The sequence below is a fragment of the Hylobates moloch genome, unplaced genomic scaffold (genome assembly GCF_009828535.3).
Source record: "Hylobates moloch isolate HMO894 unplaced genomic scaffold, HMol_V3 SCAFFOLD_18, whole genome shotgun sequence".
NCBI lineage: Eukaryota > Metazoa > Chordata > Mammalia > Primates > Hylobatidae > Hylobates > Hylobates moloch.
In genome coordinates this window covers 8,760,031-9,019,087 of record NW_026652293.1, presented here as the reverse complement: position 1 = coordinate 9,019,087, position 259,057 = coordinate 8,760,031, and the positions used below count along the sequence as shown (strand labels likewise).

The window sequence follows — 259,057 nt, the reverse complement described above, 5'->3', positions numbered from 1 at the left end:
TCTGTCACCCAGGCTGGAGTGCAATGGCATGACCTCGGCTCACTGCAACCTCTGCCTCCCGGGTTCAAGTGATTCTCCTGCCTCAGCCTCCTGAGTAGCTGGGGTTACAGGTGTGCACCACCACGCCTGGCTAGTTTTTTGCATTTTTAGCAGAGACAGGGTTTCACCATGTTGGCCAGGCTCATCTCAAACTCCTGACCTCAGGTGATCCACCCACCTTGGCGTCCCAAAGTGCTGGGATTACAGGCATGAGCCACCGTGCTCGGCCTTAAACCTCAGTTTTCTAGTCTGTAAACCTCAATTTTCTAATCTGTACCTGCCTGGCTGGGTTATTGTGAAGATTAAATGAGAAAATGTGCATATGGCACTTAACAGAGGACCTCTGCCATTATAAGTGCTCAGTAAACATTACTTATTGTTTTTACCCGTAAATTAGGTATCATTGTCCTCAGTCCCAAAGTGAGACAAATGATATGCTAAAGAGATATGATAATACCTAGAAGGAAGGAGGAAAAAAAATCAAATACAGTATCCCATTCCACTGCTGGAAGCCACCAGGAAGACAGTACTATCTACACATCTCTCTGTCTCCTGAAAGAATTCTGGGCATAGACTGGGTGTTTCAGCCAGGCTCCTCCCAAGAAAAGTTCAAGGTTGAACCCAACCTCCTGGACCACAGGGAGTCTCCTAATCCTAGCCACACATTCCCCAGAGCAGGTGCCACAAGCCCAGAGACAAGTCACCATGGGAAGGTGGATGTCAGGGCAGCTGAGCCCTGAGGGTCTTGGTAATGAAAAGCTCCCCACCAACACTATCACTGGTCCTGCTTCCTTTTTTGAATTGGATGCTAAGGAGCCTAGAGCTAAATTTACAGCCCATCTTTAGCAAACACATAATACTTCACTTCATACATTTGGTGTGGAAACCTCCATCTATAATTCTTGCTGTTATTTTCTCTTTGTCTCATTTCCTCTCACTTGTTTTAATGTACTTTACGCTGCCTTAAATCCATTTTGGAACAAGGTAGGGAATAGATAAATACATCCTAACTGTATTTAAACAGCTTTCCATTGTATATGTATATATTCTTGTGTATCTCTTTTCTAAAAATTACTGCCTGCTGATGCCTGCAAATGGCTGTGTTTGCGTGTGCTAATTGTGTAACTGACTGGATTTAAAATTGAGAGCTTTGATGAGTACCCAGGAAGCAAGGAAACAGGGTGTTTTCATTTTCAGTATAAAAGGGAGGGTTGGGACCAGGTGTCTGCCTTAGAAATAGTCAGTTTAAGGCAATGGTTCTCAACTGGGGCCAGTTTTCCCTCCCGGGGGGGGGTGCTTTTGGCAATCTCTGGAGGCATTTTTGGTTATCACAACTTAGAAGGCAGGCATCCGTCATTGCTACTGGCATCTAGTAGGTAGAGGCCAGGGATGCTGCTAAACGTTCTACAATGCACAGGACAGGCCCCACAACCAAGAAGCACCCGGGCTAAAACATCAATAGTGATGAGGCTGAGAAGCCCTGACTTCAAGGTAGATGAGTTCTAGAAGGAAGAATGAGCGGAGGCTTGCAGCTACGAAGGCTGCTCTGGGAACCCTCAGGGCAGCCTTCCTGAACTGGGCCAGGAAGAGGAAACAGCTGAGAGGGCCCCAGCCCCTCAGTTACCAGGAGAACCCAGAATCTCTTACTGGGCCGTGGGAGAAACAAGAACAACTCATGAATGAAACAGATTCCTCAGGTGTCCAGGAGGAGTGAGACTTTTGTTGTCTGGGAAGGGGAAGCCTTTCATCTGACACCAGATAGCTTTTTTTTTTTTTTTTTTTTTTTTTTTTTTTTTAAGACAGGGTCTCACTTCATCATCCAGGCTGGAGTACAGTGGTGCAATGTAGGCTTACTGCAGCCTCGACCTCTGAGGACCATCTGCTGCATTCAGTCCACCAATTCAAATGCTAATCTCTCTGGGGCCCAAGGGATCCTCCTACCTCAGCCTCCCGAGTAGCTGAGAGCACAAGTGTGCAGCGCCATGCATGGCTAATTTATTTATTTATTTTTGTAGAGATTAGGGTTTTCCTATGTTGCCCAGGCTAGTCTTGAACTCCTGGGCTGAAGCAATTCTCCTGCCTTGGCTCCCCAAAGTGCTGGGATGAAGGTGTGAGCTGCTGCACTTGACCTCAGCAGCAGATGTCTTCTAGTTGCCCCTGCTCCTTCCTCCACTGGGATCTCTGCCTCAAGAAGCTTCCAGCTTTGTTCAGCCCCAGCAGGAGATGAGAAGGCAAAGAAAACTGAAGAAGGGGCATTGATTTCCTGGCCCCTCTGCATGGGGCTGCCTCAGGTCAGCTGAATTCCTCCACTGAAGTCACAGCTCCTCTCAAGGAGTCCCTCTCCATGATAATATTTCCTTACTGGCTCTGGTAATGACTTAATGTCATCTTCTTTCATCCTTCTAGGTTAGGGATGGTCACAGCCCCCCACTTGACTACTGCTGACATATTATGCCACGTCTCATGGTTTCCCCATACCCTGCTGTATTAGGGTTCTCCAGAGAAACAGAACCAACAGGAGACAGACAGACAGATAGATAGATAGATAGATAGATAGATAGATAGATAGATAGATAATAAATAATTAGATAGATATATGATACATTATTAGATAGATGATAGATATATAATTAGGTAGATAGATGATAGATACACAGATGGACAGATAGATTACACAGATATTAGATAGGTAGATAGATGATAGAAAGATAGATTACATAGATGATAAATAGAAGAGACAGATAGATAGACAGACAGACAGATAGACAGACAGACAGATAGATAAATAGTGATATAGTTTGGCTGTGTCCCCACCCAAATCTCATCTTGAATTGTAGCTCCCACAATCCTCACATGTCATGGGAGGGACCCAGTGGGAGGTAATTGAATCATGGGAGTGGGTTTTTCTCAAGCTGTTCTTGTTATAGTTAATCAGTCTCACAAGATCTGATGGTTTATAAAGGGCAGTTCCCTTGCACACTCTCTTTTGCCTGCCACCATGTAAGATGTGCCTTTGCTCCTCCTTTGCCTTCCACTATGATTTGAGGCCTCCCCAGCCACATGGAACCGTGAGTCCATTAAATCTCTTTTTCTTTATAAATTACCCAGTGTCAGGTATTTCTTCATAGCAGTATGAAAATGGACTAATCCAGATAGATAGATAGATAGATAGATAGATAGATAGATAGATAGATAGATAGATAATAGATGATAGATAATATATAGATAAATATTGGCTCACACAATTATGGGGGCTGAGAAGCTCCACTGTCTGCTGTGCACAAGCTGGAGACCCAGGAAAGCCTGATGTAGTTCGAAGGCCTGGGAAGTGGAGGGCCTGATGATGTAGATGCCAGTCCAAGTATGAAGACCTGAGAACCAGAAGTGCCAAGGGCAGTAGAAGACTCAATGTCCCAGCTCAAGCTGTAAGGCGAGAAATGATTTCAACGTTCCTCCATGTTAGTATTCCGTTCAGGCCCACCCACATGAGGGAGGACCATCTGCTACACTCAGTCCACCAATTCAAATGCTAATCTCTCCTGGAAACAACCTCATAGACACACCCAGAAATCATGCTTAACTAGATAGCTGGGCATCCCATGATCCAGTCAAATTGACACATAAAAGTAACCATCACACCTGCCTATACCTCGTAAATAGTCCCTTTATTAAACTTTCCTCAAATTCTCCTAATTTGAGTGTGCCATCTGTTTCCTTCAGGATCTTAGATGACATACATTCATTCATCCGTTTATCAAATGTTCATTGAACGCCTCCTGTGTGTTTAGACACTGTTTTGCTGCTTCGGCTACACAGATAAACAAAATAAACCTCCCTGCTCACTGTCCCCTCACCTTCTAGACAGCACAGAGTACCGCCTGAGTCTGCCTCGCTTCTGGTTGGAGAGTGTCACTGTGCCTGCCTCAGCTCCATGCCTGAAGAGTGTGCAGCCTGAGTGAGGGCTGCTCGTAGGCCAGCTGGGCAGCATTCAGAGGTGATGGGCCCAGTGCAGCAGGCAGCAGGCCACAGCCCCGACATTCATGGCTCTGCCACCAGCCAGCTCTGCACCCTTGAGCAAGCCACTTGGCCTCTTTGGTTTTCATTTTCCTTGTTTCCAAGGTGAGTGACTGCACTAGAAAACCAATTTGCAGATTTCCTGTATTTGGAATGAGAATTTCCTGGTCTGAGTTGTGCCCAAATCCTGGGTTGGGGGCAGCAGAAGCAAGCATTCTGTGCCAGCCGTATACATCCTAAACATTCCAGAAGGAGCCCTGGTGAGGGTGAGAGAAGGCTGAGATTTCCAGCTCCTGCCATTGGCTGTCGGAGCTAGGGGCCCTGCTTACCTTCTGGGGTACAGAGGTAGGGCAAGCTCCTCTGGGTCCTCTGAGTACCCCTGACTCCCTCACCCCTGCCATGCCAACCACTCCTTTCTCTCAGGGCTCTATCTGTTCTTCTAGGTCCAGGTACTGCAGGCCAGGAAGCTGCAGGGGTGCAGGGAAGGCAGTCCCTGGTCCCCTCAGCACACCCAGGGTGGCCTTGCTGGTGCCAGCTGGCAGGCCCAAGCAGCTTAGACAACCATATGCACAAAGCTTTCTGGATGCTACCAGCCAGCAGGGCCTGCCAGAGGCAAATGGTCTCTCCTGCATTGAGGCAGTGTTGCATCCAGCCATCTCAGACTTGCAGGCATCTCTTCTGCTCTGATAGATCTTCAGGGCCAGCAACCTCATTTTAGAAAGCCAGTAGAGATTGAAGAATGGGTAACTGGGCCACCAGCAGTGAGCACTGTTCCATGCTGGGAATGAGTAAGCAAACATTTGGTGAGTCCCCTGCCAACCACTCCTTTCATTGTGCCAGGCACCTTCATAGACAGCATCTCACTTAACCCCACAACTCCTTGGTGAGGTGGGTAATCATACAGCCCTTTATGGAGAAAGACACTGATCTTAGAGAGGAAAGTGACTTTCCCGGGGTCACATGGCCAGCAAATGGAAGAGCAAGGATTCGAACCCAGGACATTGGGCTCTAAACCCAGAGAGCTTCCCATTATTCCATATGCATCTCACTGTACAGAGACAACACTCTGCTGCCCAACCCCAGCCTCACCCTGCTGCAGGATCTAGTCCCTAACCTGACTCCTTGGTCCCATGGGAAATGGTAAAGTTAAAGTGGGAGCTGCTGCTTTTCAGCATCTAATCTATCAGGACTCTGTAGGCTGTCAAGCACCTTCAAGCCAGTCAGTTCAAGAGATGGGGGCCTCTTCGGGAGAGCAACACCCCTGAGGACCTGCCCTTTGGCACGTAGCCTTCTGGCTAGGGCCCACCCCATCTAATGCTGGGCAGATAGATGGTCAGGTCCTGTGGGCCTGACATCTTCTAGTGAAGTCTCCTGACATCTTCTAGTGAAGAGAGAGAAGGACAACAGGGGCACTGGCCCAGGGTCTAAGCAATCTCCTATCAGCCTTGCCTCAGCCTGGGCTGTGGCTGTAGCAGGTGAATTTTGCTAACCTATCAATCAGGGACAAGGCTACTTTCCCTTTTGAGTCTGCAGGAGCCCAAAGGTGAGAAAATGCTCTTTTCTTTCCCAGGCTAGGATGGAAGATTCCCTCCTTCTCTCCCCTCTCTCTCTCTTCCTTTCTTCATTTTTTCTCTTCCATTCATATCTTAACCCCCCTCCCCAATACAGACTTAGTTATCAACTTCCCCTTTGCTCCCAAGAACCCAGTGCATGCTTTATCATGGCCTTATCATCTGGTGCTATAATTGCAACTTATTGTCTGTCTCCTCCAGCCTCTGAGCTCATAGCTCTGCCCTGGCCCAATGCCGGCAGAGTAAGGGTCCCATACAAAGAACCCTTGGGAGACCCCAGTGCCTCTGTTTGCTTCTGTCCACTGGTGTTATGAACTGCCTGCTCTATACCTAGCTCTGGGCTTGGGACTAGAAGAGACTTCTTGGCACTAGAAGAGGGAGGAAACAGAAGACTGGTCTCTGCCTTTGAGGCTTATGGACTACACATCAAGAACCTCCTACTACCATCAGGAAGGGCTTGTACAGTAATCTAAAAAACATTATTTAGCCTTGCAGAAGGAAGAGATCAGTGAGGACAGAAGTTGTTAGAGAAGGCATTAAGGAAAAGGTAGAGTCCTGAAGAATGTGGGAAGTTGGATCAGTGAAGAGGTGGAAAGGAGAGGGCACAGTCAGGGCAGGGTAAATGGAAATGACTAGTCTGGCCAGGTCAGGCTCAGCTCTGGGGAGAGGATGTAAGGTAGGTTCCTGTTTAGTCCCTGCGTGTCAAGCACCTACTATGTGCTGCACACTAATTGAGGCACTTCACATACAGGCTCTCACCTGCTCCTGAGAGCAGACCTATGGGGGAAGGCAGAGCAGGTAGATAGCAGGAGATGTAGAATCTCTGAGCAGATCAGCAAACTATTCAAGGTCAAAAGACAAAGGCGCGAAGTCAAAATCTAAACCAAGCCCTTCTGGTTTTGTGGTACTGGGCTGCCTTATTCCATTCAGGCTACTATAACAAGCTACCATAGACCTGGTGGCTTCTCAACCACAGAAATGTATTTCTCACTCTTCTCAGGTTGGGAAGTCCAGGATGAAGGTGGTGTTGGATTTCATGTCTGGCAAGGCCTGCTTCCTGGTTCACAGATGGCCATCTTCCTACTGTAACCTCACTTGGTGGAAGGGGTGACGGAGCTTCCCAGGGTCTCTTTCATAAGGGCACTAATCCTATCCATGAGGACTCTGCCCTCAAGACCCAATCACCTGCCAAAGCCCCCACCTCCTAATACCCTTACATTGGGGGTTAGGATTTCTTCATTCGCTTTATGAGAGACATGAACATTCACTGTACAGCACGATGCTCAATGGATGATGGCAGTGGTAGAACAGGAGCTGGACTTCGTGCATTCATTCAACAAGTATTTCTTGAGCACCTAATAGCTCGATGCTGGGGCTATGCCAGTGAGCAAGACAGGCACGGTGCTGCCTGCATGGTACCTGCAGTCTAGCAAGGAGGCAGACTTCAGATTTCAAGAATTATAAAAATATTTGTATGGATGTAATTTAAATATGTATTTTTTGTAAACATAAACCTCGTTTTAAAAATAAGACATATATATATATATAAAATTTTGAACAAAAAGTGCAGGGTTGTATGACGGCAAGTAACATGTACCAGTGGGTTCAGAGTTCTCTATAGAAGGTACTTAAGGACGATCCTTGGAGGGGGCTAGGGATCTTTTCTTAAAGCTTTGTTGCATAGCAAGCACTTTGTTCTCATATACAGTGGTATGCTAGTAAATGTTGAGCAACCTGCTGGGTGATAGGGAGAATGATGTGTGGTGTGTGCCAATGTCCTTAGTGTGGAGGCTCCCTCCATGGCCAATTTCATGCTACCAATGTGAAATCTGAAAGCAGCATTGAGAACAGATGCACACAATCAGCTCTGGTACACCACTGAATTATGCTTATTGGGGTGGGGGGCTTTGAAGGAATTGATGGAGATTATGGGGCTCTAAAGCACCTCCAAGCTTCTCCTTAGTGCTGCCTCTGGGCTATCCTACTCTGGAGACACAGAGAGGATTCAGCCTGGCCTCCTCCCTGGGCCATGTTTGGGGACTGTGCTGTGGGTCACCTGCTGACCCCTGCAGATGAGCACGGGGTCCCAGCCTTGGTACTCTCTGGACCCCGTGCTCCCAATTAGGGTGTCAGATCTGGTGAGGTTCCTTCCAGGCCCCCGTACTGTCCACACATGGCACAGTGCCTCTCACGCATCTTCAAAACACTCTGCAGCAGGTGGCCAGGGTGAGTGAGATGTCGCTGCAGACAGCATTTGTGACATTGACAATGTTTGTCTTATGTGGGTTGATTGGACAGGCAGTTGCCTCATAAAGAAAAGAGAATTGGTCTTGGAGCCAAGAACTTGAATTTGAATCCCAGTTCTGCTGCTTATGGCTCTGGAACTACAGATAAGGCAGGTCACTATTCTAAGCCTCATTCTCCTCCTGTGGGAGTTAAGGAAACGGGTGGTATTAACCCCTGGACATTGTGGAGGGCAGAATGAGATGGCATCTATGAAAGCATCTGCTTGGTGCTGGGTACCTAGAGCTTGAGTCCTGGGCCTTCATATTTAGTTAACTATAATCCGTGGTGACATTTACATCCCACCGAGTCACAGAGTCACAGAATCTGAGCATTGGGGTGGGTTGAAGGGGTTGTAGATTTCTTCTTCCCACTCTATCAAGAACTCCTGTTACAGTATCCCTGAAGGTGGCCACCTTGTCTCTGCTTGACTAAGTCTAGAGGCTGAAGTTGGCTACATCTTGGAGACCCAGACAGCACTCAGGGTTAGAAAGTTCTTCCTTTCACTGACTTGAAAGCTTCCTCCTCTGTGTCCATCAGCAGGCCTTCCCCTGCATACTCACGTACACTCTGACACACGTCAGTAGGAGCATAAATATTTATGACATGTAGCTAATGCAGTCCGCTTATAGGATTCCCGGAGCTTCAGATGGGAGCTTTTTGCACGAGAAGCCCTTTATCTGGGGAGGGGTTCTGGATGGGGGAGCGGCAGGTGCAGGCTCAGAGATGCTCTTCTTGGCTTCTCTGAGTGTTCTGGAAGACTGCCCTTCACTGTGGCAGCCCGAGTGTCTGAATTTGCAAGGAAGGTTAGCTGGCAGCTGCCACCGTGGGCTCTGAGCACTGAGAATCAGCCAGCCTTCAGAAGCTTTCCCTCAAGAAGCCCCTCCTGGGCTCTGCAGGACCAGGCCGCAGGAGGATGGATCTGCGGTCAGAGGGTCTAAAGTGCTTCTCACCCTGGCCTCCTTGAGGCAGAGCCCTTTGAGAGGGTAGAGCAGAGGGCACTTACACTCACGCCCACTGGCTTCTAGATTTCCTCCAGAGCTGAGTGCTGGGAGGAAGTTTTAGATGACTGCCTCTAACCCTCAAAAGGGCCCCTGGTAAAGTCACCCCAGCACATAGCCGACACACCAGGAACTGCAAATATTACAAAGACTTCAAATAGTGTAGCTCAGGGCTCATCCACACATAGGGTCAGTTCCTCCCGTGGCTGGCTGGTCTGTGCCTCCCGTGTGGCTGTAGGCCAAGCATCCTAATAGATGGTCTATCATCCTCTAGACAAGGGGGTGGGGCTGGGGGTGAGAGAGCGGGACTCCCTGGAAAGCAGTCAGGCTTGGGCATGAGGGTGCACCTGCCCAGTGGGATCTTTTCTGGGGAGCATCGGCAGGGCAGAACTCAGGCTAGCCTGGCCATTGGAGCCTGTGCCCAGCCTGAACTGGAGAGGAGAGTGCTCCCTCAAAGGGAGGAGAATGACTTCCAGCTAGACTCTTGATGAGGCAGGATTTAATCACCCCAGAGCCCCACTTCCAATTCTCTCCAAACCTGCACGCTGAACTGCTACCTCTCCCTTCAGGGTCTTACGCTCTGCACATCTATTTTATCAGGATCTAAACTCATTCCTTTTGCACCTTTGATGAAACTGGTCTCCTTTCTCCCACCTTGGACAGCTCGGCTGAGAAAAGGGAGAGAGTAGAGTATCCAGGCTGAAAAAGACCAGCTGTGTGAGCTGGACTGGGATCCCCAGGCTCTCATTCACCATTAAACCTGAGCCAGAGAACCATTTCCTCCAGAAAGTCCCTCATCCCCCCACCCACAAAACCAGTGCAATTCCCCTACCCTCTGTTCTCCTAGCACCCTGGCCAGCTCCCAATCAATCACTGCTAACAACATTGCATTTATTTTGTTCATGTGACTGTTTTCTCCAAAAGACTGTAAGCTCCTTCTGCACACTGTTTGTCTATCTTTGAACTCAGAGTGCCACCAGGGTTCAACACATAACTGTTCATAAGTATATAGTGAAAGTTTCCCTGAACTTGCAAAGTTCACAAAGGAAAATTTAAGCCTCAGTATACACATATACTGTATATATATATGTTAAGGTAGGGGTGGGATTAAAGTGCAGTGAGAAAGAAGAGACCTGCCTACATTTTTACATTTTCCAGGAGGCTGGTAGGATGAAGCTGAGGAACTGGGGCTGCAATGATGGAAGAAGGTGTGGGGTTCTGAACTCCTGGGTACACGACCAGCTACAGGCCAGCCCCTCTGCCTGTGTGTTATTTCCACAGCGGGAGAGGACCATGGTCTTGCGGCATAGAAAGCAACTAGACCTCCAGATACCCAGGACCAAGTGCTAGTATCAGCTGGGTGACTAATAAAAGCAGCAGTGATATTTTTCTGTGTTGAGTGACCTTCCGTCCATCACCTGGGAACTCAAGATGTCTCTCTGGGGTTCCCACTCTGCTCTCGGCACTGAGCCGAGCGATGAGATGAGCGAAATCCAGGCCCCTACCTTCTAGGAGTTCCCGGTGTAGCTGGGGTGAGACTCCTAGTGCTCTGATGGGAAATTTGCCAGGGTATAATTACAGAATGCATTGTGTGGTGTGATCATGAGTGTTCTGGGAGGTCAGGGAAGACAGGAATGACTCTTTACCAAAGGCAGATGGCATTCTTGGTGATAGAAAGAAGTACAACACAATTCTCATGGTAGATGTAGAGAAGCAACCAAGGCACAGAGAAGCAAAAAAAGAAAAGAAGGAAGGAAGGAAGAAAAAGGAAAAAAGGCAGGAAGCAGGAAGAAAGAAAAGGAAAAAACAAAAGAAAGAAAAAGGGAAGGGAGGGAGGGAGGGAGGTAAGGAGGGAAGGAGGAAGGGAAGGAAAATTCCACAAGCTACGTGTTGACAGCAGGGAGAGGCCACCTCTATGGGCTTGAGAGAAGGAGTCAGAAGCTTGAATGAGCCTTGAAGAAAATAAAGTATTTAATTAGGGAGAGAAGAGCAGAAGCAGCAGGGCAGATCCAAAGATACGTGGGTCACTGAAGGAAGAGATGGGAATGTGGGTGCTTGGTCTGTGCCTGGAGACTTGCCTCCCTGTCAATGAATTTTTTTGAAGAGTTTGAAGTTAATGCATGCACACCATAAAGAATTAAAACAGTGTAAAAATAGTATTGATTGAAAATCTAAGCTCCCTCCCAGCCTGACTCTTGGCCCACAGTTCCCTTCTCATGTGAAACTGGTACCTGTCTCATGGGTTATCTTTCCAGATATTTCTAGGGATATAAAAGCTTATATTTTAACGCAAATAGCCACATACTACACATAGTGTTCTATATCTTGTTGGTTTTTTTAAAGAGATGGGGTCTTGCTATGTTGCTCAGACTGGAGTGCAGTGGCTATTCACGAGTGCAGTCATAGGACACTGTGGCCTGAAGCACTTGGCCTCAAGCAATCCTCCCATCTTGGCCTCCGCAGTAGCTTGGACTACAAGTATGTGCCACAACACCCAGCTTGTTGATCTTTTCCTTATTGACTGGTAGGAGCTTTTATTTATTAAAGAACCTTTTGTTTATGATGCTGCAAATATTTTCTCCCTCTGTCATTCACGCTTTTACTTTTTTATGGTGGTTTTTGCTACCATAGTAGAAATGTATGATCTGAGCTTATCAGTTTTTTCTTTTATGACTTCAGGGTTTGAACCATACTTAGATTGTGCACACTTCGAGATTATAAAAATATGCTCCCAGATTTTCTTTTGGTACTTGTATAGGTTCAATTTTATTTTAAAATATTTGATTAGTGGTCTAGTACTAGTTTTTCTTTTTGACTTTTGCTTTTTTAAATTTTTTATTTAATCCTAAATTTATTTTTAATCATTATGGATACATAATAGTTATACATATTTAGAAGTAGTTTCAATTTTAGGAATGACTCTGCTTTTTTAAGTTACAATGTATCTTGGATTTCATCCTTACCATTTTATGAAAATCATCTCATTCTTTTTCACTATGTTAATAGTTACTCTATCACATGGGCTTACTATAATTTATTAAGTGTGGTGACTCATGACTGTTATCTCAGCATTTAGGGAGGATCACTTGAGGCTAGGAGTTTGAGGTCAGCCTAGGCAACATTAAGACTCCCATCTCTAAAAAAAAAATAAAAAATAAATTAGCCAGGAGTGGTGGCACATGCCTGTAGTCCCAGCTACTCAGGAGATTGAGGCAGGAGGATCACCTGAGCCCAGGAATTTTTCAGTGACATGATCATGCCACTGTGCTCCAACCTGAGCAACAGAGTGAGACCCCACCTGTTTAAAAAAAAAGGGAATAAGGCTGGAAGCATCACACTATCTGACTATACTACAAATGTAGAATGCACTACAAAGCAACAGCAATCAAAACAGCATGGTACTTACTGGCAGAAACACACACACACAAAACAACAGAACAAAATAGAGAGACCAAGAATAAATCTATGCTCTTACAGCCAACTGACTTTCATCAAAGGCATCAAGAACACAGATAGGGCAAAGGCCAATCTCTCCAATAAAGGGTGCTGAGAAAACTGGATATTCATATGCAGAAAAATGAAACCAGACTCCCTATCTCTCACCATATCCAATAATCAAATAGAGATGGATTAAAAACCAACGTAAGGCCCGAAACTATGAAACTACTGGAAGAAAATAGGGGAACCCCTTCATGACATTGGTCTGGGCAAGGATTTTTTGAGTAAGACCAAAAAAGCACACGCAACAAAAGCAAAAACAGGCAAATAGGATTCCATTAAACTAACAAGCTCCCGCACAACAAAGGAAATGATCAGCAGAGTGAAGTGACGACCTACAGAATAGGAGAAAACATTCACACACTTCGCATCTGACAAGCGGTTAATATCCAGGACACACACGGAACTCGAAGAATTCTAAGTCTTAAACGATGGCTTTAAACAAAGGGCTTGCAAATTTTGTGAAAATTTAACCATCAGGTCTGGTATGAGCCAGCTCCAGGACACCACTGGGAGGGTCCCTGTTTTGGAAGTTGGACTCTGTCCTCCATTTGGAGCCCTCGGAGAGAGCAAGCGAGGCTGCTCTGTTCTGGAGGCTCCCTGCGCCTGAGGCCTTTGACTCCCTTTACCCGCGTTCCTCCCGGTGAAGCCTGGCCCGGCTCTCCCAACACCAGTGTTCTGCTGCCCCCTAATGGCAGCTTCTGCCGTCTGCGGCTGCCCGAGAGCTAGATCCACTGCAGAGCCCACCAGCTCCGCGCCAGGATCAGAGACCCCTGAGCAGGTGAAACAATCTTCACCTTCCACTCCAGGCTTTTGGAACCCAAGGAGGGCCGGGTCAGAGTACCCAGGACCTCAAGCCCCGCTGCCCCTTGTCCATCCCAGAATCGTGGTTTCCCACTGCCCTCTGCAGTGCCTGCGGCATAGTGATGAGCCCGGCACTGTAGCGCCACCTAGTGCCTCTGCCGGGTCAGTGGCACCTGCACCTGCACTGCCAGCCCTCTGCTGGGCACCCCCGAGAATTCCGACTTAAGAACTGTAGTTTGTTCTGTGTTGTTTTTGCTTTGGGGCTCAGTGGGAAACTCACCAGTCACCTGCATTAGAGCCTGGGGCTTCCTGTCACTTTAGAGCAGGTAAGAAGAGGAGGGAAAGAAAAGACCTCAGCAGCACAGCCCCAGACCTTCCTCCATTTGGTGGGGCCTTCTCACCACGAATAGTGAATAGTCCAACTAACAACTAAAAGCTCCAGCTAGGAGGACCCTGGAGCTCCCCTGAGCCTGTGGCCTTCAAACGGTACTGACCAAGCCTATCAGTAAGCAGTGCATTTTACAACGCAACAGCCCAGGACACCCCTGCGTTGAAAGGGCTCAGGAAACAATACTTACCCTTACTATGCATAGCGTATTTTGACACTTCCATTACTTTCGATTCTAAAAAAAAACTTGCCACAACTTAATAACTAGAATTCACAGTTCATTAATGGGTCACCATGAATTTTGTTTTGTATTGTTTACAAAACAATAATCTAGCCCTCAGTTCACTGAGAAGAAACAGAGGACAAAGAACAAATTTGCCCAATAGCAAATTAGGGGCAGATTCAGATCTAGGATCTAGAATCCAGGTCTCTGATGCCCAGTCTCATCACTTCAAGGCCTCCTCTGGGCTCTGTACCAAGTTCCTTTTGCACTGAAGCACACAGCTCTGTCTCTCTCTGTGGCCCAGATCTATATAGGGCAGACTGTCAGGATCTGACTGCAGGCCCCTCTGTGCCCTGGAAGTAAGGTGTTGTCAATTGCTGTTTCTCTTACAATGAACTTCTCCTGTTCTAGCACAAGGCGGCAGCAAAGAGAAGCAAACGGCCTTGATAATTGGGAGGAAAAAGGAGAAAGTAGACTCTGGGCAGTTCTGAAAACCTATTCAGTAAATGAGTAGCGTTAGCATTTTGCTTGAGATCAAAAGCCAAAGGGCAGTATTTTGTTAAAGACTTTTGGAACTTAATTTTAAAAGTTAAGGAGGGCCAGGCATGGTGGCTCACACCTGTAATCCCAGCACTTTGGGAGGCTGAGACAGGGAGATTCCTTGAGTCCAGGAGTTTGAGACCAGCCTGACAACGTAGTGAGATCGTGTCTCTACAAATAAAAAGCAAAGAATTAGCTGGGTGTGGTGGTGCACATCTGTGGCTCCAGCTACTTAAGAGGCTGAGGCACAAGGATCCCTTGAGCCCAGGAGGTCTAGGTTGCAGTGAGCTGTAATCATACCACTGCACTCCAGCCTGGGTGACAGAGCAAGACCCTGTCTCAAAATAAATAAAGGCTAAAGGGTGTTGGGGATACTCTAGTCTAAACAATACCTGATGCACTGTTTGTTGCATGAGTGTTGATAAAAATATAAATCCATAATCTTCCTAGAGAGTATATGAATTTTATTTTCAATTTTTTAAATGTTCAAACCCACTGATCCAGAAATTCCACTAAAAGGAATATATAAAGTGCTAGTTTTATACATACAAAGTTGGTCACCACAACATTTGATATTTTTTGACAGAAACAGCTGAATAATATCTACATGGAGTTAGTTTTAAATCTTGTGTACACCAAAACCAAAAATGTAATACTATGCAGCCAGTAGGTAGGATGATGTAGAATGTGAAAAGCAGTTTACAAAATACTATGTGTAGTATGCTCCAATCTGTGTAAAGTGCCCAGGGATTCTCTAGGTACTGGGGTGAAGGTGGGGTGCCTCTCGGAAGAATGGAGTCATCATTCAGAATCACCTGGGGAGATTTTATAAACCACAGTCTTCCCCAACCACTCACCCCAGGAAAGTGTGATATGCCCCTTTGGGAGAGATGGTTACATTTGAGAATCATTTCAGGAAGGGAAGAGGATAGAGAACTGCTGGAGGTGTACGCATAACCATTTGTGTGTATATGCATGTGAGATGGTAGTGGGATGCTTCCCAGAATGACAGCATCAGTCTTCTCTGAGTGGTGAGATTTTCAAGTGTTTTTCAATAATAATAATGATAATAATGATACTCAGAATAATCATGATAAAAATAGTTTGTTTAATCATCTACCTGTTGAAGGACATCTGGGCTATTTTGAATTTTCACCTATTACAAATAAAGCTGCCATGAACACTTGTGTACAGATTTTGGTGTGAACGTAAGTTTTTATTGCTCAGACATAAATGCCCAAGAGTGCAATTAAGGCTTGTTTTATGGCCTAGCATATGGCCTATCCCAGATGTTCCATGTGCACTTGAGAAGGATGTATATTCTGTTGTTGGATAGAGTGTTTCATAGATGGCTGTTAGGTTCAGTTGGTTTATAGCGTTGTTACAGTTTTCTATTTCCTTGTCGATCTTCTGTCCAGTGGTTCTGTCTATCTTTGAAAGTGGGATGTTGAAGTCTCCAACTATTACTGTTGAATTGTCTATTTAATTCCTGTCAGGTTTTGCTTCACGTATTTTGGTGCTCTGATGTTAGGTACATATATGTTTATACTTGTTACATCTTTCTGATAAATTGCATTTTTGTCATTATAAAATGCCCCTGTTTGTCTCTAGGAACGTTTTTTATTTTGAAGTGTGTTTTGTTTTATATCAATCAGTATAGCTGCCCCAGCTTTCTTTTGGTTGCTGTTTGCATAATATATATTTTTTCCACTTTTCTACTTTCTATTTGTGTATTTATATAAAAAGCATGTCAGATAATCTCTGTCTCTAGGAACAGGAAAAGATTTCATGATGAAGACGCCAAATGCAATTGCAACAAAAGCAAAAATTGACAAATGGGATCTAATTAAACTAAAGTACTTCAGCACAGCAAAAGAAACTACCAACAGATTAAACAGACAACCTACAGAATGGGAGAAAATTTTTGCAAACTATGCATCAAAGATCTAATAGCCAGCATCTATAAGGAACATAATTTTGACCTTTGTCTAATATCCAGCATCTATATATAAGTTCCTTATAGATGCTCTCATCGTGTAAAGGGATTCTCTAGGTCATGCACATAAGGCCCTGAACTTAAAACAAAAGTTTAAAAAAAAAAAAAAAGCAAGTCTACTGTAGACAGCATATAGAGTTAGATGATGTGTTTTTTTCCGTCAGATAATCTGTCTTTTGATTGAATTGTTTAATCTATTCATATATATTGATATGGTTGGATTTACATCTGCCATTTTACTTTTTGTTTTCTATGTCTCATGTCTTTTTTGTTGCCCCATTACAAAGTGGGCAAAACATGAACAGACACTTTTCAAAAGAAGACATACATGCAGCCAACAAGCATAAGAAAAAAAGCTCAACATCCTTGATAATTAGAGAAATCTAAGTCAAAGCCACAATGAGATACCATCTCACACCAGTAAGAATGGACACATTAAAAAGTTGCTGGCAAGGTTGCAGAGAAAAAGGAATGCTTATACCAAGTTTGTCCAACCTGCAACCCCCAGGCCACATACGGCCCAGGACGGTTTTGAATGTGGCCCTATGCAAATTCATAAACTTTCTTAAAACATTATGAGTTTTTTTTTGCAATTTTTTTTTTTAGCTCATCAGCTATTGTTAGTGTTAGTGTTCTTTTTTTTTTTTTTTTTTTTTGAGACGGAGTCTCGCTTCTGTCACCAGGCTGGAGTGCAGTGGCGCAATTTCGGCTCACTGCAACCTCTGCCTCCTGGGTTCAAGCGATTCTCCTGCCTCAGCCTCCCGAGTAGCTGAGACTACAGGCGCCCGCCACCACGCCCGGCTAATTTTTTGTAATTTTAGTAGAGACAAGGTTTCACCGAATTAGCCAGGATGGTCTCGATCTCCTGACCTCGTGATCTGCCCGCCTCAGCCTCCCAAAGTGCTGGGATTGCAGGCGTGAGCTACTACGCCTGGCTAGTGTTAGTGTTCTTTATGTGTGGGCCAAGATAATTCTTCTTCCAATGTGGTCCAGGGAAGCCAAAAGATTGGACACCCCTGGCTTATACACTGTTGGTAGGAGTGTAAATTAGTTCAGCCATTGTGGAAAACAGTGTGGCAATTCCTCAAAGACCTAAAAACAGAACTACCATTCGACCCAGCAATCCCATTCCTGGGTATTTACCCAAAGAAATATAAATCATTCTGCCGTAAAGACACATGCACGTGAATGTTCATTGCAGCACTGTTCACAATAGCAAAGACAAGGAAACAACATAAATGCCCATCAATGGTAGGCAGGATAAACAAAATGTGGCACATATACAGCATGGAATACCATGCAGCCATAAAAAGAATGAGATCATGTCCTTTGCAGGAAGATGGATGGAGCTGGAGGTCATTATCCTTGGCAAACTAAGGCAGAAACAGAAAACCAAACACCGTATGTTCTCACTTATAAGTGAGAGCTAAATGATGAGAACACATGGACACATAGAGGGGAATAACACACACTGGGGCCTATCTGAGGGTGGAGGGTGCAAGGAGGGAGTGGATCAAGAAAAATAACTAATGGGTACTAGGCTTAATACCTGATGAAATAATCTGCACAACAGACCCCCATGATACAAATTTACCTTTATAACAAACCTGCACATGTACCCTTGAACTTAAAATAAAAGTTAAAATAAGCATGTCTTCTGTAAACAGCACATATAGTTAGATCATGTTTCTTTTCCCAGTTGGATAACCTGTCTTTTGATTGAATTGTTTAATCTGTTCATATTTATCAATATGGTTGCATTTACATTTTACTTTTTGTTTTCTATGTCTTGTGTCTTTTTTGTTCCTCATTCACTGCTTTCTTTTGCACTAAGTGCATCTTTCTGATGTAGCATTTTAATTTCTTTTCTCTTTTTAGGAGCCACAGCCAAGGAAATATTTTAATTTATTAATAATTTTTTCACTATATTTTTAAGCTATTGTTTTAGTGATTACTCTAAGATTTGCCGTACACTTTTGTTTTTTGAGACGGAGTCTTGCTCTATTGCCCAGGCTGGAGTGCAGTGGCGTGATCTCGGCTCACTGCAAGCTCTGCCTCCTGGGTTCACGCCATTCTTCTTCCTCAGCCTCCTGAGTAGCTGGGATTACAGGCGCCTGCCACCACACCTGGCTAATTTTTTGTATTTTTAGTAGGAATGGGGTTTCACCGTGTTAGCCAGGATGGTCTCGATCTCCTGACCTCGTGATCTGCCCTCCTCAGCCTCCCAAAGTGCTGGGATTACAGGCGTGAGCCACCACGCCCAACCCATACACATCTTAAGTCATCAGAATTAGCTTTAGGTTTACACTAGCTGAATTCCAGTGATATATAGAAATGTTTCTCATCTATAGTTCTATTCCCTCTCCTCCCTCTTCTGTGGCATTATTATTAAATCAGGTGTCTTATTATTTTTTTTTTCAGAGACAGGGTCTCACTCTGTTGTCCAGGCTGGAGTGCAGCGGCATGATCATGGCTCACTGCAGCCTTGAACTCCTGGGCTCAAGTAATCACCCTGCCTCAGCCTCCCAAGTTGCTGGGACTACAGGTCCCAACTACTTGGCCACGACTTTTAGATAATTTTTAAATTTTTTGTAGAAGTAGGGGTCTTACTATGTTGCCCAGGCTGGTCTCAAACTCCTGGATTCAAGTGATCCACCTGCTTTGGCTTCCCAAAGTGCTGGGATTACAGGTGTGAGTCACAGCACCTGGCTGAGGAGCTTTTTAAACATACAGATTTCTGGACTCCACCCTAGACCTACAGAATCGGAATCTATATTTTTTTAAAGCTCCCGGGTGATTCCGATGATTGGCAAGTTTGGGGATCTCTTTTCTAGAAGGTGAGGAAACTGAGGCTGAGATGTAGCACCAGGCATACTCCCAGGGAATGACCAGCTTGTGCCCAGAGCCCAGGCCTTCTAGCTCCCAACCTGTACTCTTCCTCGCACGCCCTGCTGCTTCCCCATGTGACTGCCCTATGACCTCTCTGTCAGTTTCCTGCTTTTGGCTCCTGCCAGCTTCTCAGAGAGGTAAAATGGATTAGGAGGGGAATCAAATGCCTTGTAGATTATTATGCCTTCATGGATTTGAGGGGAAAGTTGGAGACTTTGTACAACCTTTTCCATGATGACCAACAAGGACCTGGATGAGTCATTCCAAGAAAGGCTTACTCCCCTTTGTTACCTATGAGGAGCTAATATCATAAACTAAAGAGTAATCCACCCACTCATTCATCATTTACTAAGTGTCTAGTATATGCCACAAGTTAGGGCAGGCATTATAAATAAAAAGATGAATGAGATGCAACTCCTGTTCTCAAGATGCTTATGAAGAACAACGAAGTAAGGTCTGTAATCCAGATTTGGAGGTGCGGGGTGGATCAGAGGTCAGAGTCGAGACCCGATGAAACCCGTCTCTATAAGAGGCAGGCATGGAAGGCAACAAACAAAGCCCCCCCGCCCCCCAGCCAGGAAGAAAAAAAAAAGATTTAAAAAAAAAAAAAAAAAAAAAAAAAAAAAAAAGAATACATGGGAAATATTTAACCTACTCAAAAAGTTTTGTAAACAGATTTTTTTATAATAACTTATGTGGTAGCAACATCTGATTAAACCTGAAAATATTTAGTGGGAAAACCTGAGCGGAACTGACATAAGTTAAGGAAATGAATTACGGCTTTATTCATCTCACTTAGTGTGAATATCCATACATTTTACAGCATACATATTAATGTGTTTGATTTACAAGGTTATGCCTCAGAACTCACTGGAGTTGTGACATAATGTATAGTATCTGAACCAAATAATCTTTCTAAAATTTGAAAAATTATGAATTCTAAAATACGTCTGGCTCAAGGATTTCAGATGTGTGTCTGTATTTTTTAAGTTCCCTTTGGTTCAGGAGGAATTCCAGAGCTTTGAAGTTCATGGCCATGGTATAAGGCAGAACTTCCAGAAGGAGCCTCTGAATGACCACTGAGATACACATGTAAGAGCTTCAGCATTTCTATGTGGGTCAGCCAGGCTACAGCCCTTTATATTTTATTGCTATAGAGCACTGGACTAAACTTGGCTGGTGAATCTTCTACAGCATCATGCCATAACCTTGGATATGGTCTCACCAACTTTGGCAAAGGGCCAAAGAAACAACTGGGACTGTACTGACCCCACAAAGCCAGGGCGGACCCCTCTGCAGGTGCTGGGCAGTGACTCTGAGCCTCTGTCCAGCAGTCAGTGCCCAAGTCATGTTGGGGTCTGACAGGAGGGAACAATTTCCCCAGCAGCTATGTGCAACTCAGCAATGGGAAATGCAGGCATGAAGACATGGAGAGTCCAGGGTGAGAGGTAGGCAGCAAGGTGCAACCCCAGACAGGGGGCTCAGGACAGGGCTTCGGTCCCAGAGAAGGGGACAGGCAAAGGCAAGCAAGGACTCAGTGTGAGAAGCTGTGAAGGCAAGAGCTCGGTCAGTGGGGACAGTACAGACGACCAGTTACCTGCCTGAGATTAAAGCAAGGGACTGGGCCTCAGGTACAAGGCTGGGCCTTCTCAGTATCAAGGCTGCCTGGATCTGAGTTGCACTCTAGAGAGCTAAGTCTTTCCCTACTAAGATCTAGTTCAACCCCTGAGACTGAACATGGACCAGATTCAAGGAAGGTTCTCTCTGCGGGCAGGGCCTAGCACCAGAGACCAAAGGTCCACAGAGAAGAAAGATTAGGAATCCCTCCAGTCCTAGGTACCATAGTGACTTGATTTGGTCTCTGTGCAGTAGAGAATGACCTTCCCCATAGAAAGGTTTGACCCTTGCCCAGATGCTGGGAGGTAACCCCTAAGCCCGTGGAATATCCTGCCTGATAAGGCTGTGTTTGTTTACCTGCAGGTCTATGGCCATGCTGGGTAGTTTGAATGCTAACAATGTAGTATATGGAATTGGGGGCAGGAAGAAGGTGTTAAACCACCCAGTATCATTTTGGTTTCTGGAGGGGCTGGAGACTAAGATGAGCCATGTGTGCGATCAGCCACACCTACATGATTGACTCCCAGTAAAAAGCCCTGGACCCCAAGGCTTGGGTGAGCTCCTCTAGCTGGCAGTACTCTCCGTGTGTTGCCCCATATCACTGCTGAGAGAAGTAGGCACTGTCCACATGTCTTTCCTGGGAAAGGACAACTGGATGCTCACACTTGTTCTGTCCTGGCCCGGCCTTATGTGTGTAATGGTTTTTCTGAGTTCTCCAGGTCCTTCTAGTAAATCACTGAAACTGCAGGCGGTCTTGGGGACCTCCCAAACTCCCAAATGGGGCAGTCCCATTTTCCTCCCTAAAACAGACCCAAGATGGACCCTGAATGCCAGGCCTTTTCATGTCATTCTTACTCCTCCAGGCGCTCCACCATCTCAAGTGCCTCAATGACCCGCTGAATCCCTCTGCAGATCAGTGCGCCATGGCAGCCAGTCTCTTCATCCCCATGGCTGGGGCCAGGGGGAGACAGTGCAGCTATGTGAGTGTTCCATCTGCACCTGGTCACAGAGTGTCATGTCTATTTCTGGCTTCCAGGCCACTTTCCAACAAGAAGTCCAATTATGGAACTGTGACTTGAACATTGTATATTAGCAATGATTTTATGAGTTCCTATATAAATAACTCACCCTTAACCCCTCTGCTCAGTGGAGGAGCTGCCTGATCACAGTGAGATCTCCAGCAAGTCCCTTCTCATCTCCAGGCTTCAGTTTCCTCCCTATAAACTAATACCTCCCTGCCGACTCTATAGCTCATGAAGACTAATTATAACCTAGTGTCTGTAAGTGCTTTGTGATATGCAAACTTCAGGAAAGGACATTTTCAGAGGGAGCACAGAGGGTTCTGCCCTGACTCGCTTTGGGTAAAAGCCAAAATTTTTGTCTATGTTTCCTATGTCTCCATGTTCCTTAGAAAAATATTTTATTACCAGCAAACTAAAATAACAGCCTTCAAGATAATTTAAAAAATAGAATGTAGAGCAGGAGAGTACATTCGCTTATGCTTTGTGAGTTACCCGCCCCTATTTCTTTATAAGCATACTTTTGATTGCCTGAAACATAGAAAAAGGCTCTCTTCCCTTCACATTTTCACCTACACCCCTTCTTTTCACCAAGGGAAGTCAACCTTAGTCGTGATTTCACTTTCACTGTGATCCTTGCCCCGATCCCCATAATTCTGGGGGCTTTCCTGCCCTCTGGACCCTTCCCTTGGTTGTCCCAGCTGATCCCTGCATGGCATAGACACAGCATTAACATTGGTGAAGTGTTTTTCCAGAGCAACCACAGCCCAGGTGGTGAGATAGGCGTTATTAGCCTGTGGGCTCCCTCAGGTGCCACAGCCTGATCCCTCTCAACTTCTCTAATGAGCTGGAAGACAGGAAAAATAACCTCATGAATATGTAGGTACCATTTCTTGAGACTGGGATCTGTCCTCATTTCTTCTTCCTAAGACATCCTTGCTCCCTCTTCCATTTTTTCCCCACGTTGCTCCCCACCCAGAAGAATCAATAGAGACCAGAAGGATGAAAAAGCCTTTTCACCACCAACCCCCAGGAGAAGAAGCAATTCACAAAAAGCTAAAAATCTAAAGTTTTAGCCCAAACAGTCATGCAAACTTTGCTTTCTACTTTAAAATGTATCCACATTTGCTTAAGACTTATGCAGTTGGTCCTTGAGCAATGCAGGGTTAGGGACCCCTTCACAGTCAAACATTTGTGTATCTTTTGACTCTCTAAAAACTCAATTGCTAATAGCCTATCATTGACTGAAAGCCTTACCAATAATGTAAGTAGGCAATTAACACACATTTTATATGTTAATGTATTATATGTACATTATACATATTGTATGTTATGTGTATTATGTACTGTATTCTTCCAATAAAGTAAGCTAGAGAAAAGGAAATGTTATTAAGAAAATCTGGCCGGGCGCGGTGGCTCATGCCAATAATCCCAGCACTTTGGGAAGCTGAGGAGGGCAGATCACCTGAGGTCAGGAGTTCAAGACCAGCCTGGCCAACATGGTGAAACCCCATCTCTACTAAAAATACAAAAATTAGCCAGGTGTGGTGGCAGGCACCTGCAATCCTAGCTACTCCAGAGGCTGAGGTGGGGGAATCGCTTGAACCCGGGAGGTGGAGGTTGCAGTGAGCCGAGATCACGCCACTGTCCTCCAGCCTGGGTGACAAGAGTGAGACTCCACCTCCCCCCCCCCAAAAATGAAAATCTTAAAGAAGAGAAAATATACTAATTTACTATTCATTAAGTGGAAGTGGATCATCGTAAAGGCCTTTATTCTCTTGTTTTCTTCATGTCGAGTAGGTTGAGGAGGAGGATAAGGAGGGGTTGGTCTTGCTGTCTCAGGGGTGGCAGAGGTGAGAGAAAATTCACATATAAGTGGACTCACACAGTTCAAACCCATGTTATTCAAGGGTCAGCTGAACAGCCACATCTCATTTTATTGTGCTTCATTTTATTTTACTTCCCAGATACCGGGAAGATGCCTTCTAGGACTTTCATAGCTACAGAGGAAAAGTCAATGCTTGGCTTCAAAGCTTCAAAGACTGACTCTCTTGTTGTGAGCTAAGGCAGCTGGTGACTTGAAGTTAAACCCAACACTCATTTACCATTTTGAAAATCCTAGGACCCTTAATAATGATGTGAAATCTACTTTGCCTGTGCTCTAACAATGGAACAGCAAAGCCTGGATGACAGCATATCTGTTTAAAGCATGGTTTACTGAATATATATGTGTGCCTGTGTGTGTGTGTGTGTGTGTGTCTGTGTGTGTGTGGAGAGAGAGAGGGAGAGAGAAAGAGAAAGGGTCTCACTCTGTTACCCAGGCTGGAGTGCAGTGGCACAATCTCAGCTCACTTCAGCCTTGACCTCCTGGGCTCAAGTGATCCTCCTACCTCATCCTCCTGAGTAGCTAGAACTAGACACACACCACAACACCTGGCAAATTTTGTTTGTTTGTTTGTTTGTAGAGACAAGGTCTTACTGTGTTGCCCAGGCTGGAGTTTACTGATTATTTTAAACCCATTGTTGAGAACAACAGCTGAGAAAAAAAATCCTTTGAAAATATTATTGTTTACTGACAATAAAACTGTTCACCCAAGAGCTCTGATGGAGATGTACAAGGAGATGAATGTTGTTTTCATGCCTGCTAGCTCAACATCCATTCAATAGTTCACAGAACAAGGAGTAGTTTTGACTTTTGAGTCTTACTATTTAAGAAATATGTCTTCTAAGGCTATAGCTGCCAGAGATAATGATTCTTCTAATGGATTTGGGTAAAGAAAATTGTCTGGAAAGGATTCACCATTCTAGATGCCATTAAGAACACTCATGATTCATGGGAAGAGGGAAGAAGTTGGTTCCAACCCTCACGGATGACTTTGAGGGGTTGAAGACTTCATCGGAGGAAGTAATTGCAGATGGGGTGTAAACAGTAAGAGAACCAGAGTTAGAAATAGAGCCTGAAGATGTGACTGCATTGCTGCAATCTCATGATCAAACTTAAACGAATGAGGAGTTGTTTCTTACGAATGAGCAAAGAAAATGTTTTGTTTTGTTTTGTGACAGAGTTTTAGCTCTGTCACCCAGGCTGGAGTGCTGTGGCACAATCTCAGCTCACTGCAACCTCCTGCCTCCCGGGTTCAAGCAATTCTCATGCCTCAGCCTCCCAAGTGGCAGGGACCACAGGCACCTGCCACCTTAGCTGGCTAATTTTTATATTTTTAGTAGAGACAGGGTTTCACCATGTTGGCCAGGCTGGTCTCAAACCCTTGACCTCAAGTGATCTGCCCACCTCGACCTCCCAAAGTGCTGGGATTCCAGGCGTGAGCCATGGAAGTCATCATTGGCCACTGCAACCATGGCGAAAAGTGGTTTCTTGAGATGAAATCCACTCCTGGTGAAGATGCTGTGAACATTGTTGAAATGACAATAAAGGATTTAGGATATTACATAAACTTAGTTGATAAAGCAGTGGCAGCTTTTGAGAGGACTGACTCCAATTTTGAAAGAAGATCTACTGTGGGTAAAATGCTATCAAACAGCATTGCACGCTGCTTTAGTAAAAGGAAGAGTCAACTGATAAAGCAAAATTCATTGTTATTTTAAGAAATTGCCACGGCCATCCCAACTTTCAGCGACCACCACTCTGATCAGTGAGCAGCCGTCAACATGAGGCAAGACCCTCCTCCACCAGCAAAAAGATTACGACTCGTTGAAGCCTCTGATGACTGCTAGCATTTTTTAGCAATAAAGTATTTTTAAATTAAGGTATGTGCATTGTTTTTAAAGATGTGCTATTGCACACTTGATAGACTACATTATAGTATAAAAGTGACTTTTATGGGCAGTGGGAAACAAACAAATTTGTGTGACTTGCTTTATTGAAATATTCCCTTTATTGTGGTGGTCTGGAGCCAAACCTGCAGTATCTCTCGGAGGTATGCATGGTAGTTTTTGGTTAAAAGCACAGACTCTGAGGCCGGGCACAGTGGCTCACACCTGGAATCCCAGCACTTTGGGAGACGGAGGCAGATGGATCGCTTGAGGTCAGGAGTTAGAGACAAGCCTGGCCAACATGGTGAAACCCTGTCTCTACTAAAAGTACAAAAATTAGCTGGGTGTGGTGGCACATGCATGTAATTCCAGCTACTGAGGAGACTGAAGCAGAAGAATTGGTTGAACCTGGGAGGCAGAGGTTGCAGCAAACCGAGATCACACCACTGCACTCCAGCCTGGGCAACAGAGCAAAACTCCATCTCAAAAAAAAAAAAAGTACAGACTTGGAACCATACCATATAGGTTCAAATCTAGCTCTTCAGTTTGCTAGCTAGGAGACCTTGGGTAACATATTTAACCTGTCTTTAGCCTAGGTTTTCTCATGACATTGTAGTAATGATTCAATGTGTTTTATCTGTTATCAAGTTCTTAGAGACACACATACGGTAATCACTACTTGCCTTAGCTATTATTATTTCAGTTTAAAAATACATAAAATTACCTACTAGCTAGATTACTAAACGTCCCCCATTCTACCCATGTTCTCATTAAATCTGAGCCAAAATGATGATCCATGAAGATATTTCATGTTCTAGAACCCTTGTTATAGCATTGATACTCCATGTTGAAATGCACGGAAGTAGAGAAAAGTTGGCCCCAGAGCAATCCCAGCCACAGTCCCTGTAGCAGGGTGTTTGATGCCAACTGGACCAATGCTAAAACCCTTTTGACTGGTGCCAAAGCCCAGCCCAACCTTGTGTGACCGCAGGTTTCCATCTCTTACTGCTCCTGAACGCAGTCCTGTTTGTCAGCCTTGGTACTGTCTTTGCTCATGTTGAGTTCAATTTGGTGCATATTTACTGAAGAAGGGAATGTGGAAAGCAGGATAAAGGAAGTTGCCAAGCCAGGATGTGTCCATGTAAAGGCACATCAGACCTTGGCCTGATTCACAGATACTCTGAGTGTAACTCCTCCAAAGAATAGTCCTCCTTGAGGCAAGAGGAAGGGCTTTGTGCCCCTTGTAAGTCATCATTGGCCACTGCAACCTCCACGCATCTCAGGGAGAGGCGGGTCCTGCCGTGGGATCAGGGCTTCAAGGAGGGACACAGGTGTGACCCCTTCCCCATTAGCTGCAGCACTCACAGCAGCTGGGGGATGGGAGCACCAGCTCTAAAGTGGATATGGCTGGGTCACTAGCAGTGTCTGTCTCGTTTCCACTTTTTAAGAACGCATCATGCATCATGAGGTTGCTGTGGGAGCTATGACACAGAAATTCTAAGCTGGAAGTGGCAATAACAACAGGGACACAGATATGTGATTGAGTGGCTCCAGGGCAATAATGTGCCGGAACCAGCTTATGCCAGCTCACAGGAGCCAATTGTTAAATTTTCAGGAACTTTGCAAGCCAGCTGTGAGAGACAGCCATCAGGAAACATTAAATTATATAAACTTACAATTAAATAATTACATTAAATGAAAAAGTAGAAATAACTGAAAACCCACCATTTTCAGATGATTTTACTATGTTTTACTATTATCCATGATCTTGAGGTTATTTACGTTCATAGTAGCTGTATGGTGGAAATGTGATATACTGGTCTCTCCTTCATCACATTGAGTGACATCGTGTTGTCATCTTGAAATTGACCATGGCAGGGGAATTTACACCACAGAAATCAGAAAATGCTACACCTCAGGGTTTTTTTCTTTCCACTGAACCAGTTGTTAAATATTTACCAGCACACCACTGATTCAGATGGACTCATTCTCCCCCTAATATGCACCAACACACACAATAGCCGAATGCTTATCCATGGAGAGGTTCTTCCTGGGCAAGGGTGGATGAGCAGCTTTTGTTTACTCTTGGAGTTTTTTAAAGCTGAGTCTGAATAAGAAAAGGGTTTTTTTTCTCTCCCTCCCACATCTTTGCAGGTAGGATGCACCTGGTCATAGCACTTGGTTCATATGAAGCAGAGGGAACTTATGGCCCATGAAAATGTTTCAGGTACTTTTAATATTTTCCTTAAATAATGACTGTTCATCAATTTGTTTAAAATGCTCTCTTATGTCTGAGAGGATGTGGCACCACTTATTTCAGTCCCAGCTTCAATGAGAGGGTGAATGATGAGGACTTATTACAAGTCAGAAAGTCCCTAAGGAAATATAAGGAAAATATCATTTACTCCAGCTCCTAACACCTAAGAACTGAAGGAGTGAGTCCACTTGGAGCCCTGAGAAGGAACAAAATTTAATTGTTAAGGCTATGTTATTTATAAAGCTTAATAGAGAAATTCTTTGTTGCTAATGAAGTCTTAGAGGACCCTTAAAAGGAAGCCTGCACAATTACACGTAAAACTGTGACAAATCTTGTATTTAGAAGCATACACCACCCCATCTGCCACTGTCAGATCCACTCTCCCAGGTCTACCCAGAGGAGGTGGGAGGCAGGAAGGCCACCCACCTCAGGCCTGGCCTCTCCCCATGAGCTCAGGTGTGCAGTTTGCAGACCTGAAATATAAAAGCTTATTTTAAACAGACAACTCCTCCTGCCCACTTCCCAGGGGTTCTGTGCTAATAAATTGGCATTAATAAAATTAACTAATTGGGGGTGTCCAGGCCCACGGGCTGGGTTCTCAGCTGCAACCTCCTGGCTCCATGCCCTACTCCTGCTGATCCTGCCAGCCAGTAGAAATTGTGTTGGGGTGGAGGCAGGGGCAGGACAGGATAGAAACAGAGGAGTCTGGGGTCTGGGGTCTAGGGTCTAGAGACTGGAACACAGTACCCCTGACTTGCTACAAAGTGAAGGCAAAGTCTCCCTTCCTTTTCCCCAGCTGGGTGGGTCTGGCCCAGTGCAGGAGACATCCTTAACCATTTGGACTTACAGTTTCTTTAGCAGAATAAAATAATGGCCTACAGGAAGTGAAAAAGACCCTCAAGGTACAGGGACCACATTTTCCTGTTAGAAAGCTGAGGTACTTCTGGTAGGTGATAGCTTAAAAAAAGAAAACTGAGACACTTGCTGTGACAAAGCATTTTCAGACATTTGCTATGTGCAAGAAGCAGTGTCAGAAAGACAATTTAGAGGCTGAAATGTTGCAATGGATAGGACATTTCCATGGTTTATTGAAAACAACAGAAAGACCATCATAAATCTTACCTTACCCAGAAAAATCAGTGGTTGCTGTGATGGAGACCTTCTGTGGTTGCTATGTGAAGACAAATATTTTCTTTGGCTGTATTTCAATAGCCAGCATGGTTATTTCTGTCTAATATGTTTATTTCTCCAGGAAATAATTATAGCCAAGTAATGTCCATTTCAAGAAGGGAAACAGACACTAGTTTTTAGGCTGTAAGAACGTCAAACCTCTTTGTATTTCTCTTCTTCATTCTGTTCATTCTCTATATATTTGATGATACCTACCCATAGTCTGTTTACTTCATTTGGCCTGTATTTACTCATCGAGAGGCCATTCTTCACAATGTGTTTTCAGATGTTCTCATGCCTGTCTTAGACTATAAATGTCTGTGTAATTCTTTGATCAGGAGCTAGCACAGCACTACACACAGGGAGGTACTTCATTCATACAGGCCCACTCTGAACAGTTGTGCAGGTCACGCACCGCATAACTTCAGCTGGGTCCATCATAATGTAGTCCAGTGCTGTTCAATAGAACTTTATGCAATGATAGCAATGTTCTTTAATCTGCGTCATTCAATACGGTGGCCGCTAGGCACATGCAGCTCTTGTACACTTATAATGTGGTTAGTGTGACTGAAGAGCTGAATTTTTAATTTTAGTTAATTTAAATTTAAATAGTCACATGTGGCTAGTGGCTACTGTCATTGGATAGCACTGTCTATATTCATAGCTGCTCTGCTTTTATTCATACTTTTATTCATACATTCACTCATCCATAGCTTCAGCTATGAGCAGTGTGTGGTGCTGGACCCTGTAGATACCCTGAGAGGAAGATGGTCCCTGTTCTAGGAAACTTCCAGTTGGAAACGCAGTGCAGTAAATGCTCTGAGGGAAGCCCTTACTGTGTACACTGCTGCACAGATGACAGGCTGAGTCTGGCAGAGTAAGAGTTTTTTGTTTTGTTTTGTTTTTTTGTTTTTCACACCAGAGAGGTCTAAGCTGAGTCTTCAGAAAGGAGTACATCACAAAGACAAAGTGAGTAAAGGCTTTCCGGAAAAGAGATTGTTTTAATATATTTTGTTTTGGGTTTTGTTTTGTTTTTTTTTTTAGGGACCAGAATGTCTCACTATGTTGCCCAGGCTGGAGTGCAGTAGCTATTCACAGAAATGATCATTGCACAATGAAGCCTCCAATACCTGGGGTCAAGAAATCCTCCCACCTCACTCTCTCAAGTAGCTGGGACTGTAGGCATGCGCCACTGCACCAGGCTTTTAATATGTTTTAACCATTTGATTAAGATGAAATGAATGCCTCTGTGGTTGGCCGGGCACAATCACTCTCAAGGCTATTAGCACAAATATGTTTGCAAGACAATTGCAAAAGGAAAAGCTCTTTTGATAAAGGTTTTCTAAATTCTAGGGTTCCCACCTGGGAAGGGACCATATTTCCCTGTCTAGGGACAGGATTATGAAGCAACCCACCTAGAAGATCAGTCCTCAAAGTCCTCCAGAAAACCAAGGTTTCATATGTTTAGAGAGAGAGTTTGCAGTTGGGCTTTTCTTGCTGGTTGGCTCACTGGAGGTAAGACAGACAGAAATAGCTTCTTTTACTACTATTATTAATAAACAAGTATAGGCCTGATATGGTTTGGATCTGCGTTCCCACCCAAATCTCAAGTCAAATTGTAATCCTCAATGTTTTAGGTGGGGCCTGGTGCGAGGGGATTAGATCACGAGAGTGGTTTCTCATGGTTTAACATCATCCTCCTTGGTGCTGTCATCGCGATAGTGAGATCTGGTTGTTTAAAAGTATGTGGCACCTCTCCTTCGCCTCTCTTCCTCCTGCTCCGGCCATGTGAAGATGCCTGCCCTTCTGCCATGAGTAAAAGCTCCCTGAGGCCTCCCCAGAGGCTGATGCTGCCATGCTTCCTGTACCACCTGAAGAACTGTGAGACAATTAAACCTCTTTTCTTTGTAAATTACCCAGTATCAGGTATTTCTTTATAGCAATGAGAGAACAGACTAATACAAGGCCTTTCATCGTGGTAGAGAAAGACTCCAAAAATCCTACTCTTTCTAATATATTTATGCAGGTGAAATTCAAATGTAGTATTTAAAGGCGGAAATATGCTCTGTATAAAAGCAGGCAGCGGGGCAATTTCACCCTTTGCCTCCCTCACTCTTGGAGCAGGGACAGGTCTGATACCCAGGCCTAGAGTCAAGGCTGGTTAATGGCTGTTCCAAAGCTTCTCTCTCCTTCTCTCTAACTTCCCCATTCACTGCCCCATCTCAACCAGGAATGGAATCTCACCTACGTACAGTGGAAGACTAATTCTGTGTACCTTGGGGAGGTCTCTGCATCTGGAAGGTAAAAGCTCTAACATATGCACATTTCCAAGTGACCTCATAAACTGAGCTCTATGGCTGGCCCTCAGCAGTGGTAGGCAAGAGGCAACTCCCAAGGAGATTTTTATTTTTTAATTTCAAAGCGGGAAGTAAGAGAGCAGATGGAAAGATGCTCTCCAGCTTGGAGCAGGGCTGAGTGCTTCCTTTCCTTTGGCTACTCCCCAGCATGGGGGGAAGAAAATTCTAGACACTTAAGAGTGTGACAGGCGTTAGGGGATGATAAGGACCTGCAAACAGCATGGGGTCTCCACATCTGCCACTGCTTTGGATGACCAGCATGTGTGCACTGGCCAAATGGGAGAAGGACCAGAGCCCTGCTCCTGGATCCCTCCCTCCTTCCTTTAATGCTGTGTGCAAATTGGGATGTAACCTTCCCTCTTGGCCTAGGGAGAGACTAGAAGATGCTGAGGGAGAGATGACAGAAGAGATCAAAGAGTCTAGTAGCTTCTTGGGGGACCTATGGGAAATTCCTAGTGGCTTTTCCCATTGGCTTTCACTGCACCTGCCTTCCTGCCCTGCTGCATTATAGGGGGGTCCTATATTCCTGGAACTTTCTAAAATTTGCCCCTCTACATTCCTTCTGAACATACTACTCTGCTTGCTTTTCTGCATCCTCATCCACCTGCTTTGCTAGAGCTCAGCATGACTATCACTCTGCTCTTGTTCTTCCTCATGATAGTGACACAGGATTCTTCCCTTGACCCCCTTTGTGGGCAGGAACTGGAGTGGCTCATTTCACTCAGCCTGCTGATGGCCACTCCTGGCAGAAGAGAGTGTGTGAGTGAGTGTGGGAACCAGAGTGAACGAATGCTAGAACTAGCCAGTCACTCCTCTCTGGTGGGAGCAAGCTCTGTGTGGGCCCTGCAGCAGCATCTAAGTGTGTTGCAATGAATGCTCTTTCAGCTCTGCTGTCCAGAGACGGCCAAGTGTCAATCAGCTCAGTGGAAGGTCAGGGTGGCAGCCCCTGCCCTCTCAGCACCCTGGTTCTTGTCCAGTGTCCAGAAAGAATCAGGTCACATGAACTGTTTGAAAGGTGATGAGTATGGAAGACTTTATTGAGTGGTGGCTGGCTCTCAGTGGAAAGGGAGGCTGGAAAGGGGGTGGGAAGGTAATCTTTCTCTGAAGCCTGGCCGTCTCCATCTGGGCTCCTCTCTGAAGCCGCACTGTCTGAAGTTAGCCATGTCTATCCATAGTCTCTGATGTTCAGTTGCTTCTCTGCTCACCGCTCAGCCACTTGTATCCTTGCCACTCAGCCACTTGTGTTTCTATGCCAGCTAAAGTCTTTTATGGGCATGGGATAGGGGCAGGGCAGGCCAAAAAGGCAACATTTGGGAGGAAAAGTGGGGTCAGCTATATCCACTTAGGGCCACAGTTCCAGGCTTAAGGGTGGGGTTTAGCCGGGAGCCCAGCCCTTTTGTATCAGTGGCAGAGTTTCTGTCCTTTGGCACTTGTTATACAATAGGTCGGCATAAGGGAGTGTTGTGCAGTGGGAGAGGGTACATCCTGGAGACTCTAAGATCTTTGTCCAACTCCCAATTCCACCACTTACCATCTACAGAGTTAGGAAGCAGTCCCCAAGACCATCCTTACTTCTGACCAATTGCAAGCTCAAGCATTCCCAAGACCCCTCTTAGGTCAGTAATTTACTAGAAGGACTCACAGAACTGAGAGCTCATAGGCTCATAATGGTGGTTTATTACAATAAAAGGATACAGATTAGAATTAGCCAAAAGAAGCGACAGGTCAAGCAGAGTCCAGGAGAGTTTCATGTGCAGAAATCGCAGTTGTTCTCTCTTGATGAAGCTGGGGACAGCACTAAAGTCTCCCAGGAACCATGTGTGACATTACATGCAAAATATTGCTAATCAGGGAAGTTCTTCCAATCCTTAGTGTCCAGGGATTTTATTGGGGCTCAGTCATATAGTCATGTTTGACCATCCAAGTGGTTGACCTTAGTTTCTAGCCCCTCTGGAGGTTGAGCTGATACATGCCCAAAGACCCCACCATCCATCATTGTTAGTATAGACCACCTGGTTTGGCCCAAGACCCCCAGGTAGATAAAGGCACTCTTACCAGGTGAGATAATCCAAGGAATCAGAGATGACCTCCCAGGAGCTAAAGACAAAAGTCAGATCTCTCTTGGGGCAACACTAACACTGTACCACCCCCATCTGTGTGATGCTGTACTCATTAACCTCACTGGGCATCTATTTCCTCATCAGTAAATTGGGGACAATGATCCCCACCTCACTGGGGTTTCTGAGGATTGAGTGACATGATATATGCAAAAGCCCGAGTATGTGAAAGGCTTCAACAAAAATTAGGTCCCTCCTAGTATGCTTAAGGGCCTTTGCGCTCATCTTCTAAACTAGCCCAGGGCATCATTCCCTCTCTCCTCTTCTTCCCACCCTGTCTCCCAATTTGCTTTCCCTTTTCCCCCAGAAAAGGATAATACCTTTCTTCCCTGTATATCATTATTAACTTGCTTTTTAAAAAACAAATGTGTGTATGTTATCATTGTTATCATTTTTAAAACCATGCTATTGCATGGATTATTATAATGGATGTAATCATTGTCCTCTTGATGAACTGCACTGAATATCCTTGTGCGTACACATCTTTGTGGATTGGGCCAGTGATTCTGCAGGCTGGATTCTTTGAGGTGGCATTGATGGGTCAAGGGTATAGTTAAAGTGTTGATGGTACTGCTGTATTGCTCTCCCAAAAAGGCTATACCAAGTTAAACCTCCACCAATAATGCACGAATCTGCCAGTTTCCCCACACTTCCTAGGGACCAGTGTGGAAGAGGATGGCTTCAAGTGTCTGAGACTCATACCTGGGGCTTTCTCTTGGTCTGAGCCCAGGATGAGGCAGGGCTTATGGAATTTCGCTGGAAGGGATAAAACACTAGGGAATGTGAAAATCCTGTGACTTGCCATTCACCATGACAGAGGACACAGTGAGTGAGGTTTCAGGTCTGGGTTGAAAGTCCGTGCCTGCTGAGGGTTCCAGCCAGAACTAGAGGTGCAAACCCAGAGAAGAAAAAGAAGCAGGAAGGCCAGATAAATGTCAGGAAAGAAAAAAAGCAACCACTTTCTGCCCTTGGTCCTGAGTGAGTCTGTTCCTGGCATAGCAGCAGAACAGCCTGCAAGGTGCGTAGGCTCCTCTTAGTCCCCGGAGTCCATCACCAGCAGGGGGTGCCTCTCCCTCCATCAGGACTTGCCTGCAGCTCTGGGACACCACCGAGGCCAAGGAAACACCTTCGCCCTCAGGGCCTCTGGGGGTCTCCATGCTCCCTTCAGGCCCAGACTTAATTTCTTTATACTAAGGCCATGAAACTTGAGTCCCAATTCAGTTTCAACCACCAAACCACTGTGTGGGGTCCATCTCTCTAGACCTTCGTGTATTTGCTATTTAAAAATAGTGAAGAAAGGGGAGGGAAGGCTGAACAATAATTAAGATTTGTAAAGAACATTTTGGTTCGGTACCTTATCTCATTGATGCTCATTCCATGCCCATTTTACAGATGGGAAAAAGAAGACTTAAAGAGGTTAAGTGAACTGCCCAAGTTCACCCTGCTGGTAAGCCAGGACTTTCTTGGCAAATCCTGTGATCCTTCAACTTGACCACATTAGAAGATTCTAGTATTGGTGAAATCTAAAACTTGTAGGGCCCATCTTAAAATAGCAAAGTAGTTTTAACTAGGCACTGTCAGATGCATCTGGGCTTTGAATTATTACTTGGGCAGGTTCCTTGAACTTTGGTGTTCTCATCCAGAATAAAAGACAGTGGTGCCAGGGTAGGAGCTATGAGCACAGATAAAGTAACCCTTGAATGGGGCCACAGAGGGGTGCTGCAGGGGACTGTAGTTTTGGATGAGGAGCTGAACTAGAAGCTTCCAAGTGCTCTTCCAAGACTAAGATTCTATGATTCCCTAACTGGGATCTTTCCACTGTTTCAGGTGATAATTCTGAGCTCAGGTCCTGTGCACAGGACCTAATGCAGTCTTCATGTCAGAGCTAGAAGAGGCCTTGGGGAACCACCCAATCAACTTTTCATGGTTCAGTTGTGGAAACTGAGGTCCACAGAGAAATGTCTTGCTATCATGTCAGATAGTTCTCCAGCCACGACTGAGGCCTGCGTCCCCCTAGGGCAGAGGAAATCTCCCATTTTTAAAAGAAAGCCCCGAACTGTTCATAGTAGTCACAATCTCTCTCACATCCCTGAATCAGGATCCAACGACTTGCCAATCAACAAATGTTAATGGAGAGTTTACCACAAACAAGTCTCTGTGCTAGGCCCTGAGAACACAAGCTGTCCGGCAACTTCCTGCTCCCTAAAGTCACAGTCTATGGTGGAGGGGCAGACACGCGATCCTGTTGGGGCTTCAGCGTACTTCCTCCTGTGTTCTTTGCACGTAGTAGGTGCTCAGCGAACGGAAACGGGAAGACTAGTTATCACTCTCAAGGCGAGCCCGCAAAGAGGCCTCAGGTGAAAAGAGAAAGGAGGATTTGTTTTTCCGGCCCTGGCTCTGCGCACCGCTCCCCAGCGCGCCAGGCGGGGATGCGTCCGGAGCATCCTTCCCTCCGCCTCTGTCCTGATCCCCGCTCCGCGGCCGCTCGGCGCGCGAAGGGAGGGGCGCGGGGGCGCGCACGCAGGGTGTCCGGGGCGCGCCGGCCGACCGGGGACGCGCACGGGCTGGTCTCTGCCCTAATGCGGCGGCTGGCGGCGAGAGGCGCAGCAGGGGAAGCGGGGGAAGTGGCGGCGCCGGCAGCGGACAGCTCGGACAGCGCCCAGGGCCGGAGCCCGAGCCCTTGGAGGTAGGCGAGCGCGAACACCGGAGAGATGGGGGTAGAGAGTCATGGAAACCCACCTAGCGACACCCCCTTGTTCCCGCCCTACTCTCTCTGTCTCCATCCCCTGACCTGTCCCCCTCCCCCTCCGTCCACATTCCCATCCTTTCCCCTCTCCACACTGTCACCTGCCCCGAATCCATCCGATTCTGTTCGTATGCCCACCCCATCCCCGTCCAGCTCCCAGCCCCCTGCCCACCCCAACACCCTATCTCGTTGGCCGCGTCCCCTCCCCCTTCCCGCATCCTCAACCCTTTCCCTTTCCTCTCTGTCCCCGCCTCATCCGTGAGCCCTGCCTGCCCTTGTACTTCTGTTTACCTCGACACCCCACTTTGGGTGACCCCATGCCTCCTATTTTTCCTACCGCACACATCAGCCCCTTCTTGCCTCCCCTATTCTCTTCCCCATCTCATGCCCCTACCAGTTGGTGTCTTGTCTCTCCATTTGCTCCCTCAGTTTCCGTCCTCCCCTGGTTCCCCCTTGCACGCCCTGCCCCAGCCCCTTCCCAGCTGCCTCTTGGTGTCCTCCTTCATCACAGTCCCTCTCAAGAACCCCGCCTTCTCCCCCCTTTGGCTGTTAGCTGGCCTGACACCCGTCACCTTCCCTCACTGCCCTTCCTGGTGCTGTGTGGAGCCATACAGCCTGTACTCAGCCCTCCCTCAGTGGCCCCTGGACCCTCCTTCCCTGCGTGGGGATCTTGGTTGTGGAATATAACCCCTTTCTGCATGTTTGATCCTATTTGTGGCTTGGGGAAGAAGAATGCTGGGGGGTTAGTAGGCCTCTCTCTTACGTTCCTCTCCAGCCATGCAGCCACTCCATTCCTCTAGCTGTTCAGGTTTGTTTCCTAGATGGATTGGGGGAGGGGGTGCTAGGCATTGGGAAACTAGGATGGGGAAGGGGCAGGGTCCAGGGGAATGACTGAGCAGACTCCTCCTGGGGCTTGGCCTGAGCCCTGATGTAAAGGCCTGGATGAGGAGCCCTGCTGGAGGGCTGGAGAATTTTGGATTTTAGAAAAGATTCTGCTTCAGCCTCCAAGTCAGCACTTTGGCATCTGGAGCTGTCATGAGTGTGTCCCATGGGCTGGGCCAAGAGTGGGCAGAGTGCTGAATCACCTAGAATCTGGTCCCCATGGCAGCCCCCATCCTGTCCTGAGCCAGGTTCTGCTCCTAACTCCTTCCTTGGCATTTTGGCATGGGGTGTGTGTGTGTGTGTGTGTTGAGCAGAGATGCCTCATCCCTCAGTGTGGGGGAGAGGACAACAATACCCCTTTTCTGCCTGCCTGTGTCCCTGGCATGAGGGCCTAGTGTGTCTCATCTACCCTTGGAAATGTGCTGGGCCCTGCTGGGCCTCAATCAAATCTCCAGCAAGGCAAGGGCAAGCCACAGGGCTTTGAGACCTGGTTGGACAGGAGTTTAATTGTTTATGTGGAGCCAAAGCCAGCCTCAGAGCCCAGAGAACTTAAAGCAATAGGAGAATAGCCCAGAGAAAATGTGTGTGACGAGTGGAAGCCTCTGGGGATAGGGGCCATACCAGCTGTGGGGTGGGGGCAGTGGAGGAAGGCAGGCAGAGATCTATCCTCCTTCTGGTTTGGGGATGATTGGATGTGGTGGAATTGCATTGCAGGAAGAACTGAAGGAGATGAGGGGCTGCTACGCAGCTAATACATTTCACCTTTTGTCTTGACTGAGCTGGCACTTCGGAGGGAGTAATTTCTCCCTGTCTTTGGATTCAACTGAAGGGGTGTGTGTGTGTGTGTGTGTGTGTTGTGATGTGTGTGTGTGTGTGTGTGTTGTGTGATGCATGTATAGAGAGAGAGAGAGAGAATTATGCCAATAAGGAAAGAGACTCACTCCCACTTAGCCCCAGAAATTGTGGTTGCCACTGTGGAACAGGGAATGGCAGCCCGATTCCTGTCTTGGGGCCTTAGACGAAACCCAGAGGCTTAAATTGGGGTGTTAAGAGCAAATTGCAGACAGACTCTGTCCCTTCTTTGCGAGGCTTTCTCACTTTAGGAATCCAGGTGGTTGGACTCCTTCAGCTCCTGTGCAGTAAACTCTGAATGGGCCTCAGGCAGTGCCCAGCAAGGGATGTGCTGCTGGGGGCACTGACTGCACCTTGCTTTGTCACCCTTCTCCGTCCCCTCTCCAGCGTGAGAGGGGGTGGGGCTGGAAGCTTTCCCTGGCGTCAGTGCCTAAGGGCTGCCAGCTTTTCCTGGTACAGGGAGAAAGCATTACCTGCAGCTGTTGTTGAGAGCTGATTGGATTAAGGTTCTGATGTTGAAATGCTTGATTGGAGCTCAGGTGAAGTGGGGGATTCTGATAACAAGGTACATATTTCCCAGTTTTGTGCAATGAATCTCACCCCTCACCCCCTTGTTTGGCATCAGAAAGACTATGGAGAAATAAATCAAGGCACATGGAGGGAGGAGCCAGCTCCCCAGAGAGCTGGAGCAAGACCTTCCAATTGTACCTAGCCAGCAACCTGTGGGCTGAACTGGCTGTGCTCATAAAGGCTGGTTCTTTAAGGCACACATTGAAGAGGTGGCTGAGAGCTGGGGGTGGGGTTCTGGCTTTGCATTTCTGGGGTGGGTGGGCCAGAGGAGGGTCTGATTTCTGTGGTGAGTGAGAGACAGGATGCCAAGGCTCTGATCTCCCTATTGCAACTTGTTTCCTACCTCTGGCTCCGCTCTTCTCCCTCAGGCTTTTTTGGAGGCCAGAGGCACCCTGAGATCTTCAAGATCATGCAGGAGCTGGGGTGTGAGAATCATCCCTTTGTCTTTAGAAAAAGAAATTCTTAGGAAATCAGAGAGGGGGAAGCAGAAAAATTCAGTTCTCAGTCTGTTTGGCTGGGGTGATGTTTGGGGTGGGGAGGGGAGAAGTGAGAGGAACGTAAGGCTGGTTTCATTCTTACTCATTTAACAAAGATCCATTAAGCCCTACGGTGTGCTGCTCTGCTAGGTGCTGAGACCATAGAGATGAAAAGTAAGGCAGGGTCCAATCTCTCCGAGCTCCTGGGCAATGGAAGAGGAAGACAGGTGATCAGACAAATAATATAGATGAGCTTGAGCAAGAGCATCCAGATAGGGATGTTACACAGCCGGATCTTTAATTCCGGTGGTATCAGCACCCTGCTCTCCACAGCTATGAAGAGGGCTTGGCTGATGCTATCCAGAATGGTAGCTCAGGGCTGATCCTGAAGTTGACTGTCAGGAAAAGGGTAGGGGACAAGATGAGGTTCAAGGTGTTGTCAGATCCCCAGCTTGAAGGGCTAGAGGGGGGATGTTCTGTGTGTAGGTGAACTCAGCTAGATGTGGCTACAACCTGATAGGGGAATACCCAAAGGGAGCTCTGCAATGAGGTCGAGGCTGCTTAACTCTCCCAATCCCTTCTTCTAAGCTCTTGTATTTTAGGGGTAAAGTGTGGCTGGATATGCTTAGAATGTCAGTGAGTCAGAGGAAAGAGGCTCTGGGAGCTACTCGCGTGTAGGGAAGATGCACAGGGATGTGCTCAGAAGCAAGGCGAGGAAAAATATTGTGAGCCCTGCAAGGTTCACACACCTGCAAGGTGTGTGAAAGGATTTGGCATTATGGGGAGGTCAGAGTCAGGTGGGAGTCATTGATGGGGAGGGGAAGTTGTTGGTAAGCAGGAGAGGTCCTTAGAAGCTATGCACTTGACCACAGATTCCCGCAAATATCCATAGCCAAAGTGGGAAAATAGCCTAAGGAGAGAGACTCTCAGTTTCATCTGTCTGAGTAGCCCCTCTTTTCCCCCACACACCCATTTTTGTTCATTTCATCAATGTGTCCTGAGCCTTTGAATCTGTCAGCAACTGTGCAAGCTATTGGGCATGTAAGTCAAATTGGAGACACAGAAATGAAACCAAATTAAAACTCAGCACAAGAACTGCTATAATTGAGATTAGATGATCCTGGTGTTGTAGGAGCATGGCTGAGGGGTCATAGTGAGCAGCAGGATCTGGAGTGATGGCACCAAACTGTCTGGACAGACCCCTGCCTTGGCTCGAGCAAGTTGATGACAAACCTTTGGGCACTTACAATGCCCAGCTAAGGCCCAGGCCTAGCTGCAGGGGCCCAGGCTAACTGTAAGGGCAGATGTTGGATGTATATGGCCTGGTCCCTGGACTGCAGAAGGGGGCCTGGGAGTTAATGGCTGTGCAGGGTGCTTGAGTAGGCACTTCCACAGCTTTACTGACCCAGGTCATTGGTTAGATTGTGCCAGCTTGACAACTCTCAGGCCACCCTTTTTTCATTAGGTCTTGAGGCAAGCCAGAAAAAATAAAAGTGGCATAATAACAATAGTCACCATTATCGAGTTCTTTCTATGTGCTAGGCACCCTACTCTGTGCTTTATATGCATCATTTCATTTCATCCTCAAAGGGTTAACCCTACAAATGAGATATTGTTAAGTTGCTGGTTTTACAGAAAATGACAGATTCAGAGAAGCTGTTACTTGTTGAAGATTACAGAACAGGTGAGTGGCAGAGCTAGAATCTAAACCTTTATTTGTTTGACTTCAAAGCCTGTGCTCCTCTCCCATATATTGTACTGAGCCCCACCTCCCACCCCCCTTCCCCCCGACCTCCAACCCTGGGTAGAAAAATAAAAAGCTAGGATGTTTTATCCACATGCACAAGGCTTTCTAGGAAAATCTATTAGAAGGATTCAGTTAGAAGGCATTTTTGAGTGCCTTACTTTCTTCTGAAAGGTAGAAATGTGGTTCCTGCTTTCAAATAGAAGAAATAAGACAGACAGGTAAAACACCTTGAGAACAAGACAATACAGGGTCTAATTAAATCTTCATTGGTGCCTCAGACCCTGGATGGTAAAATTTCAAAGAAAAGCATGATTTGGTTGCATTAGGTTGTTGGAGTCATGGAGGTGACATGGCATAGACACCATTCAGCCTTTGCGACCAGACGGATCTACGTTCAGACCCTGCTTCTTCCACTTGCTAAGTGAATAGCTGCAGCTCATCTGCAAAATGGGGAAATTAATATGAACCTTGCAGGGCTGTTACAGAGATTAAATGTGAGAGGATAGTGAAAGGCCCAATGTAATACCTAGCTGGTAGTAAATATTCATCAGATGCTAACTGCTGTACACAGAGGTGGTGGGAATGGAACTGAGCCTTGAGGAATTGGCAGAATTTGGATATGCAAGAGAAGCAGAGGGTATTCTAGATGAAGGAACCATCAGGTGTATAAGCAAAAACTTGGGTTCAGATTCTCTGGGAAAGAAGTGACCTGCCTCATCCGGCCTGTTCTCCCCTAGGCTCCCACCTTCTCCCTGGTCCATGCAGCAAAGTCTTGCAGGAAAAGGACATCATCCTAAAAGGCATGAGGGGCCTTCAAATTCTGGCCCCATTATTAACTTAAATTGATTTCTTTCTGTGTAAAATTACAAGATTGCTGCAAGTTCCAGTCCCGCAGCCCGTATTTCTGGGATTTATATCGTTGATTAATTTCTTGTCCTGGCTTTCCTCTCCCACATGCAGTGCCATGAAAAAGTTGGAGTGCCTGGGGCATGGCAGGGTCATCTCCTCACCCCCCTATCATCCCCTCCCGGCTCCTGCTGCTCTCTTCCTCCAGGAAGCAGCTGTCTTAGCATCTGCCTTCTCCTCCTTCACCTGCTCCTCCTCACTCCTCCCCTCCCGGGCTGGCCCAGCCCCTCCTGAAAGGCCTCCCTGGCAGCCCCTCTCCCCGTTATTGTGATGCTAATCATGTTGTTATTTTTTTTTTGAGATCCAGAAAGAAGGCCCCAATCTGTTCTAATGAATTTAATTAGAGAGGGGCTTGGAGAGCTTCAGAACCTCTTACCGGGATCACAATAAACAGAGTTAACGAGATAAACAGCCTGGGATCAGCCGCTCAGGGGTTGGAAAGAAGGATTTCCCGGTCAGTCCTAGAATAAAAAAGTCCTTGGCACCCAAAGTTGGAGGAAGGCTGCGTGAACAGTGGTCCTCCAAGTGGGTTCCCTTTTGGCCTGTTTCTGCCTGCCCCACCCAGCCCCACGTACTTAGCTTCATACCTAGTTCTGACTTTAGGTGGCAAATGAACCTCCTAAGAAGGTCTCATTATTCTCATCATCATCACCAAGCACCTGCTATTTGGGTCAGGGGTACCACATCATCTTCTGGAGCAATGTGGAGGCTTATGAGACCCTGTCTCCTGCCCTACAGGTGGTAAGAGATATGTGTTTAAATATAAGTAATACTTGCTAATTCCAGAAAGTAAGTTCTAGAAAGCTGACGGAAGATCACATTGAGCTTGGGTGATCTGGAAAAGCCTCTTGCAAGAGGAAGTACTTGAGGTGGGTCTATTTTTTTTTTTTTTTTTTTTTGAGATGGAGTCTTGCTCTGTCACCCAGGCTGGAGTGCAGTGCGCGATCTTGACTCACTGCAACCTTGCAACTTCCACCTCCCAGGTCAAGCAGTTCTCCTGCCTCAGCCTCCCAAGTAGCTGGGACTACAGGCATGCACCACCACACCCCACTAATTTTTGTATTTTTAGTAGAGATGGGGTTTCACCATGTTGGCCAGGCTGATCTCGAACTCCTGACCTCAAGTGATCCACCCACCTCAGCCTCCCAAAGTGCTGGGATTACAGGCGTGAGCCACTGCGCCCGGCCGGTGGGTCTTGAGATATCAAGACTTGAAGACTTTCTCCAAGACTACTGGAGAAAAAGCATGTGCAAAGGCAGGACTATGCAGAGGATCTTTGATTCATGAAGATAAATGGCATGGTTTGGGTGGTGGGTGCTTGTAATTCAGTAGTGAGGGATGTGTCTGGAGCAGTATATGGAGACAAAATCATAGAGAACCCTGAGTGCTAGTCTTTATTCTTCTAACCTGGTTGCACTGCCGTCTCCCTGCTTTGCTTATCTGAGCACATAGGATGCCCAGCTCTGGGAAAGGCCTCCTAGGATGGGAGAGTTCTGGCCTTCATGCTGAGCTAGCTTTCCTGGATCCAGTTTAGGCCAACTGGAGGTGGATTGACCAGATGCTAAGTTTTGTTCTCAGATCTTGTGATTTTCTGGGATGAGAGTGAATGGCTGGCAGAGTGATTCCAAGAACTTTTCCCAGTGATGAAAATTCCCTTTTTCTTTACTGATGCTGGCCAATTTGCTTTGGCAGTAGCATTTTAAACAACTATTTGGTGAAAGCTCCAATTTCAGGGTCAGAAAATTTCATCACTCTTTTCTTTATATTACTAAGAATTCTCTGAGTTGTGTATGTGGATATGTGTGTGCATGTGTGTCTGTGTGTGGGTGTGCATGTGTGGTGCCTATGTTAGTAGAATTATTCCAACTAGGTCTGGTTCTAGTTTTATCTTTATTTGCAGGATAGAAGTTATTAAATATTTCTAGGCCTTTTTTCTTGTTCAAAGGTGGAAGAATCTCCCCTATATCTTACTGTGTGTTGACCATAAGCCAAATTATTTGAGAATAACAGGATGTTAATTATGAGGCGGTATCATAGCTATCTATCATTTTGACAGGAGGTGTAATATTGAGGTAAAATTTTAAGTCTGTCTCCCTGCCACCTAATTCTTGGAACGTCTTGACTCGTGAGACCAGCCAGAGTTTTATTTGGGGGCACCACCAATGTTTATGCTTCTTATTACTTTTCCTAGTCTATCTGGGCTTATGTGTAATTAGTAAATGAAGTTAGTACATTGCTGTCAGGTGTTGGCTGACCTATATAAGATAAATTTATATGCAAGACATTGTTGTCACTGCCATTGTTATAATACCCATTGTGTGGTATTTTTCCACATGTTGGAGGTGAATGCCTTTATGGAGGAAAATGCCTCCAAGGCCATAGATGATATTTCTATGTTGACGTAGGTAAGGGCAGAAACTAGATATCTTTCCGATTATCATCACACACTGAGTGGAACTGAAGCCTTTGTCATCCACATTGGGAGCTAAACCAGGATTCTGTGGCTGGCCTCAGCCCTGGGATGTGCCCTGGTTTTGTTTTTGTCAGATATTCACTGCATCTGCAGTTATTATTTGAAGACCCTGCTATGTGCATTGCACTCTTCTAGGTGGAAACTTGTTCTGAGAGAAACCCCAACTCAAAAAATGTTAGAAATGTTTTAGTTCAAGATAGTTATTTTACTAATCAAGAAATGAAGACTCAGAAGTGTGGCATGACTGACTTGTGGCTGCATGGCTGGTTGCTGGCAAAAGCTAGTTCTGGCAAAACCCACATATGAACCTGGTAATGATACAAGATGATTGATAGGTAATTAAGTTTCTAAAGCATGATCTAAACTAGAAGTGCTTTGGGATGTCAGAGAACAGAGGAAATCAGTGTAGATTAAAGTCTTTGGGGAAAGTTCTGAAGAGAAGTGGGGGTTGGCTTGGGCCTCTAGAGATGGGTAGGACCTGAATAGGCAAAGATAAGAAAATGACATTTCTGGTGGGGAAAGGAGTGCCCACTCAAAGGGCTAGAAGAGGGAAACAGCTGTATGGTCAGGCATGGTGAATTGGCCAGGCTGAAGCAGTGGAAGGAGCAGTCTGCGGCCAGACTGTAGCGAACCTTGGCTTGCTAACTGAGGAGTGATTTTTTTGGAGTTGGTGAGGAGTATTTGAAGCTTCATAGCTGAACCCTGTCTTGCTCTGAAGACAACAAGATTGTGGTGTTAGAAGAAGTGGATGGGAAGTCCCTTCCCAGGTACCTGGTGGCTTCTGAGGGGATAGTTCCTTCTGAAGGGTGTTTGAGGCAGAGGGGAGTGCTGAAATACACTGGGAAGGAGTTTGTCGCTGTCCAGAGTGCTGACCTGACCTGAGAGATTTTTCTCTTCAGTGATGCTACGTTGGAAAGTAAAGCCGGGGAAGGCTTAGAACCAGCCAAGGAGATCTGGAGAATGATTCTGGCTAGGACTAGGCAGCATGTGGGCTTTTTGTCAGTAAACTAGTTATGGTATCTGACTTCATAGTCCTTGTGATGAAAGCAAAAGTATGGAGAGACTGTGTGTCCGTGTATACATGCTAAGATGACCCAGTTTGTAGCCTTGTAAGTTTTGCCTTAGAACTTTTGTGTTTACATGAGAATTCCAGCACATTGCTTCTTTCACTATGAAAATGCACACCCGCTATTCAACATTCCACAGAACACCTAAAGCCTCCCCAACAAACCAGGGGAGAGCAGCAGAACTTCCCAGAACACCCTACTCATTACTTCAAATGAAACATCTAAATGCTTTATATTAGTGCTGTCCAATAGAACTTTCTTTGATGATGGAAATATTCTGTATTTGCACAGTCTAACATAATTAAGCCACGAATTACATGAGCACTTGAAATGTGGCTAATATGACTGAAGAATTGAATTTTGAATTAAATCAAATATAAATTTAAATAGCTACACATGGCTAGTGCCTACTGTATTAGACTGCACAGCTCTATTGAGTCAGAATCTTTGACCTTTGCCACTTACCTCTCCTTATTGATCCTCATACCTAAGCATCTTTGACTTAGAGTAAAGTGAACTTTTGAGTGGGGATAAGTTTGACAAATTGTTGGAGAAAGCCCCATGCTGAAACCAAACTGAAGCCTGTGTCTGGCTGTGGGTTTTGCCCTGACTTTCTTCTTTTCATAATGAGAAAAACCATCCATGATGCCCTGCAAGTTTTCCATTCAAAAGCAGAGACACAAGGCTCCTTGGATTCTGTCTGGGGTCTCAGGGACCTGATCTAAGACTTTTTGGAGCCTGGAACGGGAAAGCTATGCGGTGTTTATGGCCCTGAAAAGCTGGCTGTCGGGTGAGGGGGGGTGGGGTACAAATAATGTGCTGTGGTGTCAGATGTTTGCAGGCATCTCAGCAGAGAAAGGTTCCCGGTCCTGATCCATCTCCCACTGCAACTCTATGTATCTTTACAGTCATCCCGTTTATCTGGTATAGTGGACATGGCCCAGGGTAGGGGTACAGGTGAGCCTTTTTATGTTTTGTTTTTGTTTCTCTGAGCCATTTTTGCCCCAAGGAAGAGTGAGTGTTAGAAGTATCAAAGGGTGATAAATGCTTACAAATGCCAAGCAAGAGGTAAGTAATAATAATCTGTCAAAAGACTGGAGCAGAAAATTTCCATGGTGTTGGCACATGCCAGCCTCCATAGGCCTGCCTAACCTTACCATAAACATGCTTGATTTCCTGTGTCTCTGGTCTTAGGCTTGCTATGTATAAGTCTGATTTCCTAAACCAGGATGCATGCTTTTTGAAGGTATTTCTTATTGTCTTCTTGTTTTCTCCAATAGAATCTCAGTGTGCTCATAGTAATCCCTAATAAAGGCCTGCTTGTGAGTCACTCTTTGTTAGCATGGAGCAGTGGGTTTGACCCCTAGAAAATGTATGCACATGAATACAAATAATATTTATTGAGCCCCTGCTGGGCATAAGTCTCTGTGCTCAGTACTGCAGGCATTGACAAAGGAGGAGCTGAAGATGGTTGCTCCCAGTCTAATGGGAGAGGAAAGGCAGGCACGTATGAAATACACACACACACACACACACACACACACACACACCTGATAGGGAAAAACAAAGACAAAGGTGGTAGCGGGGATCCAGAGCTGCGGGTGGGGTGCAGGGTGCTGGAGGGGCCAGATTACATGCATGTCCCTGTCTGGCCTCTCAGGGATTCCCTCCTTCATGAGGGAATGGCTTAGCTGGTACCAGCCACCTCCATGCCTGCAGTGACAGAGCTGCCTTTATGGTTGGTCAGGCAGCTTGCTCTCTCACTGGGCTGTACCGAGGTAGGGCTGTCCTGAGCTCGCCTCTCCTCTTCCATGGTGAAGAGCACTTAGAAGAGGGTAGGGACATTGGGGAAGAGGGCTGTGGAAAGGGAAGAAACTCGTTTTTCTTTTTGTCACTTAAATGGTGACAGAGCCTTGCTCTCAGACTCCTTTTAGTCACAGAAGAGATTTGTTGGGTCTCCATCAGCTCCGGCACATGGAGCCCCATGATGCAGGCCCAGGTGCAGCTCTGGAGGAGCAAGAGAAGCAGAGCTTGGTGATGTGGCTCCCCATGATCACCCAGGCCCCTGGCTCTACTGTCTTGGCGTGTGCCCTGCCTGGTGGGGAGTGGGTGGGCTGCATATTCCAGTTGGGGTTGGGGAAGGACTTTTCTGGCTGCCTCGCAGGGAGGAGTCTGCCCTTCACCATCGTCCACATAGTGCTCCTCAGTCCTCCACATGCACACAGATCACCTGGGATCTTGTTAAAATGCAGGTTCAGAATCAGCAGGTCTAGACTGGGTTTGAGATTCTGCTTTTCCAGCAAGGTCCCAGGTAATGCCAGTACTGCCCGTCTGCAAACTGTGCTTTGATGGACAAAGCCCTACACATGGGTTCTCAACCCTGCCAACATGGTAACATCACTTGGGGAGATCTTACAATATGCTGATACCTGAGACCCAACCTGTACCAAATAAATTGCAATCTCTGAGGGTTGGGTCTAGGTACTGGGATGTTGTAAAGGCCTTCCAGGTAATTCTACTGTATAGCCCAATCTGAGAACCACTGGACAGTTTTTCTCCTCCTTCGGCTGTGCTTTTCACATGGCTATATCTTCCTTACAACAAGAGACTGTAAGTGGCTTGAGGTCAGAGAATGTCTTACAGCATATTACTAACCCCTGCATCACAGTAGTAGTAGTTCTCTGATGTGTGGGTGGTTAGTTCGGTTGATTACAACATGATGCCAAGGGCTCTGTCACTTGGTGCCACAACTACCACTTGCACAACTACCACTGCCCTGGCCACCACTCCTGGAGATCCACCATCACCCCTGAGGGATCAAAGAATGCAGCTGGCTTAGAGCAGGCTAGCTCTACTCTTGGAATAGCGACTCTAAGTGGGTGTCTAATGCCTGAAACTAAGTCAACTTTCAGTAAATATATACCAAATGGATGATCATTCCGGTGGTGGGGAGGACAGAGACTGAATTAGGGATCAGAAGACTGGGGCTAAAGTAACTATCACAAACTGTTCAACCTTCCTTAGCTTTCATTTTCTCAGTTGTAAAATGAGGATACTAATGTCCACTTAAAAGGGCGATTTAAGTAATCGTAGAGAAGTGGTCCTGTAAATGCTAGTGTTGTACAGATAAATGGTTGTATAAGAATTCATTTCCAAAGTGGCAGGGCTAAGCTATAATGTTAACCCTCTGACTCGTGTCCTAACGACCCTCTGGGGTCTCACTATGTGTGCCTGCATCTACAGAATAACAAGAAGGCTATGGGACATGCAATTGACTGGACACCTACTCTGTATCAGCGACTGTCCTAGATGCTTGACTTTGTCATCTCATTGACTCATCACAACCCTGATTGGACGTTATTATTCCCATTACACTGAGAAAATGGAAGCTCAGAAGGGGAACCACCTTGCCCCACATAGCACATGGGTGTGTCTGAATCCAAAGTCTCCTAATCCCAGCTCATTACCCATTGGGAAACTCTGGGTTCCAGCACGGGTTGACGATCCCTTTGTTTGAGAAGCCTCCTTGTTTGGCTGTTGCTTGTATTAGTTAGTGAGATAAGAGTCTGAGTATCACAGAGACTCCAATCTTCTGTTAGGGAATGTTAGGATCTGACAGCATGGGAGCTTTGTGAGTCTTGGCCGACACCATACCGTAAAGCCACTGTTCAGTGCTCTTGAGGCCCTGAGGCTGAGGCTGTGACATCTTCCCCATAGAAGAATCACCACCTGCCACCACTGTCCCCTCTCTGCTTGACAGAGCCATTGAACCCAGCATTGGTCTGTTTCACTTACAGGTTTACTTTTGATTGTGGTATTAAAAGTAAATGGGAACATACAAGGGGGACAACCCCATGAGCCTTCCCTAACCGTCTTACTTCCAGGTGTGATGTCAACAGAATGTTTGTATCACCTGGTGCCAGTCCCCCCATCCTGACGGGTCGGTGACTCCTCTCCTCCAGTAGGTTTAGCACTGAGAGGAGGTCTGATGTCTGCTCTCCTCCTGTCCACCCCTTTGGCTTCTGCTGTGATGCTATTGCAAGGGCACTTCCTGGCAGAAGTCACCCTAGCTAAGCTCTTCAGTAAAAGGAAACAGGGAGGGTTGGTTTGCATGGTCTGACCAGTTAGCGGGTGGAGCCCCAGTCCAGGTGCTTATACATCTATACCTGGAGTAGATCTTTATCTCAAGACCTTATTAGTTATTTGCTGAGGCTAACTGAACCCACACTGAAAAGAGAACAATATATAGCTCACCAGACTGGAAACTCAAGCCTGACTACCTAGGAACCGCAGACATGCAATGGGCTTCCAATATACATTTCTAATGCTTCTCTCTGAGGTCTGACTAAGCATATCTGGTCCACATGTGTTCCCTTGATATCTTCTAATTTGGCTGATTCTTCTCTTATGTATTTCATGAAATTCTTCAGGGCCAGTTTTACACCACCCAGAACTTTCTTAAGCTTTGCTTATGAATTGTTCAAAGTTTACTTAAAGTACAGAGGGTTTAAGCACTGTATTGCTTCAATTTGTTCTCTGCTAAGTCCCTGCTTTTACATTGTAGCTTTCTCCTCCTTCTTTCTCTTTGAGTGTCCCTAGAGCTTTCTCTGTCTGAAAACTCTTTTTCCCATTTTTGAGTGTACATGGTCAGTATGTTGCTCCTCTGGTTGGAATAGAAACTTCCAGTTAGGCCTGGGCCAAAAACAAATCCCCTGTCACCCAGAAGCCTGGCCCGTTCTGTGAAACACCATTAAATCCTCCATCTGACCACAGAGGCCTGGGGTTTTAGTGCTTAACCTTTTTATTCCCACTGACCTGTGGTTATTCCAGCACAACCTGTCCTTTTATTTTAGGAGTCAGCATGAAGCCTAGTGGGCTCCTGGGACATGGATGGGCTTCATGAACTACTGGGGCTTGGATGGGTTTGGCTGGTGGGCCCCCAGGATCCTGCCTCCTTTCCTCCTCCATCTGGCTGCCCTCAGCAGTGGGGCCATCAGTGTGTTGCCTTGCTCAGACACCTGGGATGGGAGTTGTCTGCCATTGGTGTGGAGCGAAGCTGAGGCTTAAAGGAATGAATGCTGTATGCTGGGCCCTCCTGGAAGGCTGATGTGGGAGTGGGTCAGGGCTGAGTCAGGTGCTGGCTCCATTCTGAGTCAGACTAGGAAAATCCTCCCTGAGCACATCCCATGATTCCTCTGTGTTCCTGAAACCTTGACAAATAAAGAGAGAGCTTTTATATGGCACCATAAAAAGTTGCAGCTGGGGCTTCTGAGAGCAAGAATCCTTTGTTTCTCAGCAGGCTGGTGACATCATCCAGGGCCTCCCCAGATGCTGGTGTGTTGGGGACAGACCAATATAGGCCAAGGACTACTCAGCGGTGGCTAAAGATACTGTGCTTGCTTAGACTATTTCCTTTTTTAATTGAACATGTTATTGAGATGGTTAATCCACTTAAGAAATAATACAGAGAGATCCTATGTGCCTTTACGCAGTTTCTCCCAATGGTAACATCTTGCAAAATCATAGTACGCTCTCACAACCAGGATATTGATGTTGATACAATCCACCGATCTTATTTTGACTTTTCTAGTTTTACTTATACTAATTTCTTTGTGTGTCACTCAGACTGTTTTTGCTCCAAATCATTTGTCTGCCTTCTCCCCTTTCTTCCCTCTCCAGGTCTGTCTCTCTCTCTTCCTTCTTTCCTTCCTTCTTTCCTTCCTTCCTTCCTTCCTTCCTCCCTTCTTCCCTCTCTCCCTCTGTTCCTCCCTTCCCTTCTTCCTTTCTCTCTTTATCTCTCTTTCTCTTTCTTTCACAGAGTTTCACTCTTGTTGTCCAGGCTGAAATGCAATGGCATGATCTCGGCTCACCTCACTGCAAACCCTGCCTCCTGGGTTCAAGCAATTCTCCTGCCTCAGCCTCCCGAGTAGCTAGGATTTCAGGCATGCACCACTATGCTCTGCTAATTTTGTATTTTTACAAAATTAGTAGAGACGGAGGGTTTTAGTAGAGACAGGGTTTCTCCATGTTGGTCAGGCTGGTCTTGAACTCCTGATCTCAGGTGATCCACTCGCTTCGGCCTCCCAAAGGGCTGGGATTACAGGCGGGAGCCACCGTGCCTGGCCCCAGGTTTGTTTCTCTAGGGCTACATTGTGCAATGTCAGAGTGCGTGCATCTGGTCTTGGAAATAGAATATGGAGCAAGAGCCAGGGCCCAGAACCACACTGCCTGGGTTTCCATTTGGCTTTCTGTTCACCAGTTGTGTGATCTTTGGCAAATGACTTATATCTTCCCTAATTTTCACTTGTAAAGTGGAGAGTTAAGTAGGGCTTTCCCTTCATAGGTTGTTAGGATTAAAATAAGTAATGCACATGAACCCCTTTGCCTAGTGCTTGGCAAATTAGAAGTGCCCTGTGAAAGTTAGCTGTTGTATTCTTGTCCCACTTCCCTTCCTGAGGGTAGCTTCATGCTCTGCCTTATTCAAGTACACCTGATGGCTTTGATGAGCAACCATAAAATGTTTTTGAGCCTCAAATAAGTGCTCAATTGTATGCTAGATACTGTGGGTATTACAGTGGAGACAAAGAGGCAGTTTTTGCCTTAAAAAACCTTGTATTCCAGAAGAGAAAGTATGCCAGGCATCCATGCATGGTAAAGATAACTACACAGGTACTAAAGGACAACTGCAGGCCGGGCGCGGTGGCTCATGCCTGTAATCCCAGCACTTTGGGAGGCCAAGGCAGGCCGATCACTTGGGTACAGCGTAAGAGAATTAAAGAAAGAGGAGAGAAACATGAAGGGTGGCTTTTCAGTCAACAGGGACAGGTTTATTTTAAATAAACTTGAGAGGGGCAGCTGGCTGAGTTAAGTCAGAGGCACAGTCTCTTACAGACTAAGAGTTTTTAAGGATTCCGGGTGGGAGAGTTTATCAGAGGTTTGGACTGCTTCTGTGCCTCTTTGTTGTGCTTATTTGGGAGGGAGAGTTGTGTGTCTGTTCCCATATATCTTTCTGTAGCTGCAGGCATATCCTCCTGAGTCTGCTTTTTAGCTTCCCTATCTTAGTGCACCTGAAGAGAAAGGAATGTGTTTATTAAGGCCCACTGTTTTACTGGGGCCCATTGTATGAGGGTGAAGTTTGGTAGTTACCCAAGAGACTTTCCCCCTACTTCCCTCTGTGCCCGAGCTGTCTTATCTGTGTTTTACTGTCTGCTCTTTCTGGCTGCTTGTAGTTAGAAGAGAAATGTTTTCCTTGAAATGCATGAGGCTAGAAAGGGAGCTGGAACTTAAAGTGGTGGTGTATGTCCGACATGACGGTGCTCCTGCTCTGTCAGTCAGGAATTCAAAACCAGCCCGGCCAACATGGTGAAACCCCGTCTCTACTAAAATACAAAAAAAAAAAAAAAAAAAAAATAGCAGGACGTGATGGTGAGCACTTGTAATCCCAGCTACTTGGGAGGCTGAGGCAGGAGAATTGCTTGAACCTGGGAGGCGGAGGTTGCAGTGAGCTGAGATTGCGCCACTGCACTCCAGCCTAGGCGACACAGTGAGACTCCATCTCAAAAAATAATAATAATAATAAAATAAAGGACAACTGCAAATGGCTGGTTCAGACCACAGGAGCTCCTGGAGTTTAGGAAAGGGAGAGGACATTTTATTTTATTTTTATTTTTTTTATTTTTATTTTTTGTTTCTTTTCTTTCTTTCTTTCTTTCCTTTTTTTTTTTATTATACTTTAGGGTTTTAGGGTACATGTGCACAATGTGCAGGTTTGTTACATATGTATCCATGTGCCATGTTGATTTCCTGCACCCATTAACTCGTCATTTAGCATTAGGTGTATCTCCTAATGCTGTCCCTCCCCCCTCCCCCCACCCCACAACAGTCCCCGGAGTGTGATGTTCCCCTTCCTGTGTCCATGAGTTCTCATTGTTCAATTCCCACCTATGAGTGAGAACATGCGGTGTTTGGTTTTTTGTCCTTGCGATAGTTTACTGAGAATGATGTTTTCCAGTTTCATCCATGTCCCTACAAAGGACACGAACTCATCATTTTTTATGGCTGCATAGTATTCCATGGTGTATATGTGCCACATTTTCTTAATCCAGTCTATCGTTGTTGGACATTTGGGTTGGTTCCAACTCTTTGCTATTGTGAATAGTGCTGCAATAAACATACGTGTGCATGTGTCTTTATAGCAGCATGATTTATAGTCCTTTGGGTATATACCCAGTAATGGGATGGCTGGGTCAAATGGTATTTCTAGTTCGAGATCCCTGAGGAATCGCCACACTGACTTCCACAATGGTTGAACTAGTTTACAGTCCCACCAACAGTGTAAAAGTGTTCCTATTTCTCCACATCCTCTCCAGCACCTGTTGTTTCCTGATTTTTTAATGATGGCCATTCTAACTGGTGTGAGATGATATCTCACTGTGGTTTTGATTTGCATTTCTCTGATGGCCAGTGATGATGAGCATTTCTTCATGTGTTTTTTGGCTGCATAAATGTCTTCTTTTGAGAAGTGTCTGTTCATGTCCTCTGCCCACTTTTTGATGGGGTTGTTTGTTTTTTTCTTGTAAATTTGTTTGAGTTCATTGTAGATTCTGGATATTAGCCCTTTGTCAGATGAGTAGGTTGCAAATATTTTCTCCCATTCTGTAGGTTGCCTGTTCATTCTGATGATAGTTTCTTTTGCCGTGCAGAAGCTCTTTAGTTTAATGAGATCCCATTTGTTGATTTTGGCTTTTGTTGCCATTGCTTTTGGTATTTTAGACATGAAGTCCTTGCCCGTGCCTATGTCCTGAATGGTATTGCCTAGGTTTTCTTGTAGGATTTTAATGGTTTTAGGTCTAACATATAAGTCTTTAATCCATCTTGAATTAATTTTTGTATAAGGTGTAAGGAAGGGATCCAGTTGCAGCTTTCTGCATATGGCTAGCCAGTTTTCCCAGCACCATTTATTAAATAGGGAATCCTTTCCCCATTTCTTGTTTTTGTCAGGTTTGTCAAAGATCAGATAGTTGTAGCTATGCGGCATCATTTCTGAGGGCTCTGTTCTGTTCCATTGATCTATGTCTCTGTTGTGGTACCAGTACCATGCTGTTTTGGTTACTGTAGCCTTGTAGTATAGTTTAAAGTCAGGTAGCGTGATGCCTCCAGCTTTGTTCTTTTGGCTTAGGATTGACTTGGCAATGCGGGCTCTTTTTTGGTTCCATATGAACTTTAAAGTAGTTTTTTCCAATTCTGTGAAGAAAGTCATTGGTAGCTTGATGGGGATGGCATTGAATCTATAAATTACCTTGGGCAGTATGGCCATTTTCACGATATTGATTCTTCCAACCCATGAGCATGGAATGTTCTTCCATTTGTTTGTATCCTCTTTTATTTCATTGAGCAGTGGTTTGTAGTTCTCCTTGAAGAGGTCCTTCACATCCCTTGTAAGTTGGATTCCTAGGTATTTTATTCTCTTTGAAGCAATTGTGAATGGGAGTTCACTCATGATTTGGCTCTCTGTTTGTCTGTTATTGGTGTACAAGAATGCTTGTGATTTTTGTACATTAATTTTGTATCCTGAGACTTTGCTGAAGTTGCTAATCAGCTTAAGGAGATTTTGGGCTGAGACAATGGGGTTTTCTAGATATACAATCATGTCATCTGCAAACAGGGACAATTTGACTTCCTCTTTTCCTAATTGAATACCGTTTATTTCCTTCTCCTGCCTGATTGCTCTGGCCAGAACTTCCAGCACTATGTTGAATAGGAGTGGTGAGAGAGGGCATCCCTGTCTTGTGCCAGTTTTCAGAGGGAATGCTTCCAGTTTTTGCCCATTCAGTATGATATTGGCTGTGGGTTTGTCATAGATAGCTCTTATTATTTTGAGATACGTCCCATCAATACCTAATTTATTGAGAGTTTTTAGCATGAAGGGTTGTTGAATTTTGTCAAAGGCCTTTTCTGCATCTATTGAGATAATCATGTGGTTTTTGTCTTTGGTTCTGTTTATATGCTGGATTACATTTATTGATTTGCGTATGTTGAACCAGCCTTGCATCCCAGGGATGAAGCCCACTTGATCATGGTGGATAAGCTTTTTGATGTGCTGCTGGATTCGGTTTGCCAGTATTTTATTGAGGATTTTTGCATCAATGTTCATCAAGGATATTGGTCTGAAATTCTCTTTTTTGGTTATGTCTCTGCCAGGTTTTGGTATCAGGATGATGCTGGCTTCATAAAATGTGTTAGGGAGGATTCCCTCTTTTTCTATCGATTGGAATAGTTTCAGAAGGAATGGTACCAGTTCCTCCTTGTACCTCTGGTAGAATTCAGCTGTGAATCCATCAGGTCCTGGACTCTTTTTGGTTGGTAAGCTATTGATTATTGCTACAATTTCAGAACCTGTTATTGGTCTATTCAGAGATTCAACTTCTTCCTGGTTTTGTCTTGGGAGGGTGTATTTGTCGAGGAATTTATCCATTTCTTCTAGATTTTCTAGTTTATTTGCATAGAGGTGTTTGTAGTATTCTCTGATGGCAGATTGTATTTCTGTGGGATTGGTGGTGATATCCCCTTTTTCGTTTTTCATTGCATCTATTTGATTCTTCTCTCTTTTCTTCTTTATTAGTCTTGCTAGCGGTCCATCAATTTTGTTGATCTTTTCAAAAAACCAGCTCCTGGATTCATTAATTTTTTGAAGGGTTTTTTATGTCTCTATTTCCTTCAGTTCTGCTCTGATTTTAGTTATTTCTAGCCTTCTGCTAGCTTTTGAATGTGTTTGCTCTTGCTTTTCTAGTTCTTTTAATTGTGATGTTAGGGTGTCAATTTTGGATCTTTCCTGCTTTCTCTTGTGGGCATTTAGTGCTATAAATTTCCCTCTACACACTGCTTTGAATGTGTCCCAGAGATTCTGGTATGGTGTGTCTTTGTTCTCGTTGGTTTCAAAGAACATCTTTATTTCTGCCTTCATTTCATTATGTACCCAATAGTCATTCAGGAGCAGGTTGTTCAGTTTCCATGTAGTTGAGTGGTTTTGAGTGAGTTTCTTAATCCTGAGTTCTAGTTTGATTGCACTGTGGTCTGAGAGACAGTTTGTTATAATTTCTGTTCTTTTACATTTGCTGAGGAGAGCTTTACTTCCAACTATGTGGTCAATTTTGGAATAGGTGTGGTGTGGTGCTGAAAAAAATGTATATTCTGTTGACTTGGGGTGGAGAGTTCTGTAGATGTCTATTAGGTCCACTTTATGTAGAGCTGAGTTCAATTCCTGGATATCCTTGTTAACTTTCTGTCTTGTTGATCTGTCTAATGCTGACAGTGGGGTGTTAAAATCTCCCATTATTATTGTGTGGGAGTTTAAGTCCCTTTGTAGGTCACTGAGGACTTGCTTTATGAATCTGGGTGCTCCTGTGTTGGGTGCATATATATTTAGGATAGTTAGCTCTTCTGGTTGAATTGATCCCTTTACCATTATGTAATGGCCTTCTTTGTCTCTTTTGATCTTTGTTGGTTTAAAGTCTATTTTATCAGAGACTAGGATTGCAACCCCTGCCTTTTTTTGTTTTCCAGTTGCTTGATAGATCTTCCTCCATCCCTTTATTTTGAGTCTATGTGTGTCTCTGCACGTGAGATGGGTTTCCTGAATACAGCACACTGATGGGTCCTGACTCCTTATCCAGTTTGCCAGTCTGTGTCTTTTGACTGGAGCATTTAGCCCATTTACACTTAAAGTTAATATTGTTATGTGTGAATCTGATCCTGTCATTATGATGTTAGTTGGTTATTTTGCTCGTTAGTTGCTATAGTTTCTTCCTAGCCTCGATGGTCTTTACAATTTGGCATGTTTTTGCAGTGGCTGGTACTGGTTGTTCCTTTCCATGTTTAGTGCTTCCTTCAGGAGCTCTTTTAGGGCAGGCCTGGTGGTGACAAAATCACTCAGCGTTTGCTTGTCTGTAAAGTATTTTATTTCTCCTTCACTTATGAAGCTTAGTTTGGCGGGATAGGAAATTCTGGGTTGAAAATTCTTTTCTTTAAGAATGTTGAATATCAGCCCCCACTCTCTTCTGGCTTGTAGAGTTTCTGCTGAGAGATCAGCTGTTAGTCTGATGGGCTTCCCTTTGTGGGTAACCCGACCTTTCTCTCTGGCTGCCCTTAACATTTTTTCCTTCATTTCAACTTTGGTGAATCTGACAATTATGTGTCTTGGAGTTGCCCTTCTCGAGGAGTATCTTTGTGGCGTTCTCTGTATTTCCTGAATCTGAATGCTGGCCTGCCTTGCTAGATTGGGGAAGTTCTCCTGGATAATATCTTGCAGAGTGTTTTCCAACTTGGTTCCATTCTCCCCATCATTTTCAGGTACACCAATCAGACGTAGGTTTGGTCTTTTCACATAGTCCCAAATTTCTTGGAGGCTTTGTTCATTTCTTTTTATTCTTTTTTCTCTAAACTTCCCTTCTCTCTTCATTTCATTCATTTCATCTTCCATCAGCGATACCCTTTCTTCCAGTTGATCGCATCTGCTACTGAGGCTTCTGCAATCTTCGCGTAGTTCTCGAAACTTGGCTTTCAGCTCCATCAGCTCCTTTAAGCCCTTCTCTCCATTGGTTATTCTAGTTATCCATTCTTCTAATTTTTTTTCAAAGTTTTTAACTTCTTTGCTATTGTTTTGAATTTCCTCTCGTAGCTCAGAGTAGTTTGATCGTCTGAAGCCTTCTTCTCTCAACTCATCAAAGTCATCCTCCATCCAGCTTTGTTCCGTTGCTGGTGAGGAACTGCGTTCCTTTGGAGGAGGAGAGGTGCTCTGTTTTTTAGAGTTTCCATTTTTTTTGCTCTGTTTTTTCCCCATCTTTGTGGTTTTATCTACTTTTTGTCTTTGATGATGGTGATGTACAGATGGGTTTTTGGTGTGGATGTCCTTTCTGTTTGTTAGTTTTCCTTCTACCAGACAGGACCCTCAGCTGCAGGTCTGTTGGAGTTTACTAGAGGTGCACTCCAGACCCTGTTTGGCTGGGTGTCAGCAGCGGTGGCTGCAGAACAGCGGATTTTTGTGAGACCACAAATTCAGCTGTCTGATAGTTCCTCTGAAAGTTTTGTCTCAGAGGAGTACCCGGTTGAATGAGGTGTCAGTCTGTCCCTACTGGGGGGGTGCCTCCCAGTTAGGCTGCTCAGGGGTGAGGGACCCACTTTAGGAGGCAGTCTGTCCGTTCTCAGATCTCCAGCTGCATGCTGGGAGAACCACTACTCTCTTCAAAGCTGTCAGTCAGACAGGGACATTTAAGTCTGTGGAGGTTCTTGCTGAGTTTTTGTTTGTCTGTGCCCTGCCCCCAGAGGTGGAGCCTACAGAGGCAGGCAGGCAGGCCTCCTTGAGCTGTGGTGGGCTCCACCCAGTTCGAGCTTCCTGGCTGCTTTGTTTACCTAAGCAAGCCTGGGCAATGGCGGGTGCCCCTCCCCCAGCATCGCTGCCGCCTTGCAGTTTGATCTCAGACTGCTGTGCTAGCAATCAGCGAGACTCCGTGGGCATAGGACCCTCCGAGCCAGGTGCGGGACACAATCTCCTAGTATGCCGTTTTCCAGGCCCGTTGGAAAAGCGCAGTATTAGGATGGGACTGACCCGATATTCCAGGTGCCATCTGTTTCCCCTTTCTTTGACTAGGAAAGGGAACTCCCTGACCCCTTGTGCTTCCCGAGTGAGGCAATGCCTCGCCCTGCTTCAGCTCGCGCACAGTGCGCTTCACCAACTGTCCTGCACCCACTGTTAGGCACTCCCTAGTGAGATGAAACCGGTACCTCAAGCAGAAATGCAGAAATCACCAGTCTTCTGTGTTGCTGGGGCTGGGAGCTGGAGACCGGAGCTGTTCCTATTCGGCCATCTTGGCTCCACCCCGAGGACATTTTAATCTGTGGTACCTAGAAAGACTTAAAGGAGGAGCTTTGGAGTGGAACCCTGAAAGACGGCGCTCTGGCCAGGCATGGTGGTTCACACCTATAATCCCAGCACTTTGGGAGGCCCAGTCAGGAGGATCCCTTGAGGCCAGGAATTTGAGACCAACCTGGGCAGCGTAGCAAAACGCCATTTCTACAAAAATTTTTTAAAAATCAGCTAGGCATTGTGGCGCACCTATAGTCCTAGTTACTTGGGAGGCTGAAGCGGGAGGGTCACTTGAGCCCAGAAGTTTCAGGTCACAGTGAGCTACGATTGCACCACTGCACACCAGCATGTGTGATAGGCTGAGACCTCTGATTCTTGCTCCCAATAAGCTCATGAGGTTATGTCTCCACGGGGGAAGGGGCTGGAATTCAGAAGAAATGGACAGTCCAGTTATCCTCAAGCCCTCATTGCCTTCATGCTGGCCACACCTACAGGGACAAAGGATGGAAGGAGGAAGGGATAACTTCTGATTTAAAAAATGAGGCCATGGCTGGGTGCCGTGGCTCACATCTGTAATCCCAGCATTTTGGGAGGCTGAGGTGGGAGGATTGCTTGAGCCTAGGAGTTTGAGGCCAGCCTGAGCAAGACAGTGAGAAGTGAGACCCTGTCTATACAAAAAAAAGAGGGCCAGGGAGGGTAAGGAGACTGACACAAGAAGGTTAGTCAACAAAACAGGTAGAAGTGAGGTGTTAGGTTTCAGAGCAGGGAATTGGAATCCATTTCTCATAGTAAAGCCACTTTCCTGTGATCTAATTGTATCCTTATACCCTTGTTCCACCAGATTGATACACTAAGCCAATATATTATTTCCTCCATAGAGATGGGGAAACTAATGCACAGAGAGCTTGGTGGCCATTTGAGGGTGCGGCATGAATTAGTGTGGGGCCATGCCACGGTAGCCATCTCCTGACTTTGGCCTGTGGATTTCTAGCCTAGTTCTCTCCTGGACCTCTGTGACCCAGGTCTCAGCTGGTGTCTAGCCTGAGGTAAGCTCTGGATTCCTAGGTGGGGAATGGAGAGTAATCCACCCAATGTAAGACCTCTTCTAGATCAAGCAGCCCTGGCACAGGGAACCATGTGACCATCACTGCACCCTCCCGGCTGTGGCAGAGTTCCAAGCCCTGGCCTCAATAGCCACAAGACTTGGTGGCCAAACCTGGGAAGAGCCCATTGTCTTCTTGCATCACCACTGGCTGTGTGGCTGCTGGCTAGCTTGCTTGTTCATTATTTGTTTTGTGGAGGCTGCTCTGAGTCCTATATTTAGCCACAGCTGGGCAGCTGGCACTTGCTCAACTTTTGCCCCAGTCTATCCTAGAATCTCAGTGGTGCTAACGGAAGACTGCTGCCTGTGTGTGTGTGCGCATGTGTGTGTGTCCCTGTGTGTGTGCACGTGTGTGGTGTGTAGGAGAAGAGGGAGAAAAGAAGGTGTTAAGCTTCCTGAAAAGGTAGGAGATTTCTGTCTCCACTGGGGGCCTGGTTTTGGGTTGAGAGAACTCAGATGTGTATAAATTGACCGTGGTTATTTGCCTTAACCACCAGTGGGAGGACACATGGGTGGTCATGGGGTCTAAGAGTGAGTGGCCTGTGACTACCCCATCCTGGCTGTTGTTATAGCAGCAGCAACAGTAGTAATAATAATAGTTAAGTTAAAATAATGGCAGCTACCAGATATTCAAAGCTTACTATGTGCTAGACAATGTCCTAAGTGCTTTAAATATATACTATCTCACTCCACATTCTGCTTATGGCATTTTTTCAGCTGCCCTGTTTTCCAGGCAAGGAAGTGAAGCACAGGCTACCTTCCCATCTGGTAGCCCAGGGTTCTCTAGCTCCGATCTATTTGTAGGATACCTTTGCTTCCCCATGCCCCTCCACCTGCCTACCTAGGCTGCCTATGTGAGACAGACTGAGGAAGGAAGGCCAGGTCTACTTCTTTTCTTACCTTGGGGCTGCCGACTTGCTCTGGCTGCAGAGACTCCTCCTGTCTCTTTCCCAAGGTTACTAGCCTCTTTTCCTTTATGTCTGCTCACTCATTGGCTATGCATTTGGGAAGTCAGGGGGTTGCAGAGGACTTGATTCTCTCCTGCCACTCCCCCTCCTCTACCTTTTTTCCCCAGAAAATTCCGCAAACCCAGTGGGTTAAAAGTGGCTCCTCCTTGGCCCTGTGTTGGATCCACTGCCATCTCTGTTTGGAGGCAGGCCACTCTATATTTTACTTCTTTTCCCATGGGCATGGGTGGTGAGGGAAGTATTGTTCAGTTCCTCTGTTTGTCCCATTCTGAAGTGAAAGCTCACAGGATCCCTTCAGGTCAGAGGAGTTCAAGGACATTAGTCACAGTTAATGGTGTTGATAAGAAGATGAATACAAAGAGAGGGTGGAGGGCAGTATGGGGTGGCAGTAGGGGACTCACCTCTGGCTCTGCTTTTGTCTTCCCATTACCCCTTTGTACTGGAAACAGTGATAATTCCCCCATTGCCCAGCAGGAAACACTGAGACTTAGAAGGGCCCCAGGAGGGAAGCCTGAAGAACACATCCCTTCCCTCTCATCCATTCTCTGTCCAGGAGCTGACACTGCCTCTTAGCAGGTGCTCAGTTGGTCAGGCCCAGTGAGTTGGATGCAGTCCCCTTTGTCATCACTTTTGGCAATTTTGTATTTTTTGAAACAGGATCTTGCTCTGTCACCCAGGCTGGAGTGCGGTGGTGCGATTACAGCTCACTGAGACCTCAACCTCCCCGGTTAAGTAATCCTCTCACCTCAGCCTCCTGAGTAGCTAGGACCACAGGCATGTGCCACCATGTTTAGCTAATTATTTTTTTTAGAGACGGGATCTCCCTGTATTGCTCAGGCTGGTCTCAAACTCCTGGGTTCAAGCGAACATCCTGCCTTGGCTTTCCAACGTGTTGTGATTACAGGCATGAGCCACCATACCCAGTGCAAATTTTATTAAAGTGAGACATAAAGTACACAGATTTATACTTTTTACTTTTTAAATGTTATTTGTCTGATTATAAAGATAAAAATCATAAACTTTGAAAAATGACAATCAAAAAACCCCAGTTGCTTGGGAATAATAACCATTAATATTTTATGTGTACTTTTTCTGTTGGTCTTCTAATTCGAGAGTTGTTGCTAGAATCTGGCTGTTGGGAACAGAGCAAATAAGGACAGGGGTCATGGAGGGCTCGTTGCCCTCTTCTCAGGATGTTTCCCGGCTACAACCCAGCTTCTGATCTTCACCTGCAGCTTAGAAGCAAAGCGTTCATTATCACCCCTACCCCAGCTGTTAATAAGTTAAATAATCTGCGATAATACCACAGAGGCCATTATTTATTGAACAGCCTGCTTTGTTCAAAATACAAAAGTCAAGTTTGACATGTGGAATGAGTTTCCTAGGGCTTGGAGGCAGGCCTGTCCCTGGGGACGCCAGTTGGCCTAAGTGAATTCTGTGTGCTCACACACCTCTATTAATAGATTAGTGTCTACCTTCAGTCTGCTTCTTAGGCCTCCCTTTGGGGCTTGTGATCAAAGCCAGAGAGTGGGAGCCCTGAATGGGAAGATGTGGCCCCATTCGTGGACTTAGCAGCCTCAACCATGTGTGTCTGAGCCTCCCTACCAAAACTGGCTTCTGCTGGGGCCTTGAGTTATTTTTTGTGAAGTGCTCATAAGAGTGCTCGGCACATTTTGAGAACCTTGTGTTGGCGAATACCATCACCATCCAGGTCACCATCATCCCTTATCCAGGCTGGGATAGAAACTGTCAGAACTGCAAGAGACGTTAAAAACAGTCTTTTCTGTGGTTCTCATGCTTTAGCCTGCATCTGAGGCACTGGGCGGGGGCTTGTTAGAACATGGATTGCTGGGCCCTGCCCACACAGTTTCTGAGGCAATAGGTATGGGGTGGGGGCCAAGAATGTGCGTTTCTGACAGGTTCACAGGTGCTGCTGATGCTTCTGGTCCAGGGACTACACTTGGAGAGCCGTTAGTCCAATTCCCTCATTTTGCAAGTGGGGGCCTGAGGGAAAGAACTCAGTAGGGAGCTTAATACTATTTGGTTTCAGAGCTAGAACCAAACCCAGGTCTGCAGCCCAGTGCTCTAACCACATGATGTTCTGTTCATCCATCCCCCTGGAAGTGCCCGCAGTTGGGTGGTAAGTGACTGCCTTCCCAAGACTGAAATTGTTTCAACTCTGGAAAGCAGGCAAGAGCAGGCACAGCAGGCCTCTGAGGGCCAGGAGTCCCAATCCTAACCCTGCTGTGGTCTCTCTTTTATGATGTTTGGTCATTCATCCATGTATGTATCCAATAAGCGTTTACTGATTAATTACCTTCTGTGGGAAAAGAGCTGTGTCTGGCGCTGTGAGGGTACTTAGACAAACAGGACGTAGGAACATCTCTTCCTGTTCAATCCCTTGGCACTGCCGTTTCCTGCAGTGGGCTCTGGAACCTTCTCCCGAGGGGCACACAGTGAGAAGAGAGGAATTGGAGTAAGGAGACTGGATACTAATCCTTGCTCTGCTCTGACTTAATGGGTGACCCCAGGTGACCTCTCTAGGCCTCAGTTTCTTCATTAGAAAATTCAGTGAGGCAATGAGTGAAGTGATGGTGAACAGAACTCCTTTCCCAGCCTGAGATTTTACAACTCTGGGGGCTTTCAAATAGCTTGTAATGTCAGCTGTCTTGGTTTCAATTTTTAATCATTTATTTAGTACCTTGTCCCATGTTTTCCTCCTTAATATGGAACAGACTGGACTCTCCTGGTGTATAAGGTGTGAGGAGCTAGAGGAGACAAGATGCCTCTCATGCCTCCACCTCTCAGGTGTCTTGTTATCTGCTGAACACTGCCAACTGCAGTGATGGTTGATACAGCTCGGCTGTGTGTCTCCACCTAAATCTCATCTCAAATCGTGATCCCCACGTGTCAGAGGAGGGGCCTGGTGGGAGGTGATTGAATCATGGGCGCAGACTTCCCCCTTGCTATTCTTGTGATAGTGAGTTCTCACGAGATCTGATGGTTTAAAAGCGTATGGCACTTCCCCCTTTGCGCGCTCTGTCTCCTGCTCCGCCATGGTGAGATGTACTTGCTTCCTGTTCACCTTCCGCCATAACTGTAAGTTTCCTGAGGCCTCCCAGCCATGCTTCTGTACAGCCTGTGGAACTGTGAGTCAATTAAACCTCTTTCTTCATAAATCACCTAGTCTCAGATAGTTCTTTATAGCAGTGTGAGAATGGACTAATACAGTGGTTTTGCCCTCATAGTTTTAATTTGTTTTTCTTCTTAGTCTATTGTTTATTTTATCCATAATGAACCAGGAAACATATGAAACTTCATAGAGTTAATGAGGAGCACAATAATAATAATAATTCTACAAATTTGTCTGAAGATGATGGCTACCAGATTGTATTCATTTCACCAGAATTTTTACATGACACATCAAGATGTTTCAGTACTAAAAAAAAAGTGATAATTATATCTGAAGTGGATTTTCATTTACTGGGAATAAACGCTATCTACAACAAAGAAGTACATGTAAATCAGTCTGAAAGCTTCTCTTTTTTAGAAGCAAAATTTAAAACTGACAAAGCACCAAGTGTATGAATTTCCAACTTCAGCATGTGAGAGCAGCTTTTGACTATTTTTAAACCTTAACATTTGATGAAATTATTGTAATATAATTTGACCCCAAAGTCTGATATAATATGACATCTAAAAATGTGTTAACAAATCGTGCTTTTCTTTTTTTTTCTTTTTCTTTTTTTGAGACGGAGTCTCACTTTGTCACCCAGGCTGGAGTGCAGTGGCGTGATCCTGACTCACTGCAACCTCCACCGCCAAGGTTCAAGCGATTCTCATGCCTCAGCCTCCAGAGTAGCTGGGACTACAGGTGCGTGCCACCATGCCCAGCCAATTTTTGTGTTTTTAGTGGAGATGGGGGTTTCACCATGTTGGCCAGGCTGGTCTTGAACTCCTGACCTCAAGTGATCTGCCCGCCTTGACCTCCCAAAGCACTGGAATTACAGGCATGAGCCACTGCACCAGGTCAAATCATGCTTTTCTTATCTAGTTAATTTGAAATAAATTGAATAGTATGTGCCATTGCTAAATGGGGATAAAGTTGAAATTTGCCTTTATGCATATAATAATCAACATTAAATATTGTGTTAAAACTATATAAAAAATTTTCATAGTAAGCGGATCTAAAATTACATATTTTAAAACTTGGCCGGGCGTGGTGGCTCAAGCCTGTAATCCCAGCACTTTGGGAGGCTGAGGCGGGCGGATCACAAGGTCAGGAGATCGAGACCATCCTGGCTAACACGGTGAAACCCTGTCTCTACTGTTGGCGGACCTGTATCCAGTACCGGAGATGGAGGCTAGAGTGGGTGAACCAGGAGGCAGACTTGCAGTAAGCCGAGTGAAAAAAAAAAAAAAACTTAAAATAACCAACATTAACCAAATATTCTAAAATTCCCTTGGGGTGATCACAAGATAAAAAAGATGAAAGGATTAGAGAGAACAATCTCCAGGATTCTGGCTTTGATGTTCTGGAATTCTAAGATGGTACAGGGTCTGAAAATCATGAAGAACAGGTGAGTATAGTAGTTTGCTAGGAGCGAGGGATGTAACGTGCCACCCATGCCCTAGGATTGTTGTTGGGAACAGGATGAGACACAGTCTTTGAGAGTCTAGATAGCAGAACTAAAACCAGAGAGCAGCTTTCTGTCCAGTTTATCCAAGAACTTTCTAACCATGGGAATCATTGGATCTTAGAATTGGAAGGAGCATTAACGATCATCTGATCCCATTAGAGCTGCCCCCAAATAGAAAGTGGAGTAAGGCTGGGCGTGGTAGCTCATGCCTGTAATCCTAGCACTTTGGGAGGCTGAGATGGGTGGATCACCTGAGGTCAGGAGTTCAAGACCAGCCTGGCCAACATGGTGAAACCCAATCTCTACTAAAAATACAAAAAATTAGCCGGGCGTGGTGGCACATGCCTGTAGTCCCAGCTACTTGGGAAGCTGAGGCAGGAGAATCTCTGGAACCTGGGAGACAGAGGTGGCAGTGAGCCGAGATCGCACCACTGTGCTCCAACCTGGATGACAGCGTGAAACTCCGTCTGAAAAAAAAAAGAAAAAAGAAAGTGGAGTGAGAAGCCTTGTGAGAAGTAAGTGCTGCATCTTAGGATGTGTTTAAGCAGAGGCTGGTTGACCCATGCCTGGGACAATGGCCTCTGTTTGGGCCTTCATGGCTGGAGCCTGCCTGAGGCTCAGAAACGAGCATGGCCACATGGGCAGTATTCCCTTCCATCCTCTCCTACCAGCTAAGAGTTATCTTTGGCAAAGTTCAGTCCATAGATGGGTGAGCTCAGGGCCTGGTCCTGGGACTCCAGGGGTACTGCTGTGGCACCATGGAACTCTCACCAGCCTCCTGGGCTTGCCTCATCTGGGTGAGCTGGCTTGTGTGTCTTCAGTGACATCAGAATTTTAGGTACATGTTTTGGGGGCGGGGGCAGTGACCTTTGAAAGAGAGGCTGACGGTCTGGTCTGGAGGCAAGTCCCATGGACTTGAATTCAAGACACACCTGGGGCCTCGCCTAGCCCACAGCATCTATTGCCTTGTCAATAGACAGTGTTCCCACGCCACCTCCTCCCAGCCTGGCTTGATACTTTTATGACCCCACTAACAGATGGGAAGCAATGCTGTGGAAAGCCCAAACCCCAGATAATCTACAACCCACATTTGGTTTAGGAATGATCTACTGGATGTCATTTCTAAAACGTAGATTATCCTTCCTAATTTTTATTTAGTTGAGGCTGAAAAAAATGTTTTAATATACTTGGAGTCCATATTAGAAGTGGCTAGCCTAGAATGTGTTCAGGCTCAGAAATAAGCTGTCCCAGACCTGAACATTTGCTGCAGATAATTGAGGATTGCTTTTAGTTCCCTATAATCACATTAGCTCATATTTTTGTATGTTAATCCTCTTCAACTTTGGTTATTTCCTCTGTGTGTATGTGTGTCCCCCATGTCCCCCATTTAGACTTGAGTGGCTTCCCAGAGCCGCAGCCTAGAGCCTTCTTTCTGCATCTCTTTTTACCTAGGGCTTAGTCACTGGCTCCCGTAGTACTTTGAGGTATAGTTAAGCGGAAACCAACTGAAGCATAGGGTTTATAACCTGGAGCCAGTGCTTTGTGTTCTATTCCTATCTGGGGAGACCTTTGTTGGGTATATGTGCATGTGTCCTAAACACAGCTGTTCACACAGCTGCTATCTCTTGGTATTGTGCCAAACCCATGCCAGCCCCCTATATTGCACTGAACCGAGAGAAGACTCTGATGCTCTTGGCTTGTCCCACTTGGAGAGAGAGAAGGGAGTCCCCATGGTGAAGGTGTGAATGAGTTTCGCAGCTGGGTTTCTCAAAACACCCCCTTTCTGCCTGCTATTCCTACTCATCCGGGCCAGCTAGGCACACCCCTGGGTCTCTCCTGGCAAGGGGGAACCCATCTGTAGGGGAGAGAGGGGGAGGAAAGAGGCCACAAGAGAGCTGATTGTGGGGGCTTCTACTTGGCTTCTTTTCTGCTATTCCTTGGGAAGGGCTCCAAGAAAAACCTGTCTCACAAACCTAGATGTAGCCATTAGCATAATCTCATAGCTAGACTGTTCACTGACTGCCACTAGGCTGCCCATTCCCCACCCCCACCCACCAGCCTTTTTGCCTGGCCTATTCGTAGACTCTCAGCAAGAGCCAAAACTCTTGGCCAGTTATCAGTGTCTCTTGGTTGCTCTGTTCCTTGGGTAGTGGGCTCATCAAGGGGATGCACGAGTTGGGAGCTGCATGGGAGTAGCCTCACCTACTTCTATCTCTGTCACATCAGGCCCCTTCATTTTTGGTTGATGCCTAACGCAATAGGTGAATGCCTGTCTTGCCAGTAAGGGAGCTGGCACCTGGGAACTTGGCATGAGACAATAGACCCCGGTTGGGTTGCCTTCCCCCACCCTCCTGACCTGGGAAATCCTCTAAGCTGACCTAATTACCTGCAGTAGGGAAAGCATATGGATTCCCAGCAGATGCTGCAGTTTGAGGAGGGAGGGGACCCTGGGACAGGTGGGTGTGTGCATGACTCTGGGATTAACCCTTTGGCTGCTGTCTCCTTAGGACAGCATCTCCTTTCACTTTGCCATCCTTGTGGGAATGCACCACTCTGGAGTTCTTTCAAGCTAGTTAGCCCTCTCCAGGGCATTCATCTCTGGGACACAAAGCATCAACTTAGTGCCAACTTAGCACTGACTTGGGGGACTTTCTGCTCCTTTCACTTGGCACTGATCATCAGGAGATGGGTCTATTTAGCCAGAAGCCCTAATCTTTGCTTCTTCAGCGTTCCCTGTTCAGTCCCCTGGCAAGTCCTTGGTGAGAAGTAGTTTTCCTCTGAGCCCTCTCCTGGCCTCACTCTGGGCTAATAGCTGCTTCTCCAGACCCAGTACCATCAGAGAAGCTGAGTTACTTGGGAGTGGTATGCAAGGTACCTTCACCCAGCTCATCACGCAGTAATTGAGTATGTGCTTTGCTAATAGCGTCTTACATTGTCACAGTGCTCTTTTACTTGCATTGGAGCGCCTCCTTTGAGCTTCCTGACAGCACTGCAAGGTACCCTTGGGAGCCCTCACAAGGACTCCTGAGCCTCAGGCTCCATCAGTGAGTGAGGGATAGAGCCAGGATCTATCTGCTGTCAGTCCACCTGACTCCAGCAACAGTGCTCTTCGCACTATCAGAGCTGCTGTACTAGTGTAGATAGAGCATATGTATGATGAGACTTAGCCTTTTACCCCAAGGGCGTTATCTTAATTTGGAAGCAAGGTTTACCCATGTAGAAAAAGACTCAAGAATACTATTCCATGGTGAAACACAACTGACTGTATAACTGGGAACCAAGAGACAGCAATGGGATTGGGAAGGAGAAAGGCCACTGTTGACTGGAGTCATTGGGGAAGGCTTTGTGGAAAAAGCAGACTTTAAGCTAGACCTTAAAAGATCAATAATATTTTGATACATGGTGAAAAAATGAGAAAAGACTTTAGAAATTAGGACCTAGGAAAGACTGGGGTGGGGAATGGGGTGGGTGAGATATGGGGAGGAGGAATAGTAAACAGACTTCTGAGCACAGGGCAAGGTATATTATTGAGCAGGGGGGCACTGAGTGAGGGCTGAATTCCAAGGTCAAGTCAAAACCAGTTGGACCCAAGAGACTGGAGGAGAAGAGGCCAGGGCTGCCTCACACAAGGACCCTTAGAACAGGGACATAATTCTAAAGCATTGCCTTGGACCTCACCCTCCAACCCTTGCTGCTGTGGTCCCACCTGCCCTCCATGCTCCTAGAAGCAGGAGTTTTAGACCCAGAATCCCTGCTTGTTGACATAGCTAGAGATCCAGCAGATATTTTGAGACCCACTGAATGAGGTCTCTAAAGTGGAAACCATGTAACTGGGATTGGGCAGGAAAAGCTTTCAGGCAGGAGAAGCACAAGAAAAATATTTATGAAAGACCATCCTATTGGACCTTTTATATATGTTTCATTAACTCTTACAATGACCCTATGAAGCAACTATTATCATTATCCCCAGTTCACACAAGAGGAAGCTGAAGCTCAGAGAGATTAGAGTAACTTGCCCTTGGTGACACCGCCAGTCCATGGCTAGGGCCTTTTGACTCATAATTGCTGTTCCCTCCTACCTCCCTTCTTGTAAAAAGAATGGAAAGGTATGGTCTTTGCCCTCGAGAGCTTGCAGTCCAATTGGAAGAACAAGCTCAAAAGGCCAAGACAACCCCTAAGAGTACTGGGCAACAGGGTGGGGAAAGTGAATATACAGACAGATGGGAGACCCATTGTGAGCTGTTGCAGACAAAGCTTCCCAAATGAAGCTATACTTCAGGACATCAGTGAGGGTGGTGGACAGGGAGAAGGCCAGTTCTGATGGAGTTGGTCACAAAAGTGCCAAGGAGAGATGCAGAACAGGTGTGTGTGTGCATGTGTGTGTGTGTGTGTTTGTGTGAAGAAACGTCTGCCAAACATATGTTAAAAAGAAACTAGAATGATCCCCCATGTACCTAATGTCCAAATTTTTAATAATTTATTGAGGTAAAATTTGCATGACATAAAATTAATAATTTTCAAGTGAACGATTTAGTGACATTTAGCAGATTCACAATATTGTGCAACTATCTCCTCTCTCTCAGTTTCAAAACTTTTTCATCATCCCAGAAGATCACCCCATACCCATTGAAAAGTCATTCCCCATTCTCCCTCTGCCTATCCCCTGGCCGTCACTAATCTGCTTTCTGTGAGTATAAACTTGCCTCTTCTGGATATTTCATATTAAAGAAATCATACAATATGTAGCCTTTTATAGCTGGCTTCTTTCGCTTGGTTTTCACTAATGTTTTCAAGGTTCATCCACACTGCAGCATGCGTCAGTACTACATCCCTTTTTATGGCTGAATAATATTCCGTCATATGTATATACTAGAATTTGTTTCTCCATTCACCTGCAAATAGATTGTTGGACTGTTTCCACCTTTCTGCTATTATGCATAGTGCTGCTATGGACATGTAAGTACATGTGCTTGTGTGAGTACCTGCTTTCAATTCTTTGGGGCATATATATACCTAGGAATGGAATTGCAGGGTCATGTGGTAATTCTGTGTTTAGCTTGTGGAGGAAATGCCAAGCTGTTTTCCAGAGGCTGCACCATGTTATGTTCCCACCAGCAGCGCATGAGGGCTTCAGTTTCCCCTCCTCTTCCTTGCTAGTGCTTGTCTTTTGACTTGAAGATGACCCCTTACAATTTTACACACTGAACTCAGCACAGCCGATGCCACCTTTTCCTCAAAGTGGGCCCAAAATCCCACCCAGCTTGGGCCAGGAGCCTTGGCTCCTTCTCGATTCTGCTTCCCATACTCGCTCCTGCTTCCCATACTCACTCTGGCATCGCTAGCCCTGTCTTCTCTTAGGTTGAGAGACTGGACTTCTAGAAATTGGAATATCCTGCTGTGATGGTCATCGGAGCAGAGAAACCCAAAATATATGCAGTTTCCTGCACGGCGTGCCCCTGCCTGCCTAGCAGCAGGTCAGATGGCTGGTTTCTGGGCTGAGCTGTCCTGCCTGCCCCTCGAGTGCCTTCTGTCTCCCCTGTCGCAGCCCCCAGACGCCCATTGTGTGACCACGTGGGATCTCAAAGTCCGCTGACCCTGCTGCTGGGATGTTTTCAGTCCTGCTTGGGTGCCCCAAAATGTTAGCTGGCTTGAAGGGATGTACACTGCTACTAGGGTGGTGTTTTTGTTTGCTAGGGCTGACAAAACAAAGTACCACAACCCTGGTGGCTTCAACAACAGAAACTTATTTCCCCATAATTCTGGAAGCTGGAAGCCTGAGATCAAAGTGTCGACAGGGTTGGTTTCTTTTGCAGGGTTCTCTCCTTGGCTGCAGATGGCTACTTCTCCCTGCGTCTCCATGTGGTCCTCCCTCTGCAAGTGTCTGTGTCCTAATCTCCTGCCTTTTTTTTTTTTTTTGAGATGGAGTTTCACTCTTATCACCCAGGCTGGAGTGCAGTGGCACGATCTCAGCTCACTACGGCCTCCGCCTCCCTGGTTCAAGCAATTCTTCTGTCTCAGCCTCCCGAGTAGCTAGGATTACAGGCACCTGCCATAACCCCCAGCTAAATTTTGTATTTTTAGTAGAGGTGGGAGTTCACCATGCTGGCCAGGCTGGTTTTGAACTCCTGACCTTAGGTGATCCACCTGCCTCGGCCTCCCGAAGTGCTGGGATTATAGGTGTGAGCCACCGTGGCTGGCCTAATCTCCTCTTATAAGGATGCCAGTCATACTGGATTAGGGCCCACCCATGTGAGCTCCTTTTACCTTAATTACCTCTTTAAAGGTCCTGTCTCCAAATACTGCTCAGTCACATTCTGCACCCATACCGGGATAGAACACCAAATATGCATAATAATAAGGGAGGGGGAAGGGCATCTGGGAGAGGCCTTGTGGTTCCTCTGGGCTCCTGTTTTGGTCTGAGTGACTCATCCAAGCAAATACAGAACAGGTGGAGGGGAAGAGAGTCATGATGGCAATGAAGAGGGCGCTGGGGGCTTCGGGGAGGCAGGAGAAGCAGTGTCCATGATCAATAATTTATTCCTGGATACTAGGCAGGAGGGCGTTGTCATGGCAACAGGCAGCTCCAGCAGGGACTCCTCTGGAGTCCCCTCTCCTCACTCCCTCCGCTCTCCCTCCTGCCTTCCCTGCTTTCTCTTGCCACTTCCTTCCTCATTATTTTCCTTGACTGTCTCAGGAGCCTTTTTGCAGAGTGGAGACTGCCTGCACCTACTCCGTGTAGGAGCTCTGGGGCTCCCAACAGCCATAGCAGCTCCTTCCCCACCAGGGTTGTACTCTTGACTCTTCCTTCTGGAAAGACCCCAGTGAGGGGCCATCTCACTGATTCCCCACCGCCAGGCATCTTGCTTTAGTGGAAGCACACGGGGCACTCCTTTATCTCATAGCCGGTTTTACCACCCATCTCTTGCCCTCCGCTATTCAGTTGAATGCATTGACTTTGTTGTTGTTGTTGTTGGTTTTTGTTTTTGTTTTTTTTTTTGAGACAGTCTTGCTGTGTCGCCCAGGCTGGAGTGCAGTGGCGCAGTCTCGGCTCACTGCAGCCTCTGCCTCCCGGGTGCCAGTGATTCTCCTGCCTCAGCCTCTTGGGTAGCTGGGATTACAGGCGCCCGCCACCACGCCCAGCCAATTTTTGTATTTTTTAGTAGAGACAGGGTTTCGCCATGTTGGCCAAGCTGGTCTCGAACTCCTGACCTCAGGTGATCCACCCACCTCGGCAAATGCACTGACCTATAACCATGCTCTGCTTACTGTGCCAGATGCCTCTGTCCTCAGAGAGATTCCCCAAGCCGGCAGCCGGGCAGGGTCTTCCGCCGCCTTAGCCCCTAGATGGGACCATCCTTGGGACTGCTCATCATTGGCCACAGCAGTTGGTCCTTCATCTCTTCCTCCTGGCCTCAGTGGATGGGAAGATGCCAGGAGCATATGGCCAACCAGAGAGTCTGTGTACCTCACTATACTGTAAGCTCCATGGCAGGGATTCTGTCCTTAGTGCCACATAGTAGGTGCCCAGTGAATTATCTGTGCTATATTGTGGAAAACATGAGACAGGTCTGAAGGATATCTGAAACAACAACTGAATCTTGGGTCTCTAAACCAATATTTCCCAGAGGCTGGGTCTTGGGTTCCACAGCTGCACTGAAGGAACCCGTTGAATATTTAAAGTTGTTTTTTATGCACATTAAAATTCACTGCTCCCTTGATTTACTGGCTGTCACAACTAGTAAGGGATCTGGGCCTAAAATAACCGTTTAAGACTTAATGTTATTAGTCTTGTAATTGCTGCTAAGGGTCTTGTCTCTTCTCTGAGTTTGTAAATCCTCATGCACAAAGATTAGGAAAACATACCCCTAAGCTGGAGGCCGCCAAGGGGGCTGGTCAGTTGGAGACCAAACTCATCTGCCTTCCTGGTGTGTTGGTTTCCTAATAAAGCCTTGAGCTGGGGGTGCAGATATAGCTGTGGAGCATCTGTGAGCATCCTTGGGGATCAGGGAAGAAAGGGAGGGGTTACCCGGCAGACGAGTGTGGCGTGGGCTGCCCTCATGACAAGCAGCTGCTGGTGGAGAAAAGAGCCTTATCTCCAGGGAAGGGACAGCTCCTTCCCAGCCTACAGGCTCACACCCTGATGGCCCAGAAGAGATAGCAGTGATGTTGTAATCGGATGGCCATGATACTGCAGGCAGGGATTAGAGTCACCAAGAAAACTAGCTGTATTGGACATGTCTTCCTCTGGCTTATCTCAGGAACTGTTCCTGCTTCTCTCTGCAGGGGATCATTTTCCAACACGCCTCTCTAGTCCTCATCAAAAAGCATTTATGAAGGGCCTGGTAAGTTTTGGTGTGGTGAAAGGTCAGGGCACATGAGCTGACTGTCTCTGGAGTGTGGGCCAGTGTCCTCTGTGCCACCCTCACTTGTCTGCCACCTGTGAGGGTCTCAACACTGCTGCCTGTGAGAGCTGCCAACCAGAGCCAGCAGCTGCTGCTCTCCCATACCAGATCTCTCCTAGCAGAATTTAGCACAGAAATTCTGCCCACTTCTTTATTCTTTGGGGAAAAGAGTAAAATACACTTAACATAAAATTGGTTAAAATTTACCATTTTAACCATTTTAAAGTATGCAATTCAGTGGCATTTAGTACATTAACAATGCTGTACAACCACCACCACTACCTAATTCCTTAAGACTTTTATTACCCCAAAAGGAAACCCTCTACCAATGAAGTGGTCACTCCCCATTCTTCCTTCCCCTCAGCCCCTGGCAACCACTAATTGGTTTTTTCTCTATAGACTTGCCTATTCTGGACACTTCATATCAGTGGAATCATACAATATATGGCCTTTCGTGGACTTAGTATCATGTCTTCAAGGTTTATCCACATTGTAGCATGGATCAGTCCTTCATTCCTTTTGTGGCTGAATAATACTCAATTATCTGTATGTGGCACATTTTTGTTTCTCCATTCATCCATTGATGGACCATTTGGGTTTTTTTTTTTTTTCTGTCTTTGAGCTATTGTGAATAGTGTTGCTATGAACATTTTTGTGTACAAGTTTTAGTTTGAATACCTGCTTTCCTTTTTTTTTTTTTTTTTTTTTTTTTTTGGAGACAAGATCTCATTCTGTCATCCAGGCTGGAGTGCAGTGGTGCAATCATCTGTCACTGCAACTTTGATCTCCTGGGCACAAGCAATCCTCCCACCTCAACCTCCTGAGTAACTGGGACTACAGGCATGCACCACCACACCCAGCTAATTTTTGTATTTTTTGTAGAGACAAGGTTTCTCCATGTTGCCCAGATTGGCCTGCAACTCCTGAGCTCAATTGATCCACCCGCCTTGGCCTCCCAAAGTGCTGGGATTATAGGCATGAGCCACTCCACCTGACTTGAGCACTTGCTTTCAATTCTTTTGGGTATATACCTAGGAGTGGAATTGCTGGGTCATATGGTAATTCAACATTTAGCTTATTGAGGAACTGCCAGACTCATCTCACTTCTTTTTTTTTTTGAGACGGAGTCTTGCTCTCTCGCCCAAGCTGGAGTGCAGTGGCATGATCTCAGCTCACTGCAAGCTCTGCCTCCCGGGTTCATGCCGTTCTCCTGCATCAGCCTCCCAAGTAGCTGGGACTACAGGCTCCCGCCACCATGCCCAGCTAATTTTTTGTATTTTTAGTAGAGAGGGGGTTTCATCATGTTAGCCAGGATGGTCTCTATCTCCTGGCCTCGTGATCTGCCCACCTCGACCTCCCAAAGTGCTGGGATTACAGGCGTGAGCCACCGCACCCGGCCTCTTCTTACTTCTTGACACATGCCAGGTCTCTGTCTTCTTTTGAGCGAGTGGACAGCCTCCCTGTACCCACTCCAGACTCATGAACTTTGGCAGCCACTTTTGGTTGGTTTCTGGTTCCTAACCCCTGGTCAAGACACAGTGACATGGGTGGACACAACATGGGGATCTAGCATTAACAATGGGGTGATTTCTAGTTATTTTTAGTGGTGTTACCAGATCTTATTTACTCATATATGTGCTGTCCTCTGAAACTGTACCATGTTGGGGGCTGCATATTTGTTCCTATAATGAAGGCAGTGCTCAAAACCTTGTTTCATCCTGTGTAGGAATAGCCTTCAGAGTTCTTGCCTTGATAATCATTCTTTGCTTTTAACACTAAACAGTATTCCCAACTGCATCACCCACCGTCTTTCCCATTCTTGGCTCTATCTTTCAACTTAAGAAAAAAAATTACCATCTACCCTCATAGGATAAAGATTTGCCACCATGAGGTCCCATCAAAAGAATATACTGTAGGCTTGAAAGCAGTTCCAAAAGAAAAGCTTCTGAAATGTTCTAAGCACTGGTGGGTGCATTGTTGGAATATGTATATAGCTTCCCAGGGGGACTTCTTTGAAGGAGACAGCACTAATTTAAATGTATAAATTCTGGTGTGTTCACTTAAAAGATCAGCTGGAAGGCTTTACAGGCATATAATAAAAAGTCGATGTGAATGGTTATTGAATTATGTACACCTCCAGGAGATCAAAGAAAGAGTTTTACTTTAGGAGTTTTAGAGAGATCAAGTTTAAAATATAACCTGGGAGTTTGGTGGGATGGTTAACACAAAATAGTATTACCCAACTGCTAGAGAGAAGGGTCAGTGAGGAGACCAAAGGCTTAGAACAAGCATCTCATCTTCATAAGGGTTAGGAGGTCACTTGGGTAGTCTGGCTAGGAAGGGGACATTGCTATTTTTATTATTCTCTATCTTTGGAGGGCAATGTGAGGAGGGAGGCTGGTGAGAAGTACAGGTGAACTGGAACCTTGGTGAGTTAAGTTTTTAAATTTTTTGAATAGCACATCTCTTGCTATAGCCTAGACTACTCAAGGCTTCCCTGTAAACTTTAAATATTTTAGCCAGCTTTGGAAGCCTGGCAGAGAGCTTTGGTCCAAGCACTTAGGCCAATGTGCTGGGTATGTTTGACCTACTGGATGTGGTATTTTTCCTCCTTGTTCAAAAAACTAAAGTCAGCAGAGAATGGGGTAGAAGTAAAGTCATCTGGAGAGTAGACTGGAGGGAAGTGATGGGTCAGAGTTTAGTCTGGTTCTTTGGAGATTTCAGAGGTACACTGGAGACTGGTGACACTGTCCCCATTTGACAACCAGGCCTGGGAAGTGGATGACAAGGTCAGTGGAATTTCAGAGCCAAGAATAGATCCCTAGCTCCATGCCATCACCACAGTAACTCACTCCGGGGTTTGAAGAATATCGCCCTCTGGGGAAATAGCGCTTCTGAAAACTGTTTCATGTCTTTGTCTCATTTATCCCAGCAATTATTTATTTGGGGTCAGATATTGATGGATTTGACAGCAAAGTAGGGAAGGATGTTGCAGTGATTTTTTAAAACATTTTTATTGTGATAAAACACAGTTGTCTATATAATATAAAACTTGCTATTTCAACCATTTTGTAGACATACAACTCAGTTACATTTAGTATATTCACAATGTTGTGTAACCATTACTAGAACGTTTTCACCCCAGATAGAAACTCTGTAACCAGCCAGGTGCAGTGGCTCAGGTCTGTAATCCTAGCACTTTGGAAGGCTGAGGGGGGGGGGTGGATCAACTGAGGTCAGGAGTTCGAGACCAGTCTAGCCAACATGGCAAACCCTGTCTCTACTAAAAATACAAAAATCAGTCAGGTGTGGTGGCGGCGCCTGTAGTCCCACTACTCGGGAGCCTGAGCCAGGAGAATCGCTTGAACACAAGGGGCAAAGGTTGCAGTGAGCCAAGATCATGCCACTTCACTCCAGCCTAGGTGAAAAAGCAAGACTCCTTCTCAAAAAAAAAGAAAGGAAGGAAGGGAAAGGAAAGGAAAGGAGGAAGAAAGAAAGAGAAAGGAAAGAAAAGAAAGAAAGAAAGAAACTAAGAAACTCTGTAACCATTAAGCATTAACTTCCTATTATCTACTCCTCCCAGCCCTTGGTAATCTTGAATCTACTCTCTGTCTCTATGAATTTGTCCATTACATTACATATATTTCATATAAATGGAATCATACGGTATTTGTTCTTTTGTGTCTGGTTTATTTCACTTAGCATAATATTTTCAAGGTTGAAATATATCAGAACTTCATTCTTTTTTATTGCTGAATAATATTCCATGGTATGAATGCACACCGTTTTGTTTATCCACCATCTGCTGAGGACACTTGAATTGTCTCCATCTTTTGGCTATTGTGAACAATGCTGCAATGAATATTGTATATAAGTACCTGTTTGAATTCCTGTTTTCAATTCTTTTGGATATACACCTAGGAGTGAAATTGCAGGGTCGTATAGTAACTCTATGTTTAACTTTTTGAGAAACTACCAGGCTGTTTTCCAAAGTGGCTGCACTATTTTACATTCCCATCCAGCAGTGTACAAGTGTTCCAATTTCTCCACATCCTCACAAACACTTGTTATTTTTCATTTTATTGATTATAGCCATCCTCTACACATCCTATAGTAGGTGTGAAATGGTATCTCATTGTTTTGATTTGCATTTCCCTATAATGATTAGTGATATTGAACATCTTTTCATGTGCTTGGCCATTTATGTGTCTTCTTTGGAGAAATGTCTGTTCAAAGTTCCTTGCTGTTTTTAAATTGGCTTTTGGTCTTTTGTTGTGGTTATTGTTGTTGGGTTTTAGGAGTTCCTGATATAGCCTGGATATTAAACCCTTATTAAGTGGAATAAGCTGTATCTTCACAGCACAAACCCTCAGCCTACCCTAGAAAACCTTGGGATTTGCATCTGTTTTCTCCCGTTCTGTAGGTTGTCTTTTCACTTTATTGATAACGTCCTTCGATACATAAAAGATTCACATTTTGATGAAGCCCAGTTTATCTCATCCTTGTTGTTGCTGGTGCATTGGTGTTACATCTAAAAGTCCATTAACAAACCCAAGGTTATGAAGTTTTATTTCTAGTTTTCTTCTAAGAGTTTTATGGTTTTAGCACTCATAAATGGGTCATTGACCCATTTTGACTCAGTTTTTATATATAGTAATGCCCCTTTATCCACAAGGGATACATTTCAAGATCTCCACTGGATGCCTGAAACCATGGGTAGTCCTGAACCCCATATATACTATGTTTTTTCTTATGCATACATAGCTATGATAAAGTTTAATTTATAAATTAAGCACAGTAACAGATTGACAGCAATAACTAATAATAAAATAGAAAAGTTATACTGTAATAAAAGTCATGTGAATGTAGTCTCTCTCTCTCAAAATATCTTAATGTACTGTATTCACCTATTTTCAGACCACAGTTGACCTTGGGTAACTGAGACCTCAGAAATCAAAACTTTGAATAAGGCAGGGGGGACTACTGTAGTGTGAGGTTTGTAGTTTGGGGTATAACTTCATTCCTTTGATGTGGAAATCCAGTTGTCCCAGCACCATTTGTTGAAGAAACTGTTCTTTCCCCATTGAGCGGATTTTGTACTCTTGTCAAAAATCAGTTGACCGTAGAAATATGGGTTTATTTCTGGACTCTCAATTCTATTCCATTGGTATTAAAGTTTTTCCTTATCCTACTACCATACTGATTTGATTACCATAGCTTTGTAGTATGTTTTGAAATCAGGAAATGTCTCTGACTTTATTCTTCTTCAAGATTGTTTTGCCTAGTTGAGGCCTCTTGCAATTTCATATGAATTTAAGTATAATCATTCTTGAGCATGGTGCTGATTTCTGTTGGCTGAATACCCAGAGGTAGAACTGTGGGGCCACAGGATAGAAGTATGTTCAGCCTTAGTACACACTGGCAGTTTTACAAAGTGATTGTGCCAATTTACCATTCTGCCAGCAGTGTATGGGAGTTCCATTTGTACCACACCCTTATCAATATTTGATATGCCAATCCTTTTGTAAAATTTAACCTTTCTGGTAGACTGCCCTAAAATTATGAGTCAAACATTTCTATCTCTTTCAAGGGGCAGCCAAAGTGCAGTCATCCACAACTTTGCTCAAGTGGACTTTCTCCTAGCACTGGGTCCTGGAGAGTGCTTCTTGCTCCCTTCCCCATCAGCAGCAATCAGGGTCTAGCTCAGCTCCAGAGGCTGGAGCTCTGGCTGGTGGAAGAGGCAGAATAAGCTGTATCCTCACACTGCCAAACCTCAGCCCACCTGAGAGAACCTTGGGATTTGGAGTGTGTGTGTAGTGGGGCAGAGAGGATGATCAAGGGCTGCTAAAGGAAAAATGGTAACTGGATGCCGTCTTGGCTGCAGGAGTTGGATATGATTCCAGTGTGGATGGGGCTTTTGGAGCTATGCCGAGCCCTTGAGAGGTCAGTTCTTAGGTAACCATGCTTCCAAGAATTAAGAAGCTGGCAGACCTGTCTCATTTGACCTTGAAAAGGCTCTTTCAGCTACCGATCCTGAGTCCAGAAAGGGTAAAAGGCTTTTCCCAGCCCTACAGCACCCTGGGGCTGAAAACTCTCAGGCCTGTGCCTTGTACTTGCTCAGTTCTAAAGGCCCTGAGGCAGTGAGCGCTCTTTCCACTCACAGCGTTGCTGCATAGCTGAACTCAAGTTTAGTGAACATTCACTGCAAGCCTGTGTGTGCAATACATCAAACTAGGCACCTTGGAAGCTGCAAAGGACATAATATGAACTCCCTGACTATAGTTTTTCATCATCTGGTAGAGGGGGAAATATTTGAACATATCATTACAATGAATCTTTGCTTAGTAAGAGGGATACATAATGTCCTTTGGAAGCCAGGGCAGGAGAGTTCATGTCCCACCCTGAGAGATCTGGTGCACCATATCCATGGTTAGTGCGTGGACATGAAGGGTTGGATTGGCTTCCTGGAGAAGGTGGCATTGGTACTGGGCCTTAGAGGATGAATAGGATTTGTTAGGCAAATTTTACTCCAGAGATGAAGTAAAGAAATTCTAGGTAAAGAAACAAAAAAAGCAGCAGTGTAGATGTTACTATCCTGGACATTTGGAGAAAAACAGGTGCAATTGGATTACTGAATGCTGACAAGGGGGGACCCCTAGATGTCAGCCTGGAGGAGCTAGATTTTATTTTGCAGAAGCAGGGAGTCCCTGTAGGATTTGCACATGGAAGATTTATTTAGTGTTGCTCCTAATTGGAGAGCATTCTGGTAACAACAGGGAGACCATGGGACTGCTCCACCCACGCAGAAACAGAAATACAATACCCATATCCAGATAGGCATATGTGCCCACAAACACACATACAGGAACTAGGACAAACAAACACACTGAGACCTAGAGACCCACGTATAAAAACTCAGCCATACTATCAGAACTCACCACACACACACACACACACACACACACACACACACACTACACAATCTGTAAACCCAAGAAAACACACATTCAATACCACACACATGTCCTGAGATACCTATAGACACATGAAGGCTGACAGGTGCCCACATGTCCTGAGTCACACTAAAGCACACACATACAAGTCAGATAGATCCCCTGTGCCTGATATACACAAATGCCCACCAGGCCTGGCAGGTATACATGCACATTTAGACTTATACATACACCAAGACACTTATACACACACATGGCCAGAACATGCTCACACTCACTGAAGCCCCTCCCCAGAGACACACATGCCATCCATGCACTCACAGTTACACGCTCATGCATAGGCACAGCCACAGGCAGACCCATACGGCAGCCGCTCCAAGCAGAGACGAGACAGGCCCTGGCGGGTACCGACTTAGCCCACGGCTGCCCAGTGGCACCTCACACCCTCCTCCAAGGCTCCCTTCTAAATGACTTGCGTCTTGGCCACTGCTTCCAGCCCTGGGTCATCCTGGGGTCTCAGCCCTGGACAGGCCCTGGGGGCGGTCGTGTCCTACCTCCCACTCAGTGCTGAGATTTCTAAGCTCCTCTGACAGGATTACCCAGCTTCTGCTTAAATACTTCAGACAAAATACTTTGTGGTGGCAAGTTTCCCGTTGTAATAGCATTCACTTTCCACGTTGGGAAGTGGGGATTATGCACCCAGGGATGAAACTGGACCCTTCACTGCAGTAGTTAGAGTCAGTGAGCAAATCCAGCTGGAGGGCCTCTGGCCTGCTCAGTCCACCCTGTCCCCAAGTCCCTGTGGGCCGCACTTGGCCACAGGATCAACAGTTCCCCTAAGTCATTGTGTTGCTGATCTCTTCTGGTGTGGAAGAGCAGGTGGGCTGGATGTGGTGCACCAGACCTCTTTGGAGGGAGCTGTGGCTGGCAGGGGAGTGAGCCTTGGGGAATGAGGGGAGCACGACCCGGCTGCCCTGCCTAGGATGCCTAGGACGTGCTGGTGCTCTCCCCCAGGCAGGCCAGCTGTTACTAGAGCCACTCTGCATTGGCGCGGGCTGTCCTCTGTGAATGTGACCCACATTCAGGCCTGCCCAGCAGCTGTCTTCCCCCACCACATTCCTCTTTCTGGCTGCCAACCCCTCCTGGCTTCCTGTTCCCTATCGGCATTAGGCTCCCTGGGTTGAGAAAGGGGCTGCTGTCCACAGGTGGCTTTAGGAGATGGGCTGGGCTGGTGTGGCTGCCTCTATGAGGAGAAAAGCCACAGGAACTGCAAAGCGATGGCTTCCAACACTGAGCTGAGCTCAGAGCAGGCAGAGAACAGGAGGCAGGAGCGTGGGGGCAGCTACCCTCTGGGTCTGCCCACCCCTCCAACCCCCAGGCCACCCAGCAGGGGGTCATCTGGATGCTGCCTGATTTTCTCAGCATTTTATCCCCTTTTGTTCCTCTTCAATGTGGGATCAGTCTGATCTCTCCATTAACCCCTCTGTACCTTGCTGATATGGAAAAAGATTGCCTCTTCCTGGGCAGGATTTTGCCCCTGACCTCAGCTGCTCACTCTGTTCCGGCTGAGTCTTGGGGCCAATGCCTTCCATCCTGGTTGTGCCTTTCCCCTCTATCCTTCCCATTCCCTTACAAACTCCATTAGCCCTGTATTCATTGTAGGCAAGAGAAATGGCTCAACAGGAGCCCCTGTGAAAAGGCCAGCTGGGGGCTAGATGTGGGGCTGGAGGGAGCCAGGGTGGGAGTGTGGGTTGTTGACTTGAAGCTCAGTATGAGCCAGTAGTGGGATGTGGTGGTTGAAGAAGCATCACAATATGAGCCTGTCCCGAAGGGCTGCCCCGTGCACCCTGTGTGGGGAAATTATGCCCTGCCCTGGGCGCCATACCACAAGTACTTTATCTTGTTAACAAAAGTGATTTATGTTTACATTGCAGAACACTTAGAAAAGATAAATAAGCACAAAGGGGAAAAAAAGCAAATTATCCATAATTTCACTGCTCAAAGATAGTCATTCTTCTCCTATATTTGTAATCTGTTTTTTACTGAATCTTCCATTTGATTAAAATATTTTACTATATTATTTTATCATTTTGATAAAATATCTCACATTTCATTGCTTATGAGAGTATTAAGAGTACAGGCCAGTTTTTAGCATTTACCATACGTATTAGGTACTGTCATTTAGAGAATCTTTGTAACTCAAGTTGATACTGTGATCCCAGTTATAGAAATAAGGAAACTGAGGCACAGTTGCCCGAGGCTTGCCCACACTAAGTAACTTGCCCAAGGCAACAAAGACAGTAAATGGCAGAGCCAAATTTTGAACCCAGATCGCCTGCTCCAGAGCTCTTATAATCTCCACACTGTACTGCCTTTCAAACCATGGGCGTGCTGTAGTTTGTTTGTCATTTCCAGTAGTGATGATTGTTTAGGTTGTTTCTAACTTTTTCTTAACATGATAAACAATATTCTGCTGAATATATGTGTGACTTAAATATTCTAATTATCTTTGATTATTTAAGATCCATTCCCAGAAATGGAATTTATGCAATGAAGGGTATAAATATTTTTAAGATGTTTTCATGTTTTTCCAAACTCCCTTCTGGGAAGGCGGTCATTAGGGGATGCCTCCTCCAGTAGGGTAGGAGAGCTGAGCCTTGCAGTCTAGGAGAATCTCTGACCCAATGAAGTTTGTCCATCTCAGAGGAAGCAGGACAATGTGGTGAGTGGAAATAGTTCATGAAGGGAGGTTGAAGGGACTGGAGATATTTAGCCTGCAGAAGATAGGGACAAGGGCCACACGCATGGCTGTAATCAAATGTGTAATGGGCTGTCAAGTGAAAGAGAGAGGTTTGTCCCGAGGCTCTCAAGCAGAAGTGGACCAGGGCACCAAAGTTGCGGAGAGCCACTGTTCTGTGCGGGAGCCATTGTCCTGTGCGGGGCCAGCACACAGCCCTGGATGGAACAGGGTGGGTATTACATAAAGGTTACATGACCAGCTGCCACCCCTGGCTTGGGTTCATGGAGGACGTGTGCATGGGGGAGGGCCAGGACCACCCCTGCCACACTGTGCTCCCCTACAAAACATGACGTCTCTGAATCTTAACAGGGGGGTCTGCTCCCCACCCTACCCCCGCCTTGGGGAGCCTGGCCCGGCCTGGTACGTCTCTCTGTCTATCCCCTCAGGAGCACAGCCTGGCTTGTGTCATGGGCCACACAACTCCTCCATTATGCATGAGGGGGACCCAGCGGTGAGCGAGTGAGCAAGCCGGCCGAGGGAGGGGTGAGTGGTTATTAATAAACAAGTGTATTGTGTGGCGTTCCATTCACGGCACTCTCAGAGGACGTGGTGGGCTTGAGATAATAAAGCCCTGTTTATGCCATAGAGGGCTGGGGACGTGGCCAGTGGGGGGTGACAAGGAGCAGGGAAGCCAGGAATTATTTTGATTCCACCCAGGGCAGGGCTGCTGTGTTTTCTCTGAGGCCAACTTTCAGGGAAAAGAAGGATCTTGCTGGGATTTTGCTCAGGCCTAAGTCTGCCAGCTGGGATGGCCTGGGGCCTAAGAAATGCCTAGCTTCCCTCCCCACCTGTCCCCATGGAGGGAGACTGAGAAGACGCTGGATGAACCAGACTATGGCTCCTTCAGGAGAGAGGTAGGATGGCCAACTCTGCCCTCCCTCTTGGCCTCTCATCCTCACCCCACTCCTCCTGCTTTGGCCTTCAAAGACTCTGAAGCAGTGTGTGCTAGGATTGCGCATACTTTCCCAACAAAGCTAAGACTGTGGTTGTGCAGAAGGGCTGCAAGAATCTTCCTAGCCCAGGGAGTGGATTGGTTGGGGTTAAGATCTGAAATATGAAGTAGACAGGCTTGAAGGGGAAAGAGGTGGTGGTACTGGTCTCCTGTCCTAAATGAGCTGAAATTTTAGGAGGAAGAGAGGCCAAGGACAAGGCTCCAAAGCCCCTGTATGGGTGGGCAGGGGAGCTTTGATTTGAGGAATGAGGGTGTCTGGAAAAGTGAGATGCCGGAGAGCATTTTGGAGGAGGGGGAATCAATGTTGTGCATCTAATTGTGAAACCTGTGTTAACTCTGTGGTGTGTCTCTGTTCTATGTTAGTCTTCTCCTGTTCTCTCCTTTGGCCATTTGCTCTGGGCTCCACCATCTCAAACCAGCTGTCTCCCTCCTGCGTCTTGGCATCTCTGGATCTCAGGATCTCAGGCCAGGAATGCGGAAGCTGCTGGTTGGGAGGAAGTGAGAATAGTTCCTTTTGCTCTCAGCTGGCTTCTAGGGATGGAGAGCAGTTTCTGGGTCAGGGGAGACTTGGTTTCCTGTCACTTCATGCTAAACCAAAACAAGAATGAAGACAGAGCCCACACAGGCTTATGTCACCTGGCCTGGCTAATGATGTTCACTTTGACCTTTGGAAGTGGCTTTGGTCCAGAGCTACCCTGAATTAGGAAACTCTTTCATGTCAAGACAGCTCTGTCTACAGAGATGTGTACTGGTTTGTTGTTGGTTGGGAGGGAAAAAGGAGGGTGGCGGAAGGGACAGTCTGTCTTGTCCTTTTGGGTACAGGGCTCTCTGAAGCAGGGGTTTGGATCCAGTGACTTTAAAGTTTTGTTCGGGTTGAAGATTCAGTGACCGTACTTAACCCAGGAAGGTTCGAGGCTGCATTAGGGCCAGCACAAACTGATGATCCCAGGTTATTGGAGTATTGCCTCCCTGGCTCAGACCAATTCAACCTTCCCAGAGGCAGCCAGATCTCACCCCAGGACAGAGTGTCAGGAACATTGTGGAGTGCTGCCTCAACCCTATGCGCAAAGCAAACGGTACAGTTTTCCTGAGCATCACGCATCCCGGACCTGAGTGCCACAGGCTGATGAGGAGGCTCTACAGAGACCAATTGCAGCTCCTTCCTGGACTCTCCTTGGCTCCAACAGGCACTGTGGACACTTGCTTCCCATCTCCCTCCCACAGTCTGAAGGAGCAGTGACTATTTTTAGAAGCATCTGCATGCTCCTGGGAGCACTGTTTCTTTGGTTTATTGCTGGGCTGAATGCACAGGAGCTGGTGAGACAGCTGGGGCTGGGGAGTGCAGGCTTGTGTGTGGTCAACCCAACTGCAGTCAGCCGGCTGGGCACCTGGCTTGGAGGAATGACCCAGTGTCCTCCACCAAGCTTTTTGGGGGCTCCTACTGGCTCTGTTGTAACATTGTCATTTGCTGTGGGAGGCTTCCTGGAAGATGAGGGCCTTCATCATAGAGTTAGGCAGGCTGAGTCATCCTTGGACAACCCTCTCTCTGAGGCTGATGTGCTCAGGGTGCAATAGGAGGAATTGGTGAGATGGTCTCCCCCAGTGATGGCAACACCATCAACAACTGTAATCACAATGGCTCCTCTTCACTGAGTGCCTTCTCCATGGTAGGCAGTGCTCTGAGCATTGGATGTCTGTTCTCATATAAACCTTCCAACAACCTATGATATCTTCATTTTAAAATCAAGGATCTTGAAACCCAGAGAAGTTAAGCATGTTGCCCGGTGTCACACTGTCGGTGACTGAGCCAGGCCCAAGAACCTGCTCTCTTAGAGCCCCTATGCTTGGAGCCTCTTGGAGCTTGCTGCCATGTTGCCTCTCAGGAGAAGGCAATAAAGTGGGTTATTTTGGTGTCCATAAGAAGGACTGAGGTCAGATGCAAGGAAATACTTCCTGACAGTGAGGGGGGCTGTGTGAAATGTTCTTCCTTCCAGATCTTTGAGAGGCATCTTGCATTTCAGAAGGGAGCTGTCTTGCAGGCTGGACTCTGGATTAATGACCACTCAAGAGATTTTCTCTCTTGGGATTTTGGCAGCTCTGTTTTCTGGACCCTGGGCCAGCAGTGGTCTGCCATGAAAGATGCTGGACCATGTGTCAGTAGGAACAGGGAGCAACCAGCCAGCAGCTCTGGGTACACCAAGTACCTGGCTGGGATTTGGAGTCCTAGGAAAAGCCCAGGGAGGCCAGAGAATCCCCCAGGCTTAGAGAAGAAGCCCCAGAGAGAGAAACCACTCCCGTGGTTTAGTGGACATTTCATTTCTGCCTTTGAGTCAGATGTGCCTGTTCACCCAGAAAGAAGCCTTTGGCTTCTGCTGGGGTCTCTGTTCCTGGGCCTCCCACCACAGAGCACACAAGGAGCTGGACAGATTCCGGGGAATGCTTTGTTCTTTACCTAGGACATAAGCATCTGTGGGTCATGTGTGCTAGGGACAGCTGCTGGGGGCCCTCCAATCTGAGGCAATGAAGAAGCCAGAGAAAAGAGCCCCTCAGTGGGCTTGGTGAGCCATCTGGATGGGGATGGGGGACTCTTCTTTGCCAACCAGCTGGGCTGCTGTAGCTTTTACTTCCCCTCTGTCACCCTGATCTGTACCATGGCAGCAGTCTCAGGAGAATGTTCTGGGAGTGGGGTAGGGGCTGTGTCTTCTCCCTCCAGAAGCTGCAGTGGGGAGCAGGGCAGCTAACACCCTGCAAGTAGCATGGCGCAGTGGGCGGACAGGTGGGGGTGGAGCCAGACTGCTGGGGAACAGTCCCAGTTCAGCCCCTAGCTGGGTGACCTCTGGTTTCATCATCTGTCAAGTGTGATATTAATAGCACCTGCCTCTTGGATTTTGAGAAGATAAATGAACTAATCCATGAAATCATTAGCACAGGAGTAGGAAGGAGGAGGCTCTCTCTGTCCAGTCCTATGCAGCCTTCGTTCCCCTTCATTCCTACCCAGCCGAAATCTTCCTCCGCTGGGGGACAGGCCCATGTTGGAGGTGTCCTCACTGTGTCTCCTGCCACTCAGCTTGGCTCAGGTTAAATAACCCATGGTCTCCACGTTGCTTCCTGCTGCCACTCCCTTTTGTCGTAGGAGCCAGTGCAAGGCCACATGCTAAATTCCAGTTCTTCTGCCCCCCTGGGCTGCCTTTGGCCCCATTTTGGGTCTCTGGAGGTGAGCATTGTCTTCTGGTGTATGCCAGGCTTCTGACTTCCTGGATCTTCCTCACAGCTCAGTAGTATCTGGCTGCTTGGGGGCCTGGAGTGGAATCACGTGGCTTTATTCCACCCGATCTGCCCTGTGATAGGCTCTCCAGGGCCCTGCCCCTGGTTCCCATTCCTGCACTTCCAACCCACCATCCTGAATCTACTTCTCTCCACCCTTGGGCCCTAGGTCCTGATGGCATCTGCCCCGGATCCTTCCTGCCTCTGCTGGTGCCCTTCTCCCCTTCCCACCTAGGCCTGGGGCCTGGTCTGAATGTCATCTTGCTTTATACTTCTCAGGGATTCAAGCACACTTTGCATGCCTAAAGCAAACTTCTCTTGACATTTAAAGGAGGGCCCAGTGATAGAGTCAGCCCGACGTTTATCATCACTTTGGAAAAGGAGAGGTAACTTTCCACTTTGCTATAGACTGAATAAGGTCAAAATGAGAGGGGTGGGTGGTGGGGGCAGGTGGCATCATACTTTCTGGCTACCCTCAGTCCCTGCTCCGTCCCTTGATATGTCTTCATTTAGTCCCTCAGTAACCTAATGAGGCAAATACCACAATCCCCATTTTATAGATGGGGAAACAGGTTAAGTGACTTGCCTAAGGTTACACAGCAATTAGGTAGAAAAGTCAAGATTTGAGTGTGGGTCTGCTTTGTTGTTGTTTTGTTTTTGTTTTTGTTTTTGTTTTTTTAATCATTCAGCCTCTAGAAGAAAGTGGGTTGGATAAGGTGCTCATATTGATGTAGACACATCTGCGTTTTGATTACCCTTAAGCTGGATTTCAGACTGTGAACAAATCCAAATCTCCTGTTCACATTGCATCTTCCTCACTCCCCATCCCTTGGCTGTGAGCCCTTCACTCATAAAGAGGCCTGGGAGGCACTGAAGGGAAGAGGGGAGACCCCAGACTTCCACTGTTTTCTGTCAGCCTCCAGGTTAGACCGGGAGCCTGGCGACACTACTGAGGCTGTCTGCCTCCCAGAAGTCACATGTGCCTAAGAGGTGACTATATTTTGCCGGAGGAAGAGGAAAGAAGAACAGAGTAGGGAATCTGGAGGTGCCTGAGTCATACGGGATTAGAAAGTTAAGGTGCTTCTTTTCCCTAAAAACAGTCTAGGAGGGAACATTCTGCAAAATGATTGCAGATTGTCGGGAGGCCTCGAGGGCTGGAGAGGTGCAGTCCAATGAGATTGCTCGGATCTCCAGGCCCGGGTTCTCTTCTGAGCACTCCCCCGCCCTCTCCCCCTGCCACGCCCCTCAGGTCCCCTGCTGTGGGTTCTTTGTAGGAGAAGATGTAAGTGACATGGTAATGGCCCTAAGCACACACCAGAAGCCAACGGTAGATACCAGCCACCCTGTTCCTCCCCACTCCCACAAATCTCCAACCAAGACAGGATGTTATTAACTAGTTTTTGAGGGAACATTTGGAACTCTAACTTCTATCAGCCTAAGGAGATGTCTGATAGGGTCTTTGTTTGACTGACTCTGAAATTCCGGGGTTGGTGGGGAAAAGTGGAAGGAGGAGGGGTCTGCAACTCTCTTAGACTCAGCCTAGAATTGCCTGGTAATACACAGTCATTTGGGATGTATTGTCTTCCTTCCTGAGCCTTTAAGATAGGCCTCCTAAATTACTAGTGAGGCTTTATTTCTTAGAGATTTTTTGTTTGTTCATTTTTGTTTTTTTCTCAACTTTGAAAATCAACTGTATCAAGGTATAATTTACACTCAATAAAATGTACTCATTTTAGAGTACAGATGCGTTTTGACAAATGTATATGCCCCATGTAACCACCACTCCAATCAAGATGGAGTATATTTCTATTGCCCCCTAAAAATCTCCTTATCCAGTTTACAGTTCACCCCCACCCCACAGCCCCTGCATATTTTAAGGATACTTTCAGTTCTAGGGAAAGAAGGATATAAACTAAAGCCAAAATGTTGTCATTATGGTATATCTTTCTTTTCTTTCTTTTGTCATTATTTTCTTATTTCATCATGGTAAAATATGCACAACATACAATTTACTATTTTAACTATTTTTAAATGTACAGTTTGGTGGCATTAAGTATATTCACTTATTATATAACCACCATCACTACACCCATCTTCAAAACCCTTTCATCCTCCCCAACTAGAACTGACCATTAAACACTACCTCCTCATTCTCCCCTCCTTCCAGCCCCTGGCAACCACCATTCTACTTTCTCTGTCTTTGAACTTAACTACACTAGGAACCTCAATAAGTGGAATCATACAGTATTTGTGCTTTTGTGTCTGGCTTATTTCACTTAACATAATGTTGTCAAGGTTCATAATATTGCAACAAGTATCAGAATTTTATTCCTTTTCCAGGCTGAATAATATTCTATTGTATGTGTTGTCAACTGAAGAATCATGGGGCTCATAAATGTGGGGAGGAGAGCTTTATTTCTTGCAAAGAGTTGCAGCAGCTTGTAGGCTCGGAAGCATAGCCTGTGGTAGAAACCAAAAGCCAGCACTTTGATGGAGGGAAGGGTAGAACAGGAATTTATGCCAAATGAGTTGGCTAAATATATATATATAATATATTTATTTATATATTTATATATAAATAATATTAAATATTAAAATATTAAATAATATATAAATATATATTTAATAGATTATAGGAGGAGCTGTAAATATTCACAAAGCAGGGTATGCACACATGCACAGTAAGCAAGCATGCATGTTACAAACACCTCATGTCCACTTTAGAATGGAGACTTAACATTTAAATGCATTAAAATTAGGCTCTGTACACCCAATGGTGAAACGGAAGGCACAGAGGCATCCTATACACAGCGTCTGTGAAACGTCCAGAACCAGTGCATGGTCAGTGGTCTCCTATTGGGAGGCAGTGCTGGTCACTTGTATCAAAACTGCAAAATGGAACAGGCAGGTAGTTGGCTGAAATCGGGGTGGAGCAAGTCTTTGGAGAGGGCTAGTTTCTATTTAACCTTTAGGAAGGAAACTGTGATAGTGGTTATTGAGGTGGGAGGTATAATGAGGCATGTCTGACTTCCCGTCCCATTATGGCCTAGAACTCAATTTTTAAGGTTTCTATGGGGGCCAAGAGGGGTTCCATGCAGTCGATCGAGGGGCTTAGGCTTTTGTTTTTATTTATCAATATATACTACATTTTGTTTATCCATTTATCCATTGATGGACATTTGGGTTGTTTCCACCTTTTGGCTATTGTGAGTAATGCTGTCATAAACATTAGTGTACAAATATCTATTCGGGTCATTATAGTATTTGAGTGCTCAGCAGCTCCTCCTAGCAACTTCTCCTAGTTCAACCTGCCCTCGCACCAGGACCTGGAGTGGAATGCATTTCTGCTCCTCATCTGCTGCACTGTCTCCTCTGACTTAGTGCCTGTGGCAAATGATGTTTCAAATACTGCAGCCCTTGGTGGGTACTTCCGGACCCAGGCTTCCCAGGCAATAGTTTGGAGTTCCTTTCCCCAGAAGCTTTCTTTTCAGTGTGTCTAGGTTTCTCCTGGCCAGCAGCTGACTTCTGGAGTTTGATTCCATTAAGCTTCTTAATGCAAGAATACAACAGAACATCTTTGTTTCCTCAAGGAAAAAAGACTAAATTTTATCAAACATCTACTAGGTGCTGGTTCAAGGTGTCAGCACAGCACTAAAAACTTCATCTTCTTTTATACGGCAGCCCTGTGAGAGAGGGTCAAAATTTGTTTGAAGGGCAAAGAAACTGAGGAGAGTCTCAGAGAGGTTAAGTCACTTGTCCAAGATCACAAAAGCCAACACTCTTTCTCTACACCAACTAAATATTAGGAAATGCAGTTTTCGCCATTAAAAAAACATAATGGCAAAAACTGCAATTACTTTTGCACTAACTTAATAACTCCCTGGTCTTGTAAATGCAAATGTGCTAGAGAAATTTCCTGGATGTTTTCTTTTAAGATGGAAATCAGGCCTGGAGTTTCCCTGATAATTTGGAAAGAAAACCCCTTGGGCTTTTTTGCCCTAGTTCTGGTAAAATGTGGAATTATAATTAAAGTTTTGTTTTGTTTTTCAAAATATACAAAAGTAGAGAGTGTAGTATAATGAATCCCCACGTACCCATCACTTAGCTTCAGCCGTGATCAACACTTGGCCAGTCTTGTTTCATCCAGCGGATTCTTCTCTTTGATCTGCGGGATCCTCCCAATTCATGTGGTAGCAGTTGGTATGTTTTGGAAGAGGGTAGGAGAGTCGGCAGATCTGGGCACCATGGAGCTAAATCCTTCCCAGCTGGAAGATTGTTAATTGCCACCGGTTGGAATCCCCTCTGATGGTTCATTATTCATCTGGTTACTGAATACCATCCAGGAGGCAGGGGGTCAGATCTTTGGAGAGGCCTGACCAGAACTGGTGGGGTGGGATGCTCTTCCTTTTGAAGAGCAATTTCTTCCTACAGTTTGATTTTTATTGGAGATTCTTCTGAGTGGAAAAAAAAAGGTTATTTGAGGATAACCTCCCTCTTAGGGGAATAGCACTGAGCAAAGCTAATCTGAGGGCAGAAGTAGGGACCAACCAGTGCAAAACAAGTCTGTGGCCTCTTCAACTAGATTTAATGAACATTTTTATTTTGTAAATGAAATTTAAAATATCTGCAGCATGCCAGACACTAGGTGCTTTGAATGTAACTATGACAAGTTGGTTAATCTACTCCCAAAAACTTTGTGGGACAAAAAAAAATAGCGAATAACTAACATTTGTTATGTGCCAAAGTACTTTATGGAAATGTGTACATTGTCTCATATTACTACTCGTCTCCTCCGCAAAGCAGTCGTCTGTAGGATAGGGTACAGTGATCTCTGTTTTATAGACAAAGAAACCAGGGCTTGCGGGGGCTCACTGAACCCACACAGCTAGCAGGGGTGGAACCCATGGACTTTGCTGCTGCTGCCTGTGCAGGGTGAATGTAGGACAGGGAGGACCAAGGGATGGGAGAGAGGAGAGATGACAGGAACCGTCTCTTAGGCTGCAGAAATGTGGTTATGTAAAAATCTCACCAGATGTGCTTTCTCATAGGATCTGGGGGCAGCCAAATGGTACATTTTTCTCTTGACATTATAGAGGACTGTGGGATTTATTTTTATTTCGAAAACAGGGCAGTTCTTTTGCAAATGGGAAGGAGTGAAGGCTGGAACTTGAGAAAGTGTTCTATCCTGAGACTGCAGAAAGGGACAGAGAGAAAGGAATTGAGTTGGGTTTGTTTGTTCTGCTTTTATTTAAAAGAAGATTTAGCATCTTTCAAGGGAGAAGAGCTGTGGGAATAGAAGGGGTAGTGTGAGGTATAAAGGGCAATTTCTGATCTGGTTTGACCTTGCTCAGTGATCAGATGGTTTGGGGTTCTCGTGCTGTGGGCTCTCGGCTGTGGGCACAGCTGGTGGTGCTGGCCCTCTCATTCTGGGGTGAAGCGGCTTGGCAGCCTTATTTTCTGCATGGAGGCCTACCTTGTGAGTGTGAACACATTTTCTAGAGCCAGAACATTGACTCAGCTAGTTATCTCAGTTGCAGGGAGAGTGCACAATTTATTTTAAAAGAAAACCTGAGAACCTCTTTTCTTCTCATCCCAGGAAGCCCTTCATCCCTGTCCATGTTTAAGCCATCACCTACAGGGTTTAAGTTAGACTTAGACAGCTCTGCCTGCATGAGCTAACAGGGAGTTGAAACACTGAAGTGAGGCCCAGTATGGCTGAAATCTCTTAGGAATGAAGAAAAAAGAAGTGTAGTAATTGGCATTTTAATGTAATTTTTTTTCCCATTGTAATGTTTAATTTCTTTTTTTGTTGGTGGCGGGGGCAGAGTCTCGCTCTGTTGCTCAGACTGGAGTGCAGTGGCGCGATCTCGGCTCACTGCAAGCTCCGCCTCCCGGGTTCACGCCATTCTCCTGCCTCAGCCTCCCGAGTAGCTGGGACTACAGGCACCCACCACCATGCCCAGCTAATTTTTTGTATTTTTAGTAGAGACGGGGTTTCACCATGTTAACCAGGATGGTCTCGATCTCCTGACCTTGTGCTCCACCCGCCTCGGCCTCCCAGAGTGCTGGGATTACAGACGTGAGCCACCGCGCTTGGCCTTGAGTTTTTCACTGTGAGATGGGAAGAGGTTTCATCTGGTTCAGAGGTAGGGGAATGAAACCTCTCAAGTTCCTTCCAGCAGTGGGATTTGGGGTTATTTTTTCCTAGTTGACCCCACCCTGAGTTCCCAGGTATTTTAAAAGCAAAATTTTGTGCAGGATCAGCTTCAGAGAGAACCCAAAAGAAAGTCCTGTCTTTGAATGGATGTATCATGTCCATTTTCACCTTGCTGACTGAGACAGAAGACAGATGAAAGTGGATGAGGACATGTCTTTCAGGAGTTTCAGGCCTCCCAAGCTAACCAGAGAAATGCCTGTCTCTTTTCAGAATAAGCAAAGAGTGTAGCAGCCCTCCTGCCCTCCCTCCTGGGACTGCAACTCACAAATGTCAGTTGCTATGGATACAGGCAACTGAGGCTCCCCTGGGGCAGGGGCAGAGGTGGAGGCTGTTTGTGGCAGTGATGTGGGGTGGTGTCGCTGTGTTCCCCACAATGGTGCCTCAGCATGGCAGGCAGGGATCACCTTTGCTTGAGCCTCCACCTTGGCCCTAGGACAAGACCCCAGGTTGACCAGCAGGTGCATCTGTTGAGCCACCCCGGGGGATGTGTGCATCTGAAGTAGGTGACACCTGTGCAGAGCCGCTGGGCATTAAGTGGCAGGTAGGGCACAGCTCAGGTTGGGGAGGCCTGTCTATTGGTGACAGATGCATAGCTCCCTCCACTTTTTTCTGATTGTATTAAAAGTAATAGCAAAAATTGCAATTACATTTGCACCAACCAAATAGAGCCTGCCAGGCTAATGCTAGTAGTTCCTCTGCTCCCTGGAGCTCATTTCTGGGTTGGAGTCACTACCCAGTTGAGCTTTACTATGAATGGGGCCTTGTCCTGAAGGCAGAAGGCAGCAGCAGAAGGTAGGGAAGAGCTTCTAGTATGAGAGGGGAGACACAACCCCTGCCCTCAATGAGCTTCAGTCTGATGGGGGAACCACGGGTTCCTGAAGAACACAGGATAGTAGACAAAAGACAGAGAAAGAAAAACCCAACAGTCCCTTGTTTCTGACAAAGATTCTTTGCTTGACCAAACTTTAGCCAGGTTCCTGAAACTTCTGCTAGGCCTACCTCGGCACTTCCTTGTAAAATCCAGTTTCAGCAAGAACCCTGCTAAGTCAGTTTGACAAGAACCCCCCACCTTGGGTATCTGATCACCCTTGATATCTGACCAGGTTCCTCATCCTCCACCACTCCCCAGGTAATGTCTGATCACCCTGGCCTGTTTGCAGCAGGAATCCTGTTCGGTCTGTTTAGCCAGAATCCCCCTTACTCCTGATGTTTCCTCTTAGTAATTTTCCATCCACCGACCCCCACCCTGCTTCTTGGCTACAAATTCCCACTCACCCATGCTGTATTCAGAGTTGAGCCCAATCTCTCTCCCCGACTGCAAGACCTTATTGCAATGCTCCCTGCACCTATCTGGATGGTCCTGAATAAAGTCTGCCTTACCATGCTTTAACAAGTGGCATTGGATAATTTTTTTCTTTAACATTTCAACCCACCCCAACCCCTGGCCATGCCTCCCTTCATCTTTTCCATAAAGTCAGGCTCATCTCCATGGTATACAAGGCACTGCATGATCTGGCCCTCCCTACCCTGCCCCACAGTTCCCCCTGCTCTGCCAGGCTGTCTTTGGGCTTTTCCTCAATGTTCCAACCAGCTCTAGCCTTGGGGCCTTTCCTTTTTCTTCCCTCTGCCTTAAGCTGTTCCCCGCCTCACCTCCCAGTTCGCTTCTTTATTTTATTTAAGTCTCTCTTTGATATCACTTCCTGACCACCCTACGTAAAATCTGCCCTTCTTTCCTCCCCACACTCCTTTCTCCACTTTCCCCACTGTGTATTTCTTCACAGTACTTCCTCACTACCTGCACTTATGTCTCTGTTTATTGTTTCATGGCCCATCTCTCCCACTGGAAGGTAGGCTCTGTGAGTGCTGGGACAATGTCTTGTTTACCCCTGAATCCCATTGCCAAGAGCATTGCCTGGCACCTGTGAGGCCCTCAATAAATATTTGATGAATAAGTGAAAACTGTAGCTCAGTGTTTCTCACTGAATTCTGGGAGAATGTTTACCATGTGCTCTTCTATTATTTTACCAGTTAAAAGACAAAACTTCTCTTTTGCAATTCTAATTTGAAATTGAAAGATGTTTTTCATAAAGGTAGATTTTGGTTTCTTAGGATAGCGTCTCTCACACTGGGGTATGTAGACCCCTGGGGTTCTCGGGTATGCTCATGAGAGTCTGGGCGGTATTCTTTCCTTTGGAATATGCCTACATATGCGTCAAGTTTGGGGAAACCCGTGTATAGCTGCTGGAAGCCATGGATAAGGGCTGAAGGTCAAGCATAAGGGCTAGAGGTAGGGTGTGCTGGAGGTGTCTCCAGATGACTTTCTAGAAAGCCCATCTTAAACAGTAGTTACAAGGAAGGGGTGGGCCTCAACACAGGATAGAATGGCACTGGATGACTTGCACTGAGAGCCCAGCTTGTGTGAATCCAGAGAAGCCATATGTGGCAAGCACTATGGGCCAGAAGGGGCTTGGCTGAAACGCGGCAGCCTGGCTGAATAGGAGTTTCAACTTGGATAGAACAAGGTGCAGAGTTAAGTTGAGGGCACTTCATACCCCGAAAGTCGAAATTTGAGTGACAGCTGTGCAGGGCTGGGATGGCACTGGAGCAGTGACCCATAAACTCTGCTTTCTAGCCCCTTCCCCATCACTTACATCCCACTGAAGTCATGTCAGCATGAAGGCCCCTCCAGGGAGCATCGACCCCGCTCCGTGGCCTGTGCAGCTGGGGTGTGGAGTGTATGTGCGCAGGAGTCAGCTGGCAGGTGGAAGATGACCCAACCCTCCGGAGGATGGTCCCCAGCTCACCAGCTTGCAGTCCTTTGTTTAACTGGGAACCTAGCAGGCCAGAGGTCAGCATTTTTCTTGGAAGACTGTCAAAGCATGCCTGTAGCTGAAGAGGAGCAGGGTCAGATTCCCAGGGAGTGGGCCAGGATAACGTCCTATCACTGCTTAGCTCTGCACCGTCTGCAGTCTGGCTGGGGCCAGCAGCATGGGGTTGGCAGGGCAGCTTCCATAGTCTGGCCATAGAACCACAGGCGTGAGCCACTGGAAGGCCCTTTACAAGCCACACAGTGACCTCCATGCTGCAGGGATGAGTGGTCCCTGAGGCCCAGAGAGTTACTGGAAGATCTGGGACCTGAACCCGGATGTCCTGACACCTAGCGTGGTGCTCCCTCTGCCGTCTCCTGATCAGGACAGGGAACCCAGGTGGGTAACCCAGTGGGGAACCCAGCATAACAGTGCCTCGACACCTTGGTTTTTCCCTCCCCTGCGTCTCACACAGAAGTATTAAGGTGACATTGGGAGGTTGAAATAAATGCATCCCACTCTCTGCTGGAGTGACAGTGATTCTCCTTGGACATGTAGCTATAATGTGGCTCTCTCACCCTGTCAGAGCCTTGGGTGCTTTCAGGGGTGAGGGGTGTGTGTGGAAGGACTGTGATTCAGGGACTTTCAAGCCTCAGGGTAGCATCTGTATGTAGGGCAGCTTGTACAGAAAGGCTGCTGGGCCTGGGGAGAAGGAGGTCTATGCCACTCAAGGCACTACCTTTTCTCTGTCAGCTGCTTTTTCCACCTCCTCCTGGTTCTTCAACGGTCAGCAATCTCCTTGGTGGTCCCTGAAGTCACCCCCTGGGTATTGAGAGCCTCTTCTTCCCTGGCCCTGGAGTTTAGGAAGGCAGGCGAGGGAATGGAGCTGAGGTAGAGAGAACCACCTGCGGTAGAAGATAGGCTGAGGGTGGGTTCTAACTTCTTAACTTGGCAGGGAGTGATGTCTGGATGTTAAGACCTCTGCTTTTGGAGTCCAGGACACCTAAATTTGCACCTGAGCCCCTCCCTTGACCTTGAATAGGCTACTGTCTTAGCCTTTGTGAGCCTCAGCTTGAAAAAATGGAGTTAATAGCCCCTCGCACGTAGTACTGTTCTGAGGATTAGCTGAGGTCATGCATATCAGCAGAGTACTTGTTTGAGTGCCCAGCACACAGTAGGCATATGTGATCATGTGATAACATCACCAACACCATCACCACATGATGGCTGGGTACCTGCACTGCACCCACCAGCATGCTGGGTGCTATGGGAAATAAAGAGAATGCCACACTTCAGCTATAGAGCGCATAGTCTTACTAGAGAGAGAATCACACAGGAAAGAGAGGATGTGCCAAACTAAGATTGAGAGATTTAGATTATGGGATGTTGGGAGAGATCCATAAAGAAGTAGCCAGGCACAGTGGCTCACACCTATAATCCCAGCACTTTAAGAGGCTGAGACAGGAGAATCACTTGAGGCCAAGAGTTTGAGACAGGAGGATCACTTGAGGCCAAGAGTTTGGGCAACATAATGAGACCCCCATCTTTTTTTTAATACGTAAAATAAAATAAACTGAAAAAGATGATTTTAAAGAACTTTTGAGGAGCCAAGGGTAGGAACAACTTGATAAATATTCAAAATAATATTTCATTTTTAGTATCTCCTCCCATCCACCCCTCACCCCTAAAGTGAACATTTTAGAATAACACAGTGTGGAACAAGGAGGAAATTGTTCCAGCTGTGGGCCAGCAGAAGTCCTGAGTGGCCAGGAGCCTGGGGAACAGAACCCTTCGCCTTCACCCTCCCCTTTGCCCCGCGGGGTGGGGAAGCATGGTACACTGGGCACCTCCTTGCCAAAGACCAGCAAGTCTGTGTGGCTAAATGGAGAAAGAATTTTCCACCCTCTTTGTCCTCACTGGACTTTGTGGGATGCTAGAAATATTTTGCAACCCACCGTCAGAGAAAGAATTGACCAGGGCTGGTGCCAAAATATTCAGTACATTCAAAAGAGTCTTTTGTTTTATGAAGAAAGTGACTGGGCTGGGAGCTTCGTCTTCTGATGTGACATCACAGTCTGGTGGGTGGGGCCTTCTACTGATCCTGTCCCCACTCCCTGGTTCAAAGTTCCTTAGCCTAGTCAAGATTCTTTAAGAAAGCTAAGTTCTGGTTCCATTTGTGAGTTCCATAACCTTAGACACGTTCTTCACCCCCTATGGCCTTCACTGCTCATCTGTGAAATGGTGAGACTATTCCACTCCTGTTGAAGGGTGAGTTCTTGTTCCCCAAGAATGACCTCTTGTTCCATTTCCAGCTCTCAGGTCTGAGCTTGCATGAAGTGAGTGTTGCCCCTTTCCAGGCACTCTGTGATGTCAAACATGTAATTCTGTCATTATCCGAAACACGTCTGAGCTATGCTTTGGAAATCGCTTTCGAGGCTGCAGCACATTCTTTGAATATCCTCAGGGATGGGCAGTCTTCTTCCTTTCAGAGGGAATTTGATTTCTGCAAGCCGCCTAATCAGGACAATAAGTCTAGGCTCAAGCTAAATGAAGATACTTTTAGTTCCAAACAAATGAAGCTGATTTCGTTCAGCTTCTAAACTGACTCAGCAGTCGGTTCCAAATAAAGTTTCAAAAATGCTTTAAGCAAGAACTGCATCATTAAAACAGCAGGTGGTAGGCTATTATAACTTTTAAGGACAGCACTCATTTGGACTTTTAAGAATTATGATTTTAAAAAAAATTAATTTGCTACTTTATATTTACACTTCATTTTTGAAAAAAGTAATTATCCTCTTTATTCCTATTCATTTGCTAATGTGTTTTTATGTGTCTGGCTGTTTATGCTTTTTATTTCCATAAAAATGTGGCTTACTCAGATCACTATTAGCTATAAAAACATAAAATGTCCTAGCTCAGTGGTTCTCAAACCTATCTCAGCTTGTTCAAACCTAGATTGCTGGGCCCACACGCAGAGTTCCTGATTCGGGAAGTCTGGGAGGGGCCCAATAATTTGCATTTTTCATATGTTCCCAGATTCTGCCGCAGGACCACAAGTTGATAACCTCTGGTCCAGCTGAGGTGCTTTGGTCATCTAGTTCAACCCCCTTGTACAAATCAGTAAACTGAGGCCCGGGGATACGCAACTCCCTTGCCTAGTGTTATAGAACTAGTTAGTGACAAAGTTGGAACTGGAGCCCAGGGATTCCATATGACCATTCTAGTGCTCTAAAATGATCATTTCTTGGTTGAAGATTTTATAACATGACTGTAGGTTCTTACCATTTTGCAGGACCCTGTCGAATTCAAATATTCCAGCCTGTTGTCCTTTTTAGTACAACTGTGTCATGATTTTTATTTCGTCACAGGAAGAGCCTGTGTTTGATTTGCCTCATTAAAAAAATTGTGATAAAATATACATAATATAAAATGTACCATTTTAACCATTTTAATTGTACGGTTCTGTGATATTAAGTACATGTATGTTGCTGTGTGCATCTACATTGCCACCATCCATCTCCAGAACTTTCTCATCTTCCCAAAACTGAAACTCTACTCATTAAACAATAACTCCCTATTCCCTCCTCCCCCCAGCACCTGGGAACTGTCATTCTGCTTTCTGTCTCTATATATTTGACCTCTGTAAGTAGGTCATATGAGTAAAATCATACAGTATTTGTCCTTTTGTGAGTGGCTTATTTCACTTAGCATAATGTCTTCAAGGTTCATCCAGGTTGTAGCGTGAGTCAAAATTTCCTTCTTCTGAATACTGAATAATAGATGTTTATTTGCATGGATATACCACATTTTGTTTATCCATTGTCAATGGACATTTGGGTTGTTTCCACCTTTTAGCTTTTGCAAATCATGTTGCTATGAACATGGGTGTACAAACAGCTCTTCAAGTGCCTGCTTCCAATTCTTTGGCATATCTATACCTGGATATGATGTGGAATTGCTGGATTATATGGTAATTCCATGTTTAATTTTTTTGAGGAGCCTGATTGGCTTTTTTTTTTTTTTTTTTGAGACAGGGTCTCACTCTGTTGGTGTCACCCAGGCTGGGGTGAGATCATGGCTCACTGTAGCCTCGAACTCCTAGGCTCAAACAGTCCTCCCACCTCAGCCTCCCAAGTAACTGGGACCACAGGTGTATACCACAACACTCAGCTAATTTTTTTACATTTTTTGTAGAGACAGGGTTTTGCCATGCTGGCCAGGCTGGTCTCAAACTTCCGGGCCTAAGAAATCAGCCTGCCTTGGCCTCTGAAAGTGCTGGGATTACAGGCATGAGCCACTATACCTGGCCCCTGATTGGCTGTTAATTCTGGGAGTTTGAAGCTGGAAATACAGATCTGTTATTAACAAATTGGTGGGTAAACAGAGCCTGAACAGTCCCTGGCTTTTACCCATCTGGTGCTACTCTTGGTGCTCCCCTGAAGCCTTGTGATAAAAGAGACCCTGTTATTCACAGTTCATGGCCAGAGGCTGCAAATGGTCTCTAGGGTTTTCTCTCTTCTCCCCCTTTGCTCTCTTTGATTTCCGTGTCACCAGTTTCCATTCATATTTGTCTCCCTCTTTGCTTTTGGGCAGTTATCTGCTTGTATTTCTGTCTACCAAATCTAGCCAGCCCCAAAGCACTCCTACTGTAGTGCAGAATCAAGTCTGGAACCAATGGGTCAACCTCATTACACTTGCCAAAAGACAAAATTACAATAAATTTAGTTAAAGATCGAATTAGCTTTTATTTGTGATCCTAGAATTGGGCAATACCTCATTCTTTAAAATGGAATGAGTGTTCCCATGACCTGAGCAGAGGAGGTTGGCTTTATAAGCAGAAAAAAGCTGAAGAAAACAGTCACAAAGAACAAAAAGCAGATTGATCATTTCAAACTAACTGTCCTTCTAGGGTTAAAACAGAGGGGACTTCCTTATGCTGACTCAGGTTGGCTGGAATCTTCTGGATTTTTGAAAACTGGCCCATTTCAAAGTTCGGTTTGATTCCATGGCACTGACACAAGTGACCTCGCATAAACTTTGTTTAATACACAACATCTTAAATTCTCTAGATGAAATGGGATTGTAATCTAAGGAGGCAGTATGCCAGGTCATGGGGTGGGAAGGCCTCCCATATAGTAGAGATTTAAAAATGCTTACAGAATTAAATGAATGAGTTTGACAAGACAGCGAGAATGCTGTCAGGCAGAGCTCTAGGGCTCGCCATTTTGTAGGAAACAGCCAATTACATGGGTTGGTTTTCACCACAACCCAGCAGTCTGGGGATCCACCACCTCCAGGGAACCCTGTGCTGCCCTAGAGTTAGAGGAGGCAATGGGGAAGCCTCATGCTTTCTGCTTCTGAATGTTCCCAGCTTGAGAGTTGGAGCACAAGTCTTCCTTGGGATTCACCCTCGGGATGCGGGTCCCATGGGTTGTCAGGCAGTGACTCGAGGAGTCAGCCGTGTTTCAGGAGCTCAAGGGGAAGAAGGACCAGGCTTTGGTTCTGTTGGTTCGAGGTTCCTGCCTAAGTCTGCAAAACCTCGAATTTCTCTTACCTGATTCCAGGGAATATTGTGAAACTCTAAAACCAAAACTATTATTTTTTACATTTAAGGAAACTTAAAATGATACAATATTCTTTTCCTAGGTGATTTACAAAATCCTTCTGTCAATGAAGTTAAACTAATAGCAGCCAAGTATAGAGCCCCCATGAGGTTTGTTTCCACATCACCTTCCCAACTTTCCCAGGATCAGTTAACTGAGTGGATAGGTTACTTTAAAGAAAATGTTTTGAAGCAGCATGATGCCTACTATTGATGTCATCAGAAATTACCCTTTTGGTGCTAGTACAAGTGCTTCATTATGCAGGTTAACGGGAAAAGTGAAGCAGGTATGGTAGTTAATCCACAAAATCCATGTTGGCTCAGAATAGCGTCATGTCAGGTTATTTTGTGACAGCAGAAGCTACCACCTTTCTGAATAGTCTTACAGTGTTCACTTTTACCCACACATTGGTAAATATCTTCTCAGCCCTGGGGACTTTGTGTTTCCCTTCCTCCAGGCTATGTTCCCTGAAGGAGGTAGTCTAGATGTCCGCCCCCAGTGTGCAATATCCTTGTTTCCTTTCCTCAGTTAGAATGGAGGCTTCTTAGAGATCCCAGATCCCAGAAACAGTCCAGGAAGGCCAATGTACTGGGTGGTAATTGGTGAGATTTATCTGGCGGCTGGGAGCTGTCATCAGGTTTTCAGAGTACAAATTTGTATTAATAGAATCCATTAACATCAGTGCTTGCAGCAAATTGTAACCAGACTCCGCCTTATCGCAGCACCATGCTACTGCTTCAGAGGGTAATTCCCCTCTGGCAACCGACTTCTCTTTCCTGCTGTTCTGTGTGTAAAAATGAGAGGATGTTTATTTCCTCGGGGCTGTAACAAAGTCATCAAATGAGACCAAAAAGGTCTCTGTGGGCCTCCCCTATCTCTGAGAGCTGCCCTGGTGCCATCTGCTTAGGGTGAGGCTGAGCACACCGGCAAATTGATTGACTTGCCTGACAGAAGATGTAGGGAAAGAGTTGTTTCTTATTTAAAATCCCCTGAGGTGGAGGCTGTGTGATGACACCTGGGTAACACCCATCCCTTCCTGCATCCGTCCATTCACTCAGGTCGTGTTGGCTGCACATGTGCTCGTGCTGAAGCAGCCCAGAGTGCAGAGCTGTGAGACCCGGTGTGGGCCTGCCCAGAGCCCCCGTGTGATTGAGGGATCCAGACTGCACTATGTGAAAACCTAGGAAGCAATACAGGGCAGGCCTGGGGGCAACCAACCCGTCCTTTTATAGGTAAATAAAGTGGGCACGGGAAACTTAGCTTTTTCTCTTGAACTTGGTATGAAGAAAAATCAGAAGGGGAGAAGGGACACATTTTCAGTAGCTTAAGTAAAGGTCCTTGAGAAAAAGGATGCCTGGTGTCCTTGGAAAGCAGGGAGGCACTTTTTTTTTTTTTTTTTGAGATGGAGTCTCACTCTGTCGCCCAGGCTAAAGTGTAATAGCATGATCTCTGCTCACTGCAACCTCTGCCTCCCAGGTTCTAGCTATTCTCCTGCCTCAGCCTCCCGAGTGGCTGGGATTACAGGCGCCCACCACGACACCTGGCTAATTTTTGTATTTTTAGTAGAGATAGGATTTTGCCATGTTGGCCAGGCTGGTTTCTAACTTCTGACCTCAGGTGATCCACCCGCCTCAGCCTCCCGAAGTGTTGGGATTACAGGCGTGAGCCACCGCACCCGGCCAGGGAGGCACTTTTCTAAGAAGTGGGTGGTAGAGGGAGTGACAGTGGCATGCATCCCCTGATGCTCGCCCAATGGTCTCACCCTGATAGTGGACCAGGCCTTCTCCCAATGATAGTGGGATGAGCCAAGAAGGTATTACTTCAATTGAGGGCCAGAAATTTGGGTCTCCATTGAAGCAGCTAGATATAAGGTGCCTAAAGTCATACTTGAGGGTAGAATGTAAAGGTCTCTTCCCCGATTGGGTCCTAGGTCACTTGGCATCTTGGCGTGGAATCCCTAGAAAGCAGAACCTCGGGCAAGGCTTACGTGTTACAACTTTATTAGGGAGTGCAATCCCAGAGAACAGAAGTGAAGGAAAAGGCAAGAAGGGCAAGGAGAGGATGAGGCAATATGATGATGCCCCCACTTCCTGGTCTCAAACCCAACCAGTGGCTCAGGCTATCGGAAGTGTAGAGATGGACTGTTCCTAGGGACAGTGCATCAGGAGAAGGGCCACCCTTTCCTACTGGTCAAAGGTTCAAACCACGGGACATTAATTCCCCTGAATTTCGGGGTTGCACATGCCTGGGCTCTCTGAATAGATCCTGCTTTATCTCACCCCTCATTGTCAATAAGAGGCCCTAGGGCTAGAAGCAAGAGGTGCAGGAAGCTAGGCATATGTCTTGGCCCTGTGGAGTGGTGCCTGTATGAAGTGGGTAGCTCTTGCAGAGATGGTCCCCACAGTGGTGTTTGGAGCCCTGTAAACTGTGCCCAGGAGCATCTGAAATGGCACTGGACCACACACCTTCATTGCACTGTGGATGGGCATCAGGATAGATTTTCTTTCAGTACTGCCAGGAGTGTGGGGCACAGAGTGGGACTGGAGTAGGTTGGTCCAGGAAACATTATTGTTTTCCTATGGGGGACTCCTTGCAGGCTTGATGAAATGCCTGGCAAGTCCAGAGGAAGGACACGGAGATGAAGAGGCACGTTGCCCAGGCAGGCAACAAGCATGGCTGCCACTTACCTGCTGCAGCCAAAACTTATGGCCAAACTAACTCAGTCTACGAGGAAACCTAGTACCATAATCTTCTCCAGCCCTAGCCTCCGTGGAGCCCTGTACCTAACCTAGGGAAGAAGATACCATGGGCTCCTCTGTTATTACTGAGCATCAGGAATGTGCCTTGTATGCTGTAGGCATGCATTTTTTTAAGTAAATAAGTAAGCCCCATAGCAAGCAATTTTAATCACAGGAAGGTGGCTCAGAGTTGGTAAAAAGGAAATATGTTAAGGGAAAGTGAGTTCTCTGATGCTGACTACACATATGAGGACTGTTTTTGCTAGGTTAGCTTAACCCTTCTTTATCCACCTTGAATAGTTAACCCCTTCCTTTCCTGAACTCTTAACGACTTTCAGTTCCTTAGCAAATGTAGCAACACTGTCTGCTGTTGTATCCACTGTCTATTGTTGCATAACAAGCCACTCCAAAACTTCGTGGCTTAAAACAACCATTTGATGTATTCACAATTCTATGAGTCAACAAGTTAAGCTGGGCTCTGTTGGGAGATTCTTCTGATGGCCATGTCAGGTGTCACTCATGTAGCGACAGTCATCTGGTGGCCTCAGTACAGCTGGATGATCTCAGATGGCCTCACATGGCTGACATGCACTGCTGTCAGCTGGTTGGTCTAGGGCTGTGCTGTCCAAAACGGTAGCCACTAGCCCATGTGACTATTGAGCACTTGAAATGTGGCTGACCTGAATTGAGATGAGCTGTAAGTATAAACTCTCCATGTTTAATGTTAACTATCTCATTAATAGTTCTTATGTATTGATTAGAAGCTGATAATATTTTGAATCTTGGGTTAAATAAAATACATTATTAAAATTGAATTGATTTCACCTGTTTCTTTTTACTTCTTTAATATGACTATTACAGAATTTGGAAAAATCCCATTTGTGGCTTACACTATCATATCTCTATTGGACAGTTACTGGGTTGGGCTAAAGCATGCCCACCTGGCATTTGACCCAAATGTTCTAAGGTTCTAAGGAAGTCTGTATCATCCATAGTGACAGCAAAGCAAAACTGTACCATGTGTCTTGCAGAAACTCAAGATGAATATTGTTAGGAAGCAAAAAAACAATGACTATGTTTCATAGTAATCCCATGAGACTTGAACTAAAGAATCTGTAGGAAGCAAGAATGTAAGGGACAGACTAAATAGATACTTTGGAGCCAAAATATAGGAGTTGGGTGTGGGAGACTTGGAGAGGGGGAAGAAGCTGCTTTTCAAGTCTAGCTGGTGAACATGCTAGATGGTGTTATTCACTGATAATGTGACTGTAAGGAGGAAGAGAAGATTTGGTAGAGATGATCATGGGTCTGGTTTTAAATATGTTGTTTTTAAGGTCCCAGTGGAGATCCAAGTGGAGATAGTTACTGAACAGCTGAAAATATAGATTTAATGGTGGGAGAGATGCTTGGACATGAGAAATCAATATGGGAGTCATTATTGGGCAGGAGGTGATTGCAACCATTGGTGAAGATAAGATTCCCCAGGGAGACTGTAGAGACTGAGAGCATCTCTGAGAGTGGCACCTGGGAAATGCCCATGTTTGGAGTACAGAGAAAGGAAACAAACCTCTGCAGAAGACCAAGAAGTGATCTAGCAGCAGGGCCTAGTACCAGATCTAAAATTGCTAAAGAAAGAGAGGAAGCGAGATTCCATGGTGAGCCATGTGTTGTTCATCTTTTTATTCCCCAAAGGGCATTATACAAAGAAGACGCACAATTAATGTTTGTCGAATTAGATTAAGCTGCATCATATTGCGCTGCACTGTATTGCGCTAAGTCAAGCTCTGCTGCCTCCTGGGCTGCTCTGGCAGTTTTAGGCTTTCCCCCACTCTGTCAAGCTTCTCCCCCTTTCCCTCTCTTATTCACTAAGTTCATTATACATTAAAGCTTTGTTGCCCAACTAAACATTTTAGGAACTTAGTAAAAGCTGGTATGAATTATCTCACCAATTCCCATTTTCCTGCCTTTAGATGGCTAACAACGCCCAGATAGCAGAGGCTGAAGGAAAAGGACATTAATGACCTCTCATAACAAGCAGTCTGGATGTAGGTGCTTTCAGGTTTGGGGCAGGACTTAGGTTATAAAGGACCCAGGCTCTTTTTGCCTGGCCACTTTGGAATCTTCAGCTTATCAACTCTTTGTCCCTGGATGTATCACCTCATAGTTGTAAGGTGGCTGCCATATTCAAAGCATCATGTCCTAAAATATTCAACTTCTTGGTAGGAATAACATATCAGGCCTCTGCTGTATCTTTGGCAGAGATAAAAAAATATTTGTCAAAAGTTTCCCCAGCTGACTTCCTCATGCCTCATTGGCCAACTTGGCCATATGCCCATCCTTAAACCAACTACTGGCAAAGGGGAATGTTATTATCATGCTTGGCTTAGCCAAATCATGTCTTATCCCTTGGAGCTGGGGAAGAAGATGGGAATGGCTGTTGGATAGGAAATGAATTTTGTCTTCCATACTCATTTTTAGGGGGTGGGGTTCCTTGAAATTTAGTTTCAAAAACATTCAATTCAACATCTATTGAGTGCTTACTATGTATCAAGAACAGTTGTTTTACCATTGAGGCAAATATTGATTACAAAGAGCTTAGATATTAACATGCTGAGTAGATCCTTCTGCCTACCACCTCTTGTTGGCCCTCTGTTTTTCCTTGGAATTCTTTCTACTTGGGATGCTAAACCAATCCTCTGCACTCTTGGCCTCCCCTTCAGCTCCTCCCTTTAAAACATTTTACCACCTATTCCCTTTTTAATTTTTAATCAATCTCCCTCAGTCTCACCTTCCATCAGTCAACCTCAGCGTCACCTTCAAGCTTGTTTTCTTACTGTTTTTCTTCCTGCACCATCCACTGTCTTCTGAGTCATGCCTTTCATTATGCCATTCTCAGGAGTCATCTGCTCACCTCTGATGACTATTCCTGATTTGGACACCGTCCGTGGCTCCAAAAGTTCTAGTGATTCCCCATTGCCTGTTACATGAGGTCTTTAGCCTGGCAGAAGGTTATCTACCTAATTACTAACAGTGTTGCCTCTAAAAGAGACTTGGGTGAGAGAAGGGAGCATTGAGGGGTTTATTCACTTAATCTTTATTCTTTGAGCCTTTTTACTGCTGGAATGTCTTCTGTGTTGCTTGCATAGTTTAAAAAAACTGAAAACCTCTAGTCTAACATTCCAAATGTTCTGTGTTTTTTCCAGTTCCTGTCCTACTACTCTTTTACACAAACTTTCCTCTCCATCCAAACTGGTATCCTTCCTGCCCATAAGAATGGCCTTGAGTTATTATTGCTCACACCACAACCCAATATCACATGACCCCTGCCTGTCCCTCCTAACTTACCTAATTTCTGCCACTACTCAAGCTTTCAAGACCCAGACTGTCTACACTTTACCCAACAGCCCCATCCCATTTCCTGCCAGCCCCTTCCCACCACCACCAGCTTCTTTTAATTTCTTCCTTCTCTGAACTCCTGCTTCAGTTTTGCTGTAGTACATCAGGGACTGGCTCTGAACATGTCTGCCCCTTTGTGTCATTCAACCCTGCTTTTTTCCTACTGCCTAATAGAGGATGTGCATCCATTCTCACAGCTTTTACTCATTAACCCCCTGATTTTTGCTGATGACCATGAATGTGGCTGGATTGACCACAACAGTGGGCAGTCAGGATTTCAGCTTACAAAGATGGGCTTTAAGATGTGGTCTCCAGAAATGCATTGCCTATAAACTGGAACACCTGAACTATTCATTTCACCTTTAGATGTTTACTTCCTGGTAATATCACTGATATTGTAACCTTGAGGCATTATTTAAATACCACATTGTTACTTTTCAGTGCTGTATTTCCAAACCAACACTCACAAACATCCTTATTTTTTAAATGCTTAAGACCCTATATTTGAATTTGAGCATCTATGTTCCCAACCCCTTTTATGTAAGTGAGTCCTCTAACATCATAATCACCTTCTTGGAGGTGTAGGCTCTTCAGTCCTGGGTGCCTTCTTCAGGTTTCTACTTTTCCTCCCCAATCTGTAAGAGGTTGAGAATGAAGTGAATTGGTTCTGCAAAGGGGATCGGTGTCCAATTTATTGGATTCCTTGAGATTATTTTGTTTAGGAGCTTCTGAGCTGCGAACAGCTTTGCCCACTGTCTGGCCTGGAAGAGATGGCATGGAGAAGGCCAAAAGGAAAAATCTGGAGGAGAGGAAGTGGGGTGGGGTAATCAGAAAAGCTGAATGCAGAGAACTGAGGTGCATCGCCTGAAGCTGCCGCAAAATCAGTGGGAGGGGAACATTGCAGCCCCCGCCTGTGGCTGCTGCTTGTTGGGTTTAGTAATTGTTTTCTGAGTAGCATTTAGACTGGCATTTAGACGGGTCTAGAATGTGAATTCTTGCAGGGGAGGCAGCCAGCACAATCCTGCTTTGTTCCAGTTCTTTGAGGACTAAGGAAATAATTTTTAAAACAATAACCCTCCTTCCTGGGCTGTCACTTGTTTGTTTGCTCTGGGGACTGCCCAGTAACTCTTTGGTCTCTGTTATTTGTGTTTAAACTCTGTGTTTCTACCCACAAGTAGGAATTGGTAGAAGGAAGAAGGTTTGGGTTCATAGGAAAGGCTGGTGATGTATTAATTGTGCCATTCCATGTATGTTGTACACTCAGGTAGGGCCACAAGCAAGGGTCTCTCCTTCATTTGTTCATTTAGTCATCCATTCATCAAACACTTTCCAGGTCTTGGTTTTGTGTCTAGGCCATTGTAGGAACTATTTGTGGCAGCAAAGAAGTAAAATATATGGTTTTTGACCCAAGAAACTATAATCGGCATATAATAAAATTATTATTATTAATGGCAGCCAATGCCATTTATTGAATTCCTTTTACTCTGATCAGAAACCAAGCTAGAGACATTATAGATATTGGTCAGTTTAATCATCAGACATTTCTTGAATGCTTTTCATCTAGGCACTGTGCTAGGGGCTGGGATAGTGCAAGAAGCAGCTAGGGGCTTGATTCTGGCAGGAATTACAACAGTAATGGTAGGTATGCAAAGGGGCATTTCCATTCTCAAAAGTGCTCCTTCTAGCCGCATCAGATTACCTGGAGCTTGTTAGAAATACTGACTGTAGGGCCCGCCCGCCACCGCCCTCACCCAGACATGCTGTTTCAGAACCTGTGCATTTTAACAAGGTCACCTGGTGATTCATTCATGTGTACATTGAAGTTTGGGAAGCACTGGTGAGTAGCCTGGGATGTAGCTTGGTCTAGGCTAGGATATCAAGGAAGGCCTTTCTGAGGAAGTGACTTTTAAGCTGAGATGTGACAAATGAGTAGAGACTAGCTAGACAAGACAATGACAGATAGAGGGTGGGGTGAGTTCCAGGCAATAGAACTGCCTGTGGGCGGGCTGGGACCGTGAGGTCCTCTGTGATAGTGATAGCAGAGCAGAGGAGGAAACCCCGGAGCAAGGCTTTGTAAACCAGGCTAGAGTTTAAACCCAGTGATACGTAGAAAGGATTGGAGAGAAATCTTGTTCCCAATTTATAGACAAGGATGGGCTGAGAAATTTGCCCAAGGTCACACAGCTAGTACTCACTGGTAAACTAATAAGAGCTGGAATTTATATCCAGTGCTCTAATTCTAAAGCTTATTTTCTTTTTTTTCTTTTTTTTTTTAAGATAGGGTCTCACTCTGTCACCCAGGCTGGAGTGCAGTGGCACAATCATGGCTCACTGCAGCCTCAATCTCCTGGGTTCAAGTGATTCTTCCACCTCAGCTTCCCGAGTAGCTGGGACTACAGGTGTGTGCCACCATGCCCAATTGATTTTTTTTTTTTTTTTTTTTTGAGGCAGAGTCTTGCTCTGTCACCCAGGCTGGAGTGCAGTGATATGGTCTCACCTCACTGCAACCTCTGTCTCCCAGGTTCAAGTGATTCTCCTGCCTCAGCCTCCCAAGTAACTGGGATTATAGGTGCATGCCACCACACCCAGCTAATTTGTATATTTTTTTAGTACAGACAGGGTTTCACCATGTTGGCCAGGCTGGTCTCAAGCTCCTGATCTCAAGTGATCCACCCACCTCGGCCTCCCAAAGTGCTGGGATTACAAATGTAAGCCACCGCACCAAGCTGCCTGGCTAATTTTTAAAAATTGTTCGTAGAGATGGCGTCTCACCGTGTTGCCCAGACTGGTCTTGAACTCCTGGGTTCAAGCAATCTTCCCACCTGAGTCACCCAGAGTGCTGAGATTACAAGTGTTGAGCTACTGTGCCCGGCCTAAAGCCCATTTTCTGAACCACTGCATTAAGGTCATTAAGAAGACAAAATATACAGATGATAAAATTTTGAATGCAGTTTTGTATTATTTAGGATTTGAAGGACCTTATAATAATCTGACTTAAATTTAAAAGATGATCAAATTTAGTATAAAATAAAACCCATGAGAACCCAGGAGGAAATGAAAGTTCCATTTGAGCACACGTTTTTCCCTCGAGTTTCTTAGGAGATATGGTATAAAAGGAAACCCTCTATATAGATCGCTCTTTTTATCTGAAAGAATGAAGTAGACTTCTGTCTGAGGAAGAACTTTTTATTTTTCTTATCATTAAAGTGTAAGAGGAAGCATGAAGCGATGGATTGCGAGGGCAGAGCACCCTATGGCTGATCTGGAGTCACTTCTTTCTCTAGGGCTGCTGGGCTGAGTGAGCCCTGTATCCTTTCTTTCTGTCTATTCCCAGTGGGCCAAAAGGCAGGCAGGGAGATGGGGGAGCAGAGACCCAGTGCAGCCTTGTGTCCTCCACATCTCAGTCCAGACATGTAAGGGTTGAGCATTGGCACCAGCTCAGACACACAGATCTCCTTTCAGGAGACTCACAAGGTCCCGTGTGGTTCATTGATTTCTAAAAGGACTAATTGGCCGACTCAGCCATTTTGGAGGAGCAGTGAAAGCAGACCCCAGTCCTAGGTGTTGGAGGAGGTTAAATGAGGAGATAGGAGCCCTCAGGTTCTAAAGCTATTCTAAAGCTATTGGAGGATATGACCTTTAACCTTGGGGAGCTTCCAGTCTAATGGCAGAGACACAGCCCCTGCCTTCAGACAGCTCCAAGTGTGATGGGGGAGGCACAGCTCCTGGGAAGTCCAGACTAGAGGGGAGAAACAGACCTGCCCCAGGGACCTCCCAGGCTAATAGGAGGAAGAGAGCATAGATAGAGAGTAAATAAGCACATACGTATCAAAGGTACTGAAGCTATTAAAAAAAGTCACAGCACTGCTGGCTCCATGCAGCCATCAGAGGGCTTTGGAACATGACAATCTGCTTCTTCTTGCCTTTTCCTGAACCACTGCAAAAGCCATAGGTGCTCATTGCATCTGCAAAATTAGAAGCCAGTGGAGACAGCAATGTCCTCTTCATTAAGTTGGTTTTCTCTGCCCAGGGTTTATTTGAGGTTTCTGCTCATAGCCCTGGCAAGAGAGGAGAAGCTCCTGGGGCTGAGGCCGGCAGCTGGGCAACACTCAGGCATCTCTCTCCTTTCCCCCAGTCCAAGCGCCAACTCCACTGCGCAGCCAAGGCCGGTGGTACCAGTAGGCGAGACATTTGCCGGTTCCTGCCTCTAGAGAACAGCTGTGCTTTCCAGCAGACGTTCCAGAGCCCTGTCTAGCATACGGTATATTTGTCTGGCCTTGGCAGAAATGGAATCCTCCTGTCTCCCTGCCCTTACTTCTCAACAGCTCCCCTGGCAGCCGTGACTGCTGATGTTAGAGAAAGAAAGAAAGAAAGAGAACTTGAGGTCTACTGAAAGGGATGTTGGATTCATTAGGAGGCACTTGCTTTTGTCCCACAAATGACCTACACATCACCTTGAGCAAGTTCTCCATTTTCCCATCAGTATTAAACCAAGGAAGCATGGCAGAGAAGAAAGGTCACATGATCTGAAATCCTGAGACCCAGGTTCAACTCTTGGCTCTATTACTCCTAGCCACATGACCTTGAATAAGGGGATCCTATCTGTCCTCAGATATATGATTTTTAAAAATCATTTGAGCTTCAATTTTCTTGTCTGTAAAGTGGGAGTAATGATAATACGTACTGTACTAGGTGGTTAGGATGATCCATTACAGTGAATGTGTTGAAATGCTTGGAAAATCTTAAAGCATTTAATAACCAGTGTTATTGTTGAGGAGGAGACGGCTACCCTTCCCTTTCCTCCACTCATGGTGTGATGTTGATAATATTGAAAAAAGGATCAGACTTGAAAATGAAAAGTTTATTAAAATATAAGATTAAGACTAGCCAAAATAAATACTCTGAGAGCCTGAGCAGTAGCAACAGTTAATTCATGGTCAATACTGTGCTTGGACTGAGGGGGATAAAGGATAAATGCAAAACCAGATCTCAGGTTCAAAGAATTCACAGCCTACTAAGAGAAATAAGAACTAAGAATGGGAACAGTAATACATAATATTAACTGCTGCATTTCAAATTCCAAGTGCTGGGAGCGTCAGAGGTGTCAGGAAAGGCCAAATGAAGCAAACACTTTTTATTCTAGCTGCATATATAAATGTATTCATTTATTCAACAAATATTTTTGGACCACCTTCTATAGACTGAACACTATTCTAAATGCAGGGAATATAGCAGTAAACAGAACAGATAAAATCCCTGTCTCTCAAGGAACTTACTTTTACGGGAAAAGACAGATACCAGGGAAAATAAGTAAAATATGTAGTACATTAGGTGGTGCTAAGTGCTAGTGAGGTATAAATTAAGCAGGCAAGGGAGACAGGGAGTGCTGGGGGAGGTGGTTTGCAATTTCAGGTCAGGCAGCCAGGGAATTCCTCACTGAGAGGGGGACACTGGAATGAAGACCTGAGGGAGAAATATAGGCTAGCAGGCAAGAATGGTAGCTTAGACCAGGAGAGTAGCAGTAGAGGAAGTGTGAAGAAAACAGATTAGTTTTTTTTTTTTCAAAGTGGAAATGGGGTCTTGCTATGTTGTCCAGGCTGGTCTTGAACCTCTGGCCTCTAGCCGTCCTCTCCTCTCGGCCTCCCAAAGTGTTGGGATTACAGGTGTCAGTCACTGCATCTGGTCCAGATTCCTTTTAAAGATGAAGGCACTAGGATTTGCTGATGGCTCGGGTGTAAGGTGAGAGAGAAAGAGAGGAGGCAAAGAGCACTCTTGAGGTCTGTCATGAACTAAAATGTGAAAGGCTGTGTGTGGTGGGGCAGGGAAGTGCGGGGAGGAGCTGTGTTTTAGTTAGCAGCTCCGAGATGCCTGTTAGAAATACAACTGGACATGTCAAGTAGGCAGTTGGATATGTGAAGCTCAGGGGAGAGGTCTGGGCTGGAGATTTAAAACTGGGAGTTTCCAGTATAGAGATTGTATTTCATACTGTGAATCCAGATAAGATCACCAAAGCAGAAGAGAAGAGATCCTGGGAGAGCCTGGGGCACTCCAACCTTAGAAGCTGGGGAGAAGCAGAGGAACAGCAACGAGAAAGGAGGAAACCCGGGAGGTGTCAGTATTCCAGATGCTAAGTGAAGGATGTATTTCAAGGAGGATGGAGTGCTCGCTTGTGTTAAATAAGAATGATGAGAGCTTAGAGTTTATTTATTTACCACTGGACTCAGCACGTTGAGGTCCTGGATGACCTTGATAAAATTTGATTGAGTTGTGGTGGGGGAAATCTTGATTGGAATGGATTTAAAAGAGGTTTGGAGAAGAGCAATTATAAGCCATAAATGTGGGCAACTCTTCTGAGGCCTTTCCTTGTGAAGGAAAGAGAAATAAGGCAGTAGCCCGAGGGGAGAGTGGGGGCAAGGGAGGCTTGCCTTAGGAGGCAAACTAAGTATAGCCAGTATGGTTTTTATACCAATTTTTCTTTTGAGAATTATAGCAGTTTTCTGAGATAATCACAAGGGGGCAAGGGAGGCTTATCTCAGGTTGGGATAAATCACAGCATGTCTGTAAGCTTCTAGGAAAGAGCCAGTGAACAAGGAAAAGTTGAGGAGACAGGAGGTAGAGAAGGATTGCTGGAGCATTGCCCTGGAGCACTGTCCCTGGAGCAGACAGCTCACCCGCGGTAATGGAGAGAAGGTGGCATAGAGGGGCAAAGGCAGACAGACGGATGCGTGAGGGGGCGGCACCTGTGGAGGTTCTGTTTTGGTGGCTTCTGTTTTCTCAAGCAAAGAATAAACAAGGCACTTGCCCAAGAGTAAATGAATGGAGAACCCCAGTTTCTTTTAAAAAAAAAAGTGTGTAATCCAACAGTTTAGAAGGCCGAGGCGGGAGGATTGACTGAGCCCAGGAATTTGAGACCAGCCTGGGTAACATAATGAGACCCCGTCTCTACAACAAGTTTTAAAAATTAGTTGGGCATGGTGATGCACACCTGTAGTCACAGCTATTCAGGAGGCTGAGGTGGGAGGATTGCTTGAGCCAAGGAGGTCAAGACTGCAGTGAGCTGTGATTGCACCACTGTCAGAGTGAGACCATGTCTCAAAACAAAAAAGAGTGTAAAGAAAAAAAGAGAGAGGCAGAACTTATATAATAGAATAAAAGAGGCCTAATACATATATCAACTAATACGTTGGCCTTATTTGGATTCTGACTCAAACAAACAGTAAAAATAAAAAGACATTTATGAGACAATTGGAAATTTGCACTATCAGTGGATATTTGATCCTATTAAAATGATTAATATTGGAGGTGAAATAATGTTATCAAGGTTACATCTTGTAATAGTCATTGTCTTTTAGACATAGATGCTGAAGTATCAGTAGATGAAATTAGACAATGACATGGATTTACTTCAAAATAATCCAGTGGAGGGGTGGGGAGAAGGACAGGTGGGGTGTAGACGAAGTGTGATTGCCTTTGGGTCAATAATTGTTGAAGTTGGCCAATGTGCAAGAGTCGTTATGCTTTTTCTACTTCCATAATACAAATTAAAACAAAGGAAAAAAGAAAAGGGAAGGAGATGCTGGGTGTTTAAGAGGAAAAGGGAAAGTTGGAATTGCCATCTGGGACTGCCAGTGAGGGGGAGAGGCATGTGACTGTCAAATGCCATGAAGGGCACACTTGAGATTCAAGAGCATAAATTAAAAGTGAGGCCAGATGGCAGGGATGTATGTGTGAATGTATTTCCCCAGCCTTGTCCAGTGGCACATGCAGGCCCAGAGTAGGTGGAGGGTTAGATTTGACCAGAGTTCTGAGTTTAGCCAACAAAATATGAGCATTGAGAATACCATTCTCCCATCATATTGATGATGTCTCTGAGGACCAGAATTATGTCTTTGCCTCAGCGACTTCGGGCTAATTCGATTAGCTGATTCCCAAGTTCCCCCCCGACCCCCACAAGTTTTGACCAAATTTAATACTCTGTCCTCAGCACTTACAAATGATGTATTTGGGCCGGGCACGGTGGCTCACGCTTGTAATCCCAGCACTTTGGGAGGCCGAGGCGGGTGGATCATGAGGTCAGGAGATCGAGACCACGGTGAAACCCCGTCTCTACTAAAAATACAAAAAAATTAGCCGGGCGTGGTGGCGGGCGCCTGTAGTCCCAGCTGCTTGGAGAGGCTGAGGCAAGAGAATGGCGTGAACCCGGGAGGCGGAGCTTGCAGTGAGCCGAGATTGCGCCACTGCACTCCAGCCTGGGTGCCTGGGTGACAGAGCGAGACTCCGTCTCAAAAAAAAAAAAAACAACAAACAAATGATGTATTTGGTTGCATGAGCAAGACAAAAGGAGGGTGGTGGGTAGAAGTGACTCTAATTGCCTTGTCTCTCATTTTTCTACCCTTCTTTCCAAAGTGGAGGGTGGTCATCTTGGATTGAGTGATCCCTCCTAGTGTGTTTGTGGCTGGGCCAGGAGTGACAGTCATGCCTCTTTTGAATGATGACCTCCCTGCCTTGCATCCTCGTTTTCACTTGTTAGCTTGGTCTGTGGAGGAAATCATTGAGGTCCAGTAGGGAAACAAAGCACTGCCTACAGAGGCCAGGTGTCTCCCATATCCCTGATTATAGCTGGGCCTTTGTGGGGTGTCCGCCTCAGCCCCTCCTGTCCATCAGCTTGTGATCTTTCCCAAGACTATTCCATCTGAGGCAGGAGCTTGGCTCTCATTGGCTGTTTTCTTCCCAGGTCCTACTTGCAGGACTGGGGGTCCAGTTGCTGTGACTTACCTGCTCCAGCTTCCTTGAAGAGAGACGTTTCATAAATCAGAACATGTCTCTGGCCGGGTCATGTTGACCGGTACCAATTTGTCTCTGACTCATGGCGTATTTTAAAACAAAGACATATTGAACATGTAAACTAAATATAGCCAGTATGGTTTTTATACCAATTTTTCTTTTGAGAATTATAGCAGTTTTCTGAGATAATCACAAAGGGAACTTTTTAAAGAAATCCCTGTGTCGTTTGCTCATCTTTGTATCTTTCACAGGGTTGTTCACCAAGTATTTGTTGAAATTTTGCTATATTGCCGTGAACTAGGTTTCAGCGTGGCATAAAAGGAGTGTAGACTTGGGAACACCAAACTGGGTTTGATTTTGGCTTTGCCACTCACTAGCTAAGCAACCTTGGACAAGTTATTCAACATCGCTAGGCTTCAGATTTCTTCTTCTTCTAGTTTTTCATGTGTGTTTGTTTGTTTGTTTGTTTGTTTGTTTTGAGACAGGCTCTCCCTCTGTTTCCCAAGCTGGAGTACAGTGGTGCAATTTTGGCTCACTACAGCCTCCGCCTCCCAGCCTCAGGTGATCCTCCTGCCTCAGCCTCCTGGGTAGCTGAGATTACAGACACATGCGACCAAGCTTGTCTAATTTTTGTATTTTTAGTAGAAACGGGGTTTTGCCATGTTGCCCAGGCTGGTCTCAAACTCCCAGGCTCAAGTGATCCACCTGTCTCCGTCTCCTAAAGTGATGGGAATACAGGCATGAGCCACTACACCTGGCCTAGGCTTCAAATTTCTAATGTATAAAGACAGGATAATAGTGTTTCCCTTGTTGGAATGTTGGAAGGATTAAAAGGGATAGTTACTCTAGAAATGGATGTCTGTTCTTAACTTTCCCTCACTGTCGTGGCGTTTTTTGACAAGCATGGCTGTGAAGGGATTAGAATGTAGATATCTCTGTGACCTTAAAGAGATCATTCCTCTCTGAGCTTCGTTCACATTTCTTATCTATCTCTGCACCACTTTTCACATGACATTGAATGATGGAATCCAATTAGAGATTTCTGAGATCCCTTTTAGTTTAGATAATCTAGGTTTCCTTTGACTTACTGGAGCAGCTTTTCTTTTATTTTTAGAGCTCAGGTGCACAGCATTGGGTTAATCATAATTGTTGGTTCATGACTCACTCTCATCATTGGTCCATGCAGGTCCCGCTCTTTTTCTTTCCCTTTTATTTCTGCTCCTTCCTTCCGTTTCTTCCTATTCATCCACCCATCTGTTTGCTTATTTATTTATAATAATATAATAAGTATCTACAAACCTACCACCCCCAACAAAAGCTAGGACCTTGATAATTAGCAAATGTCTAATCTTATGATTCCCTCGCCACCACCAGTACCACCAATCTATCCTCATTGCCTCCTCCACTACCAGAAGGCAATTGTCATCTTTTGATTTTATTTTTAATTAATTATTACTTTTTTGAGATGAGGTCCTGCTATGTTGTCCAGGCTGGAGTGCAGTGGTGCAGTCATAGTGCATCATAGCCTGGAACTCCTGGGCTCGAGTCATCCTCCTGCCTCAGCCTCCTGAGTAGCAGGGACTGCAGGTATGCACTAGCACACCTAGCTTATTTTTAATTGTTTGAGAAACTGACCTGCTGTTTTCTTAGAAGCTGCACCATTTTACATTCCCACCAGCAGTGCACAAGGCTCCAACTTCATATCCTTTCCAGCTTTTGTTATTTTCAGTTTTTTTTAATAGTAGCCATTCTAATAGATATGAGAAGGTATCTCGTTGTGGTTTTGATTTGCATTTCCCTAAAGATTAGTGACTTTGAACATCTTTTTATATGTATGTTAGCCATTTGTGTATCTCCTTTGGAGAAGTATCCAAGTCCTTCGCTTATTTTTGTTGTTGAGTTGTAGTAATTATTATCTTGAATCCTGTTTTCTTTTTTCTCTTTGCTTACGTTATCTTATCGCATAGCATTCTAATTCACATTTTGACTTCTATGTAATATTTCATTGTTTGACTCTACCACAGTTTCATTATCCTTTTCTCTGTTGAACTTTTAGGTTTTTCCTAGGTTTCTGCTGTGGTGAATAGGACTGCGAGGAACGTTTTTGTACCTGTGCAAGAGTGTCTCATGGGTATATATCTAGGAGTAGACTTGCTGAATCAGTTTGTGAATGTTCAACATTAGAGGTGATACAAAACTTTTCCCAAAGTGGTTGCAATATGTAAGAAATATATAAGCAACAGATAAGAAATCCTTTGCCAACACTTGGTGTCATTAGACTTAGTGATGTTTTCCAATTGAACGAGTGTAAATTGGTTTCTAATAATGGTCTTCATTTGCATTTCCCAGACCACCAATGTGTTTATTAGCCATATGTATTCCTCTTTGGCTCCTGCCTAGATGTCTGTTGGATTGTTTATCCTCTTATTAATCTGTGAATGTTCTTTATAAAATATTTAAAAATATTTTTATAGTCACCCATCGTGAGGTGTGTGTATCTTCATTGTCTTCTAGGTTTTAACTTCTCATATATCTTAAGGCTTTTTTCTTCCAAATGAGGTTTACTGAGTTATAAGTTACACATAACAAAATTCACCCTTGCTAGGTGTATAGTCCTATGAATTTTGCCAAACACATAGAGTTATGTAACCACTACCATAAGCAAGATACAGAACATTTCCATCATCCCAGAAAGTTCTCTTGTACCCTTTTTTGGGTTAATTCTCTCCGCTTAATCCCAACTCTGGATAACCACTCATCTTTATTCTGTCCCTAGGGTTTGCATTTTCTAGAATGTCATATAATGAGATCCTACAGTATGTCACCTTTTGAGACTGGCTTCTTTTACTTCATGTATTTGAGATGCCTCTAACTGGCTGCATGTATCAGTAGAACATTGCTTTATATTGCTCTATAGTATTCCATTGTATTGCATACCATGGTTTATTTACTTATCTGTTGACAGATGTATGGCTTGTTTCCAGCTTTTGACAATTATAAATAAATTGCTATAAATATTCTTATGTAGGTTTTTGTGTGGACATATATGCTTTTTTTTTTTTTTTTTTTTTTTTTTTTTTTTGGCTGGAGTGCAGTGGCGCGATCTCGGCTCACTGCAAGCTCCACCTCCCGGGCTCATGCCATTCTCCCGCCTCAGCCTCCCCGAGTAGCTGGGACTACAGGCGCCCACCACTATGCCCGGCTAATTTTTTGTATTTTTAGTAGAGACAGGGTTTCACCGTGTTAGCCAGGATGGTCTTGATCTCCTGACCTTGTGATCCGCCCGCCTTGGCATCCCAAAGTGCTGGGATTGTCATTTCTCTGGAGTACATACCAGAAGTAGGAATCCCAGGTCATATGGCAACTGTATGTGTAACTTTTGAAGAAACTGCCAAACTGCTTTCCAAAGTGGAATGTACCATTTTTTATTCTCACCAGCAATGTATGTGAGTTCCAGTGGCTGTACATCCTCACTAGGACGTGGGATTATGAGAAGTTTGTTTGTTTGTTGTTTAGCCATTCTAACATGTGTATAATGGTATCTCAATGTAGTTTTAATTCGCATTTCTCTGTTGAGCATCATTTTGTGTTTGTTTGCCATACGTATATCATCTTCAATGAAGTGTCTGTTTAGCAAAATGATCTTTTGCTCATTTTTTATTAGGTTGTTTGTTTTCTTACTATTCCACTGAGAATTTTTAAATATATTATGGAAGCCCTTTATCAGATTATCAAATATTTTCTTTCAATCTGGGACTTGTGTTTTCATTCTCTTAGTAATGTCTCTCAAACAGCTGTCTTAGACTCCCCTAGTCTGGACTAGCCCTCCCTGCCCCATCGCTGTGAGGCAGGCATACATACCTTCAGATGCATGCTTGACCCTGTGTTTCCCAGTGTCACCAACAATCACTCTGGCACCTTGCGAAGATATTGGCTCTCTGCATTGCTTACTGTCCTGTTTGGACTGGTCTAATTGATGAGAGTGTTTACATCTGTTTTGAACTTTCCAGAGAGAATCGCTCAATTCCCATGCATTTCAAAAACCTTCTCCTCTTGCTAATGGCTTCAGAATGCAGGTCCAGTTATACTAAAATAAGTACCCTGTTTTAGCTGAATATGAGATTCACTTAGCAAAAGAAGTTATCAAGGAAGGTTAACACATCTCCTATCTTGGAAATGTCATTATTGGGCTCATGATGCCTTAGCATTTGGGCAATTTATTCTGAGGAGAAATAGCTTTTAAATATACCTGGGAAAGTGTTTTAGTTTTTAGAATCTATAATACATACTAACACATAATGAGAATAAATGTGTGTGTGTGTGTGTGTGTGTGTGTGTGTGTATGGGTTTTAGTTTTATTGTTTGTTTGTTTTTGAGACAGGGTCTTGCTCTGTCACTAGAGCCAGAATACAGTGGTACAACCATGGCTCACTGCAGCCTCGACTACCTGGGCTCAAGCAATTCTCATGCCTCAGCCTCCCAAGCAGCTGGGACTACAGGCACGCACCACTATGCCTGGCTAATTTTTGTATTTTTTGTAGAGACAGGGTTTCACCATGTTGTCCAGGCTAGTCTCAAGCTCCTAGGTTCAGGCAATCTGCCCACCTTGGCCTCCCAAAGTGCTGGAATTACAGGCATGAGCTACCATGCCTGGCCTGAGAATATATTTTTACAATATTTTCTTCCAGCTTTTATTACTTTATGTGGTAGTAGATTTTTTTTCCTAATTTGTTTTTGCTTTAACTAACATTAAATTGGTTCTGCCAAGAGAAAAGTATAATGTACAAAAATCGGAAAGGAAGATATATTATGAGTATTTATAGATTATATAATTATTTACATAGGATACAAAAAGAATCAACTGAAAAACTATTTTTAATCAAACTTTTTTTTTGAGAGTATTATAGATTCACATGCAGTTGTAGCAGATAACACTATACTTTGCCCAGGTTCCCCCAATAGTAACATTTTGCAAAACTATAGTACAATATCACAACCAGGATATTGACATTATACCATCAGGATCACCAGAAGGATCCCTCATGTTGCCCTTTTATGTGTGTGCCCATTTCCTACCACCACCTCCCCCTTCCTTAACCCCAGGCACCCATTAATCCCTTCTCCATAATGTTATAATTTCTCCTATATAAATATATCATTTACATCATATATATCATTTCCACTATAAAAAGTCACAAAGTATGTAACTTTTGGGGATTGGTTTTTTTCATTCAGCATAATTCTCTGGAGATTCATCTAAGTTACTGCATATATCAATAGTATCAATAGTCCATTCCTTCTTATTGCTGAGTAGTGTTCCATGGTGTGGATCTACCACAGTTTGTGTAACCATTCACTCATTGAAAGACACCTGGATTGTTTCTAGTTTTTGCCTATTATGAATAAAGCTGTTATAAACATTTATGTACAGGTTTTTGTGTGAACATAAGTCTTCATTTTTCTGGGATAAATGCCCAGAGGTATATTTGCTGGGTCATATGATAGTTACATGTTTAGTTATTTAAGAAACTGCCAAACCATATTCTAGATGCTGTACCATTTTACATTTCTACCAGCGACATATGAGTGATCTCATTTCTCCACATCTGCACCAGCCTTTGGTGTTGTCACAATTTTTTTTTTTTTTTTTTTTTTTGAGACAGAGTCTCGCTTTGTTGCCCAGGCTGGAGTGCAGTGGCGCAATCTCGGTTCACTGCAAGCTCCGCCTCCTGGGTTCACGCCATTCTCCTGCCTCAGCCTCCCGAGTTGCTGGGACTACAGGCGCCTGCCACCAGGCTGGCTAATTTTTTGTATTTTTAGTAGAGATGGGGTTTCACCGTGTTAGCCAGGATGGTCTCGATCTCCTGACTTCATGATCCGCCCGTCTTGGCCTCCCAAAGTGCTGGGATTACAGGCCTAAGCCATCGTGCCCGGCCCACAATTTTTTTTTTTTTTTAATTTAGTCGTTCCAATAGGTGTATAGTGATGTCTCACTATTTTTTTTCTTATTATGGTTTTAATTTGCATTCCCCGAGTGGCTGATGATGTTGAACGCCTTTTCATGTGCGTATTTGTTGTCTGTATTTCTACTTTGATGAAATGTCTTTTTATGTCTTGTGCCCATGTTCTAGTTGGATTATTTGTGCCTCTACTGCTGAATTTTGAAAGTTCTTCACATATTCTAGAACTAGTTCTTTGTCATATGTGTGGTTTCTCCCACTCGTCATCTTCTTTCACAGATAAAAGCTTAATTTTAGTGAAGTTCAGTTTATCCATAAATTTTTCCTTCTATGAATTATACTTTTGGTGTCAAATCTAAGAATTGTTTGCCTAGCTCCAGATTGCAACAATTTTCTCCTATTTTTATTGTACAAGTTTTATAGTTTGACATTTTATGTTTAAGTTGGCCATCCAATTTGAGTTTGTCTTTGCATAAGGACTTAGGTTAAGATTCCTTTATTCTTTCTTTCTTTTTGCCTAAGGATATCCAATTATTTCAGCATGATTTGTCAAAAAGACTATCTTTTCTCCATTGAATTGCTTTTGCATCTTTATCAAAAATCAGTTAAGTATATGTGTGGTTCTATTTTGGGTTTTTTTTTTAATTATGTTCCATTGATCTATGTGTCTCTTCCTTCACCAATACCATGTAGGTTTGGTTACTGTAGTTATATAATGAGTCTTTAAATTGGGTAGACAGATCCTGCTATGTTTTTCTTCTTTGTCAAATTTGTTTCAGCTATTCTTGTTCCTTTTTATTTCCATATAAATTTTAAAATAATTGGTCTAGCTGTTAAAAATTTTGTTGGATTTTAATAAGGATTGCATTAAACCAGTATATAAATTTGGAGATAATTTGCATCTTTACTGTGTGGAGTATTCCAGTTTATGAACAAAGTAGGCCTCTCCATTTATGTAGATATTTGATTTCTTTAATCAGTTTTGTGTAGTTTTAGCATACATGTCCTATGCATGTTTTGTTCATTCTATGCCTATTTTTATAGATTGTAATTTATTTAAAATTTCTGTTTCCATATGTTTATTATGTGCATATAGAGATAGTTGATTAATTTTCATGTTTGTCTTGTATCCTGCAACTTTGGTTTGTTCATTTATTAGGTTTAATTTTTTTTTAATTTGAGAAGCAAGAGCTTTTTCTGTTGTCCAGGCAGGAATGCAGTGGCACCTTCTTTGGCATCTTCTTAGCTCACTGCAGCCTTGAACTCCTGGGCTCAAGGGATCCTTCCACCCCAGACTCTTGAGTAGCTAGAACTTCAGGTGCAAGACACCACATCCAGGCTTGCATCTGGATGTGCTGAGTTGCACCTGCAGTTCTAGCTACCTTAAAATCTTTTTAAACTTTTTTGTAGAGAGAAGGTCTTGCTATGTTATCCAGGCTGGTCTTGAATACCTGACCTCAAGCTATCGTCCTACCTCCAGCCTCCCAAAGTGCTGGGACTACAGGTGTGAGCCACTTTGCCTGGCCTCATATATTAGTTCCAAGAGATTTTTTTTTTTAATCAGTTCTTGGGATTTTCTATGTAGACCATCATGGTATCTGAATATAGGGACAGTTTTATTTCTTCCTTTCTGGCCTATATGCAGTTTGTTTCCTTTTCTTGCCTTATTCTATTGGCTAGAACTTTCGGCACTGTGTTAAATAAGTGTGGTGAAAGCAGATATCCTTGCCTTGTTGTTAATCTTAGAAAGAAAGCATTTGGTCTTTCCCCATCAAGTATAATGTTATCTGTGTATTTTCTAAACGTTTTTTTAAAAATCACACTGAAGAAATTTCTCTCAATTCCTCTTTTTCTGGGTTTTAAAAAAATCATGAATGAGTGTCTAATTTTGTCAGATGCTTTCTCTGCATTGATTGACATGATTGTGTAATTTTTCTTAATTAGCCTGTTAGTATGGTAGATTATACTGATGGATTTTAAAATATAGAACCAGCCTTGCATCCTTGGAATGAACCCCATTTGGTCATGGTGTATAATTCTTTTTATTTATTGCTGAATTCTGTTTGCTTATATTTTGTTAAGGACTTTTTTTAAATGAATGTTAACATTTTAACTTTTTATTTAAGAAATGGAGGTCTCAAGATATTGCCCAGGCTGGTCTTGAACTCATGGCCTAAAGCAATCCTCGTGTCTCAGCCCCCTAAGTAGCTGTGACTACAGGCAGACACCACCTCACCTGGTCTGTTAAGGATTTTTGTGTCTATATCTGTGAGAGATTTATTGGTTTATAGTTTTTCTTTTGTTTCATCTTCTTTTTAAATTTTGCACTATGTCTGGTTTTGGTATAAGGGTAACACTAACTTCATAAAATTAATTAGAAAGTGTTTCTCCTCTTCGTGGTGACGGGCGCCTGTAGTCCCAGCTACTTGGGAGGCTGAGGCAGGAGAATGGCGTGAACCCGGGAGGCGGAGCTTGCAGTGAGCTGAGATCGTGCCACTGCACTCCAGCCTGGGCGACAGAGTGAGACTCTGTCTCAAAAAAAAAAAAAAAAAAAAAAAAAAAAGAAAGTGTTTCTCCTCTTCTATAAAAGAGATTTTATTGAATTGGTGTTAATTCTTCTTTAATAATTTGGTAGAATTCTCTAGAGAAACCATCTGGCCTGAAGGTTTCCTTTTTTGAACGTTTTTAAATTATTAATTTCATTTTCTTAATTATGAAGCAATTCAGATTATCTGTTACATATTGGGAAATGTGGTAGTTTGTGTTTTTTTGAGAACTTGTTTCATTTCACCTAAGCTTTAAAAGTTATGTGTGTAGAGTTTCATGGTAGTTTCTTATAGCCGTTTTGTTGTCTGCAGGGGCTACAGTGGCATCCTTCATTCATTCTTGATATTGATAATTGAGTCATTCCTATTTTTTTGTGTTTTTCATTTTTGCTAAAGGACTGTCAGTTGAATTGATTTTTTCAAAGAAGCAGCTTTTTGTTTCATTGCTTTTTCCCTATTGTGTTTGTTCTCTATTTTATTGATTTCTGCTCTTTATTATTTCCTTCCTTCTGCATGCTTTTAGGTTTTGGGGTAGGAGGCTGGCTCTTCTTTTACTAGTTTCTCGAGGTGGGACCTTAGATGACTTATTTGAGGTGTTTCCTGTTTTCTAATGTGTAGATTTATAAACTTCCCTCTGAGCAGTGCTTTAGCTGTGTCCCTCGGATTTTGATATGTTGTATTTTCATTTTTATTCAGTTCAATGTACTTTTTCATTTCAATTGAAACTTTCTCTTTGAATTATGAATTATTTAGAAATCACATTCAAGCCAGGCATTGTGGCTCATGCCTGTAATCCCAGCTACTCAGGGGGCTGAGGCAGGCGGATTACCTGAGGCCAAGAGTTCAAGACCAGCCTGGGCAACATAGCAAAAACCCATCTCTAAAACTATAAATAATAATAAATTAGTTGATGTGGTGGCATGCACCTGTGGTCCCAGATGCTCAGGAGGCTGAGGCAGGAGGATTTTTTGAGCCCTGGAATTCGATGCAGCAGTGAGCTATGTTCACACCACTGCACTCCAGCCTGAGTGACAGAGCAAGCCTCCATCTCTAAAAATTAAAATTAAAATTTAAAAAAAAATGTGGTCTAGGCACAAAGGCTCATGCCTGTAATCCCAACACTTTGAGAGGCTGAGGCAGGAGGATCACTTGAGCCCAGGAGTTTGAGACCAGCCTATGAAACATAGTCTAGAGATCCTGTCTCTAAAAAAAAATAATAATTTAAAAATTAGCTAAGCGTGGTGGCACGTGCCTGTAATCCCAGCTACTCAGGAGGCTGGGATGGAAGGGTCGCTTGAGCCCTGGAGATTGCGGCTGCAGTAAGTTGTGATCATGCTACTGCACTCCAGCCTGAATGACAGAGCAAGACCCCGTCTCAAAAATGTTTTTTTTAATTTAAAAATAGAAAAATAACTTTCAATGTGGTGGTATTCAAAATTAGTATGCAATAATTATTTAAAATAGCTTAACGAACAATCAAATGCATAGTAATAAACATAACAAAAATGTTCATAATTTGTACAACAAAATTTTAAAATGAAATTGAATTCCAAAGAAAATTTGACAAATTAAAATTCATATCACATTCTTAGAGTCAACATCATAAATGTCAATTCTAAGTTAATTTATAATTTTAATATGACTCCAATAAAAATATCATTTGATTTTCTTTAAGAAAGAAAAAGTCTGATTCTAGAGGAATCTGTGAAAAAATTGACAAGCAAGAGTAAACAGAAAAATTTTTTTAAAGACTATAAACTCGATTATAAAACTACAGTAATTAATATGGTATGATACCAGCACATGAAGGGATAAACAGATGAGTGGAAAATAAAGTCCAGAAATAGACCCAAACACATAGGAGAGTTTAGTACTGTGTATGATTGAAGATGACATTTCAAACCATAGAATAAAAGGTAAATTTTTAAATAAATGAGGTTAGGATCCTCACCATCTTATATACAGTTAGATCCCTTCTTCACATGATTTCAAAGCAAGTTCTAGATGGATTAAGATTGAAGCACGATTACCAGCCTGGGTAACATGGTGACACCCTGTCTCTACAAAAAATTTAAAAATTAGCCAGGTATGCACCTGTGGGCCCAGTGCTTGTGGTCCCAGCTACTTGGGAGGTTGAGGTGGAAGGTGGGAGGATCACTTGAGACTGAGAGGTCAAGGCTGCAGTGAGTCATGATCATGCCACTGCACTCCAGCCTGGGCAACACAGCAAGACCCTGTCTCCAAAAAAGAAAAGAAAAAAGAAATTAAACCATAGAAATGTTCATGAAAAACATGGAAACATAAAAATAGTCTTGAAAAAAGAAGGCCTAAATATGACACAAAACATAGTGAAATAGAAAAGATCAAATCAACTATGAAAAAAATTTCATACATAATAAAAACACTGCAAATAAAGTCAGGATAAAAATAATGATGTGGTCGATTTGCAGCCCCTCTTATGCAGAAGGAGTTTCCTAATAAAAGTTCCTTCAAACTGGTAAGAATCAACCAACTGTCCAGTAGAGAAATGGGCAACTAATAGGAATATTGAAATTGATATGGTTTGGCAGTGTCTCCACCCAAATCTCATCTTGAATTGTAGTTCCCATAATCCCCACATGTGGTGGGAGGGACCTGGTGGGAGGTAATTGAATCATGGGGGCAGTTTCCTCCATGCTATGCTCATAATGGTAAGTTCTCACAAGATCTGATAGTTTTATAAGGGGCTTCTCCCTTCACTCAGCTCTCATTCTTATCTCTTCTGCCGCCATGTGAAGAAGGACGTGTTTGCTTGCTTCCTTTCCACCATGACTGTAAGTTTTCAAGGCCTCCCCAGCCATGCTGAACTATGAGACAGCTAAACCTCTTTCCTTTAGAAATTACCCAGTCTTGGGCAGTTCTTTATGGCAGTGTGAGAATGGACTAATACAGTAAAATGAAAATACTCAATCTTACTTCTAGTAAGAGAACCACAAAGGAGATACTAATTTCTGTGTATCAGATTGTCAGAGATCAAAAAGATTAATAACACAACATATTGGAGAAGGAATGGGAAACAGGGACTCTCATACATTGCTAGTGGTAGTATAAATTGTCACTACATTCGTGGAGAGCAACTTGGCCGCATTATCTTTGGATAAATTATTATCCAATAATTTATTTGAAAAATAGTCTTGCAAATATAAGAATCACATTTACCCAAAGATAGGTATTGCAGCAATTTTCCGTATGAAATGATTACAAGCAACCTAAATGTCTATTGGTAGAGGATTAAGTAAATAAATTATGATATGTTTATACAGCGGAATACCACGAAGCTGTTAAAATAACAAGGCAGGCTGGGCGTGGTGGCTCCTTTGCCTGTAATCCCAGCACTTTGGGAGGTCGAGGCAGGTGGATCACGAGGTCAGGAGATCGAGACCATCCTGGCTAACATGGTGAAACCCCGTCTCTACTAAAAATACAAAAAAATTAGCCGGGCGTGTTGGTGGGTGCCTGTAGTCCCAGCTACTCGGGAGGCCGAGGCAGGAGAATGGGTGTGAACCTGGGAGGCAGAGCTTGCAGTGAGCCAAGATAGCACCACCGCACTCCAGCCTGGGCAACAGAGCGAGACTCTGTCTCAAAAAAATAAAAATAAAAATAATAATAACAAGGCAGTTTTATATGAGTGAATATAGAAAGATATCTAAGATATTTGTTAATGGCAAAAAGCAAGGTAGGGGAGAATATGTATAGTATGCTAGAATTTTTAAATATGTGTCTACATAGACTCTCTGGGAGGGTACACAAGAAACTAGTAACTGGTTGGCGAGGGACAGGGGATGAGTGGAGCTTGGGAAGCTGTGGGACAGGGTTGAGAGGATGGTGTTCTAGGCTCATCTCAAAAGTATACTGTATATACTTTTGTATCATTTGAGTTCCATATCATGTGAAGGGATTAACTATTCAAAAAGTAAGTAAAATAATTTTTTAAATGTTTAAGTAAGAATCCTGAGAGACAGAGATAGAATGATCTTTGTGCCCTGAGCACAGACTAAATATTCAAGGGGTAGAGACACATGAACCACGAGTCAGGAGAATTTTGATTGTGTGCTTCTTTAGAAATATGCCCTTATGGAATTAGGGAATTCCAAGATGAGAAAGTGTTAGAGATCCCGGGACCAGCTTATACTTTGTGGCAGAGGGAAGGACAGTCTGAGAATAAACGTTTGCTAAGGAATGATCTGTGAGGAATCCCCAGACAGGCATTAAGATACAAATGCTGAAAGAAAGAAGTGTTGGGCCGGGCGCGGTGGCTCACGCTTGTAATCCCAGCACTTTGGGAGGCCGAGGCGGGCGGATCACGAGGTCAGGAGATCGAGACCACGGTGAAACCCCGTCTTTACTAAGAATACAAAAAATTAGCCGGGTGTGGTGGCGGGCGCCTGTAGTCCCAGCTACTCGGGAGGCTGAGGCAGGAGAATGGCGTGAACCCGGGAGGCGGAGCTTGCAGCGAGCCGAGATTGCACCACTGCACTCCAGCCTGGGCCACAGAGCAAGACTCCGTCTCAAAAAAAAAAAAAAAAGAAAAAAAAAAGAAGTGTTGGAGCTAGTTAGACCCCAGACACTCCCTGTCATCAGTCTGATATGCTGCATCCTGCCTTTGTTGTTGGGGAGTGTCTTCCACACCTACTCTCCTCGCTTCCAGCCCAGACATCATTCAGAGGAACCCAGCAGGTGTCTGCAGCATGGCTGCTTCATCTGACCTTCTGGAATCTAGGTACAACACCCAAGTGCCTAGCAAACTGACCGTGGTCTCCGCCTTGCTGTGACCCAGAGCTGTCCTTCTTGCAGACTGCAGGATATCAGGTGCCTTCTTGGTCTCTAGTCCTCCCTGGAGTATCAGGTATCCTTCCTGGAACCTTCCTATGCCTGAGTCAGAGGGACAGTCTATTTCCTGGATTCTGAGTTTCACTTTTAACTAACCCTAAAGTCCTATGACTGATGATAAAAGCACTGGTGGTAATTGCGATTTCATTCATCTTTAAGGATTATCTGTCTGTCTGTCTATATATCTGTCCATCTATCCTCAAATCACAGCTCTCGTTTGATCTCCACAGCAATCCTATAGGTAGATCTGATCTCTAATTTTTAAGTGGCAGTAAAATATTTGTATGAAGATTTTGTTTTCCAAGTACTTTCCTCTGTGTTATCTCATTGCAGTCGCCTGACACTCTCATATAGGTAAGGAAGGATTTTTTACCCAGATATATCAATGAGCGTATTGGAGAGGCAACTGTGGAATAGTGGGCCTTTGAGATAAGAACATGTGGGTTTGACTCACATGGATTCTTTTTCGTTTTGTTTTGTTTTGTTTTGTTTTGTTTTGTTTTGTTTTGTAGAGACAAGGTTTTGCCATGTTGCCCAGGCTGGTCTCGAACCCCTGGGCTCAAGCCATCCACCTGTCTCAGCCTCCCAAGGTGCTGGGATTACAGTCTTGAGTCACTGTGTCCAGCATCACATGGATTCTTTACACCTATTTCCTCAGGTGTAAAATGGGAATAATAATATCTATATCAGGCTGGGCACGGTGGCACATGCCTATAATCCCAGTACTTTGGGAGCCAAGGTGGGAGAATTGCTTGAGTTCAGGAGTTCAAGTCCAACCTGGGCAACACAGTGAGACCTCATCTCTACAAAAAATAAACAAAATTAGCCAAGCGTGGTGATACATACCTATGGGCCTAGCTACTTGGGAGGCTGAAGTGGGAGGATCACTTAAGTCCCGGAGGTCAAGGCTGCAGTGAGCTGTGATTGTGCCACTCTACTCCAGCCTGAGTGTCAGAGCAAGGCCTCATCTCTAAAATAATAATAATATCTACATCATATCATACTGGATTACTGTTAGGATTAAATATCTATAACGTCTATCATTCAGAAGAGTTTCAAGAATTAATGTTCCAATGATTTCCTGTTTCTTGAACTGTTCTATCACTTAAAATATTTTTTTACTTTGAAAATGTTTTATGGAAGAGGAGAGAATAATATGATGAAACTTATGTATCCATCATCCTTGTCAATAATTATCAATATAAGGCCAATCTTGTTTCAGCTATGCCCCTACCCACTTCCCCCTTTCTTTTGTTAAACAGTTTTCAAAATACTGAGGCATTTCCCTGACGTCCTTCAGATGTGACTAATGGCTTATTTAGGATTATTTTAAAATATTATTAGGAATTCATAGATTTAAACACATTTGTTATGTTTCTCCCTGTTGCAGTTATTATCTTTATTGATGCTCAGCTTGACCAGGGAAACCTCATTCTTCTTGGTTTCTGAGTCCTTTTGACATGACTCTACTAGTCTTTGACACTCTGTTTGCTTTTTTGGTATGACAGCATGTTCTAGGCTTATCTTGTATGTTTGCTGCATCAAATTTGGAGTCAGTCATTTCTTCAAGGAGGCCCAATTCCTTCTCAGGGAATGGTATTTAGAATTCATAATCTGATTGCTAGAGGTGCTCATTCCTACTAAGATGGTCATTGTTTCTAGGCCTTACAGTGAACAGAGCTAGGAAATATGCATGCACACATGTATGTGTGATTAACCTAAAACATATGAAGGACATACTGATACTCACAGTTCACAGCCAAGACTACAGAATTTTTACCCAATCTCATCAATCTTACTTTTGTATCTCCTTTCAACCAGCAAATCTTGTTTCCAAGCAAGATCAACAGTATTACTCATTTGATTTATTCCCAACGAACATATAAAATCTCACAATAATAATATTATGGTACCATCAATAATATGATTATTGAAAACAGTTTAGGATTTCTTGTGGGGCATAGGGTAGTTCTTTTTATCTTTGTGGTACATCCATCTAAGGCAAGCTTGTCCAGCCCACAGGCCACATGCAGTCCAGGATGGCTTTAAATGCAGCTCAACACAAATTCATAAACTTTCTCAAAACATGGATTTTTTTTGCAATTTATTTTACCTCCTTTTAGTGTTAGTGTATTCTATGTGTGGCCCAAGACAATTCTTCTTCTTCCAGTGTGGCACAGAGAAGTCAAAAGATTGGACACCCCTGATAAGGATACACAGTCAAATTACTATTGTTTTAATCTATGTGTAGTATGCCAACCGACTGGACTCAAAGGTTCATTTGTTTCATTTTATCTTCATTTTTACATAATTCTTTGAAACTTTTTTTTTTTTTTTTGAGATAGGATCTTGCCCTGTCACCCAGGCTGGAGTGCAGTGGCACGATCTCAGCTCACTGTAACCCCTGCCTCCCAGGTTCAAGTGATTCTCGTGCCTCAGCCTCCTAAGCAGCTGGGATTACAGGTACCCACCATGACGCCTGGCTAATTTTTGTATTTTTAGTAGAGACAGGGTTTCACCATGCTGGTCAGGCTGATCTCGAACTCCTGACCTCAAGTGATCTGCCAACCTTGGCCTCCCAAAGTGCTGGGATTACAGGCATGAGCCACTGTGCCCACCCTTTTTGAAATTTTTTAATTATGTTGTGTAATTATGTCAAATATTTACATAGTCCAAAGCAAATCCATGTAACAAGGTCTGTTCCAAGTCCAGCTTCTGTCTGTCCCCTGCACTTCATGTCTCCCTCTCCTTGTAGGGTTTTTTGTTTGTTTGTTTGTTTTTTGAGACAGAGTCTTGCTCTGTCGCCCAGGCTGGAGTGCAATGGCATGATCTTGGCTCACTGCAACCTCTGCCTCCTGAATTCAAGGGATTTTCATGCCTCAGCCTCCCAAGTAGCTGGGATTACAGGTGTGAGCCACCACGCCTGGCTAATTTTTTGTATTTTAGTGGAGATGGGGTTTCACCATGTTGCTCAACTCTTCCATGTTGAGGGTTGTCTCAGACTCCTGAGCTCAGGCAATCCGCCTACCTCAGCCTCCAAAAGTGCTGGGATTACAGGCGTGAGCCACCGCGCCTGGCCCCTGTAGGTCTTTCAAGATGTATTTTATGCTTCATCATTTTATTGTCTTTTTTAAAAATATAAGCAAATGCATATATATTTTTGCGTTCCTCCTCTGTTTCTTAAATAAATGGTAGCATATTAAACATTATTTTCTATCGTGTTTTTCACTTAACAAGAACGGACATTGTAGGTATATAGGATATATTTTGAATAGATTCCTGGAATTTGGATTGTTGGGTCAAAGAGTAAATGCATACTTATTTAGATAGCTATTGCCACATTCCTCTCTACAAGGGTGGGTTATACAATTTCCTGCAGACACTTTTTTGGTGGGGGGCAGATGGAGTCTCGCTCTGTTGCCCAGGCTGGAGTGCAGTTGCACAATCTTGGCTCACTACAACCTCCGCCTCCCGGGTTCAAGCCATTCTCCTGCCTCAGGCTCCCGAGTAGCTAGGACTATAGGTGTGCCCAGCTAATTTTTGTATTTTTAGTAGACACAGGGTTTCACCATGTTGGCCATGGTGATCTTGAACTCCTGACCTTAAGTGATCTGCCCTCCTCGGCCTCCCAAAGTGCCGGGATTACAGGTGTGAGCCAACATGCCCAGCCTCCTGCAGACACATTTTAACGTTATAACAAATGACTAAATCGAATAAGTTATTGCTACCAGGAAAGGTTATATGATTGTTCAGAACTGGACTTGAACCCCACTAACTAATGATCTGATCCACTCTATCATGCCTTCTCCCCATGGTGCAGATTAAGAAATTGAGTCACACATAGAGAAGTGTCCTACTCTAAATGACGTAACAAGCTAGGATTTAAAATTTGCATCTCCTGACCCTAAAATTGGATCCCCTTTTAATGTGTTATGGATTTATTTATGGTGAACTTGGTTTGCTTATCTGTAGACAGAGAAGAAAAACATAGTTCTCCTAGGAAGCTAAAAAATTAATGAGATGATTATGGGTGAATTCTCCCCTGGTAGAGGAGAAATTCTTCAAGATACGGCTGAACTTCTTGTGGTGAATAGGGAATCAGCAATTAGACTGTGGTGTCAGGGCACTAAGAAATGATCTTACGGATGAGAGAGACAATCACCCTTGCAGGATCTATCCTTTTTTTTCTTTTCTTTTCCAGAGTGCTTTGAACTTCTTTGAACAAAGATGCTGTTATGCTGTGCAAAACTTTACAAATGGATATGGACAAAGATGTAATTTGCAGTGAATGAGCAAGCTGCAAACCACAAAGCCTTTTTTTTTTCTTCCTTTCTTAGAGTAACCCTGGGATTCTCCTTTGTGCTTGCTTGAGACAGGTTGATTGACTTATGTGCAATTTGGGACGCTGGAGTTTACCTTCCCTCCGCAGCCCGGAACGGAGCCTCCTCTGGTGTTGCAAGGAGGAGGCTGAATGAGGCAGAGAAGGTAAGTAGGACTTGGGCCCGGGGTATGTGTCATTGGAGGGGTGAGAGTGAGGGGACATTCTTGCCTCCTGCCCCTTCTCTTTGATAAGGGAAGCCTGTTTCCCTGGCCCCAGGAATCTTCTGAGAGGCATCTCCTTTCTTCTCCCCAGAGATAGAAGCCCTGAGTTGCCACAGAACTGCATGTCAAGGTTCTCCTTGCAAGGAGGCTGGTGAGGGTAGCGTTTAAGCCTTCCCTGGCAGGGACAGTCAGCCAACATTAGCGCTGGCATTGTCCCAATGTCCACCTAATTGAAAAATTGGGAAACAACTTTGTTTGTGACCCACACCCTACTTAGCCTGGGCCTCCACAACCTGGGAGCTCCTGAGTGACAGCCCTAGCATATGGGAGACAGTCCGAGAACCCCTGCCCTGGGCGGGGCATTGGGCCCTGGCAGATGGACAGTTATCCTGGCACAGTAAGCAGCCGAGGCCCACAGCACTAAGCCATGTCCTGTGCCCAGGGTCTGCCTTGTTTCATTCCAGGTTAGATTTTGCTGCCACTCCCAGCAACTCCTGTTTTACTTTCAGGCCCTGGTAGCCGGGGAGGACATGTGACAACTGAGGGCTGCAATTTTAACAGAACAGTAACGGGCAATAGTGACAGACTGGCCTCCTGGAGGCTGCTGGGCTGAGAGGGTATGGGCTGGAGGCCTGAGCAGGGCAAAATTTCCTTATTCTTTGAGTTTGGGCGTCTCTACCTCATCGAAGGTGTCTTTCTTACTCCACCTGCCTCTCTTGCTGTCTTTCGTCCTCCCAGAAAGAGTTGGGGCTGGGGGGAGGGGCGTGGAGAGGGTTGAAAAGTGGAAGCTGAGAGTGCTGATGACATGGACTTGGGATCCAGACACATCTGCTGGAATTCCAGATCCACTTGCTTTGTGACCTTGGGAATGCTGAACCCCTCTAGGCCTCAGTTTCCTACTTTATACAACAGGGATAATAACCAACATTTTGTGGTAAAGATTAAAGAGTAAATATATAAACAGATAAAGAGCCCTGCAGAGTGCCTGGCACATGGTGTTTAATCAATGAAGGTTATTATGATTCCTCATATCAATGGCAATTCAGATATACTTTTTTTTTTTATCAAGGTAGTTTCTTGTGTGGGCCCTTTTACGGCTACCACTTATCTCAGAACAGTGTCAGGTTTCAGAGACCACCTGGGAAATTCGTCTGACCTTAGGGCTTTTTCACCCTGTCATTGTTACTAAACACTGAACTTAAACATACTGACTGATAGCGTGTGTTTTGGCAGGCGTGGTGGGGGCAGGGGGGCATGCCATTCTTTTACTACATGTGGAGGAGTATGATTGCAAAAGCGGGGTACCCGTTTATTTAAATGGGTACGAAGTATATATGAAACTGGATGGGGATAGAATCGGGTAGTTAATGCAGCTCTGTGTCACCATGTCCCCGCTCTTGGCACTTTCCCATGCACCCTCCCCACTCCCTATCCCTGTCCCTCCACAGCTGTCTGCGAACATTCACTCTAGGTAGCCTGACCAGATCCCCACCTAAGGAACCCCAGGGGCTGGCTTCTCTGATGACAGCAGCCTCACTGTCCGACAGCAGATATGGCTGCCCTGGAGTCGTGCCCTGCCACCTCCTGCCTGACCAGAATAAATTTGTTCTGGCTCATACTTCTGGACACCGCCAGTCTAACCAGCAAAATCGAATATCAGTTCTGAGCTTAATCCTTTTAATAGTGTTTCCATTTACATTAATTGTATCATTTGACTGTCAACACAATTCAGTGATATGAGCAAGGCTGCTGTCATCATTCCCATTTGATTGATGAATAAACTAAGGCTCTCTGAGAAGTTATTTCCCCGAGGTTTCGCAAAACTGATTAGCAAAAGAGCCCCTACTAGGCTTGGATGCCCTGAATTGTAGACTGTTTTTCTCGCTGTGACATCACACTGCCTCCTGCAGTCCGAGGCACCCACAAATCATGAAGGGGGAGTACCTATCAAAGGACTTTCAGACACACAGAGGAACCTTAAAACTGCAGAGACTACTTGCCAGCAGGATGTATGGCTGTTGAGCGTACAGTAAGTTCTGAGAGAAGGAAAGCTGACCCAGGCTTCTTTAGATGATGATAATAGTCATCATTATAATAATCAGCATCTCAGCACTCCCCGTGCACCAGGCACTGTGCCCTGCACTCCATCCTCCCACAGCGGCCCCATGAGGTAGGGCCCATTATTACCCGTGTTTTACTGATGGCAGAATAAAAGTACACAGAGGTTAAGGAACTTGCTCAAAGCCCCCCATCTAAGAAAGGGCCTGGATTCAAATCCTGTGGTCCAACTCTGGCACCTGTGTGGCAACCATTTGGGTTTGGGGCTGGCCGTGTATTTAGGGTGGCTCATTCCAAGATTCACTGGAAACACTGCGTAGCTGTTTCTGAGCAAGTGTTCCCTGGGGCTCCAGGTGTGAGCTCTGAAACCACCTAAGGGGGAAGCCCTCCGTTTATCTGCATCTTCTCCCTTTGTTGGAAGCCACTGCCATATGGAGCTGCCCCAGGCGTCTGCTCCTGAGCCGCCCCTCCCCCCTCCTCCCACTCCAGCACGCAGCACCCTCCACGCGCTCAGGCTTCCTCTCTCCCCTTCCCTCCCGCCACCCCCAGTACATCCACTCCTTGTCAGCTCCCATCACAGGAAGCAGACACTGGCCCTCTGATGCAAGGCAGAGAAACCACTGAGCTTCCCCAGGCCTTCAATTTCCCAAAAGGATCTATTTGATTAATTGCACTTACACTCCTAAGTCCCTCTGCCTGTCAGAGAGAAGCCGGGCCTCCTCTCTCCAGAAACATTGACACAGGCCCCCTCGGACAGCATGGGCCCAGGACACACAGCTGTGGATCACTGAGGGTGGGGCCATGGAGCTTCATTAGGAACTGTCTTCCCCACCTGCTGCCCCCACACTGATTTCAGGCAGCTGAGGCAGCCCCCGTGCTTAGCCCCATTTTCCTGTGGGCACCGAGACCTGTAGGGTAAGTGTGGGGGACATGAGTGTCAACGGTGAAAGCTACTGCCCTAATAGCTTGTGCTGTTTACCTCCTTTCTGCTGCAGTGATGCAGTCATGTCTAGACCCCTCTCAGCCTTTCCTGCTGCCTCACCAAGCCCACCTTTCCACCAGAGGCTGGGCTGTGAGGTTTGAAACAGCATGTCACCTGTGAGTTTCTAATAAGAGGACCATATGCTCTAGCAAAGGGAGGCCTTTCCAGGGCATAAGACACCAAGGTTTCCTCCACACCACTGGAGCTAAGAGTCTTTGGTGCAAGCACTTGTAGCCGCCAGCGCTTTGCAACCAGACTTCTAGACAAATGGTGCATCTTATAACTCAGGAAAATCCTCATTCTGTCTGCTGCCTCCCCCTTTTTGCTCCCACCTCCCCTCCCCCATGCCTCCTGTATTTTCACATCTCCCCAGCCTGTAGAAGCCTGCCAGGATAGCAGTTGGATCCAGACTGATGTCTGTATGGGATGTAAATGCAGAAGGCTGCAGGGAGGGAGAGAAGGAACAGGTGCTGCTCCCTCCTGCTGTCTTAGTTCTTTCCTCCCTGTGCTCCCGCTTATCACATCAGACAGGAATTTTAAAAATGCAACTGGGGATGTGCTATCCTTGAAATATCAGCAGCTAAACCAATATTGGCAGCCGAACTGATGTCAATTCAGAAGACCCAGCTCCCTCTCTGTGGCTGACTCCAGCTGTTTGGTTGATGTCAGAGCTCGTGGGACATTGGTGGAAGAAGCTGGGATGGAGTGCTTTGCTTGTAGAAACCATGGCAAAGGCAGGAGAGAGGGGAGCCCAGAGGGGATTTGGCTGGCCTGGGATTTTATAGGAGCCTCCCTTTCTCTCTGGTCTAAAGTAGACTGCCTGTGCAGATAACCATCTCTTGGCTCTAAGAGTAAACAATTCCTTAGGTATAGAGCTAGGGTATGGTGTCTGCGCAGGCATCGTCTACACTGTAGATCTACAAAGTAGATGTGAAACCCTGTCTTGTCCAAAGCCTTGTCGCAAATCAGTATACCAGCTGTAACTTGGGGGAGAGGAGAAGGGACCAATCGTTTATTTTGTTTGCTTTGTTTTGAGATGGAGTTTCACTCTGTCACCTAGGCTGGAGTGCAGTGGTGCAATCTGGGCTCACTGCAGTCTTCGCCTCCCAGGTTCAAGGTTCAAGTGATTCTCCGGCCTCAGCCTCTCATGTAGCTGGGATTACAGGTGCCCGCCACCATGGCTGGCTAATTTTTGTATTTTTAGTAGAGACAGGGTTTCACTGTGTTGGCCAGGCTGGTCTTGAACTCCTGACCTCATGATCCACCTGCCTCAGCCTCCCAAAGTGCTGGGATGACAGGCGAAGAAAGGACCAATGGTTTCTGAATGCCAACTATGTGCCAGGCCTTGGATTAGATGCTATACATGTACATTAGCTCATTAATTCATTTAGGAATTGTCACAGCAACCTTGTAGTAAATAAGTGCATTTATCCCGCTTTTAAAGATAAGAAAACAGACTCAGAGAGAGGATAAACCGTGGAAGACCATGTAGCAGGTAAATGGCTAGGTGGGATGGAAACTCAGGTGTGTGTGGCTGCAAGTCACATGTGCCAGCTGGATTAAACACGCTTCCTTGTGAGACTAACTCTCTGCATCTTGTCTGGTATGTTTCCCCCGATCTGCATGGCTTCCTAGCTAGTTTGTCATTCACCAGCTTATTAAGCCCAGCACTGTTCTGCTTTGAGTTAATACTTGCTTCTGTGAAGGGCCAAAGAAAAAGTAAAAGGCTTTTCCTTCGCCCTCAAGAGGCTCATAATCTGGCTAAGGGACTGAAAGTCATCTCTCTTTTCCCCAACCCAAGTTTCTTCTGCTATAGTCTTGCCCCTCTTTTTTTTCCCTGCTTGAGCTCAGCCTATGGTTTTCAAATGGCTTTAGGACTGTGGTCTGTTGAAACTAGGCTTGCAATCCGCCTAGTAGAGGACAGAATAAGCAGCTTGATTTGAGTGATGTCATGAGCAGATGTGCCCAGATGGTGGGTCCTCAGATGGACAATGGTCTGGATTTCAAATGGACAGCCCACTCAGGGAGCCTGGCAGGGCCCAGGGTGAGGCAGCTGGGGTTGGAAATAAGGATGGCTGGTGGAGTCGCACAGATATCTCTTGGGAAAGCTGCTCAGGGAGGGAGAGGTTTCTGGCCATTCTAGAGCCACCTTCCTTTTGTACAGCATTTTATAATTTACTGTGGAGATAGAGACCAGACAGTTTGTGACTTGCTCAAGGTGACATACAAGATCTTAACCCTAGGTCTTTTTTTTTTAATTAATCAATCTTCAATGTATTAAAATTACAAATCCCCAAACCTAATTATTCCTTAAACTTTTTACTTCAATCAACAAATTTTATAATTTTCTTCATGAATCTTATAGATTTTAGCAGTCACTTGTTTGGTTTCATTAATAAACTTAGTTAATTTAATTCCTTTGAACATTTGAAACTGTATGTGTAAATTTATCCATTTTCCTTTTCAAAGTATCACAGTTTTTTTCCTAACAAAGCCTTCCAAGTCCTTATGTAATTCTTTTTTCATATCTATATATATATATATATTTTTTTTTTTTTTTTTTTTTGAGAGAGGGTCTAACTTTGTTGTTCAGGCTGGAGTGCAGTGGCACAATCTCAGCCCACTGCAGCCTCATCTTCCTGGGTTCAAGTGATCCTCTGCATCAGCCTCTTGAGTAGCTGGGACCACAGTTGCACGCCACCGTGCCCGGCTAATTGTTGTATTTTTTATAGAGTTGAAGTTTTGCCATGTTGCCCAGGCTGGTCTTGAACTCCTAGACTCGAACAATCCACCCAGCTCCACCTCCTAAAGTGCTGGGATTACAGGCGTGAGCCACAGTGCCTTGCCTTATTACTATTTTTAAATGACAGCTTTATTGAGATACAATTCATGTTATAATATTTACTGTATAAATTATACAATTCAGGCTGGGCACAGTGGCTCACACCTGTAATCCCAGCAGTTTGGGAGGCTGAGGCGGGTGGATCACTTGAGGTCAGGTGTTCGAGACCAGCCTGGTCAACATGGTGAAACCCCGTCTCTACAAAAAATACAAAAATTAGCTGGGCATGGCAGCGGGTGCCTGTATTCTCAGCTATTCGGGAGGCTGAGACAAGAGAATCACTTGAACCTGGGAGGCAGAGGTTGCAGTGAGCTGAGATGGCACCACTGCACTCTGGCCTGGACGACAGAGGGAGACTCCATGTCAAAAATAGATAGATAGATAGATAGATAGATAGATAGATAGATAGATAGATAGATAGATAGATAGATACAATTCAGTGATTTTTAGTGCCCATAGACTTGGGCAGCCATCATCACAATGGATTTTAGCACATTTTTATCACCACTCCCAGCCCCCGCAAGAATCTATGCCATTGTTAGTCACTCCTCTTCCCCACCTCCACCCCTAGCCCTGGGCAACCACTGATCTATTTTCTAGAGATTTGCCTATTCTGGACATTTCATATAAATGGAATCATACAATATGCGGTCTTTGTTGTCTGGCTTCTTTTCCTTAGCAAGATGTTTTGAGAGTTCCCCACATCAGTACTTCATTTCTTTTTATGGCTGAGTGATATTCCTCTGTGTAGATATACTGCATTTTGCTTATTCATCTGATGGAATTACTGGGTCATACGGTAGCTCTGTGTTTGACCTTTTGAAGATCCCTAGACCTTTTAATGCTAATTCCAAGGCCCCTTTCTGGACTTCTACCTTCAGCTCCTTACTCTCTCCCACCTGGGTCCCTCCTCCTTATCCTTCCCAAATCTTGGGTCCCCACCCTTAGGGACCTGTCACACAAGATTATCACTCCCCACCTCACCATCCCCCTCCCTCTGACCACTCCTCTTTAATGACAGAGCCCCTGGAGACAGCTGCTGCCTGACACCTTGATACCCCACGCCTTCTCCACCCACTTGGAGCGGGAGGGGGTTGGGGAACTTCACAAGCCTCTCCCTCCAGCTGTGAAGAAGGATGTGCGTCTAATTGCTGTGAAAACTTCCTCCCTGAGGGGAGCAGACAGGGAGCCAAGGCAAGGGAGAAGCTGGGTTCTTGAATTGTAGAGAGGTGGGGGCTCTTCTCTGTGGTGGTGGGGTCAGAATTCCTCCCCAGAGGAGGGAGTTCGCTTCTTGCTTTTCAGCAGGTGGAGGCAGGCAGTACACCCTAGTGGTAACACCTTAACTTTTGTTTTCTTTACATCCTGTTTTACCTGCTAATCTTTATATGGCAGGAGACTGGTCAGGCTGTCAGTGACTAGCAGGGCCAGGGAGTAGGGCCTGAATACATCCACTCGCAGATAATCCAAAATATTATTGAAGCCAGACCTTCACAGGGTGTTGGGTCAGCTAATCGGGAGGGTATACTGACTACATTTGAGCATCTTTTCCCTTTCATGCATGTTTCCTAGTCCTGCCCCTCAGAGCACGAATGAGTAAGCAGTAATGAGGAAAAACCCCACAGCCCCAAAGACCCGTAGAAAGCTGGCTAGATTGTAGCGTCGGCGATGTCCTCCCCAGCGTACCCAGTGACTGCCAGTCTGTGTGGTGTGGGTGTCAACGACAAAGCTGGGCTGTAGACCAGGGACACCTATGCACTTTGGGCTTCCTTGCTGTGCCAGGCTGCAATGTGCCAAGCTCCAGTTAGTTGGCCTTGGGTCAAAGAGACAGCATGAAGCAGCAACCACACTTTCTCCATATATAGGGATATAAATACAAGGATGTGAGTTGTAGCATGTTGTAATGGGGGGAAAATAAAGAAAAACAATTTAAAGGTCCATAACAAGTGGATGGTAAAAAGATTTGTGGCAGTCCCACACAATGGAGTTACAACAAAGAACACAGACGTCTCTGTGTCCAAGCTATATGGCTTGATAACCCAGCTAGTTGTGGTGTGGCAGTGAGATGCAGGCACCTCCCACCCTAGAAGCGGCTGCACTTTATTGGTGGGTTCAGGCTTCTTGTGGGGCTCTGGTCCTGCTGGTGGCTTGTGAATAACACGATACCTCATAAAGAGCTTTTGCCCTAGAGAGCCTGGTGTGAATACGAGGTATTCATTAGATCTTCATGGTGATCACCTGGAGGGAAAAGTCCCTTTCTTCTTTCCCAACCCTTCCCTCTTCCCCAGCTTAATAATAGCCAAGAGGTTTAGGTTTCAACCTATAGATTAGTTCCGAATGTTGAGCAGGAAACAGCTGTTTTTCAGCCAAGTCCCTAATCCTAAAACCAGGTGTCCGCCTCCTCCCCCTCCCCAGGAGGGAATCAGGACCACCTGATACCATTTCCCTCCCCCATCCCCCTGACCCATGTGAACTTAGCCAAGGCAGGGAGAGACAGGCTAGGCCTGCTGAGTGCTATCAATGGCTAAACACACAGCCCCTCATTCCTCCCAGATCTCTCCCCCTGACAATGAAGGGGAGCCAAGCGTGAAACACAGCCACCGAGCAGATGGAGACCACCCCCCTCCAACCCTGAGGAGGGAGGAGGGGGAAGCAGGGAGTCAAATCGCATTTACACGGTTTCCTGGGCTAAGTGAAAATTCTAGAAGATGATGACTGGTTGACCCCACACTGGCCAGGAAGCTGGGTTTCTCTCCCTGAGTGTGGGGGAGGCCAAGGTCCTGAAGCAGGCTGGTGAGTGCTTTCCTCTGCTGCCAAGTCCTGCCCTGGAGAGTTTGGTATAGTTACTGCCTCCTCCAAAAGGGGAGGTGGGAGGATTGTGTGGGCAGACTGACTTTCTTAGAAGGTGCTGAGACATGGGGTCATTTCATCCAGGGTAAAGAAGGAGATATGGTGAGATGTAATTTTGTGGCAGGTGCTCCCTGGGGAGTGGGAGCTGGGGAGTCCCTCCCTGCCTCTTCCCCTTCTAATCTTATTTTCTTCCAGAGATCCCTCTTTCTATGCTTGCTTGGTGTCCTGTCTCTTTGGGACGGGCTAGGCACCAATAGGGGGCAGTTTGAGTTTCCTAGGAGACTCATAGCTCTGGCCTTCAGATACCTGTGAGCTGGAAGGAATGGAGCACGGCTGGGTCACCATCTGTTGCATCGTTCCTTCCTTGGCATGGGAGAGATGGAAGGGAGGTGGCCATGGGGATCAGAGGGCAGGAGGGGAAGCGGGGGACGGCGGTCCTCAGTCATGCCCAGCCGATCCCTGGGCTGAAGGCAGATTTCAGAACCCAGTGCAGCCAAGCCAGAGCCTCAGGATGAAAGAGAAAGGAAGAGACTGAGAATGGAGGTGTTGGCAATTCTGAGGCTGCTGCCTGGGGTGTCTGAATCCCTCGATTCTGAGAGTCTGTAGAGCGGAGCAAATAGGGTGACATTGAGTGTGGCCCTAACAGGTCAGACAGAAAGCTCTGAGAGTCAGCAGGGGGAGAGTTGAGAAAGCAAGATGAGCATGTCTGCTGAGCCGGGGCAGGCTCTGCTACAGGGACAGAATGCTGGCTAGATGTTATTGTTAGGTTATTGCTGCTGCTGTTATTACTCAGGCTTATACTGTACAACAGATCTATCTCGTGTTATAGCAACCAAGGATTTATTATACTGATTCATTGATGAGCTATTAAAATATCTCCCAGTAATAGGAAGTATCTGATAGGATGGCTGTCCCCTCATCCCACGCGTATTTTTTGTACTGCCTCAGGAGAGACAAGACATGGACTCTGAGCTTAACGTCAGAGTCTGATGCAGGAGATGGATTTGGGAATAAACTCATCCCATGAGGCAGGAGGAAATGACCAGTGGAACAGAGCATGGGGCATGCCAGGAAGCACAAGAGAAACTGCCACCTACTTTCAGTGGGAAGGCAGCGACCCTGTTGTGGAGGGGTGGCCCACTTAGGGCCTTGGCAAAAAGGGAATTTGCACTGTGGAGAAGGAAGAGAATAGCATTTCTGGCGTCAGCAAAGTGGGAGCAGAGATGGCAGGAGGTGCACAAAGCACATGGCCTACACAGGCCTGGAGGCTGGTGTGGGCATATAGGAGGGCAGATGCTGGGAGAGAAGAAGCCACACAGGGGTCAGGAGCTGGGTCATACCAGGGCTTGAGGGCTGCTCTGAGAAGGCAGATTTTATCCCTCAGATTCCTGGATGACTTTTTCTGCCAAGACAAATGTAATAGAGGCTAGGCCCAGGCAGGACACACACTGGCTCTTTATTCTTTAAGAAGAAAAAAGAAAAAACAGAATATGAATGAGAATGTAGTTATTATAGTGTTAATAACCTGAGCTGCTCTGCAAACATTATTACTTTGTATTAGGAATAAATTTCTTGACAAATACATATGATCATCAGTTCCAACTAAAAAGAGCTGCTGCCTGTCCACATGGAACCCTCCATCCCAGTGAGGGATAAATCTGAGCTCGTTTCAGATCTCCTGTGTACACATGCATACTCCTTAATTTTGTATACTTCTGTTTCCTCCTATTTCAGCTCCTCTCTCTCAGTCCTGAACAAGTTGTTTCCAGGCAGCTGTAGTAATAAGCCCTGCTGCATTTTTCCATTCCAATGCAGAATGGCTGAGTTTTGCATTGGCTCTGTTGGGCTGTTATTATCTCTTTGTTCCCCAACAATTTCCTGTGGCAGTGATGTGTGAATGTATTTCTCAGTTGGTTCTTGTAGTACTATTCTAGTCATTTGATTAGTTTATTCTAAGAACTAATTGCTGGCATGCGGCCTTGGTAGCAGTAATCTGTTGGTGTATCCCTAGGCACTAATTCATGTGCACAACCCTGGAATACCTGACGAACTGTTTCATTCATGGCTCTTAGACATTTCAAACTGAATATATTCTGTTCCATGCTTGTGATCTCGCTGCATCCCGGTGACTACCAGACTTACTCTCCCTTCTGTATTCTTGGTGTCAGTTATTAGAGTCATCCTAGTCCAGTTTCCCAACCTAGAAACCTTGATGCCATCCTTCTTCTTGCATCTACTACCAGTCAGTTATCAGATCCTATTCTAACACAAAAACAGTCCTCAACAGGCTATGGAGAACATTAAACCATCCTTCTATCATGATCTCCCCTTTTCTCTCTCACTCTGACCAGGGCCACCTGTGGAATCTGGAAGAAGGCAAGTGAAGTGAAGCGGGAGAGGAGACCTGGGCTGAGCAACCTCACTCTGGGCTTCACTCCCAGAATAAGGGGATACTATAAGACAGAGTGTGGCCTGCGGCTAAGCCCCAGAGCAGCCCCTGACAGGCAGAATACAGGCCTCCCGTGGGTCAGGTTTACCCTATATTCAGAGAAAACATAAAAGTCTTGCTTTTAGTGATGTCACTTGAGTTTGTCAGGAAGGAATGCAATAAGAAAAAGTAAAAACAGCTTTATGTTCCTGTGCAGTATTTCATTTAGTTCTTATAACAACCATCTGAAAAAGTCAGTAATGCAGTAATATTTATTTCCATTTTTGAGATTTTTTAAAGGGCTTGGAAAACAAGTAATTTGTAAAAGAAAAGTGGCAGGATTAAAACCTTTACTTGGATCTTCCATTCCATAAATATTCCTTGCCAGGGACTACGCTGGCCACTGGGCACACAGGAGTGAACAGGGCACGGTGTCAGCCTCAAGAATTTCACAAAGATTGACGGCTTTTGCAAAAGGCATTAAAAAAAAAGAAGAAGAATTTCACAAAGTGGGGAGAAAGATTAAGTCAGAAGTTAGCAAACTACAGCCTCTGGGCCAAGTCCAGACCAATATCTGCCTGTTTTTGTCAATACAGTTTTATTGGAACTGAGACACGCCTGTTCACTCACTGTCTGTGGCTGCTTTCACACTGCGAAGGTAAAGTTCAGTAGTCGTGACAGAAACTGCGTGCCTCACAAAGCCTAAGATAGTCACTATCTGGACATTTACAGATGTTTCCCACCCTTAGTTTAAACATAGTTTTACCGCAGTGTGCCACGTGCCCCAGAGAGGCAGGTTTGTGGTCGAGTGGCACAGCAGGAGCACAGGATTCTTCACTCGGCAGATGTCTGAGCAGAGTCTTGAAGACTGAGTAGGAATTGATCACATGCAAGGAGGAAGGATCCTTCCAGGCACAGGGGATCACATGTGTAAGGTATGGAGGCACAGATGGTGTGCTATAGCGTGCAGTTAAAAAGCATTTGGGGTTGGTGGTGGGAGGGTGGGGGGGGGGGCAGTTGGAGAGACCTGCTGGAGCCTGATCTCCAAAAACCTTGAGTGCTGCACTCAGAAATATGGGTCTGATCTTATAGATTAATGAGATGATATGGAAGGGTTTTCAGAGGAGCACCGACATGATCAGATCAGGGGTTTAGAAAAGTCACTGTAATAGCAGCATGGAGAATGGGTTGGATGGAGGAGACCAACTAGGAGATTATTGCTATGGTATATGAGACATGTATGTGAAAGATGAGATGGGGAGAATGCAGGGGAGATGGAGAATAAGCAACACTGGGAAGTAGACAGTCTGAGGGCCTTGATGCCTGGGTGTGGGCTATGAAAAGGGGTGGGTTGTAAGGGCAATTCCCAGGTGTCTGGCTTGAATGACTTGGGTGGGTACCACCAACAAAGATGGGGACTGGAGATGGGGCACATGACCCCAATGGAGACACTGAATTTTAGGCAGAAGAAGAGAATCCAGCCACGTGATCAGTGTCGCCATGGAGGCTATAAATGCTAGACCCAAGACGGGGCCTCAAAGTGATGTCTCAGAGGCCAAGGAGGAAAGAATGTTAGGATAAATGGAGTGGTTAACAATTTTTAATACCTCCAGGAGGTTTGGCAAAATAAAGGCTGAGAACACTAGATTCAGCCAGTGGGAGGTCAGGAGAGGAGAGTTAGAGGAGCATGAGGAGTGAATGGGAAAGGAAGAAGCCAAAAAAAAGCTTTCAGAAGAGAAGAGATGGAGAAAAAAATTCAAGTATGCATATATAGGGAGGCTGTGGGATACAGAGAAGGATCTTTTTGTTATAAGATAAGAGAGGCTGGGCATGGTGACTGATGCCTGTAATCCCAGCACTTTGGGAGGCCGAGGTGGGTGGATCATCTATGGTCAGGAGTTCGAGGCCAGCCTGGCCAACATGGTGAAACCTTGTCTCTACTAAAAATACAAAAATTAGCTGGGCATGGTGGCAGTTGCCTGTAATCCCAGCTACTCGGGAGGCTAAGGCAGGAGAATCGCTTGAACCCAGGAGGCGGAGGTTGCAATGAGCTGAGATCACGCTATTGCACTCCACCCTGGGCAATAGAGTGAGACTCCATTTAAAAAAAAAAAAAGATGAGAGAAACTTGAAGACGTTTCTCTGCTGAGGCAGAGAGCCAGTTGAGAAGAGTTTAGAAGTTCTGGGGAAAGCGGCATTTCATGGTCAAGGGTGGACCCATGCAGAAGCTGGGGCTGGGTCCAGGTAGAGGTGGGCAGGAGGAAGGATACTTTTTTTATACAGAAAGTGGCAGCATAGGTAGGCATCAACCAGCATTCTAGGGGCATTTCTGATTCTGACAGCACTGCCAGTTGCAAGTGATAGAAAATTCAACTCTAATTGGCTTACAAATTAAAGAGAATTGTTAATGTAAGTGTATATGTAATTAAAAACCCACAGTAAGACTTGTTTCAGAAAATGCTCAATCAGTAACTCAAACAAGGACATGAAGGATTGAGTCTTCCTATGTCTTCTCTCTGCCTTCCAGGTTATCCTCAGATTTCACATGGAGACCCCCTTTCCCACCCCCAATAGCTTCAGCCTCTCCTCTTACTGAAGATGACCACAGGGTCTTTTTCAGAAGAGAAGGGAACCTCCTCTTTCCCAGAGGTCTCAGCAGCAGTCTTCATGAATCCCATTGCCGCCTGCTGGAATAGATGCCCATTCCTAAGCCAGTTGTGGTGGTGACAGGCTAGGGGATGGTAATTGGCTTAAACTAATCAGGGCCCAGCCCTGGAATTGGTGTAGGATTGCTCTGAGAAAGGGGTAGAGACGAATTCTCCAAAGAAAAATATGGGCACTGTGGATGGGAGGAGGATAGTATGGGTGCTGGCTATGCAGCCAGTAAATGTGCACTAGAGTTCTCTGTGTGCTGGACATTGTGCAGGTTGAACAAGACACTGTCTTAGCCTCAAGGAATTCATGGTGCAGTTGGGGAAACAGATAATTAATTGACACTGAAATCTAGCACTCATTATAGTGAATATATTCCAAAATGCTCTAAGAGTACTTAGGACAAGGACCTAATCCAGCCTTGGTGGGAAGGAATGGTGCCGGGAAAGCAAGGGAGACTTCCCAGAGGAGGTAGCACCTGACCTGAACCTGGAAGATGGCAAAGAATTAGGAGAAAGAAGGACAGCAGTAAAGGCAGACTAGGAAAGAAGAGTGATTGACGTAAAGACAGTGTGGAAGTAAACAAAGACCACCCACATGAGAACAAGTGGAAGCTATTTATTCAGCGCTTGCTACAGCAAGGGAAGTCAGCCACCATCACCTGCATTTGACAGACTCAGAGGCAGGCAGGGGAGTGGGAAAGCTTTGTCATGAGTGAAAGGAAGGCTCCAGATGTGTCTGGGAAACTGGAGATGGGCAAACTAGAAGTGGGCATCTTATGTGATTGGTTTGGGAACATATTCAGCTTTCCTGGTCAGTTCTGAGTTGAAAGTGGCAGCAAGAAATAGGGGAGCTGACAGCACCGAGCAAGCCTGACTGTCCTGGGCTGGGTGCTGCAGAGCTTGTGTGTCAGGACTGTACTGTCATCTAGGCTCTGGCCAGTGTCTGATCTATTCAGTCTGCATGGGGTATAAGTAGGAGTGATCTGAAATGGGATAGGGGAAGATGAGACTGGGCACCCCAGTCCTCAACACAAATGCAAAGGCTAGCGTGGGAAGGCTGGGGGATTTGCCAAGGCCAACACTGCAGCCTTAGCCTGGTGTGTTCCTCCTCACGTCCATGCCTTGCCATTGCCCCCGTGCATCACGGCCACTGGGCACAGGGTTTTTGAAAATGGAACATAAGGCTGCTGCACAGGGTTTCCAGTTCTTTCCTCCCACACTATCTTTATGTCAGTCACTCCCCTTTCCCAATTTGCCTTTACTGTGGTTCTTCCTTCACTCAACAGCCTTTTCTTCAAATGAAACCTTATATGAAACCCCAGTATGAAAACAGTGACTGTTGGCAGCTCTGGGGAGAGTGGGAGGGGGGTCCTGAGTCCCACCTGTTCTCCTCCTGCCCAATCCTCCTTGAAGAAGGCCCCTGAGTCACTTTCGGAAAACCCACCAGCTCCTCTGGACCCAATGTGAAAACCTAGCACTAACAGATTCTCTCTCTCTCTCTCTCTTTTTTATTTTTTTGAGATGGAGTCTCGCTCTGTAACCCAGGCTGGAGTGCAGTGGCACAATCTTGGCTCACTGCAACCTCCACCTCCCAGGTTCAAGTGATTCTCCTGTCTCAGCCTCCCAAGTAGCTGGGATTACAGGCATGCACCCCCACGCCTGGCTAATTTTTTATATTTTTGTAGAGATGGGATTTCACTATGTTAGCCAGGCTGGTCTCAAACTCCTGACCTCAAGTGATCTGTCCGCCTCGGCCTCCCAAAGTGCTGGGATTACAGGTGTCAGCCACCATATCCAGCACTAACAGATTCTTAAGAAATCTTTAGCTCTGTCCTCACCGCTCTGGGTATTTTATGTTTTACCCCAGAGGTGGCCATGAGGCCGGCTGCACAGGGTGGGGGTCTTGTTGAAAGAGTGTGGGGTGTCTGGTGTGCAGGCTGAGGGCTGACTTCACTCAGAGGCTGTGGAGCCTCCTACCTGGCCTCCCTGCTTCCACCCTGGCCCATCAACATTCCGCCCTCCATGTGGCAGCCAGAGTGGTCTTTACAAGCAAATCTCACTATGTCACTCTGGCTTCAAACCCTGCAGCCGCTTCCTATCATGCTTAGAATGTGCTTCAAGCTCCTTCCTTTGGCCTTCAGAGCTCTCCATGAGCATGCCCTGGACTCTCTCTCTGACTGTGACTTGTTCCATTCTTCTCCTTGTGCCCTCCAAGCTCCAGCCATGCTGGCTTCTCTCAGTTTCCTGCATGGGGCAATGTGATTCCTGCCACAGGGCCTTTGCACAAGCAGCTCTTCTTGCCTGGGATGCTTTTCTGACCTGTCTTTGCAAGGTTAGTGCCTTATTACCATTCAGGTCTTGGTCAGATGTCAACTTCTCACAGAGAGGCCTTCCTTGACCACTCACTTCACTTTATCACATCACATCAATCACTACTATGGTTTCTTTCTTTAAAAAAATACTTCTAGAGCAGTTTTAGGTTCAAGGTACAGAGAGTTCCCATGCACCCCATCTTCACATGTACACAGCCCCCTCCATTATCAACATTTCTCACCATACTAACATGTTCATTACAGTTGATGAACCTACATGGACGCATCATTATCACCCACAGCCCACAGTTTATGTTAGGGTTCACTCTTGGCGTTCTATGGGTTTGGACAAATGTATTATGTAATGACAAGTATCTACCATTAGGGCATCATACAGAGAAGTTTCACTGCCCTAAACACCCTCCTCTGTGCTCTGTCCGTTCATCCCCCAACCCGCACCCCCAGCAATCACAGATCTTTCTACTATCTCTATAGTTCTGCCTTTTCCAGGATGTCATGCAGTTGTAACCACACAGTGTTCAGCCTTTTCAGACTGGCTTCCTTTACTTAGTAGTGTGCCTTTCCTCCATGTCTTTCCATGGCTTGGTAGCTCACTTCTTTTGGGCACTGAGTAATATTCCATTGGATATACCTCCGTTTCTCCATCTGCTGATGGGAGAACATCCTGGTTGCTTCTGTCTGGGTTTTGGCAAAATTATCAACAAAGCTGCTAAACATCCATATGCAGGTCGGTTGTGTTTTCTCTGTTGCACTTATTGCTACTGGATTTTTTATTCAACATTTATTTACTGTCCTCCCCGCTGGGACAGAAGCTCCATGAGAGCAGAGGCGCTTTGTCTCTTGTCCACGCATGTGTTCTCTAGAGTAATGCCTGCCGTCCAGTCGGCTGTGTGAATGAATCCCTGCCGACTGCAGCCCAGAAGTCTGAGATGGCTTCCCCCCCAGGAGACGAAGAGCTGCCAGCTGAGCCATGTCTCGGCGCTGCCAGTCTTCTCTCCCTGTCACTTCAGATGTGTTGTGACCACCAGGACAGCCTGCCTAGAATGTGGCTGTGGGAATGTGAGGAGCTCCCGATGGCGACAGCTCATGGGAGCCACGGGATCTCATCCGTCTGCCAGGGACAGCTGTGGAATCAACACCAGGGGCCCCCAGTGTGGGGAAAGAAACCAGGGCCCAGAAGAAAAGGAAAAACAGAAAAGCGGGCTGTGACCATGGATGCGTCATTATTACAGCCACTTACTACTCATATTGGTGATGTCGTGGAGGTGGACAGAATGCTTCCCTCACCCCTTTGAGCTCAAACCCACTCAGGGGCAGCAGCTGACATTTTTTAAGCGTTTACTCTGTGCCCCATGCTTTACCAAGTGTTTTACATAGGAATTGTGTGATAAATCCTCACAGCAGCCCTCTAGGATCGGTGCTATTGTTATCCCCATTTTTCAGACGATAAATACAAAGCTTCCAAGCTTCAGTGCTTGCCCAAGCCCCCGCCGCCGGCTCCCATACTTTTAAGTGGGAAGTGGCCTCAAACCAGGCTGTCTAACCATGCAGCCAATGCTCTTGAACTAGACAAGACACCACCATGTCCAGAGGTTTTCTACCAGGCGGATCATTAGCAAACTCGTGTGACATCTTGGACATTTTGAATCTGAATCTCTCACAAGCCTTGCAAATTTAAAGGCCTTGTGTTCAGGCAGGTTTCCCACATGTGTGGACCATCCCTGTGTGAGATAACAGGTTCTAAGGGCATTAAAAAACAATCTACAACCTGATTTGGCCCCTGCCTAGAAGATTGAGGGCCCAGGAATCTGCATGTTTGAAGAGTGTCCAGGTGACTCTGAAAAGCATCCAGTCTTCCTCCTGTGTGGGAATGTTGTCAGTAACACGCCTGACCAATGCCATTTGGAGTTTTTATGAAACAGTACTTAACATGGCAGAACATTTCACCTTCAGGTAGTTCTATTATCTTGTCTTCCTGGATGGATGGATGGATGGATGTGTGTGTGTGTGTGTGTGTGTGTGTGTGTGTGTGTGTAGGGGGATTGGGAGACCTCAGATATACACGAGCTGAATTAATCATGTTCTCCAGTACTTAGTATACCATCCATCCACAAAGGATTTATTTCTTTGTTGTATTTATTTTTGTTTTTTTCTGCACTCTCCCCCTGCCGCCCGCATTGAGCCCTCCTCTCATGTATTTTATATCCTTACAACCTGCCTCTTATGTTATTATATATAAAAGGATCCTCCAAACATATCATATTTAGAGTATGTTTTTTCACTAATGGTATTGTGGCACGGCTGCATTTATCAGACAATTCTTCCTGTGACTCAAGGAAGCACCTGCCTCTCTGAAACATCCTCCTATTTGGTCCTAGCTTTGCCCCTGTGGAACTAAACGGAAAAATTCTACACTCTCTCCCAGCATGTGAATACAATCACTGTGGCCCCTCTTCTTCAGGCTCAACCTACCCCCTCTCCTCTACTTTCCCTCCTAGGATGTGGGAGTTTCCTGGTCCTCCCTGGGATGATCTCACTAGAACCAACCACCCCCACATCTGGATGTTGCACTTCTCTGGTGTGGTTGGAAGGGCTGGGAGAGGAACCCGAGAGGTGGCATCACTGGGCCATAGGGCAAGACTGTGCAATGACTAAGGTTGAATGGGAAATGTGGACTTGATTGCTGTAGGCTAGCAAGCCGTCCCTTTCACCTTTCTTCCTGGTCATCAGGACAGGGGAACTGTAAGCCTTGCTGATGTGGGGGTACCTTCAGGCAGGGCATCTCTGCCGTCACTCTGTGTTGGGTTCTTTGAGCTCAGTACTAGAACTCTCATACTCAGAAAGATGGTGGATTCACTCCTTCCTTTGACTTGGAAGGAAATTTCTTCAGAATGGATGGGAAGGGTTGCAAACCATGTGCCTGTCTTCCATGCTGAGTGAGCCCAGCCTGGGGAGATGAGGGCCCTTATATGCTCACGTTGAATAACCTGTCCTCTTCATCCTCTGTCCCATCTCTATGAGCACATAATGAAGGCCAGTATTATACTTTTTTGTTGAGGTGAAACATAACATAAACCATTTTAAAGTGTACAACTCAAAGCCGGGCGTGGTGGCTCACACCTATAATTCCAACGCTTTGGGTGGCCGAGCTGGGTGGATCACCTGAGGTCAGGAGTTCGAGACCAGCCTGGGCAACATGGTCAAACTCTGTCTCTACTAAAAATACAAAATTTAGCTGGGTGTGGTGGCACATGCCTGTAATCCCAGCTACTTGGAAGGCTAAGGCATGAGAATCACTTGAACCCGGGAGGTGGAGGCTGCAGTGAGCCGAGATCATGCCACTGCACTCCAGCCTGGGCAACAGAGTGAGACTCTGTCTCAAAAATAAATTAATTAAATTAAGTGCACAATTCAGTAGCATTTGGTCCATTCACAATGTGTGCAACCACAGCTCTATCTAGTTCCAAAACATTTGCATCTCAAAAGGAAACCTCATACCCATTAACCAGTTACCCTCCTTCTCCCTTCCCCTCTGCCTCTGGTCACCAAAGACAATCTGTGTTTTGTCTCTATGTATGTATCTATTCTATAGATAAGACCTAGACATGTCATATCTATGGGACCATTCCCTGTGACCTTTTGTGCATGGTTCTTTCACCGAGCGTGTTTTCAGAATTCATCCACGTTGGAGCATGTCAGTATTGAATTCCTTCCTATGGCTGAGTCATATTCCAGGGTATGTACATACTGGAATTTGTTTATCCATTCATTCCATAGAGGACATCAGGGCTGTGTCCACCCTTTGGCTGTTGTGCATGATGCTGCTGTGAACATGCGTATACATGTACTTGTTTGATGCCTGTTTTTAATCCTTTTGCACGTATACCTTAGAAGTAGAATTGCAGAGTCATATGGTAATTTTATGTCTAACTTTTTGAGGAACTGCCAAACTATACATTTCTTTTTTAAATAGCAACCTTACTCTGGTACTTTTCCTGTACATAAAAAGAGAAAAATGGGTGGAAAATCCCTGGACTAGGAGTCAAGAAACCTGGGTTATTTTTCCAGCTTTGCCACTAACCAGCTGGGTAAACTCAAACCAGTTACTTCCCTTCTCTGGGCTTTTGTTTCTTCATCTGAAAAGAAAGGGGATTGTATGAAACTAGTGTTCTTTAAATTCTTTTCCTCTTGTAAGATTTTGTTGGAAAAACTGGGTTCCAGAGAGGAAAGAGGGAGAGAATTGCTACACAGCTAAATGTGATTATGTTGAGATTCTTTTTCCACTCTGTTGTTAAATAGTGAATTAAAAATGTCCCATACAATTGGGCTTTTTTTTCTTGCCAATGTGTATCTGATTTAATGAATAGCTTCTGGCTTCCTAGTTCTATCAAGAGTCCCAAAATGAAATATCCGTCTCTTTCCCTTCACTTCCTACTGCTTGGCAGCTCCTAAACCAAACATAGTGGTCATGGAGCGCGGACGGGAGCCATCCCCACTGCCCCTGCTGTGCCTTCCCCTAGCGCAGGTTCCCTCAGCACTAAGGGTTCAGCTGCCTAATCTGAGTCTGGTCTTTGGAGATGTATAAGCCAAGGAGAGGCATTAATGGATTCTTTCTGCAACAGTGTAAGGACCATCTTAGAGAGTTGGGAAGGTGAACCAAAGACCTCTTGTGGCGCCTTCTAGCCAGAGGGTCCCTCCTTAGGAGATTTTCTACTCTCTTAGCCCTCTTTCAGCTTGTTGGTTTCCTCTCCAGAAAGCACCGTCTGTATAGGGACGGATTTTTTTCTTCCACTAATGAGTAGCCTTCACAGTATGCCACCCAGGTCCACAGCATGTGCTTCCTGCGCCGCCTGGTGGTTTTCTGGGGAAGCGTGAGGTTTTAAAAAAGCACATGATGGTCCAAATGGCTTCTTATTTCATCCATTTAATCATTCGTTCATTTTTTCATCCATCCATATATCGATCCCTCTCACAGCTTCGAGGATCTGCTATGTTTTAGGTACTATGATCGATTCGAAGAATAGAACAGTAAACAAGACAGGGTACCTTCCCTTATAAAAAAGCTTTCATTTTCATAGGGGAGATAGACAAGTGGCTTTTGGAATGAATACAAAGTGAAATGTGCCATAATGGGGGAAGTAAAGTGTGTGCAGGAGCACAGATGAAGGACACATATGTCATACCTGGCAAATACTAACGAGAGAGGGCAGACACAGAGTGTTCTAGACCAGAGCTTAATGGTGCAATAGTCAGTAAGCAAGACCAAGCATGATGTACCGAGGGAGCTGGTAGCAGAGCAGTCTTGGCTGGAACACAGGATGCAAGGGAGGGATGGGCAGTGAGCTAGCAGAGGGGATGCATTATGCAGGGCCTCTGAGCCATGTCAAGGACACTACCTTTAACTCCCAAGCAGCAGTGAGCTATTGAGAGTTACACTAGGGGAGTAGCACATTTCTGTTTGCCTTTACAAATAACAGCTTTGGTTATGAGTGGAGAGTAAATCAGAGGGGCATATCACACTGCATCCCATAAATGTGTACAATTATTATGTGTCAGTTAAAAATAATAAAGTAAAAAACAAACCACGGGGGGAAAAGTGGACGTGGAGAGACCACTTAGGAAGCTGTTGCGGTAACTCTGGCATGAAATGTTGGTGATCAAAACCAAGGTGGTGGCAGTGGGAAAGGAGGCAAGTGGATGGAGTCTAGAAATATACACAAAGTTGAGGGTTGGTGCTGGGCCCAGCTTCTAGGAAAGAAACTGCAAAAATGTGAATAAGAATCCTTTAGTTTGCCCCATATCCTGGCACAGGGGAAGTCCCTTGTCCTATTGTGATAATCAGTGACCTGCTTTTTGCTCCAGGTCTCCAGAAAGATGGCCTGGTCTCCCAGGATCTCTCGCCCTCTCAGAGAGCAAGCACTGGAGTCCTGTTCTAATCTTCTGCACCCTCAGTCAGGGTGGATGGGAGATGGTGCATGTGCACAATTGAGAGTGGACTTCAATTTGCTGCCAAATAAAATAGGAGCAGGAGAATGATGTGTCCATCTGATAGGTAGCTATGAATCTAGGAAAACTGGAGGAATTCTGGAGAAGCCACCTCCTGCCTTCCTCTTTGACTTGGCACCACAGTAGAATAGCAAACTGGACCAATTTTTTAAAGTGTATGTTTCAGAACCTCAGGCAATCTTAAAGCACTGTATTTGAGTCTCAGCTGTAGGCCATTCTTGCTCTTCTCTTTCTAGAGGAGGAGAAGAAAAGTTTGTCTCTAAGGATCCATTCTAGGTTCCTTGGACAACCATTTTTAACACCATCCCTGTAAGCCCTGGAATGATTTCTTGTGCTTGAGGATGAACACCAAACCATTATAAATGTTGTTTACCAACCACCTGAAGCCCACTTCTTCCTAGTCATCGTCTCACCACTGCCATTATCTATAAAAGGACAATATCAGGGACCACTGTACCTTAGCTGCACAAAATACTTGCAGAAATCATTCATTTTTCTGCAAAAATGACAAAAAGTCCTTTGTGTGCTAAGTCTTCACCTATCTAACCCATGATCCCCAGTCCTGCCAATGTCACCCTGCCCCCTTTGTCCTGGGATCAAAGGACATCAGTGCTATCTCATCTCTGTGCCTCTACCGCAAATATGCTCAACCCCAGGCACACTCAGCACATGTGGTTCAGAGAGGCTGTGAGATTGGTGCATTTCTTACCAGATCGGTGCATGGCATATTCTGGTTGCTGGGCCTGCAGGCCAATAGGCCAGTGTTTGTTTTCATAACTGTTCTTTGCAGAGTTGCCCTTCCTTCTCTAACAGTGGTTTTCAGCTGGGGGTTTTGCCCTTCAGGGAACAATTGCCAATGTCCGGAGACATTTCTGATTGGTAGTGGTGAAGGGGGGTGGGCTGTACTGTCTTCTAGTGGGTAGAGGTCAAAGATGCTGCTAAACATCTTACAATACCCAGGATAGTTCCCCACGCCAAGAATTGTTCAGTCCAACATGTCAATAGTGTTGAGGTTAAGAAACCCTGCTCTATCTAGAACATTACTCTGTGACCAAGGGGGCCCTTGGGTCCTCCAAAGCCCTGTAGGATTGCTAGAGCAAACCACAAGTTCATGAAAAACCCACTTGCTCTTATGTTTCTTTCCACAGCTGAGCTCTGTCCGGGAGGCCCAGTTAAAGCGGCTCGAGGTGACAAGACCCCGAGTGCTGGGGAGCAGGGAGCGGGGCCGGGTGCCGAGGATGGCCAGGCAGCCTCCGCCGCCCTGGGTCCATGCAGCCTTCCTCCTCTGCCTCCTCAGTCTTGGCGGAGCCATCGAAATTCCTATGGATCGTGAGTCCTGCCCCATCCTCTTCTCTTTTTCTCCTGATTTTGGGCAGAGGGGTGGGAGGGGAGGGAAGGTCAGAGGAAAGTTCAGATCATTCAAAGAAGTTTGAGGAGAGGGGAAGCAGTGGATTCTGAGATTCAGAGCTGGGTTTCTCTCCAAAGAATTGACACGGGCTCATGTTTGGAAGTTTGAGACTGTATGTTGCAGAGCCAATTTCTCAGGGCTGTGGCTGAGCTGATGCTTGGGGCGCCTGGAGCCAGTGGAGTGGGACCAGAGGTGGTGGAGTTTGGGATTCTGAGTGCCACTTGGGTTTTTCCCTCTGCTCACCTCTCCAGGTCCTCTGTGGTCTTGACTTGCCCATAAAAGCAGTTTCCAGGGTCAAGTGTGATGGGCCAGTTCTTACTTGCCTTTCTAATGTCTGATATATTCAAATCCACACCCTTCGGGCCCTCTTGGCTGGAGTAATCAGGAGGATACAGGCCTGGGAAGGGCTGGGAGCAGAATTATCTTTGCAAAAGACATGGCTAAATGAGACATTAAAATAGAGCCCCATTATCATGCCACATGGGAGAACCAGGCATGGATTCCTTCTCATTGTTTTCAACTTTCCCGCAGTAAAGATAAAAAGTAAAATCACTGTCATTCTGTTTCTCATGGAGGGGGCATTATTTGACCATCAGAATCATAAAGTAAGGGGCTTAAAATGCAAATCTAATGGCCATGTCTCCACCAACCGTATCTGTTGCTGCGTTCATCAATGGCCCATGTATTGGCAGCCAAGCTCCTCAGCCCTGCCATTAGGTGTGTGCCACCTTTACCACAACTCTGACACTTCTGGCAAAATGTCTTAGCATCGCTAAGATGTGAGCATGCCATCTCTGACCCCTGTTCCTTGTGTCAAGGAACAGAGGGGACCCACATGACACCAACATTGGCTTGGGCTCTCTCCAGTTAACAGATGTCTGGGGATGGGGGCAGGAGAGTAATACAAACTCTAAAAAGTCCTCCCTGAGCTCTCCAAAGCCAGACCCCTGGTCCTGGAGTTAGCATAGTTTGGAGAAGAGTTGGAGGTATCTCAGCCCTCCTGGCACCCTACTTCACCCATAATAGCTGCCCCAGAGGAGGGGACTCTTTGGATGATAGAACACCAGTAGTAACTGTAAGTCAGACCCAGAGGTAAGATGGGCAAAGCCCCTGCTGCCCTCCCAATACCCCCAGGCATGTGGACTTGAATGTATGTGTGCATATGTATGCATGCCCACACACGTGTGCACGTGCACAGGGAGGGAGGGAGGAGAGGAGAGTTGTGAAAGGACCTGTTCCCATGGTAACTGTCTGCGCTGCTGGCTCGAGGAGAGTTTCTCATTAACAGTCCCAGGCAGACAGTCTAATAAGGAGCCTGGTAAGGCCAAGTCCCTGGAGGGAGAGTGTGCAGAGGAAATTGGGTTATCAGGGAAGTGGTGAAGGCTCATTTCTCTTCTGCCACTTCTCCTCTCTCACTCACCTGCTGCTTTGATCCCTGGGGCCAGTGGGTGAGGGGTCCCACAAGGTGAGCCTATAAATAGATGGCTTTGGTGTCTATCTTAAGAATCTGGAATTCTAAAGCTCTACAGGAAACGGAGACACAGCAGACACCCCAAGCAGTCAGGCTCTCCAAAGCCCCACCTGTAGGGTAGAGCTGAGCGTGCCCTGATCTCCCCACCATCTCACCATTCCAGTGTCCCTGGGATGACCCCCACCCCACGTTGTGTTCACGGAAACTCAAGCCTTTGCTAGCTTAGAATCGCACAGCAAATGAGCAGTGGAATCAAAGAAGAACCCAAGTCTCTTTTTTTTTTTTTTTTTATTATACTTTAGGTTTTAGGGTACATGTGCACAATGTGCAGGTTTGTTACATATGTATCCATGTGCCACGTTGATTTCCTGCACCCATTAACTCGTCATTTAGCATTAGGTATATCTCCTAATGCTGTCCCTCCCCCCTCCCCCAACCCCACAACAGTCCCCGGAGTGTGATGTTCCCCTTCCTGTGTCCATGAGTTCTCATTGTTCAATTCCCACCTATGAGTGAGAACATGCGGTGTTTGGTTTTTTGTCCTTGCGATAGTTTACTGAGAATGATGTTTTCCAGTTTCATCCATGTCCCTACAAAGGATATGAACTCATCCTTTTTTATGGCTGCATAGTATTCCGTGGTGTATATGTGCCACATTTTCTTAATCCAGTCTATCGTTGTTGGACATTTGGGTTGGTTCCAACTCTTTGCTATTGTGAATAGTGCCGCAATAAACATACGTGTGCATGTGTCTTTATAGCAGCATGATTTATAGTCCTTTGGGTATATACCCAGTAATGGGATGGCTGGGTCAAATGGTATTTCTAGTTCGAGATCCCTGAGGAATCGCCACACTGACTTCCACAATGGTTGAACTAGTTTACAGTCCCACCAACAGTGTAAAAGTGTTCCTATTTCTCCACATCCTCTCTAGCACCTGTTGTTTCCTGATTTTTTAATGATGGCCATTCTAACTGGTGTGAGATGGTATCTCATTGTGGTTTTGATTTGCATTTCTCTGATGGCCAGTGATGATGAGCATTTCTTCATGTGTTTTTTGGCTGCATAAATGTCTTCTTTTGAGAAGTGTCTGTTCATGTCCTTTGCCCACTTTTTGATGGGGTTGTTTGTTTTTTTCTTGTAAATATGTTTGAGTTCATTGTAGATTCTGGATATTAGCCCTTTGTCAGATGAGTAGATTGCAAAAATTGTCTCCCATTCTGTAGGTTGCCTGTTTACTCTGATGGAAGTTTCTTTTGCTGTGCAGAAGCTCTTTAGTTTAATTAGATCCCATTTGTCAATTTTGGCTTTTGTTGCCATTGCTTTTGGTGTTTTAGACATGAAGTCCTTGCCCACGCCTATGTCCTGAATAGTATTGCCTAGGTTTTCTTGTAGGATTTTAATGGTTTTAGGTCTAACATTTAAGTCTTTAATCCATCTTGAATTAATTTTTGTATAAGGTGTAAGGAAGGGATCCAGTTTCAGCTTTCTACCTATGGCTAGCCAGTTTTCCCAGCACCATTTATTAAATAGGGAATCCTTTACCCATTTCTTGTTTTTGTCAGGTTTGTCAAAGATCAGATAGTTGTAGATATGCGGCATCGTTTCTGAGGGCTCTGTTCTGTTCCACTGATCTATGTCTCTGTTGTGGTACCAGTACCATGCTGTTTTGGTTACTGTAGCCTTGTAGTATAGTTTGAAGTCAGGTAGGGTGATGCCTCCAGCTTTGTTCTGTTGGCTTAGGATTGACTTGGCGATGCAGGCTCTTTTTTGGTTCCATATGAACTTTAAAGTAGTTTTTTCCAATTCTGTGAAGAAAGTCATTGGTAGCTTGATGGGGATGGCATTGAATCTATAAATTACCTTGAACCCAAGTCTCTTGACCCCCAAATTTGGGACCTGATATGTCCCACCCCTACCTGCCTCCTTTGAGTCCTCCTTGGAAACCGCTGGAATCACAGGTGTCATGCACCAGGGAGAGAGCTAAGTGCTGCCCGTGCCTCATCGCACATGGTTCTGGCAGCTAACCCTCAACATAGGTGTTATCCTTAGCCTGCGGGTTAGAGACAAGGAAGCGACAGAGCCGGGATAGGACCACAGCGCCTCTCTGATGGAGAGGGAAGTCCTTCTGCAACGCCATTCCAGACACCCTGGCTGTGTCGGGGTGGGAGACCCAGTCTGCCCGGAGCATGCCCCACACACATGGCACCTCCCCGGTTGCTGCAGGTCCAATGGCCCTGGCAACGTGTCCAAAAAGAGTCTGCAGAAACTGAACACACTTCCCCAGGTGGCCACCAAAGATAACAAGGGATGAGGGGGCAGGTCCTGGCACTCTATGGCTGAGGCCATCTCCTGGGCCTCCTGTACTGCTGGGCTGGAAGGTGGTGGTCATGCACTGCGAAATCGACATTTCTGGCAATTTCTATAGAAACAAGTTAAAGCATCTGGCCTTCCTCTGCAAGTGGATGAACACCAACCCTTCCCGAGGCCCCCACCATTCCCGGGCCTCCAGCCGCCTTTTTTGGCAGACCCTACGGGGCAGGCTACCCCACAAGACCCAGCGATGCCAGGCCTCCCTGGACTGCTTCATGGTGTTTGATGGGATCCCACCGCCCCGACATGAAAAGGTGGATGGTGATCCCTGCTGCCCTCAAGGCTGAGCATCTGAAGCCCACGAGAAAGTCTGCTTGCCTGGGGCACCTGTCTCATGAGGTTGGCTGGAAGTACCAGGCAGTGATAGCCACCCTGGAGGAAAAGAGGAGGGAAAAGGCCAAGATCCACTACCAAAAGAAACAGCAGCAGAAACAGGCCCAAAAGAATGGGGAGAAGAAAATCGCAAGTCCACAGAGGTCCTCAAGACCCATGGGCTTCTGGTCTGAGTCCATAAAGACTGTTTATTCCTCAAAAACAAACAAACAGAAAAAAGAAGCTGAATGCAAGACAGCAGGCCAGCCCTTCAGAGAGGCCCCGGCTGCCCTGGGAAGAGGCTGTCCTCGGCGGGTCTCTCCTTCTCGCTGGGCCCAGCACCACAGACCTCCCATGTGTGCTGAGCTGAGCCCACCCTCCATCCAGCCCTGGGATGAAGGAAGATCAGGCATTCTTAACGTTCTTGCCCCGCCAGGTGTCCCTTCTAGTTGTTTGCCCCTTCAGCGGACATCATCTGTGTCTCGAGGGCGGGGGCACTGCTTCTATTCTGGAGAGGCTGGGCGCCGCAGGCCTCCTGGAGCAGAGCCCCGGACTGCTGCACAATCCCTCATTGAAGACCCAGCCTCCAGCTCCCACTGCTGTGCCAGCAAAGTCACACGCACCCCTCCCACCCATCCCCTCCCTCCCTCCCTCCTTCCCTCCCTATCCAGCCCCAAGGAGAACAGTATGACCTTTGAAAAAAGCCAAGGGTCGCCTCATCAACTGGAGTGAGTTTGCCAAAAAGTGAGTCTGCTGGCCCTTCTGTCCCTGGCCCTGCATCAGGGGACAGCATTTTCCTCCCAGGAGTGGCAGAAACAATTCCTCCCCACCTTCATCACAAATAACGCTGCAGGATGGTCTCAACTCACACGCACACTCTCACACATACATGCACATTCACACATACACTCACGCTCATGCTCACACCTCACTCATGCACACTCACACCCACTCACACGCACACCCTCACATATCCTCACATGCTCACACTCATGCACACTCACACATGCCCCCACATACCCGTATGCGCTCACACTCATGCACACTCCCACTCACACACACCTCAATCACATGCACTCACATGCTCCATCTCCTGAGAGATGGGTGCCAGGGGTCGTAGGTATCAGAGCCAGGGAAAGAAAAGAGGCACACAAGTAAAGAAACCTTGCAGACCGAGCAGGCGTCTGTCTCACTCCCTGCAGAGCTGGGCTGGAAGAGCTGTGGAATTCACTTTCCACTGCTCCATAGAAGGCGAGTGGTGTGACACTGGGTGGGAGCTTGGTCACCCTCATCCCTAGATAAGCTGTCCCCACTGTCTTCTCCCTGTGGCAGCTTGTCTTCTGGGTTGGCTCTGTCCCTGTGAGAAATTCCTTAGTAGCACAGTGGTGGCTGCAGATGCCATCCCTTTAGTCAAGTGGATTTTCCAGAGGCCCCTGGCCTGATAGTATGGGGGCTGGGGACAGCATCCAACCAGCTCCTGCTGCCCTGAGAGTCTCCAGCACCCACAGTCTCCCCTCTCACTCACCTTTCTCCAGAATATCAAGGAGAACAGAGTCCTGAGCCCCCAGCTGGCTCACTCACCTCTCTGGCCAAGGATAGATTTGTTAAAAAAAAAACAACAAAAAAAACTCTGGACTGGGCACTGGGAGAGCTGGTTCTCCTTCTAGCTCTGCAGCAAACTTCCTGTATGGTCTTAGCCAAGACACTTCTTCCTTGGATCTGGAGATTCCCTGGGCAATGTCTAGGGCTCTTTCCATTGAGTCAGCCTTCAATTCTATAAAAGAGAGGCTTGAAGTCTTGAATAGGCAAAGGAGGTCCCTTGTCAGGCTTGCTAACCAGGGTGAGACCCCAAAAATGTCCTGAATGAAGAAGCTAAGGGCCTGGGCTAAGGGCCAAGGGGAGTGGGTCCCAGTGACAGCCCTGCCTCTCCTAAGAATGGCCCCTTCTCCCCGCCCAAGCCAACTGGCATTCATCTTTCTAGAGTTACCTTTTTTGGGGCCCTGGCAAGAATATCACATATGGGTGAAGATGCTGCAGAGACGAGCTCCGGGGAGCATGTGTTCAGAAGCCATAGATTTCTGCTTTCCCCCTGGAGTTTTCATTCCTTTGTCTTCTGCCCAGGCAGCCCTGGGCAAATAAAGCAAATGTCTCTTCAGTTCTCTAGGGGCCACACGAAATCATTATTTTGGATCTTTTCATGTCTTAGTCTCAAGACTTTCCTTCATGCATAGCATGTACAGCAGGGCCCTTGTCCTGCCACACTCTGCCCCTCCTCTCGGGTCTCTCTTCCCTCCCCTGCTGTGGCTCTTCCTGCACCCCTTGTTCTGAGCTTAACTCTGGCTTCTCCAGGCTGCCCTCTCTAAGACCCCAGAATCCTCGCCACGTCTCACTCAAGTCAAGTAGGAAGGCTTCAAGGTCACCATGGCTTTGCCCTGATGCTGGCAGCTCGCAACTCCCCACAAGGAGCCCTCACTCTGAAAAAGTCAGCCTGTAACAACAGTACAATAGTCTGCACCTGCATGAAATGAGAATGCCATGTTACTTTCTGATATATGCATCAGGAAAAGACATTTTAAAGTCACAGCAACACGTGTTCTCTTTTCTGCACATCTTAACCAAGACCTTGTCCCCACAAAAAGCACACCATCTAAAACCTTCCTATCCAGTGTGGTTCACACACCACCAGCCTGGCATTGCCCGAGCACTTGTCAGAAAGGCAGAGTCCCAGGCCCCACCCCAACCCAACTGAATCAGAACCTGCATTTTAACCAGCCGCCAGGTGATGCATGTTAAAATTTGAGAAGCCCAGACCTCAGATACATACACCCACCTGCACAGGAGCACACCTATACGAGCACATGCACACTTCAGGTAGGAGCTGGGGGAGATTTGTGCCACCTGCCTCCTTACCTTCTTTGTGAAAAGCACAGAAAGGAGCTGTAGCCTCTGCTTCATCCCTGGAGCCTCCCATTGAGAAGCATGATTTCTGCAGGGCAATGTACCATGAATAGAAGCAATGTACCACGGAAGGGGCATTTGCCTCTAGAGTCTTTCATAGGATGGGAAAGGAGGAGATGCCAAGGAGAGAAGGTGTTGTGGGAGAAGTGAGGCCTTGGAGCTTTGCCCTGCAGCAGTGGTTCCGATCCACTCCCTTCCTGGCACCTATCTTGCCCTCAGCCTCTCCTGTTCACTGTTGGCTGAGGAGCCCACTTCCCTCAGTGGCATCAGATAGAGGGAAATACCTTCAGGGCCTCTTTCAAGCAGCATTGTCACTTTGGGACATGTGGACTTCCTGGTGACATTGTCCTTTGATCAGAGCCAGTCTTTCTGCCCAACTCTGTGGTTTTGGTCACCCAGGGGAGGCGTCACCTTCTATATAAGGCACTCACTGGGTCCATTCCCCAACCCTGCTTGGTTCTTGCACTGAGCTCTGCAGCCAGGAGGAGAGAGCCCTGTGCTCAGCGCCCTCTCCAGGCACACCCCGCCCACTCCCTGTGTGCTGGGGCGTGAGGACTCCTGGGCGGTTGTGTGCATAACGATGTTCTTCTTTTCTCCCTCTCCAATGCTAACCCGTCGGAACTAACAGCAAGCATTCAGAATGAGCGTAAGTGCCCTGCGTGCCTCTCTGTGCCTGTGCCTGTACATGTGCCTCTGGGAGGTGGGAGGGAGGAATGAGGCATGAGGTGATACCTGGGAATTAGTGGCCTGCTGGGACTTCCGCTGGGGCCTCTCCACACCAGAGCCCTGTAGTGAGGTATCGTACTGAGGGGGAAGGAAGGAGGCTTGCCTGCAGCATTCTCTTGCTGGGAAAGACAGAAGGGCACGTGGTAAGAAGAGGGTCATTGGATCGAAGCTCATGTCCACCACAGCTGTTTCTCCATCCTCCAGTGGCTGGCACAGGACCCCAGGGTAGAACACTGGCACTTGGGATCTAGAAGGGGAGGATCTGGGAAGTTCTTGGGGACTGAAGGCCCTCTCTGCCCTAGTCTCACCATAGTTTGGCCATTTGTTGAGCCTCCAGTGCTCAGAACCACCATGACCACTAAGTTCTGAAAATCTAGCTGCTTTTTCTTCCTTTATTCATTCAACAGACATTTATCAAAAACTATTGTGCACTGTATGTTGTGCTAAGCATTGTAATGTAAGGATGAGTAAACTAAAAGTCTGGCCTTCAGTTTCTCCTCGGGATGCTATGGGTTTTTTTTTGTTTGTTTTTTTTTTTTGGAGTCTCGCTCTGTCGCGCAGGCTGGAGTACAGTGGCAAAGTCTGGGCTCACTGCAGCCTCAGCCTCCTGGATTCAAGTGATTCTCCTGCCTCAGCCTCCCGAGTAACTGGGGTTACAGGTACTCACCACCATGCCCGGCTAATTTTTTTTTTTTTTTTTTTACTTTTAGTAGAGATGGGGTTTTACCATGTTGGCCAGGCTGGTCTTGAACTCCTGACCTCAGAAAATCCACCCGCCTCAGCCTCCCAAAGTGCTGGGATTACAGGTGTGAGCCACTGTGCCTGGCCTATGGGATTTTTTTTTTTTTTTTTTTTGAGACAGAGTCCTGCTCTGTTGCCCAGGCTGGAGTGCAGTGGCGCGATCTCGGCTCACTGCAAGCTCCGCTTCCTGGGTTCATGTCATTCTCCTACATCAGCCTCCCAAGTAGCTGGGACTACAGGTGCCCTCCACCACGCCCAGCTAATTTTTTGTATTTTTTGGTAGAGACGGGGTTTCACCGTGTTAGCCAGGATGGTCTCGATCTCCTGACCTCATGATCCGCCCACTTCTGCCTCCTAAAGTGCTAGGATTACAGGCATGAGCCACCGCACCCGGCTGCCTATGGGATCTTTTTAAAGGGATTCTTCTTATGCTTAATCTTTGACACCCACCTTCTTTCCTACGGCACCATTTAAGGAGCTAGGTCTCTAGAATGAGGCCCTGTTCACCGCCCCCCACACCCCACCCACTTGCCTGCTTGCATGTGTGGCTCCTGAAGCTCTTCATCTCAGCTGTTCCCCAAGCTGGACCCCATGGAGGTCCCTGCAGCCCTGACCATGCTCCCTGTGCACTGTTGCAGTGACGCAGCCACCAACCATCACCAAGCAGTCAGTGAAGGATCACATCGTGGATCCCCGTGATAACATCCTGATTGAGTGTGAAGCGAAAGGGAACCCTGCCCCCAGGTGAGTGGAGGGGAAAAAATGCATTGAAACCACCCGCTTGCCTCTGGGCCTGATGATAACTAAGGCAAATGAGGCAGCTGGAAAATTAGACTCATCCATTCCAAAAAATTTCCATTAGGCACCTACTAGGTGGAAGGCATAATTGAGGTACTAGGAAATTTTGCCGATAAGGAAACTGGAGACCAGAAAACAAGTGGCTTAAGTTCACACCAAAAGCCAGGACTGGATGTTCAGTTTTCTGACTTTCCATATAATATTCTTTCCTCCACCCTGTGTTCCCATCATCTGCCCCACGTTTAGCTTATAGGAAGTTCCTCTTCCAAGCCAACTCAAGTCTTCCATTCTGAGCATGCCTCTACCTCTTTATGTGCTCATTAAGACCAAATAAGATGTCAACAGACATGAATTAAAAGCCTGTTGTGTGTGTCCGGGCTCTGTATTAGGTTCTGTTACTCACGTTGTCTTGTTCGAACACCTAGCAGTGCTCTGGGGAAGGACCAATGTCCTTATGAAGAGGAGGGAAAACAGAGGTACAGAGGTCCAAGGTTACCCAGCTGGAAAGGGGCAGAACCCAGATTTAAACTCATGCTTCTGACCCCCCAAAGCCAGATTCATTTCTACCAAATGATAAGCATCGGAGACATGGCAGACGTTATTATCCACCCCCATCCCCATCCTCAAAGTAGCATCCACAGACTGAGCCTTTCAGGAGCCTCATGCAAGATTCAGACTCAGATGTGACAGGACCCCATCTAGGGTGTGTCTGTCAGCAGGAGAAATGAGGCCAAGCAGAGGCAGCCAGTTATGCAGCAGCTTTATTCTGGGCCCCTCGGTTTGCATAAGACAGTCTCGAACCCAGAGCTCTGAGCCTGGGAACCAGCAGGAACTCCCTCGCTGGCCATGGGAGTCACCCTAAAGGGTTAGTCAAGGTAGTGGTAACCTCGCTTGCTTCTGTGGTTTGGTCTTTCCCCCATGGTTCCTTTGCAGGGACAATGATCCTGTGGCACTGAGCAGCCCCTGCTGTTCCAGCTGCTCCTGCTTTCCCTGCTTCTTTTACAAGTTAGATGGTGGGCATCTGAGGATGTGAGGCCCTGGCTGCAGCTCCCAGGAGGAGCAGAGGGGGCCATTCTAGTGCTCTTCACCAGTGGCTCAATTCTACTAGGCTGCCATTTCTTTAAAAGCTGCCACTCTTTTTTTTTGAAATGGAGTCTCACTCTGTCGCCCAGGCTGGAGTGCAGTGGCCCAATCTTGGCTCACTGCAAGCTCCGCCTCCTGGGTTCATGCCATTCTCCTGCCTCAGCCTCCCAAGTAGCTGGAACTACAGGTGCCCGCCACCACACCCGGCTAATTTTTTGTATTTTTAGTAGAGACAGGGTTTCACCGTGTTAGCCAGGATGGTCTCGATCTCCTGACCTCGTAATCTGCCTGCCTTGGCCTCCCAAAGTGCTGGGATTACAGGCATGAGCCACTGCACCCGGCCAAAAGCTGCCACTCTTGGGCTACAGGGCATGGTCACTGCTATATAATCTGTACTCACTGAGCAGGGCACAAATAACCTAAGCCATTTCACTTTGGCTTTAAAATGGATTGTAAAATTAAGGCGGTAGGAGGAGCAGAGCCAGCTCCCTGATGTGTTTAGGTTGGGTGGAGTATGAATTTAAGTTTGCATTCCTAGTAGGAGGTTGGAAATGTCCTGGGGTGAAAGAAGTGGCAGATTCTAGATTCTAGAAATGAAAATGTCTCCTCAATGATGTATTTAACATAACCCCCTAGTAGCTACTTGAGTACCTAACACTTAGAGCCACGAGTCCCAGTCTTAGGTGGATAGAAATACTAATGTCAGGCCCCTGCCCTGGACAGTCACCTGGGTGGGACCTGGGACTTTGCATTTTATTGAGCTCTCCAGATGGTTCTTCTGCTCAGCCAGGCTGAGACCTGTTGGTATAGGGGTGCCACGATGGGACTGAGAGAGGGAATTTTGGTACTGAGCCAGGAATTAGGGATCTGAAATCTGCCTGGAGCCCAGAGCCCACCCCATTTGTCTTGGTTGCCCCTGCTCCCCACTCTCCATAGCTTCCACTGGACACGAAATAGCAGATTCTTCAACATTGCCAAGGACCCCCGGGTGTCCATGAGGAGGAGGTCTGGAACCCTGGTGATTGACTTCCGCAGTGGCGGGCGGCCGGAGGAATATGAGGGGGAATATCAGTGCTTCGCCCGCAACAAATTTGGCACGGCCCTGTCCAATAGGATCCGCCTGCAGGTGTCTAGTGAGTAGCGTGGGGCAGGGCTGAAATGCCCTGCTCCAGGGTAAATGGAGAGTGGGGGGTGTGGAAGGCCATTCCAGAAGGGCTGCCCCTGCCCTTGGCCTGCAGATGCCTTGGTGTTCTCTATTGCATCTTCCCCAACTCAGAATGATTCCCTGGAAAGGAAGCTCCCAAAGCTTCCTTTTGAAGTTGTTGTCTGCAACAATCTCATTGGCCACTGTGGACACAGGAGAGGGGAAAGGAGGGGATCCTTTGAAGATGCCTCCCTTCTCCTGCTTCTCAAGGGCAGCCCCTCGAGTAGGCTCACGTGCCCTGTCCCTCTCTCTTGCTCCCTCCTTGTCCGGGTGCCCCTTCTGTTTCTCCTCCTTACATGCCTGCCTGTGACCCTGCTCCTTGCCCCGGGCCCAGCCATCACCCTCATTTTATCCTCTTTGTCCACTTCTCTCCAGAATCTCCTCTATGGCCCAAGGAAAACCTAGACCCTGTCGTGGTCCAAGAGGGCGCTCCTTTGACTCTCCAGTGCAACCCCCCACCTGGACTTCCATCCCCGGTCATCTTCTGGATGAGCAGCTGTGAGTCTTGAGAGCCTGGTGTTGTGTTTCTATCTTAACCTTAGGGAGTGGGGTGGATGTGTTAAATGGGGAGGGGCTTGCCCAAGCTAGAAGACCTTGATTTGTGAGAAGCAGATGCAATGTGGCAACCAGGCTGAGAACACAGGCTCTGCAGACAGAGGCTGCTTGGGCTTATTTTCTAGCCTGGCTGCTGTGTGATCTTGAGCAAATTGCTTACATCTCTGGGCCTCAGTTTCCTCTTCTGGAAAAAACAGAGCTAATCATAGTACTTATCTAATGGGATTATTATAAGAATAAATAGGTCAATACGTCCAAAGTGCTTAGAACAGGGCCAGACACACAGTAAGCACTTGGTAACATGATAATGAAAATGAAGAGCAAGACAGAGGGGATTAGAGGAGAAGAGAAGAAATGGTTTTTCCAATTGGCCAGTTGAAAGTGGTTGTTACCAAACCACCTCTTTCAATTATTGGCCGGTCTGGATTTACTCTGATTCGCTCTTCTGGTAGGAGGAAGGGTGAATGGGGAATTGCAACCTTTCATAACGGAGTGATGGGGAGATAGGGTATCTGGAGCAGGGACAGAGTGACATCATTCAGTGATTGTTCTGGCTCAATTTTGGACTGAGGCTCATTCATCCTCTCCCGACCTCAGTTTCTTCCCATATTTTTAATTTAAATTAAAGGAGAAGCATTAATAAAAGTAAATGGAAAACTGCTATCTCTCTGTGTGTCCTTCTGGCTTCCTGTCCTCCCTCCCTTCCCGCCTACCTGTCTGCCTCCTCTCCCCCTCCTTCCATCCCTCCTTCCCCATCTATCCAGCCATCCATCAACCTATATCTTCACCTACCTACCTGCCAGTCATCCATCCTTCTATCTATCCCTGAATTCTTAGCAGCCTACTTTGAAAAGAGGCTGTCCTGTTAATGAGGCAGCATTGTAAGTTATTTTGCAGGTTGAGGATTGTGCTCAATCACTGTCTCTCACTTCCCCCATCACAGTGCCCATTAGTGGGGAAGACTGCCTGGCCACAGTCTGCTGGCCTCATTTGTTAATTCACAGTTCAACCTCCCCTCTCTCATCTCTCCCACATCACATTCACCACCAAGTTGTGTTTACTCTGCCTCCCAAGTAGATCCTAGACCCTTCTCTTCTTTCCATCCTCACTGACATCCCCCCTGCCCCGGCCACCATCAGTTTTTCTGTAGGTTACAAGAATTATCCATAACAGCCCTCCCTGGTCTTTCTGAAAATGTGATAGTTAATTGATAGTTTCATTCATCTGCTTAAAGCCTTTCATTGGCTCCTCCATCACCTCAAAATAATGGTCCAGATCCCTTTCGCTGGCACCCAGTCCCCTTCCAGGTCTGGCCCTCTGCCTCTCCAGCCCTTGTCTCACCTCATCCCCTTACACCACTGAGTGGGCTATGTACTCTTAGCCTTTAGCACACATTCTTCCAGCTCCTTAGAAACCTCGGCTCTTCTGTCTTTTCTGCTGGTATAAGATATGCAGGCTTCAAGGCTCAGCTTAGGACCCCCTTGAATGCATTGGGTTCTTTTCTGCAGTTAATCCCCTTCTAACTGGTGTGTTCTGCTCACCACGCTGCATTGCAATTGTTTATTTATCTGCTGTCTCTTCTACTAAACTGGAAGTTATTTGAGGGCAGTAACAGTCTTGCCCATCTTTCACCAGCACCTAGCACAGTGCCTGGCACATAGTAGGCCTACAGTAAATCAGGAATGGTTTGAAGAGCTGACCAGCCCATTTTGGGGAAGTTGGCATCATTAACCTTGTGCTTTAAGAAATGGTGACTTAAAAAACAATTGTGGGGATAGGAAGGAGATAGCTGTGAGTAGTCAGCTTTAGGTATATTCTAACTAACCTAACAGCCTGGAAACCTGGTCTTTTGAATTTACATCAGATACAGCACTTGGAAAAAAAAAAAAGAAAAGAAAATACAGTCAACATTTTCAGCCACTCCAATGATATCATTGATCAGACATTTTCATATTTTCACATCTCTAAAATTGAAAGGCCTCTTAAATCTGATGATGTACGTCCAATGACGTACTTTGGCATATATCTTACAGTTATAATCAGTAGTGCTTTCTTCTTAGGAATAAAAAAGGTATACATTATAATTGATTACATTTTTATTAAATACAGCCAAGCCAAGTTCAATTTCATTTAATTCAGCAAACTGTTGAGTGCCTCCTATATGCCGAGTCCTAAGACAGGTGCTGGGGCATAAGATGAACAGATCGTGGTCCCTGGCCTCAGAGTGCTCTCACTGCTAGCTTGAGAATTTGAACCTTGGGGAGCACCTGAAGGCTTGTGTTCCTTCTGGTCCCATGGCCAGTGAGATCTTTTGTGGCATGAACAGGAAAGAGAAAAGTGTGGTCATAGAACATGGACATGGTAGGCAGGCAGGTCTGCACCTAAAATCCTGCTCTCCTCTCTGCCTTTGCAATACTGGACACATTACCTCCTCTGCTTTCTGATCTGTAAAATGGGAATAAGCCATACTTCAGAGTTGAGAGGATTAGACCAAGTAATGTCAAGCTCCTGGTCGCCACCTGACCCTCTGTAAAGTGTTCTATCGCCACGACTGCAGTGGTAATGATTATTGTTATTACTACTAACCTGCTGCTGTACCTCTGCTTTCTTATAGCCATGGAGCCCATCACCCAAGACAAACGTGTCTCTCAGGGCCATAACGGAGACCTATACTTCTCCAACGTGATGCTGCAGGACATGCAGACCGACTACAGTTGCAACGCCCGCTTCCACTTCACCCACACCATCCAGCAGAAGAACCCTTTCACCCTCAAGGTCCTCACCAGTAAGTGCAGACCCCTGTCCCGGGGCTGGGGGCCAAAGAAAGAAGCCCACTGACCCCACCCAGCCCTAGGTACCTGAGTCTAGGGGGAGACTTGTCCTTGAGGCTGACCTAGATACCCTTCCAGCTCATGGTGCCTGAGCCACTTCAGCTGCTCTTAAACGATCTCTCTCGATGGTGAAACCTTGAGTTAAACTTGGTCCTACTCTAAGTCAATCCTTCTCAAATTCTGGTGGGAATCAGAATCACCTTAGAACCTGGCAGCGTACCCAGAAACAGCCTATCGCACCTCAACAGCCCTGAGCCTCTTTGTTCTTTATGAGCCCTCCAGGTAATTCAAGTGCACCCCAGAGTTTGAGAACCACTGCTTCCAAAGGTCATCTAGAACCCCTCTCTGGACACAGCTTGATTATTTCTTTTATTTCTTCCCATTGTTTGGTTATCTTTATTTCTGTAAGAAACTCATAGCAGAAAATATGAAAATTAGTGCAGACACCAAAATAAATTTTATTTGATTCTGTAATATGTATATGCTGAACCATATGGAATCGCTATGTTTGTAAGTTGCAGGCTTATGTTTTAGTTTTATTTGTTTCCGTTTCTATTCCCTGATTCTGTTTGGCTGGTACAAAAGCAAATCAGCATTTCCCGACCCGTTATAGTGTTGGTGGCTCTCCTTTGAGGAGAGAGAGAAGCTTAGTCAGAAATGTTCTTCTTGGCAAGGACAAGGCAGCCTAGAGCTTTTGCTGCAAAGTCTCAGCCCACTCAGGACGTTGGAAGTTGTCTATGTTGTTGTACACCATGGATTTGTAACATGCCTTCCATAAAGGAGCCCCCCAAAAAACAGACCTTAGTCTGACTCATGCTGTGAGTGTTGTTTTCGATGCTCTGGACAGCAAAGATTGTCAGGGAGCCCAGTAGAGGGCACATGTGGGTGCTGGCAGTTTGCAAAGGTCAGAGAAAGTAGGCTGACCCTGGCTTCCTGGAGCCCCTGCAGAGGTGGTGGACAATGGCTCCCCAGGTGGGTGTGGGTCAGGAGAGGTTCTGGCGAGATCACTTCTCATTCAGGACAGGTAGGGGGTGTGACCATTAGCGTTCTCTTCCTTCCTCCTCATCCCTGCTGATGACGGAGGCAGGTGGTCCTGAGAGCCAACCACGGCACAGAGGTGGATCCAAAAGGAAGCAGCTTCCTTTTTTCTTCTCCTTCTCATGTTTTCTTTTTTTTTTCTTTCACCTTTTCATTTTCTTCCTTTTTCTTTTTCACTTGCTTATTTCTCCTCCCTCTTTCTTTTTCTTTCTTCTTTTCCCTCTCTCCGTTCTGTCTTGGAACTCCATTCTGCCCTCTTCTAATCACCGCCTCCTGCCTCTGCAGTGTCCCCAAGCACTGATCTGCGCTGGTGCTGGGCTGCAGAAGGTGGTAGCCGGCAGGTTGCCTGACACCTGCAGCAAGCCCCTCGCGTTCCTGGCAGGGTGACCTGGCTTCACTCTGCTTGCTCCCCCGTCCCTGACTTTCTCATTCCTGACCCAAGCCCAGGGAGAGCCCTTGGAGGAGAAAGTTGGTTGGTCTGCAGTGTCTCCTCGGTCCACATCAGGGTGACTGCCTGCCAACTGGCTGGGCTGGGGAGGACAGTGTAGTATGCCCAGGACCTCGGAGTGGTCTCAGCAGCCAGGACAGAACTAACAGCATTGGCAGGGGGAGGAGCAGGGATGTCAAGAACAAGATAAGATGCTCGCTGAGCTGAGCCTGGACAGCCGTCAGCATCACCACTGGGGCCCCTCTCTCCTTGCCCGGACGACGGTGGAAATCGGCCTGCTGCTTTTGGAACTGAGTCAGTTGACCTTCTGCCATCCTGGGCAGAGCCCATCACTGTCACACAGAGTAGAGCGGAGGCCAAGAGACTGAGGTGGTGAAGAGTCTTTCTCTGTAGAATTAACTAACTTCCTCTGCAGTTAGAGATTTAAACAACGTGTAGAAGTTGGACTTTCCAGAAACACTCTTTTCTCTACCAGAAGAAGTAAGAGATGTTTGTTAGTGCTTCATTTCTGGGTCCTCTATTCCACTGAAAACTCTTTCCTCCGAATGGCAGAGAAACCCCCTAGGTGATTGGAACAGAGCCCCATCAGCTTCCTGGAGTTCTCCCAGGGGCAGCTCTGGCTGGGAGCAAGTTCTGGGCATCTGAGCCAGCCCAGAATTGGACACAGTTGCTTAAAATAGCACAGTGGTGCTCTCTCTACTTTCCTGTCTGGAGAGGACACAGGCTTTCTCTTGTACCTTCAGAACCAGGTCTGGGGTGGGAGGCAAAGCAGGCAGGGGCAGCTTCAAAGGCCCTATTCTCACCAGGCACTCCTGTCACAGTTTGCCCATTTGGGAAGAAATAAATCTCATCATGTCCCATTTTTATTACCTGCATTGAAGGAAGTTGAGAATGGTATATAATGCAAAATACTGGGTAATCTGAAATCATTTTCAAAACCTGGAATGCAGTCAAAAATAAGCAGTGGAGTTGGGCTACAGAGCTGGGCCCATCCCACTTTGCCCATGCTGTAACAGGTGCTGGGTGCCTCCTGATGCAATAAGAGGCAACTGTGGTAAGCGAGGAGGGTCCTCCCTGAGGCAGACACCAGAGCACACCCCTTCTTCCCCCAATGTCTAAATGACATTCTTGGAGCAGTCAAAGAAGTTTCCCTGAATTTCTCACATGTGCTCCAGAATTCACAAACCATGAGGTCAGTTCTGGGTGTGGGTGACTTCTCTGGAGAGAGATAGGTTGCATTTCACCTGGTGACATGGGAGCATGAAGGAAGGGCCCTATCATCTGTATGTGCCACCATCCACCCCGAGGAGAGGAACAGAGTTGCCTCCCAAGCCTAGCTGCAGCCCCCACCTGCCCTTGGGCCACCCCATCTCTTCGTTACATTGTGGATTAGTTCCTGCCTTTAGCTCCAGATGGACCCAAGCAGACTTCCCAAACAGCCTGGGTCTTTACAACAAACCCCATCTTAAGAGACAGTTTTGAATAATGAAAATCTTCCTACCAGGTGGTAAGCAGATTTGGGAATGCGATGCAATGCCAGTCCCAGAAAAGGACTCTCATACCTCTTGCAACTAGTTGTAATAGGATTGGATCTGTCGTCAAATATGCAAATGTTTTGGCAGAGCCCCTGTCGTCCCTCAGGCAGTTGGACCGTGTTCTGGGCTCCTCGGGGCCATCTGCTTGGCTTCCAGTCAGCTGTACCCCACCCCCTTTTAGTACTGTCACAATTTGAACCCAGTTGCTGGAAGGGACCGGAGGTAGAGAGGGAAAAGCTCCTTCAGGACGCTGGCGTGATGATGTGTCCTCTTCTGAAATGTCTTTCTCATTAAGGAGTAAATGCCCACGAGTTTGAATTACCTAACATTGGAACTGAAGCCACTGATCTTGCTCCATAAGGAATGTCTTCAATCCTGCGTAGTCTAGAGAGCTTCGAACCTCCAGAACGTTCAGCAGGACTTTCCTAGTCTGAAGTGTAGAACTCACAGCTTGCACTTTCTCCTGTCCCAAGCTCCATTTCTAAATTCTAAAGCCTGAACCTCAGGGATGTTCTCCCCACCTCACTGAACCTCTCCCGGCATCCTCACAAGGAGAGCTTTCTGCCAACAGAGACATCTCCAAGATCATAGTGGTGCCCACCTGGTCAGACTCCAGTGACACATGTTGCTGGGTGCGGCTAGGGCCCCTCGGCCCCACTCTTTTGGTCAATGACCTCCTCCCATTTACCGCCAACCCCCTGCAGCTTAGCTTCTGCCCAGGCAGCACTTTGCTCTTCCCTGGAGCTCACTAACATTCCTTTCTCTTTAGCTGCTCCTAGAGCTGGCCTGACCCAGAGTCCTGGGAACTGAGGATTTTGATAAGAAGGAGTTGTTCAAAAGACGGCTACAGGACACCACTAATCTTTCTCTCATTTGTTTGAAAATATAGCAGGACCAAATAATTAAAGTTCAAATCTAATTTCTTTAATTTTAAAAAAACATTATTTTATTATTGCCTTCTTTTGCAGGATTTAACCTTTTTTTTCTCCTTTCGTGGGCTGTTTTATGTTGCTTGTTCTTCACTGAGCCTATTGCCTTTCCAAATATGCCGTGTCTTTCCTTTGCAAAAGACCACTGCTGCCCTCCTCGGTTGTTTTTGTGGCTTTGCATTTGTTTTTCTCTCCCCGTTTATGCCTCTGTGACTTCTCCGTAGCCTCCTGTTTGCTCACCCTCTTTTGTTTATTACAGACCACCCTTATAATGACTCGTCCTTAAGAAACCACCCTGACATGTACAGTGGTGAGTCGCAGCGGTAACCTTGGGAGTAACCTTGCCTGTGCTAACCCCAGTTTGCCTAACTTGACTGATACCACGTCATTAACTCCTGCTGGGTGGCAGCTGGCCCAGCCAGGGTGTCAAGGTGACACCTCCAGAAGGCTGCCTGCCAGGAGGCAGTGTGGGGGTTTGAGGTGGCTCACCTGGTCGTGTGGTCTCCTCTAATAGGCATGCCTCAAGTTACTGAATTCTCAACAAGTGGTTCAAACCAGGGTAGGACTTCAAAAGAACTTCTCGAAAAGCAGGAACTTTTACTGAAAAAGTAGAAGCTTAGGAATCAGGAATGGATGAAGGGAGACTATCTTAAAATAGGTGAGTTCCATAGTGAAGAGAAAACAGGAAGTCTGTTTCCTATTGGTAGTTGAAAGAACACAGAAAGCTTGTTAGTATGTTCAGTTAACTCTAGATAGGAATTGCCTGCTTTGTAATCTCACCTTAGTTACCGGGAGTACCATTTCACAGTGAGGTCCCATGTCTCTTTAAAATCCATCTGGGCAATAGGAGTAAGAGCCCAGCTCTGAGTTCTCTTTCAAGATGAGTATAAATGAGGTGAAACCATCCACTGTACCCTCTCACCTAGGCCTCTCTCCTCCTCTGGTAGTGTATGCAAATCAAATGCCCACCAGTCCACACTTGCGAGACATGGAGCAATTACAATGAGGCATGGTTTTAACTCATCACACAGCTGGTTGCTTAGTCTGATTAATAGGGTAATTGGCTATTTCCACACCTGAGTTACCCCTCACCGTGGCTCAAGAATGTCTTATTTTCCCTGAGCAGCCAGAGGCACCATCATTTGCTGGTTCTGGTGAGGCAGCTGGCCCATCATTAGTTATGCCTCAGAAGCTGAGGCTGCAGGTCCTCAAGGGACCTCACTGTGGGTTGAAACAGATAGGAAGTGTCTGCACTGTGATGTGCTAATATAAAGGATGATGAGTGACTGGACTAGGGGATGGGCTGAGGGAGTGCGAGCCAGGGAGAGAGGCAAAGGCTCTAACTTGGCACCAAGCAGCTAGAACCACACTGAGATCCTGCCAAAGAGATTTACTACCCAAGGAATCAGGGGACCTTTGTTGGATTCTAAGCATTGTTTTCAAGATAATAGGGCCAACCACTATTGTGTTAAGAGCCCCAGAGCCCTGGTATGGAATGGGCCTTGTTCTAAATTGGATTCCAGGTAATCTGTTATAGGAAGTATTCTGTAAGCCAGAGTGCATCAGAGCCAGAAGGTCCCTTAGAGACCATCTGATCTAAGTTCCTCACTTTATGTAAGATAAGCCATGCAGGGGAACATACACATAGAGTTGTTTTATCAATGGAATAAGTTTGAGTGATTCTGGTCACTTAAACCAGTTTGTGACCATTGATCAAACTATTATTGCAAGAGAATGGATAGGAGTTATGAGATCCATCCAGGACTATGAAACAAGCAAAGCTTACAAGAGTTTACCTGAAGATTGACCGCTTGTCCTCAATCCAGGGTAGGACGGAGCTGACCCAAGTATGAAGCTGCTGGAAAGGATATACAGTCAAAGGGAGACACATTTTGAACAAAAGACAACTAGGCTGATGCTTCTAGCAAGAAATCAAAGGGAAACGGAAGGAAGGAGGAAGACTTCTTTCTGGAGTGCAGGCATTTGGACAGACAGACTTGATGAAAAGTGCCCAGTGCTTCTCTCTGTTTGGCTTTGAAATATGGCATGTCTCTTTTGTAGCAGGAGGGCCACCCCATACTTCTATTTTGTCTTAGTGATTTCTAGAGTGGATTGGTATCCTCTGAACACTGCCAGGTGCCCCCTGACCTGCTGAGTGGCAGGAGAATCTGGTCTGAGATTGTAACTTGCCACTTAGGATTCACCCAGGTGAGGAGACCAAGTGGTTAAGAGTGTGTGCTCTGAGGTAGACTGCCTTTAATTAAATCCAGGGTCCAGGACATACCATTGAGTGATGCTGAGTAAGTCATTTAGTGTCTCAGAACTTTAATGTTCTCATCTGCCAAATGGATGTATTACCTGTCTCATAGGATTGTTGTGAAGATTAAACAGGAGAATGTGCTTATGGTTCCTAGTATGTGTTGGGCACATTCTCGATACTTAACAAATGTTACCCATTATTGGTTTTAAAGGGAATGGTTTAGTGTTGACTGTATCCTGGATAGTTCTTCTATGCTTCTGAAATTAAGAAGGACAGAGAGAACTTAAAGAGAAGCCAAGGGGCAGAAAGCAGGTGCAATTATAGGAAGAAAGTGCCATAGAGGGAGAAATTGTAGGGCAGACCAGAGAAACAAAAGCTGTTCAAATCCTCAGCTGTGCTGAGAACTGCATAAGAAGAAAAGCTCCAACTACTGCATATGAGATTTGGGTTAAACTTACAGGAGAAATTTCCTGGCACTGAAAGGTATCAAATATTACTAGACAAAGAGTTTTTCCTGTCTTCTGGGGTTGTTTGGTCAGCCATTCCTAGAGCAAGAGAGGTGAATGAGATGCCAAGAATCTGGCCCCATGAGTCTCTGGTTCTCAATTCTGAGAATCAAAAGCAGCAAAGTGGTCTGGATGTAGGATACAGATGCCCCTAAAAGCTGTTTTTGGCAGAGGTCCTCAGATACGTCTGATTCATTGAACTTTCTTGTCCTGCTAACACATAGCACTTGACAGAGGGGGGCAACTAAGGTTGTCAGAGATGATCAAGAGGCATTTGTCATTGGACCTTTAAGGCCAACATGGTTGAGGCATTGCCATCTCCTGTTGTCTGCTAGCTGACCATATTTCCCCAGAAACCCATGAGCCCACTCTGAGCCACAGCTTACGAGAGCAGGAGAGGACTGACTGTCCCTGGGCAAGAAGTCAGATGAGCCGGCGAGGGAAGCTGTTCCTGAATCCACACAGATATGAGCTTTAGCATATGGACTCTGAGTTTGATCAGGCATTAGGTCAGACCCCACTCTGAAGATCAGGGCGAATAACCAATGCTCTCCAGGGATCTCTGCCTCCATGATGAAAGAGGGTGTCTCATGATAAGATGAGACAGTCATCTGCCACCATTTAGAGTTTCATCTAGTAATCACTGTTGTCTTAGAGTCTTCCTGTCTCTACTTCTCCAGGGAAGGAAATTAGGCACCCTCTTTGAGAACAGTGGCTCTCAAAGCCACCAGCTCTATTATCCTTCCTAAATTTTCATATGAGTTCCTCCTGCTGCAATTGACTGCATTTCTTCATAACCTTTCCTTTAGGGCCAGCCATCTCATTCCTTAATGATCCTGTGTCCCCCCAAATCTTCTTCAAATTTTCCATGCCTTTAAGAATCCAACTGAGGTGCCTTTAGAGCTGCTGAATTCCCTCCTCAGCCTCTTTTTTTCCACCTTGGGCCTGAGTTTTTTTTTAATATCCACTGAGGAGAGATGGGATCTTAGCTGAGACAGTGAGAATAGTAAAACATAGTGGAAGAGTTTCACCAGAGCAGCTCACTAAGACAAAAATATCTTTCTCCTTTACCTCTTTTGCCCTTGCGTTTTCTTTGGTTTGAATAAGAAAGATATTCCTGAAGCTGACTGTCAGAAGTAGGAACAAGTGGGATGCCCATCTTTAGACAGAGAGGCAATGTAGAGTGGGTGGAAAGCACAAGTTTTTGGTGCTAAATAATACAGAATCCAAAACATAACTAGCTTGTAATCTTGGGCAAGTCTGTTGACTTCACTGAGCTTCAGTTGCCTCTGCTGAAAATGGGGATACAACCCTCCAGGTTCGCTGCGAGGATTAAGCATAAATGGTGGTGTGGATAGAGCTGTCAGCACAGTGCATGGTCCCTAGCAAGCTTTCACTGAATGGTGGCCCTGATTATGACCTCCGACTTTTAGGATGCTCTTCCCTTTTTTTGAACTTTGGCTTGTTTCCAGTAGCTTCTCCTTCTTTAAGATAATTCTATTGTTGCTAGCCCACATCCTACAAATGCAATATTGCTATAACCTTTTTATAGTCACAGCTACAACGTGTCAAGGCACCCACAGCAGGACTCTGTGCTAAATTTCCCTCCTTCCCATCATTATTGCTTTGCTGGGTCGTGTGTGCTCGTGGTGTCGCGTATTATGGTGTAAATTAAATGTCCATAGGGTCACAGATTGGTTTCTGCAGATTTCGTCCCAGTGTGGAAGGAGTATGACAACTTAGCTGGGACCTCTTCCACATAATCCCAGGGTTCCCAGCTCTGGACAGATTCACCAACCTGACAACAGAGCCTTCTGCCCTAGAATCTCCTTTCCTCATAGTGCCCCTGTGTCTTGGTTGTTTTGGTGATTCCGTGACGGTGGGTGGGAGGAAGCTGTTGGTATCAGCACTTCCTTGGTGCTGAGAATTGGATGCTACAAAAGTTATAGGTATAGATGATAACCAATTAACCACATAATGGATTAACCCCTTCAGTAGTCACTGTTGTAATGTGTGTGCTGGTGGGACAGATGAGGCATCTACAGAAAGAGAAATAATATGGGTTAAATTGCTGCCTTATTTTTTGTTCTCTTCTTCCCCTTCAATCCATTCACCTCATAAACCTTCACTGAACATTTGCCGTATGCCGTGTATTGTACCATCAGCCTCGTTACCCTCTGCATATGTTTCATCCTTTCTTCTTTTGACAAAAAGATAAAATAGAAGCAAACTCTATGAATTGCACTCCACCAGTGCTGAGGGAGAGAGTTGAGTGCCCCAGAACAGGAGCCCCACGGGTGCAGCCAGGCCCCAGCAAACCCAGCAAGCTCCTTTAGGAAGCACCAGTTACATCTGGATGAAGTCCCTCCGCACTCTCTCCTCACTCTACCAGCACCGATTAAACCCGGGATAAGTGTCTTCATCCTCACCCCAGGTGTCTCTGAGGCCTCCCAGCTCCTGGCAACTCTGCCTGCCCTCCACCTCTCCCTTGTCCAGCTGAGTCTAAGACCCCATTAAACCCATGGGTGGGCTCAGCTTCTATTTTTGTTTTGAGCCATTCTTGTGTACGATCATACACCTTGGCCGGGGGGTACTTCCTCCAGTTTCCCTTTTGCCTTGGGGTTTCTAGATGGAAAATTCTTTTTCTTTTCCCTTCCATCTTACCCATTCCCCTAGAGCTATATAAAGAGCTCTGGGGGAAGAGGTGAGGCTCGGGGAAGGTGGAATTCACTCTGTCATGTCCCTTCTACAGGGAAACAGCCATCCTGAAAATGCCAATCTCTGTGAGCCACCTGGCCTTCAAGACCTGCATGAATCTCATTGATTTCAGACCCATGACTGTTCTGGCCTAGTTGCATTATAGATCACCTCCTCCAACTTGGCGGCCACTTTTCTCCCACCCCCTCCCTGAGCAGCTCACATGTAATTACTACTCTCCTCCCCAGCTGTCTTCCCAAGTCATTAGTGAGGAGGCAGAATGGTCTTGGCCCCAGAGTGATTTCCTGTCATCTCTGCTCATTAACTCTCTCTCTGTGTTTGCTAAGCCATTAATAACTCTCCCTGCATTTCTGATTGTTTGTGCGGGCTTTGTGACTCCATCCCAGCACCTTGTTTTCAGGGTCCCAAAGAGCAGGTCCTGTGGACCCAGTACATGCCTTCTCTGCTTCCAGATCCCTGCCTGGGGAGAAGGACCGCTGCTGAGATGGCCTGCCCTGGGGGCCACACAGTGGCCTCTGGGATCCCAACACAAGCTGCTTGGGAGTAGATCTCGTACTGCTCAGACAGCCCTTCCCCATTCCAGGGAAGGGGAGATTCCCTGATCCCAAGGGAAGCTGGGCTCCTCCAGGCAGATCCCTTCAGAACCTAGAGCTTGTCTCTCTCATGCTGGTGGGGCTGAGGAGCCCCGAGCTTCCTAACACACCTCACTTAATGACGCCCAAGTCCTTGGGGTGGTTTCAGCTGGGAGGATCCGGCAGGGGCGGTGATGCCATTTCTCTCTAGCCTGACAGCGTTGGCCTAGTGGGGTCTGCCTTCTGGAAGGAGGCTCATGGGAGTTTGTTCTCTCCTGTTTCAGCCCGAGGAGTTGCAGAAAGAACACCAAGCTTCATGTATCCCCAGGGCACCGCGAGCAGCCAGATGGTGCTTCGTGGCATGGACCTCCTGCTGGAATGCATCGCCTCTGGGGTGTATGTGCAGTTTGCAGCCCCTCTTCTAGCCACCCTCAGGAGGATGGGGATGGGAGCTTGTTCATACTCTTGTTAATGCCACATTTAGTGCATACCAGTAGCACAGCAAAAAGAGAAGCTAACAGCCCCTAGTGAGCAGGGTGTTGCAAACCATAGTCATCTCCATCCTATTCTGGCCATCTCTGTCTTGGATAATGAAGAAAGAAGGTGATTAGGCATCCTGTATATGCGTTAGAATCTCGTGGGACCTTAGCCAAGCCTTCAGGCTCTCTGTGGCTGAGCATCCTCCTCTGTGCAGGAAAGATCACCTTTTAGAGGACATGCATCCTCCTGGGCCCAAGTATACTTTTAGGCCACCTGGGTGTCCCCAGCTGTATAGAAGAGGAGAAAGGCCACATTTAGTGATAACTTCTTTGTTTCCTGCTTGGCGCCTCTCCTAGCCCAACACCAGACATCGCATGGTACAAGAAAGGTGGGGACCTCCCATCTGATAAGGCCAAGTTTGAGAACTTTAATAAGGCCCTGCGTATCACCAATGTCTCTGAGGAAGACTCCGGGGAGTATTTCTGCCTGGCTTCCAACAAGATGGGCAGCATCCGGCACACGATCTCGGTGAGAGTAAAGGGTACGTTGTGTGTATTTCTCATTATGATTATGTTGCCAACCCTGAACACCATGCCCACTCTTCCCTCTGAGGGTGGTTGGGGGCAGAGTGAGTCGGGGAGACTTCCAGCCCACTGCTCAATGGCAATGGCGATCTGCCACGGATGGTGTCACTTGCTGGACGTGAGAGGGTGTGTGCATGCCCGTGCATGGGGCAGGGGGTGTTAAGGGAAGGAGATCCACCCTGACCATCACCCAACTCTCCTTGGTGCCAACGTTCCCTCAGCAGGTGAATTTCCTCCCACGGCCCATTTGGATCATTCCCAGAGCCTTTTTTTTTCCTTTTGTTTTGCATTCCCGTTCGTGATGTGTCGCGTGAGCCTGTGCTGTCTGTGTACCTATGCATGACGCTGTGCTGCTTTTTAAAACTGGGGAGTGGTCATGGCCAAAATTGCTTTTTTAAATCACTTCCTTCCCCCCAAAGCAAAGAGGGCCCACCTGAGTGATTGCAGGCACCAGAGCACACGTCATCATGGGTCCCAGCTGTGTGTGGCGGGCTGCACTGGTCACTGGCCTGGGGCTGTATGGATGGTTGAGATGATGATGTTCGAGATCAGAGTACAGAAACTTTCTTAGCATGCAGTCAGTTGATCTTATGACCTTAGCTTCAGCACCATACACAAACTAGGAAGTTCTTAGACTTTGAGGGGTAGGGGGTGAGTATCAAAATTGTTGATAATCTGATCTGAAAGGCTCACTTCTCAGAAAAATCCACATTTCCACATATTCACAAAATTGTCCAAACAACTGAACAAGGTGGCCAGCTGAGAACTGCTCTAGCTGGGCATGGTGGCTCATGCCTGTAATCCCAGCACTTTGGGAGGCCAAGGTGGGCGGATCATGAGGTCAGAAGATCGAGACCATCCTGGCCAAAATGATGAAACCCCATCTCTACTAAAAATACAAAAATTAGCTGGGCATGATGAGGCATGCCTGTAATCTCAGCTACTCAAGAGGCTGAGACAGGAGAATTGCTTGAACCTGGGAGGCAGAAGTTGCAGTGAGCCGAGATCGTGCCACTGCACCCCAGCCTGGCGACAGAGCGAGACTCTGTCTCAAAAAAAAAAAAAGAGCTACTCTAACCAAAGTTCAATGCCTAAAGAAATGTTCACTAGGCTTTTCCTAAATGGTCTGATCTTGCAAAACAGAGATCCAGAGGGACCAACTCAGTGCCCACTTTACCACCTTCCCTGGCAGTGGAGCCATTGGATGCACACCTCAAACACTGGTGACCTCTAGAAGCATTTGCCACCCAGGCCTCCTGTCAGGATTCTGATTTAGTAGGTCTGAGACAGGCCCTAGCATCCCTTTTTTAAAAAAAGCTCTTCAGGGGATTCTAGTGAGCAGCCCCAGCCTAGAACTATTGTTCTGTGAACTCAAAATAGACAGATCAGCATCTGCGCAGCCAAGCCAGCCAGAAACAGGCTGGACCAAGTTATCCCCGTGAGGATGAGCCCTGGGGCAGGTGGTGAGCACCTGGTGCTGGGACTAAGGGGCTCCTGCCATACTAGAGGGAGACTGCTTGGCTCCTTCTGGCTGTCCCATGCCATCTAACTCCCCTGCCTATGTCTGTCTTGTCTTCCAGCTGCTCCCTACTGGCTGGACGAACCCAAGAACCTTATCCTGGCTCCTGGCGAGGATGGGAGACTGGTGTGTCGAGCCAATGGAAACCCCAAGCCCACTGTCCAGTGGATGGTGAATGGGGAACCTTTGCAATGTAAGTAGCGAGCTGTTGTCCCATCTGACTCTCATCTCTCTCCTGTCAAAGGCTTCAGATCCCCGTCACTGTAGCCAGTGCTGGTCACACTAGAAGTTCAGGAAAAGAGAAGCCCACTGGTGGCTGTTTCTCAGCCGTCCATCTCTTCAGACATCTCAAGAGGCAGGAAACCTACCCTCTCTTTGTGTGAGAGAACAGGGGGCCTGGAACTCTGTGGTCATATTCCCATGCTGAAGGGATTTCTGTTCCCTTGGGGTTTTTTAAATCTCTGCTTTCTCCCTCTGAACAACTTCAGAGCCCAGTTGATGGCCTAGGGACTGTGGCTGCATCTCTGGGTGATTGAGCTCTGAGTGATGGCTGGGGCTGGCAAGGTAGAGAAGAGCTCAGTAACCCATTGTTGGTTACTCAAGTTCCGCTCTCTGCTGAGGGCAAAAGAAGAAGCAGGGTTGTACAATAATGTGAAATATTATGGTTAGATATGAGGAAGAACTGTCCCCAGAAGAGCAGACGCACAGGTGCAGTTTATTGAGTATGCTGAGACTTTGGGGACATTTAGTCCTGCCCAGGTGGTTGGAGTAGATGACTCCAAGGCCCCTTATAATCAGTGGCCTTGGTTAAGTTTTCACATCATAGACTCTCTGGTTGCATTTACTTTTCAGAATGTCCTGTCCTTACTTTCTCTAAGTGGTCAGAGGAAATGTAAACGATGGTATCAACCAAATGGGGGAAAAGTAGATGGTGAGAACTCAGAATCTAACTCAAGAGCAGCAGCTGGTAGAAGCAGGTGGAGAGGGGGGACACAGGTAGAGGAGAGGGTAAGAATTTGCCTTTTTAGACATTTATTGTATGCCACATTCTGTGCTAGATGCTGCACCCCGTTGTTGCGTTACTCTCAAACATTTAAGGTAAGGAAATAAGGTTCTTCTCAGTGCAATTAGTTGCTCAAAATCGCACGGCTAGGAAGTGGTGAAGCTGTGGGTTGCCGTGAGTCTGCAATACAACTGCACCAGCTAGTACTGAACCTAGTTATCCCCAGTAAATGTTACTCCCCAGCTACAAGCAGCGATAAGGACACTGCCTGCCCTCTGCAGTTCTCTCTGTCTTAATAGGACTTTGGGGGTAAGCTAGGCAATTGCTCTAAACTTTACAGCACCATTCAATAAAGGCAGCCCGGGACTTGCAGCTGAGCCTCAGCCCTGGAAAGGTCACCTGTCACTCTCCCCAGGGAACATGTAAGGGGAGTGACGGGAAAAATTGGTTGCACAAGAATTTGCCAGGCAAGGAGGTGTACAGTTTCTGGCATTGCCTTCCTTGGTCCCTTTTCGCTGAGTGGGGACCTGGGCGTGGATGATAAGGGTGCTAACCTTGTCTTCCTTTCCCATCTGCTGATTCCCCGATTCCGGGCTCGGGCTGGCTATCTGTGGAGTGGTGCCTGCAGGGCGACTCCTGCATCCTCCGCTGACTTCCCCTGTAGGTCTGAGTGATCTTGAATGCATTCATGGACTCTGTAAGCTAAGTCATCAGCTTCCTAGTCCAGAAATCTTAGGAAGGAAAGTCACTTTCTAGTGGTTAAAGATGAGAAAAGTGGCAATTATTTACATTTCTAGAAAATGTTTGTTTTTACAGCTCATTATTGTTCTCTTATCTTAGCCTTCCTTAGAGTAGGGGAAAGGTGGAAGTGATTGTTCCCCATCTTACAGATGAAGGAAATGAGGCCCAGAAAGGTTTGTTGATTTACCCCAGATCCCAGAGTGAAGTGGACCCCCAGCCCTCTCCAGCCTCTGCTCTCTTCATCCCAAGCCAGCAGTACTAGAACTGTGGGCAAGAATATCCTCTCTCAGTTTAGGACACATTTTTGGGGAAGAGCTGTGAGCTTTGTCAAATACAAGGACTCATTCCATTTTCAAGAGGCATTGGCTTATGGGTTTAACTTTGTGAATGTTCGGAGCATGCTGTCTTCAGAGGATGGGAAGGTGGTAGGTTCTGTCTATTGTATACTGTTTTGTCCTTTTCAAAACACACTTAAATATGTGCACATTCGATTAAAATGATAATAACAGTATGTGTTAGACCCTCTGTTCATCACTTTGTACATGCATAAAATCTCAGGTTATCTTCACAAAAACCCCATGAGGTAATCTGTTATTCCCATTCTGCAGACAAGGAAACTGAAGCTCACAGAGATTGAATGATGCTGGTAGGAAGTGATGTGGTTAGAACCAAAACTCCTTTCTGTTTCCAAAGCTAATGCTCTCAACCACACCTGCCCAGTGGGTACGTAGGTCGAACAGGAATTCATATTCCATACTCTAGGCTAGATTAGAAATAAACCCCACAGGTTCAGAGAAGGGCTCAAGGTCACAGCCCAGCAGTGGTGAGGTCAGAAGCCCTGTCATCTGGCCCCCCACCTGGTGCTCCCCACGGCACCCCCTTGTTCCTGGGAGCCCTGGCCAGAGCCCCAAGTGCCCTTCACCCTGCCCTCCCCATCTCTCATGAGGAGCGTCTCTTTCTTGTCTGTAGCGGCACCACCTAACCCAAACCGTGAGGTGGCCGGAGACACCATCATCTTCCGGGACACCCAGATCAGCAGCAGGGCCGTGTACCAGTGCAACACCTCCAATGAGCATGGCTACCTGCTGGCCAACGCCTTCGTCAGTGTGCTGGGTGAGTGTGCCCTTCGCAGCCTGTCTCCCACTCCCCTCCACTACTGCGCAGTCGCCCTGGGGCTTGTTTATGTCATGGGGCACACTTTCTTCTCCGGGGATTGGCCAAGCTGGGTGAGGTAAGAGGATGGTGGATAGGGGAAACATGGAGACGGAAAAAAATTTGTAAGAGGGATGGAGGACTTAAAATTCACAAAGCTGGATGAGCAGATAGTTAATTCCATCAGAGCAGTCAATCTTAGTCTTCTCCCTCCCCTGATGAGATAGAGTGGGACTGTCCCATCTCCTTGGTGTATCCATCTTGACTTCCCCTGGGTTCGCAGCTGGATCTCATGGTGGAAAATGGTTCTGAGTATATTTGCTGCACCCCCTGGGCAGGGAGAGGGTGGTGGGAGGGGTAGCTAGGAAATGCCTTAGGGCTGTGGTGGGAGCAGCTATGGAACCTGCTGGATAATTTGGGGAGGCTCTTTGCAAAAGCTGGATTTGGATGTAGGGTAGGTTGAGGGCAGAGGAAGGAGTAAGCTTCTCCTTCCCCACCTAATCCTTAGGGGCTTCCTGAAGGAGGGAAGGTTGATAGGGGAAGGTGTCTCAGTGCTTGGGAAGCTGCTGTAAGCAGAAGGCATGCAGAGGTGAGACCGAGGGGGAAGAGATGGAAGAGTTAGACTCGGCACTCGAGATCGGTTCTCTGGGAATTTCAGATGTGCCTCCGCGGATGCTGTCACCCCGGAACCAGCTCATTCGAGTGATTCTTTACAACCGGACACGGCTGGACTGCCCTTTCTTTGGGTCTCCCATCCCCACACTGCGATGGTAAGTTCCAGGAGATCAGGCCTTCCACAGCAGGGGTCACCTGTCTCATCTTCTCCTTCCCATCTGGCACATAGTAGGTGTTCAGCAAGACCTGGGAATCTTAAAGGGTCAAAGCTGGGAGGAAGTTACCAGATCATCTGGATCAACCCCCTCATTGTGAAGAAGGGGAAGCTAAGACCTTGAGAGGGATGGAGGCTTACCAGGGCCACGTGGTGGTTAGAGGCAGACCCCCCGAGGCTCAGGGCTCCAGCCTCCTAGCATGGGGCTCCTTCCACATCCCCCATGGTCTCTCTTGATTGGCTACTGCCCCTGCCCTTGGGCTGGTCCTGTCTCAGGATGCTGTGTGTTCTGCTGCTCTGTTGTGAGGTTTAAGAATGGGCAAGGAAGCAACCTGGATGGTGGCAACTACCATGTTTATGAGAATGGCAGTCTGGAAATTAAGATGATCCGCAAAGAGGACCAAGGCATCTACACCTGTGTTGCCACCAACATCCTGGGCAAAGCTGAAAACCAAGTCCGCCTGGAGGTCAAAGGTAAAGGAGAGAGGGTTCGCCAGTGGGAGTTTGGAGAGGGACAAGGAGGCCGTGCTCACAGTTATCCACATGCAATATTCACATTGAAAATGCACCACACCTGGCCGGGCGCGGTGGCTCACGCTTGTAATCCCAGCACGTTGGGAGGCCGAGGCAGGCGGATCACGAGGTCAGGAGATCGAGACCACGGTGAAACCCTGCGTCTACTGAAAATACAAAAAATTGGTCGGGCGTGGTGGCGGGCGTCTGTAGTCCCAGCTACTCGGAGAGGCTGAGGCGGGAGAATGGCGTGAACCCAGGAGGCGGAGCTTGCAGTGAGCCGAGATTGTGCCACTGCACTCCAGCCTGGGCGACAGAGCGAGACTCCGTCTCAAAAAAAAAAAAGAAAGAAAATGCACCATACCTGTCTTTAATCTGGAGTGGGCTCCCCAGTGTGCACCTGTGGAGTCCTTTTAGGATCAGTGTGGTCCAAAGAGAATTAGGAAGGGAAACCTTTTGCTCACACCAACTCCCCACTACCACCCCAGAAATTACATCATATATTCCTGAGCCAGATGGCGAGGATTTGGGGCATTACCTGCTTTTGGGATTACCTACCCAGAACTCTGCTCCATTCATACTGTGGCATACTGTTTGTGCCCCGCTCCGTAGTTGGCATAAGGCCTCGAGGGCAGACATATGCTATTTTGTGGCCTCATGGGGATGCTGGGCAGAGAACAGGCCAGTGGTGAGTGCTCTGGGCTTCTCCACAGACCCCACCAGGATCTACCGGATGCCTGAGGACCAGGTGGCCAAAAGGGGCACCACGGTGCAGCTGGAGTGTCGGGTGAAGCACGACCCCTCCCTGAAACTCACTGTCTCCTGGCTGAAGGATGACGAGCCGCTCTATATTGGAAACAGGTTTCTCTTCCCCCTTTCCCCTTCCTAGTGCTAGTTTGAGGCGCATTTTCTTTTCCCTTGCTGTTGGTGATACATGGAAGAACACAGGGACAGGGAACTCGTGCCATGCATGTCACCAAGGAGCTTCTGCAGATGGGGTGATGGCCTCGGCAACTCCCCTGCTTCAGGGGAGACCCCCCCACCGACCCTGCGCAACCTCCCTCTCTCCCACCAGCTCCCTGCTTCTCTCTCCTACACCTCCTCTCTCTCCCTCTTCTCAGTCTCTTCACTTCTCCTCTCCCTGTCGCCCCTCACTTCGCCTCTTTTCCCTTTCATTTTTGCCCCTGTCTTCTCTTTTCCTCCTCCGCTGCATCCCAGGCTCCAGCCTTTCAGCCCTATTTGCAGTACCTCTAATCTTCAGCAGAGGGCAGGGTTGATCTGAGCCAGCTCTCAGCCCTGACTGAACCTGGCATGCTTTTACTACACCCATGCCTGCCCCGCTCCTCAGATCCTAATTTCATTGGTGTAGGACTTAGGACACTGGCAGTGTTTAAAGTCCCCTTGGGGGTTCCAATGTGCATCAGGGTTGAGAACTGCTGTTCCGAGCCTCCCTCCCCAGGGCTCACTTTGCTTTACCTTCTTCCATCTCGGGGGAGCAAAGTTGTGCAGGGCCCTGCAGTTGGACATGGTACCAGCGGTTTCTAGCCATCATTTGACTTTTTGCAGAGGGTGTTCCCCTCTGCAAACCTTCTGGCACTCAGTGCTGACAGCTCTACAGCCCCATCCTGCTCTGTGGCCTCCCCTCTCTATGGGAGACAGTTCCCAGGAGCTTGGTGTCAAGCTGGCCTGCGCCTGGGCGCAGAGGAGAGAAGTCTGGGCTGAAGACAGACAAAGCTACAAGTGTGAAAGGAGAAGGGATACCAACCTGCCTTTGGGGTCATGGACCTCCTGGTGCCCTAACCTGGGAGGGGTGCACAGCACAGTAAAGGCACAGAGGCAGGCACATGTACGGAATTCGAAGGTGGCAAATGTGCTTCACGGCCACTTGAGCTCCGCCCACTCTCTGTTCCCCTCCATCAAGTATGATGAATGCTCCAGGTGACCGTGAAGACCTCGCCTCTGTCAAAGCATTGAGAGGGAGCCTCATATCCCCCAGAAGGAGCTTCCCTTGCTCTCCTGACTCGAGAGCCCCTTCCAGGGAGAAAACACGAGCAGCACTGAGCACTCCCCTACCCCCTCCTCCCAACCCCTCCTTGCTACTTTTGCAGGATGAAGAAGGAAGACGACTCCCTGACCATCTTTGGTGTGGCAGAGCGGGACCAGGGCAGTTACACGTGTGTCGCCAGCACCGAGCTAGACCAAGACCTGGCCAAGGCCTACCTCACCGTGCTAGGTAATTGCCGCTGCTCACCCTGGCAGTGACTAGCCCCACCCCCTCCCCAGCAGCCAGAGAAGCAGTGGCCCGGGACAGTTCCAAGGGCAGCGCCTGCAGTCAATGGCCAGGTCAGGCGTGGTGATGTCTTCTTGCCTTGTGATGTCAAGGTTAGGGAGCTGCCAGTTTCAGAATAAGCTGTGCTGGACAGGTTACCTCCTGAGTGGAGTCATTAACTTTCCCACGTCTCAACTGAAAGGGGCCTGAGTGATATAGAGAAAGTGGAGAGGGGTTTCTTGTCATGATCATTTTACCTTTCTTACAGCTAACTCTACCACTAAGTCAATTAAAACAATCCATCCTTAAAGCAAGACTGAGTTTGTGTTTGTGCTTCCAATGACCTCCGCCAGCCTTCCTTTCCCTCCTGCCCCATTCCTGGGTTTTGGTGGCATTTCATCACGCGCTATGCGCTAAGCAAGATGATGCCGTGTCTTCCTGTCCTGCACCCAGGCTGGACTGTAAATACTAAGCTAACCCAAACCAAGAGGAAGGAGGCCTCTCCCTTCCAGGGAAGCAGGTCCTCTGTCACCTCTGCCTCCCCGTGGGTGCCCTACTGCCACTAACGTTGGTGCAGTGGAGACGCACAGTTGCAGGGAGGGTGGGCCCAGGCACGATAGTCACATTGGGATGGGAAGGAAACAGAGGTGCCACCCCCAGCTGTGGAGGAAACACAGATGGCCTCTGTAAGGGTAGGGAATTCCCCATGGAAGGACGGGGGACAGCCCTGCCTAGAACACCTCAGCCCAGGGGCAGCTGTTTAAGCCTCGGCTGCCGACCCCCATCCTTCTAGAACACCTTTAACGCTGGATAACCTGCTAACCTGGATAACCCATCTTACCTTTGCAGCTGATCAGGCCACTCCAACTAACCGTTTGGCTGCCCTGCCCAAAGGTAATTCCCACTAATCACAGTCCCCTGCCAGTGCCCTCTCTCGGCACCCAGGGTGTGGAGTCTGGGAGAAGGAAGCCGCTTTGGGAAAGGGTGACAGTGTGTAGGTTTGTGGGCAGCACTGCTGGCTACATGGGACCTCCTTTCAGTTGCCCACGTCCACCTCCCCAAGCCCAGGGCACGGCCCTAGGCTGGGCTTCCTGCTCCTTACGGGGTGAGCTTGGAAGTTCTCGGCTGCTGTTTTACCCCATCCTTGCCTCCAGCCACACTCATCGCTCCCTCAGGGTGGCCTGTCCTCCCAGCAGTCTTTCAGGTCCTGTTTGCAGGGAATGCAAAAGCCTGCTCCCTTCACATCACCTGGAAACTCATTGTTCAGCCTCCCTGCATCTACTGCTTTCTATCCATTTACCATCTACACACACATGCCACACACACGTGAACGTGGGCCTGTGGGACTCACCTTCCAAGTCCTTCTAGTGACCATCTGAAAGATGGAAATACCTGGTTCAGGGAGTCTAGATGGAGAGCAAATGTTGCCTACCCCTACCACTCAGTAGCCAGATGTCTTTATCCCAAGCCAGGATGGCACTTAGACCCACTAAAGCAGTCCCAGTGAGATTCATGCCCTAAAAAAGGTGCTGCCTTCACCCCTGTTCGCAAGCCTGCTAGGCTCCTGTCCTGCTGTCCATCAGTGAAATGCCTAGACCAAGTCTCCATCTCCTCCCTGGTCTGGTCCCGTCTCTTTGTTGCCCCCACTCCCCTAACCCATCTGCCCTGTTCAGCAGGCCAAGCCCTCTCCTGGGCTCCCATCTCCTCAGAGCCTTGGCACACAGGGTAGAGGACAATTAATGTGAGAAAATGGGACAGAATCCCACACTCCCTCATCAGCCTTCCTAAGTGTCGTGAGCATGGGTCTGATGACGGGTGGCATTCCTGAATGCTTGCACTCTCAGAAGATCCACCAAGAGGGGATGGCATTGGTCCCAGTTCTGTCTGCATAAGCCCCTTTATTTCCTTGTTTCACACCCATTGATATTCTTTGGTGGGAGGCGGGGGATGGGGGGCAGGGGCTAGGATTTCAGGAGTCTCCTCTTTGTTTTCCCTTGGGCCCCTGTGGGAAGGGAGTGGTCCCTGTGCTCACCCCTTAGGGCAGGCTGGGGTTGGATCCAGCTGGTAGCAAAGACCTAAGCCCATCAGGGAGCTGTCCAGGGCTAGGGCCATCACAAGGGTGGACCTGCTCTAACTCAGAAGCCCTGCGTGGTGTCTTCTGCCACCAGGACGGCCAGACCGGCCCCGGGACCTGGAGCTGACCGACCTGGCAGAGAGGAGCGTGCGGCTGACCTGGATTCCCGGGGATGCTAACAACAGCCCCATCACAGGTAGCTCAGGGCCCTGCTCCCCAAAGCTGGAAAAGAGGGATGGCAACACCCTTAAACCGAAGGCCTTTCCTGGTTTCCAGCCCCACTTCTGCCTCGCTTGATGTGTGTCCTGGGCTATCCTCAGAATGTAAAGAGGGCTTGGTGTCTCTTCCTGTGCCTTGGGAAGAATTCTCCCTGTGCCTTTGTGTGAGAGAGATTATAAAGATCAATGGAAGCCAAGAAGGAAGTGCTTTTAAAGAAGACCACTGCTAACTGAGCTCCCGAAACAGCTCTGTTTTCCTTGCCCACTCAGACTATGTCGTCCAGTTTGAAGAAGACCAGTTCCAACCTGGGGTCTGGCATGACCATTCCAAGTACCCCGGCAGCGTTAACTCAGCCGTCCTCCGGCTGTCCCCGTATGTCAACTACCAGTTCCGTGTCATTGCCATCAACGAGGTTGGGAGCAGCCACCCCAGCCTCCCGTCCGAGCGCTACCGAACCAGTGGAGCACGTGAGTACCCGAGGGCTGCCAGAGAAGGCTCCGGAACCCCGCACCCCAAACTCACACTGAGATCCCCCCATTCCCAGCCATGTGAACTTAGGTTACTTAACTCTCCAAGGCCTGGCGTCATCTGTGAAGCAGAGAGTAATAATAACACCTACATCACAGAGCTGTTGTGAACATTTGAGAATGTGTGTCAGGTACTTACTATGATGCCTGGCGTGTAGTAAGCACATGATAAATGCTAACTTCCATTTTTATTGTTAGTAATTCTTGATTATCTGCTTTAAAGGGGAGAGCTATGGCAAAGAGGTACAGCAGAAATACATAATTCAGTGTGAGAAATACATAAATTGGTATTACATCAGATTTCTTTTCCTAACACTCTTGGGTAATATTTGGATTTCTGAAATCACACCAGCTCATAGAGGGTAGAGATGCTGCCCAAAAAAAATGTTAAATGCCAGGGATAAGCCAGTCTGGTATGAAACACATTTAGTGGAGAATCCACAAAGGAGCTAATCCACAGTGAGTTGGCTTACTGACCACCCACAGTGTGGAAAGCCTTATGATAAATGCTGTCTGGTAAAGGATTAAAATTCAGAAGAAATTAGCCCTGCTCTGGGAGTTTAAATCTCAGCTCAAAAGGCACATCATGCACAGAATAAGTTCATTTACACAGCAGACCCAGCGTGTACATAGATGCTGAGGAAAGACAGAGCATAGAACAGACTCATCAGGTAGGACAGAGGAAGGTTCCTTACCTTGCCCTGGAAAAGCACAGATTGGACTTGAACCTGTGTCTGTTTGGGTTCCAGCCCCCGAGTCCAATCCTGGTGATGTGAAGGGAGAGGGGACCAGAAAGAACAACATGGAGATCACGTGGACGGTAAGAGGCCCTCCCAGCCCCAGTGGAGCAGCTCACCTTGCTGCGTGCACCGGGAGCCACGGTGTGGTTCAGACTCTCTGGCTGGTCTTGGTGGCCATTCTTCTTTGAGAAACCAAGCTCCTCTCTGAGTTGGGCATCCAGAAACCAAACAGGACAAATGTCTAAGTGTAAGATTTCAGAGAGGAGACGGGAGCAGAGGGGACCAGGGTCCACTGACTGCCAGTCTAGCAAAACGCATAGAGGAGGCAGCAAAATCAAGCAGACTTGTCTTGAAGGAGGAGGGACTGGGGTTAGACTTTAGAAGAGATCTAAGCACAACACCAAACCAAGTTTTGGTGTGTTCTAGGGCCCTTTCACTGGAGATTTGTAGGAGCTGGGGAGAGACCAATATCTGAGATGTGTCCAGTACAGTCTTTCTTTTGGTCAGAGAATGGACTCGGTCATTCCAAAGACTCTCTCTGGTCTTATAAAATCCCATCTTCATGCTGGCTCACTGACTCCACTTTGCAAACCAAAACTGGAGTATGTGGTCTCAAAATGGCTTTTTTCCCAAACCACTTCCCAGTCTGAGAATGCAAACGCAGCCACTGAAATATTAACATTTCTGAGCTTCTGCCATGAGTAATGGAAACTGGGAGATGCAGTGTTTGGGATCATGACCTTCCCTGTCTTTCTGAAGGCTGCTCCCACAGCACCCTTGGCCAAACAGGGCAACAGCAGCTGGGCTGAGCCCAGATTCAGGACCCTGGTCTATGGCTCTGTATAGCGGGCTCCCAGAGGACTGATTCCCGGGCCAGGCCCTTAGAAAATAAAGAGCAGAATCACACCCATGTTTAAAGAACTCTGACCTCTTGGGAAGGACAGGACAGACACACACAAATTCGGTAGAAGTAAAGTCCATTCTGGAATTTTGAGTTCATTAGCAGGAGCCATGCTGTGGTTAACCACAATTCATTTCTTCTGACTTTAGAGAAGTTTACCTCATTGTCTATATTTTGCTTTATTGTTTCCCCGTCACAGCAAGGAGTTTTGTTGAAAATAAAACCTTTCCACCTGCAAATGTGTATGGCTCTCAGAGTCAGAGTAACTGGGTCTCAGGCGAAGCCTTTGTCACAGAAAATCTGCATGCTGCTGGGTTCACAGGACCTTGGGCTTTTGGGGGACTCACTGCGGTGGGGGATGTGGTCTCCCCTACCCTGCAAGGGGGAGGCCGATGTTGGGCACATCTGGAAGGGATGCCTGGCACAGCAAGAGAGGGCAAGCTGTGGGTGGATCTGGGCCCGTCTCTGGCAGCCTCCCCAGCCTGTCTGTCCCTCTGCCCAGCCCATGAATGCCACCTCGGCCTTTGGCCCCAACCTGCGCTACATTGTCAAGTGGAGGCGGAGAGAGACTCGAGAGGCCTGGAACAATGTCACAGTGTGGGGCTCTCGCTACGTGGTGGGGCAGACCCCGGTCTACGTGCCCTATGAGATCCGAGTCCAGGCTGAAAATGACTTCGGGAAGGGCCCTGAGCCAGAGTCCGTCATCGGTTACTCCGGAGAAGATTGTGAGTAGTCTCCTCACCGTCCCCTGACTACGACCCTTGTGGCTAGGTCGCACGAGGCCACACTCACAGGCCAGGAACCTTGGGGTGGGTATGGGAGGACAGCCAGCTCCCAGGAAGGAAAAATGTCCTGTAGTGACCTAGAGCAGACAGGCACTCAGTAATGTCGGGAGTGGAAATATCATCATCCGAACGTAGTTGGAATTACTGAATGTCATCACCCAGTCCAGAACTCTCATTTCACAGATGTGAAAATTGAGGCCCAAAAAGGGAAAACCCTCAGCAGTGTTCCATAGTCATCAATGTCAGTCTTGAGAACAGAGCCCAGGTCTTCCGATCCCCTGGCAGTCTGCCTTACTGCTAAGCCATGCTAGTACCAAGAAAAAACATCAGGACTGCCCATCCTAAAGAGCTATAATTAGACACCTCCATAGGAAGCAGGGCAGCAGGCCAGAGGTTCCCCCCGGGAAGCCTTGAGGGATCAAGAGGCCTCCTCAGCACCAGACAGGAGCACCCCAGACCAGCCCCTCCTGGTGCTCCCGCTGCGGCTCCCAGCCCTGGGAACTGAGCACAGAAAGAGAAGGTCTTTGGGGGCTGGCCCCTGGTAAAACAACAAGATTCTGGTCATATACATGGACATATACGCCTGGCTTCCCAGACAGTGGTGGCCTCTCTATCCGCAGCACATCAATCCTGTAGGCTGCTAAACAAAGCAGGGGTGTCGGGGAGTCCCCTCCTGGCTGAGGGCCTTTGCGCCCTGTTAGGTCTGGGTCTGATCGAAGAAGAGATCATGTAGGTGGATGGAGTGGGCAGAAGGAAGGAGGAGGGACAGTCTTGAGTGGGGGGAGCTTAGAAGGAGCAGTCAAGAGTAGGGCCAGTGGCGTTCCTAACAGAGAGATGGAGGAAGGGCGGGCTGGGCCCTGGGCCCCACTTTCCCAGAGGTGATTATGTATTGGACTCACAAGGGAGATGAGCAGAGAGGGTCAGCGGGTCCTCTGTCCATTCCACTCCTCGCCTCCATGGTGGCGGGCACTTAAGACAGGAGCCCGATGGGACTACTGGATGGTAAGTGCAGAAAGGGTGGCATCTGGTCATGGATTTTATGGACCAGCCCACAGTTTCTGTGGCATGCTTCTACCCTGCGGCCCACGCTCTGATGGATTAGAGGGGACAAGGCAGAGCTGCTTTTGCAGCAGAGTGGAGAAAACAGGGACAAGAGTCAGTTATGGGGGAGGGAGGGGCCTTCCCTTTCCAGGTAGTCGCAGGGTCAGAATCACTTCCTGAACTAGATTAGGGCATCTTCAACCTATGGGTAACGTTTCCTGCCAGGAAACAGATGCACTCTCAAAAGGAACTATTTATAACATGTGGACAGAGTTGGAGGGAAAACAGCAAGATATGTGATCCACCTTAAAGGCTGGCAGCAGCAGGAAGCCATTATACCACTGTGAGCCTCCACGGACGGGGATAGATGAGTCCACAGCCAGCAAGGACCGCCCTCAGGAGCCATGGCCTTAGGTAGAAGAGTACAAGGCTGTCAACCTGTAGCCCAGCAAAGAGGAACCCAGGGGAATTGATACCCACCCTTCCTCTCCTCCTGCCCTGGAGCCTCCTGTTGGCACCTGCTATTGGTTAAACCCATCTGGAAGCCTGAGAACAAGGGAACCCCACTGATAAGGTCCAGCGAGGGCAGCTCCCCAGGACACAGAGCAGGGTGAGGAAGGGTGGAGGACAAAACGAAGGGGCAGACGGAAACTACCCAGCACAGGAGGGGGCAAATGACTGCCCTCTAAACATGTAGGCGGAGTCTCTTCCACCTGGACTGCCACCCTTTTGTCCTGAGCCTTCCCCACCACTTTTTCAAGTACTGTCTGATGGAGGAGACATGGCCCCTGCCCTCATGGAATGCCCAGTGTTGAGTGGAGTGCAGGTACAGGCCAGCAGAGAACAAGTCAGAAGCAACCGTAAAGTCCTGCCTGCATAACCAGCTCTCTGTCCCGACACATTGCAGATCCCAGGGCTGCGCCCACTGAAGTTAAAGTCCGAGTCATGAACAGCACAGCCATCAGCCTTCAGTGGAACCGCGTCTACTCCGACACGGTCCAGGGCCAGCTCAGAGAGTACCGAGTGAGGAAGCCAGCTCCGGACTCACCTAACCACCCAGCTCACTAACCAGGGCCAGGGGTAGCAAACGCGGGGCATAAGATATTTGAAAGAAATCTTAGGGATATTTATTGAATCCAGGGTTGACTCAAGAAGATAATGTCTAGGGTTAGATGTTCAAAAATATACCCAGAAAAAAAAATTATATATATATATGTATATATATATATGTATATGTGTGTGTATATATATATGTGTGTGTACATATATATATATATATATATATATACACACACCCAGATGTGTCCAGCAGATATGCTGAGAGATTCTGCTCAGCAGAAAATCACGTGAAAGGTGGTGGGTTTGGGTTGGTGTTGCATAGCACATTGCATTTGGAATACATGCATGAGTGGGCACACATGTATCTTCAGAGCAGTGTTGAGGCACCGCTGAGCTACTCCCCTCCCCTCTCCCAATGGCCCCTACTGGGCTCCTTATCTCCTAAGCCACAACTAACAGGCAAAGCCACTGAAAGCGTGCAAATGCCCTCCCTGTTGTCACAGCCAACTCCAGATAACCCAGTATATGGACTGTCAAGGCCCTTGGCTTCTCTTGGTCCTCCCTGCCTGAGAGCAGTTGCTGCTCAATTGTCCATCCTCTTCAAAAGGGTGAGCTCAGATGGGAAGAAGAGAGAGAGCACCCAGGGTATACACGGCACTCCCTTTTGAGTAGCGCTAATTAAAAGTTGGCTGGAAAGTGAGGGAGGCAGTAACTGTGATTAATGCAGATCCTGTGGCCTCCGGGGTCATCAAGAGTTGGCTGATGGACAATTGGAGGCAGAGCAGGAGAGGCTAGTCTCCTCCCGGGAAATGAATTTGGCCAGTAGGGGAAAGAAGGCAACGTGATGTGTACACTTGAATGAGCTCTTCCCCACAGTTGACTTGCACCCTTAACCTACTTGCTTAGAGATATTTCTGGCTAAAGCTTCCCCATGGGTCCCCCTCTAAGTCTGGACTCCTTCCTACCTTGCCACAGGCAGCCTGGGAGACACTGGCGTGGCCACCTGACCTGTGGCTTCTTACCCACTGCTAATTAGAGACCTCACGTTGCCCAAACTCATTCCACCGTCCCCTCCAACACCACCATCTTCCATAGCTGTCCCTTCCCATCCAAGCTCTGCTGTCATGCAGCCTGGCATCCCACTGACTTGGACATGTGACTGTCTCATTCCTAAAGGTCTTCCAACAATATGTAAAGAAATCATTTTACTTCAAAGGATTAAATCAACCCTTTCTCATATTCAGACTTCTGGGGGTAACTTGCTACCTTTCAACTGCTGCCTGCCGTCAATCTAAACCATACTAATCCAATTCAAGGTGATGTGGTCTTTGAGCACAGAGTGGAGCTTTCCATGCCTGGACCCTTGGCTCACTATTTTTGGTTCTGGCACGGACTCCCTGAGCAACCTGGTACCCACCTTGGAAATCAGTCTCATGATGGAGCAGCTCAGATGTAAGTTTGGCCAACTTGCTCATTCCCCAAAGACGTGGCATGGATCCGAAAATAATTGGAACCAAAACCCTTATTTGTTGTTTAATATAAAGTCGTGTTCATGAGTGGCTAATGAGTGGGGATTAAAAGGCTGCTTCCTCAGCCTGGATAGGACTGATGAGGTCATTTGGGACTTGGAGGCCGTAGCAAGCAAAGGAAAGACCGGTCACTACCACCACCACTAACAACTAACCCGGCCCTGCCTGCCTGACCCCTCACCAGCCTGCCTCTGTCCCGAAGGCCTACTACTGGAGGGAGAGCAGCTTGCTGAAGAATCTGTGGGTGTCTCAGAAGAGACAGCAAGCCAGCTTCCCTGGTGACCGCCTCCGTGGCGTGGTGTCCCGCCTCTTCCCCTACAGTAACTACAAGCTGGAGATGGTTGTGGTCAATGGGAGAGGTGATGGGCCTCGCAGTGAGACCAAGGAGTTCACCACCCCGGAAGGAGGTAGGTCTGGCCTGCAGCTCTTCAGGGTGGGGCAGGAGAAGGGTGGCACACACCTTGGGCCTGGAGAAACTCCAGCGTGGCTCGGCATGGATGGCACAAGGCGACTTCTGCGAGGCCTCCAGGAGCGGATGACCTGCAAGCTGAGCCACTACAGCCATTCCCAGAGCACCATCACCAAGGTGACCTGCCCTGCCAGGAGGTTGTATCTCAAGAGAAGACCTGTGAGGTCTGCTGACACAATTCCAGACGGGTGATGCAGACTGATCCCCGAGGGCACGGTGGGCGCCTGGGCCACCTCACCACCTTCCGAGGCAGAAGGCAGCACGTCCATCCTGACTGCCTGGAACCATCTGATTTGTTTGCCAGCACCCAACACCTTCACGGTTCTCCCCCCACGTTCTCAAGAAGCCGTCACTGAAATAGTCGGCCTGTGTGTGCGGTGGCTCTGCAGAGGGATACCCAAGTATAGCCCCGCCTTCTGCAGGCCCGTGGTTTCACATGGCCCTGCGGTCAAAATCCCTATTTTTTGTTTCACATAAATTCAAGTTCATGAATTAACAGATGACTGCAAAGTTCCTGGTTCATCTCCTTGTTCTTGCCAGTCTTCTTTTATCTGCCTTGCATCTGTTTCATCCTCCTCCGTTTCTCTTCCCTCCCTCTTTAATTGTTATTTTCCCCATTTTTCCTCTTCTCTTCCTCCTGTCCTCTGTTCTTCCCTCTTGTTCTCTTTATCCCTGTCTTTCCCTCCCCTTGGTTTGGTTTTCATCATTGGCCTCTCCCCAACACTCCCGCCCTCCCACCTCTTCCGGATGTTCCACCCTGGCTTTCTGTCTCCTTACCCCTGAATCCAACATTCTCAGCTCAGAAGCCTGGGCCTGCTGCCTGGACCCAGTGATGAGAATCCTTGTCTGAGGATAGGGAACTGCAGCCTCTGTACAAAACAGCTGTAAGTGGTTCTCTACCTAGGAATGGCTCTGCCCAATTTAGAGGTATCTTTGCAGAATCAGAGCCTAACATGTGCTGAATCCAGGGTAGTTGCTAGAAGAAAACCTGATTTACTTCTTCCTCTCTTAAATAGCAGAGTCTGAGCTATGTTTGTCCTCAGACCTGGAGGAAATGGCATCCTGGATGGGGCAATGGGCTCCGGTCATCTCACGGTTCTCCCAGGCTTCCGTTTAGCAGTGTCCAGCATGGGGGTTGTCCAGAGGTCAATGCCTTCATACTTGTGCTTTGTTTTCTGTGTTTTCCTCATCCTCCCTTCCCCCTCCCCCTCATCTCCCCTGCTCTCTCCTCCTTCCCCAAGTACCCAGTGCCCCCAGGCGTTTCCGAGTCCGGCAGCCCAACCTGGAGACAATCAACCTGGAATGGGATCATCCAGAGCATCCAAATGGGATCATGATTGGATACACTCTCAAATACGTGGCCTGTACGTTCTGCCCTTCCCTTTCTCTTAGATAATCTGGGAACCAGAAACCCCATTCTCACCACTTTTCCTAAGGACTCAAGGTAGAAAGCCTGTGGGTGCAGATGGCATTGTGGAGGGATGGAGGGGCCAACAAAACAGTTCCCAATAGGATTAGGGGAGGCAGATGGGACTCAATCCCTGCTCTCCTTACGTAGTTCTGCCTGCAGGGAGCTCCTAGTCTCACTGATGAGACAAAGGGAACTCCAGTCTAATGAGGGAGATAGCCATGCCTTTAGGGATCTTTTGTAGTCTTCAACATATACAGAGTCTAGGAGAGAGAGTTCCTCAGGCTCTGGAGCTTCCACCTGATGGGGTAGATAGTATACTCACAGGAGTCCACAGTCAGGACACCCCTTGACAAGATGTCATGTACGATAAGGCAGCTGCATGTAGAGCTGCCTGGTGACTGTGGGGTGACCCGAATCGGGAGCCTGGGTTGTAAAGACCCCACCTCAAGAGTTCAGCATCACCATGCAGGGACAGGAGTGCTATTACATTTGAAACACTTTAGGCCTTCAAAAGTAGGTAACATACCTCGTTAGGAAACTCAAAGAGCCAAATGTTGTGTTGTTAGCAATTTTAATAGCCAACTGTGTGCTTGTATGCTGTTCTGAATTGATCTCTGGACCAGACCCTTTCACCCTTTGAGGTCCATTTAATAGGCATTTTACAAAGGAGGCATTAAGAATCAAAAGGCCTAGTGGCGTTGCCCTAGTTCTGTTTGAAAGGAAGAAAGAAAGTGAAGAGTTTTGTCCTTGTTGAAAGGGCTTAAGAATATAAACGGAATCTTTCTGAATCAGCCACATAACTCTGCAGTGAGCTAGAGACAACAGGATCAGTGAAGAAGGATTAACCCTGGGTGTCATCAAAGAGCCCGGAGGGAGTTCTTGCCCAGCACTCTGCCTTTGAACCAAGCCTTTAAGATCACCAGGCAGGTGCCATCATTTCCCTTTCCAGCAAAGTCAGGAAGGTGTTCTCCCTCCAGCTTGCAGATTATATAACCCATCAATAACTGTTGCTAAAGTTTAATTCCACTTACCTCTCTCTCCCCAGTTAACGGGACCAAAGTAGGAAAGCAGATAGTGGAAAACTTATCTCCCAATCAGACCAAGTTCACGGTGCAAAGAACAGACCCCGTGTCACGCTACCGCTTTACCCTCAGCGCCAGGACGCAGGTGGGCTCTGGGGAAGCCGTCACAGAGGAGTCACCAGCACCCCCGAATGAAGGTAGGTACACGGCGGCAGCCCCTGGGGTAAAAGGTCCCAGCTAATTCAGAGGCCTAGAGAAACACTGAGATCTGTAGCTGGCTGCCTGGGATGGAGAGGAAATGAGACTTGCAAGTCCTCAAGCCCTCAGTAGGTAAGAACCCATCTTATGTGTGAGAGGTAGGTGCTGGCATTGTATCTGGAGCTCAGCTCTCCTTGGACCACTGTGGTCACACCTGAGTCCCCACTTGCCCTGACTTGCTGAGTCACTTGACATCTACCATCTTTCCTTCTTGTAGAGGAGTAAGGAAGAGAGCATGAGTTGAGAAATGAGAGAAATCATAATGAACTCCAAAGAACAGTGAGTGTTCACCTCTTGAGGGAGGCAGGAATATGATTGCGAGTGCCCCCATGAGGGCTCTGGGGACAACCTTCTTTCTTTGAAGGCACATGGGTTCAAGGAGGTAGGGGAAACCGTCATGATGACGCTGCTTACTGGCATCATGAGTAGAGCAGAGAATGTGGTCCTTCCTTGCAGCCTGAATTGGATGCATTGTCAGGCTGCAGAGGGGAAGAGGAGTTAGGAAACAGCCATTTGCCAAGCCAGCTTCACAAAGAGCAAATGGGTTCATCTGGGTCCAGGCGTCATCTGGCAGCATTTCATCCCCCACCAGAGCTGCACCTGCCTGAGGACTCCACTAGAGGGTGCTCCAGGCTCACCCGCACACACGCTGGCACTGGGGGAATGTGCAGTCTGGGACCTCTCGAGGAGGCAAGGCTGCAAAAGCCTCAATACTGGCACACCCCCTGGGAAAGGCTGGGGACCCCTGTGTATCTCCAGAGATACAACGGTCTATTCAACAGCCATTTCTTGAGTACCCACAATGTGAGGTGCCAGACACTGCCACACACAAGGGATATACAAAGGTAGTAAGAAGCTCACACCATCTAGAGGGGGAGCCATCTATAAGAATATCTAATTGCATGTCTAAATGAGGGGGCGCAGTGGCTGGGCAGAGAAGGGGATTCAGTCTTCACGGGAAGACTCCAGAGAAGAGGTGATGTGAGTGGGCACCCTGGAAGCTGACAAGTCATCCTGTCTGGTGCTTTCCACAGAAGGGTCAGGTCCCGCGGCCTGGCCCAGGGCCAGATGGGGTCTCCTGAATACCACCCCTACCCGCATTCCAGGAGAGCATCAGTGCTGCCTTCTCTGGGGCTACCAGGCCCGCTGCGTCACCCCGGGATCTCAGGCAGCTTCACAAGCTGCCCACATCCTTCCCCAGCCAACCACTCTAGCCAGCAGACCAGCGCTGAGGTGGGAGAAGAGGGGCCAGGCAGAAGCAGAGAAAGGCTGACAGCCCGCTCTGCATCCCTCTCTGGTCTCAGAAACCAGGAGTGTGTCACACAACCAGCTCTCCCTCCTGCTGTGCTCTTCTGCACTCTCCCAAGCCCCTGCGCGCTCAGGAAGTTTATTAGGGCAGGGGGACTTAGGTTAGTGGCTGATGTGTGTCTGTCACTAAAGGCCAGGCCAGGCCATGCTGCGCTTTCTTGATTACTCAATTCTGCAAGTAGATAGATAAAGAGAGCCCCTTCTTCCCTCCCTATGTGCACCCCAGTACAGAACATCAGTTAAACAAAGCCCTATTGTCCAGCCTCAGTAACCACCACAGAGAATGTTCTGCAGCCCCAGGGAACTATAGGACAAATAGAGGCTTTTTTCTTAACTTAGGGCTTTGCAGAAAATTCAAGAATTTCACTTAGGGCTCTCAGTCCAAAAAAAAAGAAAAAGAAAGAAAGAAAAAAGAAAGGGCTCTCAGTCCAAACTTGGGTTTCTAACTTCATAAAGTCCAACTGGAGGGGAAGAATTGGAGTGATGGAATACCAGGAGAGGAGCTCCAGGCTCCATCCTTCAAAGTTCCCGCCTTCCAAGGTTGCGATGGTGTGGAGCAGGTGCAGCTGAACACGCTCCCTCTCTCCTATCCATCCCACTATTCAGCATCTTCCCCCAAAGACAGGAACCATCCTTTTGACTGGAGTTGGTGTCCTCCCACACCACCTACTCCTTATCCCCTCAATTCTTGGCATCATGGAGGGTCACCCAGCCTGCTCAAAGTCATGCCAACCTCGCCAGAGCAGGACATGCTATTGAGGACAGAGCTGGGAGCATAATGCTCTGAGTGGACTGTCCCTGCAGCCACCTCTTAGATGTCCAGTCCTTGAATCGAGGTAGAAACAGTGGTTAGAAAGGTCTCCAAGGCCCAGGTGGAAGGGTTTCTGTAGGAACATGCCTGACTCAGGTGGAGTTGACCGTGACCCCTGAATGCCAGTTGGCATCCTCAGGCCAGCAGCCAGCACCTGGCCGCGCCGTCTGCATAAGGTTTGGGCTGGAACCTTCTCTGCTTTGCTTGTCCTGTGGTCTCACTTGTGCTCTGTTTTCTCTTCCCTTTTCCATCCTTTCTCCCTCTGTCTGGCCATCTTGGGCGCTGTGTTCTGAAGCTACTCCAACCGCAGGTACCGTACCAGCAGCGGAGGTAATGGGCATGGCATGGGGCAGTGCAGGCGGAGCCCAGCCCAGCCAGGGCGGACAAGGAGGGAGAGGCTCAGGCTGAAAGCATGCTCCAGACTCACCCTTTCAGTGGTTGGGAAGCCAGACTGTCAAGAGGGCTGTGTGTGGAGGATGGGACCAGAGGAGAGCAAGCCCGCTTTCCCCCCTTCCCAAACTATTTGCCCCCTGCTGAGAAGGAGAATGGCTCAGCAGGGGTCCCACACACACCGGTCCTGACCTGCTCTCTGGAGCTGCAGTTTGATTCTGACACTGAGTAGATTACTTCCCGTTAACCATCTGAGCCCTTGCCTGGGCTTGACAGCTCAAAGCAATGTCCCCAGCTGTGGCCCTAGAAGGCGCACTGCAGTAGGAGCAGGGACAGCTGGCTCCTGGTGGGGCTGCCATCTCCTGAAAGGGTGAGCACACTGTGCATGCCGGCTTCGCATGCTGCATGGGGGCCCGGCACCGGCTCTGCCAGCCACCACGGGCTCTGCTCAGTGAGAACAAGCAAGCTTGTCCATGGATAGGGCCAGGTGCTCCAGTTCCTGGAGTCTCAGCAGGCACCGTGGGCTGATTGTCTCCTCACCCTTCAGAAACCCAGCTTTTCCAAGTCTTTATCGTTAAGAACAGTCTCCACTCTCGGGGTGTGGGAGGTAGATCTACAGTGGACTGAGGTGCTGGCCAGCTCTGGGCTTAGGACCTGCTAATCAAGTTACTCCTCTCTAGTCTTCATGTCATGGGTTTGAGGGTCATCAAAGGGCTCTTCATCACAGTCGGCCTGTCCCCAGGCTGGAGAAATGAGGCAGGGGACCCCAGGGTTCCTTTCCAGGCCCTCCTCTGAGCCTGAATTACATCAGATGGGAAATGAGAACAGGATTCACCCTGGCAGAGCAAAGGCTACAAGCAGGTGTTCACCAGAGCCTCCTTACATGCCAGGCAGTGGGGGGAGGGCTGAGGACCGGGCCAGGAATCTGAGGGTTGGCTTAGGAAGGGGATGCCACCTTGCCCAATTCGATTTCCTCCTCGCCTTTGCTTATTCATTCCCACCCCCATCCTAGGTTGATTCTATTTCTGTTGCACACCCTGCTTCCTTCAGTTTGTGTATGTTTTGCGGCCAGATCTGTGGATGGTGACTGCCATCATCCTTCCCTCTCCCTCAGTCCTCAACATCACCCACCACCCCAGTGCCTCCCCACAAGGTCTGAACACCCCTGTGAAGATGTGAGGCAGAGAGGTGATCCCAGGCCTGGGGAATAGGGTGAGAGCCATCCTTGCCACACTGGGGGCCTCCCTGACTTCCTGCTTGAAGTTTACATAAGTCTCTCCCGTGACGAAGAGGAAACGCAGGGAGGGCACCAGGCGAATCAGCTGCAAGCTCAATGGGGAAGCAGCTCCCTGTCCACCTCCCCTTTCTGGCACCCTGGGACCCAAGGCAGGTGGGCCTGGTGGCAGGCAGTCTGTCTTGTTCAGTGGGCATCTGTGCTGACCTGCGCTGTCCCTCTACTGAGTGGGTGAGAGGTATCTTTGCAATCACCCCACTTCCTACTTTCCATTTAGAAAAGATCTACACTCATGCAGCATGAGCTCACGGTCTCAATCAAATGTTTCCTGGGCTCTGGCTTCCACGTGACATGGCAGTGGAGGCAGATTGCACTTTTTTGGAAATGAGATGTGCTGATAACATCAGCTGTTCTCAGCTTTAAATGCGTAAGAACCTTCTGCACAATGAGCAGGTGCCAAGCAACGAAACTCGGGTTCCATGTTTTTGACGTGGGCCTGGCGTCCAGCCCACTGCTGTCTTCCTTCTCGTCCTCTCCAAACCTGGGCACTATTTCCCCAAACTGCCCTGTTCATCTCTCACCTAGTGAAGATAATCCCTCTCATCCACCTGTATCTGCAGTCTCTTAGGATTGCTGCCCATCTGTCTGACAATCTGTGATTTGGCCGGGGTAGTCAACACGCCATGTGGACATTTTTGGACTAAACCTTCCACCTTGGAATGTCTAGGAAGTGCTGTCCTCTTCTTTGACCCAGCTTAGGTCTGCAAATGTTCGGTGGGCTCTTGATAGGTGCCCTGTTCCGTGGCAGGTTCTGGGACAGAAAGATGAATGACACATGTCATCTCTCCTCACTGTTCTCCATCTCATGCATGGTGCTCCCTGAAACCCTCCTGGGAAACCCTTGGCCGCGGCCAGGGTGCCTTCCAGTGTGCATTAGGTCACAAACCTGTGAGGTTGACGCTGCCTTCTAGGAGGGGCCTTGTGCTTCCAGCTCTAGCTCACTCAGGATCCCCCCTTAGCTAACAGAGAGTCTCTGCCCCCCTCTCCTCGGTCGCCAGGCTGATGGTCTCCACTGAGCGCTGGCCAGGATTGCTTCCAAACCTGTAGCTCCTATTGCAGCAGGAAATGACATCCTAGCCCAGTCATGTGTCTGCCCAGCCTGGTGCTGCTCTATTGGTAAGCCCTACTTCTCAGCTTCATTGCTCTTCTATCCTCTCCTCCACCTCAGCCCCAGGAGATGAAATAATCTGAATCTCCTTGGACCTGAGCAGTGGAAGGTTTTCCCCATGGAACACTTGTCCTCCTCTCGTTCCCACCTGTACTAGCCCCCTGACAGCTCACTGCCTGACTCTTCTGCATCTTCCCTCGGAGGCTTTTCTTCTTTCCTCCACCCTCCCTAGCAATCTGGATGCCCTGTCTTGCCTTGGGACAATAGACACAGCTAATGAGTGGGTCGGAGATGTGCCAGCAGTGACCTTAGCCAGCTGAGGTTGTATCCTTTATGGTAACTTCGATGGTGGGAGCCCCGGGGAGGCTGCCGGAAAGTGACCCCTTTCCTCTCTCTCATCTCTTGCTCCCTCTTACTAAGCCTGAGCCAGACAGGAAGCAGCTAGATAGCCATCATCAGAGAAAAATGCTTCCTTTCTGCCACACTTGGCAGAAGTGGCCATCAGGGGAGGGGACAATGCAGTGTAGAAACATCTCCAGAACCATCTCTCATCCTTGCCTCTGCCCAGCAGGGCCAGTGAGGAAAATGCTGTCACCTGGGTTCTGTTGACACCTCTGTCCCCCAGCTACTCACTGGAACATCCTGGGAAGTGTGTGCCCCCAGCTATGGCCCTGCTGCGGTATGAGTGTGTGTGTGTCTCTGCGAGTCTGAGGGTCACGTGAGAGAGCGTAAAGCTTTAGGGAAGATTGACTTGGATTCTGGGGCCTGGGAAATGTAGCGCCACTGCACCTGTAGGAAGGGAGGCCCAGGCTCCTGCACTATGCAGCGTGATGATTCAGGTTAAAAGGGAGTGTTTGCTTTTCTGTTTTGTTTTGTTTACTTGAGGCAGAGTCTCGCTCTGTCGCCCAGGCTAGAGTGCAGTGGTGCGATCTTGGCTCACTGCAACCTCCTCCAAAGGGAGTGTTTTCTAATGATGCCTTTTAGTTAGTCATGAGAAGGGCTACCCTGTGAGCATTTGATTTGTCAGAAATTATTAGAAAATATACTATTGATAAGGAGCTCCAGCAGGTGCGCACTTCGGGAGGCTGAGGCCAGAGAATTGCTTGAGCCTGGGAGTTCAAGACCAGCCTGGGTTCCATGACAAAATCCCATCTCTACAAAAAATACACAAATTAGCCAAGCATGGTGGACTTGTAGCTGGACCTATAGTCCCAGCTACTCGGGAGGCTGAGGTGGGAGGATTGCTTGAGCCTGGGAGGTCGAGGCTACAGTGAGCCATGATCACACCACTACACTCCAGCCTGGGTGACAGAGCAAGATCCCATCTCAATTAAAAAAAAAAAAAATCAGAGCAGTCCTGCCCAAGTAGACAAAATAATCTCTCCAGGTCTGTTCCAGCAGCACAGAGCAGCAGAAAGAGCCCATGTGTGTCTATGACCATGAGAGCTGCAGGGAGCAGGCCTGGGAGAGAACTGACCTTTGCCGCATGGGTCTCTCAGGCTTTCCCATGTATGTGTGCACAGTGTGTGTGTGTGTGTGTGTGTGTGTGTGTGTGTGTGTGTGTGTGTGGTGTGTGTGTGTGTGTGTGTGTGTGTGTGTGTGTGTGTGTGTGTGTGTCGGTGGGTGGGGATAAGTGAATTCCCTCATGTTGAGTGTTTTTAGTGCTGAGCTTATATTCCAGGGCTGAGGCCATCCTGGACTGAGCACAGCCCTGAATAAAGAATCTAAGAGGGAGAGTTGCCCCACCGCTCACCCCTCCCCACACCGCCCTGATGTCTGTGGGTTGACCAGGGTTTGGGGAATATAGCATTGTGAGCTTTGAGCCTGCCCAGGAACCTCTGGAACGTATGGGGCATAGTCAGCTGCCCAGTGTGACTTCGGTGGCCAGCACCCTCAGGGCACAGTAGTACCTCTGATCTTATTAGTAGGGAAGCAGGAGTATTCCCTCCTTCTCCAAAGAGGGACTTGTAATACTGGAGACCCAAGGGAATGAAAGGGCTTTTGTTGGGCAGGCTCTGGCTGAGAAGGCTTAGGATCACTTCACTCTCCCTTAAAAAAAGCTCTCTGGCAATTCTTTCTCTGGCGTCCCTCCCTGCCCTAGCCCCTTTCTCTGGGATATTATTTTCCTGAGAGATTTGAGGCTGGGTGGGATTCCTTGGGAGTGAGAGTTAGCTGCCTGTGTTTTAAAGTCCCTGCCTACTGCCCCATTAGCATCAATACTAGAAAGTGGAGTGCTGTCAGATCACGGGAGATCAAGTGCAAGGAGGGGAGGTGGCTTTGTCTCTCTCTGCTTGGCCTCATTCTCATACTCTCGGCTTTAGCAAATATTAGATCTGTGGGTAAGGATAGGGCAGCCCTTTCCATGACCTTCTATATCAGGAAAGAAGACCTGTGAAAAAGTTGTCACATACATAAGTTTAGCCCTCCCAAGCTGACCAACATCCAAGAATAGCTTTGGGTGGGAGATGGGTGTCATGAGAGAGTTAGCCCAGATCTGAACGATTCTGTGCCCCATGAAGATTTATGCAGAAAAGAAGCCCAGCATGCGCCTCGCTCTGCCTGGGACTCCTCTGTCTGCTGTGGGCTGGGAAGGTGGTGCTGCTGAGTGCAGGCCATTCCATTAGCTCCCTCTTCCCATGTTCTCGTGTGAACACAAAGCACTTGGGGTACCTGGACCCAAAGTTTCTAGAGATAAAGGCAGTTATAAGAAGTCACTTTAGGCCGGGCGCGGTGGCTCACGCTTGTAATCCCAGCACTTTGGGAGGCCGAGGCGGGCGGATCACGAGGTCATCACGAGGTCAGGAGATCGAGACCACGGTGAAACCCCGTCTCTATTAAAAATACAAAAAAAATTAGCCGGGCGTGGTGGCGGGTGCCTGTAGTCCCAGCTAGTCGAAGAGGCTGAGGCAGGAGAATGGCGTGAACCCGGGAGGCGGAGCTTGCAGTGAGCCGAGATTGCGCCACTGCACTCCAGCCTGGGCGACAGCGAGACTCCGTCTCAAAAAAAAAAAAAAAAAAAGTCGCTTTGGATTAGGGTGGTTGCAGGAAGGGCCACCATTGAACAGAGAAGGGAAAGAGAGGGAGGAGAGGCAGGGGAATGACCGAGGAGAGCCAAGACCGGAGGAGGGCGAGGGCAGGCAGAACGCCGTGCAAGGCTCGCCCACGCAGAGTGGAGATTGTTCCCCCTCTGTCATCAGGTTTGGGTGGCTGTTTGGGCTCAAGCAGGCATGACAAAGGGTGATTTTGGAGTGACTGGTTGGGAATGGCAGGCCACCCTAAGCCTCTGCTGGATAGGGCCCCACCGCCTGCCCACCTCTAGGCTGGGGCTCCAGGGCTGGACCCAACTGGTGCTGCTTGGGCCTGTGTCTGGGTGGCATCTGGCCAGTGTTTGGCCTGGGGCTCCATGCCATCCCTGGGGTCTGAGCGACTCAGCCCATGCCCCCTTCCCGTCTCATCCTCACGCATCCTTGGCTGGGTGCAGGCTGGGTGCATGCTGGGTGCTTCGGGCCACGCAGACCATGAGAAGAAAATGAAACACACACAGGACTTCATTCTCTTCCTCTCCCATGGTTGTGTCTTCTGTTGCTGCGACCCGTCTGACCCAGTCCGTTATGCTTGGGGAGGCTCCTGATGACTAAGCCCCATCTCCTCACCGGGCTGCCTGCCTTGCACGCGGGGGCCGCGTATCCAGGCCGGGCACAGCCAAACCAACCAGACTCGGCTGTTTTACATTTCCCTCTCAGCTCCTCCCACGTTGCCCCCGACTACCGTGGGTGCGACGGGCGCTGTGAGCAGTACCGATGCTACTGCCATTGCTGCCACCACTGAAGCCACAACAGTCCCCATCATCCCAACTGTCGCACCTACCACCATCGCCACCACCACCGTCGCAACAACTACTACAACCACTGCTGCCACCACCACCACGGAGAGTCCTCCCACCACCACCTCCGGGACTAAGATACACGAATCCGGTACTACGCATTGCCCATGCTCCCCATCCCCTCCTGGCCCGCCTCCCCAGTGGTCTCCAGACAAACCCACAGGCTCCCCCAGATAGTAGGTGGGATCTTGGGTGGTGTTTACCACCACCTCCCTTTGTGTTTCCTTTGGAAACTCACCCATGACTAGATGCTCGGTCCCGTAGCCTGGAGGCCCAGATCTCCCCAGCCTGGCCCTGACACACACACACTCCTTGGGTAGTGTACCACTCAGTACCCCTAATTCTAGCCTCAGATCCCTGTTCCTTAACAGACAGCCAAGCTTCTTGGGCAGGGCCCCCAGGTTCCAGATGTTAGGACTGCCTCCAGCTACATGTCAGGCAGTCAGCTCAGAGCCGAGCACTCCAGAAGGAAGACAGTGTGAGGAGGGGAAAAGGACCAGATACTGTACAACTGGCCTGAGGGAGTTTCCTGCCCTGGCCACGTCTGCATCCGGCCTAGAGGCTGAGCAGCAGGGAGTAGCTGTGCCAGACAGCTCTGTTCCCAGAACCCCTGTTCCTTCCTTGTCTCTCCTCCCGCGAGGAACACTCTTTTACAAAGCCAGAGCTTCCAGGAAACTGTATTGCCAATGGAGTCCCTTAATGCCCCAAGCCCTCAAATGCAGGCATGGAGGAAAAATTACGGGCATTCTCAGAGCCCCCTGGTAAGAATCGATCCCAGGGCTGGTACACTGAGCCACGAGAATGCACTGTTCCTGTATCATGCAGCCAGGCCAGGAAGCTCTGTTCTTCCAGTTCGGGGAGACCCCAGGGGAATTCAGCGATACTTCCAAGCACTGAGCATCAGTCTTTTATTACTAACAAGGGGAAGGTCTGTAGCTTCCTGAGCCCACAGGCCAGCTATAAAATCAGCGTGAGGCAGCCAGCAGGGCTGGCAGGAAGCACCCAGAACTCTTCTGCCACAGTTGTAGAATTGTAGGACCCAGTGGGCACCACCTTTGTCTCCTGGGCAAGTCCCTTTACCTTCCAAGGCCTCCTTTCTCCCACCCTGCTTCACTTTTCTCGGCCTCCTGAATGAGGATGGAGGCTTAATAGACATGAGAGGATTTTGTTTTTAGTTCAATGACATGGAGTTAAGTGAGCTGTCAGGGAAGACGAGAGGCACAGCTGCCATGAGCTCCTGAGACCCTGAAAATGCTGGTTTGCTTCACAGGTGCCATCTAGAACTTAACAGGCACTTTCGGAAAAAGTTGGCTGAGGAGGAACCTGCTGGGGTATTAGAAGCTGCCACCAGTGGGTTGGTGATTGATGTTCTTTGGGGCCACGGTGAGGCATCTTTTTCATTAAAGTGGGGCTTTATGTCCTACAAGTGCTTTGAGTTCAGAGAAAAGATGAACCAAAAATGAAGAAAGGAAGTGGCTCTTGCCCCCCAGCAAAGAGTTACTTGCCTTCTGAAACATAGGCCTTGTTGCCACATAGGACCAGCCCCTCCAGACTCTCACTCCTCAAGTTCTGTGAGATGCTGCAGAGGCCCTGACCGTGGCCTTAATCTTATCTAGACCTTGGGAACACCCCTCAACCATCCTTACCTCCCCTAATGCAGCAGAATGGCTGTAGGACTTTAAAAATGAATGTTCACCTTTATCGTGCCTTACATCTTGGGAAAAGATATTTCATAAGTTTACTCTTCTCAGGGTGAAATAGGCCTTTTTATTTGTCCTTAGCCTGTCTTTTTCAGATTTCAAGAGAGCTTCCTTAATTCTTACATTCCAGGAGTCAGTGAGACAATCTATGCTTCCCCTCCCTGACCCTTTTTGTGTTTCTCGGTGTTGATATCTCACATGCTTGGTCCCTCTCTTTGAACTTTTTAGTGCTTCCGGGTCATCACCCTGATGTCTCTGTGGCAATGCCTTCCTCCAGCTCCCACCTCTAAATCATCTTGGCTTCCCATTGCCTGGCCTTTTCTAAAAGAACCCCAATTTTCATTGCCTTTAAAACAGCCAGATTTGAGTCAATTTCATATTGGTGGCCGAACTGTTTAAACACAAATTCTCTAGCTATTTACAGGGCTCAGAGCTGAGAAGGAAGAAACTCAAGTCCCCAAATAATGACTAATCACAATTCTCACCAGCAAGAGCCATGAAATTCTAAGGAGCTGGAATTTGGGATGGCTTCAAGCGGCCAGTACAATTGAAGCATCTGGCAGACAGGCAAGGAAGCCTACCTTCTGCCCTCCCCACAGTGCCATCAGTGGAATCACTTTCTTGGCCCCTCACTTAATATGAATCATATTCACCTGGGGCAACCAATGCCTGACAAGGTTGTAGTGCAGAAGGCACCTCTTTGAAGTGAAAACCAGGAGATCTTTTATCACTTCCCCAGCCCTGCAGGCTCAGTCACATGTCAAATAGATAATGAATAAATGCATCACCAATGTACTCTATGCATTTATTTTTGACAAGTGAGTTGGTGACAGTGTCCCCTTGCATGCTAATAAAATATACAGGAGCCACACTTGTAAAGTCTTTGAAATACAAGGCTTCATGCGAGTACTCCACTATTAAATCTATGCTGGAAAAATAGGGTAACCAGACTGCTGGGACTCTTGAAAAATGATTACGTTTGAAGATTAGTGCCATTCTCCTGTACACAGGCTATGGTTTCAGACAGCACTACGGCTTTGATAAAGTGGCTCCCAGCTCATAGGAACTTGATAATTAATGTCCTCTGTGTTGCATAGAGATCAGGCATCAAAAACTTGGTGGTGCCGAGAAGCCAAGAGAACAGGATTCTTCTGGTATCTGGACCACTGAGGGCTGGTTGTCAAGGAGTTATCTTCTCTTGGTCCCACCTAGTCCACGCGCGGGAGAGGAAGGCTTCACATTGTCTTTACTTGGGCCCCTGAGATTCTAGGCTTTAGACAATCTGAAGCTGTTAGACACATCAGCCAGGCTTCTCTCTGACCAAGAACAACCCAAGGGGCTCCTTAGACCAGCCTCACCTGTCTGGATCACCATTCTCCTCCAGCTTCAAAAGTCCATCCTTCCTGCAAATCTCATCAAGACTCACAGCTCTTAAAGATAACCCTCTCCTTCCTGCAGCACTTCTGTGCTTGAAGGGGAAGGGGCTGGCACACATCTCCTCTGTGTGGCCTCCTCCTCCTGGCCACACGGCCTTTTTCCTGGCCCCTTTCCTTACACTGTTGACACGACAAGGGATCTGAAAAAGGAATAAGTCCAGGTTAGAGCCTCAAATGGCACAGATCAAAACCCACTCTTTCTACAAAAATTAGCCGGGCGTGGTGGCGGGCACCTGTAATCTCAGCTACTTGGGAGGCTGAGGCAGGAGAATCGCTTGAACCTGGGTGGTGGAGGTTACAGTGAGTCGAGATCACGCCATTGTACTCCAGCTTGGGCAACAGAACAATACTCCGTCTCAAAAAAAAAAAAAAAAAACTCTTTCATTCCTAACCCTACCTATGTGGACACATAGTCAGTTTCCAGCTCTCCCTCAGAAGTCCTCCCGACTGTACCTGCTGGTCCCTGGACAGCGACCTCTGGCCTGGCCACCAAGGCTGCAGCTTGGAGCTCTGTCAGGCCCTGTGCACAGCCATTTCTGACTCTCCCCTTTCCTAGATGACTGTGTGTACATGTGTGCGTGCGCGAGCGTGGGCATGTGCGTGCATGCACACGCTTGTGTGTGTGTGTGTGTCTCCATGTCTCTGGTGCCACTCCCTCCTCATCACTAACTCCTCTTCTAACCCGTCCACCAGCCCCCGATGAGCAGTCCATATGGAACGTCACGGTGCTCCCCAACAGTAAATGGGCCAACATCACCTGGAAGCACAATTTCGGGCCCGGAACTGACTTTGTGGTTGAGTACATCGACAGTAAGCATTGCTGTGCGGGGTGGTGGTGGCGGCAGCGGCGTCGGCAGCAGCGGCGGGTAGTGGTAGATGCCATTAAAGAGATCCTGTGAACTCCCCCAGGCTCAGAGAGGCCTTTTAGCCTGGCTTAATTATGGCTTAATGAAATCGATATGCACTCAGGCGGCAGTGAGGTGGGAGGAACAGGCTCAAGGAGAAGGAAGGGGGCTTCTCAAGCCATTAGTGGAAGTCTAGGATTGCATGTCTGTGCAGGACCTGTGTAAAGGGGCCCTTCATTCATTTCCTGCCCAGGATGAGGGTTCTGAATAGCCCCCAAATGAGCCAAATGTGTCCTCTGCATTGATCTCCTTAACTCAGGCTCCACTAGACTGGGTGAGCCAGTTCACAGACTTGGGCTATAACCCTGCTTTGCTCCCAGAGGAATGCCAGCGGCCCCCAGTCAGAGCCACAGACCAGAGCCATTTGTCCCAGCTGGTGGCTTGAGCTGAGTTGGTCACCCTTTACTGGAGCTTGGGACCAAGGGTACAGATTCGTTGGACTGCAGGGTGTGGCCCCTGAGTGAAGGACCCTGTTCCTACAGGGTCAAACCCACCATCCTGACGTCTTTAGTGTGTGCTCTAAGCAATTAAGCCAACTAACCCTGCCAGCAAATCCACCTGGGATAGCCTACCCAAAGACCTTCTCAGGAGAGAGCAAAGCTGACTTAGTTCTCTCTGGTTGGAGGGGGAGTTCACATCCATAGCACCTGGACTCCATAGTTTGGTCCATACTTTTTCAGGCTCCTACTACCCCTATTCACCCTACAGCCTATATGCACCCACACACACTTTTCCTGATGTGGGAATTCACTACATGGTGAGAAATGAGAGGTGAAACTAGGAATGAGAGCCAAGAGGCAGAGTCCCAGCTCATCTCCAGTTTTCATGAGGGATACTAACTGGCTTTCTGGCCCTCACCAGCCAGATCCAAGTGAAAAGTTAATCGCTTCCAGGGCGACAGAGCATCTGCTGACAAGCTGAGAGTTTAAGGAAGTAGGTTATAATATGTCTAGTGTGAAGACTGTGGTGAGGAAGAGAACTTCAGAAGAGGGAACGGTGTCCCCAGCTGAAGGGTCGTTTAAAAGCGTTAGTATTGCATGGACAGGCATAGGGAAGCTGCCTGGAAACCTCCTGGTCTGTATGGTGGACTGGACCCGCGGTTCCCTGGTCCCTTCCCCCACACTTTCTACCTTTGACAGGTGACCAGGACCTAAGCACTGGCTCTCCAGCTCCTGGTGCCTGGCTCTAGGCTGATTGAGGTTTCTGTTCCCCAGGCAACCATACGAAAAAAACTCTCCCAGTTAAGGCCCAGGCTCAGCCTATACAGCTGACAGACCTCTATCCCGGGATGACATACACGTTGCGGGTTTATTCCCGGGACAACGAGGGCATCAGCAGTACCGTCATCACCTTTATGACCAGTACAGGTGAGAGGGGACCTGGCCTGGCCATCCCCTGCGAGCATGGGGCATTTCATTCTCATCCTCAGCTTCCTGCTTGCCTCTCTCCTCGGAAAGAAGACTCATCCCCACCCCATTTCCCACCTTGCATGGCGTGTCTCAGCTCTTATTATGCATCAGCTGAAGGCTCCCAGGAAGCCTAGAGGAGCGCAGTGTGCATGCGTAGTGGAGAGGAAACAGTGATTGTGGCCCTGTGGGGGTCAGAAGGAAACAAAGGATGTTTAATGACAACAGAGAACACTTAGCCCCCTGCTCTGCCTGGTGTGTGTGCACATTTGGTCACTGTCTGTGGGTCTGGGGGCTGCAGGAAAGTAGTGCAGCCTGGCCTGTGTGCACAGGGGCTGGCTCCCTTCATGCAGGATCAGGGGATAGGGCCATCGCAGGGCCTTGATCTAGAAATCGCTCCAGGAGATCAGTGCATTTGTGACTCCCTTGCCACCATCATCTACTGTTAAAAATTTCAAAGTAAGTGACACAACTTGTTTGGGGCTTTGTTTTTGTCCCAAGTTTGTCTTGGCCTAAAAGTAGGTGACTTTTTGTCATGCAGGGAGAGGGGAAGAAACTCTCCAGAACTGGAATGATTCTGGCTCTATAGTGGCTTCAGCTGTGGATGAAGAAACATATTCCTTGTGCCAAATGAACAGGCCAACTGGGGCTCAGCAAAGGGTACAAGGTTCAGCAGTCTCTGTGCTGGTAGAGGTAGCTGGCTACTTACAGGGCACTTGCTGGTCTGAGTGTGTGTAGCTTTAAACTCAGCCTAGCAGGCTGCCAAGTGGCCTGTATGCTAAGCCCTGGGGCTAAGGGTAAGGGTGGGGAAAGAGATTAAGAGAGAAAAGGATCAGTACCTTGCCTCCAGGGGATATCCTAATCAGATGCAGGTCATTAGATACACAGGATAGCGGAGGGGAAAAAACACACAGTGATTTATATGAACTTCTGAATGTTGACTTAAATATTCATTACTCCTCCTGCACCTGGCCTGGCGAGGCTGATCCTGGTAGCTTGCATCTTGGGAGTCCCTGCCCATCTGTGTAAACGTCTCACCCCACCCCTTCTATCCTAGTCCCTCCTGGTCCAGCATCCTGTCTTCCTCCCTGTATCTCCGCCTGTCCTGCACATTTGCATGCCATCAAGGCTCAGAGGGTCTGAGAGTCGGGCTCCCTGATTGAGGCTAGCCAGGCTGACTCAGGCAGGATGTCTGAGTGGCCAGCCTGTCCTGTAACAAGGGGAGCCAGGCCAGGCAACTGGACAGTGGACCGAGCAGAGCAAGAGGCTGGACTCTGTCTAGCTCAGATGAGGTCCCAAGCTGTTGCTCACTGGTATGTGCATTTCATTTTGCTTCATTACATACTTGAGTCCAGCACAGCAGCAAAAAGCAAAGATGATATTTGAAAATAGAGTTCCATCCTAGGGAAGACTGCCAAAACCAGGGCAACCTGCTTTCAGAGTTTGACTTCTCCAGGTGCTAAGCCCTAGGGCTGTGGGTGAGGGTTTAGGCCCTGCCCTCAGGGATGTCCTAATCTGATTTGGGGTAGTAAGCACACGACAGAAAAATGATTGATACTGGGTATGCTTCTGAACCTAAATACTCATTTCTCTTTTCCTGCACTTGGTGGAAAGGCTCATCTTGATAGTTTGCTTTCCAGTGATGAAGCACTCAGCCCTGGCAAGTCTTCCCAGACTCCTCCCAGCGAGAGCTGGAGTGGGCAGGTTGATGAGCCCCGCTCTGAGTACATATTGTCCACTTCTCTCACAGGCTGGCTGGAAATTACTGTCTGCAAACCACATAGGGAAAGGAAATATTTTCACTTTCTGAAGTCTGTGAATGTGTGTCCATATTCTTCAAAAATACACATTCTCCTTCCTGTGGATGGACTCCAGAGCCAAGTCCATGCAATCCACAGATCTCTGTGTTTCATTAAAGCAAGAACTCGTGAGCATCTCTGGGCCCTGACCATGGTCATTTAGACAACCACAGGCAGTCACTTTAGTCTGCAGACTTGAACGCGCTATAGCAGTTCAGGAAGGAAATTGAAGGAAACCACTGGGAAGGCTGACAGCCTCTGTGACCCTCACCAGAAAAATCCCAATGGGAAGTTAATCACCTCCTTGAAGTGTCTGAAGCCAAAGAGACCTGAGGGGCTACAAACACATAACCCTGGATCCCAAGAGGCCCATCAGCCCTTCTGTGCTGGGGGCGGGATGGGGTAAGGCAGGAGGATGGCGGATGCTTAGAGTGGGCCAGCAGTCAGATAGCAGCCTGCCTGGGACCTCAGGAGAGCAGGGAGCAGGGCCTCAGGGGACCTGAATGCAGTCAGCTTCTGCTGTGTTTGGGAGAAGCATCTCTTTGGTGGGCCAGGATGGGGCAAGGGGTGGAGAGGTGTCAAATTGTGCTTAAGTGAGAACAGCCAAGCCAAATTGTATTTGGGGAAAATCCATCCCCTTTGTATTTGTTAATCTATCGCTATTTCTAGAACATAATTCTTCTGCAGACTTTGCGTGACTGGCCTTTCTTCCCTGGCCAAACCCAATTCCTCCCAGTTAGAATTAGGAGTCATGAGAGCTGTCTGCTTTGCAGGTGTGTTGCCCATTTCTGAGTGGGTGTTGCAGGGTGAGGTGTGGAAGGCACACAAAACACGTCTTCTAGTCCAGTGTAAGAGGCGTGGGGGCCGGACGAGAGGATGCTGTTCTGGCTCCTGTCAGTTACAGCTGAGAGTGGCAAGTTTAAACGCACCCTGGTCTTTGCACACTGATATTACTGGATCTGTTAGGAATCTTGAAACAAGTTTAACAGACCCATCGAGTATGGTGTTGACAGTCAAATATAATTGCTCTGGGGCCTTGCTAAAATGCCTTCCTCTCAGAGTCCAAGTCATGGAGTCCCATTGTAAGTGTGATCATTATGTCCTAAATTTCTTTTGGTCCTTGAGAAACTAAATCACTTTGATGGGATGTGGTTGAGCCCACCTTACCCCTGATCCCACTTGGTTTTGAACAGCCTTCTGTGTCCAAACTTCACAGGAAATTCCTTCACCTTTTCAGTAAGGACGGAAGGTAACATTTGAACTTCACCTGGTACATCAGGAATGAAAAGCCACATTTGCTTCCTAATTGCCCATGTGGCCCCTTTCCCCTGGAATGATGACTTTCTTTCCCAAGAGGAAGGAAGTCTTGTGGAGACAGCTGTCAGGCTGCATCAGAACAAGCACCCAGGAAGATGGTGGTGCAACTAGGCCGTTGACTAGGTCGTTGCAGACACACAAACCAACCTCCTTGCAAAAGGTGGGTACAACTATCCAAACACATGTTGAAGTAATTCCTTCATCCCAGTGCCCAGTTCTAGCACATGGGCAAGCCAGTATCCATATGACCCCTAGCTGATATCAGGGGAAAAACCTAAATCGGTATGCCAGGTTAACTGTATTACAGTAAGATTAAATTCACCCATTAATCAATAAGTAGTCACTGACTACTTGTTATGTGACCAGCATTGTGCCAAGTACTACGAGGCTAAAAGAGATCCCCCGTTCTCAAGACTTCAATAGTATAATTGGAAACCAGGACCCAGGAAATAGAACAATTAAATGTTCCACTGCATGGAGCAGCTGGGGGTAAAATTGGAGTTCGGAGATGGTGTGAGTTGGAGCAAGGGGAGATTCAGGGAGGAGGGGTAGAGTGTGCAAGGGTGGCAGTGAGCTAGGAGGGCGACAGCCTGGGCTTTCTTGGGCGGGAGGGGCAGGATGCACGGAAAGGAGACTGGAGCTCCCAGAAGGCCAGGCTCAGGAGCTGAGCCCACACAGTGGGGAGTAAGGAAAGGTGGCACCATTGGAAGCCTCCTAGGAAGGTGGTAACAGCATGTCTCATTGTATCCACAGGAAGTGGCAGGCACAGGTGAGGGGACCCCTGGAATAGAATGGAACAGTGAGAGGAATATGGGAGGCGTTTTGGAAGAAGTGGCAGCTCTTAGAGATGGGCACAGTGGTGAGGCCTCTGGCAGCACAGGAGAGCTGGGAGAATCAAGGCAGGAGGGCAGGAAGACGCAGGTTGAATTTTAAGCACATGAATCCAAGGAGAGCTGTAGGAGGAGGCTCTGGGCTTACGGTTGTGGAGGTGGCTGGAGGGATGATGGGGGATGAATAAAGGGTCACTGGTGCTGATGAGCGTTAAGGAGGTTGAGGTCAGCTTGGGAGAGGCCCACTCAGTGGTAACAGCTGAAGCGCTAAGAATAGAGGGGCTTGAAGTCAGCTTGCTAGGGTACAGAGGAGTTGGCGGGAACTGGAGGGGGCGGAAGAGCACAGAGCATACCAATAAGAGGGCAGCATGTGAGCTGGAGCTAAAAAGTCTGGTAAGTTCCTCAAGGGTTTTTGTTTTAAGACACAGGAACACTTAGGACTTTGAGACCAGCCTACACAACATAGCAAGATCCTGTCATTACTAAAAATAAAAAAAAAATTAACTAGGCATGGTGACATGCACTTGTAGTCCCAGCTACTTGAGAGGCTGAGATAAGAGGATTACTTAAGCCCAGGAGATTGAGGTTGCAATGAGCTATGATAACACCACTGCACTCCAGCCTGGGCAACAGAGCGAGACTCTGTCTCGGAAAGAGAAGAGAAGAGGAGGGAAGGGGAAGGGAGAGTAGGGGAGGGGAGTGGGGGGGGGGGGGAAGGGGAGAGGACTAGAGGGTAAGAGAAAAAAAAGGAGGGAGGGAGGGAAGGAAGGATGGAAGGAAGGATTAAATAGATAATGATAGATCTATATATATATTAAATGGTTATAAATGCTATGAAATAGAGATAGCGGCTAGGTGGGAGTTGGGGAGAGGGGCTTTGTTTAAGCTGGGAAGGTTCAGGAAGACCTCTCTGAGGAGGTGCCAGTTGCCAAGGCAGCCATTAGAAGAAAAAGCAGCAGATGCAAAGGCCCTGCAGTAGGAATGAGAGCAGCCAGCATGGCTGGAGCATACAGCATGAGGACGGGGTGGTGGGAGGTAGGACTAGAGAGATGGCCAGGGCCTGCCTGCTCTGATGGAGCCTGACAGGTCGGGATAAGGAATGAAGAGTTTTCTTCAATAACAATGAGAAGCTTTGGAGGGTTAAAGCAAGGAAGTGATTCAGTCCTACGTGGTGGGTTGGAAATATCACTCTGACACTGTGGCGGGGGCCTGCTGGGAGCAGGAGTGGAAGCGGGAATGGGACTTTTCTCTGAAGCCTACCTAGATCATGGAACTCACAAGCCTTCTTCTCACAGGCCTCACCTGCTTTTCAGCCCGGGGCTGCCCTGGGCAGCCAGAGTGCAGAGGACACTTGTTCATCAGTCTTCACCCCGTATTGAGAAACTTCTTGGTGCAATGCCCTTGACTGGGCACTGGGAAGGCTGTAAAAACAGTTTCTGCCCCCAAGAGGAGCAAAGGGTGGGCTTGCACCCAGATAACTGCCCCACAAATGGCATGTGCTGAAGACCTGGGGGCGCAGGTGCTGTGGCCCTCATGCTTTTCCCTGTGCTCCTGGAAGGAGGCTCAGTGCCTTGGCGCCAGCTCCATGGTTCTTGGGGCTCCTGCTGTTGTGTGCCTCTCTCCCCAGGTGTCTCTGGGCTGGCTGGTTCCAGGGTTACTTTGATTGTATTCAGTTCCTTTGATCCTTCCCTTCTGTCACAGTCTCACGTTCTGTGACAGGCTGCATTTCAGGAGGGGTCGCTTTTGTTCTCCAGCCGGTAGAAAGGAGAAGCGTGAGTTGGTACTGACCACCCCCCCCTCCCAAACCCAAACCCAGCCATTGGGCCATCAAGGACACCCTCAGATGACTCCTTAGCACCTGTTCTTCGGGCCCTCCTGCAGGCCTTTTAAATCACAAAGGGATCTGCCCACTTTGAAAGAGGTCTCCACATACGCTGGGCATGGACAGAGAGGGACTCACTGTCACAGGAGTTGGAGGGGGCACATCGGCTTGTCACAGACCACCGGGGGGTCACCCTGTGTGGAGTAGCCTGGAAGTGGCATGGAGTGAGCAGAAGGCACAGCCCCAGCCCCACATCGCTGCTGGCCTGGCTAGGGGTACCCACACCAGGATTGCCTTTGCTGTCAGGAAGTGCAGGATCCACTAGAGAGACGTGAAAAGATAGGGCATCCTGGGCCTCCACTTGGTCCAGTCCCCACCCTCAGGAAGCCTGGATGGCTTCAGAGCCATGCTGGTGGGCAGGGATGCTGCTGTGTGCCTGTGCAGGCCTGCGAAGGTGTTCTCATAGCAGGTTTTTGCAACGTGGCCACAGCCTGCACTCCCTGATGGGTAGCTTGCCGGCTCCCATTTCTCCACCCTGGACTCATCCATGGGGAATCATACTTCCATGGCCAGTCTGTGGCCGTCCCTCAGTCCCCATTAGGCTGTGACCAGCCCTCTGGTTTCCAAGGATGCCGTGCTTCGTCCCTATGACACTTTCCCCTTCCTAAAGGACCTGTTCAGCCTTCTGCTTCTTATTTGCTCCTCGTACCCCTTTCCTTTGCCTCTTTTCTGATCTTTTGACCTTGGCTCTTTAATTATTTTCTTTTTGTCCTTTAGCGGGGTAGTTTGGGCCAGGGGGGCTGCTAGGTGGTAGTGTTAGGCTCCAGGAGAAACATCCACATGAAATAGCTGAAGTTCTTCCCTCCATCTCCCTCCTCACCGTCTCCCCCATGAAATCATTCACGGGTTTGCTTCCGGCCCTCCCCGCCAGCTTACACCAACAACCAAGCAGACATCGCCACCCAGGGCTGGTTCATTGGGCTTATGTGCGCCATCGCCCTCCTGGTGCTGATCCTGCTCATCGTCTGTTTCATCAAGAGGAGTCGCGGCGGCAAGTACCCAGGTGAGACGTGCGACGTGCGAGAGGCGTGGGCTTCAGGATGGGGCATGTACACTTTCCCGTGAGTCTCCAGGTCTCCAGCCAGATCCAGGGAATGTGTTCTCTCAGTGAAGCCAGCCCTTGCCCAGCTTGGAAATACAATCCTCTTGCCTGTGCATCTTCGGACTGCCAGCAAGCACTTGAGTTAATTAAGGTCGCCTGAGTTAGGCGGATGGCACAGTCCAGGCAGCCTCAGAGAGGGGATGGAAGGAACCCTGGCTCCTATTAAGAATGACCTTTCCTCCCCTTGACTCACCACCCATCTGCTCTATAAATTGGCTTTTTTTCAGCCTGAATCTCATTAGGATCCTGTGTACCAGGGAAGGAGAAAGGAAGAGACTCATTTTCCCTAACCGTGTCCCAGAGAATGGGGAGAGGAAGGGCCTGGGCAGAAGCAGCACCCACATGAGACAGTTCCAGAGGTGGGCGCTCAGCAGGATGACGGTGTAACCGCCGATACCACTAGCAAGGGTCAGAAGCGAGGAGCAGGGAGAGGCTGAAGATGGGTGGCACTGGTAGCGACCCCCGTGGCCCTAAAGCACTTTGAGCTTCCCTAAAATCCCAAGGATACCTCAAGATCCTTCAGCCCCTGGCCAGGCACAATGACTCACACCTGTAATCCTAGCACTTCGGGAGGCCAAGGCGAGCAGATCACTTAAGGTCAGGAGTGTGAGACCAGCCCAACCAACATGACGAAACTCCGTCTCTACTAAATATACAAAAATTAGCTGGGTGTGGTGGCAGGTGTCTGAGGTCCCAGCTATTCAAGAGGCTGAGGTGGGAGGATTACCTGAGCCTGGAGAGGTCAAGGCTGCCATGAGCCATGATTGTGCCACTGCACTCCAGCCTGGGTGACAGAGTGAGACCCTGTCTCAAATAAGTAAAATTTTTTAAAAGATCCTCCAGGCCGGGCGCAGTGGCTCACACCTGTAATCCCAGCACTTTGCGAGGCTGAGGCAGGCGGAGCACTTGAGGTCAGGAGTCGAGACCAGCCTGGCCAACATGGTGAAACCCCATCTCTACCAAAAATACAAAAAATTAGCTGGGTGTGGTGGCACGTGCCTATAATGCCAGCTACTCAGGAGGCTGAGGCAGGAGAATCACTTGAAGCTGGGAGGCAGAGGTTGCAGTGAGCCAAAATCGTGCCACTGCACTCCAGCCTGGGTGACAGAGCGAGACTCCATCTCAAAAAAGGAAAAAAAAAAAAAAAAAAAGATCCTGCAGCCCAGACATACCAAGGTCAAGGACAAGGACCTCTGGCATTCTTGTTTCTGGAAATATTGATTGTTTTTTACACAGGAGCAAGAGGGCCATCTGTCTGTGATGGGGTGGGTAGGGACAGGAGACAGGATAATGGATGACCCTGAAAGCAAAAATCTGGCTGGACTACAGAATGTAATTTCTCCCTGCTCCAGAAAGCCCCATCACCAAACACAACCCATGCTCCCCAAATGCTTCCTTCTCCCCATCTCTTAGAACAGGTCCTCCCCTAGGACCCCCCTAAAACTCAACACACAGGAAATAGAAGGGAGAGGAGATTCGATTCTTTTTCATTCCCCATGCCCAAGTACCCGCAGACTAGGACTCTGAAGAGCTGTGCCTTAAGTGAAGGGAGGGCAGGAAATGATCATCCCTTACTGGTGAGCGATGTTTTCTTTCACTCTGTTCTGCTGTGCTGGGCCTGTCTGGTTCTGTAACAGAGAAAGCCTGAGTTAGGGAGAAGGCTGCCTCCTCCGTCTGACAGTCAGACTTGGGTGGACTGAGTTCACGCCTGTTCCAGGTGGAAGTGGAATACTGGAAGAACCCAGCAGATCAGCTCTGAGCTGTCCTTTGCCCTTTCAGAAAGTATCTCATTCCAAACAGTTATTGGAAACTAACCTCTTGCCCTCCAGCTACAGAGCAAGCCCCTGGTCCCTTAAAAAGATGAGTGAACCAGGAGCTACAAGGCCTGGGCGCTAGCCTTCCCTCCAGTCTTCATTCAGTCACTAATTAGTTACGTGATATGCTCTTCACCTCTCAAGGGTTCAGTTTCCCTCATCTAAAATGGAGATGATTATCCACCTTGTATCTCAAAAAGGACACATAGGCTGGGCGCGGTGGCTCGCACCTGTAATCCCAGCACTTTGGGAGGCTGAATGGGTGGATCACCTGAAGTCGGGAATTCAAGACCAGCCTGGCCAACATGATAAAACCTTGCCTCTACTAAAAATACAAAAATTAGCCAGGTGTAGTGGCAGGCGCCTATAATCCCAGCTATTTGGGAGGCTGAGGCATGAGAATCGCCTGAACCCGGGAGGCAGAGGTTGCAGTGAGCCAAGATAGCACCACTGCAAAAAAAAAAAAAAGATACATAAAGAGGCTTTCACGTAAGTGCCTGCTGTGCATCCGCCTCTGTGCTGTGCACCAGCGATACTGGAGGAAAAATGATCTCTCCTCAAGGGCACTGTAGCTGACACCGAAAGAATGAGCACAGCAACAAGGCAGAGCCTCAGCTGAATGCTCACACATCACAGAGGAAGTGGAGGAAAGGGGGCATGCCAAGAAGGGGGTCACAGAGAAGAGCCACTTTCCATCCCATAGGTGTGTACGGTGTGTCTTCTCTGCTAAGGGCACTCTGCTAGGAACTGTGAAGAAGCACACAGACCCCCACCCTTGAGGAAAGCAGTAGCCCTCTGTGATAGGCATGAGAAACGTCCACAAATAGTTACATCACAGAGCAGAGTAACAAAGGTGCAAACAGTGGAGTGTTTGCCTTTGGCAAAGGAAACGATCACATCTGTTTGGTCTTTTGGGGAGACTTCATGGAGATGTGGTGGGGGGAGCTTGGTAGGAGGAGATTTCAGTTGTCAGTAGGGATGTAAAGAGACCCCTGGGGCTGAGAAGGAGGTGGCAGAGTCAACTTGGCAACTGAGTACAGGAAGCAAAAACAAGGGAGGCGTGGATGGTGCCTTGTTAAAAAAGAGTGTCAGTGAGCCCAGGGCGGTGCCTTCTGGCCCTGCATTCAGCGGAGCCCTGGAGAGCAGGGGCATGTACTTAATCATCGTGTCTGTGTCTTTGCTTCTCCTTTTGACCAAGTACGAGAAAAGAAGGATGTTCCCCTTGGCCCTGAAGACCCCAAGGAAGAGGATGGCTCGTTTGACTATAGGTGCGTGATCTCCCTCCTCCTCTCTCAGGCAGGCTGTCCTCCCTGTCCCTGAGTCACCACCCTCACCTCAGAGCAGCTCCGCTTGGCCGAGAGGCCATGAGTAGCTGTCTTTGCCCATTGGGCTGTCACTCTGCCTCTCTGGCGGCGCTGTGGTGGAGAGTGCATGCTGCTGAGTTTACTCAGAGGCTTCTCATCCTGAGAGTGCCAGACAAGGCTGCTCCCCCAGGACACACTGCCTGACACATGCGTGCATTAGTTTGACGAACAGCATTTCATTCATTCAACCGCACAACTCAAATGTATCAAGCTTGCTATTTATATCTTTCCATCTTTTCACTCTGAACATGAGCCCCAGGACCCTCATGCCGTGAGATGAGCTCAGCTCTCAGGCTGATTCTCTGCCCACACTCCATTCCTAACCCTGAAGATAATGACCCTGGGAGGCTGTGATGTCTTAAAGCCTCAAGGAATGAAGGTGGGGTGATTCCAGGTCATTTCTCCTTGAACTTGGCGATATCTTTGGGCTCTAGACCGGAATGGGCCTTGGAAAGGCATCTGGTCCAATGCCCTATGCCCCAGATGAGAGGACTGACGCCCAGACCAGGAAGCGAATTGTCTAAGACTCTTCCAAGGTCCCCACCCAGTGAGTTAGTGGCAAAGCTGGAAAGGCCGGGGCCCGCATTTCCAGCTGGTGCTGCTGTTCTATACTTCTATACCCGTGCTCCCGTCCTACCTGGATGCATCTTTGTATCTGGGCTTAACAACATTGTTGTCGGTCCATGGAGATGGTGAGTATGTTCTGAGCTGAAGGATGATGCAGAGTGGGCTGTGGAGTGTCATTCCCAGACCAAGTGCTATGGGAGGGACTGTCTGATCAGAGCCCTCCCTCCTCACGCCACCCAGTTACTGCCTGGGCCCAGGTCCCCTTGTCCTCTGCTGCAGTCTCCTTTTCCTGTCGTGGGCCTCTGCCACTCTGCCCATCAGCCTGGCAAGCATAATCAGATCGATGGGTGGTAGAGCCACTGCCCACACAGGAGCCTGTCTGCAGGCTTATGGGCCATGACTGTCCACCTCGTCCCGACATTCCCAGAAGCATCCTGAAAGGGCAGGCACGAGAGCCCCCTTCCCATCTTCCCTGGCAGGGCCCAGCTTCCCTGTGGGCTGAGACTTCCCTGGCTTTTTGTTCCAAAAGCCACGGGGCTTCTCCTCCCCCAGACTCTTGGTGCAGCCAGAGAGGAAGAGCTTGGACCTCCTCCAATACAGGGCTGGGCAGCCTGTACTGCGAGGAGTTGCTTCCTCATGCACCTCTCCTGCCCCAGACACCAAAGCTGTCAGGCAAAAACCCCTGCCTCCTCCCCACAGACACTGACGCTGGGTCTACACGCATAGGAGCGTGCCTCAGTCTGCACCCCTACACGCACACACCCCTCTGCTTTGGCTCTGGAGGGCCTGCAGCATCCGTCCTAGAGCCCTCCCTTGGATGAGTCTAAGAGCCCTAACCTGGGAAAAGGCTGAAATTAATACATCAGAGAAAGAACCAAGTTTCTAGAGGGGATAGGCCTAAGGGTGAGGAGTGCTGTTCCTCTCACTCCAGTCTGTGGCTAAGTGGCCGACCACCTTTCCCATGGGGCACCCTCTGTTTTTCTCCCCTACGTCCATCCACCTAGACCTTGAAGATGTCTTGGAAGCGAGGCCGACAGGTGGCCAGACCAGGGCCACCCCTAGTTATTCTGGTTTCTTTCAAGCTTCCCTCAGGAGAGGTCTGTTCGGTCTGTTCTTTTCAGACCTATATACCCTGTCCCCTCAACAGCCTGGCATGTTACAGATCTCTTCCCCCGCCCCTTCCGCTGGCTGGGCTGTCGCTGCCCAGTGGCTGCACTTAGCTAAGCTGCCTGGAACCAGAGGAGGAATTCCCACAAATCCCATAGCACAGTCCTCATGCCCCTGCACGTGGGATGGAGGGCCCTGGGAAGGAGTGCATGCGAATAAGACCTGCAATTGGGGTGAGGAGCCTGGCAATTCCCCTCCTCCAGTTGGCAAACAGTGACTTCCGCTTCCTGCACAAACTCAGCGCAGCCCCAGAGAGCTGCCTCACTCACACCATCTCCCAATGCACGGCTGTCCCATGAATACAGTTAGGCTGTATTCATGGGGCAGCACTGCGGGGAGTGGGCTAATAGCTTTCCATCTTCTAACACAGCCCCGGCTCTGGCTCGCTGCCCTCCCCTGACAGCTGTCTTTGCCCGACACTGCTATTAGAAGTGAGAACGCACTGCCCACTATAATGGCAACTCAGCTGGTTGTCTTCCCCACGTTGAGGAAGGACTGGGGGTGGGTAGGGAGCTGGGGGCAAGGCAGGGTGTGGTGTGCGTCTGCTCAGACCGCCTGGCACCACTATGGTCCCACCGCTGAGACCCAGACTCCCACTGCTCATCCTGAGCTGCCTCCTGCCCAGGAACTGGGCTAACCTCTGAAGTGCAGCCAGCACCACCTGGTCCCCACTCTGAGCCTTTCCAGTCAAGGGAAGGGACATGGTGCCTGAACAGATGCTGGCTCAGAGAGCAGCCCTGCGCCTCCTCAGGAGCGCAGCAGACATCCTGACTGGGTGGCTGTTCCCAGCAGCCCGTGCAGCTTTACTCGGCAGCCTCCCAGCTCCCCCTGCACAAGGGGAGCTTAGGGCCAGGACCTGTGGGCCTCAGAAGGGGCTGGGCGTGATCCTCAGAGCCTTGCTGTCTTCTCACGTTTGCTGGCATCACCCGCTTACCTGTGTGCCCCCCGCCCCCACCACTCTTGCGCACCTGTACGTGCTAGGCCCAAAGCAATAACATCTTTTTATAGATCAACAAGATAGCTCAGCGAAACACACCAAGACAGACAAGCAGAGAGGTGGGGGAGAGGTTTGTTCCTTTAAAAGCCTTGTTTTTTGTCAAGGCAAGAGTGTTTCCCTGCAGAGTCACAGGTCCTGGGAGATCAAAGCTGGGCCAGCCCCTCTTGATGGACAGACTGAAGCCCAGGTCACAAAACCACACAGTGACACACTCGGGACTAGAACCATCCCATGTGGTCTCACAAGCAGTGGCTCTGCCTCACCATGGGGTGGCCATCCTCTGTCCACTTCCACCACAGACAGGGACCCAGTCTCATGGAAAAGACCCAGACCAGGAGCCCCAAAGCATGGGCTCCACTCCCTGCCCTGCCCTGACTTGCAACCTCACCTTAGAGAAGGTGCTTGTCCGCTCTAGGCCTCCGTTTCCCTTCTGTAGAGCAGGCTGGACAGGGGAGGATGAAGCGGGGGCTGGACTGGGTGGTCTCCTGGGTCCCCTCCTCTCTGAGTTGTGTAGGGCATGTGTTGGCAGGAGGCCGGCTGCCCTGTCCCACCCCACCTGAGACTCTCTGTCTCTCTTTGGCCAGTGATGAGGACAACAAGCCCCTGCAGGGCAGTCAGACATCTCTGGACGGCACTATCAAGCAGCAGGAGAGTGACGACAGCCTGGTGGACTATGGCGAGGGTGGCGAGGGCCAGTTCAATGAAGACGGCTCCTTCATCGGCCAGTACACGGTCAAAAAGGACAAGGAGGAAACAGAGGGCAACGAAAGCTCAGAGGCCACGTCACCTGTCAATGCTATCTACTCTCTGGCCTAACGGAGCCCACCCAGGCACAGCCACCACTTTGCAAGTGGGAGGAGGGGAGAAGGGGAGACAAAACCACTGCAGACCTACCACAAAGCCACCACCACCTTCAGTAACAAGGGTACGATATGGGGGTCTGCCAAGCTGTGAGGACCAGTAACCACCAAGCCACCCACAAGCCCCCTCCCAATGACCCCCCTTTCAGCCCCGGGTGCCACCAGTGTGGGAGAGCTGGAGCCGTGGCTGAGCTCAGCTGGAGGGAGCCTGGCCCCTCGCCCGGTCTCGCAGCCACCCCGAGCGTTCCACCACACTGCCCGCCCTTAGCCTCGGCACACGCTCACCGTTTCTGTTGGTTACAGGACTTCTCATTGTCTTAATTTCGCTTTGTGCATCTTCCCCTCCAGACCCAATGTCTCCGTTTTCTTTTCCTTTTGAAAAAGAGTCCCTGGAAAAGAAAGAATAAGTGGATTCTCCCCCAGGAGACCACAAAGATAGGCAAAAAGGATTGAATCCGTACCAGAACACGTAGACAGGCTGTAATATTCAAACCACCTCTGGGCCAATGCATTTCCAAAGGATGCCTTTCTCGTCATATGCCTCCCCTGGCCCCCAACCCCTCTGCCTCGGCCTTGTCAGTTGCTGAGCTGGGCTTGGCTCCTTTCTGGAAAATGACGGTATTTTTGGCAGGGAGGTGTGCAGGCCTCCTTGCTGCTCTCTGGTTCGGTTGGGAGGTGTGTTTACCTCTTGCTCCTCATTCCTCCCCTGCCCTTTTCTCTGGAGTATCTAAGATGTGAGCTGCACTGACTCTGAAGACGTTTGAGGAACAGGAGTGGGCACTGATAGAAAGGACTTCAACGCCAGTGACTGTGTACCTCAAGCAGAAGGAAATCAGGTGTCTGGTCTTGGGGGCACTGTGCTCACCTCTAGAGAGAAGAAAAAGGCTGGGTTTGGACTTCCTGCCTCCCCACTGGTTAAACCCAGGATGTAGATAGAGGGCCACACCCACTCTGTCCAGAGTAGAGGGCACCTGTCCACGTGGCCAGGGCCCATGCTGCCACCCTCGAGGAGATGGAACCCTGTGATGCAAAAGCTTTGCTGGTGTGTTTGGGGCATAAGACACTGCTCCCCTTCCATCTCTAGCAGATAGATATCATCTTCTCAGCCAATTCTGTAGGACACTGAGGCTCTTGTTTGACGTGGTGTGTGGATGGGGACTTGCCCCAAGACCGAGCAGGTCTGCCCTTTCATTGGGGTTTATACATATCAGGGGACCCTGAGGTGGCACCGTACTCAGTGCTGTGATGCCCCCACCTGGGGAGGACTCAATGCTTTTTGTATGCCTTATGCAGCGCTGATCTGTCCCTGGAGTTCCCAGGTTCCCAGCCCCTCCCTGCAAGCCTTGAAGCCTCCAGCGACGTCTATCTCCAGGAGAGCAGGGCAGCCTATGCAAGTGTTCCGGCAGGACCAGAAGCGGCCACCAGTCACCCCAAATGGAGACACTCGCAGACCTGCAGTTCTCAGACCGAAGGTGCTGCCTTCATCCTCCCCACCTAATGCATTTTTGAAACCAAAGGTACCTAGCCTCCGAGACAGAGAAGGAGAGGGGGAGATCTTGAGTCTAAGAGGAACCCTTTAGCTGTTTCTGTAGCTGAGGTCAGTTTCAGGAGGGTGAAGCTGATCCCCAGGAACGGATCAGCTGCCATGGGCACAGCCTCTGATTTGAGCCTGCAGCTGCTAGCCAGGGGGCCTGGGCCGGACCAGGGCCCTGTCCTTCAGTGACTTTATTAAAGCATCATTTGCCACATGTTTAAGCTGCAAAGGTATTAGCAATGCTTGCATCATTAATAATCATTCAGTTGAAGGTCAAGCCCATGGACACACACTCTCTGTCTGCTGGTAAGAAACCATAGCCCAGAACTGAGCCCATAGGGTTGTTTGAACCTGAGACTGTGTGATGGTCATTTGGGCCAAGTCTCAGCTAGGGCTGGTGCCTGGATGCCTGAGGGGCAGCTTATCACAGTGCAAGGGGACAGGGTAAACAGCAGGGGGTGGGGTGTGAGCTTGGAGGGCCCCTGCCCTGGATTTTCTCCAACACCTGCTTGGATACTAGGCCCACTGTCCCTGAAGCGAATGTCAGGGAAGTGTGCCTGTGAGCTGAATTAAAGGACTGGCCTTTCCAGAAAACGCTTTGGATCTGAGCAGAGTAGTCAGTTTCTCAGACACTCATTCTATACTGCACCGTACATGCCAGTGTACCCATTGCACCGAAAGCAGGCTCTTAGGGCAGGAAGGGATGGTGAGCAAGTCTGCCACACCACCTGGTGACTGGGAAGGGCTACTTCCCTCGTAAGGGTCTGGGGGAGAAGTAAGCCCGCAGCCTGCCTCTGCAGCTCATTCCACTGTCCTGCCAGGCTCTGTACTGTCCTTTTTGTATGAAGAAAATGCTATTAGTTCTCTCTCAGGCTGCTGTTCTGTGGGTGCTGAGAGCTGCCCCCCATCATCATGCAATCACACCCCTCTGAGTAGAAGCAAATCTGAGGCTGAAGAATTAAGTTTTCCCCAAGCAAGGAAGGCAGGTGGTCAGAGAGATCAAACGCTGAGGCGTAGGGATTGCAGGATTCAGGAGGCAGCTCCTTTGGGGAAGAGGAGGGTGCATTTTCTATGGAGCCCATGTCAGAGTCCACCCTAGTTCAGCAGGAAAGCAGAATTGCCCAGTACTGCCTGCCAGCTGGGTCTCCCAAGCAACTACCCCAAGACATACCAACAGTGAAGCCAGGACAGCACCATGCCACCGGTGCTCCAGTCTGTCTGGCTGGGAGGAAAGTGCTGGGCATCTTACAGTAACTCTAGAAGTTCCTTTGACTAGGCTGCAATCCCACCTGTGTGCTCAGCCCTAAGAGCTGTGGTTTCCTGTGCTCTCATTTGTTCGTTCGTTCATTCATTCATTCATTCATTCATTCAGCAAATAATCTGAAATCCAGTCTGAACTAAGGCCTGAGCTGTGGATACCATGGCGTGTGAGTTAGATGTGGTCCCTGCCCTCACGGGGCTGACAGCCCTGAAATCAAGTGCTGGGACACAGTGGCCATTAAGCTGGGAGCATTATTCCCTCTACTGCTTAAGCCACTGATGGCTACGAGCTTGAAGAGAGGGATTCTGAGGGAGAGCTTGGTTCATCTGGTCACCAAGGCTGGGCAGCACAGAGCAGTCAAGAACCACGGTGTGGCTTGAGAAACAGTCCTGCTTCCTGAGCCTCTTTGCTCTGCCTCTTGGGGCGAGCTCCTTAACCTGTCTGTATTTTTATGCCTCTGTCTCGCATTCAGTTCCTCCTTGAATACCTCTTTCTACAGAGAGGCATGGGCTCCCCTGAAGGATTGTCGAGGCCAGGGTTCGGGAAGTACATGGGTCAGGGGACAGCTGCCTCCCACCTTGCCTGGGTGATGGTGAATGGGACTCATCTTTCCCTGCCTTGCTTTTGAGGAGGTGGTTGAATTTAAGCTAACAGGAAAGCCAAACCAGCACCCTCCTTTGTGCTCTGAGAGGTTGGAGACATCTGGTCCACCCCGTCGCCCCTGCACCTGGCAAGCCCTGAAGTTGGGAGAAGTGACCACAGGTCTGAAAATCAGCCAGTGCCAACATTGCGTGCCCTGCAAGGTGCAACTGAGCCCACATTCATAGTTTCCCTGACCACAGCCTTGGGAAGAGGGTGGAAACCCCCGAGGATGTGTGGGTTTCCCAGCTAAGGGACAAGCTCCCCTGCCACACGCAGTGCCCGTGCATGCTCGCATACATACAGCAGACCACAGCCTTGTTGCCAAGCAGTGCTTCCAGGGGACAGCAATCCAGATTCCAACATTGTCTTGGAGAAGGTTAGTCCACATCCAAGTTGCGTGAGATGAGAGGCAAAGGGCTCTGTGTGGGTGAGGAACGCAACTTAGAGGAGCGGGAGAGGCCACCAGGGTTGGGCCCTGTTTAGGTAATTCCTGTTGGCAGCACCTAGAGAGAGCATCAGAGCCGAAGGAGTGGGAAACTTTGCCCCAGCAATGGCATGGGCAGCGGGCTCTTTCTGGCGCCCTGTGCTGGAGCAGGGCCAAGTCTTAGGGCATCACAAACAGCCCATTTGATGGAAGGAGCAGGGAAGTAGCACATTTTTGTCTGTCTTTGTGAGGCTGCTTTGCTAACTCTCTGAGGAGAGGAAGGCTCTCAGGCTTTCCGTCGGCTGGGGCTGGTGCCAGAGGATCCCTTCTCAGTGGCAGGGCAGCAGGTTCCTGGGAGGCCGGCACAGGGCACCGCTCCCCGCTCATGACACCTTGGTGCAGAGTGACCGCCTGCCCAGTCACCACTCCGGCCAGCCCCAGCCAAACACACACAAGCCCATGGTTGCTGTTGGATCTACCCCGTTAGTTGGCAAAGGATCCTGCTTGAGCTCTGCGTGGTGGCCAAGCAGTAGCATGGAGGAGGGCCCTGATTTTAAAAAGGAAAAATAGAGAGGCCTCAAAACAATGAAACAAAGAGCTTGATATGTCAAGAGGAGACCAAGGCCCTGGGAGGCATAGGCAAGCCGGGCAGAGTCAGACCAGCGCCCTCCCTTGACCATCTGCTAGCATTCCCCTCCCTTAACCTAGACAGGGGCTACCCCATGTGAGTTCAAGCCAGACTTTGTGGCTGTCCCCAGCCTGCACAGCCCAAGCCTAGGGAAGTGTCCTTTCTTTCCTTTCCTTACTAATAATGGGCCTTCCTGAGACACATTCAGAGAAGGATCAGAGAGAAAGGAGAACCATCCAGGAGAGCCACAAGCGCCCACCAAACAGTATCTCAAGCCTCACCCGAAACTGCTGTTCCTCCTATCAGCATACTAGTATTAAATGGGTGTTCCACAATGAGGAGAATGGAAATAGGTACAAAGGCATCTACCTTAGGACAGAATCGGATTTCAGCATGTGAAGGAATCCCAGAGCTGATCTCACTGAAATGATTTATCGTACAGACAAGGATATGCAAATCCACAGAAGTGAAGGGATTTTTGCTCAAGATCACATAGCTGATAAACTACGGTACAGTTAGGGCTTGAACTTGGGCCTTCTGACTCCTTGTCCAGTGTTCTTTCATCTCACCACAGCTGCCTCCTTTGAAACAGAGGTATTAAGATCTGTCCTTCTGGTTCACCCTCTCATATCTCTTTACTGCCTCTCCCACATCCCCACATGCCTCCCAAAATGAAAGACAAACAGGATTGTTTCTGAAACCAAGATCAGTCTGTCTGTGATCAGCCTGTGTGTGGTTCACCCAGCCATGCAATTAAGGGCAGACCTGGGCCAGTGGAATAGAATAGCTGATTGGTGTTTGTTACTGTGAACCCTAGACCGTACCCCGTAGAATGGTGTCTCTTGCTTTGTAACACATCGGGCCTTCAGCGTGCTGTATTCCTCAGAAGTGAGGGCATCTCTGTCCATTCTGCCCATGGCCACAGGGTGCAGAGAGGCAGCAGGGCCCATGCAAGCTGCCACCCTGCGATTTGCTGGGCTGGAGTTCCACAGATGTAAAGACTTCGGTGAAGCAATAAACACAAAACTCTGGGAGAAGATATCCAGAATTTTGTACATTACTCTGTTTCTTTTTCAAAAATGAGGCAGATCAGATGCCCCTGAGCTGCCCCTTTTTTCTGATTCCCAACTGCAATGTCCTCAGTCAGTGTTGTCCCTCTGCCCGGCTCCCCAGCTCTTTGCCAACCTCTTCACACTCCCCTTGAGCTGAGCATCAGTCGCCTGTGACGTGGCCACCTTCTGTCCTGCTCCCACTCCCGACCCCTGCTGGACCCTGGAGGACCTCCTGCCCTGCCCCCACCACACACCCATATCCCCCACCATTCCAATTTGTTCTTTCCCGTGGGAAATTTTTTTCCCAGTGTCTCCATCCCTTCCTACATATCCACACACACACAAATTGGTCTGATCTTTCTTCCATTGGTTAAACATTTAACTCCATGCCAGACCTTGTTTTAACCCCTCTCACATCATGTTCTTTCCTTTTTTGCAAGTTATTTTGCATTAACCAACTTTGTCAGTGACAGATGCGTATCTGAGGGTGTCACGCACGACCTTCAGCAGGGAAGACTTCTGGGCCATGGAGGACCGTCTAATACATGGACTTATAAACTGACTGCATGAGCAATGAAAAGGCCAAATTATTCTGAATTTTTTTTTGAATCACTGTAAAAAAAACTGATTTCTTTTGTATAGAGAACACTAAACGTATAATAAAAGTTGTTCAAAATGGACTCTTGCCATGTGATTTGCTCATTTTCTTGATTTGTTCTTGTTAGTGGATAGGAGAGGGGTGTCAAAGGGCTGATGGCAAAAGTGGATCAAAGGGTTTTTCATGGGTGCCAGACAGCACGCTCTTCCAGAATTCTACCATACCATCCCCCCTCTAGAAGTTGTCCTTATTCTCGAAGACTCACTTGCACAATTTGTGTTTTAAACATAGTGTGACTGGTATAGGAATGTGTAATGTGTACAGTCGTGGAGACACCTTCTGATTCAACGTGATGCGTGTGCACATCCACCATAGAAAAAGTGCCATGCTGGGGAAGTTGGGAGAATGGGAGAAATTTGCCATGGTGCCCTGTCTCCTAGCCCCCTCCTCTTTCTGCACCACTTGCCCTTAGATCGAACATCAGCATATGCCCAGCATTGTGCCTGGCACAAGGTAGACATTTCATATTGTTGAAAGAATAAATAAAACTGCTTACTACAAAACAAAAACCCCTCTCAGTAGACTCAAAGGAATCTTGATCAGCAACCAAATAGGGGCCAGGCACGGTGCCTCACGCTTGTAATCCCAACGCTTTGGGAGGCCGAGGTGGGTGGATCATTTGAGGTCAGAAGTTTGAGACCAGCCTGACCAACATGGTGAAACCCCGTCTCTACTAAAAATACAGAAAAAAAAAAAAAAAGCTGAGTGGTGTGGTGCATGCCTGTAGTCCCAGCTACTCTGGAGGCTGAGGCAGGAGAATCGCTTGACCCCAAGAGGCGGAGGTTACAGTGAGCCAAGATTGTGACGCTACACTCCAGACTGGGCAACAGAGCGAGACTCTGTCTCAAAAAAAAAAAAAATGGAAAGGAAAAGAGACAGAGGGGCCTGTGTTGACTGAGAGGCAGTGCTCGGCTTTCACCATGTCCCCTGGATACTGCCACAACATGTCTGTAGCTGTGCTGGTTCTCACTGAGGAGTGGCCAAAGAGCCTCACCCAGGCAGGATAAGACATGAGGGACCCCCAGACACTGTAACCCCCTCCCTTTCCTCGGGGTGGTGTGGGGGTGGGAGTGAGCACTGAGAGGTGGTTCTGCTCTTGTAGAGAGTTAATGGATAGTTTCTAGGCATAGGCTGTAATGGGGAATGAGGGCAAATGAATTCCCCTGAAAATGCAGACCAAGTCTCTTGGACAAAGAACCACCGAGTAACTGTCCAACCCACCTGTGTTTACTCTCCCTTCAAAGTCCTCAGAACAGACAGGGTGGGTGCAAAAAAGAAAAAAAAAAAGTCCCCAGAATGGATCATTGACTTGAGGGATTATTGCTTCATTAGGCTAAAATGGGACCTTATTTCCAGGTCCGGCTCCTCCTGAAGTGTTGGGTAACTCATTGGGGAAGTCGCACACCTCTGAACCTCCCTATTTACTCCTTGGAATATGAGAAAGATCCTTTCCCTCTCTCTCTCTTTTGCTTCTGAGGGTTTTTGTTTGTTTGTTTTGAAACAGGGTCTTGCTCTGTCACCCAGGCTGGAGTGCAGTGGTGCAATCACGGCTCACTGCAGCCTCGACCTCCCAGGCTCAAGCTATCCTCTCACCTCAGCCTCCCAAATAGCTGGAATTACAGGCACCTGCCACCGTGCCCAGCTAATTTTTTTTGTATTTTTTCTAGAGACAGGGTCTCACTATGTTGCCTAGGCTGGTCTTGAACTCCTGGGCTCAAGCAATCCATCCTGCCTCAGCCTGCTAAAGTGCTGGGATTACAGGCCTGAACCACCGCACCTGGCAGGAAGATTCTTTCTCATCATTCTCAAGTTCACGTGCTGTCTTTGAAATTTGTCCCTCACATCCATATGCACTGTCTCACCCTTAGTCCAAGCCCTCGTGGCCTGAATTGAGTGTTCCTGCCTCCTGTGTTGCCTACTCCCTCATGAAACTGTAGCCAGAGGGAGCTTCTAAAATACAAATCTGATCATGTCATTCCTTTACTTGAAACCTTCATTCGCTACATTAGATAAAATCTAAACTCCATGGTTTGTCATGTTAGACGTTTGGTGATCCAACCCTCACCTCTCCATCCTCATTTTTCGCCAATCCCCACAAGTACCCCAAATTCTAGCCATTCCAACTATTTCCAGTGACAGCAAAAAATTCTCACACTTCCCAGGGTTTTCAATTCAATTCAAAAGTATGTATTAACAACCTACTCTGTGCCAATTAACAGCATAAGTAGAAAGCCCAGACTGTCAGGAGAGAAAGTAAACAGAAGCGACATTAGAGTGTCTTGGGCAAAGGGCTCAATAAATATGGGCTCAATGGATAAATTATGGCCCAAAGGCGAGTCTGCCTGACACACTCTTCTCTTGACCTTCCACACCACCCCCCAATCCTTCTGCGTTCCTCCTCCTCTTCTTCTCCTTCCTGTTTCCCATACCAAGCCCCTCTAGCCCCTTTTCTCCTTATAGGCCATTCCTCCGAGACTCCTTGAAGGCAGCTTAGGGAACACTGTCTGCCCTAACAGCCCTGCACACACTACACACACACACATGCACGCACACACACGCACAAGCACGCGCGCGCACACACGCGCGCACACACGCACGTGCACACACGCGCACGTACACGCACACACACACACGCACACACACATTTGCAGTCTGGTTTAGACCCTCTCACTGTGCCCCTAGAGCACCTATTTTATGTCTAATGGGGTCTGGGATACGACATTCATTGTCTTTTTCTTTTTTTTTTTTTTTAAGAGATAAGGTCTCAGTCTGTCACCCAGGGCTGGAGTGCAGTGGTGCTATTATAGCTCTCTGCAGCCTCAAACTCCTCAGCTCAAACAATCCTTCCATCTCAGCCTCCCGCGTAGCTGGAACTACAGGCACTGCCACTTATGCCCGGCTGATTTATTTTCTACGGAGATGGGGTATCACCATGTTGCCCAGGCTGGTCTTGAATACCTGGCCTCAAGCGATCCTGCCACCTCGGCCTCCCAAAGCACTGAGATTACAGATGTGAGCCACTGCACCCAGCCTCATTGTCTTTCTTTCACTAAACTGTGAATGAACATCCTGAGTACAAAAGACCAGTTTTTCACCTGCATCCACAATTAAGTGCTTGGCACATAGCAAGTGCCAAGTGAGGGACAAAATGAATGAATATGAATAAATGAATGAGACTACATTCCTTTGAAAGATAGTGGCCAGGTGAATTCGAGCTTTTCATATCATCCTCTTTGGATATGGGATACTTGGATATGACATTTGGGGGCAACCCACCGACTCAGTTTCTAGAATAGGCACCTCCACTCAATGGAACAGAAGTGGAGAGATGAGGCGAGTGTGTTGTTTGAAGAAAGCCAACCTCAATGCAACTGAGGCCAGACAAAGCGCTTGCCTGTCTTCAGAGCCCCAGGGACCCACCAGAATATCTGTCATCCCTCAGTCTCCTGAAGGCTGCACCTCCCAGTCCATTAGAAATGCTAATCTCCAGCTTGGAGTGGGATTAACAGGCCCAGTGGGGAGGGCACAAGCCATCTTCCCATCTTTATTAAGAGTGAAGGCTGTGCCCCCTCTTGCCCAGCTGCCCACAAAGGGCTAGAATCTGGGAATTCATTACAGCCTTTCTCATCAAGGAGGCCTCTCCTGTCCAACATTATTTTAGGTGGAGAAAGGCGAGGGAGGGGGACCCATTTCAGCATCCCCCTCCCCACTTAACGCATCAGAGCCCATTTGTTTGATGTCAGTTCCTGCTGGAGCACCGACCAGGCGGTGGGCCTCAGAGCAATTTGGAGCCACAGCTGCGGCCCGACAGCCCAGCCCCCAGCCCCAGCCCCCAGCCCCCAGCCCCCAACCCTCACTCCTACTCCCACCCCAGAATTTACTGCTGATTAGCCCCAGCCACACACACACCCCAACCCCCCCCACCACCACCAGCAAGAAGCATGGCTTTGTGTAGACCTGGGACTCGGTTGAGTCTAATAAGGTCTGCACACAGACCCTCAGCCCTGGCCGGAGCTCAATGGAAACTCACCTCACCCACATTGAACCCAAACAGGGGTTCTGACTGCTCAGCTTCGCGCAGAGACCACTGCAGAGAGCGAGGAGCTAGAGGACGGGATTCTTCCACGCTGAAACAAACACACACAAGGACATCTCCTGTGCTTAAAACCCCAAATGCCCTCTCAAAAGGCTGAATCCTAGTAAACGAAGGGTCCAGGCTTGATCTGGGTAGAGAGGTTGCAGATAGCATCTGGGGAGAGCTTTGCATAACAGAGAGGGGGAGATTTTGGACCTACAGGGCAATCCAGGGGGCAGCAAGTGAGGAGCAAGAAACAGCAGAAAGGAGATTAGAGGAGTGGTTCTCAAAGGGTGGTCCCTAGACCAGCAGTATCAGAACCACCTGGGAACTTGTAGCAGTATCAGAACCACCTGGGAACTTGTAGAAATTCACATTCTTGGCTGGGCGCAGTGGCTCACACCTGTAATCTTAGTACTTTGGGAGGCTGAGGCAGGTGGATCACTTGAGGCCAGGAATTCGAGACCAGCTTGGCCAATATGGTGAAACCCCATCTCTACTAAAAAACACATTCTTGGGCCTCACCCCAGATCTACTGTATCAGAAACTCTGGGATTTGTGTTCTCACAAACCCTCCAGGTGATGCTGATGCAGGCATCATGCTTGAGGACCCTAGATGAGAGGGATACACTGAAAAAGCTGTGTATGCCTGGTTGTGACCCTTCTTCATGTCCCCCGAATTGGCAATCAAGCCTACTACATTTGTGAATTTGCTTCTTGTGAATGGATGTTTTATGCAAACTAGCAAAGTTGCTGGATTTTACATCCAAATTGATGCAAGGCACAGAGACTGCAGAAGAATAGAGGGGTCAGAGCATGAACCCCCAGGAATTAGCAAAAATTGTGAGGGGGGCTTGGACTTTCACAGTCCATGGAATTGGCAGGGAACTGAGCTGTTTATACATTACTGTCAAAGAGACAAGAAGGCACCAGATGGTATTTGGGTCACAACACATTTACATTTAAGTGACTTAAGAGGAGAAGGGGAACGAATATTGTCGAAACCAACTGCGTGAGGCACAGTGAAGTGCACTTCATGCAAATGCTCTTTTAGCCTGCACACCAGCTCTTTGACGTAGGTAGCTTTACACCATGAGGAAATTGTGACTCCAAATAGCAGAATAATTTTTTTTTTTTTTTTTTTGAGACAGAGTCTCACTCTGTCACCCAGGCTGGAGTTCAGTGGCATGACCTCAGCTCACTCCAACCTCCACCTTCCTGTTTCCAGCGATTCTCCTGCCTCAGCCTCCCAAGTAGCTGGGATTACAGGCACCCACCACCATGCCCGGCTAATTTTTGTATTTTTAGTAGAGACGGGGTTTCACCATGTTGGCCAGGCTGGTCTCGAACTCCTGACCTCAGGTGATCCGCCCGTCTCAGCCTCCCAAAGTGCTGGGATTATAGGTGTGAGCCACTGCACCCGGCTCAAATAGCAGAATAATTTGCCCAAGGTAAATGACAAAGCCAGAACTAGCTGCCAGTTTGGTCTGACTAAAAAACCTCCACTTTCACTGCTGCGCTTGGGGTATGAATGGGCCTCCCTGTGAAGAATCAGCCCTGGCGCCTGTGCCTCAAAGGCATCATGCCAGAGCAGCCCCTGCCAACTCTCCAACATGCCCCCGCAACCATTCGCCCCCCTCCTCCGCTCTGGGTAGCAGGACATGCAGGCTCCTGAATGCTCCAGAAGGTTGTGGGTGCCATGCAGCTCGTGGTCACATGATGAGGGGGCAGCAAATTACAGGTGCTTAGCTTTCTCCAAATGTGCCCTAAGTACCAAGTAAGAGCCAGGACTCTGCAGACAGGTCAGGCACTAGCTGTGTGACCTCAGGCAACGGACTGAACCTCTCTTTGCCTGAGTTTCCTCATCTACAAAATAAGAGTTGTCATTGTAGCTACTTTGTAGGTTGTTGTAAGGATCAAATCAATTGAAATGTGAAAAGTATCTGAGGCATAGGAAGCACTATATAATAATGTATTACATTTAAATAAACGAATGAATCACTTTACACTTTCCCCTCTGCTGTCTACCCAAATGTTCTTCCAGACTCGACACCCTCCTTCAGAAACCCTCCCCATCCTTCAAAGCAGGCTCAAATCCATTTCTCATAATCCCCTTGGCCCACAGAGCTGTCTCTCTCGAGAGCTTTTCTCAACCTTCTTGCTCCTCCAGCAGGGACTTGTCTGACATTGCAGGGACTTTCTCCTGTATCTGGCCAGGCTGCAAACCTGTGCAGGGCAGGGCCAGTACTTCATGCCTCTTGTACCTTTGTGGCCCAGTCCTGTACCTCACACAGAGTGTGTGGGGGTCCATAAGTACATGTTGACTGATCCTTGGGACCCAGCAGTCCCTGCAGGGTAACCAGATCCCATTTGTATTCAAGCTGTCTGCGTTACTGTATTTATTGCCCAGCTAGTGGTTTAGTCCATGGTGTATTGGGGTTAGGGGCAAGGAGGGGGCAGGCAATATTTCTCTTCCTAAAAGCAAGCTTACTAGGTTCCAAGTGGCTGAATGTAAGGGCCAGTGATGAGTGTTGAGAGCTGGGGTTCACTCTACAGCCCCATTAATTAACTTTCCCCAAGTCCCCTAAGTGCTCTTGCCTCCCGTTAAAGGCCAGCAACCCACCCTCATTCATCAGAAAGGACAGTCCATCCTTCACTTCCCTCCCTCCTGCTTCTTCTAGCTCCAGCCTGGCTGTTAGGACACAGCATGACCCTCAACTCACCCGACGACCCATGTGGCAGAAGAGGATAAGGCTGGACATCCAAAGGCCTGAGTTTTCCCCAAGAGAGAATGACCCCAGGACAGAACTCAGCCAATGTCCTTTCCACAAGCCCCACAGCACTGGTCCCCATGGATGTGGATGCGGTTACCTCTCTGGGGTCATTTTACACCAAGATATAGGAGCCTGACTCCCAAGCTTAGAGCTTCTTCTGGGCCATAGGCATTCGGGGTTCCTTCCTTCTCAACACTGACAACACCCCTCCTTAGCGAAGGATGGTCTGGCAAAGACCGACATCAATGCAGTCAGCCCTAAGGCCCAGAGGAGCTCACGTCTTCCATCCTTCTCCCTACCAAGTCCCAGCAACAATCTCCATGACAAGCAAAAAAACACACAGAGAATCTTTCCTTCCAAATTACTGCATCAACCTCCTTCCCAAGTTTTCTGCAGGGCGTGCCCTGGTGTGGCTGGCATGGGTGAGGCCGCCGGCTGACTGCGGGAGACGTGCACAGGGCCCACCCAGGACCCCAGGAGAGCCCTCAGTCCCCTCTCAATTATGTGCCTGTGGTTCAGACCCATGGAATGTCAGGGCTGGGGTAAGCCCAGGTCCACTCCCCTTGTCTTACAGATTCCACACATCAAGCGCTAAATCCAAAACTGGCTCCCACACTGCACAGCAAATGTACCACCCCACCTTCCACATGAGCTAATGCGTCCTCAGAGAAAGCAGACTCACATTTCAAATGACGGCCACCAGACCGCATCTGAAAGAGCTGAGGGCTTTTCTGGGAGGAAAAAATACACAAACTTAGAAATATACTCATTCCAAAGCCAAATAGCAATCATCTGGGATTTTCAGCTGCCCCAGACCCTCCACAGCCCACAATCCTCCTATGAAAGCAGGCAGCTGGGGCTGTGGCCAGGTTGGGGAAGTTGAAGGCAGGCACAGGCAAGATGGTAAATCTCAGACAGCTCATCCCATGCTAAGCTGAAGAATTTGTACGTGTGACTTTGGTTCCCAGAAGCAGGCAGACTCCAGACCACGGCCTCTACACCCTCTTTCTTCCCTCTCCCTAACCCCGACGTGCACCTCCTTCCATTTACCATTCTCCAGCCCCTCCTCAGAACCCTCAGACCACTCTCACGGGTCCATCAGTGGCTTTTAAGTGAGCCCCCAGCTTTCATCCTATTAGTGGGCCCGGGAGTAATTACGACTTCATTAGCCAAATAGGTTCTTGGTTCAGAGACTCCCTCCTACAAAACAAAACACACACCCGCTCCCCTCCAGCTGAAGTCTATCCCCAGAGGCCTGCAGCTAACAATGCAGCGGCTTCAGGGAAAGCCAGCAGGAAAGAGGGAAGGAGACAGGGGAGGCCAGCCACGGGGAGGAGGCCCCCGCCCTCCTCCAGGGCGCATCTGTCATCTGGCCCCGGAGAGACCTGTGACAGGGAGAGGGATGACACTCCAGCAAATGAGGCCGTGACCCCTCCGAGCTGTCTGCTGTCCCTTGTCCTCTGGTCTTGCTCACCCCTCCAGTTATGGGCTTAACCCATGGCCAGTGCACTTCGCAGACGGTCAGGCGGCCTCCTCAGCTGAAGGCTCTCTGGGCTAATGCCCAGGGCCTCCAGAGGGCAGGGTGGTCCTGGCTCCCCCGCCCCATCTCCCACCCTATACTTCAGCTGCTGCAGCTCCAGGAGAAAGGAAGACATGGGTCTGCCAGAAAGAACAAAGCTGTGCCCCCAGCCTCCCTGGCCAGGGGAACTTTAGCCAGCCCGCGGCCACCAGACCAGGCAGGCAGGTCCTGGGAAAGATGCCACAACCTCCAGCCTCTTATCTGTCATCCCACACCTCAGCATTAGAAAGAGTTTTCTTTGGGTCTGTATGAGTTCTGCATTGCAATTAAAACCATCCACACTTGGGCAATCGCATATCCTCCTTCTCTTTTCCTATTCTTTTAATGGATTTTAGGAGCATGGAGTCTAATCCTCCTGCCTCTAAGTGGGACCCAGCTAGCCTAGTCTATGCCAAATCTTCCTGAGTTTCTGTAGCCAAACAATGCTAATCACAACGTCCCACCTCTCTGCCAGGTCAGGTAAGCATCCAGGATGAGGCCACACCCGCTCCCATCACTCTTTTTTTTTTTTTTTTTTGAGATGGAGTCTCACTCTGTCGCCCAGGCTGGGGTGCAGTGGCACGATCTCAGCTCACTGCAAGCTCTGCCTCCCCGGTTCACGCCATTCTCCTGCCTCAGCGTCCTGAGTAGCTGGGACTACAGGCGCCCGCCACCACGCCCAGCTAATTTTTTGTATTATTTACTCGAGACAGGGTTTCACTGTGTTAGCCAGGATGGTCTCGATCTCCTGACCTCATGATCTGCCCGCCTCGGCCTCCCAAAGTGCTAGGATTACAGGCGTGAGCCACTGTGCCCGGCCTCCATCACTCCCATTGCCCACTCTTTGCTAGGAGAAGGGCCAGGCTCCCTGCAGACCCTCCAGCACATGCTTCTTTGCCCATGCAGCTTCCAAAGAGAACTGGCTGCTTCTTCTGGGGGCTTTGCAAGTAACAGCTGATGAATTCTCATTCCTGCTGAGGGCCCCTCTGCTTGGGTCCTCCACCGGCAAGATGCCATCTGCTGAGGCTGGACCCGGAGGCAGAGGGATAGATGAGATGACCTCCAGACAGCCTTGCCATTTACAAGACTCCAAGCTATGTACAGCCTTGGCCCTGGCACTGGCTCTAACTTGACCCCATTCTGTCCCCAGGTCCAACCACTCAGCCTCTATCCTCCCTCCCCACCACCCCAATCTGCAACCAGCCCAGAGGCCAGGCAAGAGGACCCCTGCTCCTTGCCCTTCAAGGAAAAGGAGTCCTCGGAGGCCAGCCCAGCTGTACACACTGTGTCCCTGCTTGTGTTCCCTGAAAGCAACCGTCCTTTTGTTAATTTCGCCATTTCCCAAAGTGCCAGGAGCATCTCATCTGACAGCCACAGCATCTGTTCTTCTCACTCTCCAGAAGGTTGGGTGGGAGCCGTGCCAGCTTTTCCCCAAGGCTCTCCCAGCCTCACGTTCCTTCCACCTGAGTTGGACACCCTGCTCACCTGGTCCCCTGGGGGCACCTCCAGTTCCCTCTCTGCATCCCTGGCCCCTGGCACCTCTTCCTATGGCCACGGTTGGCAGCCTCAATAGCCATCTCCCCTCCCGGGGTCAAGCTCACCTGGCCAAGCAGATGGGCACCTATCCTCTGCCTTAGGGGACTGCAGGGAAAGTGGCTGTTTTCCATTTGAGGCCTGCCCCGGGCCCCTAGCAGGTATAGGAGCCACAAGGTGCCAAGGAAGGGAGAAGACTCATGCTTGGTCCTTTCCGGGGCCCCCTCCCTCAGTACACACACAGTCTTTGGAATGCTCAATTGATTCCAAAGCAGTGAAGTTCTGGCTGGTCCCCCAGCCCATAAGACCCGCTGAGAGTCTGGCCTGGCCCTGCCCTAGGCTTTAGTACAGGGCTCCTTTGGGCTGGGAAATTCTTAGGTGGTGGGGGCTGTCCTGTGCACTGCAGGATGCTTAGCAGCGTCCTCACCTCTACCCGCGAGATGCCAACAACACACCTTCTACCCCACACACACTCCCATTGTGATAACTACAAATGCCGCCAGACCTTGCCAAATGGCCCCCTAGTTGACAACCACTGAGCTAAGGCAAAAAAAGAAACCCAACACCCAAGTGTCAGTGACTGACATCCCCCTGGTTTCTGATTCCTAGGCTGCAGGTGACAGAGGCATGGCTTAAACCAGGGATCAGCAAACATTTTCTGTAGAGAGCCAGAGAGTAAATATCTTCAGCTTTGTTGAATGAATATCTTCATACAGCCTCTGTTGCAGCTACTCGACTGCCGATGTGGCATAAAAGCAGCCACAGACAATACATAAATGAGCGTGGCTGTGTTCCAGTTAATCTTTATTTATGAACACTGAAATTTGAATTTCATATGATTTTCATGTGTCACGACGTCTTCTGATTTTTTCAACCATTTAAAAATGTGAGGCCGGGCGCGGTGGCTCACGCTTGTAATCCCAGCACTTTGGGAGGCCGAGGCGGGCGGATCACGAGGTCAGGAGATCGAGACCACGGTGAAACCCCGTCTCTACTAAAAAATACAAAAAATATTAGCCGGGCGTGGTGGCGGGCGCCTGTAGTCCCAGCTACTTGGAGAGGCTGAGGCAGGAGAATGGCGTGAACCCGGGAGGCGGAGCTTGCAGTGCGCCGAGGTTGCGCCACTGCACTCCAGCCTGGGCGACAGAGCGAGACTCCGTCTCAAAAAAAAAAAAAAAAAAAATGTGAAATGCATTCTTAGCACACTGTATGCCGCTGGCTTACAGGAGCTCAGAGGGATCAAAACACCTGGGGCCCTGTTGACTGGCTCCTAGGAGATTAACAAAGCCAAGGGCAGGGTTTGAAGTTGCGAATGGAGTCCTGCTCCTCTAGGACAGGGAGGAAGATCATTCTTTGGCCCAGTAACTCCAGGTACTGTTTTTAGTGGGGCAACCCCACTGACCTCAGCAGGACCAGCCACATAACTTGCAGTGCCCAGTGCAAAATGAGAATACTAGGCCTCTTGTTTAAAAGTGATTGTAAATTCCGAGACAGCAGCAGAAGAGCATTAAACCAAGCATGGGACCCTTCTGAGCACAGACTCTACACACAGGCTGGGGATCCAGGAAGGTGGCCCTGGACCTCAGTCTACCTCCCAGGGAGGTCTGCACCCACCTCACAGCCTCTGCCAGCTCAGGCTCATCCTCTGACCCTGGCGGACTCCCAGGGGCCCTGCATGATGACACCTTGCTGAGGCGGTGAATAAAGAGTTAAACCTGGCTCTTGCTCCCTCTCCATGTTGTGTGCCCTGGTGCAATTCTGCGTCTGCTTTTTGGGGTAATTTGCTCAACTTAGGTTGGTACTGGTCCTGCCTCCAGGGCACCCAGAGTGGAGAGAGAAGTAGCCACTTGTGCCCCAACACAATTGGTTGTTTATTTGCCTGGCGAGGCTTGGGAATGAGAAAACATTTTAACTGTGTCTTGAAGGAAGACTCTGAGTTTACCAGGTAGACCAGGTGTTTGTGGTAGGAGCTGGAGGAGGCAGGGAAGAGATGGTGCCAGGAAGAAGCAACAGCTTGTGCAAAGGTGACAGCATGACAGATTTGAAAGGGAGTTGGTTAGCATGCCTGGAGTTGAGGGTGCAAGGAAGGAGTGAGGCTGTATCCCAGCACTTGGTGTAATACCTGATACAAGAGGTAACTGTCGTTTGCTTGTTACATGGATATATGTAGGTATAGGTGAATGGATGGATGAATACAATGTTTTCTAACAATTTCTGGTTATCGTTTATTGAACACCTGTCTACCCCCATTGTGAACCCCCAGAGAGGAATAGAATGGCCCACTCATCAATTCATTTAACAAACATATATTAGTGGGCAGGGTACAGTGGCTCACGCCTATAATCCCAGCACTTTGGGAGGCTGAGGTGGGTGGATCGCTTGAGCACAGGAGTTCGAGACCAGCCTGGGCAACATGGTGAAACCCTGTCTTTACAAAAAACAAAAATAATCAACCAGGTATGGCGGTGCGTGCCTGTAGTCCTAGCTACTTGGGAAGCTGAGGTAGGAGGATGGCTTGAGCCCAGGAGGCAGAGGTTGCAGTGAGCTGAGATCGAGCCACTGCACTCCAGCCTGGGCAACACAGCCAGACCCTGTCTCAGAAAACAAACAAAAAACCCCAAATATATATTGGGCCTTTGCCACTATGCTCAGGGTACAAAGATACAAGATGCAGTGGTGGAGACACCCCATCCGCATAAAGATTAGTAGGCAGGATGCCTAGGAAGGGATAAGGGCACTGCAGAGGGTCACCTACCACCTACAGGGAGAGCCCAGAGCAGGCCTGGAGAGAGAGACTGCTGGCCTACATCTTGAGAGCCAGGGGAATTTAACCAGGTATACATAAGAGAGAAGAGCGCTATTACAAGCAAGGAACAGCACAAAGAGAGTGAAATGAGAGAGTCCAGCCCCTTCCAGAAATGGCAAGTGGGTCAATCAGGCTGGAGTAAGTCAGGAGAAGGCAAGAGAAGAAGGTAGACTGAGGACGGATCAGACTACACTATCCCAACGAGCCCTGCGTGGCACGGGAAGGAGCCTGGAATCTTACCTGGAGGCAAGAGATGCTGGAGAATTTTTAGCAGGAGAGTAACTTGATCTGATTTGCATTTTTGGTAGCTCATTCTGACTGCGGATCTGGAGAGTGAATGGGAGGGCTGAGACTGGAAGGCCTGGTGAGGACATAAGAATGCAGGCGAAAATTAGGGAGGGCCAGAGATAAGACTGGGAGGAAGGCTGGGAAGGCAGAGGATGCATAGGAGAGGCCTTTCGGGGGCAACAGAGTCAGCAGGCCTGAGTGGTTGGCAGGACTTGGGGGGTGGGGTTGAGGAGAGAGAGGAGCCACAGAAGATGGAAAAGTCTGGAGGGTGCCATTCATGGAGGCAGGTGTCCCCCCAAAATAATATGTTAAAACCTAAACCCCCAATGTGATACCATTGGGAGGTGGGGCCTTTAGCAGATAATTAGGTCATGAGGGTGGAGCTCCTATGAATGGGATCAGTGCCCTTATAAGAAGAGACAAGAGAGCTTGCTCTGTTGCTCTCTGCCATGTGATGATCCAATGAGAAGATGGCCACCTGCACACCAGGAAGGGAACCCTCACCAGACACTGTCTGCTGATGCCTTGATCCTGGACTTTTCAGCCTCCAGAACCATAAGCAATACAATTCCATTGTTTCAGCCACCCAGTCTATGGTATTGTTAGCAGCCCAAGTTACTAAGACAGCAAGGAACCCAGGAGGAGGAGCAGATAGAGAGGGTGAAAGTGTGTATCAATCAGGGTTTATGAAGTTTATTTCAAGAAATTGACTTACAATTTGGGAGTTGGCAAGTCAGTTTTCTGTAGGGCAAGCCAGCAGCCTGGAAACTCTCAGGCATGAACTGATGCTGTAGGCTTGGGGCAGAACTGCTTATGTCTCAGGGAAACCTCTGTGCTCCTTACGCCTTTCAACTGATTGGATGAAGACCACCCCCATTATCAAGAATAATCTTACTTAAAGCCAACTGACCGAAGATGTTAACCATGTCTACAAAATGCCTTCATGGCAACACCTAGATTCATGTTTGATTAAATGACTGTGTACTATAGCCTTGCCATGTTGACCCATAAAACTGACCATCACAGATGGGGGTTCAAGTATCCTGTGGTGACATGAGAGGCCCATGGGCATCCAAGTGAAGACCTGTGTCTGGCCAGCACAGGTCTGAGCTCCGTGTCGAAAGGACCCTTTCGGGTCTTTGTCACCTCATCTATGACCTGCTGCAATGCCTGACTCGTCAGCCTTCCCACCTACAGGTAGGCGTCTGCTCTGTGCACTCCACCCTCCCTGCCGCCCCACAGTAGACTCTTCAAAACACAAGTCTCAGCCTTGCAGGTGTTGCTTACATCCTCAGATCCTTCCAACAGTTCCCCCGTTGCCCTTGATAAAGGCCCCAAGGGCTTATAATGCTCATCGTGGACTGGCCCCAGCCTACCCCTCCAGCCTCACTCCTTCCTTGCACCCTCAACTCCAGACATGCTAACTAACTCCCTTTCAAATCTGCCATGCAGATTTGCACAAGCTGTTGCTTCTTCCTGGCACCATCTCTTCCCTGCCTCCTCCAGCTCACACTACAAACACCTGGTCTACCCGGTAAACTCAGAGTCTTCTTTCAAGACACAGTTAAAATGTTTTCTCATTCCCAAGCCTCACCAGGCAAAGGCAGATGCCCCCTCATGATACTTCGTGCCAACTTTGGTTATAGCATTCGCAGGACTGGATTCTGATTATTTGTACACGTCATTCCCACCATTAAACTGTGAGCTCCTCACGAGCACTCACTGTGCCTTATTCTCCTCTGTATCCCAGCACTTGGTGCAATACCTGTCACAAGAGATACTTGGCATTTGCTTGTTAAATGGATGTATGTAGGTATAGGTGAATGGATGGATGAACACCATATTTTCTAACAATTTCTGGTTATCGTTTATTGAACACATCTTTTGTGCCAAACACTGTGCTAGAAGCTTTCAGTCCTGAGTCAGTCTAGGTTCTCAGTTGCAGGCAGCATAAATAGACTTTGGCCATCATAAACAGAAGTGGAATTCACCAGAAGGCTATCAAGTCGATCACAGAATCAATGGAAAGACTAAAGAAGTCGACTGAGAAATGGGCAGGAGCCAACACAGGCCAGCCAGCAGAGACAGGCTGAGGTCACATCTGGGCAACGTCCAGCCAGGATGCCACCGCTGGCATCACCCACACTGGACACTCCCTCCACTGATGCCAGAACCTTGAAATGCCCGCTGCCTCCTCCACTGTCCAACATGTATGTGTACCTCGCCTCGGCTGATCCACACAGCTCTCTGAAGCAGAGCCTCTTCTCCACTTTACAGATGATGAAATTGAGTCTTAGAAGCCTATGGTCACACAGCTAATCAATAAGGTGGGTGGAACTGGAATCAAGATCTGTCTGACTCCAAGGCCTTCCAACCACTCTGCACTGTCTCCTTCCCGAGGGCACCACTGACATTGTTCTTTATGAAGGAGCTCCCTGTGTAACGCTACACAGCAGCCCCGAGATTCCACACTGACATGGGCCGATTGAAACTGCTTCCAAGAGGTTGTACATCAGACACCCAGAGATCCTGGAAAACAGGGATCTGGCCTAAGGCTCAGGGAGGCCTGCAGAATCTAGTAAGAACTCCAGTGTCCCCGCCTGCCCCTTCCACCTCTCATGTTCCATGGCTGCCTATTAGCCACCCTGGGCAGGCTTAGTAAAGGACAGACAGAGCCAGAGGTTATCTACTCTTCAGCCCAGCCCACTTCCAGGGTCACAGCTGCCCCAAGACTGTTCTCTCATATCCTCTGGATGGCATGGCTCTTACCAGGACCAAAAGATGTCCCCACCAGGAACGCCCTCCTTAAACCCAGATGACCTGGGGGAGTCAAGGACAGAGCTCCAGGCAGGGAACCCATGCACCCAGTCCTAGCCCAGCTCCACCCCCACCACTCTGTGACCTTGGCCCAATCATTTCACCTTTCTGGCTTTGGTTTCTTTGTGACTCAATCCCCCTCTACTGTCCTGCCCTCCCGCCCTCCCACCTTCCACACTAGCCAAATTGTTTCATAAAAAAAGAACTCGGGGTTCTTTGAGCTCTTTGGAGAGACCACATAAATGCAGGGCATTATTAGCATCATTACTATTAAATATTAATAATGACATTAGCATCATCTATTATAAGCCTGAAAAAGGAGCTGCAAGAGCCCCGGGTTGAAATGGCAAAGAGAATAATTAGGGCCCCTCCGGGCCACAGACCCCTCCGGGCCCTCACATGAAATTAGGAAGAAATATGCAGACAGGGCATTGAGATCTTCCTTCCAGCACCCCTGCTAGGTCAACTTGGCTCCTCCAGGCATTACACAAATCATGGTCTTCCCAGCCTCACATCTTGGCTCCTTTCACACCACATGCCCCCATGCCAGAAACGCATGCCCCACCTCCTCTCTGTCCATCCAGGTTCAATTCAAGATGCACCCACCTACCCCCACTGAAACCTTCACCCACTTCCTACCTGCCTCTCTCCTCATCCTCTGAATGGTTACTATAGCTACTCTCCTTCATTCATTCACCCAGTCAACAAATATTTATTGAGTCTCCACCATGCAGCAGGCACTGTACTAAGCAGGAGGGTGGGGGACTGGGAGAATATGGACTGTTGAGCTAATACCTACCTTTGGGACTGCATAGCTGAGGGAATGACCATCAGTATTTGATATGACACCTTGCATTCAAAGTGTCTTTAAAAACCATTATGTTTAATTCACATATCCTCACTACCATCCTGGATAGGAGTAGGATCATTCCTATTTTACTGACGAAGAAATGGACTATCTGGGCAATTAAGTGTCATTCTGTTACTTGCCCAGTGTCATCCAGGTAGGAGTGACAGAGCTGGGACCGAGTCCAGTTCTCTTGACTACAAATCCAGAGCCACCCCAACCACTTGCAGCCCTTCCTGCTCTGCCTTGTATCCTTGTTTTCCAGATGAGGGAGGCTAAATCCCAAAAGAGAAATACTGACATTTATTGAGCACCTGCTGTGCTAGATACTTCACGTGTAATTCAACACTCACATCAACTCAGCGAGGCATGAGGCTTCATCCCCATATTCTGGGTGAAGAGGTATGTGGCTTGCCCATGGCCTCACAGCTCCTCAGTAGCAGGACTGGGTGTCAAACGGGTCTGTCTGCAGAGGTTTTCCTTATGGCCATATCAGTTTTCCCCAGAGCTGTGGATGGACAGTCCTGTTACCACTGTCACACTGCTTCCAAAAAGGTCACTGGCACTTTGAAGACCGCATCCCCTGGCTCTTGGATCCTACATTCCAGGCAGAGGAGCTGCTCCATAAATACAGGGCCTCCTGGGAAAAGGGTCTGGGCAAAGATGCTGGTGGCTGGAGAGGCCAGGAGAGGAGAGGTGAGGCGGGGGAGTGGTGACGAAAGAGAAAGCAAAGGTGCAGCATCCTGGGGCCATGGCAGGGTCTCATCTCCTCACTTGTCCCCAGGGATGGGGCCTGGAGGTCCCTTCTTGATCGGTTAGAGACCCACTGGATTCCATTGCTATCAATCTTGTGTGGCTACAGTAGGAAGAAGCAGATGGTCTGGGCAGGGTTGGGTGGCCCTCAAAATGCTTTCTGACCCCCACCCACCACCATCAAGGGAGCACCACATGTTTGCGGACAAATTTATAAGCCATTTGATTAGCCACCTGATTATCTTCACTGGCCCTTTCTTGCCCTGTTTGAAAGTCTGTGGGGACTCAACTTTGAGATATGGGGTCCCAGCTCTGGACAACATGGAGTCATACTGATTAGCCACAGAAAGGAGAGGTGGCCCTTATGGTCAGCTGCACTGAAGATTCTCGGCTCTGGCTGTCACCAAAGAAGAAGAAACTGTTCTGCCTCCTATTTTGCCCACCTCAAAAGAACAGACAGTAGGTAGCTGGAGTCCACGGCACGGTGGCTAAACCAGGATGCTGGAGGCGGATCCCAGGCCTCACTCTGTCGTCTAGGCTGGAGTGCAGTGGCATGATCACAGCTCACTGCAGGCTCAACCTCCCAGGCTCAGGTGATCTTCCTACTTCAGCCTTCTAGGTAGCTGGGACTACAGGTGTGCACTGCCACACTGGCTAATTTTTGTGTGTTTTTTGTTGAGACGGGCTTTCACCACGTTGCCCAGGGTTCCACTTGTTTACTATTTCTTTTGAGCAATTTCCTTACTCTTACTGAGAAGCATCTGAAAAATGAGGATAATAACAACATGGACCTCTTGGGCAAGTAATTCAGGTAAAGCATTTAGCATAGCTCCTGGCATATGGGAGGCATTCAAAATGGATATTATTTCTGTTATTATCAAGCTAATGGGCCCCACAAGCAAAACTCAGCCTGCACCCCCAAATGCCCACCCCACTCTCTCCTCAGAAACAGGAGCATCTCAGAGACTGGCAGTGCAGATCCCCCTAATCTCCCCAAACTCATTCATACTAGACTTCACTGAGAGCTTCAGGCAAGTGAGAAGATGAGACTTTGGAAACTGTCTCCCCATCCAAGTCTAGGCTTGGCAAATGCTCTTGTTTTCACTTATTGTGTCTGCCAGAGTCCACATGGAGCATGCTGGTTGCACTGAGATCTGAGAGTCTTTGAGACCTAAGTCACCTGTGCTAATGACCCTCCCCAGAGACCCAGGTCCCACCACAGGGCAGCAGCTGTCCTAAAATAGAGTCACAAAGACATTGTCTCCGTCTAAAGCAATCCTTGCAAGCATTTCCAGACCGTTGGTTCCTGGGCCAGCCTATTTCCTGGCCCGTCAGCCCCCTGCAGCAGACATAGCATCCTTTTCTTGGCAAGGATCTGTTCCTGCCGTTTTCTGCTAGGAGAGAACTTGCAGAGCCTCTCTTTGGAGCCCAGGCTGACTTGAATGGTGTCAAAGAGCAAGGTTCACCTCAGGAGCTCAGAGCCAACGTGCCAGCCCTCAGACATACAGACAGGCAAGGACAGTGTGAGCAGGGGCAGGAAGGGAAAGATATCCTGGCAAGGGGTTGATGTGTCTGTCTACATAACAGCAGTCGACGTTATTTAAGAAACATCATTAGCAAAATCCAACTCCTCCCCATCAGGAACAAAGAAGACTATCTCTCAAGTTGGGCAAGCCCTTTGGAGGGGCTCAGAAGGACGGGAGGGGAGCGCATGTGGGACCTGGGCAGACATTCCAGCCTTGGGGGCTGAGCAGCAGAACCTCCCCGACTCCTTCTCCTTTTCCAGACCCTCTCATTCTGGCCCAGGTCCCCAGGACCTCCTCCACTCAGGGAGACACGGAGCCATGATCCAGGCTTGACAGGTATAGCCATTTAAAACTGGGAGGCTGGCCTGGCCCTGCCAGCTGTTGCAGCATCTGGACTGCTCACCGGTCTTGCCTGTGCCAGCTGAACAGCAGGCAGATCAGAGGGGGGTGAGACAACAGTGACAGCCTGACAGGGCCGACTGGTGCTGCAGATGGCTGGTCCCTCCGCCTCCGGGCCACAGCC

At 47.7% G+C, this 259,057-nt stretch overlaps 1 protein-coding gene and 1 pseudogene across 20 annotated transcripts; both read left to right on the top strand.

Annotated features, from left to right (window-relative positions):
• Positions 1-36,109: 36,109 nt before the first annotated feature.
• NFASC (neurofascin) lies at positions 36,110-239,579 on the top strand. Of its 20 annotated transcripts, XR_009210890.1 has the most exons (34): positions 36,115-36,240; positions 135,512-135,620; positions 158,976-159,156; positions 166,978-166,995; positions 168,455-168,560; positions 170,634-170,830; positions 171,277-171,399; positions 174,071-174,241; positions 178,497-178,547; positions 184,578-184,689; positions 185,130-185,314; positions 186,938-187,069; positions 189,590-189,733; positions 190,431-190,542; positions 190,909-191,075; positions 191,828-191,975; positions 193,223-193,347; positions 194,233-194,277; positions 195,552-195,653; positions 195,946-196,143; positions 196,953-197,023; positions 198,347-198,569; positions 200,578-200,693; positions 202,461-202,665; positions 203,969-204,091; positions 205,184-205,357; positions 207,833-207,847; positions 214,073-214,303; positions 218,042-218,158; positions 219,468-219,620; positions 226,359-226,490; positions 229,602-229,671; positions 233,083-233,423; positions 234,652-239,579. XR_009210890.1 is itself a non-coding variant. In XM_032137187.1 (33 exons), exons 1-33 carry the CDS (start codon positions 36,134-36,136, stop codon positions 233,312-233,314), a joined length of 4,395 nt encoding a protein of 1,464 aa, XP_031993078.1. In that variant the 5' UTR covers positions 36,115-36,133; the 3' UTR covers positions 233,315-239,579. The 20 variants fall into 20 exon arrangements, 19 of the variants coding, with proteins under 19 accessions (XP_031993079.1, XP_031993081.1, XP_031993082.1 ...); XM_032137187.1 differs by having other exon boundaries at positions 233,083-239,579; XM_032137188.2 differs by lacking the exon at positions 166,978-166,995 and having other exon boundaries at positions 36,110-36,240; positions 233,083-239,579.
• On the top strand, positions 163,076-163,664 carry LOC116457757 (large ribosomal subunit protein uL13-like; annotated as a pseudogene).
• Positions 239,580-259,057: the final 19,478 nt, after the last annotated feature.

Coding starts and splice junctions, on each gene's coding strand:
- NFASC (XM_032137187.1), top strand. CDS start 36,134: ATGCGGCGGCTGGCGGCGAGAGGCGCAGCAGGGGAAGCGGGGGAAGTG. Junction 189,734..190,430: donor CGCCTTCGTCAGTGTGCTGG/GTGAGTGTGCCC, acceptor TGGGAATTTCAG/ATGTGCCTCCGCGGATGCTG. Junction 226,491..229,601: donor TCGCGGCGGCAAGTACCCAG/GTGAGACGTGCG, acceptor CTTTTGACCAAG/TACGAGAAAAGAAGGATGTT.